Source organism: the organism of the source record quoted next, unplaced genomic scaffold, assembly GCF_019419815.1.
Source record: "Pyrus x bretschneideri cultivar Hongxiangsu unplaced genomic scaffold, Pyrus_bretschneideri_v1 Contig4, whole genome shotgun sequence".
NCBI classification, from domain to species: Eukaryota; Viridiplantae; Streptophyta; class Magnoliopsida; order Rosales; family Rosaceae; genus Pyrus; species Pyrus x bretschneideri.
This window is the reverse complement of record NW_025999723.1, coordinates 6796864-7080234: the sequence shown is the minus strand read 5'-3', so window position 1 is coordinate 7080234 and position 283371 is coordinate 6796864. Positions and strand designations below refer to the sequence as shown.

The 283371-nt window shown below is 36.1% G+C and overlaps 28 protein-coding genes, 2 long non-coding RNA genes, 1 other non-coding gene and 5 pseudogenes across 44 annotated transcripts; 21 read left to right on the top strand and 15 right to left on the bottom strand.

Moving 5' to 3' along the window:
* Positions 1–757: 757 nt before the first annotated feature.
* Positions 758–1959, bottom strand: LOC103928575 (60S ribosomal protein L35). The gene is made up of 4 exons (XM_009337642.3): positions 1804–1959; positions 1576–1711; positions 1316–1472; positions 758–1037 (listed from the first exon to the last, which is right to left on the bottom strand). The coding sequence occupies exons 1-4, from the start codon at positions 1805–1807 to the stop codon at positions 963–965; spliced, it is 372 nt and encodes a 123-aa protein (XP_009335917.1). The 5' UTR covers positions 1808–1959; the 3' UTR covers positions 758–962.
* Positions 1960–13284: 11325 nt separating this feature from the next.
* Positions 13285–17589, top strand: LOC103928574 (caffeoylshikimate esterase-like). The gene is made up of 8 exons (XM_009337641.3): positions 13285–13461; positions 13569–13604; positions 13695–13821; positions 13944–14090; positions 14283–14413; positions 15620–15757; positions 16970–17068; positions 17166–17589. Exons 1-8 carry the CDS (start codon positions 13459–13461, stop codon positions 17442–17444), a joined length of 960 nt encoding a protein of 319 aa, XP_009335916.2. The 5' UTR covers positions 13285–13458; the 3' UTR covers positions 17445–17589.
* A 1782-nt stretch (positions 17590–19371) lies between these two features.
* LOC103928573 (spliceosome-associated protein 130 A-like) lies at positions 19372–24290 on the bottom strand. The gene is made up of 3 exons (XM_009337639.3): positions 21155–24290; positions 20156–20647; positions 19372–20046 (listed from the first exon to the last, which is right to left on the bottom strand). Exons 1-3 carry the CDS (start codon positions 24158–24160, stop codon positions 19909–19911), a joined length of 3636 nt encoding a protein of 1211 aa, XP_009335914.2. The 5' UTR covers positions 24161–24290; the 3' UTR covers positions 19372–19908.
* Positions 24291–26304: 2014 nt separating this feature from the next.
* Positions 26305–27024, top strand: LOC103948453 (dirigent protein 9-like). Its single transcript, XM_009359486.2, has one exon. It carries the CDS (start codon positions 26305–26307, stop codon positions 27022–27024), a length of 720 nt encoding a protein of 239 aa, XP_009357761.2.
* A 1206-nt stretch (positions 27025–28230) lies between these two features.
* On the top strand, positions 28231–29446 carry LOC103948363 (dirigent protein 24-like). The gene has a single exon (XM_009359376.3). The coding sequence runs from the start codon at positions 28271–28273 to the stop codon at positions 29444–29446; it is 1176 nt and encodes a 391-aa protein (XP_009357651.2). The 5' UTR covers positions 28231–28270.
* A 1325-nt stretch (positions 29447–30771) lies between these two features.
* Positions 30772–31834, bottom strand: LOC103948362 (annotated as a pseudogene).
* Positions 31835–32281: 447 nt separating this feature from the next.
* Positions 32282–36039, bottom strand: LOC103928569. The gene is made up of 4 exons (XM_009337636.3): positions 35613–36039; positions 33546–34946; positions 33183–33369; positions 32282–33060 (listed from the first exon to the last, which is right to left on the bottom strand). The coding sequence occupies exons 2-4, from the start codon at positions 34869–34871 to the stop codon at positions 32447–32449; spliced, it is 2127 nt and encodes a 708-aa protein (XP_009335911.3). The 5' UTR covers positions 34872–34946; positions 35613–36039; the 3' UTR covers positions 32282–32446.
* A 7575-nt stretch (positions 36040–43614) lies between these two features.
* LOC103948366 (glutathione S-transferase DHAR2-like) lies at positions 43615–46012 on the top strand. The gene is made up of 6 exons (XM_009359378.3): positions 43615–43782; positions 43888–43978; positions 44140–44283; positions 44756–44873; positions 44989–45129; positions 45785–46012. The coding sequence occupies exons 1-6, from the start codon at positions 43725–43727 to the stop codon at positions 45872–45874; spliced, it is 642 nt and encodes a 213-aa protein (XP_009357653.2). The 5' UTR covers positions 43615–43724; the 3' UTR covers positions 45875–46012.
* A 1060-nt stretch (positions 46013–47072) lies between these two features.
* Positions 47073–48489, bottom strand: LOC125468910. The gene is made up of 2 exons (XR_007251262.1): positions 47536–48489; positions 47073–47222 (listed from the first exon to the last, which is right to left on the bottom strand). It is a non-coding gene; the product is annotated as an uncharacterized LOC125468910 (long non-coding RNA).
* Positions 48490–51219: 2730 nt separating this feature from the next.
* Positions 51220–52664, bottom strand: LOC103948365. The gene is made up of 3 exons (XM_009359377.3): positions 52401–52664; positions 52176–52281; positions 51220–51579 (listed from the first exon to the last, which is right to left on the bottom strand). The coding sequence occupies exons 1-3, from the start codon at positions 52434–52436 to the stop codon at positions 51437–51439; spliced, it is 285 nt and encodes a 94-aa protein (XP_009357652.1). The 5' UTR covers positions 52437–52664; the 3' UTR covers positions 51220–51436.
* A 14737-nt stretch (positions 52665–67401) lies between these two features.
* LOC125469002 lies at positions 67402–67555 on the bottom strand. Its single transcript, XR_007251330.1, has one exon. It is a non-coding gene; the product is annotated as a U12 minor spliceosomal RNA (small nuclear RNA).
* A 436-nt stretch (positions 67556–67991) lies between these two features.
* Positions 67992–75866, bottom strand: LOC103948367 (probable sulfate transporter 4.2). Of its 3 annotated transcripts, none has more exons than XM_009359381.3 (17): positions 75547–75866; positions 74511–74559; positions 74196–74397; positions 73677–73845; positions 72735–72800; positions 72547–72654; positions 71835–71942; positions 71671–71736; positions 71349–71409; positions 71143–71270; positions 70903–70944; positions 70453–70569; positions 69988–70039; positions 69255–69393; positions 69036–69124; positions 68619–68695; positions 67992–68516 (listed from the first exon to the last, which is right to left on the bottom strand). In XM_009359381.3, the coding sequence occupies exons 1-17, from the start codon at positions 75847–75849 to the stop codon at positions 68217–68219; spliced, it is 2076 nt and encodes a 691-aa protein (XP_009357656.2). In that variant the 5' UTR covers positions 75850–75866; the 3' UTR covers positions 67992–68216. The 3 variants fall into 3 exon arrangements, with proteins under 3 accessions (XP_009357656.2, XP_048421369.1, XP_048421371.1); XM_048565412.1 differs by having other exon boundaries at positions 74196–74401; positions 74484–74559; positions 75547–75685; XM_048565414.1 differs by having other exon boundaries at positions 74196–74401; positions 75547–75685.
* A 10998-nt stretch (positions 75867–86864) lies between these two features.
* On the bottom strand, positions 86865–90799 carry LOC103928565 (metal tolerance protein 11). Its single transcript, XM_009337632.3, has 6 exons — positions 90388–90799; positions 89603–89712; positions 89276–89521; positions 88136–88216; positions 87775–88008; positions 86865–87482 (listed from the first exon to the last, which is right to left on the bottom strand). Exons 1-6 carry the CDS (start codon positions 90551–90553, stop codon positions 87135–87137), a joined length of 1185 nt encoding a protein of 394 aa, XP_009335907.2. The 5' UTR covers positions 90554–90799; the 3' UTR covers positions 86865–87134.
* A 7775-nt stretch (positions 90800–98574) lies between these two features.
* Positions 98575–104837, top strand: LOC103948369 (beta-hexosaminidase 1). Its single transcript, XM_009359386.3, has 15 exons — positions 98575–99135; positions 99235–99318; positions 99772–99807; positions 100620–100731; positions 100836–100906; positions 101007–101137; positions 101313–101329; positions 101490–101538; positions 102118–102218; positions 102344–102403; positions 102963–102996; positions 103259–103357; positions 103730–103789; positions 103880–104130; positions 104256–104837. Exons 1-15 carry the CDS (start codon positions 98800–98802, stop codon positions 104429–104431), a joined length of 1617 nt encoding a protein of 538 aa, XP_009357661.2. The 5' UTR covers positions 98575–98799; the 3' UTR covers positions 104432–104837.
* A 1622-nt stretch (positions 104838–106459) lies between these two features.
* Positions 106460–111460, top strand: LOC103928563 (protein-tyrosine-phosphatase MKP1-like). 2 transcript variants are annotated; one of them, XM_048565420.1, is made up of 4 exons: positions 106460–106657; positions 106987–109602; positions 110256–110443; positions 111146–111460. In XM_048565420.1, the coding sequence occupies exons 2-3, from the start codon at positions 107119–107121 to the stop codon at positions 110310–110312; spliced, it is 2541 nt and encodes an 846-aa protein (XP_048421377.1). In that variant the 5' UTR covers positions 106460–106657; positions 106987–107118; the 3' UTR covers positions 110313–110443; positions 111146–111460. The 2 variants fall into 2 exon arrangements, with proteins under 2 accessions (XP_048421377.1, XP_009335905.2); XM_009337630.3 differs by having other exon boundaries at positions 106955–109602.
* A 9164-nt stretch (positions 111461–120624) lies between these two features.
* Positions 120625–121432, top strand: LOC103948457. Its single transcript, XM_009359491.2, has 2 exons — positions 120625–121236; positions 121355–121432. The coding sequence occupies exons 1-2, from the start codon at positions 120625–120627 to the stop codon at positions 121430–121432; spliced, it is 690 nt and encodes a 229-aa protein (XP_009357766.2).
* A 4431-nt stretch (positions 121433–125863) lies between these two features.
* LOC125468923 lies at positions 125864–126814 on the top strand. Of its 2 annotated transcripts, none has more exons than XM_048565709.1 (2): positions 125864–126404; positions 126553–126814. In XM_048565709.1, exons 1-2 carry the CDS (start codon positions 126026–126028, stop codon positions 126615–126617), a joined length of 444 nt encoding a protein of 147 aa, XP_048421666.1. In that variant the 5' UTR covers positions 125864–126025; the 3' UTR covers positions 126618–126814. The 2 variants fall into 2 exon arrangements, with proteins under 2 accessions (XP_048421666.1, XP_048421665.1); XM_048565708.1 differs by having other exon boundaries at positions 125869–126445.
* Positions 126815–128767: 1953 nt separating this feature from the next.
* On the top strand, positions 128768–130993 carry LOC103928562. Its single transcript, XM_009337625.2, has 3 exons — positions 128768–128859; positions 129429–130073; positions 130651–130993. The coding sequence occupies exons 2-3, from the start codon at positions 129465–129467 to the stop codon at positions 130726–130728; spliced, it is 687 nt and encodes a 228-aa protein (XP_009335900.2). The 5' UTR covers positions 128768–128859; positions 129429–129464; the 3' UTR covers positions 130729–130993.
* Positions 130994–132008: 1015 nt separating this feature from the next.
* LOC103928560 (60S ribosomal protein L23a) lies at positions 132009–133856 on the top strand. The gene is made up of 4 exons (XM_009337623.3): positions 132009–132122; positions 132361–132406; positions 133020–133380; positions 133605–133856. The coding sequence occupies exons 2-4, from the start codon at positions 132391–132393 to the stop codon at positions 133687–133689; spliced, it is 462 nt and encodes a 153-aa protein (XP_009335898.2). The 5' UTR covers positions 132009–132122; positions 132361–132390; the 3' UTR covers positions 133690–133856.
* A 160-nt stretch (positions 133857–134016) lies between these two features.
* LOC103928559 (psbP-like protein 1, chloroplastic) lies at positions 134017–136212 on the bottom strand. Of its 3 annotated transcripts, none has more exons than XM_009337620.2 (7): positions 136051–136212; positions 135838–135937; positions 135475–135576; positions 135196–135278; positions 134901–135095; positions 134462–134558; positions 134017–134348 (listed from the first exon to the last, which is right to left on the bottom strand). In XM_009337620.2, the coding sequence occupies exons 1-7, from the start codon at positions 136111–136113 to the stop codon at positions 134239–134241; spliced, it is 750 nt and encodes a 249-aa protein (XP_009335895.2). In that variant the 5' UTR covers positions 136114–136212; the 3' UTR covers positions 134017–134238. The 3 variants fall into 3 exon arrangements, with proteins under 3 accessions (XP_009335895.2, XP_009335896.2, XP_048421589.1); XM_009337621.2 differs by having other exon boundaries at positions 135475–135555; positions 136051–136210; XM_048565632.1 differs by lacking the exon at positions 135475–135576 and having other exon boundaries at positions 135196–135269.
* A 7106-nt stretch (positions 136213–143318) lies between these two features.
* LOC103928557 (ABC transporter B family member 20) lies at positions 143319–151451 on the top strand. Of its 2 annotated transcripts, XM_009337618.3 has the most exons (11): positions 143319–144100; positions 145192–145246; positions 145351–145526; positions 145676–145876; positions 146118–146377; positions 146472–146782; positions 146905–147125; positions 147238–147578; positions 147756–148543; positions 148635–148876; positions 149744–151451. In XM_009337618.3, the coding sequence occupies exons 1-11, from the start codon at positions 143702–143704 to the stop codon at positions 150971–150973; spliced, it is 4224 nt and encodes a 1407-aa protein (XP_009335893.2). In that variant the 5' UTR covers positions 143319–143701; the 3' UTR covers positions 150974–151451. The 2 variants fall into 2 exon arrangements, with proteins under 2 accessions (XP_009335893.2, XP_048421482.1); XM_048565525.1 differs by lacking the exon at positions 143319–144100 and having other exon boundaries at positions 145353–145526.
* Positions 151452–151579: 128 nt separating this feature from the next.
* LOC103928558 lies at positions 151580–153577 on the bottom strand (annotated as a pseudogene).
* Positions 153578–157694: 4117 nt separating this feature from the next.
* LOC103948459 (receptor-like protein kinase THESEUS 1) lies at positions 157695–160886 on the top strand. The gene has a single exon (XM_009359493.3). The coding sequence runs from the start codon at positions 158212–158214 to the stop codon at positions 160762–160764; it is 2553 nt and encodes an 850-aa protein (XP_009357768.2). The 5' UTR covers positions 157695–158211; the 3' UTR covers positions 160765–160886.
* A 3191-nt stretch (positions 160887–164077) lies between these two features.
* LOC103948460 lies at positions 164078–167136 on the top strand (annotated as a pseudogene).
* A 591-nt stretch (positions 167137–167727) lies between these two features.
* LOC103948375 (F-box protein At2g39490) lies at positions 167728–169672 on the bottom strand. Its single transcript, XM_009359397.3, has 3 exons — positions 168655–169672; positions 168270–168428; positions 167728–168032 (listed from the first exon to the last, which is right to left on the bottom strand). The coding sequence occupies exons 1-3, from the start codon at positions 169474–169476 to the stop codon at positions 167826–167828; spliced, it is 1188 nt and encodes a 395-aa protein (XP_009357672.3). The 5' UTR covers positions 169477–169672; the 3' UTR covers positions 167728–167825.
* A 7692-nt stretch (positions 169673–177364) lies between these two features.
* On the top strand, positions 177365–179737 carry LOC103948461. Its single transcript, XR_007251294.1, has 3 exons — positions 177365–178248; positions 178344–178403; positions 179181–179737. It is a non-coding gene; the product is annotated as an uncharacterized LOC103948461 (long non-coding RNA).
* Positions 179738–180125: 388 nt separating this feature from the next.
* Positions 180126–183466, top strand: LOC103948377 (phragmoplastin interacting protein 1). Its single transcript, XM_009359398.3, has 4 exons — positions 180126–180805; positions 180979–181150; positions 181913–181959; positions 182058–183466. The coding sequence occupies exons 1-4, from the start codon at positions 180243–180245 to the stop codon at positions 183247–183249; spliced, it is 1974 nt and encodes a 657-aa protein (XP_009357673.2). The 5' UTR covers positions 180126–180242; the 3' UTR covers positions 183250–183466.
* A 2958-nt stretch (positions 183467–186424) lies between these two features.
* Positions 186425–190482, top strand: LOC103948378 (protein ALP1-like). 2 transcript variants are annotated; one of them, XM_048565061.1, is made up of 3 exons: positions 186435–186554; positions 186765–187001; positions 189222–190482. In XM_048565061.1, the coding sequence occupies exons 2-3, from the start codon at positions 186887–186889 to the stop codon at positions 190265–190267; spliced, it is 1161 nt and encodes a 386-aa protein (XP_048421018.1). In that variant the 5' UTR covers positions 186435–186554; positions 186765–186886; the 3' UTR covers positions 190268–190482. The 2 variants fall into 2 exon arrangements, with proteins under 2 accessions (XP_009357674.2, XP_048421018.1); XM_009359399.3 differs by having other exon boundaries at positions 186425–187001.
* Positions 190483–191324: 842 nt separating this feature from the next.
* LOC103948379 (actin-depolymerizing factor 1) lies at positions 191325–193015 on the bottom strand. The gene is made up of 3 exons (XM_009359402.3): positions 192825–193015; positions 191776–192041; positions 191325–191656 (listed from the first exon to the last, which is right to left on the bottom strand). Exons 1-3 carry the CDS (start codon positions 192825–192827, stop codon positions 191506–191508), a joined length of 420 nt encoding a protein of 139 aa, XP_009357677.2. The 5' UTR covers positions 192828–193015; the 3' UTR covers positions 191325–191505.
* Positions 193016–193828: 813 nt separating this feature from the next.
* Positions 193829–214532, bottom strand: LOC103948463 (annotated as a pseudogene).
* A 6393-nt stretch (positions 214533–220925) lies between these two features.
* Positions 220926–224536, bottom strand: LOC103948380. Of its 4 annotated transcripts, none has more exons than XM_009359404.3 (10): positions 224263–224536; positions 223645–223803; positions 223472–223532; positions 223006–223121; positions 222729–222817; positions 222079–222258; positions 221893–221979; positions 221710–221775; positions 221516–221575; positions 220926–221184 (listed from the first exon to the last, which is right to left on the bottom strand). In XM_009359404.3, the coding sequence occupies exons 2-10, from the start codon at positions 223694–223696 to the stop codon at positions 221041–221043; spliced, it is 855 nt and encodes a 284-aa protein (XP_009357679.2). In that variant the 5' UTR covers positions 223697–223803; positions 224263–224536; the 3' UTR covers positions 220926–221040. The 4 variants fall into 4 exon arrangements, with proteins under 4 accessions (XP_009357679.2, XP_009357678.2, XP_009357680.2 ...); XM_009359403.3 differs by having other exon boundaries at positions 221516–221572; positions 222726–222817; positions 224263–224535; XM_009359405.3 differs by having other exon boundaries at positions 221893–221976; positions 222726–222817; positions 224263–224535.
* A 5921-nt stretch (positions 224537–230457) lies between these two features.
* Positions 230458–232223, top strand: LOC103948382 (40S ribosomal protein S15a-1). Of its 2 annotated transcripts, none has more exons than XM_009359409.3 (4): positions 230458–230613; positions 231171–231311; positions 231424–231584; positions 231948–232223. In XM_009359409.3, the coding sequence occupies exons 2-4, from the start codon at positions 231179–231181 to the stop codon at positions 232044–232046; spliced, it is 393 nt and encodes a 130-aa protein (XP_009357684.1). In that variant the 5' UTR covers positions 230458–230613; positions 231171–231178; the 3' UTR covers positions 232047–232223. The 2 variants fall into 2 exon arrangements, with proteins under 2 accessions (XP_009357684.1, XP_009357683.1); XM_009359408.3 differs by having other exon boundaries at positions 230487–230613; positions 231166–231311.
* A 2247-nt stretch (positions 232224–234470) lies between these two features.
* Positions 234471–237712, top strand: LOC103948383 (ras-related protein RABE1a). The gene is made up of 9 exons (XM_009359410.3): positions 234471–234631; positions 234723–234848; positions 235704–235776; positions 235997–236097; positions 236278–236343; positions 236653–236750; positions 236960–237022; positions 237103–237198; positions 237290–237712. Exons 2-9 carry the CDS (start codon positions 234773–234775, stop codon positions 237362–237364), a joined length of 648 nt encoding a protein of 215 aa, XP_009357685.2. The 5' UTR covers positions 234471–234631; positions 234723–234772; the 3' UTR covers positions 237365–237712.
* Positions 237713–243830: 6118 nt separating this feature from the next.
* Positions 243831–249691, top strand: LOC103939122 (2-oxoglutarate dehydrogenase, mitochondrial-like). 2 transcript variants are annotated; one of them, XM_048565501.1, is made up of 8 exons: positions 243831–246260; positions 246427–246662; positions 246750–247082; positions 247588–247834; positions 247960–248088; positions 248169–248384; positions 248566–248689; positions 249182–249691. In XM_048565501.1, exons 1-8 carry the CDS (start codon positions 244710–244712, stop codon positions 249394–249396), a joined length of 3051 nt encoding a protein of 1016 aa, XP_048421458.1. In that variant the 5' UTR covers positions 243831–244709; the 3' UTR covers positions 249397–249691. The 2 variants fall into 2 exon arrangements, with proteins under 2 accessions (XP_048421458.1, XP_009347455.2); XM_009349180.3 differs by having other exon boundaries at positions 243832–246260; positions 246436–246662.
* Positions 249692–249835: 144 nt separating this feature from the next.
* Positions 249836–254444, top strand: LOC103939125 (annotated as a pseudogene).
* Positions 254445–268644: 14200 nt separating this feature from the next.
* Positions 268645–270939, top strand: LOC103948386 (WAT1-related protein At2g39510-like). Its single transcript, XM_018647757.2, has 7 exons — positions 268645–268915; positions 269038–269100; positions 269251–269367; positions 269469–269706; positions 269940–270101; positions 270210–270361; positions 270694–270939. Exons 1-7 carry the CDS (start codon positions 268716–268718, stop codon positions 270812–270814), a joined length of 1053 nt encoding a protein of 350 aa, XP_018503273.2. The 5' UTR covers positions 268645–268715; the 3' UTR covers positions 270815–270939.
* The last annotated feature ends 12432 nt before the right edge of the window (positions 270940–283371 follow it).

Genomic DNA, 283371 nt, shown 5'->3' with positions numbered 1-283371 from the left:
TAGATCTCTTAAACATTTCCAATTTAGTTAATATTTTGCAAGGATGATATATAAGGTGCAAATTGAAAAATAGATGGTTTGGATCGTTAAAGTTCGATGTAGTGTAGACCCCACAACTAATCCCCATTTTTATAAAAAAAAAAAAAAAAATGAGGATCCATTCCCTTCAAGATTTCCACGAATCATATATCATTAGGAATAGCATATACTAATTCTTCGACGACTCTTTATAACAATAGTTTCTCAACTTTAACACAATTGTTTGTCTTTCAACTAAAAATTTGTGACTATTGGTCTCTTAACTCATCAAAATGTTTAACTATGGTCATTTTCATCTACTTCATCAAAACTTCCGTCAAAATGCTACAATTGGGTTAAAGATGAGAGACCATTTCTCCAATATCAATTGGGTAAAAGTTGAGGGAATATTTCTCCATGTTGAAGTGGAATAACCGTTGCTACAATTTTGCTTATCGTGTGATCAATGATCACAAATTTTTAATTAAAAGACCCTTGCTTAAATTCAGTTAAACTTGATACACCATTACTACAATCGTTATCATTTCCACACCAGAAAGAGTGGACTAAGTTAGAGACCTCTAAAACAAACCTAGTATTAAAGTAGCACAGAAACAACTTTCAATCAAAGGGCACATGACAAATCCAACAGACTCATCATGATCCGTGCGAAGCATGAATGTAGTAATGTTCTAGTAAAAAATGATCAAATGCCTCAGGGATTCAACAAGCAGAGAACTCAACAGAATCTTAACTATCATTGCCCGAAGAAAACCTTAAGTCAATTTGGGTAAGGCATGAACCTCCCCAAACCTAGAAGAGTACAATTAAACACCAAAATTTCAGGTCTAACATCATAATTAAATTCAAAGCCAAAACTTGTGAACAAAAATATTCTATTACAGCAAGGTAACAAGACGAACTAACGTAATCAATACGACCTTCTAAGCCTTAATGGCATACTTCCTCAAAGGGTAGTACATCTCCTTCTTCTTCTCCCTCTCGGTCTTCAAAGAAGCCTGTGCAATACAACGGCATAACAAAATCACACTCCAATACACACCAAATGAAAAAACTACAAACTGGGCAATCTATCTTTTCAACAATCACAAAAACCCAATGCAGATCAACTACATATAAAATAAAATTTCTCCACAATCGACATCGGTTTAGTGTTTCATATACTATAAATAAACCATATCAAACAGTTGCATCAAATGCCATTACAAGATAGTTCATCATTTTAATTTCAGTTCAAGTATAAATAAAAGCAAACGAAGTCGAAAAATGTTAGTACCTGGTGCTTGGTGAGCCTCCGGCGGATGGCCCTGGTCTTCTTGGGACGGAGATCAAGAGGCAAGAGCTTCTTGTTCCTATACACTTCTCTGAGAGCAGCCTTCTGCTTCTGTGACATCACCGTCAACACCTGGGCGATCGACAGCCTCACAACCTTGCTGCAAAGACCAAAATTTCAATACAAAAAATCAAATTTCTCTTCGTTTTCCGAGATTTCAGAACAAAAATCAGGAAAACAAAAAATTGGGTTTTGATTGTTACATCTTGGAGAGCTTGTTGGGCGCTCCGCCGGTGACCTTAGCGACGCGGAGGAGGGCGAGCTCCGCCTTGAGATCCTTGAGCTGAGCCAAAAGGTCAACCTTTGTCTTGTGCCTCAGCTCATGTACCTTGATTCTCGCTGTCACGATTTACAAACAATAAGAACAAAATCATCAGCAGAAAAGGATAATGTTTTGGTGAACCGAAATCGCAGAGAAAAAGTGGAAGTACCCATTGCTGCTGCGTGCGTGCGAGTTCTGCAACGGCGGCTCCTTCTCTTTAGCTTGACGGGAAAATGAAACCCTAAATTTTGAGTAGCGGTGGATTTAGCGGGTTTTTATACGTAGCGCGGGTGTATGGACTTTAGGTTGGGTATAATTAGGCTATTGCTGATTTGGGTTTTAGTTATACAAATGGAAATGGGTCTTAGTCAAGGAGCCCGCTTTGAATCCCATGTCTTGCGAAAGTTCAGCCCAAATTGCGTAGCATGCTAATTCTTTTAGTAAATGTTTTTTAACCAAAATAGTCTATGAGATTTGCATAACACATCACTTTGGTACCTGAGATTGAAAATCAATCGAAATAGTCCCTGAGATTGTCCACCATCCATTATTTTGGTTCTTCCGTTAAAAACTCCGTTAAGTGTCCCAGAGCTCTTGGCCTTAAGTTTGAGCAATTTTCAAAGCTTCGTAACTCAATTGTTTCTTAACCAAATTCGACCCATAATATATCAAAATGAAGATAGAAAAGTGTAGAATAAGATTATAAGCCCAATGGTTACCGGAGATGGCTGGAAAATAGCCTCAAATGTGATTGGTTAGTAGGAAAACTGGAAAACTCGCCGAAAACTGGGAAGATTTAAACGTTCATAACTTCTTCAATACTCAACAAAATCAAGTGATTCATAAACAAAAATCATACTTATCAACTAGACGAAGAGAATGGTACCTTTCTCAATAGCTAATTCGCTGTGATTTGGCCAGAAAACGGCTCGAAAGTGGCTAACTTGAGACAAAAATAGCCACTTTCAAGTAATTTTCCGGACAAACCACGCCTATTTAGCCATCAAGAAAGGTACTATGCTCTTTGTCTCATTGATAAGTATGATTTTTATTTTTGAATCACTCAATTTCATTAAGTATTGAAGAAGTTCTGAATGTTTAAAGTTTACCTAGTTTCCGGCGAGTTTTCCAGTTTTCCAGCGGACCAGTCACCTTTTACGCTATTTTTCGGCATCTCCGGCAACCATTGGGCTTCCAAAGAGGTATAATCTTGTTCTACACTTTCCTATCTTCATTTTGATATATTATGGGTCAAATTTGGTTAAGAAACGATTGAGTTACAAAGCTTTGAAAATTGCCCAAACTTTCGGCCAAGAGCTCCAGGACACCTAACGGAGTTTTTAACAGAATGACCAAAGTAATGGATGGTGGACATTCTCAAGAACCATTTCTATTGATTTTCAATCTCCGGGACCAAAGTGATGTGTTATGCAAATATCGGGGACCATTTTGGCTAAAAAGCCTTTAGTAAATATTGAAGCCTAAAGAAAATGGGTAACTATAGTTCAATAATTCTCCTCCTTACATCTAATTGAAAGATCTTTGGTTCGATTCATTCAAAGTTTGATACCCAAGTGAGACTGAAGACCATATCTTTGCGTCAAGAAAAGAGGAATGGGAAGATTACAACTCTGGCTTTGGCTGGAGAAGTAATTATCAATCACCATAATCAATAGAATAAGAAGTATTTGATATAAAATATTTTTTTGATATATTCAACCATAAAGAGGGGGATTAGGTTAGACCAAACAGTGAGTCTGTCACTAACTAGGTATTGAACTCGATAGAAATATAATACGTCTTCGTCATTTATATGAGTCGAACTTGATAACTTTAACTTACAAATAAAGAAAAATATCAATAAATTGTAGTACTACTTGGTAAAAAATATTTGATTTTTAAAATAATAAAACATTGTTATCATTTTAATATAAGCACTCATGAAAAGGTGTTAATTTCTTCGTAACCATTTCAAAACGAAATTGGGAATGAAGGTAGAGGGAGAATTTCCTTCTTTTTTCCTTATACGTAAAAGAGAGAATTGGGACTAAGAACAAAAGGCTTCATCCAGAAACTCATTGACCATTATCAGTCATGGCATCCAACCATTATAAGCCTATCTTGATTACTTAATTGGTTTTAAGAAGGCAAAGTCGAGCGCAGTCCCATTTAATATCATAAGATTTTGTTGTTGATGTTGTTGTATTGGATTCAAGGAGGCAAAGCCGAAAAGAAAAGAAACTACAAGATAATGATTCTAGACCGAGCCTTGCCCATTTTATTGTCTTGACTAACAAGCAACACGCTAGTAGGAAAGGGTCATCCTAAACAACGTAAGTAGCAAATTCTGAAGTTTCTTTGTAGCTGGTTCAACATGCTATTATTTATAATTTATATCAATAATAGTGTTCGGGTAGGAAATCTCGCTCGGAGGGGTCTCTGGCTCGAGCACACAGCTCCTCGAGGAGTTGGCACCTTGGTTGGTTGTCGGGCTCCTGCTTGTTGAGATGCTGCAAGAAGAGGACAAAGTTAGTTCTGAAAGATACCTTTGTGGGGCCTTAGGTGTAGGTCTTGAGGCTCACAATCAAAACTAACTAAGTGCTTAGGCGTGCCACTACCATCTCAGCATGACAGATGTAGAACAAGTGTGTTTAAGGAGATTACTTGCGCCCCAAGTTATTCTGACTTCTTGTTATCAAAGGATTGTCCTAGATGGGTTTAGTCTACATTAAATTCTTTTCTATGCCTTGGGATCAAGGACTTTTAGTTGGTTATCTTGTATGCTTAAAGGGTGGAGGTCCATATCTGATTAAGTCATCAGTTTAATTCACATTTAGTCTTCTTATGACAGTAAAACCACTAAGTGAATCAGATATGAGAATTGATGGAACTTTGGTTCATCAAAAGACTGGAAATGACTTGAATATATAATGGGGAATGCATCATAATACTAGATCTATTAACTTAAAGACAAAACAAAGAGAGTCGGGCAAGATTTCACCTTGTCGGGCAAGGTTTAAACGTCTTGTGGTCTATTCTCTTTGTAGTTACAGAAGGTTGAGTACTAAAGCAAGATGAGTGGTGAACAAGTTTACACAAGAGAATCGATACTACAACATTTAGAAAAGGTAGCAAAGCTTTTACACTAGACAAAAGATGTCTTTCTAAGGGGAGTCTAAGGCTGAAAAGGTACAGAATCTGGACAAAGCACAGCTTTCTGGGTATTTGCTTGACTAAGAGGCAAGTTGTATGTTTGTTTGTTTGATTGGTTGAGTGTCCTTTTTTCTAGAGCATCTTCCTCATTTTATAGACGAATTAACCCGACTGTACAATTTTTGCTCTTGCCCGAAAACAACTGAAGGGTAGTGAGTCATCAGCATTTTTACATGTTCTGCCATTTAGAAAGTACTTTTGGGTCGAGAGTAGGTGGATTTCCATCGGTTGTCACTTCTCTTGTAAGCACCTAACCTTTGCATTAAATGGGGAGCCGTCATATTGTCTCGAGATGGGTATCTGAGCTTGACTCTGGGCCTCGGGCAAAATCTCCTTTATTGAGCTCTTTTAGGCTTTCTTCCCTTGAAGTCCAAAGTTAAATATTAACCCAAACAAATAGCAGCAAAGTTGCATGCAATGTTAACTCTAGAAAGTTGACATAGTGAGAAAGTCATGCAATTTGAAACCCTATATATGGCCCATCCTATATCAATCAAATTATAACTTGGTACTGTAACTATAGTTGGTGCATGGACATCGCTCGTTCGACAACAATATAAACCAAACCCATAACCTCTCCTAGAAAGTTGACGTAGTGAGAAAGTCATGCAATTTGAAACCCTATATATGGCCCATCCTATATCAATTGAATTATAACTTGGTACTGCAACTGTAGCTAGTGCATGGACATCGATCGTTCAACAACGATATAAACCAAACCCATAACCTCTCCTAGAAACTTGACGTAGTGAGAAAGTCATGTGATGAGCGGATTTTATATTATATATCTAACCCTATTCTTAGTATATTTTGGTTAATATTTTGGAAGAATTTTGATACTTTGAATTGTATTTCTAATATAGGACTATCGACTTCCTCTAGAACAAAACATAATCAAATGGATGAATTTTGGAGTAATTTCAGTTGGAGGACGTTCACGAGTCACTTGGCTTGATCGTATCAAAATATCAGATTTTTCCACCAAGTAGTTATTTTCTGGCGATAAAATAAAGGAGCAATGTGCGGTGCTGGAATAATGACGTTTTGGGCTTGACTTGCGTTTTTGGAGCCCAAGATGATCTCAGATGGTTTCGTGGTCTTGTAGAGATGTGTTCGGAATGTCCTGATCTTTAAAACAAGCTATCTCGGACCTGATTTGGAGGAGATTTGAGGCTAAAACGTGACTGGATAGTTTCTGTGCAGCTTATCCTAACTTAATTAGGACTTTATGTTTTAATATATTTTATCATTAGTTAGCTTCCTAGTCGAAATAAGAGACTTGGTTCCTAGGGTTTGTGCGGCTGGCTTTGAGGGAGATATTTAAGGTTTTAGTCAACCCTAGTTTGGGACTATGCTTTCTTTTATGAAATTTTGGAGACAGAGAGTGATTGCTAGGGTTCATGAAGATTTTCTACTTTAAGGTGTTTTCATTCCTTTTATTCTTAATAATATTTTCTATGATTTCAATTATGACTATGTGTAACTAATTCCTTTTGCTAGGGTTAGGCCATGAATCTTAGCATGAATATGTAATTTTATTAATTTGCTTATGAATGGATGCATGATTGCTTTGAATTATTAATAACTGCGATTAAAACTATCTATATATTTTAATGATTGATCACCATTAGGGTATTTAGACAAGTAATTTGTTGCAATTTATGTTGGAACATCACCCTGAAATTGAGGAGGGCTTCTTGTGATTAGTAATTGTAAGTTCACTTAAGGCGAACATCACGCTCTTAAGGGTTGCATGGTTTTTCAAAGGGTTTTCACGAAGCTTAATGAGTCTTGCATGTTTATATTTGATCTGAACATCACAGACGGATTGCATGTTAGATATACATTTTCGCTTGAACATCATTAGGAAAATATGCATTAGGAAAACCTAACCTTCAAAGCATGGATGTGGAAATTCATAAGTAATTGATAGAATTGCATAGGTTTGTGACGATGACGGCTAAACCCTAGTCTTTCCCTAAATTGATTTTAATTAAAAAACGTTTTTCTGTTTGCTGCCTTTATTTTCTAACTTCTAGGTTTCTTTAATTGTTAATTCAATATTTTCAAACTCCAAAATCTCAAATCTTTGATAAAAATTTGTTTTAATAGTTAATGAAGAGTTGATTTAATTACGAATTAGTCAAACAATCTTTGGGGACAACGACCTTGCATGAGCAATTATACTACAATGACTTTGTATTCTTGCAAATATTTTCAATGATTTTAACCCTATATATGGCCCATCCTATATCAATCGAATTATAACTTGGTACTGCAGTTGTAGCTGGTGCTTAGACATCTCTCATTTGACAACGATATAAACCAAACCCATAACCGCTCTGAAGCATAAGGATAGTGATATCATGGATAATAAAGCATGACACATGACACATGCATTGACTGATACAATCATGCTTCCCCCCAACTAGTTGCAATATAAGCAATGTATATGAAAGTGATGATATCTGCCAAAAGTCAAGTAGTGGAAAGGAAATCTGATTCATTTCACCAAAGGTACTTTAATTTGATCAAATCTCTACCATCAACATGTTAAAGATCTATCTTGATTGCAAATCTCTTAACGAATCTTTCAAAATGATGAATCACCTTTTAATTAAAGAATTAGGGTAATTACTGTTGTCATTAGATAATATTATCTCATCAATGTCTTTATTTAAAAATTCGTAAATGCGCATAGTTTCTTCGTGATCGTTGTTGAATTTCAGTACTGATGTGGTGGTGTGATTCTCGTGAGCTAAACATTTCCTCATTTATTTGTCACTACCACTAATCAATCACTACAACACTTAACAATATATAAAAACATAAGAAAAAAGTTCACCGAGGAAGCTAGTGTGATAAGCATTTTGGAAAATCTCCTATAGTGAATGGCAAGAGCTAACAATAATATGTAAGAAATTTGACAAAAAAGAACTTATCGCTCCAGCAGTTAAAAACATTTATTTCTTCTCTGTCCCAAATCGTAACATTGCCCGCTCTGTGCCTGCATCTCTATATGTAACGACCCATTGCTCTTTCTAGGGCCACAAATTGCCATCTCCAATTTTGTTATTTCATAAAAAATGATCCTTCTTATGAAGGGACTCCTATAAGGGAAAATAGATGGGAAAATTTGAAATAGGTCTAATTTTATAGGCCACCTTTTGAAATAGGTCCAATTTTTAGTTACTTTGGACCCATATCAAAAAACCCCAAAATAGATTTATGTTCTGACATAATCATTAAGCTATGGAGAGATCACCTCAGTCTAAATTGCCGACCCTTCAAAATGTTAATCAAATTAATAGATGGCCATTACTACTTGAATTCATTGGAAGATGACGCTAATTATATAATTAAATAGGGTGCCACTATCTGACTATATCATCATCGTCCACCGATCGATTGCAAGATTTGACTAAGTAACAGCTAACAACAAGAAGAAGATTTTTCCTTTTCATGTCTCCATTGTAGGGTTTTGGAGTAAAAAGTCAAGAAATCTTTGTACATTCGAGCTAGGGTTTGCAAACAGTTCGATAATATACATAACCAACGAAAGAGAACTATAGCTAAGGGCCTCCCCTATGTATAACCAGCGAAAAAGAACAAGTAATATAGCTAGATGCCTCCCCCTATGCAGGCCCCAAGGCCATATGCATACTGCATATATGCGACTTTTTTTGGCTTACGTTGATGGAAACAAAGCTTAAATCTATCAGCCAACTACAACTTGTTGGTGTTAATGTGGAAAATATGAAAGGCAATTTTGAAGTATGACTTGAGTCGTTTCTTTAAATTGTTGTTTATCTTCACTCAAATGAGTTTGCTAAAAAAATTCTTGGTAAATAAATTACAGGATACAATAAAGTTTAAAATTTGTAAATAGCAAAATTCGAAGTATTCTCTTAAAAATAATTAGAAAGAAATTGTATGATTGAGATGTAGATAAAGACAATAAGAAACTGTTCTGTGAACAATTTCTAACTGTTAATAATCTGGCAGACATCATCGGTTATGTATTTTATGTCATGACACCCATTCATATCAATTCGAAGTGTCCCCATTCATATCAATTGGAAGTGTCCAAATGGTCACGTCTGTTTACAAAACCACCGGTGCCTTTAATTTGGCACTGTTTCAATTTGACTGAACCGTTGCCAGTACTACAAAACCTAATATTTAAAAGTGCATGGCTCTTCTTTTTTTTTTTTTTTGGCGAAAGTGCGTGGCTCTTAGACAAAGTTACGTCTGCATCATTTCAACTAAAAGACGTGCACGTTGAGTATTATACTATTTCAATCAATAGACATAGTAGTTGGGCTAAGAACCAAATCTTACACACCACTATTCCACTATATAATTATACGTTGTATATGTTAACTACATTGCAAAAGGTGAAGAATTGGTATAGAGGAAGAAGAAGATGATATAGAGAAACAAACAGGAGAGAATGTGTTGATTGTTTTGAGAAAATGTATACAACTGAACTTGAAAAAATGATATCTATACAATTCCTTATATAGTTATATATTCCAATTACAATAATACCCTTCTAACTGTATTAACAAACTCAATCGCTAGAATAATGTTATGTGGCATTTCTGTTATATCAGTTATTAGTATATATTTATGAAATCTCCAACACAACTGTGTAATTAGAAACAGCCTATCAAATTTTAGTACTAACATTTTTTCAGAACTTTTCCCTTTACGTTTTTACACTGAAAACATGCATGATAATTTTTTTTTAAGTGTCAATAATAATATGTCAAATTTCTGCTTCTTTTCTTTATATATTTTCATATAAATTGATCATTTTTTTTTTGGTCATTTATTTGGTGGGAATGGAATAAATGTCCAAATCATGTAGATAAAATGCACCCTCACTACAAACCGCTTTGACATTTTCTTCTCTTCAAGATCTTTTCTAGTATTTTTTTTACTGAAAACATATAAATAATTGGCATAGTACAATTGATAATTGAAAGAGGGTTGAACCCGGAAATTCGAAACTTCTTGTGTAAGAGAATATATGTTGATGACTATTAACCAACTAAATTACAAGCTCTTTAAGATACTATTTTATTGGCAGAGGAAAAAAAAAAAAAAAAACTCTTACTAGAAGGGTTAAAGCCTCAAATTAAGGTGCATGGTTGCATTTGCATATAGATTACATATTTGCACGTCGGCCCAAAAATTAAAATAAATAAATGAAACTAAAAATAGGAAATGCTCATGCAACTCATGATCCATGTGTATAGTCAAAACCCCAAAGGCCGCTGTCCACTATATGAATCATACCCCCAAATAATAGATATTTTTTTTTCTTTTTTCCTCAAATATTCTGGAAACTAGTCATCTCCGCATGTTGTTCAATATTGTAGTAGATAGAATGTTGGATTTCTATTCATGCATCTCCGTTTTGAAACTCTCTTCAATCCTAAATTATTATAATAATTACGAACACTGATGCTCCCCTTAACAATAATAAATTAGAATAAAAAAAAACTCTCCATCTCCATGCCAACATTTGTAAGAAAAAAATATAGAATCATAACCACTTGCCCAATGGATTGGAGTTTGGAGACTTATCTGCCCACTCACCTTTCCTTCTTATCTGGTTTTCCTTAATGCACATTTTAAACAAATTCAAATTACTCACTGAATGAGCTTAATTACTACTCTTAATACAGCAAGCCCTACATTTCCAATACGCACTTTATTGACTTCCATTACCCTTGACCAAAGAAATCAAATAAATCTAGAAGACGTGATCAAGATCATATGTGTGTCTGTGTGTCTGTGTGTACAAGAAGGAAAACGTGATCGAGTTAGGTTGCAATGTACAAAACTGATCTCTCCATGTCATCAATTTTGGTTCAAATCAATAGTTGCGTATACAAACACAATAGTGTCCCTCTCGGTTAGTTATAGTGTCCCTTTCAGTTAGTTATTTTTTGGCCGATCACAATTTAATGTCTCTCCACACAATCATAGATGACAACATATAAATTAAGGAAAACTAATAAAAATGGTTTGAAAATTTTGAATTTTAACGATAAAGAACAAAATAAAGAGTAAAATGAATAGTACCATGATTGACTTTTTAGTATAAAAATGTGATTTTTCGTTAAAGTAAACAGTACCGGAAGTTTTTCGTTAAAATTTCTTAAAAATTATCTACCGTATGGAAAATTATCATTCAAAGAGTGCATTGCCCCTTGAGTGAAGATGATAACGGCTTTACAACTTTAGTTTATCATATGCCTTTAATATTATATGAAAGACTAACAACCCTAAATAAACTACCCCTCATGCTGTTGGTATGAACTACAATGGTAGAGTGATCAAATTTGGAAACTAAATTTAGAAATTAAATGATGTGTCACCAATAAGAATAAATACGTTTATCGACGTGTAAGTAATAAACCAATTATCAACTTCCATGTATTTTAGTTTTCAAAACTTTGTCCACAAATTTAATCTCTCTACATTATTCCTAATTTATTAGATGCCCTTAATATTATATTACCAATTGGCTTAAGTTTCAAAGATGCATATCCTAGGTTTAAGCAAAGCAATTAAAAGTCTTTTTCCAATTGGGTTGGATCTATATGCTATATTAAACATCTGTGCCTTTTTAAAATTTGATTAAAGTACTTTGACCAATAGTCACCTCTATTTTTTAAAATTAAAATAATTTTTGAATTTATCCTTTTATCTGCATGATGCATTTTTCCTTATTTAGTGGAGATATTATTAATTAAACTATATTTTCTCTTCTTCCAAATATATTTTTTCAATCATTTTTTTTTGTTATGCAAACATTTAATATTATTTCTTTTTTCCAAATGGTTTTTTTCTTTTTCAAATAGTTGGTGATCAATATAAAAGCTCCGTGTAATTTTTTCAATTTTTTTGTGAAATTATATATATATTTTTTTTGCTGTTTTTTTTTTAAGTATAGTTGTTGACAAATTATTATTAGGTACAATACATTACGTATATAATATCTGCCGGTACGTTTGAATTTACAAAAATCATTAATTGGTATGTTTATTTGCAATTTTGGTACGTTTGATTTGATACATATTGTTAATATTGGTACATTATTTTTATTTTGGTACGTTTTATTTCGTACACATTGTGTATTGGTATGTTTATATTATTCTCCATCCTTTTCTTTTAACGTACTAAAAGAAAAAAATTATTTTGGTATGTTTGATTTTGGGGGATTTAAAAATATTTTAAACTATTTTGGAAAGAAAATATCTTAAATCGTAGATAATTATTGCTAAATTGTAGCATTATTGTGAAAATAATTTTGAATCTAACCATTTTTTTTTTTTTTTGACAATTATCTATAATGGAGGAGAGTGTAATCAAAAGGCTAGATTATAGGAAATTTGTTACAACACAATGTCCATATAGCACCAAAATTATGACAAAAAAAGTTTAATCAAATCACTAAAAGACATGGATGTTTGATCTAGAAAATTCAAAACTGAGGTGACTATATCAAAAGATCCCATATTAAAATAACAGCTTTACAACTGTAGTGTGTATTAAGTTGAATCAGTTAATTTAAAATAAAAAATTATTTGGATACATAAACTTGAAACACTTATTGACATAAACTTGAAACACTTATTGACATACTATTGGATGTGAATTTCAACTATATTAGTGACTAATTTTGTGCGTCTAAATAGCAACAAGCATCTGTACCTATATTACTAGTCAATTTTGCGTCTCTAGATAGCAACAAGCGTTTATAGCTGTATTAGTAGTCAATTTTGTGTGTATAACTAGCAACAAGCGTTTATTAGTTTGCTAATGATATTTCGGTTATGTATTTATGAATAATGCTTGTGTCTCCTCACGGGGTACTTACTTATCCTCCACTTAAATTAATTAACTTTTACCGTTCAAACATCATAATCGAAATCGTTCATTCTTTTTATTTTCATCTAAGATCATATCTGCAAAAAAAACATTCAATTTGGAGATCGTTTAGTCATCCATACGTGTGAAACCAATCAACAGTTTTGAAAACAATTAGCATCCTCATGGTGAACCATTTATTTGTTTTATGCATATGAATGATGGCTAAAAGATCTCTAAATTGAATAATTTTTTGCATATATGATCTTTAAATAATGATAAAGAGAATGAACGATTATGATTATGATGTTCAGATGGTAAATGTTCGTCAATCATAAGTAAATGGACAAGTAAGTTTCCATACAAAAACACAAGCATTATCTTTTATTTATTTTTTTGTTTGAGCTATAACAGTCACGACCTACATCCATTATTCTTCTTCTATTTTCCACTTCATAATTTTTATCTCAACCTTATCAAAAGTCCAAATATACGTAGTATTCCAAGTTGACCATATATATCACTCCAAAGCAGGCCTATTTATACACATGTATACATTGGTTTCTACTTTTATACAACCTCAAGTCCCTAATACTGTCCACTCTAAATTCTAATTTGTTAAATTCCATCTGATTTTTGCGTATTTTTCTCTCACTGATCATACTATTAGCAGTCTTCCAGAAAAACCTCAGATTCTTCCAATATTTGAAGCACTCTACACATCATGGTTCGTTTCTCTCTCTCTCTCTCCCTCTCCCCCTCTCCCTCTCCCATTCTCTCTCATCGTTCATCTCTTTGTGTATTGGTTTTCTTATAATTGTTGGATTTCTGCAGGCCTCTGACATATTGGATGGTGTCAAATATGAAGAGGTCAGACCTAGTTTTGTATTGGGTTTTGATCTTATTTTAGAAAATACTTTTCTGTGTGTTTAGTTCTAATTAATTTTTATATATTTGCAGGAGTACATCTTAAATTCTAGAGGCATGAAGCTTTTCACATGCAGATGGCTCCCGAATAACACCAAACCCAAAGCATTAATTTTCATCTGCCATGGATACGGCATGGAGTGCAGCATCACCATGAACAGTCGGTGTCAAACTTTTTTCCCCATCAAATTATAACTCTAAAAATACACAAAAGAAAACATATGTATATTATATATGTACTCCTGAAAATTAACAGATTTCAAAATTGTCCACTTTGATCAGGCACCGCAATCAGGCTAGCCAAAGCAGGCTTTGCCATATATGGAAAAGACTATGAAGGTCATGGAAAATCAGCAGGCCTACAAGGTTACGTGAAGAGTTTTGATGATGTGGTGGATGACTGTACCAACCACTTCACAAACATATGTGGTTAGATTTTTCGCAATCTTGTCTCTCTAATTCAGAGTTCTTCTCTGCACATGACCTTTTTTTATTTAAATCATAGATTGTTTGCCAATAAAATTAGTACATAACATGTTAACTAACATTATGTACAGAGAATTTCAACTCCTTTTTGTGCCCTTTTTTTGTCATTGGTTTTAATTTGTGATGAAAATTCAGAAAGCAAAGAGAACAAGGGAAAGATGAGGTATCTAATGGGAGAGTCAATGGGAGGAACTGTGGCTCTGCTGGTGCACAGGAAAAAGCCCGAGTTTTGGGATGGTGCGGTTTTGGTTGCGCCCATGTGTAAGGTATTTGCTTCTAATTTGTTTCCGCGTTCTTTATGGACTTCTCTCATTGGAGTTTTTTCAGCACCGGTTTCTGGTAGGTTTATTTCTTTTTATAATCTTTATTTTGTTCCTATGCAAAAATTGAATTTGGACACCAACAAAAAGATTACACCTTTTCTTAAATTTTTATTATTTTAAAATTAATTTGTTGACCAAATCTCTGTGGTTTGAAGCCCTTTGAATCAGTCCAGGAAAATAGTGTTTAACCTTACCAATCTAGATAAGCCTTCTTCTTTATCGGGTGCTATTTTAGCATATGACATTTCTGTTCAACATTTTTTTTTAATTACAAAACACAATTTTAACTGAGCTTACATCCAACTTTCTTAGCATTGTTTCTTAGTTAGTGTTTGATATGTATGGTTTTTTAATCCTCGACGGATTTTCTCATTGTAACGTATTCTCTTATTAAAGTAAAATATTTTAGATGAAAACTATTTTGTTTTTTGTTGCAAGAAAGGCAAAGCGAAAAATTAGTAGGAGCCTTTCCGACCTTATTATTCTGAATAATTAAACATAGTAGTGTTGTAAAAGTTGTGGAAATGAATGCTTACATATTTTAGCCAAAAATGAAATTTGGGGAAAACTTAAAAATAGTAGCATTGTTGTTGTTGTATGATATTTTTCAAAATGCACTCATTTCATTTTTCATGATTATTCACGGTTATAACTCTATACAAAGGGCATTATGTGTATGATCACAACACACACAAAAGAAAAGAGTGAAAACAATAACACCAATATCCCTTTTCTTCCCCTCTTTTTGTGTTATAGTTACGAAAATAAACAATGTGATACATTGCATCTGTTTCACTCCTGTCTTTAACAAGTATTATCTCTCTTACTTTTGTCTATTTATAATAAGTAGTAGCACCTCCACCTCATCCCAAATTTTCGAATCCACACACCTTTCCAAACTACTTTTGTTTTTTCCTTTGAAATCATTTAGAAATTAAACCCTTTCCTTGAAATGGAGAAATATGTATTATTCTATTTTATCTCCGTCCATACAGAAAATGTGTGGCGGTCTTTCACTTTCAAAATCTCATTATTTTAAAACTAATAATTAATATAATTTAGTTAGTGGACTTTACATTCAACTCCAAATCATGAAAGTTAAACTGAGACGTTTTCTGGTTTTCTCTTATAAAACCATTTTATTTACAGATTGCAGATGAGCTGAGGCCATCCCCATTAGTGATCACTGCTTTGACAAAGCTCTGCAAGTTCATTCCGACCTGGAAAATAATCCCAACAAATGATATTATTGATGTCGCTTTCAAAATGCCCGAAATAAGAAAACAGGTACTTGTATATAATTTTGGGTTCTTTAGATATAGGCTCTTAAAACTCCCATTTTCCAAATAAAAATTCACCTAAATTTAAACATTCAAATAAAACCCAAATTTCAAATAACCTACCATGTAGACAAATATATGACCAACTATTACAATACATTTACAACTTATGCCACAAAATCCTAATTTACTCATCCTAATTATGATGACCAATTAAATCCATATGGATATTTTGCCTTTCTTGTATCATAAATATTAGTAACATATGTAAATTAGTTTACCAAATGAAAAAAAAAAAAAAAAAGACATATCTTTACCGAAAAAATAATATTGTTTGAATCATGTAATTACCTACATACAAATTAATTTACCTACTTATAAAATATTATAGTAATTTACTTGCATTTTGAATCATGTAATTACCTACATACAAATATTATACTAATTTACCTACATTTAAATTAATTTACCTACTTATTAATATTATACTAATTTACCTACATTTAAATTAATTTACCTATTCCAAAAAAAAAAAAAAATAGTGATATTAGATAATGTTCGAATGTTGTGGGTTTGTGCTTGTAGGCAATTAAATAAACTTTTAATCTAATGCACATAAATCATGTAGGTAAATTAGACCCTTTAAATTTTGGTTTGATGGAATAGGTAAATTAGACTATTTTGTAGGTAAAAATTGTGTGGAACATATAGCTTTTGTTTTGTGTATTAGGGATTGGAGTATTAGCTTTACGTTTATTGTTGTGTTGGTAGGTAAATTAACTTATATATTTAATGCACAAAATTATGAAATTAGTATTATTATTTTTCAATTGGCACGTTATAACAATTTGAAAGTTATACATTGAATATACAATGAACAGCATGAATTATTTTGTAAAATATATAAAATTAATTAAATGGATATAACAAGTAACTGATCCAAAAACCTCATCCAAGTATTAATAGGGGTAGTTTAGGCATTCAGAAAATACACAATCTGAAAAGTCAAACTTAATTAAAGAATTTGTTTAGTTGGAGGCTAGTCAATGGGCTTTATTCAAGTAAACAAAAGGGGATGGGTTTTAATAGAGGAGAATATAGTTTCAAGGGGTAATATCAAATTTTCAGTATAATTTTTTATATATAATATATTTTTTCAAATATATATCAACCAAATTAAAAATGCAGGCCATTGCTAATAATTCTAACCTAATCACAGGTTAGAGAAAACCCCTACTGCTACAAAGGCCGGCCTCGTCTCCAAACCGGCTACGAACTTTTGAGGGTCAGTTCCGATCTTGAACAGAGACTCGACGAGGTACAGCACCAAAGTGTAATCTCTTTGGCATTACTGATATACATGACCTTACGTTACGTATAATAATTTGTTTTTTGTTCTTGTCTACTTTGATTAGGTCACGTTGCCGTTCATAGTTCTCCATGGCGAAGACGATAAGGTTACCGATAAATCCGTCAGCAAACAGCTCCATGAGGTAGCCTCCAGCCATGACAAGACGTTGAAGATGTACCCGGATATGTGGCATGGACTGCTCTATGGAGAAACACCTGAAAACATTGAGGTTGTTTTTTCTGATATAATCAGTTGGTTGGATGAGAGGAGTTATTTTGGAAATGCAAGGCTGGAAGGAGAGTTAAAACGTGAAAACGACGATTTACCCCAAGTAAAAAAGTAAATCAACGAGATAGATGCAAGGGAGGAGATGGCTGGATATTATTAGTTAATTGTCTGTTTTTTTGTAAATTCAAATACGCTTCAGTTGTAATATTCATTATACAGAAGAACAAAAAGTTATGACAAAAGTAGCTTCAAGCCTTCAACTCCGTACGCATATAAGTTTAATTGCAGAGAACATAAATGGTAACCATTTGGTGAGTTCCAAACGTTTACTAAATAGGTGGTACCTTTTTTTTTTTTTTTTTTTTTTGGAAGTTTTAACAAAACACTCAATGTACTATTCATTTTAACGAAAAATGACATTTTTACTCTAAAAAGTCACTCCTGGTACTATTCACTTACAACACATTTATATTAAAACTCAAAGTTTTCAAACCTTTTTCATTAGTTTTTTTTTTTTTTTTTTTTTTTTTTTTTTTGACAAAGAACAAGCAAATTCATTGAATGAGAAAGGCTCAGTACAAATACAACAAACTAGCCCAATAAAGTGGAGATAGCCAAAGCCCATTCAACCAAAAAGCAGACATAACAAAAACCCAGAACCGCAACTAGCAAATGTTGATCGCCACCGATGTCATCACCTTGCCAACGACCACAGAGGTAATCGCCCGAAGAAAACCAACTCCGCGTTGAATTCAACTAAGGAATCGCACCACAAAACAACCAGCAACAAAGAAAACCCCCAACCAAAATTCGCCACCAAAACAAGCCCCTGCAAGTAGAACCAAAACCAAAACAAAAGGGAAGGGGATGGGGCTAAAGGGGCATCTAAAACACCCTCGCTTTGGGCAAAACTACAGCTCGCTTGGCCCCGAATTTATGGTATGCCGGTTGGGTGCAGAGACGTGAACTGAAGGCTAAGCTATGCTGACCAAACCAAGTACGTTGCCCTTGGCTTTGAACAGAGGTTGTGGGAGGGATGGCAAGTGGGAAGGAGGAAATGATCAAGATGGAAGATGATGAATGTTTGCGGGGTGGGGGTTGAAGGCTAGGAATTGGGTTTGTCAAGATATAAAAGATGGTAATAAACACTGAAATACAGCGAAGAATGTCGAAAATTAGTGAAGAACGCTAGGAAAACTACAAAAGTGCACAAGCATAATTAAAATAAAAGAAAAAGAGAAGAGGGGAAAGGGGTTGCCAGCCAACCCCAACCCAAGGAAGGAGTCGGCAGCGCTGAAGACTAGTTGGTGACTTACTCTCTGCAAGAGAGAAAAGGGAGATAGCGGCTAGGTTTTTGTTTTTTAATAGGTGATGCTATTCACTCTTTTTTACATATTATACATCTATATTAATTTTCGGCCTTCAGATCAAATGAATTGAAATAGATCAATTGACAGTAATTAACAGATGATGTATAGAAGGTAAAAATGACTATAAAATATAAGTATGAGAATCATTTCACTTTTTTATCTGTGTTTACCAACACATCACATAGAATAAAAAAAAGGTGTACATTTTATCTTGAAATTCATAATTAAACACCTAAAAATAAACAATCAAGTCACAATTGATTCCATTCCCCTTGCTCCTTGCTCTTATATCTAAGTTCTTTGATTCTTTCGTTTCCATTTACGGTAAGTAAACACATTTCACTTTCTATTTCTACGTTTTTTTTTTAAACCTCAACAGTACCATAAAATTTTAGGGGTGTGTTATCCAGACACTTTTTTTTGCTTCTTACACACCTCTTGTTAATTTATATTCGTTGATCTTCTTCAATTCATCCGATCTGACAGTCGAAAACTAAAAAGGTGTGGGAAAAGTAAAAAAAGATGTGTAGATATCACACCTCAAATTTTATTGATATGAAAATAAAAAGTATTGAAATTATCTCAACACCCATGTTTTAGTAAACGCAAGGGATGACTCTTGAATTCTAATTCCATGCAAGTAAACATGACTTTTCAGCGATGCAAATAGACTAGATGAATTCCAAAACCATAAACATATGGAGCAAACAAAAAAAAAAAAACCAACCATACATAATTCAGTGCAAGATTTCATAGAGGGTTACAGAGAAAAATACATATCTTGCTAACATTGTTCAACAGAGGATGAACCACAAAAAGGGGGAAACATTAATCTATAATTACTAATTACAACAACAGGTAACGCGGTCTAAAAGGTGCAAAGATGCATGCTGCTTCTTCCGATACACTTCGATTTAGTCTCAAGTCTCAACCATCTGCGTCTCAATTTTATCGAAACAGAAACATTCGCTCACTCCAGCAACGTCAGGAAAAGAAAATCGCAAGCATGCTTGCCCTGTTAGTGTAACTACAGTCATCATCGATCCCAGCAAAATGACACTGCGATAAACTACAGATGAACAAAATTCTAAGTTGTATCGTGTATTCATCCACTTCCAACCTTTTGACCAACACAGTGATGTTATGAGATGAATGCATGCTAAAACCAAATGGTGTGGTAAAACCAGGAAGGAACTTTTGAGCTTGTTCTTAAATGATCTTGTTTCGAATTTCCTCGAGTTTCTTCAGTATCTCTCCAGGAGTTCTATCCAACTCATCCGCAATTTTTCTCTGCAGATCCATGGGCAATGTTGGGAACTGCTCACACAGATCTCCATCAATCACATCCTGAAAAATTAGTAACAGAAATTTTAAGCTTTCTAACCTGGTCGTATTAAAAAACAAAGAACAATAAAATAGAAAGAAAAAATAAACCTATATTTTACAGTTGAATTACCTTGACTGGGAAATATGCTGATCTATAAGCCATGTGATCTCTACCACACAAAGGTGGATGCTCCTGCCTCATATACATCTCCAAGTGAGAAAAGAAGTCAACGTCATCACGGGAGGTGAACGCAAGTAATGAACCCAAGCTACCCATCACTGTTCCATAGATGATGCACTCCCCACCACCTGGAATTAGAGATGCCTTCTGCAAGCAGCTGACGACATCACCAACATGATACTGCACTATCTCCTCTACTTTGTTGGGAGCGCCATTCAACCTTCCCTGCTCCCATTTTATCCTCCCACCCGTTGGATCTTCTTCTATCTCATCTGAAACATCCTGTGGTAACCGCACAAAATAGACATTCCCAAACTTGTCCGCACCTGCCATGGTGTCAAAATCTATATGGAAGGATGCTGTAAGCCATCTTGGTACACAATCATCAGCAAAGATGTACAACTGATTCTCATCCCGCCTATACTTGCAGTAGTGGAATGACTGCCAAAGAAATTAACACCATAGGAAATATAGTTAGTCCCCTTATAGTGAACAAAGAACGGCAAGCAAGAAGAACAAGAACATGTACTTCAAACAGAAATCCACCACACAAAAAAGCACCTCACATCCAGTATGCAGAAAGCTGATATTGGGATATAACTACAGAATAAATACTACGCAATGGATGCATTACATATTACAGTAACTACGAACCCAATATACATCAGGACACTATATATGACATGTCATTGCAATTTGTACGAGGAGATATTCTAGTCTAAATTTCAACTATTTGACCCTTCCAGAAGAATGCCTTAACCAAAAAATAAAAAACCAAGCATGTATCTACTTATTTGGCCTATATAATCCAAGGTCAAAAAACTTGGTATTTTAAATGAACAATAGGATATCAGTGTACCAAAGAAAAACAATGTAAGCGTGGGAAGATACCACAGAACAGGAGCCAGGAGGCCCAATCAAATAACAAATAGATGAACGAAGACATACCTCTTGAATGTCACCTACATAAATCCGATCGCGATAGGTCTGGATTGATACAATTGTGCTGGGAAACAGCTTATTCTCACACTTCCTGAGCAACCTTTTCTTCCCCAAATCATAGAGTCTGAGCACTGGTCCAATCCCAGCTAGTAACCTTCCTTGAAACTGGCACAAGGCAAGAGGAACACCATCCACTTGTGTCTTGTGCAAAAGTTCGAGGGACTTGCCATCATCTATAAATCTATATATGTGAATATAGCCTGCTGTTACACTCTTTTTTGGCCAAAACTGCAGTCCTTTCGCTGTGCCAACAGCTAAAAGTGTACCATACTCCTTGTCATGGAAATTCACTGTACAAATACTGAATGCAGCTTCACTATCCTGAAGCTCCAGCAGACATGTTGTAGTTGCTGTCTTGGGGTCAAGAACTCTAATGCAAGACACCCACTTGTCAGACTCTGCCTTAGGATACCCATAGTGCTCATCAGATAAGGGATCCTCCTCATCGCCACCATTTTCCATCTGCTCTACATTACCATTTCCATTTTCACCTAAACCCACAGCCTCAAAACACTCCTTTTTTGCAGCTTCACGCTCTTCTGCTGTGAATGCTCCTTGATCACTTTCAATAATTACCAAAAGCTTTCGTTTGAGTTGAACAATAAACTTTCTAGGGGTATACCTCAGTGGAATCACAGTTTCATTAAATGTTTCTCCCAATCTTTCAATAGTAAATACCCTCAAAGCATTTCCAGCAACAGAAACTACACCTTCCGAACATTGATCGGATGAAAATGAGGCAGCATATTCAAGGGTCTCATACGATAGTGGTGTTAAGAGAAAATGTCCTTGATGGATATAACCAAGCCAGGGCCGACTTGACAAGCAAAGCATAGCATGCTTGCCTCTCACACTAATAGAAAATAGCTTTGGTGCTCTTAGTCCCAAGAATCGAGAACGGGAATCAGAGAGCTGACCTGTGACCATATCCACCACAGTTCTGAATAAAATCCCAGAGCGTAAGCCAGCATTAAGGAAAAGGTTAGCAGGATGATCAGCACCATCCTCCCCACCAATTGAGGCCTGAACCTCAAGAAAGAGGAGAGATTCTGGAACTCCAGAAAGACTTTGCACACTAAGAATTTGCATACAGTCATCAGGATCCAATGACAAAATACGAATGACGCTGTCATATGAACCAACTGCAAGGAAACGAGATCTCTGTCTCCCTTCAGGTACCGGGGAAATGTCTAGACAAGCTACATCTCCAGACATTTCATGCTTCTCCACCTCCATTAACTGACCCGTCATATCAACCTCAAAATATATAAGTTCTCCTCCGCTCAGTGCAATAACTACTTGAAGTCTATTAGAGCCAACCTTTACAATCGTCCTCTTTCCAGGAGTTCTCCATTCATTAATACGTCCATCTTCCCTAATATGCCTAATTCCATTTGGGTGCACTTGCATTAGAGAATCATCACCTATCAAAGAAACTGCAAGTGATGGGGTAGTGTCAAGAAACCCACTGTCACTAACTTCTTCAACTGTCTCACCAATTGAAAGCACAAGAGTAGCATTTGCAAATGACACCACAATGTATGCATCAAATTCATCAGACACATTCTTCTTCACAGTCCAGACCGCACTCGGTACACCAGGAAGCTCTGACACAGCCATCTCACTGATAGCTAAACCAGGTCTTAATATCCTGAGGGATGAACGAGGACCCCGCCCACAAAGTGTAAATATTTGAGGTGTTTCTTCCTCAAATAGATTATTGACCTTCATATCCATTATCGGCATCAAGCTCTCAACTTGATCAATCCTAACAAGGTTCTTAAGTTTTCTGGGCTGGAAAAACAAAGGCTGGAAACCTTCTTCCGTTTCCATCAATGTAGCTGATGAAGACTCCACGTCAGGCTCTTCTCCTATTGCCTGGAACTGGTACAAAGAGTGATTCCCAAACTCTGACGCAGCAAACAAAAACCCAGATTTTAACACACACATTGAAGTTGTAACTGGAATTGTATCAAAATACTTGATTTTTAATTCTGAGACCTTATCGTTATCATGATCCAGAGTAACCTTAAATATATCTCCATACTCTGTCTGCAAAAGAAAAAAGAACATTGACTTCTGCTTGTGCATAGCTGCTGAAACTATAAGAACCCCACGCTCTGCAGGCAAATCCACACGCCTAGGAATCACAGCCCTGAGATCCGGTTTATCCTGGTTCTTATAAATCACAAAATTCTCCGCACAGACCAATACACCGCTTGGACCATCCCCACCTCCAGGAACCGTGACCAGCATATTTGCACCATTATCAACCTGATCCGACCACTTCCTCGATACATGATTGAGCCCAAGATCAAGCTCATAGAAAGTCAAATGCTTCTGCGCCTCGTTCGCCGCCTGCCCAGTAGAGTCCTGATCAGCTTCCGCATAATCCAACTCAATGGCAGCAAACATGGGATTATCAAACCCACAATCAACCCCACAAATCGAATACACAATTGTATGCGACTTGTGCGCCTCCAAGGGCGACGAAATTGTCAACCTAGCAGAAGTATCCCTATTCAAAACGTAAACAAGCTTCTGCTTCTCACATGCCCCAACCATAACAGCCCTACCCTTAGGATCAATAGCCAAATACTGACCCGGAACTATCCTCCGACAACCCGATTTCCCGAAAGTCTCCTGGTGAATCTTATCAAACACATTCTTCTCCTTATTATACTCAAGAATCACAATCCGACCCGAATCGGACCCGACAACAATATAGTCCTTCTGAGACCCAGTGAGCCTAAACTGAGCTAACGACCTAATTGCGCCGAAAATTTCAACAGAGAGGAGAGTCTGGATCTTACCATTTTCGTCGGGGCGGAGAAGGTCGAGAACTTTGCCGCGGGCGACTACGATCTCCTGGGCCTTGCCGCCGGAGAAGTTGCCGTTGATGGCGCAGACTATGCCGGTGGCGCGCTGGAGAGTGAGGCTGTAGAGGTACATGGCATGGAAATTTGGAGCTGCCGGAAAAAGCTAGGGTTTTGGGAGGACGGTGAAGTGGGGAGTGTTGGGACCTCGCAAGGTTTAGGTCCGTTTAGGGTTTTGAAAACTCAAGTAAGAGAGAGGCTGAAACTTCGTTAGAAATCGGGGATGTGTTTATAATTAAATAAACCTAATTGCACCTATAGTCCCCTTATTTATTGATATTTTCACTTTCATCAAAGTTATTTTTTTGTTTCAATTTAGTCCTTGTAGTTTCATTTGGTTAGCAACTTTAGCCCAATCTATTAATGTAATTAGAGCGATTGCAACTCTCTTTTTTGGCTTTTTAGCCAAAATAGTCATTGAGATTTACATAACTTTTCACTTTGATTTTTGAGATTTGAAATCAATAGAGTTGGTCCCTGAGTTTGTACACAATCAATCATTTTGGTCCTTGGATAAAACATTATGTTAAATAAGGATGAAAATGACAAAATTAACCTCAAGGGCTAAAATGATTGATTGTGGACAAATTTAGAGATCAATTATTTTGATTTCAAATCTCAATGACCAAAATGAGAAGTTATGCAACTCTCATTGACCATTTTAGTTAAAAAAACCCTCTTTTTTTAGAAGTAAAATTAAGGACAAATTGCGCACTCTTTCGTCATGAGTAGCATGTAATAACTAACATTTTGCTACAAGATACTCGAAATGAACATATTTTACTTACAAATCACCAAATTTTGTACTCTCGTCGAAGATAGCATGTAACAGTTTATTTCGATCAAGTGCCATTTCCTACAAGATACTCGCAATAAACATATTTTACTTTCAAATTACCATATTGATGTTATGTAGGCCACTAATTTTCTCGGAGTATGATTCTCCCATTCAAATACCCTTATCTTCAATCCCCTCCTCTTTCACTTTCCTCATTTTCTCTCTATAAAGAAGTCAACACTAAATATTGACGTGACTTAATCATGACCGTTCAAATAGGAGGGGATTGGAAGAGAAGAATTTGGAGAGGAGATAATCCTACTCCAATTTCTCACTACACCAAATTGAGAGGAATTGGATTGAAGAGGAATTGAAATGAGGTGGAATCATAATCAGATTCCTGTTGAAGTTATTTACTAAAACTGCCTGGAATCGGAGTAGGAATGATGTTAAGTCTATATAAGTTGTTTACTAATTCACTTCAATCAAAATGAAACTAGGTTGATTACTATATTGCCCTTATATAAATAAATTATTTTCATACTAATTAATTAAATTAAATTCTTAATAAAATTTATATAATAAAATTCATTTATATAAAAATATAAAAATAGGTTTTATTTATTTATTAAAAGATGACATGAATGATATTGAGTCCATATATGTTGTTTACTAATTCACTTCAATCGGAATGAAAACTAGGTTGCTTACCAAATTGCCCTTACATAAATAAATTATTTTCATACTAATTAATTAAATTAAATTCTTAATTAAATTTATATAATAAAATTCATCTATATAAAAATATATAAATAGGTTTTATTTATTTATTAAAAGATGGCATAATAAGTGTCAAATAAAGGGCAATGTTGGTATAATAAGAAACAAGTTAAAGCATAATTGGTAAAAGAAATCCATTCCGAATTCCTCAAGTGTCAAGGAACCTCCTTCATGTAGGGAGTTCAATTCCTCCAAAATTAGGAGTCGGATTCCTTAATGTGTGTGGACCTCGTATGTATTTTGATTCTCCAAGATTACGTAAATAAAGGTGTATACCGTAATTGGAATCCAATTTCGTAAATTGATCCGATTACAGGTACGTAAACATGCCACTAGAGGTGATTACGAACTCGTTACAAATGATAATTGCACTTAAAAGTTTAGTAAGCGCAAAAGGATGGATTGCTCTGGCAATAAGAGCTTTTCTCTTTAATCAACTGTATTTCGGTTCAATTCCTCCTTTTAGTATAGATTAGTTCATAATTGCTTAAAGAAGGTTAAAGTAAGAGCTTGTCTTAATTGTCTGAATATATTAAGATCCACAACTAACCATTACCAATGCAACCACCCCATGTAGCCAAATCCACTCATCACCTCTTCCTCTTATACATGACAAATAAACTACAAACGAAGTAGCTACACACATAATATGTAGAATGAAAATGGCCAAGCACCTTTCCTTCCTAGCCATGTCCTTATTAATCCTCCTACTCACCACCGCCACGATCCACCCGTCCACCGCCGCTCGAAGCCTCGGCAGTTCAACCCCAACACACCCTCACAACCACCACAAAATCACATTCCTAATGAGAAATGTTCTCAATGTAACCCACCCCTCATCATCCATGTCCAAACCTTCAACCACTAAAGTGACTAGCCAGCTTCCCTTCTCAAAACCAATAGGCCTGCTTCCTCCCAACGGAGGAGTCCCCCTCCCTGAAACAATCCCCGCCACACAAACCCTAGATTTATCCGGTGTCGGACTATTTTTTCCTGCAAGGGCTACACTCCAAGAACTGGAACTTGGGATTGTAACCCTGATTGACGAGGACATCTTTGAAAGCTCAGGGTATTATGGTCCACAAATCATTGGAAAAGCACAAGGGATTTTTGTTGCAAGTTCTGAAGATGGGAGCAGTCACATGATGGCAATGGCTGTACATTTCGCCAATAGCAGATTTAAGGACGGGTTAAGATTTTTTGGGGTGCACCGGGCGGACGTGGATGAGCGGGACGGGTCTCATGTTGCTGTCATTGGTGGGATTGGGAAGTATGAGGGTGCAAATGGCTATGCAACTGTTAGTACAGTAAATAATGCAGGGTCTAATTCTATTTGGGAAGAAGAAAACAAGCTTCTTAGGCTCAATATTTACCTCAGCTAGTAGCTTGAAACCTTGTTATGTCGAAACGTCAAAATTATGTGTTTTAGGGCCACTATCTCGTTGCCGCATATGCCTCCAAAATCTTAAGACCGGCCCGGCTTATTATGTATAAGATCCTGCTTGAGGGGCAGTTAATTTTCATCTTTCTTTTTTAAAAAGAACTATATAATTGTAGATTTCTGATTTATTACGATTTTATATTCCAAATTACAAAGAGGATGATAATATACAACTATTTTTCCAATGAATAATTTATAAACTTCATTTTGGTGGATGAAAAAGGTGGAGCAGATTGAAACACAAATCTGGAATAATAGCTAGAAACCATCATTACTGAACTTATTTTTAAGTTCAATTATGTCGAAACGTCACACGAAAACATGCTACCGATGGATTTCTGCAGTTTTCTGTTCAAGTATGATCAACCTGAGGACTAAATCTAATGACCCCAGTTTTCCAATTTTCGAACAGCTTTGTAGAAATCGAAAGAACAGAGAACTGGGTTAATATAACTCCACTTCACAGAACTTGACCAATTGTTGTACCCTAATGAACTTGATGCGGTCCTTGTCCCCCAAGGAATCATCAAATTTTACCACATCTATCACATTTCATTTTAATTTCTCCTCTTCAAACTGGGAATAATGGTGAGTTATTTGACCCCAAGTAATTGAAATAGAAGAGGATCAAGTATGTCCGACCCCTTACTCGAAAGTATGTTTTTTCATTTGAAGTATATCTTCTTTTATTTATTACTCATCCGTCATAAAAAAGATATATCTCCGATTGTAGGGCAGATTCTCTTCACGACACAGATACATTGTAACATGAAATTATACACATGTACATTGTGACATGAAATTATACGTTTAAGTGGTTACAGTAGTTATTTAGTAATTGGGTGTGATGTGGTTATACTTACTCAAAATTGCCTCAGGTTAAATCTCCTAAAGGTTAAATCAAAATTCCAGGCTGAGATGGGCAGCACCTAATATGCACATATACCAGCACCATCTTAACTACCAAAAAATGGCACCAATTCCATTTGATGAAGGGAGTTGGTTTTTCAACCAAAAACATCCTGCTAAGGAAAAAGGGTGCACCAACTCCATCTCTTCCTACAACTCCAATACAAACTATAAATAACAACACAAATCTTTTCATTTCTCAGACACAAGTCACAACTTACTTAAGTCAAAGATTCAATACAAAACCCTTCATTTCTTCACAATCTCACAACCCAAAAATGGCAGAGTCCCTCAAATCGCTCAAGGCCACACTCTACATCTTGTTCCTAGCCATCACCCTTGGATTTGCCGGCTCAGCTAGGATCCTCGACGAGGTGCAACCCGAAGCATCCAATCCTCTTCCGACAACTGTCCCTACCACGAACCCTCTGCCAAGTGGCCATATCCCTATCATCACCCCCGCCACCACAACTGCTGATGACAATGTCGACGTTGCTGACGCACCAATCCCTGAGACTGACGCCCCGCCAGAAGCTGACGTGGTGCCTCCTGTAGTCCCTCCTGTCACAACCATCCCACAAGCTAACTCACCACTACCAGAGACACACGACGAACCTGCCATAGTGCCAACACCGGTTGCTAATGTGGCACCCGTAGCAACACCTGCCGTTCCAGTCACCACACCCGTGGCAGGTCCTGTCACCACATCGCTAACCGGGCCCACCGCAACCACCGCGGCCGCCAGAAAGGAAACCCCGCATTTGTCCTTTTTCATGCACGACATCCTAGGAGGATCCCACCCATCAGTCAGAGTGGTGACCGGCCTCATCGCCAACACAGTCCTCAACCCCGCCGCATTCTCCAAACCCAACAACAACATCTTCCCCGTCAGCGGTGGAACCCCCCTAACCAACAACAACATCAATGGCTTCCTCAACAACAACAACATCCCCAACATCGCCGGTCTCAGTGGCCTGACCAACTCCCAATCCAGCACGGTCATCCAGAACAGCGGCAACAACAACATCGTCAACGGCGGCAGCAACCAGCCCTTCGTCACTGCCGGCCAGCTCCCCAACGGAGCCACCCTCCAGAAGCTCATGTTCGGCTCGGTGACCGTGATCGACGACGACCTGACCGAAGGACACGAGCTCGGGTCTGCCGTGCTCGGCAAGGCACAGGGTTTTTACATGGCTAGCTCGCTGGACGGGAACAGCCACACCATGGCTTTTACTGTGTTGCTGCACGCAGGTGAACATGATGTGGAGGACACCATTAGCCTCTTTGGGGTCCACCGTACAGCGTCTCCGGTGTCCCACATTGCTGTGATTGGTGGGACTGGGAAGTACGAGAATGCGAACGGGTACGCCGCCATAGAGAGCCTGCACCAGGTGGACCAGCACACGACTGATGGGGTGGATACCATTATGCAGATCAGCGTTTACCTTTCTTAATAGAAAGTGTTGGTATGTTTTTATTTCCCAGTTAGGGTTGTGAGATGCTTCACAATTTCAATGTGCATTTGATGTATTTTCTATGTGTGTCTTTTAATTGAATGAAAAATGAAAACTTCGTTATTAAAATGTTTGATCAGACTCGTTTCTTGTTCTTTTATTTGAGCGATATTCTACTTTAATTTAATCTAAACTAATGAGAAAGCATATCCGCTCTAGCCAAAGCGACTACCCCAGATACAGATTTGTTTTTTGTTCAACCAAAGAAAATAACCAGCTATTAAGGCAGAGTATCTATGATTCTATATCATCACTTTTTCTCTGCTGTTGCAAACTTCTAAGGTTGAATCAATAGACACCATTATTTTCTCAGTTGATTGATTCAAGTTCATATCGTAATATATTCGTAGCCCATTCCTTCAACTTGTAGGAGTCTCATGTTTTTGACAGATTTCGTAGAATCCAATGTCTAATCGATTAGTTAACATGTCGGTTACCCTTTTCTGAAACGCGGGGAGAAAAAAAATCAATGGCTTATCAGATTATCTATCGAGCAATCAAACAGGTTCAAGATATACCATAGTCCATATTACTACTTGCTAGACCTTTTATGCAGACTTGAGGGCAGTGAAAACTTGTCAATATGTAACATTTGTTCCTTACCAATATTTGCACCAGTTGAATTAAAAGTGAAATGCCAAAATTGTGCTGGTTTAGAAAGTAAAGTTTTATGCAATGACGACTTACGATTGCCTTAAATGGATCAGCTTTTCTGCATTTTTCAACAAGATAGCGAATGGGAGCAGACTTGTCCATAGAAATTACATACACCACTCAACCCAATCAGGTGCCTAACAGTATCTATGTAAGACGAGTTGTTTCTCAATTCTTAGATGGTAGTTATAACTTGTTTGATGGGAGAAATTGATCGGCAATGAATTACAGATCAGGTGCTCCAAGCCAGGAAAAACCCTACAAAGATAACAAATAATTGGAGATTATAGACCGTGCTAATCAGTTCTCCGTTTTGATAACAATATGCACCATTGTAGTAACGTTTGTAGGAGATACTGTATGCTCTTACTCTCCTAGAACAATTACTCAGATTGTATACGCATATCACTCATATGGACTGATTTTGCACTCCACGTGAACTGATTTTCCATTCGAAAAGAAGTTAGGATATAAACTTGCAATCGTGTGTTAGGTTAAGAAGTTTCAATTTGCGCACTGTTACTGAAAATAAATTGTAACCATTTCATTTCTCTAAAATAACGAGCAATAGAATACAAACAAATCTTTCTTCAAAAAGCCAAAAGCCTGCATCAGCAAACTTAATCACTCTTTCTGCAGACCTTGCAAACAAACTTGAAACACAAATGCTCTCACTCACACGTACAATCAGTAAGTGACATAAACAGTGAACTCCAACAGCGTCTCTGCCCCATCAGTTTGCTGATTGGAAGCCGGGAAGGTCTTAACCAACGCAAAACCTTTAGCATTGACATACTTTCCGGTGCCACCCATAATGGCCAAGTGAGACTCTGGCTGTACGGTGAACCCCAAAGAAGCTAAGAGTGTCAGTGTAACTCCCACTTTGGAACATAGCAGTGAAAGCCATAGTCTGACTAGTACCGTCCTCAGAGCTCACTACATAAAAACCTTGTGCCTTGCCAACCAAGCCAGAGCTAAGCTCATGCTCTTCAGTCAACTCGTCATCAAACACGCTCATTGTTCCGAACATGAGATTCTGGAGCGCGGAGGAGCCTGGCAGGAGCTGCCCACCATTTATCGGAAAGTTTCCAAACCCACCACTATTTCTGTTGTTGTTTTGTCCAACGTTTGGTGTTGTTCCACTAAGCCCTGTGAGAAATGGGATGTTATTGTTGTTTATGAGACCGCCGTTGTTGTTGTTCTGGGGTACTCCGTTGTTGAATGGTAGAACTGCCCCGTTGGGCTTGGCAAATGGGACTTGACCGTTGACTGCAGGGTTGTTGACTATCCCTGTCATGGCTCGGGCAGTGGGGTTTGATCCTCCGAGGATGTCGTGCACAAAGAAGATCAAGGCAGGGTGGTCGGCAGCATTTGCAATTGTTGCAGTACTAGTAGCTGCTGCAGGTGTAGCTAGTGCAGCATTTGTGACAGGTGTATCAAACATGTCGGACACCATTGGGGGAACTACTGGAACTTGTGGCTCGTCCTCCAGAATTCGTGCTGAAGCAGCAGAGAAAATGGTGAGAGTAAGAAATAGGAGGTCGGCAGTGGCCTTGGCAGAGAGAGAAAATTTTGTGAGCTTCCATGTTATTTGAGAGGGGAATAAAATATGGGAGTCGAAATTGTTTTTCTTTCGGGTCTCGATTCAAGGATTGAAGGGATGTTTGTGTCTGTGTGGAGGTGGTGTATGTACAGATTGAGCTTCTGAAAGGAGTTGTTCAAATGGAGTTAGTGCTAATCTTTCCTAGTAAGTGTTTTGGTTAGGCTGCTAAAGTAAAGTATGACTCCAAAAGAGGAAGGATTTGGATAAGGCCACAGAGGTTTAGGTCACCTAACAAAAGATCCTAGCCTTCACAAGGCTCGGATTATCGTTTGATATTTCCAGGAAATCGGCTTCTAATGTCGATTCTTAAAGGAGGATGAACAAGTACTCCTCGGACTTTCATGAAGTCGTCTATAATTATATACAGAGCTATCAGTATGATCATCAAATTCTTCCACACAAAATCACAATGTACTACGATTTTGTTTGTGTCCTTACGCTTCCTTCCTGGTTTTCGTTTAACGATTCCACGATTCCATCCCTCTAAAAACAAATGCAATTAGAGGGAAAACATCAAATTCCAACACATCTGAATTTCATTTGTCATGTATAAAAATTGAGTCTATACATATATCATTTGCAAACCCTATCACTTGATCAAAACTGTGGCCACATCTACATAAAAGTACCTTTGTCTAACCAGTTCACAAAATTACTCTACCAAGACAACAATCACTAGTTTCTTACAAACTCTCCAAGCTAACAAACTCTGCTACGAGCTTATCGAACAAAAATCTCTCAATTTCTCTACCAATACCATCAATATCATCTCCTAAATCTAACTCAATCTCCCTTCCTAGCACCTTTTCGGTGGAGTCCCTTCCTGTTTCCTTCTCTTGGCTAACAAGCAACATCCACAGATCTTCCTCTATCATTTCCTCGCTTGACGTGGATCTAATCCTTCTAGACACGGGCTTTGTCCACATGGGAACACCCAGACAAGGCTCGAAAATCTCCATCAGCCCTGCATTTATACGGTCAAACAAAAGCCCCCTGTCCGACCTTTTCCATGAAGCCTGATTGCCAAACTTCTTCTCCAGGGTCTCAAATACAGAAATGCTTACTGGCCATTCTGGAGGGCACCAGGAACCTAAGTCCATTACCGAGCTCCTAACATAAAAACCTATCTCCGATAACACATTAACAAGGTAGGAATAGTCTCTGCTTTCTTCAACACTGAACAATCTCATTGAATCTTCATTTTCTCTGCAACTGCTTGCAGATCCTTCATTAGTATCACAACCATCATCACTTGAAACAATCATTCCATATCCTTCCGAGTATGTGTCAGAGTGGTCTGATTTCAAAAATGCAAGTTGCACACACAAATTTAGCATGAATAAATTGAAAAAGAAATAATCAAAAGCGTGAACAAAAAATAAAATTGGGTTAATATCTTCAAAATTATAGTCAACTCACCGGTGATGTCAACACTCATACTTTGCAGGAATTCTGGTGTAGGCGATCGCTTTCCACTATATAGTGGTTCCAGAACTGAAACTGGACTAGGCTGATAAGCCTCCTCCAAGCTCGTCATAGAGTCTGACTCTGTGGTGGAGCAGTGCAAAAGAAATGGACTTTCTTTGTAGCATTCGATGGATGTTTCCTGCAGTTCCACAACAATTTAGAAATGTGTCACAGGGTGACATTGCAATGGTAAATCTTGAAATAACATGAATAACCAAGCAACAATTAATACGCGTTTTCACAGTAAACTGATATAAAAATAAACAAACCATATACAGAAAGATTATCCGTCTTCTAAAGAAAGAAACAACAAACCTGCTGAACTGAAGTATCTGTTCCATCACTAGAAGAATCGTCATTTTTGTCTACAAAGATGCATGTTCTGCGTCCAGATTGCCGCTTCTTGAAATTCCAGGGAGTCTTTTCCACGGTTTGAACACCTTTTAATCCTAGGCTAGGATAAGATTGGAGTTTCTTACAGTTGGATCTCAACTTTACAGGGCCGAAGCCATCATTCTGGTTGAATTTGTACTCCCTTGATTTGTGCTGCCCCAAATGAAAAGACCCTTTTGGCTTGAAACTCCATTCATTGCAAAGAGCTGCATATTTATCTTGCTGTGTTCTAAACTTACTGAGGTCTAGGTCTTTCACATCAACCCTTACGAGCTTTCTTTTCGGTTGAAGATGCCTAAAAAGCTTGTGATCCAATGTTCTTGAGCCTGTTTCATGGGCAAACATTGCAAGCGAATTCCCGAGGGTGGCGACTTTACAAGCCATTCCTGATTCTTCCAGCTTATTAGTCATCTTCCGTCGTTCTGAGAGTTGCTTTTTGGCTTCCTGGGATCCATATGACCCATCTGAACAAGAAAAGGAAAACCTTATCGATTCAGTTTTCATTGCAACTGAGTCGCCACCTCTGGATCCTAACTGTGATACCTTTGTTTCAATGTTGGCTTTGTTGCAACTTGTATTTTCAGTTAGCTTCCCCAATATTTCCCTCAAAACTGTAGACCTTAAGCTTACTGGTTCCATGTCAAATGCCAAGTTCTTTCTTTCTTTTACTTCAACATGTATTTTCCCGCTACTAGGACTAGAAAACCCCGCGCACTTTCGATCACTGGAATGAGAAACATCAAGGGAACTCAAAGAAGGGAAACATCTCGCAGAATTCTCATCCTTTCCATGCTTCGGTTTCAAAACAACAATTCTACTACCGGGAATGCATCCTTCTTTGTTTGACCCCAATTGCGATCTTGAAAAATCATCTAAATTTATGAGTCCAACTTCTCCAAGGGATTCTCTGACAATTCCATTCTCAATTGTTTCAAGTAAAGTGGCATTTTGTAGCTTGCAGGGGAAACTTGTTGAAGGGAAAACATTTCCACTGCCAGAAGTACATGTTGAAGGGGAAACTTGCGGATTATGCAGATGCTCGCCGATCAAAAAACTTCCCCCATAATCCGTCACTTCAGGTACTCTCAACCTGAATGAATGGCGAGACTCTCTGGCACCAATGGAAGCAACTCTGCGTAGGTAATTCTCAGACAGCACTCTTCTTTGTTTTTGGACAGGCACCAGAGGTGGCGAGTCATCAAGACCCATCAGTTTTGCTATAACACTTGGTGTAGGTGTAGCTTCCATTCCTGCAAAGTGTTCTTGATATAATCTATACAGGCACTGTGTACACTTTACTTTCTACAAAATGCAGGAATGTACCTGCAGAAAATCGGAGAATGCTCTTCGTGAACTAGCGAAAAGAATACAACGCGAAAATCCAAAGAACAACAAACAGATAAGGATTCAGTGAACCCGAATGAGCATCCGAATGATCATAAATTTTTTTTGTTCCTAGAAACCTAGTAGATACAGAACACTGAAGTTTGAAGTAGAAACCAAGTTATTACCACAACTTCTTTTGTTAAGCAATCAATGAAACAACAACAAACGAAACAAGAATTTAAGTAAATTAAACACAAATTAATATTACCGAAAAAAAAAACAATTTCAGACCTTTAAACCTCAAAAAACCCACACTGCCATCATATGATATGATCATCCTAACTACTCCAAGAACATCAACTTCATTGAAACAAAATCATTGCAAAACCGGTCGTAGTCAAGTTGGTTATAGCAATATGCTTCCTCTTTCTGTACTCAGTTCGAATCTCCCTCCCGCAAATTTAGATTAGATTAAAATATCGCTCGAACGAAAGGAAAAAAAAAAAAAAAAAAACCAACAAAAACCATCATTAACAAAAGCACAAGCAAGCAAGAATCAAAAGCCACTAGAATTATGAATCGCTCTATGAACTAAAGAACAAAGAAAACAAAGAAAATTAAAATTCGTGAATTAATAAAAGGCTCAAAGAGTCAAAGGGTTACCTTTCTAATATTGGTCAGGCCACCATAGTTTAATTCCTCCACCAAAACCAACAATCTTGACACAACTCTCCCTTCATTTTTAGATTACAATTTAATAAATTAACAATCTCATCAATCACACACTGGGTTTTATATAAATCAACCCAAGAAAATGACTCAAGAGTTATACCCGCAAATCTCAACAAAATATATATATTTAAGTCAAAAATCGAAAAATAAAACAGTTTTTGCTTATTTGGGCACTGAAGTGGATAAGAAATCAAATCTGAAAAATGGGTTTTGGGTTTAATTCCTGGGTTCTGAAGAAAAAATTGGATCCGATGAGAAAAAATGAAGAAATGATTGGGAAGGTGAGAAGCAAAAAATACAGAAAACAGAGACAATACAAAGGTGGCGTTGCTTGGCGTTTTGGTGGGGGTCGTTTTATTGTATTTGTTCCGTCGTTTTTGGAAATATACCCCGAATTATTTAATTGTCTTTGCTTGCGTAACTCCCGCCAGAAAGATATGGTTATTTAATGGGGGATTTGATTGGAGCTTTCCGATTTTTGATTAGTACAGGCATGGAAGGGGATTTGGGAGTGGAAAATGAACTTCGCCGGATCCTTTTTTTAGGATCATGAGAATTCTGTGATCGTGATCATTCATCATATGTCGTGCAATTAGTTTTCATTAGGTACTATTTATATATAATTTTAAATTTTAAATTTATAATGATTTCTAACTTTACGATATACGATAAACGATCACGATCATAAGATCTCTAGATCCTCAGAAAAAAGATTCGGTTGGGAGTGGAAATAGAGGAATGTTGGGGTGTGTGCATTTGGAATGTCCGATTCAATGATTGCATTTTTTTAGGATCATGAGAATTCTGTGATCGTGATCATTCATCATATGTCGTGCAATTAGTTTTCATTAGGTACTATTTATATATAATTTTAAATTTATAATGATTTCTAAATTTACGATATACGATAAACGATCACGATCATGAGATCTCTAGATCCTCAGAAAAAAGATTCGGTTGGGAGTGGAAATAGAGGAATGTTGGGGTGTGTGCATTTGGAATGTCCGATTCAATGATTGCATTGGGAGATCATGATTTGACTTTTTGACTTTTACTAGGTCTTGGATGTTTCCTGGGTTTTTGGAGCCTGAGAAAATTGGGTTGGGTTTATGAGGTTTATAGTTTGGGCCTGCCTGCTGGATTGTGGAACAAGATTTTTGTCCACATAATCTTTGCTCCTATCAGACTGTTTGCAAGTCGACTGTTGATCCAAAATAGCAAGAGAGACTTGCATGTAAATGGAACGTAAAAATGACGGCGTTTCAAGCTATCACACGTCAATATATGTTACGGTTTGCTCACATAGCAACGTGTGGTGTGACTGATTTTTTTTAAAAGTGACACAACTTGTAGCAAGTCACGGTTATCCACCCTCTTTTAAAACCGGTAAAACTCACAGAAGCATTTCAGTCTCCCTCTGGCCCCAAGTCTAGCTTTCACATCAGCAGCAGGTTTCGAACCTGAGACCTCTAGTTTTGTAGTTTCAAGAAAGCCTCGTAATCCGATCATTTACCACTGGACCACCATCTCGTATATTTGGCTAAATACATTATATAACCTCATAACGTACAATTTTAGGTCAATTTCATGATAAAGTGAGGTTAAACTTTGCTTAGATCAAATCAGATGTTTATTTAAGGGTGGATGTACGTTTCAAATTGAGATATGTCTCATACAAGTTTTGAATCTCTACTAATTTTGATTTCCTCTAGCCATCGTTTAGGTGTACTGCGGCTTGGTAGTTGTATCGTCATATCGGATTATCAAGGGGTTTTTTCTATTAAAAATATCTTGTGAATAGTCGAAATCTTGTTGTAAGTATAAAGTATCGAAACTATAAACCCGACTATGTTCAAGGGAATGAAACATTGTTCATATATGTGTAACAAGAAATTGGAATTATTTCACATACAAAGAAAGAGAAAAATGAAGTGGAAATAGAATCTTAAATCAATGATTTTGGCATAGATGTCCAAGTTTTCACTTTATTGATGTCAAAAGTTGAATCAATTAGAGATGAAGTGAACATCCATAGGTGTGCTCGAGCAAGATAAAAAATAAAGAAGTAAACACAAGATATACCTAGTATACCCAAAATTAAGCTACACATATTACCGAAATATAAAATTTACTCCACTCAACAAATTTTTCTTTTTTTCTTAAAATAAAAATGAAAAAAAAAAAAAGGACTAGCTAATGATGAAACACGACAATCTATCTTGTCAAGAGTCGGAAAGACTCACATAGATATTTTGGCATTTTCTGGAAAACATCATGTGGTTCAACAACGCTAAAAATCGAATTCAAGATGAGCCGTGAAGAACACGAACATAAAATTTATATCAACCACTAAACAACCCTGTAGTAATTCTCAACAATTCAATTGTATCATTTGCACTAACTTAGTTGTCAGGTGAGTGGTGAGCCCAAACACTTTTTTTTTCATAAAAAAATAAAAAAAAGGGAAAATGTGAGAGATAGTGGACGGCCATATCATTGATCACCATCACCTCTCATGGAAAAAAGTTGGTTTCTTTATCAAAGTAGAGAACACCACAAAAACCAAGTCACGTTTTCCATTTCCATGATGATATGCCTGCCCTTTGGTCTTGTTTGGAAATGCAAAGGAATATGTCCTATTGAAAATAGAGTTTTAACAAAAAGTTCACGATACTGTTTATTTTAACGAAAAATTATATTTTTACACTAAAAAGTCAATTCTAGTACTATTCACTTTACCCTTTATTTGGTCCTTATCATTAAAACTCAAAGTTTTCAAGCCATTTTTATTAGTTTTCCTTTGAAAATATTGACAACTAAGTGACTCCAATGGCTTTGCTCTCAACAGTATTTGTTGTGCTTTTGCTCTTCTTTTGATATATATTCTCACATAAAGCAAATACTTAAGAGGCTTAAGATTAGGACAACATGCTTCAATGGGTGCATGTCAGATCCATCCTTATTTCAACTTTTTTCTTTTGCTATTTTATGTTTACATCTTAAATTTCTTTCTCGTTGAAGAAACTATTCTAAGGGTTTTAAGATACATTGTGATTTGTGTGGAGCAAATTTGTTTGTTTAACTATGTGTTTGTGTGAAATAACATTTTTACTATGATTAGTGCGTAGAATACTTTAAAATGTTGACGTAAGATTGGAGAATCATATCAACAATCCAACCACGTGAACGTCCGATTAAAACAAAATAGTCGTTGATCTTTCCGCAAGTGACTGACAACGTCAGCAACGTAGTCCCACAACTAACTTTGGCTCATTTTTTGGGCTAAATTTAGCCAAAATTAAGTTTTAACCAAAAACCCTTTTTTTTAGCCAAATAAGTTTTAGGTGAGTTTAAAACTTAACTTTTGAGTTTTAACCCAACCATTGGAGTTGGTCTAAGGGTTTTTTTTTTTTTTTTTTGTCAAATGATAGATTTGTTAGGTTAGATGTTAGGTTAGGGAGCTGACAAAACTCATGCCGTGGTGCAAGGATAACACTCATTTTCACCACTATGGTAGATAGCCACTTACGAATTGGTCCAAGTAGGGGTGGGCAAATGAGTATAGGTACCGCAGGTCGAGGCAGGTAATCACGGTTCGGGGCGGGTACGGGCCGGTTCCTAATATTTTAGAGAACAAACGGGGCGGGCCGAGTCCAAATACTTTGAAAAACGGGTACCCGGACCGACCCGTTTCTAATTATAATGAACGGCCGAGATTGAATGATTACCTATCACCCAAGGACCCATGGACCCGACCCGAATCGGCCCGTTTGTAACGGGTCGGGTTCAATCCGATTCCTGTAATGAAATATGATGTACCCGGCTCGTTTCTCTTAAACTCCGGTCCAGTCTAGTTTCTTCAAAATTAGGCACGGGCAGCCCTAGGTCCAAGGGTTTTAAGAGACTATGATTTGTGTGGGGAAAATTTGTTTGTCTACCTATGTGCTTGTGCGAAATAATTTTTGTACTTGATTAGTGTTAGAATCTTTGAAATATTGATATGAGATTGGAGAAACAGACCAACAAACTAAATTCCGACATGAATAATGTTATTTGAATTTTCAGTATTAAATTTAGGCCGAAAATAGCTGTGCGAAGGAAATAAAACGATGAAGCGATTCCAAGTTGCAGCTTTTGACAATAAAGATTATTTTTGCCATTTTATTATCATTTAGTAGGTTAAAGATTGATTTTGAGTTTTAAAGGGTTTTTCTTGGGAATTTTGTAATTTTCCGCTTTATTTTTCTTTGGCATTTATTGAGACTATTTAAACAATTTTTAGATTGTGTTCGAATCATCTTATCATATTATTTAATAAAATTTTGAGATTTTAAAAACATTTGAACTTCTAAAAGTGGCCGTTCGTGATACTCGAATTATAGTTACATCGTGGCAAGTTTACCGCAAAATCTTTGTACCAATTGCAATCATGCTACACATGCATTGTATTTGTATGTACTTAATTTATCTTTGTTAGTCATGCAAGTAAGATGCATTAACAACATTAGCCAAAATACAATGAAGTCGGCCGCCGTCAGATACGCTGTTGCACCCAACCGCCGATTACCTGGTGGTAACCATATAAACGGCAGTTGAAATGAGGGTCACGTTGTAATATGTATATAGCCAACATTCATACCATGTTCATAGTGATTTGTAATGTCAAAAAAGAGTAATCATTTTCTATGTTACTAGCGTTCATGCACACGCTCACAAGACATTTTTTAAATCACAGCTTGTTACACGCGACTTACACGTTTTAAATATATTTATATACGTAAATTGACAAAAGGAAAGTCAAATATTTGAAGTAAATGAATAATCTTAGATCATGCTAGAAGAAACTTCTCATAAACCAATTAAAGTAGTTGAATTCACATAATAAAATCGGTCTCTATAAAATTTAAATTAAGAATAGAGAAAATAATATTTAATAAACAATTGATTGAATCACATTATTACTAACCCACTATGAGACTAAACCCAGCCATTTTCCCTTAGTGTATATAATATTGTTTGTTAAAAAAAAAAAAAACAATCATTTAACAACTAATTTAATCACATTATCAGTGTGCGAATGACCTTTTTTTTATAACCGGCATTACACGCCTCTTAAGATGTTTTGAACGTGTTTAAAAATAAAGAAAATAATATTTAATAAAAAGAACTGATTGAATCACATTATTACTAGCCCATTGTGAATCTAAGCCCACCAGTGTAGATAATATCGTTTGTTAAAAAACAAATCATTTGACAACTAATTTAATTACATTATTATCCGCGTGCAAATGACTTTTTTTTTATAATCGGCATCACACGTCTCTTAAGATGTTTTGAACCTGTTTAAAAATAGAGTTGAATCACATTATTGCTAGTCTACTATGAGGTACTAATTAAAAAAAAAAAACCATAAAAATTTAATTATTACAAAAATATCGTTAAAATGATGAAAATGCCCCTGCCTTATTTGATGTATTTTTTGGGATGTCTTTGAAGTTTTTTGTCTTGGGGGCATTTTTGTTCAATTATTTTTGTTCAAACTTGGTGACACCAAAATCACTATTTACCTTTTCCATTGGCTTTATGTTTGATAGTTTGATGCATTATTTTAAGATGCTTTTGAAGTTTTTTGTATTGGAGATATTTTTGTCCAAATATTTTTGTTGAAGCTTGGTGACATCAAAATCATTATTCACATTTTCCATTAGCTTTATATATAGATAAATAAATATTAATTTCGAATTCCGGTATGCAGAAATGTGAATGGAATGTAAAGATATTGGTGACTCATAACGACCTAAATGGACAAATCAAATGTCGTTGCCAAGATAAAGTGTAGTTTTCTAAACGGAACAACTTGTGGTTTGCCGCCACAATTCATATTTCTGAAAGTCATAGAAATATTTGTATCTTTCTATCCATCATCGTATAATTCACCTACAACAGATATTGAATCCAAAATTTACCGTGTAGAATACAAGCCTAAAATTCATTTTCAACTACTGATCCATCTGGTGGTAGTTACCAATTCAAAGTCAGGGACGTTTGAATTTGTTGAAGATGCGTTAAGTTTCAATTCTCTTTAATTTTCTAATAACTTAATTTACCTTTGACCAATTTTTTTATTTTATAATTTTACTGATTTTCTTTGTAAATGTAGTTTTGTTATGTGTTTCTGAAAGTTGGTTATGTGAATTGCAAATGATGTAATTAGCAGTAAATTGTGGCACAAAATAAATGTTAGGAGGGTATTGAATCGAATCAAAAGTTTAAAACCTAAAATTCTTATAGTAAAGTGAAATAAGATTCAAAGTTTTTAAAATCCTTCCATTTACAACTTATTAAATAGTTAGGCTTATAATTAAAATGTCTCTTGAAATTGTTATTTAGTCTCAAATGATCCTATAAAACTGGTTTTGTCTTACTTTGTTTCTGAAACTAACATTTTCAACTTTTTTTGTCTCACTTCACTCATAAGCGTATTGTAGACTTTTTATTTTTTACACATCAAATTACTTCGAGCCTACTCATTAAACCAATCTCAATTCCATTTTTGACAACTTTAATTCAAACCCCATAAGTGAGGGTCTTTTTTAAGATAACTTATTCAATAGAAAAATTATAAGCAACAATGTGAAACTTTTGGTTATTGCAAACTATGCACATTTGCTTTAGATGATTTTTTTTTTTTGGGGAAGTATTCTGGATATGATAGCTTAACGTTTTTTTTAGGTTATATTTTGTGCAATTGATCTAAAATCATTTTTCAATTGATCTAAAATCATTATGGTTAGACTAATTTCGATTAAAAAGATATCTTGAAATAGGCTGATCATATTTCATTTCTCTTGTAATGTGTATTTTGCAAGTGAAAAGTTTCGAGCCAATATATGATACTTTGCAAGTGAAATAACTCTAAGAACAAAAATGTAATCCTTATGTGGTTGATATAATGATTTTGTTGCTAGGAATTTTTTATTAATCGAATAATTAAATTTTTCTTCTTCTAACAAACGATATTATCAACACCAAGGGATGTGTGAATTTAGTTTCACAATGGGCTAGCAATAATATGGTTCAAATTTTCTTTTGGCAAGAATCGAACCTAAAACCTTTCATTTACAAGTGAAGAGGAATATCATTAAACCGTAATACTAAGTGACAATAATTAATTTTTTTTAAAAAAACCCCCCAAAAACTCATGGATTTGAATTAGAGTAATAAAAAAAATTGAGATTGTTTTATTTCGTATGCTAGAGGTAAATAGATGTGTAATAACAAAAGTCTAAAATACACTTGAATTTTACAGGTCTTTAACGGAATGGAGTGAAATGAGATCAAAATAGTTGAAAATGTCTAAACAAAACCAATTTAAAAAGGTAAATTCAAACTAAATGATAATTTCATAGGGTATTTCAATTAATAAGCCAAATAGTTAAATGATGTTAATATATGAATTTTTTTTTTTCTAGAAACTACCGGTATTTTCTAAGGGAATTGTTATTAACATTCTAAAAATCTTATTCTACACTCCAAACTTTCTATATTAAGAAAGGAAAATACACTTGTGAGGAAGAATGCAGAATGATATTTTTGAAGTACCAATAACACTTCCCTTTTCTAATCCCTTCTATTATTTTTGACAGGTGATGTACCAATTTTGGAGGCAGATTCTTTGCCCTCCCATTTCTCATGCCCTCCTGTTTTATGTGATCACAGTTAAGCCACGTCAACATTTTATATTATTTTTTTTATAGAGATAATAAGATAAAAAATAATAATATAAATTGTTAACGTGATTTAACTGTGACCACATCAACAAGAATGCATGAGAAGTGGGAGGGCAAATAATCTGCCCCCACCAATTTTAAATGCAAAGTGTATTAAAGCTCAGGCCAGCGTACACCGACCTACGCGTTAATATATTAAATAACCCTCAAAGCTGATCAACTCTCACTCCATCACTGTTAAGCCCCATTACGCCATTACCTTTCAGTTTCTTCTTCTACTCTTTCTCACTCTCTCGTTCTCCTCTGCTCTCAGATGGCTCTCGAGGTTGCTGTCAAGGCCGCCTTCGGCGCCCCTCATCTTCTCGGCGACTGTACATTCACATTTCACATTTCTCTCTATTTCCCTCGATTTCCTTTCTGGGGTTTGATCAAATTTTGCTAATTTGGTAAAATTTTCCATCTTTCGTTTCTGACAGGCCCTTTCAGCCAAAGGGTTCTTCTGACCTTGGAGGAGAAGAAAGTGCCCTACAAATTGCACTTAATCAATCTCAGCGACAAACCCCACTGGTATTTTTCTTGTTTTGAATTTTTGAGCCCGAAAATACATGCAGGCATAGATGGAAATGTGTGATTTTTGAATTTTCAATGGATTTTGATGTGTTTTATTTATTTATTTTTTTTTTTGTGTTTGAGGAATCGGGTTTGTGGTTTTTGTTGGTGATTTGTAGGTTTACGGAAGTGAATCCGGAGGGGAAGGTGCCTGTGGTGAAGTTTGATGACAAATGGGTGGCTGATTCTGATGTCATTGTTGGGATCATTGAGGAAAAATACCCTGAGCCTTCTCTCAAAACTCCTGCTGAATTTGCTTCTGTGTATGATCTCTCTCTCTCTCTCTCACACACATTGTTGTTTGGAGTCCGTTTGGGAAACTGTTTATGTAGGAACACTTTTGCTAGAAGTGCTTTTATTATGAACAAGTTGAGAAACACTTGGAAGTGCTTCCCGAAGTTCTTCATAACCCAGAAGCACTTTCAAGTTGTTTCTGCAAAACATTGTCAACAACGCTTTTACTCCTTGAAACAGTCCCAAGCAGGCCTTTATTTGTTCTTTTGTTACTGTAGGCTCCTCGATCCTTTTGTCTTAATTTGATTTGATTAATGTTTATTGACCTGGTAAACATCAGAGCTCTAACCTTGTAGATGCTTTATGTTTGAATTTCTTTCAGTTGTCAAGCTAATAACTTTAATTGATATGTCCTGTTGGATTGATGCTTTGCTAAACTTGAATTTGTGAGGATGTCTTTATTGCCAAATATTTCAGTATCTTTTTGTTGTGAATTTGCAGGGGATCAAAGATATTCGGATCTTTTGTGACATTTTTGAAGAGCAAGGATCCCAATGACGGATCAGAACAGGCTTTGCTTGCTGAACTGAAGGCATTCGATGAGCATCTTAAGGCACATGTATGTCCGTTTACGACATAAAGAAGAAAGAGTTAGGTTTTCTTTTAAAAAGTTGTGTTCTTTGTATTTTCTTTGAAACATGTTGTAACTTGTAATATGTTTCGAATGAAACCAGGGTCCTTACATTGCTGGGGAGAAGGTCACTGCTGCGGATCTGAGCTTGGCACCAAAACTGTACCATCTCAAGGTGGCTCTCGGTCATTTCAAGAAGTGGACTGTTCCAGCAGACTTGACCCATTACCATAAGTACACTGAGGTATGAGATTTTTATGCATGATGCTGCATACTGGAGCTTTATATTTTGCGTCTTCCACTAAACAATTGTTCAGTGTATATGTTTTTAAGTAGGAGATAATTTTTGTTCTAGTAAGTTTTTAGAGTGCGCTGAACGGTTGAAGTTCTGAAGCTCCTTTTACTTCTGTTCGTTATCTGTTGTGATTCGTGATGCAACACATAAGATGTGGTTCTGCATAGTGAGTTTTGTGGACTATTCTGTGGATTTTAACCCCCGTGCGATTAGGAGATTGCAATTCTCCTCTCCCTTCAAAACACCCCTGTGTGTGTTGTTCCTCTCTCTCCCTTTCTCCTCCAAGTTTTGGGAATGTTGGTTGATTTCCATGTGCATGTGCTTGTGCACTTTGATGCATTGAATCATTTTCAATGCAATTCTTCAATGTGTAAGAACTAGAGCGTACATAAGATTTCGGGAATCCCAATTCATCACAAATCCTAAATCCAAACAGTGAGCGTTACCTTTGTTGAGACGGAAAAGTATCCAGTACCGCAAATAAGATTATCGACGTTACTTGCATTTAGGCTGTTACCAGAATAACGGACACACAAAATCTGTCTCGCTCGATGATCTTGTTCGTCACTGTTGATTTCTCTCATTAAAATTACTGTTTTTGCAGCTGCTTTTTTCAAGGGAATCTTTCGCGAAGACCGCTCCTGCTGAAGAGAAGTATGTGATTGCAGGATGGGAGCCGAAGGTGAATCCATGAAATGGTCCTAGATTATGAGCTCATCTGTTGAAGTTTAGTTGTGTAGGGTTAAGACTTATGCATGTCAGACTTGGAACCTAAACTTGACTCGATCGGGTTATTCCCGTGTCTAATAAATGTGTTTATTTAAGTCGTCTATTATTATTAGTATTAAGCCTATTACTCAGGAATGAGGATCCCGAATCTTGTTCATTCATCGTACATCGTGCAGTTATATATTATTTTAAGTTTTTTATTTAAAATTAAACATAAATAGTACTTGACGAAAATTGATCATACAATTAACGATGAACGGATACGATTAAAGGATTCTCTGAATCTTTACAAAGAGAATCCGAATAGGTGCTCATTTATTACTTGGTAAAATCTATGCAGAGTATGTTGACTAACTACTGTTTTTTCACCCTCGGTAATGATTTTTACATTTTCGTTCCTTCTACACTCATTTCATTGCAGAACCACCTTCCCCGTGCTTCTCTGATGATCACTTTTGGAAAGAAGCATGCTTCTCTATATAATTACTTAAAACGTGATTTTAGGGGAGAAACAAATGGGAGTAGTGATTATGGTCATTTATTATTCTCTTCCAAACGAGCCCTTTATTGTAAAACAGAAGCTGTTATTTGGTGCAGTATTCAGTAGTGCAACAGTAATTCTTGAGGTAAATGCCTGCTAGGCGCGTGCTTTTCGAGATAGAGAGGAGACCCATATTAAGGTCCCCTTTGGTAATTTTATTTCGACCAGAACTCCTTCACTTTTAAGTTAAGCCGTAAAAAAATGTTTGATAAAAATAAAATATTTGCATATTTTAAAAATGAGCTCCACACAGCAGATCCCTTTTAAACATTAAAAATTGTTTTAATAAAAAGTGAAGTTGAGCATATAAAGAATATTTTTAATTCTTTTTTTTTTTTTTTTTGGTTAAACGATAGATTATGTTAGATTAGCTAATGACGGAGTTTGAACTCACGTCATCATGCAAAGGCTCAACATCTTTCCATCATTGTGGTAAACCGCCACTTGCATATTTTTAATTCTTATAATACACGTATTATTTAAAAAAAATGACATTATTTATCTTTCTAGACATATTTTATCTTTGACAAGGTTCTAAAAAATGTTAGCCGCTAATCGGACGGCAGAGAAGGCAAACAATCCGAGGCACCCAAGAGAAAGCAAACAATTAGAGGCACGACCATATTTGCAGAGCAATTAGATTCCTTTCTATCAAACCCATTCTTCAAAAAGCATAGAAAAAATGGAGGTAAGTAAAATTTCAGTTCTCACATATCACATCCCTTTTCATACCACACCAATCTCTGATCTCTGAAAAAGGTGGAGTGGAAACCTGGGAGAGGGAATGAAAGAAGAATTTGAGAGAATAGCCGGGTGGCTGTGGGAGGTGGTTGGGAAATAGATAAACACTACATCTCCTTCTACACAAAAACTCCTTAGACCACAATCAGAAAAATACTATACCAAAAAATTACAAAAACCCACAAAATGAGGCGCTGCAATACCTATGCCAATGAAAAATACAGAAAATGCAGACTAAATGAACACAATTGAAATGCAGAATATGGGCAAAATAGATAAAAATAAAATAAAAAATAAAAAATGCATAAGTAATTTAAAAACTGCACATAAAAATAAAACTTTACCCGCTGCTGCAAGGTATTCCTCCCATTCGTTGTGGAGGATATCAAAGTGCTTATTCCGTCAGTCATTGAAGTTCCATTTACCCAATTCGTTGTCAAGCCAACGGGGGGGCTCATCGTCTTGCATGGTTAGGTCTACCTGTGAGTCAGTGTTGTGAATGGTTAGGGTCTCCTCCTAGTATCCTACTGGATTGTTCTTTGCCCCGAGTGAACTTTTGTACTGACTTGTCAAATGAATACTACTACCGTTTCCTTAAAAAAATAAAAATAAAAAAATAAAAAAAGGTATTCCTCCCATCTGTAGATCCGATTAAGCTATTTTTCCAGAGCTTCAACCACGGACCCAATCATGAATCCCTAAATTTACCCAATCTTAACAACATGAAGAATTTAGTACAAATATTTAACCGAGCAGGAAACTTCGAAAGCAAAAAGAGTTACGAAAAAAAACATTAAGTTTCATTGACTACCAAATGAAAAGGACAAAAGACCACTAATGTATGAGAAGTTCCTGAAGGAATAAGCAAGTAGATTGCAGAATGTAACCATGAACATAGTAGGCGAAGCACGAATGGGAAGAGGCCATGAGGTTTTCTTTAGTCAAAAAAAAGGGAGAACCTGCAAAACAAAGTTGGATTCTCAAGAGTCATGAAATGGCTTTCTTCAAAAGTGCTTGATAGAATCCAATCAGCATGTATATAGATGCATAATTTATGTTTGTGCGGGAGTCTAGTAACTGTTGGCAGCGTCAAAGCATGAATTGAAAACAAAAATTTACTCAAACCATTCGAAGTAGCAGGAACGACCAATGTTCTTCCCTCCTTCTCTAATGCTGGATTTGTGAATTACTCAATGTGAATTTGTGAGTTCTCGGGAGTTTTATTTATCTTTTTTGTCAGTTTGCGGCAGTTTACTCTCGAGTCCTCCATGACCAGGTTTCCTTTTTGCGTTTCAATTTCTTTTCTTTTTTTCCTTTCTATTATCTCAGTTTGTGGCAGTTTAGTTCGAGTCCCTTAACGATCAGGGTTTTTTTTTTTTTTTTTTTTTTTTTTTTCAAGTTTAATTTTTTTTTCTTCTGTTTTTCTCTTTTAATTGTTATTTTTTCTTGTCGCTTAGTATTGCAGTCTAGTGGTATTCCTCTTCATTAGTTAATAAGAGGTCTTATGTTTGATTCTCGCCAAAGACGAATTTGAATCACATTATTTTGGTCTAATAATTAGTGTGAAGCTAAGCCCATTGTTAAAAAAGAATTGTTATTTTTTCTTACAAAACTACCCTTAGTAATAATTTTTGTATTTCTTTTCAGTTAATGCGTTTTTTTGTTCTAGGGTTATTTTGGTCTAATTATTTTTGGAGAAGTCTTGAGACACCAAAATTGATTGCTGACCTTCTAATATTAGAGATGTCAACTCTTAAGTGAATATCACGTCATAAAATTTTGAAGGTAGATAAAAGTTTTAACCAATATGTTAATTCTATGTTAATTGCGTAGAGATTGTGTGCTGCCAATTTTCACATATGAGAAAATTTTATGTCAAATTATTTTTTTTAATTTTTTGTTATGCAGGTCCTAATAATGCACCAATCATAAATCTTGAAAATTAGTTTTGAAGAGTGGGTTTTACAAATATTAATTGAATAAGAAAAAAGCATATAGGTTGGAGCAAATAAAATTTAACGTTGCCACGTAAGCCTTCAAATTTGTATTTGACATTTTTCTTTTGAAAGTTGTACTCAAGAAGTGACAATGAATTAGGGAAACTAAATTTATAAACTAAATGACATGGAAGTTAATAATTAGATTATTACTTAACCGTTGATTAATGTGTTTATTTTCTATTAATGACACATGATTTGATTTGTAAATTTAATCTCCCTAACATTACCTTTTTTCAACCAGTAAGTGTTCGCATTAACCAGTGACTATGAAAGATTTATTCTTATTCTTCTAAAACCACATGGGGCAGTCGAGATTTTTTCACAAAAAACTAAGATGGTGAAAAAACAAAGAAACAAACAACGAAAAGAAAGAAAAGGAAGTTATGTGATTACGACGACACCCAATGTTGGAGTCCCCGCATTATTTGCTTCACTATTATAGAATGAGGATCCTTTTCGGATCTTCTTTTGTAAGGATTTTGGTGATCTTTAAATCGCGTTCATTCATCGTATATCATGTAATTAGTTTTCGTTAATTTATATTCAATTTTAAATAATAAAAAATTATAATAATTTATGACTGCACGATGTATGATGAACGAACGTGATTGGAGGAATGAGGATCCGGTTCATTATTATACACCCTCCCCCTAAACAATTAACATCAATAATAAAGTTTATCCAACTTCTTTTTGTGACACTTCAATTATTATTTAGTTTTTGTTCAGCATATGTATTTGGTGCTTGTGGTAATGCTAAGGATATCACATTGTATTATTTCTCTAATAAAGTGGTGTCTATCGATATACAAGTAGGTTATGCTTGAATTAGAGAGGTGGTACAATGTGATCTCTCCTCTTGCATTGTAAATTACATTAATTGGAAAATCATGGCACGTTTGATAATCATTTGATTTTTTCAGATTCAGTTTTTATTTTTAAGTTAGAAATAAAGAAAGAGTAGTGTTATTCACACACCAATTTTTACTTCTAACACATCCTTGTTAATTTTTGTGTATTGATCTTCTTTTATTCATTCGATTCGACGGTCAGAATTGAGAGAGGTGTGTAAAGAGTAAAAATGAGTGTGTGGATAACACCACTCATAAAGAATACAAGAAAGAAATGAAGGATGAATAAGGACGAAAAAGATTGAAAGTAAAGATGCGGAAGAAATCCACATTAATTCCAGGTTCATTTTCTCCCTCCTTCCTTCTACCACACTTATTTTGAAGGGTGTAGGGACAATCAATCTGTAGTGACGGGAATCTAAGAATGAATGGGGATCCCTATCAATATAAAAATGAGGAATATAAGAGTTATATCATTAAATCTCATATTGCAAGAAATCCAAGAATTTCTAGGGGCACTAGCACGAGTAAAAAAGGTTGAAAAATCTACTATTTGAAAGAGAGTAAAACGGCCCATATAACTTTCAATTTCCTGAAAAAGTAGGACATTGTATTGATGCTAAATAAATAATAATTTAAAACAAAACAAATTTTAAGACTCACTAATTATAAGTTTACAAATGTCATCAAATAATAAGTAAAAAGAGCTATAAATATAACGTTCACTAAATAATAAAAAGCAGTTCAGCCTTAAACAGCCAAACAAGAAGGAAAAAAAAACTTCAAAAACTCTAACTTTAAAGCTTTACTTGATATATAGCATTATTATATAATAAAATTAAAAAAAAAAAATTGTTATCGACACTTCAATTTTTTATATTTAGAAAAGACAAATTTACAATTTTGAGGATTGCACAACGAGATTTGCCACCAACAATTATGAGGATTGCACAACAAGATCTACCACCAACCCCACCCCACCCTCGGCGGGGGCCAAAAGAAAAAAAAAACAATGTTGTTAAATGTCTTAAGGAGCCATTTTATAAATTTCGCACAGGATCTCCGAAATCTCAGAGATGATCCTGCTTATTCCTCATTCTTGATTCATATGTTCTTCCATCTACATTTTCTCTATATCTGAGAAAAATAAAAATAAAAATAGTTATCAAAACGAGCTCTAATTAAACGTGGTTTTATTATTATTTATTTTCATACAGAGAATAATACCATACATAAATATATGTATCTGTGCATGGGGTCGGATAATAAGACGATCATTCGATCTTATTGGCCATTGTAGTTTGGCTGCACATATCTGAGGCTACCAACCAGAAAGCAGACGCCAAGGTGAGATCGCTTTCGATCGACAAATTGATGGCATGAGTGCGTAAATAACTAGTCGTCGGAATCTTTGGAATCCGATATCATCTTTTGGATCAATTGGCTTGTCTCTTCCTCTGACATTCGATCTCCTTTGTTCTGAGACTCTTCATACGCCTCGAAGAACTCCTTGTTCACTTTCTCCAGTTCATTCCAAACTGCACCACAATCATTCATATATCAATGAATATGATCTTCACTACTTTATGATCCGTACTATAACTAAGATTTACGTCAAACAATCTACCAACTAGGTTAAGATCGTATATTTAATCACTGCTAGCTATCTACATATATACAACTTACCGTTTGGGAGACTGTTGAAGATGCATGGTACCATACTCGAATTTGGCTCAATTTATTTTTGAACAAAAGATATAGAGGGTGAGAATTTCGATTAATAATCTCTGACATACTGGGGTTAATTAGTACACTCTTAACCACTAGAGTAATTGCAAGCCTCCGACGGATTAATCTTATTTTAAAGCTGCCCGTATAATATGTTTAAGCCAAAGTTGTGCAGATGCCTTAATGTCACAGTTTTACTAGAAGAATCATTAGCTTTTGTGTTTGTCAATTTCAGAACAATAATTTTGACTCACGGATGATGATCAGCCTACAAACATGCATCCCTTGGTTACTCGCAGCCTCAAGAACTTAGGTGGTGCACAGGTTTGGTGTTCGTTTGCTTGCATGCATGTTATGACAATATGACTATATTGCACAGAGAGAGAGAGAGAGAGAGAGTTATAACCAGTAGAAGTGATGACAGGTTGGATGTTTGCGTGTTTAGAAAGAGCTTCCATGCACTCCTCTTTGGTCATGTGGTAGATCAAACACTTCTCTATCAGGTGCTGCACCTACAGTATTTCAAATTAGGGCACAACCATCATCTCCTATATCATAACCAATTAAGCAAAACATAACATGAACACATGTAGCTTTTATATATGTATGTACTCGAAGTTGAATAAGTTACCATGTGTATGTATGATGCTGATGAAGAATCTCCCATGATCTCTATTTCTATGATCTCAATTAGGTCGAACTCTATCTGCAACTTAACCACACAAACAAGAGAGAGTATAATATGATTGGGACTGAGGGAGTTGTTTATGTAAGATATATATACATACAAAGCTTAGTTAGCAGGCTAGAGATCGCAGGGAGCTGAGAGACTGAGAGTCATATGATTGGGAGAGAGATGCAAAAAACATTGTTATTAAGAAAAATAAAAAGGGCAAAGGGGCCAGACTACAAAGCCGTAGTGGGTTGGGGAATGTAGGCGTCCCACGTGGGAGATAGATTATAATTGGTGGAGAGGGGATTAGAGGAGATTTGTAAATGACCATTTCTTTGTCTTCTAACCCTCTGTCCTGCGGTATTTTGTCCCAAGTCGCATTTAGGCAGCCCCTCCTCCACGTGATCAGTGGGTCCCAACCCTAGTCAAATCTCTTCCAAACAGACAAACCATAAGGCATATTAGCAACTTTTTAGCAAAGATCAGTGATGAAGATGGCAATCATCTCTATCGACCTTCATTGGCTTGGCTTTGGCACCCCTAAACTACAAAAGAAAATTTCTCAAATTCTTTCAAGAGATCATGTATATGCATGAGGGTAATTGGTTTACCTTGTGAATGTGGTGTTTGTTGAAGAGCACCCTATCTAAACCCTGACGCAACAAAAATCTTTTTTGAAGTTTTTTTTGTGATAGAACTTCACACTTACTTGACTAGTAACTAATTCAGCTTAAGTCAACAATTTGTTGCTTGACACATTAATAATAAATCAATGGACTCTCTATCTCTGAGATTTTGACAATTGTATATGCGTCCAGCTCTCATGATGATTTTTCTCTGCTTGCTATGCTACAAACTTTGCCCATACCAAGACATGGCATCCGCTGATTGTTGGATATATAGCAGTAGCACCATTATAAAATTAATGATTTGGTATCTGAAACTCCCAACTTTTTAGTTTCATTTTAAATTGGTCTCAACTTATTAAAACATTCCAAATAAGTATTCAACCTATTAAAAATGTCACATTCGTTAAGTCCCAGTTAATTTTTCCGTTAAATGTGGATGTGGCAACGATGGATTTCACTTATTTGCTTACTTGGACACTAAAATAATAATAACATAACTTCAAAATAGACATGAAGATGAAAAAAGAATTCACAAATAAAATGGAAAACAAAAATGAAGATTTGGAAATCTCCTAACAAATAATAAGGTTAAAAATTCAGATATGATTTCAAGAAGCTGATTTCCTCATTCCCCAATTTTCGGCTAGTAATGCTTTCAGTTCGTTTTTGTGGGCGGTGAAGGTGGTGGCCACATCATGGCAGTCCATACCATTTCAGTAACCTCCAGAACCTTCTTCTCGATGTTGATAGCTTAAGTTGTAGGGTGAAGTTTGTGGTTGTGCGTTGGGTTTTGAGGTGATGGTCTAAAGGGGATGGTGGTACGGTACTTGGTGAAGGCCATTCTTCTATGACCTTTTATTGATATTGGAGACAAATTAAGCCCCAGTTAATTTAACAAAAAATGAATTGGGGCTTAACAATGTGACATTTTTAACAGGTGTTTGGAATGTTTAAAAAGGTTAAGATCAATTTAGAATGACACTAAAAAGTTAGAGAGTAACTTAGGTACTTAAATCCTAAAATCAACACAGTATGATTCCTATATAATATCCCAAGAGCTGATATGCCTACCAAGCAATTGTTCTATGGAGATATCCATGAGTGCTTCAGTACAGGTTTTGCAGAGGCAGAGGCAGAGGCAATACTGAAAGAGTGGGGGCAAATAGAAGACGGCGACGAGAGGCAGAACTGGATTGTGTGCTTAATATCATGGACAGAGCCAATGAAAGGCTCATTTGGGGCAGAAGCTCCAATCAAGTAATTCGTTTGTTTAATTACAAACTACAATTATATAATATATATGGGTTATATTTGACGAAAATATATGTATCTAGTATTCAACATATATTCATTCTACTCATACTTTATATCAAATATTATACGAGCAAAAGTGCTCTTGTTTTGTCATTCAAACCGAGAAAACTCTCTCCCACCTATCATGTACTTATATTTTTCTCATCACTTTGCCACTTTCCACTATTATATTGAAATTTTTGTAATATTAGAATTATGATACATCATCATTTGAAACCATCTGTAACATCATATTGCGTATAACCATACTATAATAAGGTTGCCCCCACTAGAAAAAATTTATAGCTCCGTTCCTTCTTAATATGAAGGTCATTTGGGAACAATAGTGAGCGAAAAAAATAATGTTTTCACTTTTTAATTTGTAATAGTGGGTGAAAAAAATAAATAAAAAAAAGTGGACGGATAAATAGAAAATGTAGGTGGGTCTAGTAGTTCCTCTAATTTAGTGAGTGGTATTTTAATTTCGGACGAAGGATTTACCTTGCAACCGCACTAGAGAGCTAAATGCAAATAATGATGAACATGCAGTGATCAGCTCACTGTCTTGTCTTGCTTAATCTACAGAGAAAGAGCACAAAATTTGTGGGGGTCACCAAAACAGTTATAGAATCTTAACTTTCGGGGGGCTGTTTTGTTTATCTAATTTGACGATGCACATCTTTTAGTTCACTATATCATTTTGTTTTTTTTGCAAATATATAAATAAAATCAGATGAGTCTATGACTATATATATTAAGAGAACTCTTCTTATCAATTGTTTATCTTTTTTTTTCCTATTTTGTCCTCACTTTTGATATACAATACTTACATAATGAAAGCAAAATAGTAATTTTGTATATTTTAAGAAAATGACAATCATATCCCTATTTTTTCTATTTTACCCTCACATTTGATACACAATATTTACATAATGAGAACAAAACAGTAATTATGTAATATTAAGAGAAATTGTCTCATCATCATTTTTTCATACTTTTTTTTAAATTTTAAAACCTAATCACACTTCTTAATAAAAAAAAACAAAAAACAAAATGAAATTGTTCACACACACAAAGTGTGTGCTCATCGGCTAGTATATATGGATTTGGATCATCTCTTGAGCCAATGGAGAGGATCCTCCTGACCAACCATTGTGGGCCGTTGGATTTTTATCCAATGGCTACAAATAAGGGGATCCCTTTAAAGTTATAATAATTATAGCCGTTGGATGAAAATCCAACAGCCCACAATAATTGGTCAGGAGGATACTCTCCATTGGCTCAGCAGAAGATCCAAATCCAGTATATATATATTGCAGCTCCCATTGACAAAATGTATGAATTTTGAATAGCCATGCGTCTTTCTTTTGCACGTGTATCTATCTATTATCTATTATTATATTATATTATATTATATTTATATATAAAGAGAGAAGAAAAGGTGAATAGTGTTTTGGTGTCATCAAACTTCAACAAAAAATAATTGGACAAAAATGATCCCAAAACAAAAAAATTTAAAGGCTTCTCAAAATAATGCATCAAATAAGGCAGGGTATTATCATCTTTTTAATAGTATTTTTTTTTTAAATAATTAATTTGTGTGTGTGTTTTTTTTTTTTGTTTTTTTTAATTATTTTTATAATTAGTATCTCACAATAAGTTAGCAATAATGTGATTCAATTTCTCTATTTGTAAACACATTCAAAAAGTCTTAAGAGGTGTGTAATGCCGGTTCTCAAAAAGGTCATTCGCATGCGGATAATAATGTGATTAAATTAGTTGTCAAACGATTGTTTTTATTTTTATTTTTAACAAACAATATTATCTACACTAAGGGTGAGGGGGTGAGCTTAACCTTACAATGGGTTAGCAATAATGTGATTCAATCAGTTATTTATTAAATATTATTTTCTCCATTTTTAAACACGTTCAAAACATCTTAAGATGAGTGTAATACTTGTTATAAAAAGCTCTTTCGTACGTGGATAATAATATGATTAAATTAGTTGTCAAATGATTGTTTTTTGTTTAACAAACGATATTATCTACACTAAGGTGGAGGGGGTGGGCTTAGCCTCACAATGGGCTAGCAATAATGTGATTCAATCAGTTGCTTATTAAATGCTAGTTATAAGAAAGGTCTTCTGCACGCGGATAATAATGTGATTAAATTAATTGTCAAATGATTTTTTTTTTTTAAACAAACGATATTATCTACACTAAGGGGGAGGGTGGGCTTAGCCTCACAATAGACTAACAATAATGTGATTCAGTCAATTGTTTATTAAATATTATTTTCTCTATTCTTAATGTAAATTCTATAAAGAACGATTTTATTATGTGAATTCAACTATTTTAATTGGTTTATGAGAGGTTTCTTCTAGGAATTTCTTCTAGCATGATCTAAGATTATTCATTTATTTCAAATATTTGAATTTTCTTTTGTCAATTTACGTATACAAATACATTTAAAACTTTTAAGTCGCGCTTAGCATGCCGTGATGCAAAAAAATATCTTTTGCATAATCGCAAACGCATGCATGAAAGCTAGTACATATATATACATATATACATATATATAGATATACACACACACACACACATATATATATATATATATATATATATATATATATATATGTAAGAGCACCAATAATTGAAACAGTTAAGAGTATAATGTTGTAGACTGCGTTTTGGGCCGCAGAAAGTTCCTCCTTCCTTGCTGATCGAGATATGAGACAAATATTCATCATATCTATATATACACATATATACACATATATATATATATATATATATATATATATATATATGTAAGAGCACCAATAATTGAAACAGTTAAGAGTATAATGTTGTAGACTGCGTTTTGGGCCGCAGAAACTTCCTCCTTCCTTGCTGATCGAGATATGAGACAAATATTCATCATATCTATGTCAGAATAGTACTGAACTCGAAATTTGGATGCTTTTAGGCAGTAAAAATTCATGATTCGAACTTCGAAGGGTTTTTCCTCTATTTTTTTTTTCAATTTTTATAAAAACACATAAGAAAGCCTTCAATTTAGAATCTGGATCCTCGCCAGATCATTTTTGTGAGAATTTTGAATATCAGTTAATCGTGTTTATTTATCATACATCGTGTGGTTACAAATTATTTTAAAGAAAAACTAATGAAAAGGATTTGAAAACTTTAAGTTTTAATGATAAAAACAAAATAAATGGTAAGTGAATAGTACTAAGATGAACTTTTTAGTGTAAAAATGTAGTTTTTCGTTAAAGTGAACAGTATCGTAAGTTTTTCGTTAAAATTCTCTTATTTTAAATATTTTTATTTAAAATTAAACATCAACCATACTTGATAAAAATTAATCACATGATATACGATAAACGAATCTTCATGATTCGGAGTGAATCCCGTTGGCTCAATTTATTTATCGGCTGGGCCCTACCCGCTCTCAATTATCCGATAACTATTACCTTCAGCCTTATCACTGTATTCCCGTTCAACGAATTGTGCATTGTGATCATAAACTTCTGGCTATGAACTATCCAGTATCCAGCACTAGACTCTAAGCCCTAGCTATATGATCAACGGATTTATCCTTATCTTCTTGCCATCGTACAATAAATCAGTAGCTAGCTACGAGATTGAATTTTGGCGTTTAAATGACGTTTAGTATAATAGTTTAAAAACCGTTTTTAAGTTTTTAGGATATTTTCGACCATAAATAGACATCGAAAACTTTTAAGTATATTCACAGTGGAAATCCCGCCTAACGCTACCTAGCTTGTCTGGGCAATGATTAGGGGTTTGAAAATCAAGAAACAACACCTAAATTTTCTTAGGCGTCTATCTATTTCACCTAGACCCGCTAGGTCGTGACTTCCACTTAAACCGAAAATCAATAATTTTCATTTTATTTTTTATTTTTGTTCAGTAAATTGTAAAAATCTTGTTAAATACTTGGATGAACACTCATTATATGTTTGTTCTTCATATTTTCAATATATTATAATACTTTAATCTATATGTTATTTTATTTTCCAATGTATGTATCTCAATATAATTATGTATTTTTTTAAATATAGGTAGATACTTATTTATGCGATATATAATAAATTTACTTAAATCCAAGTTCGCCTAGAATGTGATTGTTGATGATTGGATTATTACTAAAGTGTTGATTAATGTGCTTATTTCATATTGATGGCACGTCATTAGGTTTGCAAATTTTGTCTTCATATTACTCTTTGTTGAAGATTAGACTTGAATTGGAATGAATTTCCAAAAAACGCAACCCGCATTGCTACTAGCTAGTAATTTTTAAAAAAAAATTAACAACCAAACAGAAATTCGTAAAAATTGGAAAGAATAAAAATGGACATATATAGCATTTCAAGATCTCTCACTAATTTTAAACAACATAAACCTACTTCAAATTAAACTTCTAGATCATTTAACCAAATTTTACAAATTTATACGCTTATGAAAAGAAATTCATAAAAATTGGAAAGTCTATCTATTTCACCTAGACCCGCTAGGTCATGACTTCCACTTAAACAGAAAATCAATAACTTTCATTTTATTTTTTATTTTTGTTCAGTAAATTGTAAGAATCTTGTTAAATACTTGGATGAACACTCATTATATGTTTGTTCTCCATATTTTCAATATATTATAATACTTTAATCTATATGTTATTTTATTTTCCAATGTATGTATCTCAATATAATTATGTATTTTTTTAAATATAGGTAGACACTTATTTATATGATATATAATAAATTTACTTAAATCCAAGTCCGCCTAAAATGTGATTGTTGATGATTGGATTATTACTAAAGTGTTGATTAATATGCTTATTTCATATTGGTGGCACGTCATTAGGTTTGCAAATTTTGTCCTCATATTACTCTTTGTTGAAGATTAGACTTAAATTGGAATGAATTTCTAAAAAGCGCAATGTGACATCCCACATCGCCCAGGGAAGTGATCATTAAATGTATATTCTCATCCCTACCTAGCGCGAGGCCTTTTGGGAGTTCACTAGCTTCGGGTTCCGTCGGAACTCCGAAGTTAAGCGAGAAGGGGGCTAGAGCAATCCCATGATGGGTGACCCACTGGGAAGTTGCTTGTGAGTTCCCAAAAACAAAACCGTGAGAGAATGGTAAGCCCAAAGCGGACAATATCGTGCTACGGTGGTGGAGAGGGGCCCGGGAAGTGATCCGCCTCGGGCCGGGATGTGACACGCAACCCGCATTGCTACTAGCTAGTAATTTTAAAAAAAATTAACAACCAAACAGAAATTCGTAAAAATTGGAAAGAATAAAAATGGACATATATAGCTTTCAAGATCTCTCATTAATTTTAAACAACAGAAACCTACTTCAAATTAAACTTCTAGATCATTTAACCAAATTTTACAAATTTATACTCTTATGAAAAGAAATTCATAAAAATTGGAAAGTAAAAAAACCAGATAGCGTTTTGAACCCAAGACCTTTTGGTTAATTTTAGATAGCATAAATCACCATTTATGGTTAAACTTATTGATCATTTGACCAAATTTTATAAATTTACTTTATGACTAGAAATTCGTAAAAATTGAAAAGTAAATAAACACACATAGCATTTTGAACCCGTGATCTCCTTGTTAATTTTAATTAAAGAGCAAAAACCACCAGTTCTAGTTAAACTTCTGGTCATTTAACCAAATTTTATAAATTTATATTGTCACATCCCGGCTTGGGCCCCCACCGCATCCCATGCTCGACTCTACCGTAACACGATATTGTCCGCTTTGGGCCCCAACCACGCCCACACGGTTTTGTTTCTGAGAACTCACACAAGGCCTTTTGGGAGCTCACTCGCTTCCCGTTCCATCGAAACTCTCATGATGGGTGATCCACTGGGGGATATGACATATACTCTTGTGAAAACATATATGAATATACCACCCTAATAATTTTGGTACCTCCAATTTTTTTGGCCCGAAATATTCACCAGCCCTCATTGAACAAAGGCCAGCCCTGCCCTTTTGTTTACAATACTAATCACGTGAGCCCATGTTATAGGTAACACTTGCATGACAGCGACAAGACCAAAAATATGGATATAAAACTATGCATGCCAAAATCCGTTACAAATTTGCGAAAAAAATTGCATCCTGCTTAATGGATTAGTTAGAGTATCTTCAAGAGAAGTTCTAAATTTTTATTAAACTAGTAAGTAAACAGTGTTAAAAAAATATTTGAAGTATTCAGTTTAACTTTTCATCTCCAACAACTCTCTCTATTTTAAAAAACTTTAAATATTATATTATTAACATTTTAAACTCAACTCATTTTCTAATAAAACTTTTTCTCTTTTCATTTTCTCCTTGCTTTGTAAATTTAAAAGGTAACTATTCATCTTGTTATAGTAGAGAATATTTTACAAAGTCTGTTGGAGTCTTGGAGATGTATTTTTTTTTTTTTTTTTTAATTTGACTCTTTAAAATAGAGTTTTTATTGTTTTATGGCATCTCTTGGAGATGCTCTTAAATAGTTTAGGTGTCAACTGTGATCTTGTAAGATCAGGCTACTTTTTGCATGGACTGTGCCCTTTTGTATGTTTTTTTTTTTTTTTATTTTAACGAAAACTAATTAAAAACACTTAAGAAACTTTGAGTTTTAAAGATAAGGATAAAATAAAGGGTAAAATAAATAGTACCAGAATTGACTTTGTAGTACAAAATTGTGGTTTTTCGTTAAAGTGAACAGTACCGAAACTTTTTTGTTAAAGTTCTCTGTTTTTTAGGCCGTTGGACTTGGAACAAAAATGCAGATTTAGGAGAATTTTTTACGAATCTTATAAAGTTACAAATGGAGAAAATTCAAAAGACTAGAACAAATTTCAGAGTATCTCAAAGATTCAAAGAACCATATCTCCATGTGTATCTCCATCCGGGATTCATGTGTACGCATTTTAATGAGTAGGGACACACTAGTGGGAGTGGCAGTCTTAACTCATCTGAGCTTTTGATTTCTTCCTATCTACCCCTTTAACCGAGAATAACTTTAACATAGTAACTACAGTATTACTTTGAAGCTTGTGGTGTGGACAAATGTCGTATAAATTGTCATTGTTTTTAATTTGTTTGGCTTGTTCATGTTAATCATCGGTCGTAATTGATATAAATAAAGCAAATATAATAGAAAAATGACTTTTATACTCATGCTTCTTTTCTTTTTCTATACATTCCCATTTAGTTATGTCTGTTGATTTATTTCTTATTTATCAATTTAACGGCGTAAATAAATAAAGATGTGCATGAAGCGATAAGAGATGTGAAAATCATGTGCATGAAGCCATAAGAGATGTGAAAATCACTTCTTCAAATGATATTGCGTGATCTACGTTGTGGTGTCGTCGTAATCATATATGTGCTATTCTTGATTTTGTGTCTGCCATTTCTTTTTGCTTCCCCTTTAACAAGAAAAAAGGGACGTGCGAAATGAATGGGAACTGAAAAAATCTGGCTGATGCAGTGCACACGTAGTACTTTGGACGCTCGGATTTGTTTATAACATTTTTTGTATAATCAAAACATTTCACTGAATCAAGAAGATATTACAGCAGACAAAATGGAAGAAAATAACCATACAAAAGAGTTCTTCAATCCAAGTTGAGAACTCAGAACAAATGAGAGTATATGTTGTATAATAGCATGACCTAGCCCATTGCCACCTAAATAATTAGTAACACAAATGTTCTCTTCACATATAACATATCCACCATCAATCGTGAATCGCCAAATCCCGCTTGATGGAACGTTTATCGTCATCAAAATGTTCGGAGGAATATTCCGGTATCATGTTTTTTATCAGTTGGCTCGTCTCTTGCCTAGACATTGTATCTAGTTTGTTTTGTGATTGTGCATAATAGGCCTCGAAGAATTCCTTGTTCTCTTTCTCTAATTCATTCCATACTGCAGCAAAAAGAAATCGTTGAACTTGAATATTTATGGTGACAAATAATTAATCAACGCACTTGCGTGCATGGTATTGGACAGAGGGGGTGTGCAAAAAGTGCAGTGGCACAGGGTCCCTAATTTTTTAGGGGTCCCAAAAAAAATCTACCCTCCTATATGTTACACATGTATAAATTTCTAATAAAAAAGTTTTAAACTGAACAGAAAAATCATCATCATATGATTTAATCTATATTACAATTGATTAAGTGAAGCTTATATTTAATATATTAATTTTCTACTTTTCTCTAGCAATAAAAACTTGTGTATTACTTTCTCCCACCAATACAAACGTATTTTCATATCTCTTTCAGTTATGCTCTATTTTTTCATAGATGAACCCTAAATCATGATTTTATGTTGGAGATTAGAACATCTCCAACAGAGACGTCAAATTCAAAATATCAAATTTCATTTTGATGGCTGACTTGGCAATTTGACATATTGTCTATATTTTTTTTCCACCCGATATGCCAAAATTTATTACTTCATTTATGTTTTTTTTAAAACAAAAATAATAAAAGTTGGGTTGTTGTTGGTTTAAAATAATAAGAGTGAGATGCTAATTTCAATTAATTTTGAATATTGGTTGTTGAGCTTTGTATGAATATATTGTCCAAAAAACATTTTTTTTTTTTTTAAATAAGGAGGGCCTTTTTATTAAATTCGCAAAAGGCCCCCAAAATGTCAGAGACGGCCCTAAGTGTAGAACAAGATTATACCTATTTGGAGCCCAATGGTTGCCAAAGATGGTCGGAAAACAGCCTGAAAGGTGACTGGTCTGTTCGAAAACTGGAAAACTCGCCGGAAACTGTGTAAATTTTAAACATTCATAACTTCTTCAATACTCAACGAAATCGAGTGATTCAAAAACAAAAATCATACTTCTTGACAAGATGAAGAGAGTAGTACCTTTCTCAACAGCTAAATCTTAGTGGTTTTGCCAGAAAATGGCTCAAAAGTGGTTGTCTTTGGTCGAGTTAGCCACTTTCTAGCCGTTTTCCAGCCAAACCACGATGAATTATCTGTCACGAAAGGTACTATTCTCTTCGTCTCATTGAGAGTATGATTTTCGTTTTTGAATCACTCAATTTCGTTAAGTATTGAAGAAGTTATGAATGTTTAAATTTTACCCAGTTTCCGGGGAGTTTTTCAGTTTTTTCGTGGACCAGTTATTTTTCAGGCTATTTTCCACTCATATCCGGCAACCATTGGGCTTCCAAATAGGTATAATCTTGTTCTACACTTTCCTATCTTCATTTTGATATATTATGGGTCGAATTTGGTTAAGAAACGATTGAGTTACGAAGCTTTGAAAATTGCTCAAACTTTCGGCCAAGAGCTCTAGAACACTTAACAGAGTTTTTAACGAAATGACCAAAATAATGAATGGTGGACAATCTCAGGGATCATTTCTATTGATTTTCAATCTCATGGACCATTTTAGCTAAAAAGTCTTAACTAAATAATTAAACAATATATATATATATATAAATTTCAAGGGGCTACTGGAGAGAAGGATTTACAAAGGTAATTATCGAGTCAGATGCTCAGGAGCTTCGTATGACTAATCGAAGAATGGTTATTGGTGGGCAACTGGAAGGTATTTTGCACAAGCACACTATATGGCACCTTGCAAGTGGTATGGAACATGTAGAGTTTGTGTTTTCTCATCTAAAAATCAACAAAGCACTACACGCTGTTTCAGCTTTTATGCAATCTGTAGGAGAAAACTTTTATTTGGGATTGTACTGATCCAATTTTCTTTTTAATGTTCTTACTGAGGATGTGAACTTATCAATTAAACTTGATTGAATAAAATCTATCGTTTGATAATAAAATATATAAGAATTTCAAGGTTCTATAAATATATTATCTCAGTTACCATGTGTTTGTATGATGGAGAAGAATCTCCATCTCTCTCTCTCTCTCTCTCCTCTCTCTCTAATTACCTGTTTCAGTTGCGTATGGAGAGTTGCTACATCAGGATGGAGAATATATAAACATTGATGTGCAAAACAAAACAAAAATACCGACGTGCCACAATTTTTCATCATCATATATATTCCTAATAATTAACAATGTCACGTCAGAAAAATGAGCTAATAGGGTCTACTTTTCAGAAAGAAATTTTCTTTGGATTTTTTTTCTAATTTATCAAATCAAGAAATTCAAGTTGTTAAAAATTGATTCAACAATTAAAATTATTATAATTTTTAAAGTGAACTTTTATTTGTAATCATTGAATTAAATTTCAACGATTCGGATCCTTTAATTTGATAAATTAGAAGAAATAAATCCGAAAATGATCCCTTTCCGACTTTTCACACTTAATTTCCGTGTTAAATTGGGCAAAGGATCAGCGGACAGTAGTGGTATAGGGGGGATGAGTCCACGTGGGAGCGAGGGAGATTGTTAAGACTCAAGAATTATAGAGGGAAAGGGAGGTTAGAGTAATGTAAGAGATTTATACATGACCACATAATCATATTCCAAATTTGTATGACTTTTCTAAATATGGTTGGTTTCTTCTTTGCGTACATGATGAGAGGGAGGGACCATAGAACTGATAAATTTTTGTACGTAACAAGCTAGGGGCATCTTTGCCTGAAACCACCTTAGCTATACAACTAATAAAGTACCACCCAAAGTATATCTCAAAATCAAGACATCTTCAATGTTCGTCTCATATTCTTTAAGAAAAATTTATAAAAGACAGTCAATGACGGAGCCAGAAATATTTTTATGAGTGGGCTAGCTAAAAAAATTACTCTAAAATCAAATGATGTTTTTTTTGCTACATACATATTGTAGGTAAAAATTTAAGTTTTAACTTCGGTATTTGTATACTTAAAATTTGATTGGTATGAACTAAATAAGCTTCGCATTTGCATACCACAAAAATTACAATGAATCATGAAATTTACATATATTTAGATGCAAACACAAGAAGAAGATAAAAAACTTGACATCTCAATTACAATCACATAACTAGCACAAAGCAAAACAATGAAAATAGATGTAAAGGCAATCTTAAAAAAAAAAAAATTTGATTGAAACTAATATAAAGCCCACTGAATCAAAGCAGAATAATCTTGAACAAAATGGTATCACAATTTTCGTGATAATTTTTATATTTCTAGTTGTGGTAAATACTCGATAGGCTAGATTCATTAAAAATAATTCTTCTTGCTGATTTTTTTTTTTTTTTGTCTATTTTAATAGACTATGCAGTAAAATACTTAGACATATTACCACAAACTTTCCCCGAATTACAGCTCACCGTAGCCTTTGATGTGGCTACGCCATTGAAGACAGTTCTTGTCACATGACATGCAACGCATTGTGACTGAATAATCTGATTAAAAGTTGACATCGTATGTTTAAAATTAGTCTTGCTTAACTTGCGGGGAAGGAGTGACCAACCAACATCTTAGAATGTTGACTTATGGTTGGTTGATCTTTCTCAATTTAATGGTGTAGAAGACTCAAAGCATTCGGTAGCATTCAAAATATACGGAGCAGATGACTCAAAGCATTTAGTAGCATTCACAAGTATTGTGTTTGTACCATTCTCGATCAATCCCGAAATTACCAAGCACTGGTCAACTTCATACATTCAAGGATCCATTGAGGGGCTCATGTTGAGGCACCATTGCCGAAGCACAAGAGTTTCCCTCCAACCGTGAGACCAATCACAGCACTACACATGTCAACGTCAGAATAAAGTTCATAGAGTCCCACATCGACCACGGACAAAAGCTAGAGACTCTCCTCAACTATAAAAGAAGACTATTCTCCTACAATTAATTTCTAATGTCATTATTGTACTTAAACTAGTCATTAGTACCCACTAATGATGATTATGCTTGAACCTATGTATTTGTGTAAACCCTTCACTATTAACGAGAACTCCTCTACTCCGTAGACGTAGCCAAACTTAGGGTGAATCAGGTACATCTTGTGTTTGCTTCCCTATCTCTATCTCTTTACATATTATCCTCACTAGTGACCGGAGTAACCGAGCGAAGGTCACAAACTTGACACTTTACGTTATTCCAAAGTCTTCATAGATTTTGTGCATCAAGGGTGTTTCTTCAGTACATACTACAAACACATACTTGCTATTTTCTGTCTTTCGATTCTTCTTTAATTATCAAAAGACAAAGAAACAAAGGCGTACGAGAAAGTAAAGAAGTATGGTGAAATCATTTTTCACCGTTCAAAAGGGAAGGAAATTCCTTTACTGCATGCTCTAATCACAGTGGGCGAAAGCTAGTTCACAAGGAGCATGCATGGCTATCTGTTTTCAACATTGCCAAGTACGTACGTAGTAGATTGCTCCAAGATTCACTCTTCTTGTCAAATGTGGACGCATTCTTCACTTGAGAGCTCACCTGCCCATCAATCAAGTCAGCTGCCTCTCTAAGTTTCGTCTCAAATAACAAATAATAACTCAGCAGACTTCTGATGACGAAACAAAATCACTCTGCAGTTTAGCAGGATGCATGATTGGATGTTCCATCTTTGATCTCTAACGGCACATGATTTTTCTGCCATCTGAATTTCCATCCACGTGAGTTTTATGTTTAAGTAGGGTTAGCTACCAGTATCACCGACTCCAATAACATGACTGACAGAATCCCATGAATTATAAGAGAAGCTACTCACTACTCAGGATCTGGGGTTGAAAGCTTTGGCTGTTGCAAGACATTTGGACCAAAATGAAAGAAAATATTAAAGATTTGGATTTGATAACATCTGGAAAGGCTTCATGGGAAAGGATTTAAGAGCATACAAACATACGAGAAATGCTAAGATGACTCTCAAAAATGACTTTCCATAAACTCTACCCCTTAATGTTTGTCATAATGTTTATAATATAAACATGAGAACTGACTTTAAACTATTGTTGAGGTGACTTTAGTAATTAAAACATTTGTTGAGGTGATTTTAGTAATTAAAACAATTTTTAGGAGATAATAGTAATTACAATATTTATTCAGACTAGGTTTGGTGAGGGTAATAGGGAGGCCCGCACGAGTGAGTTCTGCAAAGTAACAGCGTCAACACTCGACCAGCCTATAACCCCTCCATAAATTCATGCGCATGTAAATGCTTTGCGCGGCGAGCGGCTCTCACCGCTCGCTTTGTTTTCCTTACTCATTAGTTTAAGGCAAGTTTCTAAAGCGCCACCCACCCTATATTTATAGAGCCCCGCTTGGAACTAGTTTCTGTCGACGGCCGATGTGGGATAGATAGTTTAGAGAAGAAATATCCCTGTAAGCTTCCAAAACTAATTTTAAAGTTTTAGAGATTGTGTTCTGGGCGGTTTGCCTTCTGGATTCTTCGGTTTGTGTTCCTCGCAATTTGCTTCTCACTAGTTAAACCCGTGTGTCTGCATCTCTCATCACATGACACAAGAATGTACACACACGAGTGACATGCATGATCAAGTGAACAAAATAATGTTGTCGTAAGCCAATTCAAACTCCATGATTTATAGAACTGCTGAACCAAATTGATTCTTGCATTACGAAACACAAATCAGAAGAGCACGCACGGGTGAAGTTACATCGATGGATTGAAGAATTAACGCGTTCACAACATCGAACATGGTGTAGAAATTTGTTTCTCTACATTTATTCAAACTACATTACTTACAATTTTCGGTTTTTTTCTTTTGACAAGGAAGCTCATGTGTTACATTTTACAACAACAAAGAGCCTAATTACGTGAAATAATCAAAGGCCCTGAACAGCTGAAAGAATGGGATAGATGTGATTGAATACAAAGCTGCCTAGCAAAAATTCAGGCATCATATATTACATGCCATCAATATCAAGAAGATTTTCGCGACAAAAGCGGCTCCAACTGAGGATTAATCTGGGTGCCAGACTCCAGTTCGGATACCGATGAATCCTCTGCCCGTTGCCTAAGCAATCTCTGGAAGGAACTCAGTCTCTCTTCAGACGAAGGGTCTGCTGCTTTAGGCGTCTCCTTTAAGCTCTGGACGCGCTGAAGGCAAACTTGAACTGCATCGTGCACTCTCACAAAGTACCACTCCTTACCAATCAGGTCTACTACACCTGCGCTTGATAAGGTCTTCAGAACTTCTCCATTCAGATTGGAAATGGCTATCTGTACCGCACGCCGGTGGTTTTCAACATGATGTTAATAACAATCTCCAGATTTTTTAACAGTTTATATAATGACCAGAAAAAAACTCCAAACGACACTCACCTGGATATCGCGTAACTTGTACTCCTGATGCAAGTCTTTCAAAGCTTGGACAGCACTGGAGTCTATATATGTTACAGCTGCAACGATGATAATGACACACTTTAGAAAATCACCGGAACCTTATTTAGATCAACGTTATGAACAACCTCAGCAGGCATGATATAAACGAGAGAAGTCCATGTAAGTTTTTGAGTGCTATAAACAATGATGGATGACTTCCCGAAATATTTCCATATATGAATCACTGATTTACATGATCTTAACCGACAACATACAAATAATTGAAGAGTATCAACTTAAGATTATGCTGGGAAATGTAACATCCATGTGAATCAATATCTAGTCATTAAATGCTTCTTCATAACCCATGAGAAGAACAAATTCTAAAGAAAAAAGCACAAGATTAGCAACACTTACGTGCCATCTCTATGATCACAAAATAAATTCTTTCAACTTCTGGTCCGCGACTGGTAGACCTGTCAACCTCAACTTCGTATTCCCGTAACCTGACAGGCAATTAAATTTACTTGAAAATGACTTCTTAACTGGGGAAAACTAACTCAACTGTAGAGACTCCCTAGGTAAATAAACAGTTAAATTCATAGAATATCAAAATGGCACAACCTGATACTGTACCTGTCTTTTATGTAACTAATGTTTGCAAAATAAATAGGTGCGTCAATTCGTACAATCACAATTCCATTGTATGTATATGCTTCTGGATACTGTTGAATATTTCTATATACGGTGGTGCCTGGAAGACGCCCCAAGACAGCTGCAACATAAAGGAAATTATAAGCAACTTCTGTATTGGCTTTTAGCTTTTACTGAAGAAATGCATCTTCATTCCAAAATCCAAATAGAACTACAAACATAAGAATTTTTGCTTTTAGCTTTTACCAGCAAACCCCAAAAAAGTTACATGGAGAAAAAAATCTTATTTTGCCAGTGCTAATGGAACGGCCAAGGGTTTCATTATCATTAGATGCAACTAGCAAGGAAAACTTGGCATCTTCTTTAGGCTCCAAGAGGCCAAAGAAAATCCAGACAATAACAATGTCATTTCCGTTGGGCAAGGAATAAAAAATTCAGACTTTTAACAGAGATGATGATGATATTCAATAAGGTAATCAGAGATGACGATGATATTCAAAAAGGTAATCAGGGATGACGATGATATTCAAAAAGGCAATCAAAGATGACGATGATGATGAATACAATAGAAAAGAATAAGAGAACAGCTGGGCTTCATAACTAGAATCATTGAAAGTTGAAATATGAACCAATTAATAAATAATTCAAGAACTATGAACAAGCTGCATCTACTTATGTGCACAGAATTTTTATCATAAATTGAAATTGCAGTTACCAATATGCGGGTTTGCTGATTCATGGATGACAAATGCAAGCGAAACACCAACCTGCAATCATGCAAGCACATTAAGCCTATATGATTTGACAAAGGAAACACAGAGAGAGAGAGAGAGAGAGAGAGAGAGAGGGAGAGATCTTCTAGAACTTTAATGATCTGTATGAATTTTGCATGGTAATCTATTGCCACATTGAGCTAAAAAGAACACGACAAAGCTATACATGTCAAGTTAACGCAAACTAAACTTGAGAACTTGTCTTGCATGGATGTATAAAATTAACTGTCTTCTGAAATTGAGCTACTGAGGCAACATTGGATTCTTATCATGAAAAAAGTTGTATTTAACACAATACATGATAGTTCTTATGCCCTAATTAGCCTTTCTTGCATAAAAATGCGGATTCCTTAGGGTATAAAGTTCGAACAAGGTCTCCCAAAAATAACATTGCTTCAAGTACTCACCCCAATAAGGACGCCAATCTCAATGCCAAGGAACAATGTTGTAGTGGCTGTAATGGTCCAAAGAAGAAAATCTTTCTTATCTACACCCCATAGAAATATAGCCTCATCATAGTCCACCTGAATTTCAATAGAAAAGAGTTGTTGTCTAAGTAATGGTAGTGATCAGTTCAATTATCACGAAATATCAGAGCACACAGCACAGTCACAGAGCAGAATCCAGAAATCCACTTCGTCCCCATATAGTACATGCACATGTCAATGATAGCTATAATGTCATTTTCTTTGATATCCACTAGCCAAAATGAAACTTTTCTTTTCCATGAATATGCATTAACTCAGATTTCAGGTAAAACAGATACATATTTTAAGGATATGATCATTAGAACTTTGACTGCATAAAAGCTAATAGATATCCTCTACAGCAACCAAACGAATTATAGAATTACCCACCAGGCCTATCACAGCAGAAATCACAATAGCCGCCAGAGCACACTGAGTTAAGGGAAAATAAATCCCATAGTTAGAACATAGAAAGTATACACTCAAATGGAAAGATAGAATAAAGATCATAAATTTAAAAGGCACACAATTTGAAATAATAGCAAAAATACCACAAAAGCCACCAATCATGAGCTGCATAAGATTACATTCCTAAATGAAAAAGACAAATGAGATAACATGGAAGTAAACCTGAGGTATATATTCAAACAGTGGAGTCATGAATAGGAGAGCACAAGCCATTACGATTCCCATAACAAGTCCAGATAAGCCAGTTTTTGCTCCACTTTCATGATTCACAGCTGACCTAGAAAAGGAACCTGCACAAAGCCGAAGTAAGATAAAAAATATAAATATTTAAACACAAACCCTGCCTGCGGCTCATAGAGGAATCTCACCTGTTGTGGGGTATGCAGAAAAAAATGAACCAAAAATATTGGCCACACCAAGACCAAACAACTGTTTAGAAACAAAAAGAAGATTCATTAGCATAAGCGTTCTTGTCTGAGTAACAGTAGTCAGCAGTTCAGTTTTCTCACAAATATCAGCACACATCACCAAATCATGTGTCAAGAAGCAATACTGATGTAGAAAAATAGACAAGCATGCAGTCAACATTTGAGCTTTAACCAAAAGTGCTTAAACCTATATTTTGTTTTTATACATGAGCAAGAGGTAAGGTTATGTGCTTGTGCACTTCCAAATTTTCCAAAAACATACCTCTTGATTCGAATCCAACTCGTACCCATTTTTTGCAGCTAATGCTTTTGCAATGCCCACAGATTCCTAGAGTTCAAAATATATTACCACAGAACTGATAGTTATAATCAATTAAAGGGAGAAAGCAAAGCTACAAGTAAGAGGTTCCACGGAGCTCCTCTTACCAAAATAGCTACACCAGTAATAAGAAGCGCAGTGGGAATCAAAGATGTAGCATATCCAAAAGCTTTAGGAATAGAAAAGCTTGGAAGACCCTGAGGTATATCTCCTACCTAAACAACAGCCAAGAACCTTTGTTAACAACTATGGTAAAAGGTAACAACTATGGTAAAGGGATGTAGAATCCTGCTATTACAAAAGAAACATTCCCATAATAACAGGAAAAAAAATAATTGTTTTTTGCCTTGACATAAATGACTATTCAATTTTAAAACCGGCACCAGATTAGATTGCAACTATTCAGGAAACTCTCATCTTCAGTATCGCCTGAATTCCAACTGGCAAGTCCACATGCTTACCTTAACCATCCCATTATTCAAGCAAATGGCATACAAAAATAGGTGCTTGTCATCCTGAATACATACTCTGAAAAACTCTACAGCGGCTATTTTAACAAAGCGAGTAATTATCTAGTTGAACTATTTTTTTCTAAATTTTTTGGATGAGATTCATGAGTTTTCAAAGCCTAGGATTTTAGTACAAGTGCATAACTGCCGATTTCTGGTTGATAGAATGAAGACAAAAACAGAACATGTGATCTAAAATTTCTTAGTAAAGCAAATTTAAACAGAACATCCAGAAACTAGTATTGCGATCCCTACATTGTTAGATTAAATAATTTCCAATCAAAATGAGTCTAATTTACATCACTCTCACCAAAGATATGGAAGATGGATTAAATATTTTCACAAAAATTGTGCCCGAAAGGACAGCTGTGAGGGGGCCAGCAGCTCTCAAGAATCGCAAGTACTTCCTTGTTTTTCCCTGAATGGTTAAATTAGAAAGTTAAAATCAAAACTATGCTAAGAAATATATCCGACTAAGTGAATACAATAAGCTCATACCAAGTGCTTCATGGTCAAAAGAATTGCAAGAATGACGGATCCCATTACAAAAGGGGGCCACGAAAACTACAAAACAAAAAACCTGCTGTAGTTAGCAAAGAATTGATAAGAAAAACAGAAAGCTAGTCACAGTTAACAGTAGATGAAGCAAATAAATGCATATCTGGTTCAAGTATTAGAAGGATGGGGCACATATATGTAAATAAGGTTAAGTGAATTCTTAGGTATGGAATAATCAGTTATTAAAGGGCATAATGGAAGTTAAAAGCATGGTTGCTGTGCAGATTGTTACTGGCAAAGCAATGGTGCCAAAAAATCATCAAGCATAGTGTACAAAATAATCTATAAGGGATCCAACAGCTTTTCTTCCAGTTTCCTACATCTGACACTCCATTTTCAAAACCTAGAATATGGTCGATTTGCTTAGAGACTATACATCTGATGCTTGACTCTTGTATATCCAATGTAGAGGGCGCCTGGACTAGTCTCAGTTCAGGCATACCAAGGCATAAAACATTATAGCATGTGGTAATCTCTATACGAAAAACAGAAGTTGTCACCTAATTCCCACTAGAGAGAGAGAGAGAGTATCATGAATCACTTCACAAGGTAATCGTATCAGACTATTAGTACTTCAAATGACAGATGAAACATGATGCATGACATGCATTAGTTGCATAGCATTCTTATTGTTGATCATGGGGAGATACATCCGACAAGATGACAATATTTAATGTTCTGCTAATGTGCAGAAGCAAAATTATATAATTTATCATATTCGCAAAAGATTATAGATCATTATTTAAGAAAAATAATATTGACAGCAACAGTTGGTTGTGAAAGATAAATTAACAAATAATTGTAATACTGCACTAGAAATTCAAACTCAAACCCAAATATGATATGAAGGTTATACCACTTGGGCATGCAAGCAAAGCATACCCCATCAGCTCCGGCTATAATACTCTTTATCAACGGCACAATCTTGCTACTTCGTTCTATATCATATCCCAAAAAATATTTTGCTTGAGATAAGGCAATCACAATGGCTGAAGCAGTTGTAAAGCCAGAAATGACAGAGTGGCTGATGAAGCGGATAATCCATCCAAGCCTGGACGAGCAAAGAATCTAATGTAAATGAAATCAAAATACAACATCAAGGTAGCAACTAACAATATCGTATAGCTTATAAAACTTTTCACACTCCAAAGTCGTTTTTCTCGGGACAAAAAGGATCCCACCATAGAGTATGAAATTCATTTTTGATAACTCTATGACTTGTACAAGGTAGAGCTAAATTGTAGTAGCATGACAGATAAAGCACCAACAACATGATCAACAAGTTTTCGCCTTTCACTTTTTTAGAGCTCAAAACACAAGGCATCTAATTTCTGATGGCATAAGTACATGTACATGCTGTATCCATGAGCATGCACTTAAAGAGGGGAAAAGCAGACGTACCTCAAGAGCCCCAAAATGCATTCCATGACCCCTACCATAAATGCCAGTAATATAGCCAGTTCTGTGTATAATGCATCAGATGAATCAACAATGCTAGTTAAGACATTAGAGACCAGGAGAGAAACCAATGCTACTGGACCAACGGCTAGCTGACGAGATGAGCCAAATATGGCATACACAAATAAAGGTATAAAACCAGAGTCTTCCTTGCAAAATCAAACAATCAGAATCAAAACATGCAGATAAATTAGTAGATAAATCAACAAGAGAGTTTTGTAGAGTGGTCACCCTATTCACTAGCGGTTTGGAACTTACAGAGTCCGTATATTGGTTCAAGTCCAGCCAATTTTGCATAAGACATTGCCTGGAATTCCACAACAAACGGTCAACAGAAGAAACATACCTCATTCAGTATGTGGATGAAATATTTAATCTCAAACCGGTCTCACTGCAATCACGAATTAGCAATATCTAAAACATGCCGCATTCAGTATAACATAACATAATTTTGATTTAAAATTTTAACAAATGCATCTAAGATTTACAACCGTACAACCAATATGTTCATAACACAATATGAACCAATATTATATCGTTTCTTTAAACGAAAAATTGCTCCTAAATTAATTAATTATAATGCCATAAAACAGTATCATATTTCTGTCTAATCACCACGTCTTTAATTGCCTGGCCGCCAAGAAAGTCAAATCATAATAACTACAAAATCACACGGCAAAGAATAGTAGCGGACAATTTGCACACGGGACCGATTTATTACAACTAATTGCTAAAGAGAATTACAAATCCGTCTAATCATAAATAGTGTTACATATACAGACGAAATGAAAAACAAGAATGTGATTGGAGAGAGCTTTCGTGTTTGGCTTCCCAGAAAATGAAGGAAAATTGTATGAATTTATGTCTTAGATCTCAAGATTTTCCATTTGTTTAGAAATCAGATTACGATAAAATAGCGGTGATGACAATTTCGAATTCAACCTGATTCCAGCTTAATTAGTTACTTTGTGTTTCAAAAAATCAGCGTTAAAATCGGTTTGTTTATCCTCTTAATAATTAATTAACGACAGAAGATTAGAAACCACAAAAAAAATGAGCATTTTCTGTTTGGTTGCTGAGAAAATTAAATATTCAGGCGACGAACAGGCCTTGAATTATCAGCTTAAGAAACAGGAACTTCCATTTCGGTTTAAAACAAAAACAAAAAATTATAAAAGAATATAAAGGAACGAATTGGCCGAATTGAGGAGAGCAGCAAACGCTTCGAATTTTCTTTTTCTTTTCTTTCATTTTCTCGGCAACCAAACAGAGAACGAAAATTAAAAATTGTTACCTGAGGAACGAGCATGACGCCGACGGTGATGCCGGACATGAGATCGACCTGCAAATACTCGCGCCATTTGTAGGTCCGAATCCAGCGGGAGCAAGGCAGGAAGAGCGCCAGCCATTCGACCCAGGTCATGCTCTGGACCTTCGATTTCCATTTCGACAGCGCCGCCCACGGCGACGACGAGGAGCTCGACGAAGTCGTGTCGGGGTGCTGGAGGGGGATGATTCGAACGGGACGGGCGGAGGTCGGCATGGAGGATCCGGCGGCGAAGTCCGTGTAGCTTGGAGATGCGTAGGTTATCTCCATGCGCACCACCGGCGCATGTGAGTTATTTATCCCGCGGTTTTGTGCATGCGCGGCGCTCGGTGGCCGAGAGAAAATGATGATGTGATGGGAATTAGTGGTCCACTTGGTGTGATTAACATGGTATTTAACAAAAACGGGAGATTTATTAATCGTTATTTTGTGGGGATTAAGATTAAATGACTTTTATACACGCGATCTTTACTTTCAATCAGCCGCCGCTGTAGAAAATATAAGTAATTAAAAAAAAATTAAAAACAGATGTAGTATTATTAAATTATGAATGTAATTATGTAAACCCTATTAATAATTGATTACCTATTAGGAATGACATGTATCTAGGAATATCTCTTATATTCTTATTAGGAATTGATTAACTATTAAAAGTTGTAATCCTAAAAAGGTAAGGAATTAACTTTCCCTACTAATATAAATAAAGGCACGATGGGGTGGGATAGAACACACCCACAATTACACATCTATCTCTTCTCTCTACTATTGCCGAACCCCTTTCTTTATGGCCTCCATAATTGTTTAGTAAATTATGCCTACAACATGTTATCGGCACGCTCTTGACGCTGCGCTAAAGATAGTGTGTTCTTCAATTAGGGGAGTATTATGTTTTAATCATCCTTTTCATGATTAATTAATTATTTTATTGAATTGATATACATGCTATTTATTTAATTTAATTTTTCTGTGTTGAACGTGATACAACGCATTAGAGATGCAATTCCGATTTTTTGAAAATGATCTTTTACAAATTCAAAAGCTTTTGTCGTTTTCTGCCAATCAGATACGCTTAAAATAAACTAAGATATTTGAAACGACCATCAAGCATGAAAACATTCATCATGATGCATGAACCCTTACATTTATATTTACCTTCCGATATATATTGTATATATTCCATATATTTATCAATATACATATGTTTCATGCATTACACAATTATATTTGCGTTGTGGAATTGTGAGTCAAAGCATATAAAATAAATTAGAAGCAATTCTAGGTTTTTTTAAAACCCTAGCATGTCGAAAAAAATCTGGGTTGATTAACCCTAGGGCCTGTAGCCGTCGGTCCAAACCCCTGAGTCCAACACGGCCTGACCTATTTGTTAGGCCCTTGCCTCGCCTTGGCCCACATGATGCAAGCCCTTGGTTTGCTGGGCTTGACCCTCCCAGCTCACATGTCACCAAGCCAGCCCAGTAAGCTGGGCTTCTTTTGCCCTGGACCCAACCCACGGCCAACTATTGTTGGGCCTGACCTGTGCCCCCCTTTTTCGGCCTAAAGCCAGCAGCGCTCCCTTGCCTACGGCACGTAGCCTAAAACCACCCAATGGGCTGCATACTGCAGCCGACCCTACATAACACCCAGCCCAAATTTTTGGGCTATGGGTTTTTCGACCCAATGCTATTATTTAGCGTTTTTAATAATTTTAACTTAAATGTTATTATTATTTTTGTTTCTACGATCGACCCCAAATGGTCCCGATTTATTGAATTAATTAAAAGTGACCAACAATCCATTAATCTGACATGACATTCAAAATTATTGGCATGAAGCCCACTTTTGGACATTAATGATTCAATATTTTATTTCTTTTCTTTGAACCGTTAACTCACTTTCGTAGTCCTGAAGCGCTCACACTTAAGTTCCTGAAGCAACTCAAATCCATTACACTTAAATCAACATATTGCATTATGTGTTCTTGCATGAACCTCTCTTTTATAAACTAAATGTTCATAAACTAAATTGAACCTATAGTTTCGAATTTAGTGTCTTTGAAACCTGAAGTTTTCTTAAAACAATACACCCATGAAAACTCGACGTTTTTCATGATAACCATGTCTTAGAACTGGAATATTCTAACTTTGATGCTTATGGATGATTCATTCCCATAGCACCAATCACAATATTGTTCCTTCCAATTAGTGGATTATCGAACCATCACAAGTTTGATTTTCCTTGATTTGGATGTTTCTAGTAAAAACCACTTCATGTGGGGTACAAGATGTGAATATTTACTAGACGATCAAGAAGCTGAGAAAACATTAAAGCCAACAATGGAAAGGAAGAGCTATATAAACCTCCGTCATGATTTTCATTCGAAGACTTATGCCCGAAACATTACAAATGGAAATACCTCCCGAACGAGGATTTCATGGCTCTTTGGCTCACTCATACAGACTGTCTAATCATGAAAAACACTGCATGAAACACACCATGATTACGTCCATGAATGAGTACGATTCTGAAGTTTATAAATCCGATCAAATTTTGACTGGATAATACTTTTCTCGTCCTTCCATGTTTCTAACTCACCTCTGAAACAGTAATGTAGAAAGCGGAAGTTTACTAAATTCTCGGATCTGATTACTACCATAAACGTGAGAGAAAGGTATAGACGCAACTTCAGCCAGAGTCCACCGAACGGTATAAACTCAGTTCGACTGGAGTCTACCGAATGATTCAACCCAGTTTGGTCAAAGCCTACTAAACGGTGATGCCCTGCTTCGGCAGGGGTGCACCAAACGACACTATTCTGCTTCGGTAGAGACTTACCGAATAAACCCTTCCAGCTTCGACTGGAGCTTATCGAACCCAATTCGGGTATGTCTCTCTCATAATCCAATTTTTGAGTTTGTTTTCACAACATATGGTAGAATCAGGGCCTGCCAAGGTGTGGCATTATGCACAAAGCATGATCCTTGGCACCTAAGACCTAAAACTTTAAGAATAAGGGATAATATTTCCAAATCTCAACCCTATAAAATCTACTTCTGTCTCGATGGAATAGATTATTGGTTATGCACATGTTTGTGCCCCTACCAATGTTGTTGAGGAGTACCATTTTAGTAATCAATATATAAGACTAATTTTGCTCCACCGAACACCGTTGAAAGAGCAGAATTTTGACATAGATGGCATTGTTAGCCGAATCCTCTTAATAAACCATTTACTTTGTAAACATTTTTTTCATGTTCTTGGATTCACATTTGGCGATTGTTTTACTTATGGATAATCTTATTGATATTGTCCTCGAATATGAGTTAATTGAATCCAGTTTCTTAATACATGTGACCGAATTCAATTAAACACATGATTAGGTAGGAATGTGAGAAAGTTAGTTGTTTGGATGAATGTGATACTACGCACACTAATTTTACACTTAAATCACATCTCTAACAATGACTTCAGATCTATACAACTCAATTCATAGCATTGGCATGTTTTTCGTTGTATGAATGGTACTGAATTACCATTTAAGGGACCTTAAATTCTCCATATCATTGAGTTTTTAAGGATAATCGAGAGAATAATGATCATCAATGAAATCACTGAAGAAAATAGAGTGAAATATCTTTGCACCACCTCCAATAATAAGCATGAAGCTTTGATTTGGGGCCAATGAGTTGTCTCCTAACTGGGGCACACGCCACATGTGGCCGGCCTGGAGCTGGGTGATTGACTAGTTTACTTGTTTTGGCATGCTCATTTGGGACACTTAGGTCAAACAATGATCCTATGACGTATCTCTTTACCCGAAGTAAGGATCTTGTGCCTACAAAACACACTTTACCAAGCCTGCTTATTAGGGAAATTGATTTCTATATCATTCATCGCGAAGATACGAAACGACTTTCTTTTCACAGTGGATTCAAGGGAATATATGTGGACCAATCCAACCAAAATGCAGACCATATAAATATTATATTGAGGATTTTCGATAAAGTATCGAATGTCTTTTGGGTTTATAATTGAACATCGAATTCTCATGTTCACCCTAAATAGCCTCGCCTAGCGATCATAAAGCGTAATTTAAATGATCGCCCAGATCTTAGTGAACGTTCTAAGTTTTTGGTTTCTGCCGAGGCTATGTAATCTTGTATGCAGTTATGTTGGTCCGCCTTGAGGCCCATTGCCACCTAACCATTTTGACATTACAGTTGGTTACTGGGTACGAACCTAACGTTTTTCGTATTTACGCATTTGGGTGTGCATTCCATGTGTCAAGTTGTACCGCCGCAACATACCAATACGGGTCTTCAAAGAAAGATGTGAATCTTTGTCGATTATGATTCTCCTTTACAATAGCTCTCTTTGAGCCCTTGCACGCGATCTCTTTACCATTCATTTGTGGGTTGTCACTTTAATAAGACAGTCTTCCCGCCATCAAGGGGAGATAAGAACGTCAACGTTCCTGAATAACAGCATGAATTTGCATGGACGTTACCCACTATGTCTGATCTCGATCCCCATACCGCACAAGTGTGATAAATAAGTGCGATAAATTCTAGCTTTTAGAATGTTGCTCCAGACGCATTCCTCTGATCTAGCTAAAGTGATGAGATCATATACCAGTTACAAACATGCCTGCAAGGATATATGTACTTAACGGACGTCGAGTTAACATTGCTGGAGGGTGTGCCGCCCTTGTTGGACGGTTTGGATGCCCCTGTTGGACAGTCTGGTACACCGACGGATAGCCAATCAATCTATCTTGGTTTGGAGCACAACAGATCACATGGTTCATAGGATTCACTTTCCTAGAAGAGGAAGACACGACACAACAATGAATATATACTTGATCGTTGTCTTAAATCATTTCCATCTCATGAGATTAATCTGGATTACTCCCGAGACTTGAAGTTCTTGGTCCAGTGTATTAGTTTGGATGAGCTAAATGGAATTGAAATGAGATTACCATCGATGTTGTTTTCACTTATATGGTAGCTACCGACATTAATGAAAAGCGACGATATTGAACCGTGTTCCGTTGATTAAGTGACAACGTATAACTGATTAGACAACCGAAATTACAATCCAGGTCAAATTCCTTACCAATGTGTATTTTGGACCTGACGTTCCTACATTGCATAAGGTAACCCTGTTGTGTTACAAGTGGGAAGGAAGCGTAATGAGATGAATGAAATAGTGAGATATAATGCACACCTTATGGTGCAAGGTTTCTCTCAAAACGTCCTATGATTGATAATAGCATTATGAAATATGGTTAGTGTTTTCTCTATGGAGATATTGACACAGCCCGTCCCGAAGGAGGGCATGCTGGCCGTCACGTGAGAGTGACGTAACCATTTACACAGTACGGAAGCTTTAAAGATACAATTTCTAAGATTAAACACCCAAAGGTAAGTCCTAATTTTTGGCCATTCTGTCAGAACACCGTTGAATTTCCTCGTAGTCACCACACCTTTTCAATTCTTGAACCTGGAGGGGCGCAAAACAAAGTTGAGTGGGTCAGCAAAACGAACTTATTCAGAACCTTCTTTTCTCTTTGAATATACTAACCCCTCGCCGTAAAACAAGTATAATTTCCCAGAAAATAAACATATATACGTATGTATAAATATGCCAATCATGCTTCAAAGTATGCCATTCATGCTTGAGAATATGCCACATCAGAATCTCATAATAAATGTAAATGCTCAAGCATAATTCACATCGATAACATATAATCTGGCAGCCGGGAGTCACCTAACGTGACCTGTACGGCTGCATATAGAGCTCCAATCTCAACTCAATATCTGAATCTGCACACGAGTCGGAACCACCTAACGTGGTCTGTACGACAAGACTGGGTGTAATATATACGCTCTAGTGCTACGATCACGTGAAGACTGTGCGAATAATCGCGGGTCACCTACGAGTCGGAACCACCTAATGTGGTCTGTACGACAAGGGTTGCACCTAACTTGGATCCAAGGCGAGCGTGTGGTGCTGGTGAACATCACGTGAAGGACTGTGCCCTGGCCCTGGGCGGGAGCACTAACACCGGGGTGCAGATTATGAGCTCTCTAAACATCTCAACTACTACTATTGCATACAAACATGAATACCACTTACCTGGCACTTACCTGGGCCTCCTCAGCACCATGCAACAGTATGCATAATTATGGTAATGCACATATTAAAATGTGATGCATATATGACAGGATATATAATTCGTATTTCTTTTAAAATACGTTTTCTGGGAAATACGTCAAGCATACGTATATATATATATATATACTGAAAAATAACTGCCCACTCACATATCACATCGACGTCTCGTAGGTCCCTGAGCCTCCCCTAGATTGGTTACATTCTTCTTTTGTATAATTTTCACCTATACAAACAGTAACCAAATTGACATTATTTAACGCACATACACCAAACATTCGTCCATAACTTTCTCATACGTTGCTCAATTTGGGTGTATGAATATACCACGGTGATCTACGCGACGTCACGAACGCGTGACAATTTTCAGAACTCAATTTGGAGCTCTCACGCGCCCCCACCCGCCCTGTTCACGCGCTGCCCACGCGCCCTGTTCACGCGCTGCACACGCGCGCGTCTTCTTCCTCGCGTCGCCGGACTGGTTTCGCCGGAAATAGTGTTTTGCCGGAATTTCTGGGTAAATTTCAAAGTGTCATAACTTCTTCATTTCTTAACCATTTTCGACGTACTATATATCAAAATGAAGGTATTGACGAGACGAACAGATCCATACCTGCCTTGACCCCTAACTCGCCGTGGTTTCTCCGGAAAACGCCCCGAAAGCTCCGGCCAAACTTTGAACTTGTCATTCTCCTTGTTCTTTCGTCCATTTTTCACGTAATCTATACCAAAATGAAGCCCTAATCATAATCTACCACGTTGGACTAGTTTTAGGGCCTAAAAACAACGGAATCAAACTTTTCCAAAAATACGAAAATTCGGCCAAACTTACAGTTCGTGATCCCGACGTCCAAATCCTTCAAACGAAGCACTCCGAGCTTCCTTAGGACCTCACCAAGCTTCCTACAAGCTTCAAAATCCCAAAAAAACATCAATCTTTACGTGTGCATGAACAGTGCACACGCACAGTGAAATTGAAATCCATGTTTTCCGAAGTGAAACTCACCTGAAATTGGTACCATCGTGTTCGTGTGGTCCTCAGGAGTACGATGGTGGTCTTAGATCCTTCGTTGGTATAGTTTTAGGGTGGTTTTGTGGGTGGTCCGTGTGAGTTCGAAGGAGAGAGAGAGAGAGAGAACTGACAGAGAGAATGAGAGGTTTGTGAGGGAGGAGAGAGAGAGAGACAAGATACGGGAATGAGGGAGAGATTTGAGGGAGGTGGGATCCTACCCAATCCCCAAATCATCAAGTTACAACATATTTTACGCCCCTTAGTCCCGTTTAAGGGCATTTTCATAACTTCACGTCCTCGGAATTAAAATTCCGGGACGGGTTGTGACAGATATTGATACAGAAATTTACATGTAAGTTCCTGAAGAATTACATGGACTGGTTTAAATAGTTCCAAACCACGAAACACCCTCTTAACTCATTTGAGGCATTCACTTATGGATTGAAACAATCCGGCGGATGTGGTATACCTGTCTAAGTGATTATTTGATCAATCAGGGATATGAATTATGCCCTTGCATGTTAAACTATGAAGTCTTATTCCGAATTGCTAGAGTTATAGTTTATGTCGTTGACACGAATCTCATTAAGACTTTAAAAGAGCTTGGGAAAACTCCCTCGCACCTGAAGATGGAATTTGAAAGGAAAGATCTTAGGAAAACTCGTTTATGCCTTGACCTGAAGTTGAAGCATTATTCTGACGGTACCTTGGTCTACCAGTTGAACTACACCTCAAATGTGTTACCTTGGAGTATACATATGATCGTCTATACATTATATGCAAATGAGACCTTTGAAGAGGTTATGGAATCAGAAACTCCATATCTAAGTTCAACTTTGTGCTTTGTTGTACTTAACTTATTGTATTAGACATGACATCTCTTTCGCTGTTGAGATGCAGCACTGCGCCTATACGCAACCACTGAATTGGTAGTAAAGACATATCCTGAAGGTACTACGAGGGCAAATCCCAACGCATCTCGAGCGAATCTAACCCCCATGATCCTCAAAATGATGCTTACCTTGTTTGTTATGCTGACGCAGTTACTTAGCAAACTCATACAAGGCAAAATCCCCAAATGGTTATGTCTTTACTGTTAGAGAAATTGCAATATCTTGGAGGTCCATAATATGACCTTAGTTGCAAAATCTTCGAATCATTCCAAGACTCACTTTACTTCACTACGCCACAAGTGAGATGTGGTTAGAAGTTCTTGTTGAGCATATTCGAAGTACTTGTTGTTTTCATCTATTGTTGAGTCCCAATAATGATCCATGAAGACTATGCCACATGTATCCACCTGACCAAGACATGATACATCAACGAAGTCAACGCCAAGACATATTGCATCCACATCTACATTAGCAAGGCATCAAGATATTGAAATCATGCAAGCCGATCCCAGACAACCTTGTCGACCTCTACACGATGTCACTGCCGAAGTCAACCTTCCAGAAGCTTGTTCGAGGAATTGGTATGCCTAACTATCATATGCAATGCTTGTAGTTCTCATTTAGAAGTTTTGTCAAACTCAGGGGGAGTATCCAAAAGTATGCTTACTTGATCTTAATGTACTCTTTTTCCCTACGATTAGATGCATTTTTCCCACTCAATTTTTGCTACATAACTAGATTTTAACGAGGCACCCATCCTGGGTTGATCATATATTTGTGAGCTCTTCTATTTGCGTCCAAAAGATGTATAGTTTTGACTTAATGCAACTTCTTACATTTCTCCTTTGTCTATGAGTTTTTCTCCCACCTTGGGTTTTACCATAGCGAGGTTTTGTGAGTTTTACTTTTTATGCATTCTTCCGTTAATCTGAGACTCGCACTCGCTCATTGTGTCGACGACTTCATCAATTGTACTTGCTTCATCGCTGAAGACCTGATGCGCCATTTACTTGAGTATTTACACACTCAATAGGGAGTGTTGCAGTCCTATTAGATTAGGAATGTAATTGTGTAAATCCTAGTGTATTTAGAAATATCTCTTATATTCTTATTAGGAGTTGATTACCTATTAAGAGTTGTAATCCTAAAAGGGTAAGGAATTAACCTTCCCTACTACTATAAATAAAGGCACAATGGGATGAGATATAACACACCCATAATTACACATCTCTCTCCTCTTTACTATTGCTACACCCTTCTCTCTATGGCCTTCATAATTGTTCAGCAAAATTATACCTACAACAAGAGAAAATAAATCTTTGCGTTGATTTGACAAAAATTAAAGAAATGTTAATTTGATTGTGGACATCAGCTTCTAAATTTGAAGAGATATTTTAAGTACTGGTATTTAAGCAGTATTCTATATATATATATATATATATATATATATATATATATATATATATATATTTTTTTTTTTTTTTTTTTTTTTTTGTCAAACGATAAATTTTATCAGATTAAATGTTAGATTAATCATTAATGAAATTTGAACTCACACTGAGAGCTCAATTACTTTTCATTACTGTAGCAAAAGGGCATTTACATATATTTCCTCTGTTTATTTTAAGATTCGTGCACCACCCACTTATTCGTTTTTTTTTTTTATTATTTCCTTTTATTTACATTATTTTGTTGAATTCTTTTTATGTACTTGAAATATGTAATTTTACCAAAACGTCAAGTACTTGGTGACAAGTTTTTGCCGCCAGAATGGAAATTTCCAAGCAAGGTAAACGTATCAGAATAGGGGTGGAGATGGATCATGGAACGGAAAACGACAAAAACTATCTATCATACAGGCATTAGGTTAAGTCTCACAAAGATTTGAGATCAAGTTCACCTTCATCATAACATTGGCAATTATAAGCTTACTTTTTAGTGAATAGTAAGAACAAATCGCGTATTATAAAGTGAATGAATACAAGAGATGAGAAGGATGTCAAAGAAACGACAAAACAATAAATTATTTGAAAACTTTAAAATTGTCATCTATTATTGAAATGCTTACAATTTCACATGTATTAATATAAGTAAATCATAAATAACGATCACACATATTATAATGATGTTATAGTACCACTCAATTGTTTCCGCCGTGGAAAGATGGAGTGGAGGGGACGTACTAAGCTAGTGTTGTGATTATAATTACGAAGTTTCCTAATCAATGATGATGGAACATAGGGAGATTCAACCAATAATATATTTAAAAAATCACTAAAATAAAATTAAATAAAATTTTGAAAATATAGAAATGGTAAGGGTGTGGGTTTTGGATGAATGTGGACGAGAGTACGTATAAGTTCAAGACCGCATGATTGAGGAGGAGGGGTAGGTGATTGAATCCACGTGACTCAGGTGTAGGCGTTGGGACAGCTCAGAGCTCACCATGTGAATGTATCCGGACTCGCCTGATTTACCAGTTTTCAGATACTTCGGTTATGTGTTAATAATGGTCATTTAAAAAAAAAATTATTAAGCGTTTTATATAGTAGTTTTTCCCTGGCAATTGCTTCACTAAAAAGTGCTTCTATGGAACCAGATTCTCTTTAGATCCAAATGAATTGAACTTAATGATCAAATGATCCGGACCATTAAAATTTGATCCAACTATAATTATCATCATTTTTAGAGGATTTCCTATTTGTAACCGTTGGATCAAATTTCAATGATCCGGATCATTTGATAAGTAGGTTCAATTCCTTTGGATCTGGAGGGGATCCGGTTGTGTGCTTCTATGCCCAAAAGCACAGGTAAGGAAGTAGAAATTCTCGTGTTTAGAATTTAGAGAGGGAAATTGTTGTGTTCGCTGAGAGGACTACGTCATCTATACGTTCAAACACAACCAAACAGAGCCCTTGTATATCAGACTTGGTTAAAGCGAGTTCGTGGTAAACTCATCTTATGTAAAGATTCGTTTTGAAGTGCTTTTAAAACAACCGAAAGCATTTTTAGTGAAAGTATTTTTGGGTTCGAAAATCACTGGAAGTGCATTTTAGAAAAACACAGTTCTGTATTTTTTTCCATAAAGTACTTCAAGTATTTTTTCAAGATTCACTTGCAAATTGGTTTCAAAAGAACTTTCATCAAAAGCGTTTTCAGTCATTTTAAAAGCACTTCTAAACACATCCTTAAGACCTCCAACACAAGAGTAAGGTCAAGTAGTGAGTTATCCTTTTGTAGGCGGTTGAAAAACATGCAAGTTTCTCAAGGAGTGGAAATATACAGTAACTTGCAATTGCTGGGTCTCACTTTAAGGTGCATGCGACCCGGCCATACAAATGCTCAGTGTTACCAGAATCCCAACTTGTTCTTGACGCCTACCAAACATCTACACATTCTCAGTTTATTACTGCCTTCGATTCGGGATCGATTCTAGCATACAAAGTTGAACACAACAACACATAGAAATATCCTCCCTTTTATGAGTGAGACTGTGCGTGCTCCGGCTTGTGGCTGAACTCGTAATCTAGATGAACAAAGGCGCGCTCGATTTCAGGCAGGAGCTCAAGCTTCTCCTGCAGCGTTTCCCCTATGTCATGAGCCTCTTGTAAGGGCATGTCTGCCGGCAGGACAATGTCAACCTCGACGAAGTAGTGTGAGCCAAAGGTGTAAGCCCGGACTGTATCGATATGGCGTATTGCCTCGTGATGGTTCCAGCAAAGGTATGTCAATTTTTGTAGATATTCGGGAGCAGCTGATCTTCCAACTAGCGAGTTCACATTTTCCAGCACAGTCAATGACCATGTGCGAATGGTGTACAAGGCCAGCTGCAACAATCCAAGGTCAAAACCCCATTAGCAAAATAATGGACATAGCATCAATTGAAATTTGACTTTAACACAAATCATAAGATAGTCAACACCCAGGAGACGTCGGTTATTTGTGAACAAATGTTTGACAACCTCTCATCTAATATCTTGTTCGAACTGCTATGTACTTCATAAGATTTACCATCCCTCTACTAAATATGAAAGTTTCGACACTCTTAACATAAGAGTTCCCTATAGTTATTTGTGGTAAGGAAGGGTAGAGGAATGACGAGAGCAGGAAGCCACTTACAATGATGGCTCCAACGGGGTCCATCCAATCATCAAAATAATTAGCAAGGAGCACAGCAACGAGACCAATGATGTTAGTTATAACATCAAAGAAGTGATCCTGGGCATAAGCTTTAACAATTTCGTTCTTGAAACTGCGGCAGTAAAGCATCAGAAGGAATTTTACCAAAGTCACCGAGAGCATAATGCCCACGACCCATCGCTCTTGATTCTTGGTCAAGTTGAAGTCATCCTCCTAGTCAAACGTATAAATTTCAAAGTCAAGAGTGTTTATTTGAACAATCGATTGAAAAGATCATTTATTCAAGCTTCCAAGTGAACAAATATCTTAATCTGATTAATAACAGCTCATAATAACTTACATCAGAAACCAGTGTGCGCAATGACTCCAGGATGATCTGCAGGCCCAGGGTTGCCATGACAGAGGCAAAAACAAGGATTCCCTGCATTTTTTTTTTTCCAAGCTTCAGATTTGAGTATGATAGACATTTCACCAACTCCTCAAAAACAGATGAGAAAAATTATGACCTACAAGAATTCAAGCTAAGTATATCAACTGCTATATGTAGAACAAGTCTTTAAAGCAATGGCAAATAAACAAACCAAGCTATGGAAAAACAATCCATCTATCTAGAGAACTGCTTGGCGTAAAGCTAAGGAAGAGTGCTTGTTGAGCCACACAACAAGTACGTTTTTTGACAAACTACCCAACGAACTTAACAGGGATTAACCCGTGAGACTTCCTAGTTGGCACAAACACACACTTACAATGTATGATCAACTTCTAAGTCCTAACACATGACAACAATTCATCACATACAATATCCAACGGCACTATAGACTGGCAGATAAAACGGAAATATTTCTACTTAAAAATATAGCCTAACTTACAGAAAACAAAGAAAGACATAAGAAACCATCACAGGCTCTGATGGAAGAAAGCAAAGCGACCAAGATATGCCAATGAAAACTCCATATGGGAAACAAGTAAGACAATGGTCAAGCATATAGACAACGATATGAGGCAGCATGAATCAAGAAAGTATGGGAAATGGTTAGAACTTTGCTTAGATAGAATACATTAAACATGGATTAAGAAATACTGTCTAGCTATTTGTAAAAGTGGGAAAAAAGCACTACCATGTACAAGTTATACAGATAACTTTGATCTTCACTCCCAAAAGAGAAGAGAAGATAGAAATTGTATCCAATCTCAACAGTCGAGGGCGCCCAGTATGGGTGAACCCCGAACTCATTAATCGTTTAGACTGGAGAGCCACATGACTATTTAAGTTGCATGACTAAATTAGCAACCATGCTTTGGTGATTAAACCTATGATATTATATAACACTATAACAGTAATGTATATCCCCACAAAGAGCAGAAAGACGAAGAAAGGTCGTGGTGTATAGCTTTGAAGGCCGCATTAAACACAGAAAGCATTGTAATACAGTTTGAAACTATGGCTATAGCTACCATCAAGAATAGTACAGACACGTACCAACGGCTGCATTCTTTTCTTCCCAATAGGATACTGATATGGGCTAGGGGTTTGCATGGAGAATGCAGTAAACCACAAGATGAAGCCGGACAAAAGATCAAGCAATGAGTCCAATGTGGATGCAATGATGGCCAATGAACCACTTCTGACAGATGCATAAACTTTAGCCGCAAAAAGAACCATGTTTGCAATATTGGATATTCTGATGGCAAAAGTCTCGCTTTTTGCCAACTTTTCCTTCTCTTCCTGCAACAAAACTCGTTACATTTCAGTTTAAGTAATTCGAGTATATTGAGAAGAAGACAGAAAACATGATGCTATACCAACCTTTGACATTCCAGGAATAAAACCACGCTCCGCCAAGGCATCCATTTCAGTAAAGCCCTCGAGCATTTCTACCTGTTGTTGGTAATACTCCGCCACAGTATCCTCCGTCCCTAAGGCCATCAAGCAGAACAATTAAAATGGCACCTCATATGTTAATTGCATAATGTTTTTAACATAAAAATAACTACAAACAGTCTACGCATTTGCATATATCCCTTTGCCCCTTTCACCCTTCGCATAAACGGAAAACATGAAACCCCGTTCACCCTCCACAAAGATGATAAAATTATAAACTAAGACAGCAGCAAGTACTCAATACTCCCAACCACAATCCGAAAATGCTTTATTTACCCGAAGATCGACAACATACACTCTCACAGTCAGTCTCAATGATCTAGCAATACCAAGGACAGCATACTGAAATTCAAGTAAACCCCATAAATTCTAAACTCCTCAACTCCTTCACCCCCCCCCCCCCCAAAACAAATGTTTATAATTCACCTCTCCTTCGAGCTTTTCGATTACGAATTTATGCATAGCAAATTGAACCCTCCATCTGGAATCATATACAGAAAAGCAAAGGCTAAACTCCCACCACAAAAATTAATACGAATTTTTTAATTAACCAAAAACAAAAAAGCTGAGCTACCAAAAAAGAAAAATTCTCGGAGAACAGAACACTCAACGCAATATTCCCATTTCAGACCATACAAAGTAAATAAAAAAATTAAAAAAAAAAAACACAAATCACTATCAAATATTCCGGAGAAGGTGCGGAAAATTACCTAAAACCCCAAGGCAGTCATGGATTCCGCGCGGAGGCTTCTTCTCCTTGTGCTCCGACGACACCTCGAAGCCGTCGAAGTTCAACCGCCACGACCGGTCGACAATGCTCGACCCCTGCAACAGCGAGCTCTCCTCGTCGTAGTCGGGCGTCACCGGCTCCACCATTATCCCGGTCACCGTGAGTTAGAGAGAGAAAGAGAGGGAGAGAGAGAAGGCTAGGTTAGAGAGAGAGTGTGGGAGGAGCAGAGGAGCATTCGAGGGGCAGGAACTGAAAACTCGATGAGAATCCGAGGGGTTTTTGGGAAACGGAAATTTATATTATGGCCCTGTTGTGGACCTTGTGGTCTGCATACTCGGAGGGTTAAGCGCCAGGGAAGTATGTGAGTTGCGAAAACGGAAAGTTCTGATCGCCATCTGATGCCACGTGGACGGCGACGAGGGGTTATGTCAAAAGGTTGATGGGAATGGAAAGGGATCCTTTCCGGATCTCTTCCACCAAAGCTTACAGGTCAAGTGATTCGGATTTTTAAAATTTGATCTAATAGTTAAAATTATTATAACTTTTAAAAGGTTTTTATTTTTAACTATTGAATTAAATTTCAAGAATCCGAATCACTTAATATGTGGGTTAGATCTGACGAGGATCTCCACCGAAAGTAATAGACGGTGTCCCTGTGTCAGGGCCAGAGATTCTGGTTTACGTTGAATTCGGGTCACAGTCAATGCGGGTCCCAATTCTGGATAGGATTCTGGATTTGGGTTATTGGTGCGGCGGAGGCGCAGGTAGACCTGCGCTTGAGGATCGTCGGATGGCTATCAGGTAGCGATTAACCAATGATGGCGCACTTGATCAGAAACTGGCAGAGTTGGAAGTATGCTGAGTCAGAGTTGGTAGGCTGTTTGGTTTCGCGAGAATTGGAATGAGAGAGATCGCAACATGTGTGGATTCGTTGGCCCACTTGTTGATGCATATCTAAACCAACGTTAGCCGTACATTTCCACTGTGCGTGCGTGACAACCTTTCCTTTTAACTTTTTTGGAAAAATACTTTTAGAAAACACTTTGGGTGGTTTTTACAAAAAAAAATATTAATTATGTGTTTTTTGCAAAAATATCTTTAAGGTATCGTTTGGTACGTAGGACAAAGCATTCCGTCCCACGTTTGGTGCGTCTAAAACGGGTGAAACGAGCTGTTCCACCGAACGAGTTTTGGGTGAATTTTCGTTCCACCTCACCCCCTGGAACGACTCGTTCCACATCCGTGGAACATAAAATTATAACCTCTTCGTCTTCTTCTTCTTCCTCCTTGTTTCTATCTGAGGGCATCTTTGCTCCCACTCCGTTCCGTTCCGACCTATCCCGTCCCGTCCTATCCCATTCTGTTCCGTCCCGTCCTGTCGGCATACCAAACGATACCAGTGTTTTTTAGAATTCACTTGTATTTTTATTAAAGATTGATTCCAACATTTTCATCCAAAATGTTTTTACTCATTTTATAACACTTCTAAACGAGCTCAAAAACTTAAAAATACACACACAGACACACTTAGAAAAGAAAGAAGTTTGAGGGAAATGACAAATGTGAGGGAGAGATAAAAAAATGTGAGTTTTTTTTTTTTTTCAATTAAAAATGTTATGATGACATGCAGATTAGATTTGAAAAAAAAAAAATATTTGGTATGTGTAAAACTACATTATTACCCATATTTTATTTTGTGTTAGAATATCAAATTGTTTTTCATTTTTTTTTTTAGTCGGTAAAAATAATTTTGTGAATAGGTAGCTTAAATTTTGATGAATGTTGACATCACTTACATAGAACCGTGCAATTGAATTTTATGTACGACTAGTCGCTTTGTAGTTTGTCAATTTTGCGTGACATCAAGCGCTGAATAATTGATAGTGAAAAGTTTGAACAATTTGTTCCTCAATAATTTTGTTACGAGAAATGTGTAGACCAAAAAGCACTTTACTTTTGTTAGCTGAGCTAAACTCAAATATGCTCAGACATAAAGTTTTAGACTTTAACTTGTCTAGTAAAGTGGAGATTTGAGAGTCAAGATATTAAATTTTATGGTCACTAATTTATGATACAACTTAGAGAAAATGCAAATATCATGACATGTAAATTAGGAATACAACTAGACTTCAGTATTAAGAGAGAGAACCCTAGATAGCCATAGAGGGGGGTTTGCCAATGATAAGAGAGAGAATCGACTTAGAGAGGGTAGATGTTTGCCAATGATAAGAGAGAGAATCGACTTAGAGAGGGTAGATGTAAGGTAATTGTTGTTAGAGTAAATGTAAAAATATAGAAAATAATCCAAATGATGACTTTGAGGTACGACTTGAATCATTTCCTTAAAGTTTTATTTGCCCCCACTCGAATGAGTTCGTTAAAGGGTTCTTGGCAAATCACTTACAAGATACAACAAAATATGAAATATTCGATTAGCAAAACCGAAGTGTATTCCCTTAGAAATAACTAGAAAGAAATTGTATAAATGTGATGGAGAGAGAATAAAGAGCAAATAAATTGTGTAAATAACAAAATTCTTAATTGTGTGTGAAACATTATGTCACAACAGGTATTTATAGAAATTAAAGCACCCATTCATTTTGGTTGAAGATTTACAACTTTTATTAAGTGTGTTGACCCAAAAGACATGTCCAATTTCAAAAATTAATATTGACTGGTTGTATCCTTTTAATTTTACTCATACTGTTTGGGTATATTCTCATCTTTACCTAGCACAAGGACTTTTGGGAGTTCACTGGCTTAGGGTTCCGTTGGAACTCCGAAGTTAAGCGAGTAGCGCGCGAGAGCAATCCCATGATGGGTGACCCACTGGGAAGTTCTTCTATGAGTTCTCAGAAACAAAACCGTGAGGGTGTGCTGGGGGCCCAAAGCGGACAATATCGTGCTACGGTGGAGTTGGGTCGGGGAAGTGGTCATGCCCGAGCGGGGATGTGACAATTTGGTATCAGAGGCTAACCCTGGTCCTGATGTGCTGACGAGGATGTCGGGCCCCTAAAAGGGGTGGATTGTGACATCCCACATCACCTAGGGGAGTGCTCCTTATATATATATTCTCACCTCTACTTAGCACGAGACCTTTTGGGAGCTCACTGGTTTCGGTTTCCATTGGAACTCCGAAGTTAAGCGAGTAGCGCGCGAGAGCAATCCCATGATGGGTAACCCACTGGGAAGTTCTCGTGTGAGTTCCTAGAAACAAAACCGTGAGGGTGTGCTAGGGGCCCAAAGCGGACAATATCGTGTTATGGTGGAGTTGGGCCAGGAAGTGATCCCGCCCGGGCCGGGATGTGACACCTACTTGGATCCAAGGCGAGCATGTGGTGCAAAAGTGAACATACATGTGAAATACGAGCCTTGGTCCTGGGTGAGCACTAACACCAGGGTGCAACAATAATGAGCATACTACATGCATAAATATAAACATGCCATAACCATTCAATAATTCTAGTCAACATAATAAACATACAAGTGCATCCCGTAGGATTATTTTGGCATTTCACAGCAATATAACATTTCTTATAATATATTTAATCATGACATAATAGGCGTAATATCAATCTAAAAACAATAGTGGCATGATATGCATAAATCAATTCAAAGCATTTGTGGAAATTATAAGGTTTATATATATATATATATATATATATATATATATATATACGAAAACAAAATGCCCACTCACTAATATGTGGTCGGATCATAGCCTCCTAACCTCGTTTGACCTCATGCGTCTTTAGGATAATTTTCACTTATATGTGAAATAACTAAACTAATAAATTAAATAGGACATATTAAAAAAGGCTAGGTAAATCTCCCATATTTTGCTCAAACAAAAGGTTTGAATATATGAAAATGATCTACACGAAGTCACAGATCCGTACGTGTCAAGCACTCGCCGGCTAGCCCAAGGCCACACGCGCCCCCACACGCAGGCCACACACATGACAGAGACTAACGGACGTTAGGAATATTCCGTCAGAATTGACAGAATATTTCGTTAAATAGTAACAATGTTACCTGACGTCGTTAGAATATTCCGTCAACTTTGACAAAATATTCTTCGTCTTCTCCGATGAGCCTCGCTGTCCGCCGCAGTCTAGTTCGCCAGACACTGGGAAAAATTTCAAAGCTTTATATTTTCTTCATTTCTCAACCATTTTTGATGCACTTTATATGAAAATGAAGCTTATGAAGAGTAGAACAAGATTGTAACTTTCAAAAGTCCAAAAATGTATGGGAAATGGTTTGAAAAAGCCTCGAAAGGTTCGGCCTAAACTTCTACTCCTCGAACTCGCTTGTTTCGATGTCAACTCGATTCCAAACTTAGTTTAGAGACCCTAGGGGGTTGTGTAGAAGCTTCCCCACGTCCTACCTTGTAACTCTGCCTGAAACTCATTGGAGGAAAACTCACTGAGTCATACCTTATGAGTTAACTGGTCAAAACTGGATCATTTCACCATCGGCTGGTATGGCTAGGTTCATAGGTTCAAGAGGAGTACAATGGTGGAGTTTGTGAGCTCGATCTGAGAGATTTGGTGTTTGTTTAAGGGAGTTACAGAGAGAAGAGAGGTTACGGGGTGAGAGAGAAAAGAGAGAAAGAATGTGTGTGTTCTTATTCGGGGAGAGATGTGAGGAGTGGGTTCTCTGATTGGTGAGGGAATTGTGGAGAGATGTTGATTGGTGAAGAGTGACATAAGGGAAAAGGATTGGTTGTGAGGGTTTTAGGGCACACGAGACAATTTTTAAAAGTAGAAAATGATAAGGTTTTCAGATTTTGGTACAATAAGTCATACGCAAAAATCCGTCTCCTTATCAAAAACAGTGTTTCCAACACTAATAAATTAGCACACACGCATGCACAATTCTACCCGTTGTTAACATACTTTGACTAAGCGTAATTTTTTCGTTACAAGTCCGCTTCAGGTCTAATTCGCGCTTACGTGATCATAACGACTAGTACTATTTAATTACGCTACTAGGAAAATAAAATAAGTGTTGAATACTACATTCACATCACATTGCCAACCAGGGCAGAAATGTCAATTTACACACTCGAGAAGAAATTACATAGAAAATTAGGGATGGGTCATCACACATATATATATATATTATATTTATTATTGAAGTCTCTGGAAAATGATCATCTCTGGATCTCTTCCACCAAAGCCTGCGGATCAAGTGATCTGGGCCCTTGAAATTTGATCCAACGACTAAAAACAGAGAGCACTTTTAAAAGTAATAATAATTTTAGCCGTTGAATCAAATTTCAAGGGCCCATATCACTTGATCCACGGGTTTTGGTGGAAGAGATATGGAGAGGATCTCTTTCCGAAATCTCTAACAACTGCACACCAACTAATCATGTTTGTAGTTTGTACCAACTGGTATAGGCGAGATTGGGCTTGGTAGGAGCATTACCGGAGGTAGGCAGAGTGGTTGCAAGGGTAACATTCAATCCGTCAACAAACTAAAATAAGTTATGGCCAACTAAGAAGGGTTTCATTTGACAAGTCCAAAGAAAATAGTTGGACTCTATGAATTTAAGAAAGTGACCAATATTGGACCCTAAGAAGATGAGCCATCAAAGGTAGAGGAAGAAGAGCCTTCGGATGAGCCAACAATAATGAGGAAGTTGTGGGGAAGATGACAAGAGGAAAGAAACTTGCTAGGGTTGGCAGTAGAGGGAAAGGAGCCGAGAGGGGAAAAAAATAGGGCTAGTATAATAACCTAAACGATCGATACCATATAAAAACTTTAAATCAATTCTTAAAGGGAAGATTAATATAAAAAAAAATTCTTAAAGGAAAGGAGAATATTAAAAAAAAAATTTTTAAAGGAAATGAAACTCCAAATTCAAATCTCCTTTCCACACACAATTAGAGAAAATTAACAAAAAAATAAAGCTAGTAGTAGGGCGAAGGGGCCAGAGAGGAAAAAAATAGGGCCAGTATAATAACCTAAACGACTGATACCATATAAAAACTTTAAATCGATTCTTAAAGGGAAGATTAATAAATAAATAAAAAAGGGTAAATTACATAGTATCCCCTCAGATTTGAGATCTATTATAACCTCATACAACAACTTTAAAACATTTCAATTTCATACATTTACTTATCATTTTATTTTAATTTCATACTTATCATTTTATTTTAATTTCATACATTCGTGAGAAAATCCGTTAAGTGATGACGTGACAAATATAAGGTGCTGATATGGTTGCCAACTTTGCATCAAGTAAATAAAAAATAATAAAAAAGGATTAGTCATTTAAAAAACCATTTTTTAATAATTAAAAACTTTAAAGAATGAAAAAGAGGATCTGGGTTAAAGGATTTTGGCCTTCTTCGTCCCCAATATCATCACCACAACCCGACGGAAAAAGAGGTCTTCGATGCCGTACTTGTCTGCTAACTACGCTTCCAATTACCACCACAACAACCCGAGATCTCACAACTCGCGGCGTAGCTTGGTCGATTACGTCACTCCGAGTTCGATCTCGACACGACTCAGCAGATCAAGAGGCTGATTTGGCGACAGGGCATGACCCATTTCAGCCTCAATGCCTCGATTTCGTCCGACGAGGTAGATGTGGACAACCCCCGTGCCTCGATGTTCCCGCGCTGAAGCTCTATGCAATTTGTGACTGACGAGGTCGCGACAGACTCGCCAAAGACAGTTTTTGACGGCGAAAAGCCGTAGCGGTGCAAAAGGCTACCGAAGCTGTCGTGGCGGCATCTTCTGCGATGAAAGAAGTCGATGAGGCGGGAGAACATATGGGAAATGATGCATAGTCGACAGAGACAGGTGCGGCATCGAGGACGGGAGAGCCGGTGAGGTTACCGTTGATGAACTTGTTGGAGACGGACTACCAGATGGGGATGGAGGCGGTGACGGAAGATTCTTGTTGCATACAAGCACAGAGCAGATGGGGATGGAATATAGGAGGAGATGGGGTTATTGGGGATGGGTGAATGCGGCTGGGGATGGGGAAGACGTGGGTTTTAGGGTTTTTTTTTTTTTTTTTTTTTTTTTTTTTTTTTAAATACTTTTTTTAATTAATTATTTTTAAATTCATAAAAAAAAAAAATTTTCTGCCACGGCACAAATGTGGCAGCCAACCACTTGACATAAATGTGGCAGTTGCGGTAGCTCTTAACGGAACAATAGATGAAAAATCTAGCAGAGATATTATTTTGAAATAAAATGGTACATGAGGTATAAAAGTGAAATGTTTTAAAGATATTGTATGAGGTTGTAATAAACTTTAAACCTAAACGGGTACTATGTAATTTACCCAAAAAAAAATTTTCTTAAAGGAAAGGAGAATCCAAATTCGAATCCCCTTTCCACACACAATTAGAGAAAATTAACAAAAAAATAGGGTTGGTAGCAGAGGGAAGGGGATCGAAAGAGGAAAAAAAATAGGACCAGTATAATAACCTAAACAACTGATACCATATGAACACTTTAAATCAATTCTTAAAGGGAAGATTAGTAAAAAAAAATATTCTTAAGGGAAAGGAGAATCCAAATTCGAATCCCCTTTCCACACACAATTAGAGAAAATTAACAAAAAAAAAGGGTTGGTAGCAGAGGGAAGAGGGCTGAGAGAGGATAAAAATAAGACCAATATAATAACTTAAATGACTGATACCATATAAAAACTTTAAATCAATTTTTAAAGTGAATCTTAACGAAACACTTATGTTACTGTTTACTTTTAATGTTAAGGACATTTTAACTCTAAAAAGTCATTCCTGATACTATTCACTCACAACACTTTTTTGTCATTTTGATTAAAACTCAAAGTTTTATAACTATTTTCGTTAGTTTTCCTATCCTTTTAAAGGGAAGATTAATTAAAAAAAAATATTCTTAAAGGAAAGAAGAATATATATAAAAATATTCTTAAAGGAAATGAGAATCCAAATTCGAATCCCCTTTCCACGCACAATTAGAGAAAATTAACAAAAAATTATAGTGCTGCAAAATATAATAATCTCCCAAACTATTAACGGTAATTTAAAGTTACCCTCTGTTTGCATTATTTGCAGCCACCAAAAGTGTGACGGCGGCTATAAGTTCGTTGATATTATGTCATAAATACAGCACTCACAGAGACAATAATTCCCTAACAAAACACTATCAAAGTCTTATCATAGTATAAACAAAGAGGGAAGATAATTTAACCTCAAAGATTTCACCTTAATTAAATCATCATCCGAATTATCCTCACCACCAACTTTGGTTTTTTTCTCACAACGTCATCAGACGGTCCAACTACTCCACTCTTCCGCTGCCAAAAACATCAAAGTTCTGATCCAACACTCAAAATCCTCAGTCCAATTCCTCTGAAAATTCCCCGAAAATCATGTCCTCCTTGTTCCTGATCCTGTTTATAATCTCCCATTCCCTCTGTGTTTTTGTCAATTCAGCCGGCGAAGTCAACGACTCTCTGACGTTGTTATGGCCGCTGCCGGCCGAGTTCACCTTCGGGAACAAGACCCTCTCCGTCGACCCGGCGCTCTCGCTGGTTGTTGGCGGGAACGGCGGCGGCTCCGGCATTCTGAAGTTGGGTTTTGATCGGTACAGAGAGATTGTATTCAAGAACAATCATGGGGTTTTAGCTTTGAATACACTGGGGGGAAGTAGACAGAGTTATGATATTAGTAAGCTGAGAATTGTGGTTGAATCGGCCGACGAAGATGTGAGTTGGGTTTTTGCTGAAATTTGTAATTTGTTTCTGTTTTTGGGGAAATGATTGTGGGTTTTGGGTTTTGATTGTGTGTTTTGTGTTTGTTTGTAGCTTCAACTTGGTGTGGATGAGAGCTATACTTTGTTTTTGGTGAAGAATGATGGCAAATCGATTGTTGGTGAGGCGACGATCGAGGTAAATTGATGATTGGATGTTGCGGTTTTTCGATTATTTCGTGTTTGATGGCCATTTGAATCGGAAAAAGATGATAATTTGTTGAGCATTTGAAAGATTAAATGGTTAATGCTGCATTACCATGTCCCGAAAATCTTAAGCTTGAACGGGGACCAATGCATATAAAGCAGAACACATATTGCTGTCCCCGCTTGCATTGACTGCACTGCATGGGGTTAACAGACGACTAGGGTTTTGAACCGTGGAATTGGAACTCTTGTACCATGTTAGACCATTGTGTATTGCAGTTCTGTAGTATATCCTGTGGCTTTGACTAGTATAGGACGATAGGTTGCATTAAGATCATAATCAATTAATCATGACTTACATTTTAGATTAATTGAATACCAAAATAATGGTATGGTTGTGCTGTAGCTCTGCGGATGTTGATTTTTGCTCCCATTTTGGTTGCAGGCGAACACTGTGTATGGTGCTCTGCGGGCTTTGGAGGTATGTATGCTTTTTGCTAATTTCATTACGAATTAGGCATGTCCATGTACACGCTCAAGTACATAAACAAGTGTGTTTTCTTTCATTGTGAATTGGACATGTTCATGTACATAAATAAGAGTGTTGCCTTTCACTGTGAACTGGACTGCAACATGACTTCCAATAAGGAAAGCGAGGGAGTGGTGGTGAAAAGCTAATCCATTATCATCCAGTTAAAGCATAGAAGTAGAATCTGCACAGATGATAATCACATTTCCTCCCCATGCTCTCTTGCACTGTGGTGCACGAGGGGTCACTTAGCTGAACCTTTGTTGGGGTTGTAACTGCCAGTAAATGTTACTGGGGATACTGTTGATTGTCCTGCAATAAGAGTAAACAGATATGCATCCATTGCCATAACTTGTTCCTCTCACTGGTGTCTCCTTATGTCAGCTTAGCAATGTCATGTCTTAGCTTCCATTCCTATAACATCGGAACTTTTTCTATGGTTAGATGGGTGTAATTACTGTACTTGAAGCCCTGAATAGCCGATGAGACCCACATGATAGGTGCTCAAGCTGTGCCATTTAGAAATGATAGAATAATGTCATATGCTCCTCAGCTAAGTCTGGTGGTTGACAAAAAACTTGCTTGAATTGATACGATATATGATCTGTAGTGGTTGAGTTATAGAAAAACTAGAAGACATAGCTGGTCTGATAATTTGTATGCATGATAGGATGCTTAAAAATTCTCTCATTTTTTGTAAATAGGCATGGCTTTGTCTTGTTCGGTCTCTTCCTTATTCATTCTTCTCTTCTGCCATTGTCTAGACATTCAGCCAGTTGTGTACTTTTGATTATGGGAGTAAATCTGTACAAGTAAGTAAGGCACCCTGGTACATAAAGGATAGTCCAAGGTTTGCATACCGAGGACTTTTGATTGGTAAGCCGCAATTTTTCATGTGAAAGAAGGATTTCTATGCAAAGTTCACGAATTAGTTTGTCCTATAATATTTCTGAGTGCCTATCCTGTTGACACTTTTCCAGATACATCAAGGCACTATTTACCAATTGAAGTGATTAAGCAAGTGATCCAGTCGATGTCGTATGCTAAACTTGTAAGATATGCTACTTGGAAGGATTTTTTACTTGTTTTACATCATCTGCTTCTCAAATTTTTTGTCATGTGATACTGATGTTGAGAATTACATTAAGTAGAATGTTCTTCATTGGCACGTCATAGATAGAGAGTCTTTTCCTTTAGAAGTACCTTCCTATCCAAAATTGTGGAATGGTGCGTACACAAAATGGGAGCGCTACACGGTTGAGGATGCAATTGAAATTGTCAAGTAAGGTTTCTTTACTGTAGATTATGCAATCCTCATTAACTTTTGAACTCTAAATGCTTTCAAGGAAAAGAAAAGAAACCCTTTATCATGCTTATCTTATGTGCAGTTCTTGCTTTCTTATTGTTTCATATACTAATTTTGTGTTCTTTCCATATTTTGACGTGGTAATGTGAAGCTTTGCCAAAACAAGAGGTGCGCAGACAATCGTTGTTTCCTTACTGGGCCAGAAAACAAGCTTACATTCTTCATTATTCCATTTTGTTTATATAGCCTAGATGTGGGACATTATATTGCATAAGGGGTAAAAGGATTTTGCATATTTTACATGATCATTTTGGATGTTTTGTGGCAGGCATCAATGTTATGGCCGAAGTAGATGTCCCTGGTCATGCAGAGTCATGGTAAAAACCTTTCTTAATATCAACTGTTGTCAAGTAGCTTTTTTTTCTGATCTAGAATTAGATAGTTAATTAGCGTGGTCTCACCAAATGAAAGGACCTTACCTTACTTACCTATGATTTCTTCAGTAATTATTGCCTTACGGCTTTCTGTGAACTTTGGGAGAAGATACTTCCCTTTCAATATTTTAGTCAATTTTTTCTGTATAAAGGGGTAAACCTTTTCCTATGGAGGTCGATCTTGATCCTTGAATAACTCCTTCTGCTAAAGGTTAAAATGATTTTGAGAGAACGATAATGTGCGTACTTCATACCGCTATCTAGTTTCATCTTATGGAGAAAATTCTCTCATTTACTACTACTTGGTCTGGCTGATCTGAAGCTTTTTGTCTTTGGTAATTTATTTTTTTGCCTTTTGGCTTTACCACATGGTGTTCACTTTCTGGGAACTTAAAATTAGAATTAGCAAAAAGATTAGAACTTTCTACATTGCACTCTCCTTGAAGAATTATGCTTTTCAGTTATCTGTTGAAAACTACTTAATTCTTGAAAGATCTACCTGTTCTTGATCCTCATGTGCAGGGGCACTGGGTATCCTGATCTTTGGCCTTCCCCTTCCTGCAGAGAGCCACTTGATGTTTCGAAGGACTTAAGTTTAGATGTGATTTCTGGAATTCTGACAGGTTAACCTCATGATAACATCTCTCTCTCTCTCTCTCCCTCCCTCTCTCTCTCTCTGTGTAAGTACTTTGGAAAGTTTTGCCTTTATCTTGCATAAACCTATGAAAGTTTAATTTCTATTGTACAGATATGAGAAAGATTTTTCCCTTTGAGCTGTTCCACTTGGGCGGTGATGAAGTTAATACAAGTAAGTTAAAAGTGACATTTGTTCTAAGCTAAGTTTCTGCAATCATGTTGTTTACAAAGAACTAATATGAAGGGAACATATTGCTTTCTTCTTTTACAATCCATGAGTACAAGGGAATAAATAAGTTTAATTAAACAGAAACGAAACAATTATTGTTCATTATCCTTCCAAGAATTTGGAGTACAAAATGTTCATATCACCTACATTGAGATACTGTTACTTGTAAGTGGGCAGATGACGTTCTGCCTTTTGCAAAATATGATGGATATGTGAGAGAAGGGATTAATATTTCTAGGAACTCTAACGTAAACTTGTATGGCAATAAATTTTCAGTGTTAAGGCATTAGTGTTTTGGCTTTTAGAAACTACTTTGTTGTTACATTGGTTTCACCTTTAGGGCATTTGTTTTTGGGAAATGATTTCTGGCACACCTTTCTCCCCTTACTCACCCCTGTAATTATATGTCGTGTGCATAATCTCTCTCTCTCTCTCTCTTTCTCTCTCTCTCTCTCTCCCCCCCATCCTTTTATACCATCTGATGTTATTTCAATATTGGCAGCTTGTTGGAACACCACCCAACATGTGAAGCAATGGTACGTACTTTGTTTGTCTTTATTCATCATCTTTCGGATCTTATAGGATTTGCATGTAACACTTGTACCTTTCAAACTATGATAACTTGAAATCACTACAAAATACTTTAACAACTTGACTTACAGTCACACAATCTTAAACTGGCTAAAGTTTCTATTGAGCATGTACTGATTTACTTACAACCATCATGCCAACCTCAGATGATTTGTTTAGCCATGATTGATTTGTGTTTGATATGTTTGTTGGACTTTATATCTGTAGGCTTGAAGAGCGGAACATGACTACTAAAGATGCATATCAGTATTTTGTTATTAAAGCACAAGAAATAGCAATTTCAAAGAATTGGACCCCGGTAAACTGGTATGTCCAAAATCATTTCATTGATTTGTTACCGTGGTTTGAAATTTGTTTTTTTTCTTTGCATTGGCTTGCATGGAAAATTTGAAGGCAGTGTTTTTTTCTCACTCGTAAGTTTTTGCCAAAGGCAAATTTGAACCACATTATTGCTAGCGCATTGTGAGGCCTTAGCCTACCCCCTTCTTTTTTAGTGTACATAATATCGTTTGTTCAAAAAAAAAAAAAAAAAAAAAAAATCCTTGCTAGGATCTTCATCAGGTTAAAGTTATCAATCGTTGATTGTTAAATAAAGGGGTTAAAATCCAATGAGTGATCATTGTTCTTGTTTCTCAATACTGTAAGAATCATGTGACAGATGTAATTTTCTCTACGCAGGGAAGAAACCTTCAATACCTTCCCATCGAAGCTCAATCCCATGACCATAGTGCATAACTGGTGATTTTCTTCCCCATGCACATTTTCTGTGATGGCATCAAGCGAAGCACTAACCGTTTTAAGCACTTTCTAATTTTCTAAATCCAATAGGTTGGGCTCAGGGGTTTGTCCAAAGGCAGTTGCCAAAGGTTTCAGATGTATTTTCAGCAATCAGGGTGTTTGGTATCTTGACCATCTAGATGTCCCTTGGGATGTTACGTACAATGCTGATCCACTTGAAGGAATTACTGATATTTCTCAGCAAAAGCTTGTTATCGGAGGAGAAGTATGTATGTGGGGGGAGACAGCTGATACGTCAGATGTTCAGCAAACCATTTGGCCTCGAGCTGCAGCTGCTGCAGGTAAGTAGTGAAAGTTGTTACACCGTAGATTTCATTTGATGCCTGTCTTACCATTTTTTTTAATCTGATTTGCATCATTTGAAGACTCTCAAATTTGATTTAATGGCATTTCGTTTTCCTTGTAGAACGCTTGTGGAGCAGGAGGGAGGTAACATCTCATGGAAATAGTTATGCAACGGCACTATCTCGGCTACAATACTTTAGATGTCTCTTAAACAGACGTGGAGTTCAAGCTGCTCCAGTAACAAACTTCTTTGCTCGAAGTCCACCAACTTGGTCTGGATCATGCTACGATCAATAATACTTCCAATTGTTATGGGATAGTGCTATTCACACACCCATTTTTACTTCCCCACACACTTGTTATTTGTTGGCCATTGATCTTCTTCAATTCATTCGATCTGACGGTCAAAAATTGAGAGGGGCGTGTGAGAAGTAGAAATGAGTGTGTGGATAACACTACCCTTGTTATATTAAGTGATTTCACGAGTGGTAAGATTCCCTTCCAATGTTCTACCAATAAACGAACCGTTATAGAATTCAGTGTTTCTCTTGCTTGAACATGCATTGCCTATTTATTGTATGATATCTATTGTTGTGGGTTTGATCAGCCAGATTTGAAGGTTTAGAATCACAAAATATGGTCATTGTATTTGGCAAAATACGTTGTCGTTGAGTATAAATTACTAATATGATTGAATTTCCTACCTCTTCCTGTCTAGCATTTCTGTGTTTTCGTGTAGTGACAGTCCGATCACGATGGCATTGGGTCGAATTCTGTCAGTCATATGATATCTGTGATGCATACCAAATTTTCATCACACACGGGTTTCTGAAGGTCATATACTGAGCTTAAGAAATGTGTGAATTTTGGGGACTTTTTAGGTTCATGTCTTCATGATGTCGCTTTCGAATGTGAAAATTAGCAAAGCGTAGCAATCATCTGCATTTGAATCTCTCGTTTCCCACTTATAGAAAAACGTTCGTGAATCTACAGAAAAAGCCTAATATCCTCTCCACTAGGATATTGGATCACGTGCCAAAAAGTTTTAGGGCTTTTTGAATCTCTTGTTTCCCACTTGTAGAACAACGTTTGTGAACTTATGGCAATGTTTTCAATCATTACATTTGGTGGTTGTGATTGACAAGATTATAATTGAGGTCGCCGCTAATTTCTAAGAGCGAACGTGTTACACACAATAATTGTTATTCAAAATAAGCCCAAGCCCAATATATTATAAGTTCATAAAAAATAACAATCACATACGTGCAGTTCCGAGCCAACAAACATAGCTCTATCGACTACTCTCATTCCTCATGTCGTTTTTTATATTAAAAGAAAAAAGTGGTCAACTATTCACAACAATTGTTAGGCACCCGAGTCCCACATAAATAAAACAACTTACAATAATGCATACACGCGTGAACGACTGATACTAACACAACTTTTTGAATAATCGTTTCTAAACAGATCATTTTGAAATGTGCAATTTCAATTTGGTGGGTAACAATGGCTTTCAAACTTCGACCCATACTTTGAATCGAACTGTTATGATATTACCAAATACCAATGAAATTATGAAAGTCGTTTCCATTCTAACTTGGAATGCAAGGATTTGATTATCTGAATCTTACACTAGTCAGTTATATGTTGATAGTGCACTGGTCAAGATTCAAACACTACCAATTTTGGGAGTTTTGTTTTTGACTACCAATAACCAATTCTTTTGGACCAACCAATTACCAATTTTAGAATTTTAAATCTTCACCATAAAAATATAACCAAAACAAGAAGAAAAACACAAAATAAAATATGGAATCGTAATTGATTAATTAATAATTGTAACATGAAGATCTTATTATATATTGTACGTTGTGGGAGATGATCGTGATTCAGTTGGTTAAAAATACTCACCGTGCACTCGATTTTTAAATTCGATTTCCTCCTTGTATCATTTCATGCACCCAAACTCCCGAGTTCAATTTTCTCTTTCAATTGGTTAAGAATATTCACTTTGTACTCGGCTTTCGAATGCGATTTCCTCAAATTGTTTGCATCATTCCTCCACCTTGAGCTTCCGCATTCAAGTTTCTCCTTGAGTTGGTTAAGAATATTTTCGTTGCATCCCAATTTCGAGTTCATTTCTCCCTTCACATACTATTTATGTTATTTCTGCACCCGAGTTTCCGAGTTCAATTTTCCCCTCCCACACTATTATAAACAAATATTGTATGGTGTTCTCAAAAACGGATATTATAATTTAGATGGGTAATGGGTGTACATTGGGTGGGTATAGAAAATGGGTCTGTCAGTCTCCCTGAAACAGTTAAATAAACAAAACAAGCAAGCAAATTGAAACCCACTGCCTTTTGCCCCTACTGTGAATCCTTCTTCTTCTCCCTTTTCCCTCCTGTGCTTTTGCCTCCCTCTCTCTCCTCCTCTCCTTCTTTAACTCTTCACTCCCAAGGCTTCTCACTCCTCCACGGCTCTGCTCTGCTGATTCTCCTCTCTGACATCTCTCAATCCGTAAGTCTCAAATCCAATCTCTATCTCTTAAGTTTGCATCACATAGAACCCTAGAAACTCAGAAATTGCGTCGTTTTCTATTCGTTTTGATTCAATTTCTTCTTCCCGACGAAAAACTCAGGATTCTGCTTGAGATTGGGATTTCCATTCTACTTGACGAATTTTACCGGCGAAAATTCTCTGTATTTTTGGCGCCTTATTCATATGATTTACCGCTAATTATACGTGGAAATTTTGATTTGGTATTGATTAATAAGATTAATAAGATTAGTACGATTTTGTGTTCTTCTTCTTCAGAGTCTGTTTGTAGCTGATGCTTGATCTGATAGGGTTTGGATTCCTGGCATTCTTGTAAATCAAAACCCCACGCTATTCTTCGGAGCGTACTGAAGCTAAATGAAATTGAACTAGGAGGTTTTTCGGATTTCTGGGGTTTTTTTCACTAAGAATTTCAATTGGGCATGGTGAGTAAGGAGGATGCCTCCGCTACTTCACGGCCACCAGCCCAGCTTTCGAGCTCTCGGAAGATGTTCTGGCGCTCAGCGTCGTGGTCTGCTTCACGGACCAACCCTGAGACTGAGGAAAGAGACATAGCGGATCCAAATGTCATTGTAGGAAACAGTGTCCAAAACCATCGTAGGTTTCCTGTACCCTTAACCCCTCGGTCCCAGCAGAATAGCAAGGTTAAGTCTGGTTTGCCCCCCTTGCAATTGCCCATCGCTCGGCGTAGCTTAGATGAGTGGCCCAAGGCGGGTTCAGACGATATTGGTGAGTGGCCACAACCTCCTACTCCGAGTGGCAGAAGTAGTGGGGAGAGGTTGAAGCTTGATTTGTCAACGATTCAGCGAAACCCTGAAAAGAATTGTGGACTTGTGAGGAGGGATAAGATTGCTTTCTTTGATAAAGAGTGTTCCAAAGTGGCTGAACACATTTATCTTGGCGGAGATGCTGTTGCAAGGGACAGGGACATACTTAAGCAGAATGGGATCACACATGTTCTGAATTGTGTGGGTTTTGTTTGTCCCGAGTATTTCAAGGCGGATTTTGTGTATAGAACTCTATGGTTGCAAGATAGTCCGACTGAAGATATTACAAGTATTCTATATGATGTTTTTGATTACTTTGAAGATGTGAGGGAACAAGGTGGAAGAGTTTTGGTTCATTGTTGTCAAGGTGTGTCTCGGTCCACATCATTGGTGATTGCGTATCGTATGTGGAGGGAAGGACAGAGTTTTGATGATGCATTTCAATATGTGAAGGCAGCAAGAGGTATTGCTGATCCAAATATGGGTTTTGCTTGTCAGTTATTGCAGTGCCAAAAGAGGGTCCATGCTTTCCCTCTTAGCCCAAGTTCACTATTGCGGGTGTACAGAATTGCCCCCCATTCACCATATGATCCTTTGCATCTTGTTCCAAAAATGTTGAATGATCCTTCGCTGTCTGCCCTGGATTCTAGAGGTGCATTTATTGTTCATATACCTTCTGCCATATATGTTTGGATTGGTAAGAATTGTGAGGCCATCATGGAAAACGATGCAAGAGGGGCAGTTTGTCAGATCGTTCGGTATGAGAAAGTGCAAGGTCCAATAACAATAATCAAGGAAGGGGAAGAACCAGTTTATTTTTGGGATGCTTTTTCAAACATTTTACCTTTGATGGATAGGTCTGGCAATGAAGGGGAGGCTGGGGAGTCAATAGTTAAGATTCGCCCGGGTGAAAGGAAATCAGACATATATAATATTGATTTTGAAATTTTCCAGAAAGCTATTAGTGGTGGTATTGTACCTCCATTTGCATCCTCGGAGAACGAACACGAAACCCATCTTCCTGCTAGAGAGAGCAGCTGGAGTGCCCTCAGGCGTAAGTTTGCCTCTGGCAATATGAAGGACTTTGTGTCAGCACCCAGGATATCCCTCTCCAGGGTCTATTCAGATTCTAGGATATTAGTTCATTCAGCTAAAAATTCGTCATCACCTTTATCAGCGTCCTCTTCATCTTCATCATCCTCTTCTTCTTCACCTCCATATCTTTCACCAGATTCCATCTCTTCTGAATCAAGCACTAATTCAAAGTACTTTTCAGAATCCTCTACGGATTCACCATCTGCAGCTTCATGCTCTCTTCCAGTATCTTCAATGTTGTCAGATGATTCTGACATGTCTCTCCTCTCAGCTAAACCATCAGATCAGCCCATGTCTAACACTCTAGAAAATGTTGTTTCCAGTTGTAGTTCACAGCCCTATTCTAGATCAATCTCATTACCATCTAAAAAAATTTCTTCGTCGCTTGCAGAGCGCAGAGGTAGTTTGTCTCTTAAATTACCTGTAATGAGTGATGAGATGAGGCTGATGAGTACTACGTCAAAATTTCTTCCCAGTAAAGAAGATGGTGTTAGGATAAACAACAATACTTGTTCTGTAGGCCATGTAGATAATATTGACAATGCTGTAGAGTCGAAGGATGATGTTCAAAATGAAGGGGGAGATTCAACACATCAATGCAACAAATCCCCGCATTGGGGAGATAGCATTGGCTTATGCCAGAAGGAAGCTTCTTTCATTAAACATTCCACTAAGGCTTGGAACCCTTTGGGTGAAGGTACAGAATTCTCTGCCTCAAAGGAGATTGTGGAAAGTTGTCCAGCGCAATGCAATTTTATGCAACCTTTTGTGTGCCACTGGCCCAGTTTAGAGAAGATAGCAGCATTTGGTGTGAGAGAATTAGATTCTAAAGCTGCTTACACTATTTTCTCACCAAACACAGGCTTTGAAAAAAGTGAAGACAGGGTTTTGTACCTCTGGGTGGGGAAATTTTTCGACAATGATAAGTTTTCCATTCAATTAGCTAGTGGCAGAGAGAGAACTGATGTAGAAAAGACTGACTGGGATCAAGTTGGTTTTCATGTTCTTATCCAAATGGGTCTGCCAAAGGATACAATCATTAAGGTATGAAATATAAATGTGTTTTACCTCAACTTTTATGTGATTTCATCTATTTTTTGGTGCTTGTGTCTTTAGGATTAATGTGGCTTCTTGTAAATTTGGTATGTTTGCTATAAGATTTCTGTTGCCATCTACTGTATGCATCCTTACTATTTTGTGTCTCAGGGGCTTTGACTTTTGATAGTGAGTTACATGACAACTGTTAGGTTTTTCTTTCTCTTTTAAATATGATTTTTCAGCATGGTTCAATTGCAGTTTCTTACATTTTGCATTAGGTCGTCTCTTTTTATGTTTAAGTTAAGATCCTTCTCTGCTGTAATCTGATTTTCAAACATGGTTTCATTCTTTCGCTTTTTATGCTTTAACATAATCTACGCTCAACCAAAAGATCTATGGTGCTCTTATTGTCTTTGACTTTCTTTTGATTATTAGCTTGATGTCATTAGTTCATTACTCAGCAGTGACCAATTATATTTCTTTGATAATCCGTTCATTTTTGGCTCATTTTGGGTCTAATGTCTTTATTCGATTTGCTTGTGTTCATTCATTCAAAGTATTATTTTCTGTTGGATTAAAGCCTGTGAATGCATGCACTTGTGAATTGTTGTGAAAACTATGATGTTTCTAACTGTGAACACTGATTGCTGTATGAACAGATTGTTAAAGAAAATGAAGAACCAGTGGAGTTTCTTGAATTATTGAGCCGGTTGTAGTGCCAGTGCAATTAAGGAGAGAATCTTTATAGTCCTCTTGCCCAATTCAATTTTCTGTTTCTCCAGCTGACTTAATTTGCAGTCCAACATTTTCCAGGCATCAGTATAACACCGGCGGCTAAAACATTAAGGTAATGAAGTAGTTGGTTACCATTATTCTCCTTCATATCTAAGACACGCTAGTCAACTATTTTTCCAGTACCCCAATTGGGATAGTAGCTTCGTCTAGAAGGCTTTGTGTCGCATGTCACTAGTGAACCAACCATGCACTAAATACAAGGGCACGCACCGTTAGGCCACTTCACTTGATTTTATTCCACCTGCATTTAGAAATGTTTGTGTATGCACATTTTCTGTTTGAAGTTGCTGAATCACTTACTAAATAGAATGAAACCCTATTTGCAATTATCTTGGGGCAGCTGCAGTAGTTGTCCCTCAAAGAGTCTATTAATGCCCATTTCTTGAAAAATCTCCCACGAGTGAACTTTGATTGGATGCTAGCTTCTGCTACTGCTAGATCAAAACGGAAACAAAACTAAAGGAAGATTTTGCATGTTTGGCGTAAACAAAACTAATAGAAAAAAAGTTGATAACCAACGGAGAAATCCAAACATATGAAAAAGGCTCCATTTCAAAGTACTTTGTGATATTTTCTTGATGCCATATTCCGTCGATCCAAGTGAAGGTGAAGTTTCTATAATATAAGAGTTGTGTGTAGCTGGGTCCGTAGGAATTCCAGATAAGGACTGTTGAATGTTGTTTTCGTTTACAAGTGTTTACTTTTCTGGTTTCTTTTTGTAATTCCGAATACTGACATGGAATGCTGTGTGCAGGACGCCGCTCTCTCTACACTTAACCGCCTTGTTGCTAATCTCGACTGGTTGTACAGTGACTTAACACCCGCCCGCCGCCCGGTAACTCATAATCAGATTTTTCTTGTATATTCACTACTACAAGGATCAAATCCTGAATGCCTTCAACGGCAAACTAGCAATTTAGATTAAACGTTCCATTCGACATGCTCTCTCTCTCTCTCTCTCTCTCTCTCTCTCTCTCTCTCCAAAGAAAGAAATAGTTGTAAGTTGTAACCATTTGATTTTGCTTCAGTATATATTTTTCTGGAATAAAAGATAGAGCCAACTTAACTACTTGAACTCGTCATTCCTCGAACAAAATAGAGGTTCTGTGTTGCTAAACCTCACCTTCTAAAGCAGCTTAAGGACGCATACAAACACTGTGTTTGGACTCAATTTTACACTATCGGCCCGAGCAATCGAGGCCGTGGAATAAGTAAAATTTTGAGCCGTTAGATTGAAAGAAGACTGAGACGATTGATTAATAATTTGTCTAGATATTATTATGATTTTAATAATCATGATGTTATCTGAGGAATTATTGAAAATTATTTCTAAAGTGCAAAGATAATTAAGGAGTCCAAAAGATTGAAATGTTATCGGATCAAAAGATCGAAGATAAAGCTCAGTTTGGATTTTATCCTAATGCATGTTTTTTGGGTTGGCAAATGGATATTAATTGGCAGAAAGATTAATGCATGCGTGGAGGAAGAGTTGAAATGAAGGAGGACTTCTCTCCTTGTTTATGCTGTTCTGCTTGGGGTATACCACATTAGGAGAAGCCACAAGTGAAGAGTCGTGCATAGTAATAACTGGCGTCAGGATAGCATCAAATCCGTTTGGATTAGGTCACGGCATGATAATTCACTATTATCATGCATGACACCTAGATTGGACCATTAGTTTGGATTGCCTCCAAATAATGGTAGGCGTTGATTGGGTTTAATGCAATTGCATGCATCATATCCACTGGAGCTGCATTATCATATTTTTTTTTTAAATCCAAATTGATGGGATTTCATGCATTATCATATCCCAAAAAAGTAGGAGTGCCTACACGAGGGATTATCTAATATTCTTAGGAATATTACTTTTGCACGCGAGATACTCATGGCAAGCAACAAGCAATGAAGCGTACTGGCACTATAAATACAGATGCAATGGCAACGGCCACTCCAATTCAACACACAATTGCCCTGCGCAAACATCTTGAGATTTTTTTTTTTTATTTTCTTTTTCCGCCGACACATCTTCAGTTTGGATAAACAGCACTGTGAAGGCAACCGACGAACATCTTTAGTTTGGATAAACAACATTGTTGTCGTAGAATCAGCCGACCGAGGAACACCTTCAGTTTGGATAAACACCACTGCGCTATGGTCGACTGGTTACCTATCCAAGTCTCGGTTAAGAAGGGTTTCCGAATCCTTATTGGCAGATGTCATCTTATTAACCTTCTCAGCGAAGTAAAGTGTTACAAGTTGCGACATTCGGCACATTGAATGCCGAGTGATTTCATGATTGGATACTCACAAGTAAGCTTCAGAGTTCGACATTCTAACGGCCGAACCACATTTACCATCAAGACATACATCTTCTTTGAGTACTTATGTCCATATAACCTGGTGTCGATTCGACGTGCTTATACTCTTACGAATATAATCACTGTGACCGAATCTGGCGCCGACGATTCGTAAACTTCGCAGAACTAGCAGCTTTGTCTTCAGTCTCAAGAACCCGAAGGCCGAGACTTGTTCCTTCCTCGGCCGCAATCACAAGATTAGAAAGTCAACATCACACTCAACTCAACATCAACAAATTTTACTCCTCGACCGAGCTTGACCGACGAGTTGGCACACCTTGCATCAACCAAAGGACGTAGTTAGCTTATTAGTTATTTGACCTGTGTGCCACGCATGCTTTGTAATTTTTAGGGTCAACACCTTGTTATAAAGGAGACCTTGCTGAAGTCTAGGATGTTTGTTGCCAGAGCTAACTCCTTTCGATTTTTACCAACGGCAGTCCGATGAACCCTAGACCGATACCATTGAGTGAAACTATATCCTACAATACGACATAATAATCATCTCTAACACAATGGCTATTTTAAAATGCAAATAACATCTCTTATAAATTTAATACTGAATACATACTAGTTTTAACAACAAATTTAAACGATTGGAACGTCAAACAATTAATATTTTTACTACTCATTAAATAAATTTGATCGAAGAAAGGGTAACTGTCTACATATTCTTCTAACTCAAATATTGGAAACATTAATGCTAGTTTGTAATACATAACATTTCACCCAAAAAAGATTATGAATGTTATATTTCTCTCTCTCTCTCTCTAATAACAATAATTATCAATTTTTTTTAATAAACGATATTATCTACACCAAAAGGAAGGAGGTGAGCTTAACCTCACAATGTGCTAGCAATAATATGATGTACAATAATTATCATTTTGTACACAATATATAATCCACAGCGTAATACAAGTAAGGACTGATCCATAACTGATGCGACCAAAGATGGCCCAGAAAAATAAAGGGCCTCTTTTATATATCCAAAGCCCATTACTGTAATGGTGTCATGAACGTATCATGTCCAATTAACATAATAGCAGCAACCATTAGTGTTGGAGGAGTGTATGTATTTAAGCATCCATTATTCTCCATCACCGATGATCTACAGATCCAACCCCTAACCCATAACTTCCTTGTCAGCTTAATCACATCAATCCATGAAGTTATGGGTCAGATCTGTAGATCATTAGTGATGGATTATAATGGATGCTCAAATACCCTCCTTCAACCCCAGCAGTTGCTGTTATTACTTATGAAGCTAATTGGACATGGTACGTCCTGTCGTCCATGGAATCATTGCAGTCTCAGGCATGCATTTCCAACCTCCTCACCATTGTAATTTTTTTCTTCATATTGTTATACATGCATGTTGTATATGTAAAGTGGTTTTCTTTTCAATGGAATAATCTGATTCGAAGTCAGTTTCCGAATATCGTTTCTCAGCAACGACAAAGTACGGTTTTAAGGATCGACATAAATCGAATGTGGCTGGAGCAGCACATACTTGTTTACTTCTGGTGCAGATGCTTCTCATTAAGCGAATAAAGGTGGCGAGACAGATTTTATATGGAGCCCACATCTAGATTGTGGAGATGCCCAATGTTCAAGGCCAGGAATCCAAACATGGTATCAAACCATATTTTTTCAGCTTCTGCAAAGATCATCTTGTTAGCATTTTTGTCAACGAATAGTTTGATGTTGCACCCAAAAGGGTAAGCTTTGAGTCGAATGCAGCTGATGCTTGCTCCACAACTTGGGCTGAAACATCATGAACACAAAATTGAAACATAAACATGAAGGAAGCACGAAGATTGGCTATTGCGTAATGAATATAAACATGAACACAGAGAAATCAAGCCGTTGCATTGTAATTTTGTTTCTACAAGCAGTAGTGGAGATCAGGACAAAATTCCACAAAAGCACATAAAATTCAAACTTAAACGCAAAAGTTACATCATTGTATTTTCTTGAGATTTTGATTGACAAAAAGAGTTCTATTAATAGATTATAATTTTTTTTTACTTTTTAATTTCTTTATAGTTACACACATTTTGTGTGGGCTCCATCTAGTGCAATATTACTAAGGGAGTTTTAACGAAACACTCCTATAACTGTTCACTTTTAACATTAAGAAAATTTTTACTCTAAAAAGTCACGCATGATACTATTCACTTACAACACATATTTGTCATTTTGGTTAAAACTTAAAGTTTTCAAGTCATTTTCATTAGTTTTCCTTATTACTAAATCATATGATGAAACAAAAGTATATTATCAGAAGTCGCTTATGAGCTCTTATTACAAAAATTATGTGGAATAATTGGGAATTCTTGGCATTATCTCGTCTATTTTGCAGTCAATATTTGAAGCTTAGTTTTGGTGAGATATATCTTCTCATTAAACCTTGGTGAACCCTAGGTTACTTTGCTGGAGCTAAAAACCAAATCATAATCTAGCAATATCATAGTTGTGTTTGCACTCTATCCTCGTTTCTTAATTTCGTTAGGGATGAGTTTATGATGACTATTTTGGAGTGTGAATAACAAACTCCCTTAATTTATTATCAAAGAGACACAGCATTTGACCAACGAAGGGTTAACTGTCTAGATATTCTTGTAACTCAAATGTTGGACACATTAATGCTACGATAGGAGTTGGAATTGCTCAAGCATCCTTAATCCTTAATGAAGCAAAGCTTAGTTCTTCTCTCTTGTCCTCGCTTGTTTTTGAAAGAGGTCATGGCGTCCTCAACACCCTTCTTAAGGGTTCTAAAGTGTATGTGTGTTTGTCACAACATCCCGTCATTGCATTAAACCCGAAGGAACTCGAAGTTAAGAGGGCTTGGCTTCCCTAATGATTTTGTGTTTGGAGTGTCTACTGCAGCAGCACAGATAGAAGGATCAGCAAAATCAGCAGGAACAGGACCAAGTGCTTGGGACACGTTTGTTAACAATTCCATGTAAACCTTCTCCTAGCACATGCTACTGTCTCTAGGCTCTACAGAAACAAGTACCAGAAAACACAAGGTGGACAAATTGTAGTATGTCTTGTAGGACAATATGTCGAGCCCTTTTCGGACTCAGCAGAAGACAAAGCTGCATCAATGAGAAATTTGGACTTTGAACTTGTATGGTATGGAGCCATTAGTATATGGTATATGGAGTCGTTAACAAAAATTAAAAAAAAAGCTTTCCAGTTTGCTTCCTTCTGAACTTCACACATCTATCGTAAAACGGGGAGGTGAACAAGCAAAAGTCTAGTTTCTTTTGTTGAGAGTACCAAGTCCACGTCGGGGAGAAGAGGGACATTGCATGTGCTTATAAGTAGTTGAGCTACTTGATAGAGATTTTACCACGTGCAAAAGTAGGGATAAAAACACTTAAAAATACTTGCAAGAGAACAAGGTAGTTGTAGTATAAACGGCTCAATCAAGATCGTTTTCCGCAGGAATTATTTAAAACAATTTATCAAAGACCCTAATCTTAGTTAACTATTTGAAAGTAAAGATTGGAAAAAATAGATTTTGAATGTAAAAGTAATAAAAACGAATTTTAATAAAAGTAATTTAGGGAAAGCAACTAATAACCAATTAGAAAAGAAACAAATCAAAGAGAAAAGGTTTTGAGAAACAAATTTGGAAAAACACTAGAGTTCCGTCATCCCCTTAACAATCTTATGTAGATGTACTAATTACTTATGAAATACCCATGCAACTTTGAAGGTTAGGTTTTCCTTATGAATATTCTACTTGTGGCATTCAAGCTAGAACATATATCAAACATGCAATCCGTCTGTGGTATTCAGATCAAATATAAACATGCATGACTCATTATGCTTTGTAAAAACCTTTTGAAAAACCATGCAACCCCTACGACATGGCATTCGCCCTAGGTGAAATTACAACTATCAATCACAAGAAGCAATACCCAATTCCCTGGTGGCATTCCGACTGAATTACGTCCAATTACTTATCTAAACATGCTAATGGTTGCGAATCATTAAGACACAAAGACAGTTTAAAGCAATGATTAATAATTCAAAGTATGCATGCATAATATCATAAGCAATTAAATAAAAACTACATATTCATGCTAAAGCTCAAGGTTTCGCCTAACAAAAGAAAATTAGTTGCGCATACTCATAATTAAAATTAAAAGAATTATATTAAACTAGAAAAAGAATGAAAACACCTTGTAGAATAAAGTCTGAAAATCTCTAAAGCTTTAGCCAAATCCCTCTTCTCAAATCATGTGTCTGTAGAAGAGAAACCCGAAGTTTTCCAAAAGGCTTATTTATACTCTAATTAAAATCCTCCTAATGAAAGGTCTTCAAATAAGATTAGGAAACAAATTGAAATAAAATAGGAAACATAATCCTAAATTGATTTGGTAAATTCGCCTAGAAATCTGTACAGCCACGTTCTAGACCCAAATCAGCTCCAAAACTGGCCCAACACAGCTGGATTTGATGCTTGGACTATTCTGAACACTTCTCCAGAAGGTTACGAACCCATCTAAGGTCATCTTGGGCCCCAAAAACGCAATTCAAACCCAGAAATGTCACTTTCCAGCAACACACACTGCTCCTTTATTTAATCTTCAGAAAATAACCGCTTAGTAGAAAAATCCCAAATTTTGACACAAACAAGCCAAGAGACACACAAACATCCTCCAATTTGAATCACTTCAAAATTCGTTCGTTTGATCATATTTTACTCCAGAGGAAGTTGAACGTCCTGTATTGAAAATATAAAGCAAAGCATCAAAATTCTACAAAAATAATTACCAAATTATACTAAGATTAGGGTAAAATATATTATATAATATTGACTCATCACTACTCCCTATATTGCAATTAGTTTTTGATGGAATCTCAATTTTCCAGTGTGATTTTGAGAATGAACGTCAAGCTTTGAAAACAAATAGTTCTGGTAACCCTCTGCCTTCTTGTCCATAATCGAGGTCCTTCAGTTCTGAATCTTCTGATCAAATCAAATGAGTCATTTATTAATTAACACTCCGCCATCGTAACCGTTTCGTTCTGAAAAAGCCGTGCATGCATGAGCTTGAAGTTGAAATGGTTTAATTCCAAAGCCTATAAATTGATGGGTCTGTCTGAGGCTTAGAAAGTATATCGCATGCCTTTATATATCCTCCTCTACCGTCCTTATATTGCATCAATGGCAACCACCAATACCACCAGTGTGGGTTTGAAGCTTTTGGTCGATACAAAGGGTCACAAGGTTCTGTTTGCTGAAGCGACGAAGGAAGTTGTAGATTTTCTTTTCACTCTCTTGTCTTTGCCTGTTGCCACTGTCATTAGGCTTCTCTCGAAGAATGACATGGTTGGTTGCTTGGGCCAACTTTGTGAGAGTGTTGAAAATCTTAGTGATACATACTTGCAACCCAATTTTGATAAAGACGCCCTTCTCAAACCCAATGGCACAGTTGCTGGTGCTAATATCTTTCATTTAACTGACCAGCAGCAATGACTGTAATCCAAAACAGTTCTACATTTGTACCAGTTGCAATCGCTGTATTTGTCATGTGTCTGAACAACATGTCCACAGTGCTCACATGGGGTTTTTTGTAATTATAGAGCCATTTCCACCCTGTGACTTATGTTGCTCCGCAAGCACGTACTAGTACTAATGCAGCAACAACGTTGTCCGGTGAGGGAGGGTATGTGAAGGGTGTTGTGACTTATATGATCATGGACAATTTGGAGGTGAAGCCTATGTCTACTATTTCTAGTATTTCTGTGCTTAACAGGTTCAATATTAAGGAAGTCGGTGTTCTTGAAGAGAAGGTGGTTAATCTTGGCATGGAGGAGGTCTGAATTCCTATATATTTCTTTTGGAAAATGCAAGGGTGAGCATGTTTTTAGACTATATTTGCAAATTATATGATGTAACGGTTAATAATTGGATTTATTTTTTAAATTTTAAAAAGAAAGTCAATATACCGCTATATTATGTGTTATACAAAATAAAATTCAATTGGACAGTGTCTCTAGCATCACCCATTTCTTTCTCTTCACTTTTTCTTAGTTTTTTTTTTTTTTTTTTTCCTTCCTATCAACTACTTTTCTTTAGTCATGTCATATTTTATTCTTTTGTAAATGATTACATTCGGCGGCTACTATATGCTGATAAGTTTACATGCGCCTACCTCTTTTTTGTTGTATTTTTAGGGATTGAAGCTTTTGAAGGCATCGTGGGAGTCCAACACTGTTCTCACCAATGTGTTTCTTGGTAAAAAGAAGACATAAACATATGAGATTATTGTTGCTATAGCAAATTAGCAATGGTGTTTTTGTGAGGTTTCTTTACTTTGATTTAAACACCTTAAATAAAATGAGTGTCCTTAATTGGACTAGTTAAGCTAGAAGCGTGGGTTTACATTTAAGGTTGCACATGATTCTCCAACATATTATGTGACGATGCGAATCCAATTGTCCAGAACTGACCTAACATTTTTGTATAGTAAGAAAATTTTACGTAAATGTTTTGAATAATTTAGAGCAACTTCAATCACCCTGACAATTGTTTTAGTTAATCAGGTTACTCAAGTGTTTGGCACATTGAAAGCCAAAACTTTATTGAACTTCGATCTAACAACCTTGTCTTCAGGTTCTAGAAACCAAAGGTCGGTCGTGATCGCTCGGACACAAAAGTCAGCAGCATGACACCACTATCACATCTATCTTACTCGCCGACCGAGCTCGGTCGCGAGTTGGCACACCCGCATTCACTAGAAAAAACATAGTTAGCTCTTAAATACTTAGCCTTTAGGGTCAACAATAAATATATTAGTAGAACAATCAGTTTTTATTTGACTATGTGTATTAATTTTATGAAACTCAACCTCTGTGTATCAGTGATATATTTCAAGATAAATTGGTAGATTCAAATTTTTTTTAGTATATTTGAATTGGGTAAAATATTCTGGTTGGTTTTGGTATTAGCCATACGGATCCCATTTTTTCGGTATTTTTCGTCAGATGTTTTGATTTTATGAAGTAAATGTCGGGTTACCGAAGCAAAAATTTTTGGTGAGTATTGGTCGATCGTTTCGGTTTTTATAGTAGAAAATGACAGACCTAAATGGGGACTATGTAGCTATAGCAACACCACATCATAATAGCAATCTTCTGATGATGCCAAATATTGTTTTTGGAAACGTGATAACAAATACTCGTCGAATATACCACATATATAGATTGGGTTGCAAGTAAGTCTCACTAAAAGCTACTTTGGTTAAGTTTGCCAATCAACCGACCATGTCCTCGTTTGACAGGTCACAGAAGCCTAATCGCAGTTCCAACGGGTAAAGACAAAAGGTGATTAGAGTCCTTCGATAATTATTGGCTTATTCTTTGCTCGCTTCCGCGAACAAAACCTTGTGGCCCACTGGCCCTTTCTGTCGATCAGAAGCTTCAAACGCACTAGTAGGTTTGGAGGTTGACATACTGTATCAGTGAATGGAGGAAGATGTTACTAGTTGCCAAAACTATACCGTGTTGGAGAGGTTGACACAGGTCCTCTATGTATTTGTGATAGTCATCAGATGATAATTAATTGGAGTTAATTAAAAGTTATCATGTCTGTTTTGGGAATAAGATCATATGTTAATTGTAAATGGGGACTTGCAGCGAGTGCTGAGATCGAGACGCACGCCAGCTAAAACCAACGCATGACCCTAATGAAACGGTGTTGTTAATTTCCCAAACCCTAGTTAATCGTAAATTACCCGTCTGTTCCGGTTCCCTTGATGTTTTTACATAACTTCCAAACGTTTACAATTCTCCTCTTCTTAGTATATATACCTTGTTAGAGTCTGTTGCCCTCCTCACTGCATATGTGAAAATGGCTAACTCCGATTCAACTGTTAGTTTGAAACTCCTAGTTGATTCAAAGCGTCACAAGGTTTTGTTTGCCGAAGCAGGCAAAGACTTTGTGGATTTTCTTTTCACTCTTCTATCGTTGCCTTTAGGGACTGTGATTAGGCTCCTAGCCAAGCATGGCGTGGTTGGTAGCTTAGGGAAACTCTACGAGAGTGTTGAGACTCTGAGTGACGCATACATGCAACCCAATCTTGACAAGGACACTCTGCTGAAACCCAAGCCAGCGATTGGCGGTGCTGATGTCCTTCACTTGTTGGCCGGCGATGAAGCAACTAGAAAGGTCTACATGTGTCGCAACTATCACCGTTATGTAGCTGATGATTCTCGAGCCATTTGTCCTTCGTGCGAATCCGCTATGTCAACAGAAGTGCCTCATGTAGCCCCGCAGGTTACTTCTGGAAGTTCCTCCGGCGAGGGTGGTGGTTATGTGAAAGGTCTTGTCACATACATGGTAATGGATAACTTGGAAGTGAAGCCCATGTCTACCATTTCAGGTATTACAGTGCTGAACAAGTTCAATGTTAAGGAGGTTGGGGACCTTGAAGAGAAGGTGGTTCATCTTGGCATGCAAGAGGTTTGACACTTCCAACAAAAATTTCTATCAACTTTGTGATATCAATTTATTAAATAACAAATCTGGATATTTTTAGTATGCCAATAAAAAATGATCAATGTTGTGTTTCTTTTTGTAGGGTATAAGTCTGTTGAAGGCGTCTCTCCAGTCAAACTACGTTCTCACCAATGTTTTTCTGGGTAAGAAAGTGGCATGAAAATTTGGCTTTTCGCCGGAAGTATGAACTGAAGATTGCTTTTGAAGTTGATTTTGAGTTAATTTGTTTTCCTGCATTGTTACTTTGAATCTAGATATATGTAATTGCACTCATGGGTTAATTTGGATTTCATCAACGATCTTTTTGGACTTTATCGCTACTGGTTTTTTACATCTTTGTTAATGAAGTTGGAATCTTCTAACTGAAATAGGGAAGGGGTCAAATATAAACAAGAAATCGGTTGTAAAAGCCCTAATCAACAACAAAACCAACAAAGAATTTGTTTCAGTTTTTTTATTCATTTATTTATTAGTACAACGATATATTTTACACTAAGGGGAGTGGGGAGTTCGACTAAGCCACACAATGAGCAATTTAATTTGATATCGAATTCGTCATTCACGAGATTCGAACCTAAGACCTCTTACTCACAAGTGAAGAGGAATATTTATAGATTGTAGCACTGAATGGTAGAATTTGTTTTAGTTTTGAAATCAAAGAAAGAAATACGTTAATACGTTAATTGACAAGATAAACTAAATTTCAAGTTTTGTAATCATGCCTTTAATACAAATTAACCCTAGCTAGTTTTAGTTTTTACGTCTCTTAGTCATTGTTCTTGTGGGAAAGGGATCCGCTTCGGATCCCTTCTTCTTAATTCACCAAACGTGTCATTTAAATTTGATCTAACGAAGTTATTATAACTTTTAAAATGGATTTATGTTTATAGTTGTTGGATCAAATTTCAATGGCAGAGAATTCCTGATTTAGTGAATTATGAGGAAGGGATCTAGAGGAAATCCCTTTCCGTTCTTGTGCAACAAGTAAACTGCATTCTTTTGTTCCCTTGATCACTCATTGCACATGCAAGGGTTTTTTTTTTATTTTATAAATGTCACATATCACATTTTGTAGACAATATTTTTACCTCTTTTCTGATAAAAGGCTTGTGATTAGTTGGCACAAAAGTAGTACTAAATGTAATCTCTTTTAGAATGGAAAGGGATCATCTCCAAATCATTTCTTTCTAATCCATCAAATTAGAAAATTTGTATCATTAAAAATTGATCCAACGGTTAAAGTTATTATAACTTTTAAAATGGGCTCATGTTTGTAGCAGTTGGATCAAATTTCAATTGCACGGATTTCTTGATTTGATGGATTAGGAAGAAGGGATATGGAGATCCCTGTCCCTTTGGAATTACAGGGGTGGATTGTCTGCCCTACTGTGATATGTGGTCACAGTTAAGCCATGTCAACATTTTATATTAATTTTTTTATAGAAATAATAAAAAAAAGTAATAAGAATGTAAAATGTTGACGTGGCTTAACCGTGACCACACAAACAGGAGGGCATGAGGAGTATGAAAATGGGAGGGCAGACAATCCAACTTTTTCGAATTACACCCTCTGCCACGCCCAACAAATAAAGAATTTGGTTTCATCGGGATCCAAATGGTGAGGATCTTAGGGATCCTCACGTTTTAGTAATTTATTGTGCATCGTATGATCATAAATTATTTGATTTTTTAATTTAAAATTCAATAAAATTGTACCTGACGAAAACTGATCACACGATATACGATGAATGACTAGAATGTAGAAATGTTTAGGATCTCCACAACGTGGATCTGGAGAGGTTCCTCTTCCACAAATAAATAGCAAATCCTATCAAAAAAGAAACAAAAGTAAGGGAACAGGATCCTCTCTGAATTCACTTTGTGGGGATTCGTTGTTCATCATATATTGTGCAGTTAGTTTTCTTCAGGTACTATTTGTGTTTAATTTTAAATAAAAAAAAGTTAAATGATTTCTAACTGCATGGTACACGATTGATGATTAAGATGTAACGATTCTTAGAATTCCCACAATTTGGATCCGGGTAGGATCCAAATCCAAAAATAAGGGTATGGGAAATTATTTAAGGAACAATAATGAAAAGAATTTGAAAACTATAAGTTTTAATTAAAAAAATAAAAAAATATTGTAAGTAAATAGTATCACGAATGATTTTTTAAAATAAAAATATTATTTTCGTTAAAATTCTCTATTATTTAACATTAATTCATTTTTGACTGAACGTGTCCTAAGAAAATAATAAATGTCTACAGGATAGGTGTACTTTGTACCATCCGGTGCTTATACGCATATTTTTTAATAATTTATTAAATCTGATAAATAAAAATAAAGGAACGTGAGAGGATAATAGAAGTATTAAATCTGCTGTAATGATTTAATTGAACTAAAAAAAATTATATGCATTCGAAAAGGAGTTTGATTATATAGTTCCTGTTCCCGTATTATTCATTTTCATTTTGTCTTTAGTTTAGGTTCTTTATTCAATATTTCTCCAAATTTATATGCGTGAAAATACTAATATTTTTTCACTTGAATCTTTTAGATATTTCTTTTTTTATTCTATAATATTATTTTATGATGTGAACTATCTTTTTTTTATATCACGCTTTAAATCCACGTTCATAAAAGTTAACCAAATTAGAATTATTCGATTAACATTGTCAAAATCAAATGTGTTTTCTATTTATTGAAAATCACTATATGACTAAATAATTTTGGTACACTTTATTTTTTATAATAATATTTAATAAGTGATCTAAAAAGTAGACCATTTTGTTAAAAAAAAAAAAGAGAGACGATTTTAATCATTTTGCAACATTATTTTTATTTTTAGTTCAAGTACAATATTCATCAAGTGAGAGGAAATAGGTATAGAAAAAAGAATAAAGTGTTAACATTGGGTCTCAATAAAAATTTTGTGAAAAATTTTAGTGAAGTGTTATTGGCATTTCAAAAATCTTATTCTATACTCCTCACAAGTGTATTTTTCTTGTTAAATATAAATAATTTGAAATATAAAATAAAAAATTTGAAATGTCAATAAAAATTCATAAATTTTAACCTTACATGAAATTTGAATGCAAAATAAAAAATTAAAAAAAACAACAGTATTCCGCACCAAATTGTTAAATGAAAAAGAGAACTGAAAATCTATAAACGAGAAGGTTGGTTCCTGGTAGCATTTATCAATGATCGTTTCGTGTCCAATGAGTAAACATATAAGTAACAAAAACATCATTTCACTGCAAATTGAGAAGATCTTCCATCAGTCATACAGTCTCTACTTTTGACATCAGAGGCCGTGATCCACGAGTAGGTCTGTGTTCTCAGATCGTAGACTTTTGACTTAATTGGACTTAACAGCGGTGAAGTCTACCGCCATTTTCTGTGATTATCTCCTTCAGATTTCTTCTCCAGAAATAAAACATATAAAGTAAAATGATGACAGGTTGAATCTGAATCCACTTTACTATTGAAAATTTTTATGTCATATTAATTGCATATTATAGAACAGGTTTAGGAATTAGGGTTTTGGAATTCTTTTTCTTTCAAGTTATGAAAGGGAAAAACCCAGGACTTCAAACCTGACGAAGGTTAGGGTGAAGAAGATAAAGTCGAAGAGGACGACAAGATATGTTCCGAAGGTACGGATGTAAAAGAAGACGAAGAGGTAGGCAAGCTCTTTTGCGCCTAAGCTCATGGGCCGTGAAGAGAAATCAAAATCTTAATTTACTACTTATGAATGTAAGGGGGTGTATTTAATTAGGATTTAGAGAGATTTTAATTTTTTTATGAATTTAAGTATATTCAATAAGAATTTTAAATAATTCTTTAAAATATTTAATGTGTATTTAATTAGGATTTTAAGATAGTTTATTAAAATATTTAGAAATCTGAGTGTATTTAATTAGAATTTTATAACATTTTAGGTGTATGCAATTAGAATTTGATTTTAAATAACTTGATAATTGAGAAATTAGAGAGAATTCAAGAGATTTTGTAGGGTATTTTAAACATCCAACAAATATCACGTATCCCCATGAAATTTCAAAGAAATTTAATCAAAATTTTACATAAATCAATTAGAGTCATTAAATTCCATAAAAATCTATGAATTTATATCTCTGTTAAAATCTCTCATAAGCCCCAAATTGCATTCACCCTCTAAATGTATTTCTTTCAAAAAAATTTAAATTTAAATTTAACTACACCTAATTTCTTTCAAATTAAAAAAAAAATATTTAAAAATTATAATTGACTACTTCTTAATTTTAAAATCTACTAAAATTTTATCAAATTCTAATAGAGACAGATTGTTTGCTCTCCTGTTTGGGTATCTTTCCCATCATCTTCTATTTTATGTGGTCACAGTTAAGACGCATCAATATTTTTTATTAATTTTTTATAGAGATAATAAGATAAAAAATAATAATAATATAAAATATTAACGTAACTTAACTGTGATCGTACAAATAAAAGAAGATGAAAATGACATCCAAACACAAGGGCATACAATCTGCATCCAATTCTAATTGGACTACAAATTCTAATCTGATGAACATCAATACAGTACTGCATCATTACAGTACAGTGATCGGTACCCACAAAGGGTTATTACTTTTTCATTTTTCTCCGTGATATTTTCTATCAATCACATCCCACCTTGGGCACAACAAAATAAGAAAACTTCAGCAAAACGAGGGTAATCAATCGTCATCGTACAACCCCTCGTCAATGGCAACTTCCAATTTCAGTGTGAGCATCCAGCTCTTCATCGACACAAACCGTAAGAAAGTTTTGTTCGCAGAAGCCGGCAAAGACTTCGTCGACCTTCTATTCGGCCTCCTCTCTCTGAGCGATGGCGCCGTCATTAAGTTGCTGTCCGGGCACGGCATGGTTCGGTGTCTAGATAAAATTTACGGCAGCCTCGAAAACTTGAGCCCGAAATACACTCTCCCGAATCTCGACAAGAATATCTTGCTACTGCACCCTTGTGTGGAGGAAGGGTATGTGAGGGACTTCACATACATGGTCATGGATGATCTGGAAGTAAAGCCTTTGTCTACAGTTTCCATCCTTGACGTGCTGATCAAGTCCGGTGTAAAGGATGTTGGTAAGCTTGATGTGGTGGTGGTTCACCTTGGCTGGCAAGAGGTCTGGGTTTAGAATTAGGGTTTCCTCATCTTCTCCTTTTATAGTTCTCTGAGCTTTATGAATTATTTTTTAATTAATGTTTTGTTTTTGTTTTTGTTGTGAATTAGGGTGTGGAATTGCTGAGAGGGTCGTTGTTATCGAACACAAATCTAACCGGTTTGTTCCTTGGTGAAGAGGTTTGACAGTCTCAAGTAGTTTTGGAAGTGAAGCGTCAATCTGAGAATCTGAGACTTGTGTGAATGTGATGTTTGTTTTTTGTATTGGTGGCATCTTGTTTTCCTTTCCATATGTGGTTGGATTTGCAGGTCCTACCGACTATCCTCCTTGTCAAATTAATGGGTAATGATGTATTAAGTAATTTGAGTTTCAGACTTTATTTTTATTTTTATTTTTGTCTGCGAAAAGTTTGAGACCTTTATTAGTTGCTCCTTTTTAATGTTCAAACTATGTCAAAAAAATTCTGAGATTAAGGTCTTGTAACAATCTTTGTTGAACCTGTAAAAGATCTCAATAGGTGTTCTTATTACGCTCTTCCTTTTTTAACTTTTTACGAATAAGTGCGAGGCCACTGCTATTTACTTTTTAGACAGCACTTATCGACAAGATGATTAGAAATTTTTAGGGTCTAGCTATAATACTTACAAATATGTGGTATAATTGTGTTTTTATGGTCATAATAGTTCTTGGATGTCGTTACAGTATTTGACTGTCAAATGTGATTGTACTAAGAGCTGGCTTGGTATTACTGTGCTTTGAAAAAAAGTTGTTTCTGCTGTGTTGTAAGAATAAGCAGCTGTGAAATAAAGCAGTAAAGTGTTTGGTAAACTTTTTTGTAAAAGTGCTTTTGAAAAAAAAAAACAGTATTATAGTGTTTGGTAAACTTTTATGTAAAACATATGTGAAAAAATGCCGGTTTTTCAAAGCTAGGTTTTGCAGCTTCTTGTTTTTGACTTTTTTTCACTTAAAACTGTAAAAAAAAACTAAAGCTGAATGTTTACCAAACACAAAAACAGTTCCTAGCTTTTTTTTATATCAGTTTTTTTCATAATCATCTCAGTACCAAATCAGGCCTAAGTGTATGTAAGTGTTGTAGTCAAACCTCATTGGATAAATGATACTATTGCAGTAGTGTTAGAGATTTCATTATAAAATCAATTGAATATATGGGCTCAACTATTTACAACAACAAATTCTCTTTTCCATGTAAGACTTATACCCTCAATATATTTTCACATGGGATGAAATTTCAAGCTTAATATATGCAAGTGCGGCATTCACAAATTGAAGAAGCAACTTATACTGTAAAAGAAATTGGGGTTACACTATAAAAATCAATAAGCAATAAGCAATATAAAAAGTAGTTTAACTATTTGTAAGCGTATTCCGTTCTTACCTAACCTGGATTCATATTTTCAACATATTTTCTCATGTGCGATGGATGCTCAAATCTAACAGCAAACAACAAAAATTTAATGGTGTGTAACATGTGGTCGTTAGATTTTATACTTTCAATATGTCACTATGCCAAATACTCAATCACTCTTATAGTCTTAACATCTTTGGGAAGCATGGTGATCATCGTGACCAGTGTAAATGTCATGAACCAGAAAATTTAATTCACGAGGGTAATATTATTCACACATTTTTTTTTATTTTTTATATTTTTATTCATTAATTTTTTTTTCAATTAATTCGATTTGATGTTCAAAAATTAAAAAAATATGTGATAAATAAAAAATTGTGTGAATAGAACCTCCCATTCACATATTCTTGTTAGCGAAAACGACTAACACCTTGTTCTCCACTTTCGAAATGTAGCCGGAAGCCGCGACAGGGCAAGGTAGAGGGTAGAGTAGGATCGTTGAGTGAAGGCTAGACTTTAGAGACAGAGAGATAAGGGTCAATGAGAGAGTGAGTGACTGTTGTTGAGCAAGAATGAGGATTCTCGGGATCCTTTTTTAAAGATCTATAATCCTCAAATTATGTCTGTTCATCGCAAATCGTGTGATCAGAAATTATTTTAAATATTTTTATTTAAAATTAAATATAAATAATATCTGACAAAAATTAGTCTTATAATGTACGATAAACGAACATAATTTAAAGATTTTCAGAATCCTTACAAAGAAAATCCGAATATGATCCTTATTCGTTGAGGAAGAACCCTAGAGAGGGTCGTTACTGCTGCGTAGCAGTAAAGAATAACGGTGGTTTTAAAAGTGGGCCTAGAGTTGAGCCCGCTTGTTTCTTTTTTGGTGAAAGAGCCCATCGAAGCAAAAGGGTAGTTACAAATACAGAGAGAACCGACTTGCAGAGCAATTATATTTTCATCAACATCTACTCCACACCAAAAACAAAAAAAAAAAACACCCTACTCCCCCCTTTCTCTGCCGCAAGCTTCCCTTCCTCTCTCGGTAAAAATCTATCTCTCTCTCTCTCTCTCTGAAGTTTTAGTTTAATACTTTATGCTTTTTTATTCTAACGGAAGACGCAACACATAATCGAGTGCAATGTCGTTCTAAGATTCATATAATTGACGAAAATGTTTTGTTGTTGTTGTTGTACTTTATGCTTTGTTATTCAAAAAGCAGAAGAAGGAAATATTGACGAAGCTAGTTTCTTGAACTAAATGTTGATCTGCATTATTTATCATTTGATTAGGCTGCTTAGTTCAGAAGAAAAAGGTCACTGATTCCTTCAAACAAATAAGCATACGTGGTTATTCTCTGAAATTAGTTGTTTCCACGACTCGAACTCAGAGTCTTTTTTGTCACAAAGGAGCAACCTTTTCGGTTGCTCCAAGAGTTGAGTCCCTTTAGGTTTGTATAATCTGTACCAGCAAAAAAAATTTAAAAGAATTCCATTGTATTTCGGTTAATCTCTCATTAGTAAGAGTGTATGCCTAAAGGTGGCTCCTTTAACATTGGATTGTAGCAATAGCTCGGTTTATTTATGAATTTGAATATTTAGTTTATGCCTACAGGTCTTAATGTTCTGAAATTCGATTTTAACTGCATCAATGGCAACTACCACTGTGAGCTTGAAGCTCTTGATTGATACAAAGGGCCACAGAGTTCTGTTTGCCGAAGCCGGCAAGGACTTTGTGGATTTCCTTTTCACCCTTCTGTCTCTGCCGGTTGGAACTGTCATTAGGCTCCTCTCTAAGGACAACATGGTTGGTAGCTTAGGCCGACTTTACGACAGTGTCGAAAATCTTAATGACACATACATGCTTCCCAATCTCAACAAGGACACTCTGCTGAAACCCACGTCCCCCATTGGCTGCGCTAATGTCCCACATTTGCTTACAAGTGATAGATCAACGGTAAAAAAGGTGTACATGTGTGGGAGCTACCACCGGTACGTGGCTGATGACCCTAGGGCCGTTTGTCCACAGTGCAGATATACTATATCTATCGAGGTGCCTTATGTTGCTGCTCCAGCTACCGCTGAAGGATCGTCTGGTGGCGGAGCAGGTTTTGTGAAAGATATTGTGACATACATGATTATGGATAATTTGGAAGTGAAGCCGATGTCCACCATATCATGTATTGCTATGCTCAACAAGTTCAACGTTACGGAGGTTGGCGCGCTTGAAGAGAAGGTTGTTCATATGGGCATGGACGAGGTGTGATATCCTAAATTTCTCTCCCATTTTTGAATGTGAATTCTCTACGCATCTTGAATTCAACATTTTAGCGTATTATTTCTGTTTTCGTTGCCTTTCATATTGAGTGCATTGACATAAGCAGTCTGATTTTGTTCTTGAAAGGCATAGAAAACGGAATTTGTATCTCATAGGATTGGTTTTTATGCTGTTTTATAGGAAGAGTTTGATGAAACTATGCCTTTCCAAACATACGTATTAATAGAAAACGCTACTTTTCATCTTTTAATCAAGTAGTTTCTAAATCATTTCAACCTACGTTGAGAGAACTGCTTTACATTCTTGTTTCGATCTTTTAGCCTTTTCGTTTCTTTTCTGTTTTGGATTTGAATTGGGAGGCATGTCATAAGGTTAATGGATGTCTTGATCTCAATCAAGTAATGCACTTTCTACTCTACACACCTGATCAACAACGATAACCATCATACGTTTTTCTGTAGGCTTGTAATCTGGCTAATGTGCCGCAGTTCTTGTGTTTTGTTTATCGAAAGTAGTGTTCTTTTTGCAAAATGATCATTTTCTTTTGAATAATTCTCAGGGGCTGAAGCTGCTGAAGGCATCATTGGAATCAAACAATGTTCTCTCCAATGTCTTCCTTTGTAAGAAAGAGGAGTAAACACGTCAACTTTGCGCTTGGTCCAGAGCGTATATGGCGTTTTGGAGCTTAAACGAAGTAGTAGTGACGAAATATCTAGCCAAACCTTCTATGTAATCGGTTGTAGATCGACTTAATCAACGTTACCGTGCTTCTTTTCAAGGGGCGTTTTCTGTTGAGGTGGATGACCTGAGTTTAGCTAAAACCGCATTAGAAATTGCTGAAGTTGTGTGGCTATAACTCTCCCCTATTGCATATCTAGGCAGGTTCTTTGACTGATTTGGTACACCTTTTCTTCTGTTGGATGAATCGTTTCTTCTTGTTTGTTACCTTCATACAAATATGCTGCTGAAACTTAGAAACGTGCTAACTTCCAAATTTTGTTCGAGTTAGAAGATAGAACGTGAATTAATTAAGGGTTAAGTTCCTTTGTGGCTGCTTCGTGTTCTACCTTTAACTCGAACAAAATTTAGAGTTGGCATCCATTCTTCATTCAACATATGAAATGATCCTAGACGCCAAACGATGCCCTGGTATTGATTGAATTCTTCACAAAGAAGTTTCTTGTAAAATAATATGTTTCTATTCTAAAAGCAACTTAATATTTGTAATACATAATATGAGATAATATGAAACTTATTACCCTTGGGAGCGAGGGCAAATGTATATTGGGACCAAAGCGGTCTCAGAACAGTTCGGAAATCGGGAAACACGCATGTTAAGGTCTTCTGGAGGCTCTCTAAAAGTTTGGTGTGGGTCCCATTTGTGCCACGTGGTGCTTAATATAATGTCAATTTCCATCTAAGAAACTTAGACTTTTAAGCTTCGGACCTCAAAGTTTGAATCTTAAATCTGCCACTGTCTCAGAGTATGAACAAATCTCACATTAGATCCTTAACCAATGATGTTGTGTATCACTGCCGTTAATTTTGTATATAAACTATCAAAACATTCACCTCTTACGTGTCAAAAACTTAGAGAAGCCACGTAAGATCCATAACGTTACTGGTTTTTTTTTTTATTTTTTTTTATTGGAAACTCCATAACGTCATTAGTTTTGAAAAAATTTATTGACAGATTTGACGATGAAGAGCAAATACGCAGAAGATTGATCAAAAGGGAAAAGTGGATTATTATGACTTCAAGGGGCAAAGTAGAATTTTAAAATAGTTTCAGGGCGCTACTATAATAACGAAGCCTTATCACAACAAAAACCCTAAATACCAATTTGTATAAAAATGGGCCCAATCGAGGCCCAATAACTCTATTTAAAGTAAGGACCCCAAACCCAAAAGCCCAATAACGAAAGAAGGGCACTCGGAGTAAATAAAATAAAGTAGCTATATAAAGGGTTGAGATTCGTCTTCTCCGCTAGAAAACCCTACAACTCGGCCGCAGCTGCTCTTCGTCTACAGGTACTTCTTCCAAGCTCCCCCTCCTCTTACCGCTGTCTGTTAACCCTAGGGAAATTTTCTAACCAGATACCTCCATTGACGAAGCTTAAACGAGTTAGAGTTGCACTTAAGACTCTGGATTTAGCCTAATTTTTTGTTAATTAGTTTTGTAGATTTTTTCTCGTTTGTTGTGAGTCTCTGGTTTTTGTGCGTTTTGGTTAATTTTGTACTTATTGTCTGTTTACGAAATGGTGGTCAGGTAGGATTGTTTCCCGCAGAGCTTGGAGCAATGGCCCCTGCTAAAGGTACTTCCTTTCTCATACAACAGATATACATATATATTGTTAACTAGCCAGAAAGGGAAAAGGAATTAATGGGTTTAATTGATGTAGTCGATTATATTGTGGAAAATGGTTTTTGGGAAAAATGAATTAATTGGTTCTAATGGCTGTATTTGATTACGTTGTGAAAATTTGTTTATTTGATTCCGTGAACCCTTATCTTGTGCCTTGTATATGTCATCTCGTTTGACTTTGATAGACAATCTACTCGTAGGTGTATGTCTTTTCCAATTTGTGTTTAAAACGGGCAATTTCGCAAGTCAGTGGCATAATTGAATGCCATTTTGTGTTGTTATCTTCAATGTATGAGGTGAAATTTTGTTTTGTTTTGAGCTTCTATTATTCAAGTGTTGCGTAACTTTTCTTTTGAGTGTTATTACTTGTTTGTGAAACTTGCGGAATAGGATTTGTTCACCTCTTAATTAAGCTATTGGTTGCTGCCAAGAATGCCAGAACGGAATTGTAACCATGTTTTTTCGTTAAATTGTAGTTCCAGTCCACGAACATCTAAGTTATAGGCGTACAATTTCACATGATTTGTTATGCATCCTTAATTGTAATATGATTCTGCATGCAGTTGACGGCAAGAAGAAGGATCCCAAGGCCCAGGCCTTGAAGACTGCCAAGGCTGTGAAATCAGGCCCTGCTTTCAAGAAGAAGGCCAAGAAGATCAGGACATCGGTCACATTCCACAGGCCAAGGACATTGAAGCAGGAAAGGAACCCCAAGTATCCCCGCATCAGTGCAACACCAAGAAACAAGTTGGACCACTATCAAATTCTCAAGTATCCATTGACCACCGAGTCTGCAATGAAAAAGATTGAGGACAACAACACACTCGTCTTCATTGTTGACATCCGAGCTGATAAGAAGAAGATCAAGGATGCAGTGAAGAAGATGTACGACATTCAGACCAAGAAAGTGAACACCTTGATCAGGTATATGTTATGGATGTATACACGTTTTACAGCGTCGAGGTTTCATTCTGACGTGCCGGTCAATGTTTTTGTATGCATATCTGTTTCATCGATGTTTTTTGTTTGCATACCTGTGTTATAGTAAGTTCGTAAACAAATTTTCCTTCTGGAACCAAGAAGTTCTTTTTGCAGCTTAATTGAGGATTTCGCCAAGCTTAATCTAACATATGACCTGTGTTGTGCAGGCCTGATGGAACGAAGAAGGCTTACGTCAGGTTGACACCGGACTACGATGCCTTGGATGTTGCCAACAAGATCGGAATCATTTAAGTTAATGTTGTATCGTCTTTTATCCGGTTTCAAGAGATTCCATTGTTGCTATGACAGTTTTGTTACTAGTTGCACTGTATCAGTACTCCTGCATTAGTTTGGTTTTCTTTAATTTGTATTGGGAGCTATATTTGCTTTTTATGGCAATGCGATGCGTTTAAAACTTAGTGCAATGTGCCAATGGTGTAATCCAGTCTTCTACAATATGGTTATTTGCTTTCGTGTTAATGCAACCGAAGTTGAGGTCTTATTTTGTGATCGATAGTGGGAGAGAGATTCAAACTCGGAATTTGTTCTGGGAAGACAGGTCGCGTTCGAGAACGTGGGGACATTAACAAATCTTTTCATATATGAATGATTATATTTCTTCACAAGAAGAGCAAGGATTCTCCCCTTCTCCTACCCTCTCAAAATGCAAAATTAAAAGAAAAATTGGAAGGGAAAAAGAGAAGAAAGCAAAAGAAAACTGTTGAATGAGCAGATACACAAGTGTTGACTAGAGTTTGGCCTCGTATCAGTATTGACGTGAGCCGTTCCTCTATCGAATTGTTAATCGTAGACTTTGAAAAGCTTGAAGGAATCGACGATGGTGTGTAACTTGTCTTTCATCTTGTCCCACCTCCTCTCGTTAGCCCCTGTCGTCAACGTGTAGAAGTTGCCTGCATTGCGATGCAAGTCATAACCAGAAACACAAAATACTTATACCTGCTACCTAGCTATGAAGTGGAATAAGAAGCATTATATAGAAAGGTTGCATTTCACAGTTCCGTACCATTGCCGATAGCTACTGTGCTGAGAGCGTGGCGAGTAAAGTTTGGAGCCTTAGCAATGAACTCAAATGTGTAATATGTTTTCCCATCGATGTCATGCTGCACCATAGAAACAAAAGCAACAAGTCAACACAAAGCACATATCACAGCAGATTCAGTTCCATCTAAGAAGGTAGCTAGTGCATCTGCATCGCTGTTTTATGCAACACCGATTGATGAATCCAGCAGCTTTATCAAACAGAATGCCATACGATACTACTGAATGCCTAGGTAGGATGTTTGAATCGTTGATTTGCAGTTTTGTCGTAATTTTACGTATGTATTATCAGTAAACTTCATTGTTTTAAGTAGCTGAGTCTCCCTCTTACTGAAAGCACGGAGAAGTTGAACTGAATGCCTTATGCCAATGTTTGACGCACTAAAAAACAACATGTAACAAACCTCTACTGCCTCAATCAGCTTTGTTTTCTGGGTAGGAGGAGCGAGAACCTTCTTGATCAAAGTTTCAGCCACCTGTTGTGGGGACCCGAATTCTTTGATGTCTTGCTTGACGGTTGGGAACAGAGTCACACTTGCAGTCTCTAACGGCTCGATGACATCCTTGAATACCTTGTCTTGACCTTCAATGGTTACTTCCTGTCCGCACCTCGGGCAAAAAACCCATCAAAAAAATGGGCGCAATAGCAAAGGATCAAGCACATAAGCCCGAGGCTGATGAAACACAAAAAACTCTCACCTGCCATCCAAAAGGGTAGACAAATTCGTATCCGTCTTTCTTGTCCGTGACAGGCAGAAATCCCTTGATATTTTCTGCAGCAACTGAGCCATATCAAAAGTGTTCTTTTAGGATATCGGTCAATATTAATCAAAGTAAAGCAACTCACTTCACATTACGCACATCGTTGCTACTTAAAACACTGTCTCCGATTCAATGTGACATCTAGAAAACTTAGTACTACAACGCTAAACTTAAAAGGTAAAGTGCAGAACAGTCGAAACCGTTATAATTCCTTACATGATACAGAATGTTGGTTAGTTAGAAGAGCCCAAGAAGCAATTGTTCCTGCTGCTAGCACTTGGCGTCTCCCGGATCTATCTGCCAAAGATGAACACCCAACTAGATGGAAACCCAAAAGTGAAAATTGATGAGTCTAGAGGCGGTCTAGCGGCTCACTACTGAATTAACATTGCTAACATTCATTACTTTTTGTATTTCATTTTGTTAAGTTTTCGCCGCGGGATTTTAACATTCTCCAGCACCAATATCATTAATCAACCAGAAATTGATGAGTGATTACAAATTTACGAGAGGGCAGTAAAAACTAACAATGCAGGTTGATTTCTACAAAGAGAGTAAAATTAGAAAGCAAGAAAGGACCTTGAGAAGGAAAGAATGTAGAAGTTGCTGAAGCCTGCTCTGCTCTTACCAAAAAGGAATTGCTTTTTCTACAGCAATGGTATGTGTTTTGCTTGTGTAACTGATTGCCACCCAGGTGAAAAAAGAGAGTAAATTTAAACACAGGCATTGAATTTTGGAGGGTTACAGCAGAAAAAGGAGAGGGAGAGGGAGAGAGAGAGAGAGAGAGAGTACCTTGGTGAAGGAGTTGAGGACAGGGGTCCTGTGGAGGGAGGGTGAGTTCTGCAGGGTCGCCATTGTTAGTGGTTTTTGGTGTTTGTGAACAAAAGTGGACTCAGTGTGTGTTTGTGTGGATTCTTGTGGCGATGACCTTATCTATTTCCTTCCTTGTTTAGACGACTTATCCGTTAGGCTTTTTATACGAAACACTTACATTGGTTGTTGTTCGTTATGTCTTTTCTTGCCACGTCAAAAAGAAAAAAACCCTTATTAGTCGAAAAACTTAAAGTTAGATCATTTGATCACGTGTCTAGTTAAGCATTCTCACAAGTGAAATTTCTGTTTATTGGTAATTATACCTATATGAAGTTGGAAGAACTCAAATATAACGTTCTTTGTGAAAATGGTTTGATCAATTATGTAGTGAGTCTGATCTACTCAAATTTTATTTATTTATTAGGTAAATTACTATTTACCACCTCAGGTTTGAGGTTTATTACAATCTCATACAATATCTTCAAAACATTTCAATTTCATACCTCACGTACTAGTTTATTTCAATATAATACATCTGTTACATTTTCCATCCATTGATCCGTTAAGAGCTGACATGACGGCCACATTTTGTGCCACGTGGCTGCCAAATGTGTGCCACGTGGCAAAAAAAATAATTTTTATTCGTTTAAAATATTATAATAATTTACCCTTTTTCAAAAAAAAAAAAAAAAAAAAAAAAACCAAACAAACCCAGAAACCCATCTTCTCCCTCCCATCCCGACCCCCTCTCACCTTCACCGAGCCCAAACCCCTCCACCTCTGATGCTCTTCACCGCCACCATGTCCAACCTTCTCCTCCTCACACTCCTCCTCCACCTACTCACTACAACCGGGGCCCACTCCGACCACCCTCCATTCTCTCTCCCCAGAGACCCACTATCTTCACCACTTATTCGGGCCCAATCGGGACTCCCAAACCCCGTCACATAACCCTTCACATCAAATCTGAAACAAACCCACCAACCCATAAACCAATTCAGAAAGAATCACAAAAAAAAGAAAGAAAAAATTGCAAGTAAATGCAAAATAACGAGAGAGAGAGATGTCAGAGATAGCGAAGGAGAGGGAGGTGAGTAGCAGCGGGGGGAGGGGGCTGAGGGAAGGAAGGAGTTAGAAGCGAGGCTCTATAAAAGGTTCGAACAAAAGGATTTGGGTTCCAGTTAGGCATCGTCTTCGGCGGTGGGTTTTGGCCAGGGAAGGGGAGATGAATAGAGTGGAGAAGGGAGAAGGTGGGTTGGGAAGGTGAAGAGGGAGGAGTGGTCTGGGGGCTGCTGTCACATCTCGGCCCGGGGCGGATCACTTCCTGGGCCCGCTCCACCACTGTAGCACGATATTGTCCACTTTGGGCTCCGACCACGCCCTCACGGTTTTGTTTTTGGGAACTAATGAGCAACTTCCCAATGGGTCACCCATCATGGGATTGCTCTAGCCCCATTCTCGCTTAACTTCGGAGTTCCTACGGAACCCGAAGCCAGTGAGCTCCCAAAAGGCCTCATGCTAGGTAGGGATGTGAATATACATTTAAGGATCACTCCCCTGGGCGATGTGGGATGTCACACTGCGATGGTGATGGGGAAGGGCTGCGGTGGTGATGGGAGGAGAGGGAGGTGCGAGAAGGTTTCTGGGTTTGTTTGCAGGGGGTGGGGGGTTGCTTGGAGGTGGGTTTCAATTTGTTTTTTTTTTTTTTTATTTTAAGGGTAAATTATTATAATATTTTAAATGAATAAAAAAAAAAATTTGCCATGTGGCACACATTTGGCAGTCATGTGACACAAATGTGGCCGCCACGTCAGCTCTTAACGGATCAATGGATAGAAAATGTAACGGATATATTATATTGAAATAAAATAGTGCGTGAGGTATGAAAGTAAAATGTTTTAAAGATGTTGTATGAGATTGTAATAAACTTTAAACCTGATGTGTTAAAGTGTAATTTACCCTTATTTATTTGAGTGGGAAAACTTAAGTAGGGCAATTAACTTCACTTAGGGGGATGTATTTAATTGAGAATTTGAGAGACTTTAATGGATTTATAAATCCATGGATTTTTATGGAGTTTAATAGATTTGTAGAGATTCCATTAAAACTTTGATTCAATTCGCTCGAAATCTTATGGGAAGATGTGAGATTTGTGGATGTTTAAAATACATTACAAAATCTCTCCATTTCCCTCTAATTCCTCAACTTTCTCCAATTCTTTAAAATCAATTTCTAATTAAATACACCTGGAATGTTATAAACTTCTTTAAAATCATAATTGAATACACCCAGATTTCTAAGGATTTTAATAAACTATCTTAAAATTTTAATTGAATAAACCTTTAATTTCAGAGAATCACTTAAAATCTTAATTGAATACCCCTAGATTCATTAAAATAATTAAAATCCCTAAAAATCTCAATTGAATACACTCCCCTTAGTTTGACTTTACTCTTTCTCACACACACAACCCTCTTGTATTTTGGTTCATTGGGCCCTTAAGTCTTTGCCTTTAGCAACATAACTGGTTGTTGGATAGTTGAATAAGCATGATAACAAGACGCTCTTACCAGTAGTTGTTTTTTGCTAGAGATAGATAACATGAAAAAACAATTTTGATATCAGTCAAAATATAATATATCATTCGTGTGTTAGCTCAAGTGAAGATGGAGATTAGAACAATAAAATGGTCCAAAATTCCTTCCAAACGAGAAAAACCAAGAAATTATTGAGGGGAGCTATCATGCTTATAAAAGATGAAACCAATATACAGAGTTACACTACATTAAATGTAGAGTCGTATATAGCAGCCGTACATTAGAATTCGACTTAAAAAAACCCTCATTAAGTCTAAATATTTTCTTCTTCCTTTTCTTGTTAAAAATATTGTGTTAAGCGAGTATGAGCCAATCTCATTTTGGTTAATCCATTAATAACACGTTACAAACTGAGGGTTATGTTATGTGGGTTGTGATAAGTGAATTATGACTAGATAGACAATCACGTGGTTTCTTGTGTAAGAAACAATTATCATTGCTCTCTTCTTTCATAAATCAATAAATCATGTCCATCTTTTTTCCTTTATCTTCAACAAAAGGTTTCCCTTTTTAATGTCACACGATCGCAATAGATTGCGATAATTCTGATCAGTTTAAATATGGTTTCTTGATTAATCAATATCATATATAAACTTATGAGGATAATTTAAAGATGCCATTTGGCATTACGGTTTATTAATATATATTTTTACTTATAAGTGTAATGTATTATGTTTGACTCTTGTGAACGACGAGTTTGTAACCAAATTATTAGCTTGATCCTTATTCCATAAACCGATTGTTGATTGATCTGATCGAACCTCAAACCGTCAAACACGCGAGAGCCCAGCTCGAAAGGAATGCATGGTTTGTATTGTCTTGCACCTAGTTTCTCACTAGATATTAGGTGCTTCAATTAGTTTGAAAATTTTATACAAACTTGTCGTTGTCATGGTTATTGGTTGCTTGTACTTTTATTAGACACTAGAGAAGCTAGATGTGATGTGAGATGTGATGTGAGGTTAGATTAATTTATAGTAAAATAGTCTTTGTATAAAACTTTCTTAGGATTCAGTAAACACAAAAACTATTATTTCATCATAATTTGCGCAATTTAATACTAAGCTGACCTAATTGAATTCTTTGTGAAAAGTTAGTTTGATTTGGTAAACCTACTTACATTAATTTAATTGAGTGCTACACGAAGAGAGTTGCAATACAAGAATAGTTTGGATGAACTACTCGAAACCACAAGAACATGAAAAAAAATATATACTTAATCACGGTGGTACCGACAATTGTTAATATTGATAAAAAAAAAACACTTTAATACACAAAGTATATACCCTTGTTAAATAACTGTTTATTTCATGTACAATAAACAGTAGTGCGCATGAGAAAGACAGGAAGAGAAGGACCATGAAGTGAGGGAAGGGCCATGAGATGATGGGGTGTGAGGATGAACGAGAAGAGGAAGGAGGAAGGTTGGAGGAGGGGAGAGAGATCCTACCATCGGCCCCAAATTGGAACAAGGAAACGATTGCTATAAAATTTGTAGATTTATAATTTTATATGGAGAAAGAGAGAGAGGGCCAGTAACAATTTATAGAGAACTTTAATGAAAAGCTCTTGGTACTGTTCATTTTAACGAAAAAAATATTTTTACACTAAAAGTCAATCCTGGTACTATTTACTTTACCTTTTATTTTGTCATTTTCATTAAAACACAAAATTTTCAAGTCATTTTCATTAGTTTTCCTCAATTTATATCATTGCATTGTTAACTACACTCTAAACAAGAATCTATACAATTTAGGAGTTGGAAGATTACTTATCAATTTATGCTTTGAAAAATATTAAAGTTATTAGTTGCGTACATTTTAAGTTAATGGGACAAGAGCCAGTTTACCATTATTTATGTGTTCAAATCAAATTAAACACGCTGAAAATCACTTAAATTAGCGGGACAAATTAAAAAAATTTGGAAATTAAGAACATGAAAGATCAATTGCTAAAACAATGTAACATTTAACTTGTCCATGAACATATTTCCTCCAACCATTTTTTCTCTTTGACACAAAAGAAAGAAAGAACGGAAATTAAAATCAATAAAAATAAGGGAGCATAACAGCTTGGCAACATAGCTACAAATGGATTAACAAATGGTATCAACTGGGAAAGCAAATGAAAAAAACAATTGACAAAAAACAGATGAGATGGACTGTCACAAAAGCATAAAGCTCATCCCTTTCCAATTTTTCTCAATCATGTGTTTTTTCTCTGTCCGGCTCTTCACACGCCCACTCAATTATAAGATATATCGCATCCACTGCTATCGTGGCTAGGACCATCTCTTAAATTTCGGTGGCCTGTACCAAATTTATAATAAGGTTTTACCATAATTTAAAAAAATATATAAAATATAGTATATCCATGTTAGAAAGTAATAACTTAAATCAAAACAAATTTTAGGTCTGGTGATATTCATTTTCATTTATAAGTGAGTCTTAGGTTCGATTCTCGAATTTCTCGTCAAAAATGAATTTGAACCCCATTATTGCTAGTTGATTGACTTAGCACATTCTCCCACCCCTTAGTAATGGTTTGGTATTGAGGTGTTTTTAAAAAAGTGGGTATCAAAAAAAGTTGAGAGCTTTTTTGTGTTTGGTAAACTTTTAACTTCAGTTTTTTTTCACAGTTTTGGATAAAAAAAAAAAACCAAAAAACAGAACCAGCAAAAATTAGCTTTGAAAACCCAGCTTTTTTTGCTTTCATAGCTTATGCGCAAACCTAATTTGCAAGAGGCGCTGAGTCCTTTAATGAAACTTTCAAATACCCAACATGGCCTTAAACAATTAAATAAAGTGCACATAATGCCAACTGGAAGATGTCGCTGACTTCAATTGGGAGATTGTCCTCGTCGACTTCGCCACAACGTCGTTCACTCCCAGGTTAAAAAATCACCATTATTGACCTTGTATTCCATACCTTACGACATCATTTCTATCTTTATCCTTTCACCCATCTCTCGTTCGTCCTCTCTCGTTCTCACGCCGACAAAATCATGTCGAGAAACACCATCTTTTCCGGTGATAACTAGACTCATATTCAGATTCAATTTTGGCATTGCGGACTTGCCCAGATTTTCCAGATTGCACTGCTTACAGGAGATTGATCTTCGTATTTTTGCAAATTAGGAGAGCCCAGATTGCCCAGACGAAGAAAAATGCAGTGAGACAGGTGAGAAAGATTAAGGAACAACCCATCAAAGATGACGGCGTTGGTCCTTTTAGCTTCCATGGAGATGAAATTAAAAAAGAAGAAGATGGAGCAGAAAAAAATAACAATTGAGAAAATTGGGGTAGTGGGGAAGCTTCTAGAGAGATTTTTTTGGTTTTTGGAGACGTCTAGTCAATGCAAATGGAGAAAATAAAGGGGGAAGACTCTAGAGCGAGTATTAATAAATAAAATTATTATTCTTTATATTTTGTCAAATATAAATAAAATTATTCTTATTTACATTTAATATCATACTCATTTTTGTCATTTGACATAGTCACATCATCTTTATATAAAAGTTTATCAAAAGTACTTTTATATAAAAAAAAATTATTAAACACTCAACTCCTTTATTTTACAGCTGATTATTCTTACAGCACAACATAATCAGTTTTTTTTTAAAAAGCACAACAATACCAAACTAACCCTTAATGTAGTTAGTTTAGAAAAAAAAAAAAAGAGATACAATCATAACCATGACTTAATCATCAAAAGAAGTTCAATCTTAAATAACCAAAAAAAAAAAAGAAATTCTAAAAACTTTAACTTTAAAGTTTCACTTGAATATATAGCATTATTATATAACAAAATAGGGAAAAAAATCGTTTTTAGTGTGTTATTTAGCACTCCAAATATCTCATTTTGCACTCCAAATTTTTATATTGAAAAAGGAAAAAAATTTACTTGTAAAGAGTGCACAGTAAAATTTTAAAATGCTAATAGAAGAACTTTTTTTTCTAAATAAAAAATATATTACGTTATTACAAAATTTTTTTGAAGACCCCTTCAAATTTGGCACTTGTACGATTGTACCTTTCGCTTCCTCCAAATTTCTCTGAATCTAGCGCTACATTCTAATTACATGTGAAAGAAAATTTACTTTTCAATGTGAATCCAATGCATTATTAGATGACGAGTAATGCTAGAGAGACTCAATTTGAAAATTAAATTTTGGAAATCAAACGATAAGAAAGTTGATGATTGGTTTATTACTTAACCGTTGATAGACGTGCTTATTTTTATTGATCACACATCATTTAGTTTGCAATTTTAGTTTTCAAATTTAATTTCTTTAGCATTACTTTTAGATAAGAACACAACGTAACAATGAAAATGTTCCATTAACTGTGTCCCATTAAACTGCAAATATAACCCCCAAAAACCTTTTAAAAATATTTCAAATCCAATTAAATAGTATCGAAAACCAACCATATCACCGAACCAACGCGTGTCGGCCTCCCGCATCCCAACTCCAAGGACGCTACCGTAACTTCCACCACCGTCACAGCCGTTCACACATTTACCAACACAATCACTCCGCCCCAATATTACAAAAATACCCCCGAGTATCATCGGCGTTCGACCGTTAACCCTAAAAATTACTGAAATACAAGAATTCATTTGCTGCATTTTCCGTTTTATTTTGAATATTAATTTAATTTAATTTGGGGTTTTACTTTTGCGAGTTTGGGAGTCAGTATCTCCTTCCTTGTTTGTCTTTCTCCGCCTTGTTTGACCGAGTCGCCAACCCATCGCCGACTCGTTGAAGAATCGTCCCCTTCCTTCTTCGTCTTCTTCCTCCCTCTCTTCCCCTCTCTGCTTTTCCAAAAAGCGGAAGCAGAATTGCAGAAGCAGAAGCAATCGAGAATCGCAGAGAAGCCAAAAGCGTCGAGATTTTTCCTCTAAATTTAGCGGATCTGTGCTAAATTTAGGGGGAGAGAGAAAGAATAGGTGAAATTAGGTTTAGGGTTTTTGGGAGGGAGGAGAGAGGGTAGGAGGAGCGAGGGAGCCGTAAATTCGCCGGCTCCGCCAAGATGATGATATCTCGGGGGCTGTTCGGGTGGTCCCCGCCCCACGTACAGCCCTTGACACCGGTCTCAGAGGTGTCGGAGCCGCCCGAGTCGCCGTCGCCGTACATGGAGCAGAGTATCGACGCGTCGGCACAGCCGATGGAGCAGGAGGAGGAGATGGATGAACAGGAGGAGATGGAGCCGCCGCCAGCTGCCGTGCCCTTCTCAAAGCTGTTCACCTGCGCGGACCGGCTCGATTGGGTTCTGATGACTGTTGGGTCGATCGCCGCGGCGGCTCACGGGACAGCTCTGGTGGTGTACTTGCACTACTTCGCTAAGATTATTCATGTACTATGGATCGGCCATAACCCAAAAGGGGAGCGGCCACAAATGAACGACGAGCAGTTCCAAAAGTTTATGGATGTGAGTTATATCGGTTTCTCAGAACCCCATCTTTTTTGTTTTCCGTTTAGTTGATGAAGTAAAAGAACTGAACTTGTGTTATTGGGTTTTCTTTCTGATAAATTAAGCTGAAAATTGATGGTTTAAGTGTGAGGTATAGTATTCGAATTTATTTTTTCGGGGTAGAAGTGGCATTCAGTTCAATTTTGTAGGTAAAGTTTTGTTTTTTGGTTAGCTTAAGCTGGAAACAGGCCTGCTTCAAGTTTAGGATCAGTAATTGTTTGAGCATCAGGGATCACAATTTCATACTAAATTGCTACTTGTTAGGGAGTTTGATGGTATTGTGCTTTTACAAGTTCCCTTACTAACACCAACAACGTAAGAAAAGTTGTGACCGAGAATTTCTGTTTTCTGCTTATTTTCCTAATGGAACTTAGAGTCTGCAATGTATAGATTTAATTCTTTAACTAGCTCCTAACTAAATGAAACAACTTTGTGTATAAATCATGATTGTAGATAATGAAAGTTCCGCTTAGATATCTATCCTTCATTATGATAATGAAACAGGTTTATTTAGTAGTTCAGCGGAAGTCATCTCAAAGGATGTGAGATCACATTTGAGGGGCATAGGTTCATCCGTTCCTTGTTTCATCCATTACTTGTTTTACTGACAGATGTTCATGAGCAAGAGAGTTATTATAGACTGCATTATTAAGAATAGATTGATGCTGGAAAAAAGTATGTACTTGGTTTGTTTCTAATGTTTTTTCATTATATAAAATGTATTTTTATACAAGAGATGTGGAAGGGGGGAGTCGAACTTGGGTCCTTGGGTGCAGGGGTGAATGTTGTTAACCAATTGAGTAGCCCCTTGTGAAAAGTATAAAATTTGAAATAAAATAATCTATTTTGCATAAAGAATAGGTTGAGGCTTAAGATTTTTGTTTTTCTGTTTTTTCTCCTTGTGTCTAGAACCGAAGGCCTTTTTTTTTGTTGCTGACACATTTTTGTTTTCAGCATTATACTATCTTTTTAATCAGTATCTATAACTGTAGATGGAAATTGAACATATGAGAATTTATTCAATGACTGGTTTATTTGTCTGCCTGCAGCTTTCTTTGTCCATCATGTATATTGCCGTTGGTGTTTTTGCTGCTGGTTGGATTGGTAATGTTGGTTTTTCATTAGCAGAACTAGGCTTTACCACATTCTGTTCTTCCAGTAGACAATCCTTTGCATACATGTTTACTAACTTGTTCTATATGTAATAGAGGTCTCATGCTGGATTCTGACGGGAGAACGGCAGACTGCTGTCATCAGGTCAAAATATGTTCAAGTATTACTTAACCAGGATATGAGTTTTTTTGATACCTATGGGAACAACGGGGACATTGTGAGCCAAGTATTGAGTGATGTGTTGCTCATTCAGTCTGCTCTTAGTGAAAAAGTATGTCTAAAGCAAATATATTGCCTCATTCGCACCCACCCTTCAAACACACACAACTTATTTTCCTTTGACAAATAAAAGTATCCTTCCTAATTTTATCCTTTGATGTACATGTCTTGTCTAATCTTTCCATTTTCTCTGTAATGCAGGTTGGAAATTATATTCATAACATGGCTACATTTTTCAGTGGTCTCATTATTGGATTCATCAACTGTTGGCAGATTGCCGCTATAACTTTAGCCACTGGTCCTTTTATTGTGGCTGCTGGAGGAATATCAAATATATTTCTTCATAGGCTTGCTGAAAATATTCAAGATGCATATGCTGAAGCAGCTAGCATAGCTGAACAGGTTTGTTATCGTTTTATGCTAAAGATTAAATTACCTTACACACTATGGTACTGGATATAATTCTTTCTTTACGATGTCATATTATCGTATATTTGTGGCAAATAATCACACAAGCTGTTTTTTTTATAAATATTTTTATTTTATCAGCACTGCTGAGTCTTGATTTATGACAGTTGTCATTTGGGTGAACTGGTTTGTACCATTGGTCTTTTAAATGTCCTTACTTCTCTACCTTATGCAGGCAGTCTCTTACATTAGGACGTTATATGCATTTACGAATGAAACATTGGCCAAGTATTCGTATGCTACATCACTGCAAGCAACTCTCAGATATGGTATATTGATAAGTCTTGTGCAAGGACTTGGTCTGGGATTCACTTATGGCCTTGCCATTTGTTCTTGTGCCTTGCAACTGTGGGTTGGAAGGTTCCTGGTTACTAGTCAAAAAGCTCATGGTGGTGAAATTATAACAGCCCTTTTTGCTGTAATATTAAGTGGCCTGTAAGCATCTAGTTATTTTACTTTTAATATCATTTTTTGGGATCATGCTTGCCATTTATTCTATTCACTTATGTGTTAATTCTAACTCTTACAGTGGGCTGAATCAAGCGGCGACAAACTTCTACTCATTTGATCAAGGTCGAATTGCTGCTTATAGACTTTTTGAGATGATAAGTCGATCATCCTCTACTGTTAATCACGAGGGAAGTTCCCTAGCGACTGTACAAGGAAATATTGAGTTTCGAAATGTATATTTCAGTTATCTATCTCGTCCTGAGATCCCTATATTGAGTGGTTTTTACCTCACCGTACCTGCTAAGAAAGCTGTGGCACTCGTTGGCAGAAATGGTTCAGGAAAGAGCAGTATTATCCCCCTCATGGAGCGGTTTTATGATCCAACATTAGGTATGAGTCATATTTCACTCCAATTGAGTGGTGTTAGCCATCTCATATAAGGTTCCACTGAAGCCCATAGCAAGAATTTCTGCTTGGCAGATTCTGATATTTTTTTCCATTTTGTGTTGCAGGAGAAGTTCTTTTGGATGGAGAAAATATCAAAAACCTGAGACTGGAGTGGCTTAGAAGTCAGATAGGGCTAGTCACACAGGAACCTGCTTTGCTGAGTTTAAGTATAAGAGATAATATTGCATATGGGCGGGATGCTACAATGGATCAAATTGAAGAAGCTGCTAAAATAGCTCATGCACATACATTTATTACCTCACTTGAGGGAGGATACGATACACAGGTGAATGTTGGAAGGAAAAATTATACTCAGAAATATCTATTTTTTTGGTTGTTAATATCTTTCTCTGCTGTCTTGTTTCTGAAGATCCTTCGTTTTGTTCTATGTATTTCAGGTGGGAAGAGCAGGCTTAGCATTGACGGAAGAGCAAAAAATAAAACTTTCAATTGCCAGGGCAGTACTTCTGAACCCCTCAATTCTCTTGCTTGATGAGGTCACCGGTGGACTAGATTTTGAAGCTGAAAGAGCTGTTCAAGAAGCTCTAGATCTTCTTATGTTGGGGCGTTCAACTATAATTATAGCTCGGCGGCTTAGTCTTATAAGGAATGCTGATTACATAGCTGTGATGGAGGAAGGTCAACTAGTTGAAATGGGTACCCATGATGAGTTATTAACCCTGGATGGCCTCTATGCGGAGCTTCTCAAAAATGAAGAAGCTGCAAAACTTCCTAGGAGGTATGGTACAAGAGCAGTTGTTCTTTCTTTAACTTAGTTGAGGATTGGTCATGATTATCATGGCAATATCCGTACAAGGGTGTATGTAGCTACACAATAGTCTCTATATTGATTCACTGAAATAGAATTTCGTTTTTCTTCTTAACAAGTTTCATCTTTATGGTTTTGTTCATGCAGGATGCCAATGAGGAACTACAAGGAAACTGCAACTTTCCAAATTGAAAAGGACTCTTCGGCAAGTAATAGCTTCCAAGAACCATCATCTCCGAAAATGATGAAATCACCCTCCCTTCAGAGAACTACTGGCATGTTCCAGATAGGTGATAACCCTTTTAACTCACAGGAGTCACCAAAAGCTAAGAGCCCACCAGCAGAGAAAGTGTTGGAAAATGGTCAGGCCGTGGATTCAACAGATAAGGAACCATCAATAAAAAGGCAGGATAGTTTTGAAAGGAGACTACCAGAGTTACCCAAGATTGATGTCCAGTCTGCTAATTTCCAAACATCAAATGGTTCGGACCCTGAATCCCCTGTGTCACCCCTTTTGACATCTGATCCAAAAAATGAGCGTTCCCATTCACAATCCTTTAGCCGCCCTCATAGTCATTCAGATGACATTCCCATGAAAGCTAATGAAGCAAAAAGTACAAATTATAAGAAGGCACCATCATTTTGGAGGCTTGCACAACTTAGTTTTGCTGAGTGGCTGTATGCTGTGTTAGGAAGCATTGGTGCTGCTATTTTTGGTTCCTTCAATCCTCTTCTTGCTTATGTAATCGCACTGATAGTAACAGCGTACTATAGAGTTGATGAAGGTCGTCACTTGACAGAGGAAGTAGACAAATGGTGCTTGATCATTGCTTGTATGGGTATAGTGACAGTCGTTGCCAATTTCTTGCAGCATTTCTACTTTGGTATTATGGGTGAGAAAATGACTGAACGGGTTCGTAGAATGATGTTTTCAGGTGCATGACTCTTCTAATATTTTTCTAGTTTTCTTGAGATTGAATTGAACTGTGCCAGCACTTTATCTTACATTTTGCAATCTTGTGACAGCAATGCTGCGAAATGAAGCGGGATGGTTTGATGAAGAGGAAAACAGTGCTGATACCTTATCCATGCGCTTGGCCAATGATGCTACATTTGTACGAGCTGCTTTCAGCAATCGGCTGTCAATATTTATACAGGATAGTGCTGCTGTTATTGTGGCTCTTCTTATTGGGATGCTGCTACAATGGCGATTAGCACTTGTGGCTTTGGCAACCCTACCAGTTCTCACTCTTTCTGCCATTGCACAGGTTTTCATCATGTCTTGCTTTATAATGTGTAACTGTTTCTACTAGAGCCAGAGTTGTGATGCAATTTTCTCTTAATTTATTAATTAATTTGTGGATGACATTTAGAGTTAGAAATATAGTTTTCTGTCTCTTATAATAGAGTTTTGTTCTCTGGTTGATCATGTTTTCCCGCTGGTTCCCCAGACATGAATGTCACCCATGTGTTCGTGTGCACAAATTGATATATGGAAATCAATTCAAACTTTTCCTTTATAAATTTCAGTTACGAATTTTCAGTGCTTACCATTACTGCCTCAGTCAAGGGAATATATTCAAAGGAACTCCTGTTAGAAGGTTTCATTACGGATATTGTACCATCTACATTTGGTGGTTTTGAAAGTTAAACTTTAACCACCGTCAGGGCATCTTTTAAAAACTTATATTAAGTGGTGATATGTTGGCTTCTCTTTTATGAAAATGACCTTGTTTGCTGAAGTAGAGTTACAAATCTAGGTATTTATGGTTCGTGCTTGTTAGATAATGTTGTCTGATTGGGTTCTTGGACTTGTGTCCTGCTATATCTGCTCCTATATATTATTTCATTTGTCCAAATTATTTACGATCTTTGATCTATGATACCAGTCTTCATTGTGTGCATGTGGTCCAGTGTCCTAGTGGATAGGGTGTTGAGTTTCTACCCATGCGTCTCGGGTTTGAAACTCCCCCTCCCCTTAATTATTGTAATAGTTTCGAACTCTCCCCCTCCCCCTAATAATAGTAAATTTGAAAACAAAATACCCATCTTCATTGTTTTGATTTAAATTTAATGAACTGCTATTGGGTCTTTTACCCACAAAAACCTTATATCATTCAATTTGAATATTGCAGAAATTATGGCTTGCTGGTTTTTCAAGGGGAATTCAGGAGATGCACAGGAAGGCATCTTTGGTTCTCGAGGATGCGGTTAGAAACATTTACACTGTTGTAGCATTCTGTGCTGGTAACAAGGTAATGGAGCTCTACAGGTTGCAGCTAAAGAAAATATTCAAGCAGAGTTTCTTTCATGGAATGGCCATTGGATTTGCATTTGGCTTTTCGCAGTTCCTTCTTTTCGCCTGCAATGCCCTTCTCCTCTGGTACACTGCACGCATGGTGAAAAATGAGCATATGGAATTACCTACTGCTATCAAGGAGTATATGGTTTTCTCTTTTGCTACATTTGCACTTGTAGAACCTTTTGGGTTGGCTCCTTACATCCTGAAACGCCGAAAATCCCTCATTTCAGTTTTTGAAATCATAGATCGAGTGCCGAAGATTGAGCCAGATGAAAACTCAGCGATGAAGCCACCTAATGTTTATGGAAGCCTTGAGTTGAAAAATGTTGACTTCTGTTATCCAACTCGCCCAGAACTGTTGGTACTGAGCAATTTCAGTCTCAAAGTAAATGGGGGGCAAACTGTAGCTGTGGTGGGAGTTTCAGGGTCAGGAAAGAGCACTATAATTTCTTTGATTGAGAGATTTTATGATCCAGTTGCTGGTCAAGTCTTACTGGATGGTCGAGATCTGAAAGTTTACAATTTGAGATGGTTGAGGAACCACCTAGGTCTTGTTCAGCAGGAGCCCATTATATTCTCAACAACCATTCGGGAAAATATTATATATGCAAGGCACAATGCTAGTGAGGCCGAGATGAAAGAGGCAGCCAGAATAGCAAATGCTCACCATTTCATCAGCAGCTTGCCTCATGGTTATGATACGCATGTGGGGATGAGAGGTGTTGACTTGACCCCGGGACAGAAACAGCGGATTGCAATAGCACGTGTCGTGCTAAAGAATGCCCCCATCTTATTATTGGATGAAGCAAGCTCGTCCATTGAATCCGAATCAAGTCGAGTGGTTCAGGAGGCTCTTGATACATTAATCATGGGGAACAAAACAACTATTTTGATAGCCCATAGAGCTGCAATGATGAGGCATGTTGATAACATTGTAGTTCTCAACGGAGGGAGAATTGTGGAAGAAGGGTCCCATGATAATTTAATGTCAAAGAATGGTCTCTATGTCCGTTTGATGCAACCGCAGTATGGCAAGGGTTTGCGTCAGCATAGACTCGTCTAGGAATGGGGCCTTTGATTGTTGAGAATGCACGTTTGGTTCACCTGTATGGTTCTCATTCTCTCATTTTGGATTGCTGGAGATATATGCACCCATTGATGGCGTCATCGTAGAATATGCGTTGGTGGGATTCCAGCGTCGGCAGCGGCGAATGAGAACGAGACTTGGGGGGTTGTAACGAATGTTTATAGCGGAATGAGGCAAGGAATGCAGAGGCGGATTCGTAGTCATATTGTTCAGATCTAGGCTTTTAGGAGTAGGGTTTTTTGTTGGTGTTTGGATTTTCTTTTAGGAGGCGAAAGCGTCGTTAGGGTTGGTGTTTGTGCTGAGTCTACAATGGTATATTGATTGTTTGGTATCAAATCAAGGTCTCTACTGAGGTGTGGGGGGTTTTTCCCTTAAATTTTAGTTAATTTACTCGACTCTCACTCTTTGTTGTAACTTTGTGAATATATAGATAATTCAATGCTATTCATTTTTCCCTGCTTGTTTCCACAATTTGTAAATATGTGCAGAAAATTTTATATTATCGGAAAGGATAGTGCTTGGACACTCCCGTTTTCTTCTTCTGCACTTCAGGTGTTAGTCTATCCTCCTTAATTGCAAGTAGACAGCGAAGACTGTAGCAATGTATCCGTGAAATTGCACTTCAGATGTCGAGCATTCTGAAGGAGTCTGCTACCACTTTAAGCTGGTTGCGGTATCTTTTCCACCGTCTTTCGTTTGCTCCGACAATTAGGGTGTAATATCTCCCTGTGGAAAAAAAAAGGGGGATGTTTTACCATCCGACACTTTTAAAATGTTAAGCTGTCAGACTATTAATGACTGAATTCAAACCATTAACTAGGTAGGTATTCATTTGAATGTGAATGCGTGGTTTATATTGATAGTCTAACAACATCGTTGAGACGGTAGATGCTGACCGTTTCCAATGGCAATAGTTGCGAATGAAGTGGTAGCGAAGTTCGGAGATTCAAGTCCATACTCAACGGTGTAATAATTTTTCCCATCTATGTTTTTCTGCATTCAATAGATAGTCAGTCATCGAGTGTTAAGGAGTTGGATGGTGCAAGAGTTCTTGTATCTAAAAAGCATATATGCACAGAATAAAAACCTCCTCGACGCCAAATATAGTTGCATACTGGTTTGGTGCAGCAAGTTTATGCCTCACCAGATCGGTCACAACCTGCTCAGAATGAAAAATTTGCAGGGGTTACGTGATAAGAGAAATAGATACATAATTCTGTACAACTGGTGATCCAACATATCTCCTCACTTTTTACCTATTCCATTGGACCCAAATCATGGATGTCTGTTTTATTTGTGGGTAAAAATCTCACTCTAACATTATGCAGCTGCATGTATCTGTCCTTGAATGCAGAGTCATGTGCCCTAAACTCAAAGTCCTAAGATATGGAGGAATACAGAAATCATTTCAGCTGAAAAAAGATTTTCATTTCTTTTCTGTATGAGAAAATTTAGGGTTCTTACCCTCCAATCGTCGGGGTAGGAATAAGAATACCCATCTACTTTGTCAATGAAAGCTCGGAACTTTTCCGGTATTTCTTGCACATTCAAGAAATTTAGTTAAAGAATATATATAATTCAATGAATATTAGTTCATATAAGTTTATATGATACCTTGAGCAAAGAGGGAATTTGCATGAAGTAGACTTGTGGTTAGTGCTCCAACCCCAAAGAGAAGAGACCTCCTCTTGCAATGGCCTAAATTTTTCATCAAGGATAAGACATTGTTAAGGTTTGAGGTTATAACAAGCATAATAATGAAAAATCAAATAGACATTCACGGGCCAACACGAACACAAGTAATTTTTTTAAGGAGTCGCAAGGGTCCACCTTTTATCAACACAACCCGTTAAACCTTAACCTAAAAACTTCTGTATATGTTAGTGCCATGACAATGCGTGATTTTGTCAGATCTAAATCAAAATAGAGAAATGAAAAGAAAATATCAAATCCGAAAAAGCTCAATGTAGCAAAAATTCCACAGAAAAAATACACATAAATCATGAGAAAATTATCCAAAGAAGCTTTTTATTTTATTTTATTTTTATCTGCGAACCAAAAGCAGTGAAAGAAATCAATGTGTGTGCCTCTATCAATAATATGCAATAGAAATTTATACCTGCATTAGTAACTGAGTACTGAGAGTTTGAAGAGAAAACTGAGATGGGTAATCTTACTTTCATCAATGCAGGCCGACTCTCCTGAGCACGTGATGGATTTGCACAAAAAATGAGCGGTGATAGCTCGTGGCAACTCAGTGCAGTGAAACTGGTGCAAAATCAAGTACATGTATAAGTTAGTAATGAACTTTCTTGTTTTTAATTTCAATAAAATATCTCTCGTATCGTCAAAGTTTCTACCTTGTCGGGTATGGCAGTAGAGACCCAGCAGCTCAATGAGAGTGATGATGAGATTACCATGCTTGAATTTTGTCAGAACTCAGAAGTGGCTTTTGGTAATAGGCACTGAGATTACAAGCAAAGAGTGGATGGTGGAGATTCAAAGCGTGGAGTTTGGCTTCTTGATTGGGGTTGAGCGGGCCGGAGAGCTCTTTCACGTGAGAGGCACGTGACTGAAAAGGGATAAGAAATTTTCTCAAAGTCAATTTAGCCAGCACCATACACCATTTTTCTTTCTAGTACACTATTTTATCTTCTCTTACTTTCAGTTTGATTTATTTATATATCAAAAGCAGCTTTTAAAAAAAGTTGCGGTCCTAATTGTGTTTGGTAAATGAAAAAGAAAAATGTTTTTCTTTTTTAAAATCATGAGTTTAAAATAATAGAAAGCAGAAGCATCTTTACATATGCTTCTTAAATAAGTTTTTTTTTTCATTGGAAGTTGACGAACTATAGCAATTAATGAAACTTTGATATTGACAATTTTACCCCTATCTTTTTTTTTGCTAAAAGTATTTTTAGCACGACAATTTACTAAACACTTACCTCATTCTGATAGCACAACATAAACAATTTTGATAAAAAGCACGAACTCCAAACTAGCCCTAAAAATGGCTTCGAAAATCAGCTCTTCTTTTCAAATTTGCCCTCATTAATCTTTATTTTATTTTATTACAAAAATAAAAATGGGCCAGGAAGCCCAGCCCATATTTTAGCTAGATCAGCCCAATTGGCCATGGGTGCCTAGGTTACTAGCCCATGATACGAATCTTTACTAATTCTAATGGGAAATCTGATGCAACTTGCAAGTTACAAGTACAAACGAGGATAAAAGAGGAAACCTGCTCCTCGTGGGAAAAGGAAACCTAATACTAATAGACTAATAGGAATAGGATTGTCCCTTGCGAGCCAAGAAACTGCAAGCTATATATACTAGGACTTGCTAATATTCATATTGCACTATCCTAACTGAGTCGAGCACTATTGAAGTTTTAGTATCAGCTGCAGCAAGTTAATATGGAGTTGGTCAGCGGAGGAAATTCCCACCGGAGGCGGCCACCGGCAAGAAGAATCGATGAATCGTCGACAGAGTGGACGCTGGAGCACCACAAGCTATTCGTTGATGCTGCGGTCGGGCTGGGATTGAACGATTTCAAAAACGATGCAACACCGGCGGCAACAAGAGTTCTGATCGTGGAGCTCATGAGCAAGAACAGCACCCGGGACACGAAGAAGATACGTTTTTTGCGCCCGGTTCTCATCCACCACATGAGAGAATTTCAGCGCGTGCAGAAAAAGATCGATGATTCGCTGTCGGCCGACCAAATGATGAGAGCCTTTGAAGGCCTTAACGTTAACAGTGATGGTAATAATAACGGGGGCAGGATGAAGGAGTATTTTTCTCCATGGACGTTGGAGCTTCACAAAAAGCTGGTGGAGGCAGTGATCCAATTGGGTGGGCTTGGGAAGGCAATTAGGCCGGGCGGCCCATACGGTATTCTGAGACTGATGGATGAGGAGAGCCGCCGGGGCCTCACAGAGCAGATGGTAAAGAGGCGTCTTTGGAAGTTGATGGATTTGCAGAAGAAGACTCGTCGAGCCACAGCCACGCTGGATAGGACTCATGCCGTGTCTAACATGGTGGAGATTAGTACAGATCTTGTCCGCCGGCATTATGCAACTAAAGGCTGTCTTCTTCATTAAGCGTCCGATCATGTAACGAGAGAGATATATTGATTAATAAGTGTAATATTTGAATAAATAGATATTTGATATGAATATTTTCACTATGAAACTCTCTTTTGCGGTGACCAGTTACCCTTCAAGAACTCGGTCTTTGTAGTCTTTCATGAATTTTGGTTACAGAAAATTCCTATAAAAAAAAATGGTTACACAAGATAATATAAACAAAATAGAGTTTCTAAACTACCAAAAACATGATCAACTTTTAACTTTTATATTTCATACATTAGAAATAATGTTTCTTGAGCCTGTTGGGGAAGCAGCAAAAGAATTTTAGAAAATAAAAGCAGAAACAAAAGAATCCAGTTGGAGTTGGTCAGCACAACTTAAAGAAAGGAAGATCAAAGTTCTGGAAGAGGTTTAAAAGATTTCAAGAAAGCCACATCATATTTTAGAATTTTGAAACTGCAGCTGCGTTTCTGTGATTCCTTCAACAAAACCCCAAACTTCTCTTTTTTCTTTTCCAAGCAGCATACATACCTGTTCTGCAATCTCTTTCCATACACACTGACCAAAATCGAAAATTTGAAATTGAGGCAAAACGCAGTGATTAAAAGGTCCGAAATGCATTTTACTCTGTTAATTTTATTTTCTGGATTTGGATTATTTTTATGTTTCAACCCATCCATTCAGCTTTGTATTTTTGCTTCTTTTGTCCCTCAAGATAGTTTTTTCATTGATTGTGGGGGAAACAAGATAGTAAGTTTTATTGATACTCTAACCAAGTGAGCGACAAACTCTTAATTTGCCAAGCGTTTCTTTCACCAACAACTTAAGAAGTTTTAAACATAAATTTCAATTTGTTAACTCAAAGAAAAATTTAAGAGACCCCTACCTTAATTTTTCTGTTCTTAAAACATGTCCTTTACCTCTAGGTTTGCTCAAAAAATTACATGCGCATTGTAGGTGACTTCGTTTTAAGAGAATTGATTGTTTTTCCTGTCTTAATAACACATTTGTGCATGCCTCACTTAAAACAAATCAACATTCGTGTACAAATTCATGTGGTTTCTTTCATTTCATTCTTTTTTTTTTGTAATTATTTTTTATACAAGTGCTCTTAGGGGAGCGAGAATTTAGTTCTAGATCTCGAGTATAGGTTGATACTCTTAACCAACTGAGAGTCAAACCCTTATAATTTGTCAGACAATTTCTTTCACCAACAAAATAAGAAGAAGAGGTTAATTTCTTCTTCTTCTTTCTATCATGATATTTTTGGTGTTTGGGATCATTTTAATTACTAGAAGGAATAGGATTCCTTTTATGAAAATAATTACAAGCCAATTTGGACAAGGAATGCCCTATCCCCAAACCGGGTTGGGGTCCGTCAACGACTCAACATCCAAGTTAAAATACGATTACTGTTTATTATTTTCTTAAAGGATTTCCTTTTGCACAAAGATTAGGATTTTATTTTCTATTGTAAATAAATTAAGAATGTGTTTTCCTTGCCTTCCCAGGGTTGTATCACTATAAATATCGGGTTATAAAAGTTCGTCTACATGATCTTTTAGTAAATTTCAAAGTGATTTAGTCTAAATTCCATGATACTTCGAAATCCTTGTCCAAACAAACCATAAGAAAATTTTATAGTAAAATGTAGATTTGAGTTGGGACTTGAGAACTTAGAGCTTGTTTGGAAGTATTTTAAAAGGGAGGTTTAACAAAACACTCCCGGTACTGTTCATTTTTAACGAAAAACCACATTTATACATTTCCCTGATACTATTCACTATACCTTTAAAAAAGACTTTTCATTAAAAGGAAAGTTTTTTTGGACTTTTCGTTAATTTTTTTTTTTTTTTAAATGGCTAAAAGCGTTTTTAATGAAAATGTTTTTGAAACCAATATATAGTAAAAACGCAAGCGAGTCCTAAAAAACCACTTGAAGTGTTTTTGGGACCCAAAAACATGTGCTTTAAAAACGCTTTCAGTTATTTTAAAAGAACTACCAAACGAGCCCTTAGTTAGAACATATTATTAATGTCATTTGCAGAAAGATAGTCCATTTTCCAAATTTATACACAACATTATAATTTAAGTTTGGACTTAAACCTAGAATTTGAGACGGGTGGGTGAAACGTTTGAGTCGAAAAGAAGAGTTTAAATATCCTAATCTTATTCTAACTAATATCGAGACCTTTTGTGATAAAATCTCATACCTGACGGATTGTATATGTGGTAATTACCAAGTTGAGGATAATATTGGTATTGTTGGAAGTGAACCTTTGGCTCGTCTCTCTAATAATTCTACAAAAGTTGTATCAAAATATCATCAAGGAACACAAGATTTATTAGTTAATCTAGAAAGAATGGATAAGAGAGAAGACTGCTAAAACCAAATATTTAAAGGTGGGCATGTGATGAACAGTTATCACTAGAATAATGCCATGCTTCTGTCAAGCGCCAGCTTTTTACCAGCTCAATCCAAACTAATTTAATAAAGTTGGAAAACTGAAATCACTTGCAGTAATCATATTTTATTACTGTAATCTCCTTAATATATTGTTTCTTAACCTTCTCTGGAAGCAGCAAAGCCCTTTGAAAATAAAGTAGAAACAATGAAGACAGTTAAGGATCGGAGCTGGTCAAACACAACAGAGAATCTACTGACTGAGTCAATTAAAAAAGATAAAAAGAACGGAGAATCTTGTGGATGCAGCCTTAAAATTTGGGAAGATCTCAAGTTCTGGAAGAGGTTTAGATGGTTTCAAGAAAAGCCTGCATCACACTTTCGATTTATGAAACTTAGAACTTGAATCTGGGAATTATTTGTATTTTTAATTATATTTTTTATTTAGACAGTCACTTGCTGCACCTTGGAAACCGCAGCTTTTCCATGATTCCTTCAACAAACCTCAAACTCCCACTTTTTTCTTTTCCAAGCATCATACATTTGATCTTATTGATTTTTTCACAAGTGGATTGAAAAACAGGTACGCTCTTCTTTCGTTTAAACATATCTCGTTTTGCTGTAGACGTAGGTTAAGCTAGTTAGTCAGGATAGTGTGCGAGTCCACTCAGACGCGACTTTACAACATCGTCTTATATTTCTCATTTTTGTATAAGACAATGGGTTGTCCGAATGGGATTTTCTTGATCTGCATTTTTCTTTGTGTTTCATCCATCCCATCCATTTTTGTGAACGCTTCTTTTGTTCGTCAAGATAGTTTTTTCATTGATTGTGGGGGAAGCAATGCATTGAAGCTTGAGGATGGCAGGATTTTTGAGCCTGATTCTGGAAACCCAAATTTGATTTTATCTTCCCAAAGCCACATTGCAGTTTCAGATCTTGAATCCAATCCGTCAAACCATTCAATATCTCTCTACAATTCTGCCCAAGTTTTTAAAGAGACTTCATTTTATACCATTCACACCAAGCAGATTGGCCGCTATTGGCTCAGATTGCATTTTTATCCTTTCGAAAACGCGAAATTCAATTTGAAATCTGCAGTGTTTTCGGTTATGGTCAATGGGATTACACTGCTTCATGGGTTTTCTTTCGCAAAAGGAGGCAAAATCTCTCAACTTGTGAAGGAATATGTGTTTGAAGTGAGTGGAAAGGGTTCTGGAAAATCGTTGGTGCTGAGATTGTCACCTTGGAATAACTCAGTTGCATTCATCAATGGAATAGAAGTTGTTTCGGTGCCGAATGGACAGTTTTCTAGCTCCCAACTAATGTCTGTTCCTTTGGGAAAACCTCCAGTTGATGTTCCTAAAGATGCCGCTCTTGAGACAGCATATCGGATAAACATGGGAGGCCAGCACATAAGTAGCCCCATGAATGACACAATGTGGAGGACATGGGAGCCTGATCATGCTTTTCTTCTCAACGCTGCAGCGGCACGAACCATCAGAGCTGATCCCGGATCCATCAACTACCCTGATGGAGTTTCACTCGACATTGCACCCAATTGGGTTTATGCCACAGCTCAAGAAATGGCAGATGCAAAGGTCAGCAATCAGAAGTTCAACATATCATGGGCATTCGAAGTCGAAAAGGGCTTCAGTTATCTGATCAGATTGCATTTTTGCGACATTGTGAGTGTGGCTCTCAACCGTTTAATCTTCAATGTGTATATCAACAACCAATCTGCTTTAGACTCTTTTGATATCTCAAGCCGGACAAAGAAATTATCATCAGCTTATTTCGTAGATTTTGTGACGAATGTATCCATGCACGAAAATCGGATTTTGGTTCAAGTAGGCCCTCCTATGCTGAGGGATCTCCCTTCAAATGCAATTTTGAATGGATTGGAGATTATGAAAATGAGCGATCACAGAGACAGCCTTGATGGGAACCTTCCGGCGAATAACAATGCAGGTTTGAAATCTGGGGCAGGCAAGAAAAAGTGGATGCTGCTGGCAATTTGTGCTTCTTCATCAGGATTTGTAATTTTGGTGCTCATATCAGCTGCTTTCTTTCTGTACTGGCGGCAAATCCATCAGAGGAAGCTAAGGCCTCAGTGCTCTGCCTGGTTGTCTTTTCCTAGTCATGCAGGGAATTCCGATTCAAAAGTTTCCGTTGGCAGTTATGATTATTCCACAGCACATTCACCTGGTTTACGCCGGATTCTAGCATTCACGGAGATTCGCGAAGCAACAAGGAATTTTGACAAGAGCTTGGTCTTGGGAGTGGGGGGATTCGGCATGGTTTACAAGGGAGTGCTAGAAAATGGGAACGTGGTTGCTGTAAAGCGTGGAAACCCACGTTCCAAACAAGGCCTTACAGAATTCAGGACAGAAATCGACATGCTGTCAAAGCTCAGGCACAGGCATTTGGTTTCTCTGATAGGCTACTGCGAAGAGCTCAATGAAATGATCCTTGTTTACGAGTACATGGCCAAAGGTCCTCTTCGAAAGCACTTGTATGGTTCGAATCTTCCTCCGCTTACTTGGAAACAAAGGCTTGAAATCTGCATTGGAGCAGCAAAGGGCCTGCATTACCTTCACAATGGGGCAGCAGAGAGCATAATTCACCGCGACGTTAAGACAACAAACATACTTCTTGATGAAACCCTCACTGCGAAAGTGGCTGATTTTGGATTGTCAAAGTTAGGCCCTACTTTGGATCAAACACATGTGAGCACTGCAGTGAAGGGGAGCTTTGGATATCTTGATCCAGATTACTATCGCCGGCAGCAGCTAACGGAGAAGTCAGATGTGTACTCTTTCGGAGTAGTTTTATTAGAAGTCTTGTGTGCTAGGCCTCCTATAAACCCTGCCCTCCCCAGAGAGCAAGTTAACATAGCAGAATGGGCAATGAGTTGGCAAAAGAAGGGAAGATTAGAGAAAATTATAGACCCCCGTCTTCGAGGACATTTGAATCTTGAATCGTTGCGAAAGTTCGGAGAAACAGCTGAGAAGTGTTTGGCTGAATATGGAGTTGATAGGCCAACAATGGGGGATGTTATGTGGAATTTGGAGTATGCTCTTCAACTACAAGAGGCTTCTACACAGAGCTTTTCGTCCGAAAACAGTGCGAACTACATTCCGGATATGCCAGAATGGCTTCAAGAAATTCGAAATGGCAATGGTGGTGGTGGTGAGGGAATTAGCGATCAAGAATCTGATGCAACTTCAAGTGCAGTATTTTCAGAGTTAATGGATCCAAGGGGGAGATAGTTATGGAAAGTGTAGCCTCTCATTGATTACATACATACTTAATTATAGCAACATATTATTTCTCCTTTTTTAATTTCATGACTTGTATTATGGTTTCAAGATCAAAGAACAAAGGAAATATGGAGATCTGGCATAACATGACGAGTGTAGATCTTCAAAGTATTGACGTTTTTTCTGTGTATGAACTTGGTCACACTCCCAATTCAATTAATATTGGGCCAGCATAGGTCCAATGTCTTTTTAAAACGTGAAATTCTTCAGTAAAATACGAAAATTGTTACATGATACTACTAGTTCACTTACATGTAAAACTTTGATACTAGTGTATTTATTAGCACAATTCATTAAATTATGATCTGTAATTGCTACGTATCCACGTATTATAACAACATGAAATTTTACACACTAGTGCTTTTTTATTTTTTTATTCTTTTTTTAATTTTTTTTGTTAATTCTCAAACAACAAATACATTAGAAAATGTAAGGTGTTAATGCGAGTCCTTTCTTATATATATATAAAAAACATAATTTAAGGTGTCAATTTTAACTGGAGTAATAGTTTTGGAAATCAATAAGATTTTCTTGATTCGCTAAGCTTATTACCGCTAACCGGATATACAGGTTCTACATCCGATGTTTCAGGTGTTTATAGGGAAATCCATGCAAGTTATTAAGCAGAAGAACACTGCAAAAGATCAAAGATGCATGAGATCATCTTGTAGCTGCAGGGGTCATATTTGAAAATGATGATATCATAATTCTGGCGCTGAAAGGACTTCCTGCAGAATTCAACACTTTCCGCTGTGTCATAAGGGGCAGAGAAAATGGTATTTCTCTCAAAGATTTCAGGTCACTATAAAGGGTTTATTTGTCTCGACATGGTCACTCAAAGAACTTACATATCTAGGCATGTCTTGTTTAATAAAACTACTTTTCCATATGAAGCATTATTCCCTTCTTTATCAGTGTCAACATTTGAAAATTCACATGAGGATTCTCTAAATCCTACACCGGCATCTATATCATTACAAAATCAAGTTGTGTCCCCTGCATCTCATACTCCTTCTTCATCATCTACAACCATAGATTCTTTGAATCTGCATTCATCTAGTGCTTCAGATTCTTTGACTGCATCCAGAGCCTTAGAATCCTTGGATACACTTGCATCTAATGCCTTAGAGTTTATTCCTTCCCCTACATAGATCTTACATGTTAATTTTGACTATTCTACACAGTATCCCATTCTTGTGGATCTTGATTTTCAACAAGAGAACCTGCAAGTTCTATTAAACATGCCTATGAATATTCACCCTATGCAAATAAGGTTCAAAAATGGTATATTCAAACGCAAGGCTCTTTCTGCCTCTCTAAGCTCCTCTCAGGCATCCATCACAAAACCAAAATCCTTCAAGGCAGCTTCCAATGTATTAGAATGACAATAGGCTATGAAAGAAGAAATTAGTGATTTGCATACACAACAGACTTGGTCTCTGGTTTCGTTGCCACCTGACAAGAACCTCGTTGGCTGCAAATGGGTATACATGATTAAAAGGGATGCCAATGATTGTATTGCCCGATATAAGGCACATCTTGTTGCAAAAGGATATAGCTAGGAAGAATGAATTGACTACGACGAGACTTTCAGTCATGTGGTGAAGCCTACTACCATAAGATTGATCCTTGCATTAACTGCACATTTCAATTGGCCTTTCAAACAAATGGATGTCAAAAATGCCTTTTTACATGGCATTCTCCAAGAGGAAGTGTATATGGCACAACCTCCAGGATTTTAAAGTACAGCTCATCCTCCTCATTATGTTTGTAAGTTACAAAAGTCTCTACATGATCTTAAACAGGCCCCTAGAGCCTGGAATGATAGATTTACAAGTTTTTTACCTGGCTTAGGATTCAAAGCTTCCCAAGCTAATCCCTCCTTGTTTGTTCAACATTCATCCAAGGGCACTGTAGTCTTACTCTTATATGTTGATGATGTGATACTCACTGGTAGTTCTGAGTTAGTCTCAAGTGTGATTACAGGTCTCACAGACAAATTTGATATGAAAGACTTGGGGCAACTAAATTATTTCTTGGGGTTACATATTAGTTATACACCAGGAGGGCTATTTGTCTCACAAACAAAGTACATTACAGAGTTGGTTGCAAAAGTTGACTTTCAAGATTGTAAATCGTGTGCTACACCTTGTTTACCATATCATCGATTACTTAAGAATGATAGCAAACCATTTCATAATCCTGAGCAGTACATAGGCATTGTTGGTGCCCTTCAGTATCTTACCTTTACAAGACCCGATATAGCATTCTCAGTGAATCAAGCCTGTCAGTTTATGCACAATCCTATGGAGTCTCATGTTATTGCAGTTAAACAGATCATACGATATCTCAAAGAAACCTCAAACTTTGGTATTCAGTTTTGGCCAGGACCAATCCATTTACAGTTCTATAGTGATGCAGATTGGGTCGGGGATCCCAATGATCACAGGTCTACTTCAGGTTTTGTTATATTTCTGGTTCCAATCCGATTTCTTGGTCATCCAAGAAGCAACACACAGTTTCCAAGTCTTCCACAGAGGCTGAGTATAGAGCCTTAGCCATTACAACTGCAGAGTTGGCTTAGATTCGACAGTTGTTTTGTGATTTACATGTTCCTATTCAAAGTCTTCCACTGATCTATTGTGAAAACATCTCAACAATTGCCCTTTCAACGAATCCCGTTTTTCATGCCAAGTCTAAACACATTGAGATCGACTATCATTTTGTAAGGAACGGGTTATTCGAGGAGATCTTCTAGTTTAACATGTCTCTTCTGCTGAACAATTAGCTGACATACTTACAAAAGGGTTGTCCGCTCCTTTGTTTCAACACCACTGTGGCAATCTCATGCTCAGTTCCCTTGAGCATCCGATTGAGGAAGGATATAAGGATCCAAGTGAAGAAGAAAACAACTATCCAAGTGAAGAGAAGATCAAGGGTCAAACTAAATGACACTTGTCAATAGATTAAAGAGATAAGCTGTTAGAAGTAGTTAAAAGCTGTTAGAATTATAGTTGAGATAAGGAGGTGGAAGATTAGCAGCTAAGGAAAGTGAGAATATATAACTGAAATTGTAATCATAACAAGCTTAACAAGATATCAATACATTTCTCTCTCTCTTTGGATCTCTCTCTCTTCTTCCTCTACATTCTGTGCAATTCCCAAGAACATATTCATTGAAGCTTTCTTAATGTTTACAAGGGTTTCGAAGCTCTTGAGCAATTTAGAAGAGAACAAAAAAGAAAGCCATCCATTTACTAAAATGCCGATCAATAGAATTGCAATTGGAACGCCAAGATAGGCAAAGCCACCTTGATGCAATTCGGGTTGCGTTTGCTGAGTTTTTCTCCATGCTTATTTTTGTTTTTGTTGGTGAAGGCTCTGGCATGGCTTTTAGTAAGTCCCCAATTTAACGATTTCTATGTAGATATTTTTCGAGTTCGACTCACTTGGATTGACATATTATACATTGTTGATTTTTTTTTTTTTTTGAAAAGATATGATAGTTTGTTTCATTTCATCCATGTGGTAAAACCCAAGTGTTGCATAAGAGTTCTCAATGCCTTAGACTACATTCTTCTACAAGGCAAATCAATAATAACAATTGGAGGGGAGGTATCCATTCACAACTTTGGCTCAGAGTTAGCCCAATTCGTGCAAGTGGGTGGGCTATAGAGTTTGCTTTGCGGCGAGTATGGGTCATAGTAACTTCAGTGATTGAAAGGAGCAACATCTTGATGTCTTCCACAATTTGACCAACTGATGACAAATTGAGGAAAGAATCACGTAGCGCCTCCACAATCTGAAGTGAATCAGTCTCAAGAACTAATTTTTGAATACCCCTATGCACTGCCCAAATCAAACTCTCTCTGAAGGCTATAGCATCTGCTTGAATATGAAAGAAAACATCCTCAAAATTTCCACATTTCGCAACCACGAAAAAACCCTGATCTTCCCTAATAATAGCCTTAAATCCTACCATCTTTTTATCGTCACTCCAGGAACCGTCAATGTTTATCCTGAGGTGCCTTATAGGTAGAGTGAGCCAACGATCTATGGTATGAACTCTTGGACGACATGGGGCTGAAGTGCCACTATTGAATTGTTCTCGAGACACAAACATTAGGAGGATCACACTTCCCTTGCCACAACTTCGTATTTCTCGCTCCCCACAATGCCCAACAAATCATGAGGACCATAGCGAAGCTAGATCCTAGGATTAGCCCAACCATTTCATCCAACCAAGATAAGAAAGATGAATGGTATCTATCTCATTGGAACCCCCACAGTGGGAGACATCCATGTACACCTTGCATATGGACATTTTACCATTAGGTGGATGGTCGATTCCCTTAGTGAGTTACACAGTACACATCCATGTACACCTTGCATATGGACATTTTACCATTAGGTGGATGGTCGATTCCCTTAGTGAGTTACACAGTACACATTCCAAGTCACCCCCCAAATGGCATTTTGTCAAATTGACCAGAGTAAAGACTAGCTTATTTGCCAGTTTCCACACACAAACTTTGACCTTTGGTGGGACTTTTGCATTCCACAACTTCGACCATAGAGAACGTGAATTGGAGTTGGATGATGAGGCCCCATCATTTGTAGGTTGCATCTGAAAAACCGTTTTCTTCACTTCTTCTTCAGATATACTCATATCCAGACATCTGTTCATTTCTGTGGTTATCCTTCACTCTACGACCTTGATAATCTTAGAGTCCTCCAAATTCCCTATAGAAGCAAAGATGTTCTGGAAGTAGTTGATTATGGTCTTTTCTATCCTTGCCTCATTACAAACCCAATCCCCGTTCTCGTTTTTTATCTTCTTAATCGAGTTTTTTGCATTTTTGTGTTTTTCCATTTGATGGAAGAAACGCGTATTGCAGTCTCCAGCCTTGATCCATAGGGCCCGCGACCTTTGTCTCCAATACTTTTCCTTCTGCCCAAGTAATTGGTCCATTCTCTGTAATAAAGATTCACGTTCAACTATTGCCTCTTCAATCAGTGGCTGGGCCAAGATGAATACATTTTCTTGCCATTCAATAGTCGTCTATATTTGTTAGTCTCTTCTTGTTGTGGTAATATATGATAGAGGTTAACATGATATATATGCTTTGTTCATTTCTTAAAAATTTACGTTTATAGTTTCCATAGTTGCATGTCTACTTTCGCTAACCTCTTTTTGTGAGTGCGTAATATGTGACGGGAAAACTCTAGCTTGATATACATTGTTTAATTAAGATTTCCGAGTGGTGTTATTGATATCTTTTTCTAATTCAATTGAATAATAAGGGGAAGTTTAAATAATGAGGTGTGCTATCCACACACCATTTTTTACTTCTCACACACCGCTTGTTAATTTATGTCTTTTGATCTTATTTAATTCATCCGATCTGACGGCCGAAAATTAGAAGGGTGTGTGAGAAGTAAAAAAGGGTTTGTAGATATCACACCCCTAAATAATTTTGGCAGACAAGCTTACTAGCAATGCCTCAACCAACACTGTCGGGGCTCATAGCTACCTCATTAGCCCATGCATTTGCACCTTTTGTGGCGGTTTCAGTAGGTGCAAATATTTCTGGGGGTCACGTAAAACCAGCTGTCACATTTGGTGCATTCATTGGTGGAAACATAACACCCTTGAGGGGTAATTTGTAGTAGATTGCACAATTGTTGGGATCAGTTGTTGCTTGCTTGCTGTTCAAGTTTGCCACTGGTGGATGGGTAAGTTCTAAGGAGCTTATTGGTCAATACTTAATAGTTAATTGATTTTACGAGATGTGTTAGCAACTATCATCCAGGCACGCGCAGATAACTCTAGATAACTGTCAATCATTGATGCAATATGAGATTTACATGCTTCAACGGTTGCTGGTGAACGACTGTTGCATTTCTTTTGATTGTACGCATATCCGACTTGATATTTTTGTTGATGAATTACCTGACTGCCTGCAGAATTCTCACTATCGTCTGGCATGTCGGTATGGAATGCTCTAGTGTTTGAGATTGTGATGACCTTCGGCTTGGTCTACACAGTGTATGCCACATCAGTGGATCCAACGAAGGGGAATGTAGGGATATTAGCAGCAATTGCAATTGTTGGTGCCAACATTTAGGTTGGGGGTGCGTTTGATGGTGCATCCATGAACCCATCAGTGTCGTTTGGGCCTGCCATGGTCAGTTAGCCATGGACTCACCACTAGGTCTATTGGGCTGGCCCCCTAATTGCTACTGCCATCGCAGCTCTTGTCTATAACAACATCTTCATCTTGTAATGGGACCCATGAACAGGGTCCCAATGACTTTTAAAAACTAGTCCATGCTAGCTTGATTAAGATGGATGCAATTGTTCAACTAAAGGCCTCTCGGGGCAAAAATCGAATATCATGTAATTTTGGGGGGGGCTTAAATCAAATTTCATGTATTTTTTGTTGTAGGGTTTGTTATTTTTCATTTTATGTTGTAAGTGGGAGTAGTGCTAGTTAGTTGTTGTGGTCAAATCGTTTTATATAGTGGAATTACCTTGTTTGCTTTGTGATCTTCTTGTTCAGGTTCATTTGCTATCATTTTTAGAAGAGGAGGAGGGGGGAATTAGGGTCTGGCTGATTGAAGCAAATCATGTGAAAAGAGAAAAAAAAAGTGTCAAATCTAGAAACTTTCATATTTAGAGGGCTACAAACTTCAAATATATGTATGAATACATTTCTTTTTCTTTTTTTTTTCTAGACAGTATTCTAAATTATTCCAATAAACATAAACGGATTGAAACTTAGATTAAAAACCAGACATGCTATCTTAACTAACTACTGTTTTGGACAAGACGATATCCTCAGTAACTATAACATATAGAGAGAATTCAAACTTCGTGTTATAGCACATACACATTGCACTGACAAATTGATTCTATCCCTATTTACTATACGCACATGCTTTTAAATTATTTATACGTACATAGAGTCGATCACATAACTAACAAGAAAGCATCATGTATAAGCGTATTATACTCTTTTCTCAGTCTTGATGCTGCTAATTATCAGTGGCTCCACTGTAACTAGATCTCTTATATACTCTGCCAAAGTGGTTTCATCATCTTCAGTAGTAAACCCCACCAACTTTATCACTTTCAGATGGGCCAATTTTGTTTGGCCATTGACTTTCTTCCACGGTGGAGCTGTCCATGCCATGCAGTAGCTTCTAGGATCATTCTGCATTATACGGTCAAACACGAGATTCAAAAAAAGAGGAGCCATATTTGAAATTTTGGAACTCAGATAGTGATTGAAATTGCAATATAAAAATCTTTTCAACAACATTACTTCACTTTATTATACAAGTTGGGCTTTATCTTCAAATGAAAAAAACAAAGGGGCATTGATAAGACATACTTTTTTATTTGACCACGTACAAAATTACTTGTAAAGTTTTGAGTGAAAGAAACTTACAGTTACATAGAGTTGCTCCAAAGCTGGACATAATTTAATGAAGGATATTAGAGGATCGATGCTGAATCTTTCTTCCCAGTTATCAATCCACCATAGCTCTTTCAGCTTGTAGAATATGAAGTTTGCTTGTAGAGGCAAAAGGGATGGCCAGATCAGTGTCTGCAAAAACATTTTCAAACTTTAAAAACAGATGTGCATCATTATTGTTGAAACATCGATAAAAATACATTTTGGTAAATTTTTTTTAGAACAACGTTTCCACCATATTATCGTTGATATATCATGCAGTCATTATTTAAAAATTAGTTATGATTATTTTGTGTGCTTAATATAGCTTAATAGTTCGCAGCCATGACTAGAAAATGCAAAAATTACTAAAACGCACCTGGAAAGTCCATTTGCATAGAGTGAGAACTTGAGCATTTTTAATGGTTAACAACATAGGATCAAAGTCGCTACTTTTGAATCCGCCGTAGCCAGGGCCTTGCCTGAAATCAAGCATGGCGTCTGCCAAGTTAAAATGATGTTCCGTCCAAATATGAGGGAGAAAACCGCGGTATCGAAAAGATCGAAGTTTGGAAGTTTTGAGGTGGAGAGACTTGAGATTCTGGCAGTCAAAGATGGTCAAGCTAAGTAGCCTTGGACTGGACTCGATATGCAAAGATTGTAACTCCTCACATTCAATGATCTTCAAGTTTTCGAGAAATTCGAAACACGGAATCATAGAAGAAACTGCTTCATTTCCAAAAGAGCTCACTGATTTTAGGTAAAGAAATTTGACAAAGAAAGTAGAGGGAGAAGGCTGGTGAGAAACTAGGGTTTGGTCCCTTTGGTGATTCAGCTTCAAGTGCCAGCCAAAATGCCTTGGAGTTTCCCGATTCTCTGTCGAAAACTCCAGACGGAGTTTATTGTTGGGTGAAACTGTAGCCAAAAGGAGATCACCAAGTTTGCCGAAGTGCAGTTGCAGCTTTCTGGGATGCCCTAAGGGATCATGCTGGTTAAAGTGAGAGACAAATTCAAAAACTGCATCAGCTGCATCATCATCTGTAGTGATCTGCTTCGCTAAAGTTGTATTCCATAGGCCTCTCCACATACTTGAGATTAAACTGGTTTCTAATGCAGATTCTGAAGGGAGAAAAGAAATAATTCTGCAAATGATTTCATTTGGTAATTTGCCAAACAAATCATCTGCTATTTCCTTCTCCATACCTCTAGCTATTCGACTAAGTTTACTACAAGCCTAGAAAAGATGACAACAAGATCGCTTTATAATATTGATGCCATGAAGGGTAGGTTCTTCGCTTCACCATATTTTGCCCACTTGAATGGGAAAAGTGTCCTCAACTTAATTAGGACCGCTTAAATGGTTTTGACTATACTTATTTATCAGATAGAATGCTACTAAATATTCATTGGGTACCAAGAATTTAAAAGCATATATAGATTCTGATTTTAATTAGCAACATTTATACATTAGTTGGTAAGCTCATAATTAAATCTTATGGGGCATTCCCAGTCATGGCGCAGCCATCTACGTAGATCAGAGCCATTTAAAAAGTCATTCCTACATTAGCACCTTAATATATAATTATATATAATAGAAAGCTTTTTAATTTAATTTGCCAATTATCTCTACAACAGTACGAATTTGACGCACATCAGGATATACTATTTTTTTCAAAGTTAGACCCAAGGCACATTTTGTTAGCCTTAACTTGCCGACTCTTACATGTTAGATATAGTTTCTTGCATTAAAATAAAACAAAAAACCTTATTGAATGTAATGTTCTTGAATTGGTTTTCTAAAGCTTAAAAAACGAGGATTAAAATAACCATATTCGGAATTTCACACTCAATTGGAGTATAAGATTTATGGACCTCGTTAATGATATAGACATGTCCGGCACAACTAACGGTTCGATTGAGGTTTTGTAAGAGTTCATCCATTTGTTTGAGGTTTTAGTAATACTCGATTGAGCAAAGCAACCTACACAGCATCCCATCAAACAAGATAGCTATGTGTACACCTAACAGTTTGTAGACTTCGTACTAGGTAACTAACTAACTGTCAAATTACATATAAAAGCATCCCATAAAAGACAGTTTTGTTTAGATAGTCTGTTTAAGATTTCAGGACAGTATGTTACCTTGCCGTTGTTAAGAACGATTTGTTATGGTTTGGAGCACCCGGAGAAATTTCATCATAAAATTGTAGAATTATAATTTTGAGTAGAAATGTGAAGAAAGTTGGACCTGATAAGTTCTAAAAAGTCTATTTTGCCACACACATATTTATTGACAAAAAAATGTTAAATTTAGTTTGTTATCATTCTTCATTGAAATCTATTTCTTTTAAGAACCTCAACGGTACAATAAGACGTTATTGTTGTTGAGAAACTAAAATTCGAAGAAGACAAAACCTGACCTTACAAAAGAGCGCCACCAATAATGTATGTAGAACCCAATAAAAATTTGAAGCAAACTATATGACTTCGATTGCCGAAATTGAAACTACGACTGCTTGAAAGAGAAAGAATCGCAAAACTAAAATAGCTCTATGATTGCTTACAGTATCGTTTGAATGCCAACAGTGAGAGTGAGACATTAATTAATATATCCTTACAATAATATTGTCTAAAATTTGAATATTAATATATATATATATAACCGCCACGAAACCTATGACCCAAGTTTGTACTAAACTACGTGATCACAAAGAAGATCCCTTACCTGCATTAGCTGTCGTATGAGTGTTGATCTTAATAAACAATAACCCACGCGTTACGCATGTATTTTCTTTTGCCCAAAACCACAAGAAAATGTTACTGACGTCATAGAAAGTTTTTCTAGAACTTTTTCTAGATTTGTCAAAAGATACAAATAAGAGCAGTGATAGGAAGTTTTAAGAGAATAATGGCACCCTAAAATGATTGTCGTCGAAACATGTAGAAAGATGAATAGGTCTATTTATTTATATATTTATTTTATTTTATTAATTAATATTTATTTATTAAAAGATATACTTATATATGTTCCTCAACAAAGAAAATAAAGAAAGAAAAAGTGCAAAATAATTATATTAGAGTGCTAATAACAATCGTTTCTTGATTTTGAGTTGACTCTAATTGATATGGAGTTCCAATAGACAAAGCAACTCGTGAATTCAGGCCGGTGGAAGCATACAAGTAGATTCCTTCACTTCTTTTATAACATGTGAGATACCCTATTGAATATCGAGCACTTGAAAAAATTTCTTTAACATTTGGGGGGATTGCACTGTCGTTTGGGCCTTCTGTTGGTCCATTGGTCATGAACTCACCATTTGGTTTATTGGCCCGCTTCCCAACAATGATTAGTACATGGTTGATTAAGATTTAGTGGGGAAATATGGGATGCAATTGTTCAACTGAGGTCTCTTGGGGTTTCAAACTTGATATGAAATGACATATATTGTCTTGACCGACTAATCTAACTCACATTTATTGTATGCACACGTTTTAAAATCATTTGAAAAAAAACACCGAGTTAAATCAATTACAATTAAGCAGGTTTCTAATGAAGATTCTGAAGAGAGAAAAGAAATGATTTTGCAAATGATCTCATTTGGTAATTTTCCAAACAAATCATCTACTCTTTCTATCACCATATTTAAATTTGACTAGTTTTAGCAGAAACCAAAACTGACTAGAAATTGTACTACAATCGTACTTGTTAATTCTTGATGTCTAGGTTGTTGCTCCCGCGGGGACGGGGGCGGGGGCGGGGGCAGGGGATGGGGGTTGGAGACCTTCTTTATCGTTTTCAGTCCAATTATTAGAAAAATTGCATTCAAATATTAGGACCAGATCCATGATATTGATCACCATAGTTATATATCAAACAGAATACTAAAAATTTATTTGCAAGGATAAGGAAGACTTGAAAATATAGATAGATTTGGGTTTTAACAATAAGTTTAGTTGGAAAAATCATAACCTTCAATATTAAGGTTTTTTTTTTTTTAAAATGGTTTTCAAAAACTTAACATCATATACTCTCAACACGCACTCTCACTTATGACAATGCTTAACCCTAATACATGGTGTTGGGTGATTTGAGAGCGCACGCATTTATAATCTCTTTTAATACTAGGTTAGAATGCGAACTTTCAATTCATAATCAATTAACAATAGGTTTTTTAGCCAAAATGATCTCTGAAATTTGCATAACATATCACTTTGGTCCTGAGATTGAAAATCAATAGAAATGGTCCCTAAGATTGTCCACCATCCATTATTTTGATCATTCCGTTAAAAACTCCGTTAAGTGTCCCGGAGCTCTTGGTTGAAAGTTTGGGCAATTGTCCACCATCCAGTATTAAAAAAGTTATGAACGTTTAAAGTTTACCCAGTTTTCGGCGAGTTTTCCAGTTTTCCTTTGGACCAGTCACCTTTCAGGCTATTTTTTTGTCATCTCTGTCAACCATTGGGCTTCCAAATAGGTATAATCTTGTTCTACACCTTTCTATCTTCATTTTGATATATTATGGGTCAAATTTGGTTAAAAAAAAACGATTGAGTTACGAAGGTTTGAAAATTACCTAAAATTCCGGCCAAAAGCTCTAGGACATTTAACAAAATTTTTAACGGAATGACCAAAATAATAGATGATGAACAATCTCAGGGACCATTTCTATTGATTTTCAATCTCATGGACCAAAGTGACGTGTTATGCAAATCTCAGGACTATTTTGGCTAAAAAAACCTTAACAATAATAAGTTGAGAGTTGACCATTTAAACTTATCTGGAAGGCTTTTTACTTTCCAGATTTCTTAACAGTTAGCAATATATTTGGCAGTTTTAAACATGAAGTAAATCTCCATATTTGAAATCTCACACCTGACCTGATTGGAGTCTACGGTTTACAACTATATTATCTTTACAATTAATTATGCCAAAAAAGTTGAACAAGCTAACCTGCTGATGCAGTTGAGTGATTGACTCCACACAAACTATGTTACCTTAATTATCAAATCTCTTCTTTGAATTCAGTTTTATAAATATATATTTCCCATAAATTCAAGCGAAATCATGACCTAAATTTGGTTAACACATTACTTGAAGAAATTAAACAAATAAAAGAAAAACATAGCTGCAACGAAAATGTTCCCATTAACTATACGTACGCATGTGCATGTGTGTTGATCAATCAACAAATAACCAAAACGTTAAGCATGCATTTTCAATATGAGTATAAAAGAAAAAGTTTTTCTATTTAAAAACCATATTTTATCTAAGTTCACTACACCACTTATAAATTATTTTAACTTTTAATTGTGTGAAAAGACGAAAGAAGACACACCCCATAAACCCTAATCGTTCATCTTCTTCCCCCAACATAGAACGCGATCATTCAACTAGGATAATTGTTGGGTCTATGGCTATAGATAATTCAAGTGACATTTGGGCTTTATACCATGAACTTAAGCTTTCGTGGGATCACAAAATCTTCAATCATATTCGTTCATCATACATCATACGGCCAATTTTTATCAGGTACTGTAATTTTAAATAAAAAAATTACAAAAATTTTTGACCGCACAATATACGATGAACGGATGTAATTGGAAGATCCTCAGGATCCTCACAAAGAGGATTCGGTGAGGATCCTCCTGGATAAATAAAGAGAGTAGGAAATTTCTTTGGAGTAAAAATTTCAAACTTTCGCCACTTAATACTACGGTAGTATGGTCTAATGGTATTCCTCTTCATTGGTAAGTGAGAGGTATTATGTTCGATTCTAGCCAAAAGCGAATTTGAACCATAGTATTGCTAGCCCATTGTGAGGCTTAACCCACCCCCATTCCATTAGTGTAGATAATATAGATTATTCATAAATAAAAAATTCAAACTTTTCTCCAGTTGCCTGGAATGATGTTTGTATGCCTAAATATTAAGGGTTTCAGGGATTAGAAAAGCTGAGCACTTTAGTTTGGCTTTCTTCACCAAATTGGTTTGGAAAATCTTAACTAATGAAAACAATTGGTGGTTTAGGTTGATACTGTGAAATCCCGTTCCTGAATTCCACTATTATAATCTACGTATTTGTATTATTGAGTTTTATATTATTTTTTGAGAATTTATATCAATTTATCTGAATTTAGATTTTAATTAAACTAGTTACCAAGTTTGAAGTTTGAAAATTAATTATTTAAAATTAGTAGACCTGTCGAGATCACAATTTATATTTTTGAATAGAGCTCGATCTCACGTACGCATAGATGCAAACCATTCGTGAAATAAAGTTATAGTGAAATAGTTATTAACGTTTAGAGTTAAGAATATTTTGGTAATTTTCTCAATTTGGAACCTCCGGATTTCTAGAGCAAAGATCTTTGAAGCCACATGTGTGGCTGGGATGGAAGGAAAGAATAGAAAGAAGAAAGATGGGCGGCTGGGATTAAAAGGAGAGGAGAGAGAAAGGAGAGAAGGGAAGGAAGAAAGGCGGAAAAAAAAAGAAGAAGGAGAATGGAGACCAATCGGAGAAGGGAGTGGACGAGTGCAGAATTGGGATTGTTAATTTACTTTGAGAACATACATTTGGTTGAAATGTTTGGTTGATTATCGTGCTGTCCTGGGGAGATAAGTGAAGCAATAAGGGAGGTGCTCTCTATTTAGTTGTCACCAGATCACAATGTCTGTATAGATTATAGAATTTGTGAGACATGAGCTGCAGTCTTTGCACCATGATGATGCACATATCGTAGTATTGAATTAACTCTTTAACTATTGGGAAGTGGTTATTGTTATTAGGTGGAGTTAGACCTCGTTAAATAACTTCTCTACTTTCTTTTGCACTGAGCCCTTGCGGCTGTAAATACTTGTGTTATGTGGTAATCTAATAGTACATTAGTGCATGCCTATACTGAAACCAAAATCAAGTTGATGATTCACGTTGTGAAGCTGTATGTATATATTTCTCATATGCCTAGACAAGCTGTACAAAGAAAGCATACCGTTTTTTAATAGTTATTCCGATTACATGTCTGTAGGAATGTCTTGCAGTAGTAATATGAGTTTATTGAACTGATGAACTACGAATGGTTTGATCCCTATTTAGGGTACGTAGGCAGTCTAACGAGGAGGTTAGATGAAGCCATAAAGCATATGAAAAATTATTACGCAGTTGATTCTTGAATTATGCTTTGTACATATCCCGGAGGTGGGGTATGTTAGAGATACGGGTATTTAGTGATGTCATGTGTCGATCCTAGATGTATGTCGGGATCGAAGCGTGATAGACTTACCTCGATCCCGATATTTAGTAGCACGAAAATCAAGACATGCTGGCCCGAATGAGTGATGTAGTCGTAATATACATGAAAATATAACTAAAATTATCAACTAATAAATCTACCAAAAATTTAGCAGAACTTTCCCTAAAATAAGGATAAGCCCAATTTTCAACAACTGCAAGTAATCACGTTTATTTCAACACATCTCCAAAGGACAATAAGGATAAGCCCAATTTTCAACAACTGCAAGTAATCACGTTTATTTCAACACATCTCCAAAGGGCCACACCTAATAGGTTGCAACTCTCTATTACATGCACAATAATATGTTCAAAGCATATTTGCCAAAATACTAGTTCTACAAGTAAAGTCGAGTAGATAACATGCCTGGTAAGAATGTGTCAGAACTTTGGGAAGAGGCCTCAACGTCAAATATGCCAACTACAACAGATTCCAATGACATTGCATACAATATCATACTCTAGTCGTAGCTAGTGTAAATGTAAGTTGGATAATGTAATCATGTCGTTATTAAGTAGTCTCAACGTAATGATAAGTTGATTATATCGTATAAGCTGGATGTCATGTTCGTAGACAAGCATAGCATCTATCATACACGTGTAAACTAAGTGTCATGTATGTAGACAAGTTGAGTATATATCACGTGTAAGCTGGATATCATGTCCGTAAGCAAGCTGAGTATATATCAGGCACGTGTAAGCTGAATGTCATGTCCTTAGATAAGTTAAGTATATATCATACACGTGTAAGCTGGAAATCATGTCTATACACAAGTTGAATATATATCATACACGTGTTGTAGGGCCTATTTAATTGACAAATTATAGAGTGGGAGTGAAAGAGGTGCGCCGGCAAGGAGAGAGTTTGTAGTAATACTGGGGTGTGTATTATTTCACCATGTTGTGCCCCTATTTATAGTAGTAGGGAAGGTAAAATCCTTACCCAATAGGTATTATAAAGATTTCTTAGGATTTACACAAACACATCCCTAACCTAATCTAGAATGCAATAGTGTATAATTTTTATGGCAAGACATGATTTCCTATTGATTTTGAATTTTCTTCCACGAGGTGGTGAATATAATTTATCTTTTAGTATTTTCAATACCACAAATATTAGTTTTATTTAAAATCTCATTAATATAAGCAACTACAACTTTCAATTTTAAGTTAAAAATGTATTAATCGATATGGAAATACATTAATATCAAAGTTTTCAATCAAAACTTGAAAACTAATAAGATTTCAGTCTAAGAATATTAGGAGTGTTTGTTTGGGCTCACTAACTTTCTTTATACTAGACTACACTAATTATTAGTGTAGTTCCATGTTTGGTAGGCAATGGGAGTAAGTTTAATGAGATTAGCCCTCAGTTGCTCCGACTATCTCCTTCGCTAGGTGTTCTTAGCGAGGATCCCCATATACCACGGGACTGCCTAAGCCCGTCGTCTAAAGAGAGTCATCACTCGTCCTCGTCAGCTCGCTCCTCTTCCTGCTTCGTCATCCTCGTACTGGTCGCCTTCATCTCTTGCTTGTCATCATCTACTCCTGGACTGGTAAATTTGTTATGATCCCACATCGACTACACTTATGGGGGTGTAGGGGTTCTTAAGTCATTGGGGTCCTCCCACCTATTGGATTAGTCTTTTGGGTTGGGCTCTTCCCTTGGGCTTGAGTACCTAACATTGGTATTAGAGCCTAGGTTTCCAATGCGGCAGAGGGGGCAACCTACAAAGGGCTACCTTAACGGGACGACCAAAGGGTGCGCCACCATTAAGACTGAAGGGTGGTGTAATGTTATGATCCCACATCGACTACACTTATGGGGGTGTAGGGGTTCTGAAGTTCTTGGGGTCCTCCCACTTATTGAACTAGTCTTTTTGGTTGGGCTCTTCCCTTGGACTTGAGTACCTAACATTGGTATCAGAGCTTAAGTTCCCGACGCGGCGGAGGGGGCCACCTGGAAATGGCTACCTTAACGGGACGACCAAAGGGTGTGCCACCGTTAAGAGTGAAAGCCACCAAAGTAAGGGCCATCGTAGGCGTTGGCTTCCGAAGGGTGGTGTAATGTTATGACCCCACATCGACTACACTTATGGGGGTGTAGGGGTTCTTAAGTTCTTGGGGTCCTCCCACCTATTAGACTAGTCTTTGGGGTTGGGCTCTTCTCTTGGCCTTGAGTACCTAACAAAATTTCAAATCTGACGATTTATTTCTTTGATTTTGTTTCCAGATCGTTAAATTATTACTGGATTTTCATCAATTCGTTGTTTTGGGTTTGAAAACTGTGAAAATTTGGAATTTTTACATCAAAGATGGTCCTTTTTGTAGATAATATTAGTTTTCTTGAATTTTGTGGTTTTGGGTGTTTTGATTTGGGTTGAATTTCATAAATCAGTAGTGGCTAAGTGGTTCGTTGCCGGTACGGATGGCGTCGGGACGAAGCTTAAGCTTGCTTTCGAATCTGGAATTCACGACACCATTGGTATTGATTTGGTAATGCTAATTTTGTTCGAATGAATTGTCATGTGGTACACAATGTGTCGTTGAAAACTGCTGCTCTAAATCAGTTTCGATTCTTAGGTTGTTATAAGTGTCAATGATATTGTTACTTCTGGTGCTAAGCCGTTATTTTTCCTTGATTACTATGCTACAAGCCGGCTCGATGTTGATCTTGCTGAAAAGGTAGAGCTCACAGTGCCTGAGTTTCTTAGGTTGTGTAAATACATATCACTAATTGAAGCTTACTCACGTTTTTTGTTTGTTTTACCTTTTTCTAGGTTGTAAAAGGTATTGTCGATGGTTGCAAACAATCTGACTCTGTTCTTTTAGGTGGAGAGGTATGCTAAATAATCAATTCTTGTGCTAATATGTATATCAGGCATTTCTTTTGCAGTTAATTTGAATGTATAGCATTTTAGTTTCACGCTCGTGTTATTAATACTTTGACAAGGTATGGATCCCTGAATTGCATAGAGTCGTTCAAATTGTTTGTCTTTGTACTTTGCAATACTCTGCAATGGCAGTAGCCTGGTGCACGGGGCTGCACATTTGTTCATATTAATATCAGTAATAATTAGGTGTTCTATGAGAAAAGTAAAATGATAATTATGGTGCATACTTTGATTAGAAAATTAGTTTTAAGGATAAAGAATTGTGTGCCAAGAGCACCACATGCTGTCTTTGGATGCAGATGCAAGCCTTTTGATTGTCCAAGCATGTGGTGCTTCGGCTTTGGATGCAGATGCAAGCCTTTTGATTAGAAAACTAGTATTAAGGACAAAGAATTGAGATGCAGATGCATAGCTTTGGAGTTTGGGTGTTGTTTTTGGTAAATTATTAATAAATAAAATTCAAAAACTTGGAGCCAAATTCATTAATTGTTTGTCTATGTATCTACTTTGCAATGACTCTGCAATGGCTGCCATGGCAGTAGCCTGGTGCACTATGTTCAGTTGTTTGTTTTGGTCTGTTGTACTTTCCTGTTCATATCCCTCCGATTCTATTTTAATTGCTTTTTACAATTGTTCATTTAATCCCACTTATGTAAATAAATGTAAAAAAAAAAATAATGTTGTTTGACTCCTTGTGTTAAAATACTTCAGTTTTATTTGCAGTTCTTGGTTTTCTTACATGTTATTTGTTCGGGAAGATCAAAGTGTTTGATCACAGAGGCCATTTCGCAAAGCTCTGCATTATATTTCTTCCATTACTATGTGCTGCTCTCGTCGGAATCTCTCGTGTGATGATTACTGAGTCATTGGCAGGATGTCTTCGCCGGAGGTTTTGTAGGAATTGTCACAACTTCGATTTGTTACTAGCAGTCCTTACCTCTCTTAAACCAGCTGGATGGGTGGGCACCTCAAGTATATTTTCCACATGCTGGGTGCATAGAGGAATGTTGGCGTGCCCTTATCTTTGACCACGAGGTTAAGCTCTCTTCGCATGCGATATGCGAAGAACAGATATTGAGAGTCCAGACTCGAGTGCACCAGTCCACTAGTTACTGGAAGAAGGGAGAAGATCCTGAGTTGAGTTTGTATGCCAAAGAGAAATCATATAAAACGTACATATACATTTTGTATACACAACGTAGTACTTCATTCGATGACCCCATATCATATGTGTAGCTCCTAACATCATTCTTTATTAAATGAAAATTTTATAATTTTACATAAAAAAAAAATGTATGATTTTTGTTCTGAATTGCTTTGTTGGTCTTTTGGGTGATGAATGTGATGGTTTTTCATTATCCTGCTTTTTAGTCCGAGACTGCACCAAATGCTTTACTAAGTTAGTTTACCTTAGTCTAATCTAAGCCAGTCCAGTTTAGTTCCTAAAGCTAGTCCAGTTTAAGAAAGTTTGGTGTAACAAACACTACCTTAGTAGACAAGGGACTACGTTCAAAATTAATTTTTATTTCAAGATTACAAAAATCCTTCCTAAGCCCAAACACAATATAAGCCTCATATCAGCCGGCCCAAAATCTGAAGCTTAAGCCCAAATCACTACTTTTAACCTTCAATACGACGTCGTGCCTATCGACTACGTTTACCTCCGTTTTCACTACAAACCGAAACCTCAGGCCAACGCCTCTAGGCTTTTGGCGGCTTGGCCCCTCTTCGCTTTCTTCCTCCTCAGAGTCGGTGAAAGCCATTACTTTCGAAAGAGTTGCAGAGATGGTTTTGTCTAACAGAAAGCTGAAGCAAAAGCTAAGAGAAAAACTAGCTCAATCGTTAGTTGAATCTGTAGCGAAGCCTAAAACCGACCCGACAAATGATGGCTCGGAAAATCCGGACCCGAAATCGACCCCCCGGTCCCTGAAAGTGCTTCTGGACTCCGCAACCCAGAAACCCAGATTGTCCAAGCGGGAAAAACGAAGAAAGATCCTGTCTTTGCGAGGTCCAGAGGTGGTGAGTGTGAATGGCAGTGGTGGTAATTTGGGAGGAAACAAGGGGGAGGAAGGGAAAAGGGATGTGGGTTTAGAGGGTATGGGGGTTGAGAAGAAGAAGGAGGAGGAGAAGAAGAGGAAGAGGAAGAGAGATGATGAGGAGGAAAAAGATGGAGATTTGAGTGCAGAGCAAAATGGGGTTGTGAAGAAGGAGAGTAAGAAGCCAAAGAAGAAGAGTAAAACGAAGAAGAAGAAGAGAAAGACTGGGGCGAAAACCGAGGAAGAGAAGAAGGGTGGTGAGGTTGGGAATGGAGAGCAAGTTGTCCAGGAAACAGATATAAACATTGATAGGTGATTTTTGACTAAACCCTTTTGCTCAATTTGAATATTTGCATATCTGATTTTGAGTAGGAGTCTGATTGATAGTGTATTATGGGAGGAAATGTGGATTGAAGGTGTCTGCTGTCTGTGTGAAATTTTCTATAGTTTTTGCCTCATTCTGTTTGTTGTTTCGTTTCGTTTAGGCAAGCGAGTGGGGATGTTCCGACAAAAGTTTATGTGGGAGGCATTCCTTATTACTCGACCGAGGATGATATTCGAAGTTACTTTGAAAGCTGCGGCACGATAACTGAAGTTGATTGTCTGAGGTTTCCTGACAGCGGGAAGTTTAGAGGAATTGCTATTATTAGCTTTAAGGTAAGAAATTGTGAATTAAATTCCGCATTCGAACTTTTATTAGAAATTTGTGTATTTCAGTCCTTGCTAATGTAATTTGGAAATGATAGTCTCTTCACAACCTGATGAATCAAAGATTTCCCCACTAGAAAAGTCTACTTCGTAATGTCATTTTTGTGTATCAATAAATGGATGTTAAAATATCACTGGTCAACATGTTTTTGAACAAATCTTGGAAGTTATAGTTTGCTTCCTGGTTCCTCCAGTTTGGACTTGAGATATGCGAGTATTCAGATTGTCTGTAGTGGATTTTAAAATTATGTCTTCCTTAAACTTCTGCTTTCGCTAATTGATGTGCCTTATTCAACCTCAAGAAGCTATAAGTATACCTTGCAAGAGTTCATTGGTTAATCACAATAGGCTAATTGCTCAAATCCATGATTGGCATAAAGGTTAATCACAATATACCACTTGGTACCTGATCTGCCTAGCTTCAATTTTATGTCTTCCAGCATGGTGGATGTTAGCGACTTAATTGTGGTAGGAATAAACAATATCATACAACCTCTGATTAATTTATGCTATTCTTTTGTTTTTCAATGATTAGTGTTATTCATCATTCAATATGAATGTGTTCCTTTAAAGATAGACCTGACTTTGAAAAATTGCTAGAAATCAAAATGAGGAGGATGTTGAGAGTCTGAATACTTTCCAAATCTAAGGTCATGCTATATACAAGATGGTTTATCGTAGTCTCATCTTAACATGCTTATGTTTTTACAGACAGAAGCAGCAGCTAAGCGTGCCTTGGCTCTTGATGGAGCTGAAATGTGAGTTTCGACAATGTTTTCTGTAGTTTCTTTATTTGCTGTTGTAAGATGGTTTTCCAGTTATCACATGATTCTAATGAAACTTCTTATTACCTCAGGGGTGGACTGTTTCTGAAAATCCAGCCATACAAGGCAACTCGACCCAATAAACCAAATAAAGTATCTGATTTTGCCCCCCAAATTGTGGAGGGATACAATAGAATCTATGTTGGAAATTTGTCATGGGATATTACTGAGGATGATTTAAGGAAACTTTTCTCGGATTGCAAGATATCATCTATACATTTTGGTATGGATAAGGAAACAGGGGAATTTCGAGGTTACGCTCATGTAAATTTCTCTGATAGTCTCTCGGTGACGATGGCATTGAAGCTAGATCAGAAGGTTGTATGTGGAAGACCTGTCAAGATAAGCTGTGCAGTTCCTCTGAAAAAAGCAGGGACTCCTTCAACTCCTGCACTTACAACTCCAAGTACCCATTCAACATCTGTAGCTTCAGCTATGTGTACTGATTCCATTCCCGTAAATACTACTTTGGGTACAGGGGCTGATGACAGTGGGTTGAGTGCCAGTAAGATTAAGAGGAGGACGTGCTATGAGTGTGGTGAGAAGGGCCATCTTTCTTCGGCTTGTTCAAAGTCTGCAACTACAATATTAAGTACCCATTCAATACCACTAGCTACAACTGCAAGTACCGATCCGACACCAGTTGCTACAGATTCAGGTAAAAGAGCTGATAATGGTGGGTTGAGTGCCACCAGCGGTAAGATTAAGAGGAGGACGTGCTACGAGTGTGGTGAGAAGGGTCATCTTTCTTCAGCTTGTCCAAAGTCTGCAACAACAGCTTTTAATACCCATTCAACACCAGTAGCTAAAACCACAAGTACCGATCCGACACCAGTTGCTACAGCTACAGGAGCTGATAATGGTGGGTTGAGTGACATCAGTGGTAAGATTAAGAGGAGGACGTGCTATGAGTGTGGTGAAAAGGGTCATCTTTCTTCAGCTTGTCCAAAGGCTGGTACTACACCTTCAAGTACCCATTCAATTCCAGTAGCTACAGTTACAAGTACCAGTCTAATACCAGTAGCTACAACTACAAGCACCGCTTGGATACCAGTTACTACAACAAGAAGCACCGATTTGCCACCAGATGATACAACTACAGGCACCGGAGTTGATACTAGTAGTGCGAGCACTGGTAAGATTAAGAGGAGGACGTGCTATGAATGCGGTGAGAAGGGACATATTTCTTCAGCTTGTCCAAAGAAGCAAACCAATGCAAGTTAAGCATGTCACCTGCAGGCAGTATCCTAAGTTTTTCCTATTAATTACGTTTAGGATAAACATACATAGTACTCTTTTCGAGTAGGTTGTTGAAAAGCCAAAAGTTGTTAGTGAGTCCAATTTTGGGAAATTTTGTTTTCTCCATGTAGCTTAGTTTGAGGCAAAGATATGTAAAACTGAGATATTTCTTTCTTATTGACAAGGCAGATTATGTTACTTGCTTGACCTCTCCATGTCAAAGCACATGGTGATTCTTGTTAAAACTAAATGTAAGACGAGGTGACAAGGGGTTTGTAGTTCAAACGGTTAAGTGATAATGAGTATATTGATTCATGCATTCGAGGTCTTGTGTTTGAATCCTTAAGTCTTGAAAACTAAACACTAGGCAATACTCGACATTGTGTCCACTCCAAACCTAACCTAACTTGTCTGAAATACGACATCCGATCCAGTCCTGTCCACCAAACGTGTCTTTTACTTTAGTGCAATGCTAGCTCCATCTTGTGTTCGAAAGTAATTTAAATGAGGTGGAGAAAGCGTCGGATTTGGTTCCAAAGTATCACTCCAAGCGGGGGACAAACGAAAAAAGAACAACGTGCGAGTTGGGTATGTTCCATTTACTTTGACGAGTACGATTTATAACTGGCTACCACTATTTCAATTTCTAGTCACTATTATTTATGCCCCTTAATTTTTCTTTGTTATGTTTGATTCAAATGATAAAAATCATTTGTCTGGAAGAAAATAAAAGTTATGCGTACACCAATTCCCTAAGTGAATCTCAATTGGTAGTGTGTAAAGTAGAAGATTTCTATTGATAGCGAAATAAATAAGAGAGAGACCTTCTGAACTTAAAATAGGAGTTTTGATTCATTTTTAATGAGGCATGTGCACTACGTGTTATTGAAGATAATAAGAGTGACCAAAAGTAACGGTGAAAATGGATCACGTGCAGTGCACATGTTATTTTTGGAGAGAAGTTTGAAAATGATTAGTGTTAGGTTGACACATTCAAATATTAAAAAAATCTACCAGCGCCTCTCTTAAGTAACAAATTAAAATTTTATTTGAAGTGAGAAGCCGTCTACAATGCGCATACTTTTCTTCTCGAACAAACTCAACATTGTAAATTAATTTTTAACAACGTGTTGTATATTTCCTATTTCTTGTTTTAAAAGTAATTAACTTTTAGCAAGAAATTAAGCAAAACAAAACATGATGAGTTGCCAACTGCTCATTCAACAACGCAAGTCTCATTACGGCCAGACGTTTTGATAGCACCTCACGTTTTTCATGACGATTGTTTCCTTTACATGTCTCGTTTGAATCATCTTTGTCACAACTTGGAATTTTTGTATATGATCAAAATTTATTACATAAAATGAAGGATATAATTTGGTTAATTACGCAAAAAAAATATTATGTGAAGTATGTATTTATAGGGGTTTGAGTGTTTTTATTGACAAATAAATCATTCCAATATAGCAAAAACTTTGTTATTGTGTACATCGTAAATGAGAAGGTGTTTAGCTCAAATAATAGTAAGAACTTATTGTGGGTTGGCTTTATGAGCATTTTTACTCTTATATTAAGAGGTCTCGTGTTCAGATCTCTCTCATGCATATGAGGTCTTGAACAAAGTCAGACACTTTTCTCTAATTATTATTCACTCATACATTTGAGATCTTATATTCGAAATATTTAAAATGAGACTGGGCTTGGAACTGGATATTGCAGGATGCAATTTTTTTCTTCCACTATTTTAAAAGCTAGTAACTAAAATACAGTAAATCTAATTTGGTTTAATGGATTAATAAAATCAGTACGAGTATATTTATTAATATATGTACAATTGTTTTATTTATGATATAAAATATGTAAATTCTCAATTGGTAGGGTGGTAAAATAGAAGATTGTATGTAGAAAGAAACCTCTTGGCAGGGGATTTTGCTTCAATGATTAAGAGTATGCGCATTACGCTTTATTAAGATATTAAAATCAGCTCATTCTTTTAAAAAGAAGTCATGTGCACTGCACATGTAATTTTTGTACAAACCTAATGTCAGGAGACACGTTTTGAAGACTGAAAAATCGAGGCAGGGTCTCTTCTAAAAATTTCTTTAAGGTAATAAATTGAAATTTGTGTTTGAAATTTCTTTTAAAAAAACTAATAACTAAGATTTTCCATACACCAAAATTTATCATAATTGCAAAAATTTAACCTCTTTTTCTTCTTGTTTATGCTATTTTGTTTGGTGAAAGAAACAGCTTGGCAAAGGATTTTGCTGCTCAGTTGGTTAAGAACATAATCAAATTAAATTTTCCTTCTAATATCTCTTGTATAAATAAAAAATGAAAGAAAGAGACCGCTTGAACTTCTACAAAAATTTGATGCGTTTTAAATGAGGCATGCGCAATTCGTATTACTAAGACAGTAAAAGAAATAGAATTCATGTCAACTGCACCTATAACTTTTTGAACTGACCTAGCGTCAGGTGACATGTTTTGAAGACGGAAAAACCGAGGCGAACTCCTACTCAAATTTTTCTTTAAGGTAACAAATTGAAATTCATCTCTGTAGTTCTTCTTTTGAAAATCTAATAATTAAGATTTTGCATACCCAAAATTATCATAATTATATTGCAAAACCTTCTTTTAACCTCTTTAATTTTTCTTCTTCTTCTTCTTATTTTGTTGGTGAAAGGGGGTTGTCGCTTAGCTGTTTAAGATCATCATTCTACACCTGAGGTCTCAAGTTCGATTCTCCCTCATCCAATATCATCTGGATAACCAAAAGAAAAGAAATTGTCTGAACCGTTACATGAATTTTGATTCATTTTAAGTGAGGCATGCACACTGTGTGTTATTGAGACATTAAAATTAGTCGATTCCTTTGAAAAGAAGTCACGTGCACTGCGCATGTAACTTTTTTGAATGAACCTAGAGTCAAGTGACATGTTACGTTGATGGAAAAAGTAAGGCGGGAGTCTATCTTAGATTTTTGTTGAAGGTAACAAATTGAAAATCGTCATTATAATTTCCTTTCGAAAATATAATTATTAAATATTTTCCATACACCAAAATTTTCATAATTGCAAAAGCTTCTTTCAACCATTTTTTTTCTTCTTATTTTGTTGGTGAAAGGGAAAAAGATATAATACCTGGACACACACACACAGCGAAAAAAAGAGGCAGTCGGAAGTGTCTCATCTCATGTCCAGAAACGTAAATATATATTCATTGTCTTTGCTGCGTTGTCTGCTCGCAACCAACCCGCGTCACTTGCAATCTCCAACCTTCTCCTTCACGTATTTTTCTTCAACTTATATATGTTCTCACTGCATGCTTTGAAATCCAACAAATTTAAATAAATAAATAAAAATTAACACCATTAATACGGCAAATATCACATGTATTTATACACAAAGCTACAAACTTTCATCCCTTTAAGCCAAACCATCTTCTCCCATACACAAACATCATGTTCTTTCTGTTCATCATCTCTGTTTCTCTCACAGGCTTCAAATTTGAGGTTTCTGGCTGATGGGTTTTCTCTGAATTGTGTGGGATTCTTAATTCTTTGATTTTCTTGGCTGACAAACACTTTGGAGTTTGTTGGTGTTGCTTTTGAGTTTTTGAAATGGGACCCATCAGAGGGTCCAGGAAGAAGAAGAAGGTTGACCAGAATGTGGTAGCTGCTTCAGAATTGCAGCCCCTGGAATGTTGGTGGGACGGCTTCTCTCAGAGAATTACTGGTACAAATATTCCTCTGCTGCTGCTTCTGTGTTTTCGCATATCTTTTTACTTTGGTTGTTTTGCTGGTTAATTTGTTTTAATGGGTTGTCTTTAAATATATTCATTTGTAAATAGTTTGGATATATTTGATTTGTTGTTTATGAGAGCATTTCTTATGATTTATTTGTATTTTGATGCAATATTAGGAATTGGGTTCAATGCAGTTTTCAGAAATTGGACGTGTGTTGTGACTAGTGATTCATATCTGCAAGTTGATTTCTGGCGGTATATCTTACAATCTTACAGTTCTTAGCTTCTGTTGATTCGTGTTATCGAGCTTTTGTTTCGTGTACTCGTTGATGTTTCTCAGAGCATAGCATTCCTAGTTTGATGATTACTGAGGACATTGTTTTAGGTTTTATGCATTATTCCTTCCATTAAATTTACGATGCCAATTAATAACTTCGTCAACGATTTCCTTATTTGTAATTCTCGTTGATAGATAAGATATTGGTCATTTGTTGATTTCTTATTTTAATGTTTCTCTTAGGCAATCCTGTTAGTGTTAATGACTGCAGTTTGTTCTAAGTATGTGTTGACTGTTTAAAACAGGCTGCATCTAGTTCTCAGTTACTAGAATGTGGTATTGTATTATGAATGTTCTTCATTTTTTTGTGCATTAAACTCAGTTCCTCATTGTGAGCATACCTGATCTCCAGATTAGATTCAGAATAACCTGCTTGTGTCTCGACCGCTCCTTACTTAGTTACCTAACATATAGTTAATATTTATCGGGGTCTCTTGGTGTTAGATATTCCAGTGTCGTGTTACTGCCTAAGAACAATACTCGAATATGTTTGGATGCGGGGATCACTATGATTGGTAAAGTATCTGGACTGATTTTTTGATCCTAAATCTTATTGGAACTTTTGTGGTTAACAATAATAATTCTCTTCAGAGTACATTTTTTCCTTTTGGACTGGCCTAAACCAGTACTGCAAAAAATTGAAACAAAGTGAGTGGACTGATCCGAAAAACACTTGTAGGTATAATGGCTGAGTAAACAATAGCAAACGAAGAACAATCAGGCACCTAGTGTTTTGCTTTGGTTGTGTAGTGGTCTCAGATGACATGATTAGCTTCAAAAATTTCATAGCTTAGTTGAAGAGTGTCTTTTCTGATGATATGCTGATACAAATTGGGCTCCTTAGACTATACACTGAGGTTAATCTATTAGTTTCAAGTTCTGTCAACTCGTAGTAGCTTTTGATTGTTCTGATTTCTTTGTTAAAAAACTATACAAATCGATGTCCTTAAAAGTGCAGACATCTATGTGCTTTCCTCATGAAATAAAAAATGCAGACTTCTTAATGAAGTCTTTCCAATTTCATACGAGATAGCTTTCGTGATGAGCATATAATTCTTCTATTCTGCTATGTCAACCATTTAGGGGGATCAGTTGTGGGAAGCACTACGGTACCTTGGTCTGTTCAGGTGGAAGAGATTAAGTACATAGCCACACAACTAATGCTTGTTTGTTCACCATAAGATGAGCAACAGTCGTCCAAAATGCTAGTGTCTGTATGCTTATTTGGATAGAGTAGGTAGCCTAAACATTAAAAATGAAAGAAAAATAGCTTTGAGAAGAACATGTTATAGGAGTTAAAGGCCATTCCATTAGGCGATTATCACTAAATAAGTTCGGGATCAAGTAAGAATTTAAAAAAAAAAAAAAAAAAAAAAAAAAAAGTAAGTCATCTGACTTTGTTTTTTGGTGTCCGTTGAGCGTCTAGGCTACAAGTGTGCACATTTTTATCATTTATTCATGATTTTTGAGTCTGCAGTCTTTCTTGTTAAGAAACATAGGTCCACCTACTCGTTGTGCAACCGAAAGGCATAAGATTTTGGTGATTTGATTATACCATATACCTACCACTGAAAGATTAAGTTTCCAGCTTTTGTATGTGAAATGTCTTCTGTCTTATGATCTAGCTTTTGAAGGAAATATAGTGATTATGACAGCATAGTTCTCTCCAGTGGTTAAGGAGTTCAAGTATATTTTCGGCTTTGCTTGCATTCGATGATTATTCAGACTATACTACTTCGCTAACTCTTGCGGTTAGATGAATTCTATCCTATTTGCATAGGTTTTCTGATCTTCTGGTTCTGCCATGGACAATGACATAAAGGTTCTAAAATTCACATTGATAAATGGTTGTATTTTGTTTTCTACTTTCTAGGTCAATCGAAATCTAAAGGTACATTGAAATTTGAATCTTTCTTCAAATTTTCGGGAAAGACATTCAGCTACATCTGTTCACTTGTAAAGGAAGATATGATGGCCAGGTCCTCAACCTTCTGCTACTCGAATGGCAAGCCTTTGTGTCTAAATGACCAAGTTGCTATTGCTCTTAGGAGGCTTAGCTCCGGTGATTCATTATGCAGCATTGGCGAGTGCTTTGGGATGAACCAGTCAACTGTCTCGCACATAACCTGGCGTTTTGTGGAAGTAATGGAAGAAAGAGGGCTGCACCATCTTTCCTGGCCTAAAGAGCAGGGTGAAATGGAGGAGGTAAAGTCCAAGTTTGAGAAAATCCGCGGCCTTCCAAATTGTTGCGGCGCAATTGACATCACGCACATCACGATGACTCTGCCTACAGCTGACTCATCAGATGATATCTGGCTCGATGGTGAGAAAAACTGCAGCATGATCTTGCAGGCAATCGTTGATCCAGACATGAGGTTTCGTAACATAATTACAGGATGGCCAGGAAGTATGAGCGATGACATTGTCCTCCGAAGCTCAGGTTTTTTCAAGATGTCTGAAGAAGGAGATTGTTTAAACGGGGAGAAGTTGGTGCTCTCAGAAGGAACAGAAGTGAGAGAATACATAGTAGGAGATTCGGGTTTTCCTCTCTTGCCGTGGCTTCTCACTCCTTACAAGGGAAGAGGGCTCTGGGAGCATGAGTCTGAGTTCAACAAGCGGATTTCTGCAACACAGATGGTGGCGCAAAGGGCGTTGGTGAGGCTGAAAGAGATGTGGAAGATAATTCAAGGTGTAATGTGGAAGCCGGATAAGAACAAGCTGCCGAGGATTATTCTTGTTTGCTGTATACTGCACAATATAGTGATTGATATGGAGGATGAGGTGCAAGATGAAATGCCATCGTCCCGCCATCATGATCCTGGTTACCAGCAACAAATTTGTGAATCTGCTGCTGACGATACGGCATTTCACCTGAGAGAGAAGCTCTCTCTATACTTAGCCGGAAAATTGTCTCGATGAGAAGACCCTTATGTGCATCATGGATGGTGGTTTCATTGGTTTATACGTTGACGAAATGTTCGATCTTTGCTAGTTGAAATTGGAGAGTTTAGAATGTTTGGGGGTGCTTTCTTCTATTGAAACTATAGTCTTAAGTCTTTAACATAGTTTTAATTGAAAATTTTGACTGCATCTAAATATGGTTCTTTAGCATTATCTATATTTAATGGACTGAAGAATATGAATTTCCTTTGGTGCTGAGTCCATATCTGGTTAGTGCGACTGTCGCTATCACGTTTGTGCTACTAATCTGTGTTATAATATATGCGGACAAACAAGATTTGACGTGTTATGAACTTAAGCTATAATATTATTAAAGTTTATACATTTATAACATGGTGCACAAATAATATTATGGAAGCTTCTCAGTTGCATGGTTCAAGGCCTAATGGAAATGAAACATCCCTAGACGATGTTGTTTTGATCGTTCAGCTTTTTAGTCTGAAATTACACCAAACATACGACAACGCTAGTCCAGCTTCTTAGTCTGGCTATACACCAAACACGGTACAATGTTCTGCTTAGACCATGCCATTCTTGATATGGCATTACAGCAAACACAGAACAACGTCCATCCGACTTACACCAAGCCAACACAATCTAACATTGTTCCCACAAGTAGTCCAGTCCAAGACAGTACATGCCCTAATAGAGGTTAATGGTTCTCGTTAGGTTTAAAATTAACGAGTTTGAAACACTTTTGAGAAAGAAACTTAAGTTAAAGTGTCACATGCTAGTCGGGCAAGTCACTGAGAAGTTCTCACAAGTTGAGCAAAAGAACCCACCCACTTTCCCCCACTTTTGGCTTTTGTCAGCATTATGTTGACTCTTTCTTAGACACAATTAAAGACATTTCAAAGTGTTTGCCAGGGCTTCCAGCCTTCCACACAATGTGTAAAGTATCTTCCCCCACACGCGCGCGGCCCCCCCCCCCCCCCCAAAAAAAAAAAAAAAAAAAAAAAAAAACACAATATGTGAAGTGTTTGGCAACAAAAAGAGGAAAAAAAGAAATACAAGATGCAAGCAGGACAACAAGTGATATCCATCCACAAGAGGTACCAATAATCCACCAATTACAAGTCGAGTCATCGACGAAGTACGATAAAAAAACCAAACTGACAATCATAGGGCTATAAACATGTCACCGGAAAAACCAGATCGTATAGACGACCCCCCGTTGGATAGCTGATGCCTTACATTCAATTAGCGCGGCTTCTAATAACATCGAGACCCACTTCGGTAGGATCAGTAGCTTGCAACTCTACCTGAATTCCGTCCAACTCTCTCTTAAACCTGTCCTTCGAACTCGCATAAATCATCTTGCTTCTCACCTTCGCTGTATCAGGGGACCTTCAGGCATAAATCTTAGATGAGTGCAACAGCCAAGGAACATTAAAATGATATTTACATACGGAATATAATCAATGAGGTCTATAAAGCCTAGAACTCTAAACTCTTTACGTATTTACCAAGCAACGAAAACAATCCGGCTCTTCTGGCAGTTCTCCTCTGTCACGTAATCAAAGTCATAAACAGCGTATCGACACTCGTTAGCAGGGAGGCTTGCAGAGAAATCCTCGTAGCTGTCAGTTGGCTCACCAAGCTTTTCCACAACAACCCCATTTTGTTTCTCCTCAATCTTGTATACTATGAACCGGTAAGTTCTTCTCGCCTTCAATTCCAGAAACTTTAGCTTGCATTCGCCATGCACAGCCATCCCGGATGCTGCATTTGCCTACAAAGATTCAATGGATACCAAAATGCATCACATACCCACCAAGCATCGGTAGCAGTTTCCAAAAGTTTCACCAAGCGTAACCATTTTGTATCCATCCCTCGAATTTACAGACCAATCGAAAACACACAGCAATACAACATCCCAAACATCCGAAAACAAAACACGCATTGCTAATACCAAACTAATCAACAAATCAAACAATTTATAAATCACTGACATTCTGTATCCATTTTGTTAGTGGTAACGGTGGTCCTCGAATTTAACCACCGTTACCACTAACAAAAGGGAAAAAAGTTCGGACGAATGTGGAACAAAATGCTAAATAAAGTCTTACATTTCTTAAGTATTTTTAGCCACTACGTTAATCATACTTAAAATTAATCACATCCCAGTTCAAGGCCAAACGTAAAATTCAGGCTCAAATACCATCATATTTAGCGTCCAAAAATTCATACTTTTGTGATTGCAAAACAGAAAATCCAAATATACAACATGCACTTATTGCAAAAATATAATATCAAAATTAAAATGCACCAGCAACTGTAGAAACTCATCGAATCAATCATGATCGGGTAATCAAAAGGGATGCGATTCGACCATCAACTTCTAATTACCCGCCAATTTCACGAATTTCTCACAGTCAAGCAAAAAAAATCAAATTAAAAAATATCGAACACCAAGATTTCACAAATTATACTACAGAGGATCATAATAATAACTGAAATTATAATACAAGCAAGTGAAGCCCTAGAGAGAGAGTGAAGTATATGAAACGCAAACCATTTTCCCAAGAAAATATCGGAGGAGAGAGAGACGTCGAGAAAATATAGAGCTCCGAGAGGAGAAAGAGAGAGAGAGAGAGAGAGATGGATAGGCTCAGCGGTAGACGCGGAGCGCATCGGGTAGCGTTACTTATATCACCGTCACGGCACAGAGAAATCGGGCGGTGATCCAACGATATTTGCACACGTGCTCTACGTCGTGGAATGGGAGAGATGGCATGTGATTTACGTAAAGTATAAAGAGGGAAGAGATCTTCTCTCGTTCTGGATTTTAAGGATTTTTACATCTTAACTGTTCATGGTATGTTGGATTATCATCTTTCGTCAGGTACTATTTGTATTTAATTTTAAATAAATAAAAAAATCAAATAATTTTTAACTGTATTATGTATGATAAATGAATAAGATGTGAAGATCCTTACAATTCCTATAATTCGGATCCTGATGGGATGCAAGGGGACACAAAGCATTTGGTTTTGCTTTCGTAGGCTTGGCCCAAAAGATAGTTATTGGTCCACGACTCCATGCAATTTTGGAAAAGTAACTTTTATTTACGGACAGTATTTCGGTTTTTTTATTTATACTTATGTCGTGTTTGTATCAACTTACAAATAATTTTATTTTTCTACACCACTTTGAAGTAGTGATAGTGCTTGCCACTCTCCATATTATTAATGGACGAGGTTAAAGTTTGAAATTCGTTCATTTGCACGACACATATCTTGAAATTTAAACTAACTTAATATTAATAAATTGGATGGTAATGAGCAAAATTATTCTCATTACAAATGCGGAAAGATATAAAATAATGTAATAATACATAACTTATTATGAGATAAAAAGGAGGTTATTTCATAAAGTTCGACACACGCATCTCTAATATTAGAAAGCCAACAATCAATTTTGGTGTCTTAAGACTTCACAAAAAAGTTTTAGACAAAAACACCCTTGAAACAAAAAAAATCTACGACTAACTGAAAATAATGCAATCAAAATAGCAAGGATACTTTTGTCAAAAAAATTAGAAACAAAACAGAATTAAAAAAATCTCTAATCTCTAATATAGAAAGCTAGCAATCAATTTTGATGTCTTAAGGTTTCACAAACCAATTTCTCGAGTATATCAAGCAGCTCATAGAAAATACATTACAAATTATGACCATTACAAGCACAACTGACTTGTAATAAAATCCCTTTACGAGCAGAAGTACTTCTTATAAAAATAATTTCAAACGATTAATAAACTACAATTCAGAATGTATCGCTTCATCAACGAATATTTCGGTTGAACTATCTTTACTTAAATCTTGATTGGATTCAATAGCGCTTTCAAATTGTAAGGCGCAGTGAAATCGGGAGTTCCACTCCAAAAGAGTTTGGCAAACTGCTCGTAGGCCATTTCAGTTGGATGAGCAGAGTCAAAGAAGAGATGTTCACTAACATTGTCACACAAATCGTACTCTTTGACACCTCTCCTTCCTCCACAACTATAAACTCCTCGATATGGACCACTGCCGCAACATGCCACCTTCCCTTCCTTGAAACCTTTGCCAACAATATCAAAAAAAAAAAAAAAAAAAAAAAAAAAGAGGTGGGGAAGTGATTATTCATTTCCGAGTTCTGATTGAGTAATGTAGAAAATTATAGAAATAATTACATTCTAATCAGTAAGTAAGTTGCCTTTTCATGAAAGTTTCATCTCAAGATTGATTTTTTTAGGTAGACGACGAACTTAATTTCAATCCAGCTTGAGATTATTTTACTCTAGTTTGAGAATATGGATAGTTTCGATCAATTAACAGGCTCAAAACCATCCATATTCTTAACAACAATGTACTATATAAGAGAAAATTTTTATCACTTAGTACTACGACTAGTGGTGTTTCTCTTCATTTGTAAGTGAGAGGTATAGGTTCATTTATTACCAAAGACGAATTTGAACCACATTATTGTTAACATATTGTGAGGCTTAACCACCCCCACCCCTTAGACCATCTCTAACCCTTGGGTTAAAATCTAAAATTTTTAACCCAGAAAATTTGGGTTTTAACCCAAAAATAGTTTTTCTCCTCCAACCATTTTGGGTTAAATTTTTAGCCTGAAATTATTAAAGAATGAATTTAGGACAATTTTTTTCCTTAAAGTAACAGTTAAAAAAAATTGTAGATTATCCTAATTTAATTTTACGAACATTTTAACCTAAAAATATTTAGATTCTTTTAAATATTGAAAAATCACTAAACCGACACCATAAAACTCGTGGAAAACTATGAAATAATATGAAACCCATAAAATAAAAATTTTAATTACTTTAGCCGTTAGATTTAAATTTGGACCATTAGATCTTTTTTTTACCATTGGATTTGATCATTTAGATTTTAGCCGTTCGATTCAATGAATTTATAAATAAATATATATATATATATATATCATCTGAAATATATATATATATATATTAAGTATTTTTGATTTTTGCACGCTGGCAAGCCATATTAAGTATTTTTGATTTTGATATTGAATACATTAAAGGCAGCCAGAATTGCATACCAGATTTTCTAACCAGAGAATTTTTGCAGGGGAAGAATGGGTACTAATCCCACTCAGCAACGAAGGCTCCCAGCCACCCTTACCCAAACCCCAGCACCAGTAAAACAAGAGTCTATTCCCGACTCTTCATCGGCCCTCGCCATTACAAACAGATTTACTCCCTTAGGTTCAACAGTAGGAAATATCCGACCAAATTACCAAACGGCCTTAGCCACCCCTTATGATCCCTACTCTTCAGTTCGTTCTCCAGCACCTTCACAATCAAAAACACCTAGCTATGCTAAAACATCACCATATGTCCAGAACCCTCATTCTGAAAAGCTTTTTAGCATTCCTCTTCATATCGACAAAAACCAACCTCCAGAACGCATTGCTAAATTACTCATTCCTCCAAATTTTCATTATCTCCCAACAGAATCATACAAAAGCCTCAAATACTACCAGACCATTCTCTCTGAGACAGAAAGCATTGCTATTAAGCCCATTTACAGCACCTCTCATCAAAACAAAATATTGTACCATTCTCTCCATATTGGAAAATTCCTTACCGAACTCGAATGGGGAATTCCCCTTTATCACACAAAACCCCTTCATACTCAGCATGTTCTCATCCCAAACAATCATTACAATTACTATGATTATATCCAAGCATGGACCAACATTTTTCTCCACCAAACAGAAGATTTTAGTCATTCATGGTTCATAACCTTTGATAAAAATTTCAGATTGCGGTTTCCTGCATGGTTTCCAGATTGGTGGGCTTCCCATGGCCCAAACTCTTCTATCATTCCAGATGACCTTCGTCATGTTCTCACAAACAACTTCCAGCCCAGTTTTGACAGAAGTCGTTTCGACAACAGAGTTACTATTTTTTCACTGCTCATGGCCAAGTACAAGATCCCATAGATTCTCAAATGGAACTTTGAAGTGGACACTAGTGGTCTTTACAGAACCCGATGGGTAAAATGGTGGGATAAATTCAACCACCAAAAAATTATTGATCTTGTAAAAGTGGAATTTCCCCAGGCATCTTCTCAGGCACTACCAATCAGAGCTTCAACTTCGTCCTCACAGGCTTTGCCAGAAAATCAGCAATTTCCTGAATTACCAAAAGTTCAGGAACCAGTTCAGTCCTTATCAGACATTAGTCCATCTTCCTCTCTCAAAGGAATTTCCAAGTCAGCCAAGTCCTCCAGTTCAAAGAAAGAAAAAACTACCCAACTGCTGGATATGGCTCAGCTGCTAATGGCGGAAGCATCATTGCTACAAAAGAAAAAAGGTTCAGACTCAGATTCAGATAATTCTGATGTCTCGTCTCAGCTTCCCGCCAAATGGGCTGATCAAGCAGATTTTCAAGATGCCCAGGACCCATTTGATATCTGAGACACAATATTTGCCCATGTGATTGTGTCAGCCCAGCAACATCATCAGCAGTAGCTGTTTTCATCTCTTCCGCAAAAGACAAAGCATTATTCTTCAATAGTGAAAAACAAAAAGGTCACTATTCACAATAGTGAAAACAAAAAGGTCACTATTCACAATAGTGAAAAACAAAAAGTCACTATTCATTTAACTTTTGTAAAAGAATCAAAGCATCTTCACTATTCTTTCACCCAGCTTTAGCAGACAGCGGGATTCCCTGATCATTTGGTCAAGTCTCATTCAGTATCCTCGCTCTATATAACGAGGATTCATCTTCAGAAGAAACATATAAGTTTTTAACTCAAGAACAATTCAGTTCAGCAACATCTCTCTGAGATTATTTTCCAAACACTTGTAATACATATTATCCAGGATGCCTGCGAGCTTCATCTCTTTGTTTACTTGTTTCATCTGCCATTAGGCAATACCTGTTTGTTATCTGCATTGCAGTAAGTTTTCAATAAAACTTATTTTCCAAATATATTTGCATCACTACGTTTAATTCATTATTTTGATATGCTACTCTGTTTTTATATGTTTTATTTCCGCACTTTAAATTCTATGGACGGCTATGCCGCCTGTTGGTATTTTATGTTTTACTTCCACACTTTATATTCCATGGCCGGCTTTGCCGCCTGTTGTTAGTTCCGCCCCATTTGGTATCTATATATATATATATATATATATATATATATATCAGAGCCAAGTGGTTGGTAATTGCATTAGCATCTATCTAATCTGTTCATTGCTACTCACATACTTGTATCTTATCTGCATTTCTTAATCGTCGGTCCTCAGTTCTTCTTTCTTCCAGCCAAACAGTAAGACGTGGTCTAAACAATAAGTCCCAGAAGAGGCATGAGCGGAGCACATGAGCTGGGGAAGAGTCTAGACATACGAGGAAGGTGAATATTTTAAGTCTTGCATATAGTATACTTGTTTTGTGCATATCATGAGTAGATTATTTAGATCTAATTCAATAGCCAGCACTAGCTCTAGATCCAACTTAGGAACTATACCTGACATTGTCAATGAAGAACAAAAACTGGATTTTCAAACAGACGAAAATATTGATTTTTCTGACTGGAACATTCCAAAAATTTCAACCCAAAATATTTACAAGAAAAAATGGTCTTTGACCTCTTTTAAATCCGAACATCACGTCAAAACAGTTGAGAAGACTTATGCTCTTAGCAAAGAACATGAGACTTGTCAATTATTTTCTCCAGAACAAATCAAAGCGCATCGCAAAAATGGTCATAACTATCTTCATATTAGTTTAGTTCAAATTGCAGTTAAACCGTTAACGCGAAAAGGACTTAACACTTCCATCCTTTTATGTTTACGCAACGCTCGATTTACTGATTTCAACAATAGTATACTAGGAATGATCGAATCTAGTCTTTACAACGGACCTATCCATTTTGATTGCTTTCCCGATCTCACAATAAGTCTTTCAGATCCACATGTTTTAAAAGCTCTTACTCTTAATATCAAAACCTCCGGGTACCAAGTCCTGGAAGGAACACAACCTTTGGCACTTATTTTTAGAATTTATTACAAAGTCACTGGCACAAACATGAATTTTCAAGCTTTGAACAAAAGTCCTCGCGACCACACTCTTTTAATCCAAACAACCCAAGAAAGCGCAAACATAAGAGTACCAAGAACCATTAGGTGGTCAGACATCAGTCTCCCCTCACATTGGTGTTTAATTAATGAAAGTAAGCCGGTTTCCGTCCAAAACAGTCTTGTTAATCTTGACAACATTGAACAATATTTTGACGGCACTGTAAAAATCAATTTTGATAGACCAGCAAGAAAATCTTGTGAATCAGTACATTCACATAAATCTTTTACTCCTAGCAGACAGTCTTTTTCTGGATCCACGTCAACCGATAGACTGGATCGAGATCAAGATTTGATTAAATCTTTAGTAAACAAAAAGTTAAAAGAGCAAGAAGCTGCACAACAAGATTTAACCAATGATTTGCTCAAATTAAAGTCTGTCGACACTTCTTCACAAGTTGCACATTCTATTTATCATCCTCCAAACCAAGAAGAACCCACTTCTCCAACTGCTTCTGATTTTGAAACAACATCGGTGAATCACCAATTACTTGTTTTAAACAAACCACATAAAATCCGATGGAGGAAACTTAAAGCAGACATCGCTTCTGAGGAAAATATTCCCAGAAGAAATATTTTTAGAAAAAAGTATTGTGATAAAGAAAAGCTAGCCATATATGCCGAATGGAAAGCTTTTGTAGAACAATACCAATTTGAAATATCTTTCTTTGATTTTATTGAAAAACATTATGAAACTAAAAATAAAGTTACGGTTGTTACCAAAGAAAATTGGGTTAAGGAAGACAAAACTTTGATTTCTTCCAGTCATCCTCCCAAAGAAACTATTTTGATTTCCACCGGTAATACCAACATTCCAGCAACCCCTTTCAAAATTCCAAAAGAAGATTCTGGTTTTAAACCTGTCATTGAACAGAATAATTTTACAAACCAAAGTCTTCATACTATTGGAAAACAGTTAGACAAAATTGAAACCAAAATTGACAAATTGTCTCAACCAAAATCTTCTCAAAAAGAAAAACCCTTAGTAAATTTCACTGATACTTCTTCAAGTTCCACTGCTTTAAAATCTATGACTACTTTACAAAAAATTGATCATATGCTCACTGAGCTCAAAAAAAAAAAAAGTTGTTAATGTTTTGCAAAACAATGATGTTTCTGTCGAAGAAGAAAACACTTCTGATCCAGATTCTTCTCAGGACACGGAAACTAGTTCTGCTATTCAAAATATTGAAAATATTTTTCAAAACATTAATCTTCAACCAACTTTTGATTTAAAACGTATTCGTACTCATTCGGTCAACTCCACTTCTCTTACAAAAAACTGGTATCCCAGGCCAACTCCTCCTGACCTACAATTTGAAGAACGAAATATCCAAAATCAATTTTCGGTTTCAGTTGACAAACTCTATGAATGGAATATAGATGGATTGTCAGAACAAGAACTTTTGAACAAACTTCAACACATGTCCATGGTTGCTAATAGCTACATTTCAAATCACAATTTTACACAAACACAAATTGTTGATCTTCTCGTCACTGGTTTCACTGGAATGCTTCATTCTTGGTGGGAGAAGCACTTAACTTCTCAGTCCAGAGATGAAATACGCTTTGCGGTAAAAAAAGATGAGGAAGGATTTCCCATTTTTGACGAAACGATAAGACACGGAATACCCGACGGAGTAAATACTTTACTTTATACGATTATAGAACATTTTATAGGAACACCCAGCAACGTTACTACGCGTATTCACGACCAACTGAGTAATTTAAGGTGTCCAACCTTAAGTGATTTCAGATGGTATAAAGATGTTTCATATCCAGAGTTATGCTTCGGGAAGATAGTAATCAACCTTTTTGGAAAGAAAAATTTATCAATGGTTTACCAAATCTTTTTGCTCACAAAATTCGAAATGTTTTAGTAAATGAAGAAGGTGTCATACCTTATCATACCCTTACTTATGGTAACATAGTTAATGTTATTCAAAAGGAAGGATTGAAAATGTGTATCGACATGAAGATTTCAAAACAAGTTCATAAAGATAAATCTATTGCTAAATACGAACTTGGAACATTTTGTGAACAATATGGTTTACCTCCAATCGCTCATTCGAGTAAAAAGAAAAAAACCCAACAAACCAGCAAGTTTTCTAAATATCAATCCAGATTTTATAAAAACAAAAGATCTTCCAACAAATCTTTTCAAACAAATAAATTTTATGAAAAACCATCTTCAAACAAAAAACATTTTCGAAAGTCTAAAAAGGATTTTCAAAATAAAAAGGGAAAATGTTACAAGTGTGGTAAATTTGGTCATTCTGCAAATGATTGCAAGGTTAAAAAGGTTATTAACCAACTAAAAATCACTGAAGAAGAGAAAGTTCAACTTATTCAGGCTTTAGAAATTAGAAATACCGACTCTAGTCAATCTGATAAAAATCCCAATTTTTTCGTCTCCGACTCTAGCAGTTCTAGCGACGTCTCCTCGCCAAACATTAAGTTTGGGTGTACGGACACTTGTTGTAATAAAATTTCAGTGATTAACAAGCAAGAAGAACAAGAAGAGTTTTTAATGGAATTAATTAGTAAAGTCGATGACCCTGATTTAAAATCTTTTTATTTGAAAAAACTCAAAAATTTGATTTCTTCTAATGAACCTGACACTAGTCAATCTTCTTCTCAAAAGATTTCTCTCAGCACCACTTTGGAACGGTTTAATAAACCAAAAAATGATTTAACCATCAAAGATTTACAAAAAGAGATTAATCAAATTAAATCAGAAATTAAGTTTTTAAAATCCGAAAATACCGAAATTCGTTCACAACTCAGTAGAGTACGTACGCAAGAGCTCGTCCAAAAACAAGATGATTCTTCCTCAAATTCCGATTCCGACGCTCACTCAGCTAAATCTTCTTCTTCAAAAGAACTTGTTTTAAGTCTTTTAGACAAAATAAGAATTCGAAAATGGTATTCTAAAGTTACGATAGTAATCGAAGATTTTCATTTAGAAATCATCGCTTTAATTGATTCAGGTGCAGATTTAAATTGCATTCAAGAAGGGTTAATACCTACTAAATATTTTTACAAGTCTACGGAAACACTTAGCGCTGCAAATCAATCCCCAATGAAATTAAACTATGAAATTCCCAAAGCTCACGTTTGTCAACAAAATGTTTGTTTTAAAACTCCATTTGTTTTGATCAAGAATATTTCTGATCCAGTCATTTTGGAACTCCCTTTCATTACATTAATTTATCCTTTCAAAGTTTATTATAACTGTATTTCTACCAAGGTTTTTGGCCAAAAAATTACTTTTGAATTTTGCATCGAAACAGATCTTAAAAAGTTAAAACAACTTCAAAAAGATAGTGTTTCAAAAACTCTCAACCAGATTACTGCAAAATCCCAACAAATTGCTTTTTTACAGGAATAAATTCTTCACAAAAGAATTGAAGAACAATTAACAAACAAATCTTTATTAGATTCTATTCACCAGTTTTCTAATAAGCTTACTAAAGAAATTTGTTCCGATCTTCCAAATGCTTTTTGGCATAGAAAACAACATATTGTTAAACTACCTTATGTTAAAGATTTTATTGAGTCAAAAATCCCCACAAAAGCACGACCGATTCAAATGAATCAAGAAGTTTTAGAGTTTTGTAAAACTGAAATTAATCAACTTTTAGAAAAAGGAATTATCCGTAGAAGCAAATCTCCATAGTCTTGCCCTGCTTTTTATGTCCAGAAAAACGCAGAATTAGAACGCGGCGCTCTACGACTGGTTATCAACTACAAACCTTTGAATGATGTTTTAGAATGGATCCGATATCCAATTCCTAACAAAAGAGATTTGATAAAAAGACTTTCTCAGGCAACTGTTTTTTCTAAATTTGATATGAAATCAGGCTTTTGGCAAATTCAAATTCATGAATCTGATAAATACAAAACTGCTTTTGTAACTCCTTTCGGACATTACGAGTGGAATGTAATGCCTTTCGGCTTGAAAAATGCACCAAGTGAATTTCAAAATATCATGAATGAAATTTTTAATCAATACAGCCATTTTTCGATTGTTTATATTGATGATGTATTAATTTTCTCAAAATCAATAGATGAGCATTGGAAGCATTTGCATGCATTTGTTAGGATCATTAGGTCCAATAGGTTAGTTGTTTCGGCATCTAAGATTAAGTTATTTCAAACTAAAGTTAGATTTTTAGGTTACCATATTTACAGGTCTACCATTCAACCAATAGATCGAGTCATCCAGTTTGCTGATAAATTTCCAGAACAAATTATTGATAAAACCCAGCTTCAAAGATTCCTTGGATCTCTCAATTATGTTTCAGAATTTTATCCTCATCTACGTCAACAATGTAAGCCCTTGTTTGATCGTCTCAAGGAAAATCCTCCATCATGGTCACAAAATCATACTTCCATTGTCAAACAGATCAAAAATCATGTCAAGACTTTGCCTTACCTTGGCATTCCAACTCCCGGCTCTCTCAAAATAGTCGAAACCGACGCATCTGAAATCGGTTATAAAGGTATCCTTAAACAAAAAATTTCTTCCGAAGCTCCTGAACAAATTGTTCGTTTCCATTCAGGAGTTTGGAATTCTGCTCAAGCTAATTATAGTACTCTTAAAAAAGAGATATTATCTATTGTATTATGTATTAGTGATGCGAGAATTACTTGACACTCAAATTAAACCCTCGTTTGACAATTGTAGTAGAATGGATAAGTGAGGGATCGTTCTAGACCGGGGATTAGGAGGGCTTGCTAAAACCTTCTAAATTGACTTAAAAACATAAAAACTAAATTAAAATACTCTTAACAAGACTACTATGACTCAGAATGGCTTTGAAAAACTCAAATTGTCTAAAACAATCAAATTGACTCAAATAGAAGCTAGAACTTGATTTAGATGAATTTGCATTTATTTATGACTCCAAAAGCTTAAAGATACAAAAATAAAACATATACGAATGATTAAGACTTAACAAAATAGGGGGGGGAATTGTGGTTGGACGATATTAAATTAAAAAGACAGAATATAATTAAAGGCAAAATGTAAATATGAATGTGATAAAAATATGGATGATGGAATAGCCAAGGGGTTCTTCTCCACACATGTTACACTTGCATACAAAATTGATTCTCAGTTGGTCTTTCGATAAGTTGTGAAACTCAATGCTCCAAGTTAATTAGGTCCGCTTAAATTAACTTTCAGATTTCCCTAGATTCGTTGGATTGAATGGAAAACGCATTACAACCAAATTATTCTTAATCAAAATCCCTAACTATGGAATACGCATGATAGAGACATTCAACAAAGATCATTAAGTTCAACGGAAATCATAAACATTGACGATGCATTCGTTACTATGGAATACGCATGAAACTTATGCCAAGAATTCGTTTAACGCGATTGTTTATAAGCAACCTCCACTACTTGTGAATATAAGTTCATAACGATTAGATGAAATTCACTTATATTCTAGCGTCATATTCATGCATGAAAATTAAGCGCGCATTCTTAATAAACATTCATAAATAAATTATCAATCAAACGGTTAAACAAATTGAATCCACAACTTATGAAATTCCAACGAAAGTTAATCAATTCATATTGCAAATATAAACATAGTTTTGAATCACCCCCTAGCTAAAGGGGGTTTAGTTCCTCATAAGTTTGAAATCAAAGAAACCCCTAAACATTCCAACAACTCAAACGTGAATTGTATGAACGTTTAGGCACTCTTCTCTTCCAATCCTTATACGTACAAAACAAAGAGAATTGAATTTAAACTTTGAAATCAAAGAAACACCCAAACATTCCAACAACTCTAACTTGAATTGTATGAACGTTTAGGCACTCTTCTCTTCCTCGTTGTTGTAGCACAAGGTCTAAGGTGAGCTTTGGGGATTATGTGAAGTGTTTTGGAGGGATGGGAAGTGGTTGGAGATGGAAGAAAAGATGCAAAATGGAAAGAAACTCACGGCTAGGGAAGGAATGGAAGTGTTTGTGGTGTGTTGTGTATGAAATGAGATGCTAATTGAATGGGGAGTGAATGAATGAATGCTAGGGTATTTATAGGGGTAATGGAGGGAACATATGGCTGTTTGTTTAAGCATTTGTGTGGAGGAATGATGGAAAAACAGCTAGGACACATGTGAAAACTGGAATTGCACAAGGGGAGCAAAGGGAACCCACGGCAATTAGAGTTTGTTTGATGATGATGCATGTGATAGGTGGGAACAAAGGGTGAAACATGGCACAAGGGGGCTTGAATGAATGATTGAATGTGCATGTGGATTTAAAGAATGAGTGGTGGTGTAATGATGAAGTGAATGCATGTGGAATTAAAAGGAGGAAAGCTGAAATTGTGAAGGGAAGGCACGGCAATGTATTTTGTAAAAGGAAAGATGGTGTGTGAATGCATGTGATTGTAATGTTTGTTGGTTAAAGATGCATGTGGATGTATTATACAATGGGAAAATATGTGATTGAATTAAAGGATGCAAAGTGAATGAATCATGAATCATTGTGGATGAAAGGTGGAAGTGCATGTGTTGATGACTAGGTTAGTGGGTGGAAATCTGAAAATGGCATATAGGAATGGGAGCTCACGGTTTGAATGTGTGAAGTGTGTGTGAATGCATGTGAAGATGCAATAAATAATGCATGTAGGGTTAGGAAATAATGAAGAAATGCATGTGAGATGTTTGGAAAGGAATAAAGAATGAATGGTGGAAATGTGAGTGAATGATGTGCATGTGTGAGAATGCATGTGGAATTAAGAGGAGTATGGAAGTGAAATAAATGAATGATATGTTAAGTGATAAGTGAATGATATGTGGTGAGTGATAAGTGAATGGTTTGATAAGTGATAAATGAACTAGTTTAAAGGGCTAGGGTTTAAGTACATAGAATGAGCCTAAAATAGGTTGGTTTGTATGGCATAATGTGTTAAGCCCAAGGCAAGGTGAATGTAATTGGGTTAGGGCCATTGTTTTGTGTCTTCAAGTGCATACAAGGCCTTCAAATTCGTCCATCTTCTTGGCTCCATGGATAAGCTATCCAATCCATGCCCAAAAATGCTCCAAATGGCCTCAAAATGCACTTTCTTGCTCCCTAGGCCCTTAGAACCTGAAAACACACAAAAGAAACATAAAGGACTAAAATAACGAGAGAAACATAACGTAAATGCACGAGAACAAGCCATTTAAGTCGCATGAATATGCTCCTATCAAATACCCCCACACTTAGCTTTTGCTAGTCCTCGAGCAAAACAGAATAAAAACAAATAAACAAAACGACACTAAACACGTAAAACACAACCTAAACCTTCCAACAACCGTCTTAGGGATTTCCAATGCACATGACATGTTAAAAATCATCATTCTCACAGATTTTAGTCATCTTCACACTTAAGTACATTCTTAATCATAGTTACCATATACTAGTTCACAATTAAGCATTTAAAACCATGTTTTGAATGTAGTAACATGCCTTAGAGAATTTGCTCACTTTCTTTCAAGATATGCACTCAATTTTTACTCAGATTCTCTAACTACACACCCTAATCTAGTCATATGTGAGAAGATTGATGTAAACATGAAAACGACACTCACATATATGTATCACAAAGAACGCAAATTCTGGAGTTAATAATCAAGTTTAGATATGATCTCATGAATGGAATGCTACTACTTAGACGCGAGAACCAGTGACACCATAAGCTCATACCAAGTTCAAACTCCACAAATTGAAATACACAACACTCAAGATAGAAGTCAAGGGTTGTAACGGGGCTTGGGGTATGTGGATAACAAAGAAGGGATATGGAAAACAAAGGTTCTTAAAGAAATAGTGAGCAAAGCATTTGAATCAACTTAGAATTCACTTTTGAATGAAAACTCAACTTTTGAACAAAAAGGGAGAATTTAGACAATTTACGCCCAGAATTGGTGTTTTGGAACCTTTCTTCAATCACTTATTCTTTTCTCTTTTTTTTTTTTTTTTTTTTTTTTTTTTTTTTTTTTTTTTTTGAATCTCCAAAACAAAAACACTTAAACATTCTCTCCCCCACACTTATTTTCTTTCATAATGTAACTCAAAAGGAATTCAATTAAGTCATACTCACTATCTTTTAAGAACAAGGGTAAGGACGGTCATATTCTAGGTTAGGCGAAGATAAAGTGGGTTAACAAAGAACATGGGTTAACATGGCTCAACGGGGGTAAAACTTACAACATATACGAAATATGGGAAGCGAGGCTATTTGGCTATGGTGGCAACTATACAACTTCATCTTGATATATGTTATGCAAATCAATAACATGCTTTGAATGAAATGGGCATGAGTTCTAGCATTTGGAACTATATGATGAAACGCCTTCTAAGCAGTAACCAAGCAAAGAATAATGAGATCATGCAACGATTTTAGAAAACAAGAAATCACAGATTATACTCTCCAAAGAACGTTATAGGCTCAAGTCTCTCAGGGTTGTAGCATTTGTTTGAGTTCCTTCCTTCAGGCATGTTACAAAAACTAAATTTTCTTTTATGATTGCATGTGAAGTCATACATTATAACCATAACCAAGCATATACCAAGAGTAAATCAAACTTTTCTCTATGTTTATAATTCTCTTTAACAGTCATGCAATTACAAACCAAATCCTCATCATTGTGTTGGAAGGTACCCTAAGACACAAACACACACACAAAAACAACTCTTTTTGGGTTTTTCAAAACAATTTTTCAAATTTTTATGGGATTTTCGAATTTTTAAGACAAAACACACTAAAACAGTTTTTAAAACAGTGAGAAACAACATGTGAAGTGATAGGTGATAAAATCCAACGAATTTGTATCAAATATACTTAGTTACCCCCCCCACACTTAAATCAAACATTGTCCTCAATGTTTTAAGCATAGATTCACACAAAGCATAAGTAAATACACAAAAAGCACTTAAACATACTAAACATGGCATAATATGATTAACAAAGAGAAGAGTTTAGGGACGCAAATCTGGTTATAGAGTGTAAATTCCATCTTCTCCTTGATAATTGCATTGAGGCTTTATCTTGGTGATTCCACAGGCTTACTCTTGAACTGGTTTCTGCCCATCGTTGATTTTCCTTTGTGCTACTTCTTGAACTGGGCAGCAGGATGGTTCTTTTGGTCTCCCCCGAAGGTCTGAGCTTATCCCTTTTATCTGTTTCTTTGTTCAATCTGTGCAGGAGTGGTCCCTTCTCTGGAAGTGTATCAACCGTTGAAGATGACTACTCGAGAGCAACGCTAGGTAAGCAATCAGGAATAGATTACAGGCCAGTTTTGACAGAAGTCGTTTCGACAACAGAGTTACTATTTTTTCACTGCTCATGGCCAAGTATAAGATCCCATGGATTCTCAAATGGAACTTTGAAGTAGACACTGGTGGTATTTACAGAACCCGATGGGTAAAATGGTGGGATAAATTCAATCACCAAAAAATTATTGATCTTATAAAAATGGAATTTCCCCAGGCATCTTCTCAGGCACTGCCAATCAAAGTTTCAACTTCGTCCTCACAAGCTTTCCCAGTTCAACAGCAATTTCCTGAGTTGTTAAAAATCCAGGAGCCAATTCAATCCCTATCAGATATTAGTCCGTCATCTTCCCTCAAAGGAAAACCTTCTAAGTTCTCCAGCTCAAAGAAAAAGGAGAAATCTGATAAGTCCTCCCAGCTTCTGGACTTGGCTCAACAGCTCATTGCTGAAGCGGCAATGCTACAAAAAAGAAAAGGTTCAGGTTCGGACTCTGATGCTTCTGATGCAGGGTCTCAGCCTCTCACCAATTGGGCTGATCAAGTGGACCTTCAAGACGCACAAGATCCGTTCGACTATTGAACTGAATTTTTGCCCATGTGATTGTGTCAGCCAAACAGCATCATCAGCAGTAGCTGTTCTCATTTCTTCCGCAAAGACAAGTCAAGGTCATTATTCATCAATAGTGAAAAACAAAAGTCACTATTCATCAATAGTGAAAAACAAAAAAGTCACTATTCATTTAACTTTTGTAAAAGAATCAAAGCATATTCACTATTCATTCAACTTTTGAAGAAGAAACAAACGTGATTACACAGCTTTGCCAGCCTTCTTCAGAGGACAGCGGGATTCTCGGGTCTAATTTGCAAGCTTCAATCATTCTCCTTCCTCTATAAAAGAAGAACTCAGCTTCAGAGGAAGGACACAGTTTTTTAAACACTCTCTGCGTATTCAATAGAACGGAGAATATTTCCAAACACTTATAATACATATATTATTCAGGATGCCTGCGAGCTCCACTTTGTTTACTTGTTTCATCTGCCATTAGGCAACATCTGTTTGTAATCTGCATTGCAGTAAGTTTTCAATAAAACTTATTTTCAAAATATATTTGCATTATTTGCATCATTACATTTAATTCATTATAATTCATTATTTTGATATGCTACTCTGTTTTTATATGTTTTACTTCCGCACTTTAAATACTATGGACGGCTTTGCCTCCTGCACTTTAAATACTATGGACGGCTTTGCCGCCTGCTGTTGTTAGTTCCGCCCCATTTGGTAATATATATATATATATGGTGGGCAAGCCCCACTAAAACCTAAAAATTTTAGCCTAGAAAATCTAGATTTTAATCCAGAAACAACTTTTCTACTCTAATTTTTCTGGCCTAAAATTTTAGCTCCAAATTATTAAAGAATGAATTTAGACTAATTTTTTTCTTAAAGTAAATTTTTTAAAAGAAAAAAAATTATGTAGACTATCCTAATTTAATTTTATGAACATTTTAACCTAAAAATATTTAAATTGCGACAAATACTGAAAAATCACTAACTGACACCATGAAACTCGTTAAACACTATGAAAAAATATGAAACAAATAAAAGATTTTTTTAATTACTTTAGCCGTTAGATTTAAATTTTGGACTGTTATTTATTTATTTATTTATTTTTACCGTTGCATTTCATCAAATTAGATTTTTAATTGTTGGATTCAATGAATTTATAAATATAAAACTAAATAAAATATACATATATGGTGGGCCAACCCCACTAATCCTGGGCTAAATTTGATTTGTTTTAGGTTTTAGATTTTAGGTCCAATTTTAAGCTTGGATTGGGTTGGATTTTTTTTTTTTTTGGGGTTTTTTTTTGGGGGGGGGGGGGGGTGGGGAATAGAAGGCGAAAAATAGATTATAGGCTAGGGTTGGAGATGGTATAAACCAAGGGGAATCCTGGGCTAAATGTGCCCAAGGGTTGGAGCAAGTTGGGGTAAGTTGAAAACCTAAAATTTGAGCTTTACTCCAAGAGTTAGAGTAGATCTTAGTGTAGATAATATCGTTTGATAAAAAATTATTTTTAATTAGAACAAATAACAACAAGGGATTAAGAAAGTCGAAAACGTACCGTATTCAGAAGGGTGATCTATTCTTTGTGTAATAAACTTGTGAAAATCGGAAAGTGAGTATCTGAATCCCTTGAGTTCACTCTCTAGCTTTTCCAAGAGTTTATAAAATACTTTTTTTTTTTCGGTAAAAGTTTATAAAATACTTTATTGTGTAGTTCCACGTATGTTGCAAGTTCTTCATGGCAGCCATTATTTGGTCCAGCTTCAAGTGCTCTTCCGTACGGAATACATGCAAGAGGGTAAAGGTTCATAAACCCAAAATTTCATCCTCCTTCGTTATATATCTCCTACCACATCGAAATTTACATTTATTAGTACCATATATGCATATATATAAATATATAAATATGTGTGTGTGTGTGTAAGACCTCCTTTTTAAGGGGAATCCTACTACATTGTAGCAAAAACAAAATACGTTATCATCCATTTAAAGTTTACGATGTTCAAGAGATATACTATACCGTTTTTGTTGTAGTGCATCGGAATGCCCTATGAAGCTCTTATTATATAGATAATGCAACTTTTTTCGGGGAGTGGTAAGAAGAATTAATGTACTTTAATCACTGAAGTTATGTTGCCGATCACCAGGCCAACAAATTCCTCACGGGAGCAGGATCGCAGCATGCTGGAATCTGTATCGAAAGGGAAAAGGTAATCGTTGCTTCCGATGTTGGACACGTAGACAGCTCGGGACAGTAGAGATTTGGCTTCTTCATCCCCTAGTTTCTGCCTCAACGACTTCCCAACGTTCTTGAAATATGATAGTTGACAATGAAGATCTCTCCCCTGAAATATGATATTTGCAGTAAATAACTATCCAATTCAAATAGTGGTGCAACTTGGATAGAAATATCAGATTTTGACTGATTATGAGACGAATTATTCTCCAAAATCTAAAAAAAATTGGATAGAAATTGGAATGTATTTCATATTCTGAATTCGGTCTGAAATTTCAAAACTTGCAAAACTCTATTACATGCACTTAACTATGTTCTTATTGATCGACCAAAAAAAACTATGTTCTCATTGACTTTGGATTTGTAATGCAGTGTACTCAAATATGTAACTATTTTTTTTTTTCATCTACTCCCTTGATTATAATATTACATACAAAAAATGAGAATTTGATAACTATAAAATTTTATATATGTAGAGAGCATAGACATGACATTTTTTTTTTTAATCTTGATGTAGATGAATTGTCACATCCCGGTCCGGGACGAATCACTTCCTAGGCCCGCTCCACCATCGTAGCACGATATTGTCCGCTTTGGGCTTACCATTCCCTCACGGTTTTGTTATTTGGGAACTCACGAGCAACTTCCCAGTGGGTCACCCATCATGGGATTGCTCTAGCCCCTTTCTCGCTTAACTTCGGAGTTCCTACGGAACTTGAAGCCAGTGAGCTCCCAAAAAGCCTCGTGTTAGGTAGAGATGAGAATATATATATATAAGGATCACTCCCCTGGGTGATGTGGGATGTTACAATCCACCCCTCTTAGGAGCTCGACGTCCTCGTCGGCACACCACGGCCAGGGTTAGGCTCTGATACCAAATTATCACATCCCGGCCCGGGGCGGATCACTTCCCGGGCCCGCTCCACCACCATAGCACGATATTGTCCGTTTTGGGCTTACCATTCCCTCATGGTTTTGTTTTTTGGGAACTCATGAGCAACTTCCCAGTGGGTCACCCATCATGGGATTGCTCTAGCCCTCTTCTCGCTTAACTTCGGAGTTCCTACGAAACCCGAAGCCAGTGAGCTCCCAAAAGGCCTCGTGTTAGGTAGAGATGAGAATATACATATAAGGATCACTCCCCTGGACGATGTGGGATGTTACATGAATCATACAACTCCCATAATTTTGAAATCCCTAAATAACTCGATTATAAAGATACCGAATTCTACGTAAGTTTATGAATTCCGAAACTTAAAATGATATGCATTTTCGAAAATTTTTGGTGTATTTTTTATCGGGTACTTTGGATATAAGTCTATGCAACACTTATTTTCTTAACAAAAATCTATCTCATTTTAAACATCCAAATAAAACCCAAATTTGAAGTACATTGCCATGTAAACAAATAAATACTTATTATTTTCAAACTATTTACAATTGTGCCAGAACATTTTAATTACGTTAATGAATTTAATTATCCACCATAATTGTGGGAAACAAGAGCCTTATTATTATAAAATTATCTACTTTATACTTATCTTATCATCATATGTTTCATTTCTTTTATTTGTTTGACAATCATTGTAGGTAAATTATTTTGCATGTATGTATTAGGCACGTTTTGTTAAAATTATATATACATGTACAAATAATTTATCTATATTTTTTTATGTAAAATAATATGTAATTAATTAATTTTGAATCAATTGGCTAAAAAAATTTATTTATTTTGTAGTTAAATTCTTTTTCACGTGATATTACATATATAATAGCCACATTTTGTTATTATTATATAGAGTGTGTGACATCTCACATCGCCCAGGGGAGTGATCCTTAAATGTATATTCCAATCCTTACCTAGCATGAGGCCTTTTGGGAGCTCACTGGCTTCGGGTTCCGTAGGAACTCCGAAGTTAAGCGAGAAGGGGGTTAGAGCAATCCCATGATGGGTGACCCACTGGGAAGTTGCTCGTGAGTTCCCAAAAACAAAACCGTGAGGGAATGGTAAGCCCAAAGCGGACAATATCGTGCTACGGTAGTGGAGTCGGGCCCGAGAAGTGGTTCCGCCCCGGCCCGGGATGTGACAATTGGTATCAGAGCCTAACCCTGGTCGCGAATGTGCCGACGAGGACGTCGGGCCCCTAAGGGGGTGGATTGTGACATCCCACATCGCCCAGGGGAGTGATCCTTAAATGTATATTCCAATCCTTACCTAGCACGAGGCCTTTTGGGAGCTCACTGGCTTCGGGTTCCGTAGGAACTCCGAAGTTAAGCGAGAAGGGGGCTAGAGCAATCCCATGATGGGTGACCCACTGGGAAGTTGCTCGTGAGTTCCCAAAAACAAAACCGTGAGGGAATGGTAAGCCCAAAGCGGACAATATCGTGCTACGGTAGTGGAGTCGGGCCCGGGAAGTGGTTCCGCCCCGGCCCGGGATGTGACAGAGTGTGCAATCAATCGATATTCTTTTACTTTGTAGGTAAATTTTTTTTTTTTTTTTTTTTTTTGCGCAATATTGGTCTTTAATTAATTTTGAATAAAAAATATTTATTTATTTTGTAGGTAAATTATTTTGCATGTATCATTACATAATTTACTAGAAATTTATATTGTTATTATATACATGTTGTGCAAAATCATTTACTATGTAGGTAATTTATATTGTTATTATATTTAAAATATTGATAATTTTGAATAAAATTACTTTTTCATATTCGTAGGATATACTAATTTACCTGTTAGCATCATGTGAAAACAACTATATAAGGAAGATTGGGATCATGTAAATTTTTGTTATTAAATACATAGGAATCATGACATTTAAATTTTTTTCCAAACCTCATAAGGTACTTGAAGACATTTAATTGAATGAAATAATGTAAAATAAATGTAGATAATAAATGAGAGACCCAAAGTAAGTGTTATTAGGGGTAATTTAGACATCCAAAAAATACAAATTTTGCCAAGTCAAACTTAATTATGGATATTGCTTAGTTGGAGCATAGTCATTAGGTTTTTGTTAGAGAAATTTATCATGATGGGTTTTAGTTAAACAAAATTAAATTTCAAGGGGTATACTCATATTTTCAGATTTTTTATCCAATCCAACCAAAAATCAGGCCCACACATGTTTAATGTACTGTTGCAATTTAGTAACTGAAATTTGTCTTTTTATCCAAAAGACAAAAACCCAAAAAAAAACCCCTATAATCATGAATTAACTAAGTCCTTGGTTACGACTCTAAATAAAGATGCGTCAAAGTTTGTGGAGAATCTTTGACCAAAAGAACAATTAGGAAGTTCATACACAATCACAAATCACATACCAAGCCTTGGCGAGTTTCAATCAAAGCACCAGATCCTGCAGATGCAAAGTTGACACCGTACTTAAATTCCTCATTGCCTGGCTCTAGGTACGGTGGAATCGATGGCAACTTTGCATACTCAGCTGCAACATATAAAAAACAATAATTGACATTCAATTAAGTTATCCATATCCAATAGCAATTCTTGTCTCCGGACGATCAAGGAACGTATGGTGATAAAAATAGGTGACCGTAAATTCTTGCTCGGTTAGTGACCAAGAGAACGAGACTATATTTATAAAATCAAATTAGATTCATATGATATATACTTTTGATCTTCTACATCTTACCAATAAAATCTATGGCAAGTTTGAATACTCAGATAAAATAAAATTAGATTCATATCATATATACTTGTGATCTTCTACATCTTACCAATAAAATCTGGAATTATACGACCATCAGAAATTCTACCAGTAGGATGGCCCTTTTTGTAGGTTTCACCATATGGCCAATAGTTTCCCTGAAAAACAGTGCTGAAGTAGTTGTTGTTTCCAGCATCAAATATGGAATCCCCGAATACGAAAAGGGGTACTGCAGGTGTATGCTTATTTGGAAGGCCACGGTCGCCATGGCTAGCTTGGGTTGTGATATCCAGAAGGCTTGTAAACAAGGCAAATGCAGAGATTTGAATATACAAGCTTGAACTGGCCATCTTTCTCTCTCTGTTTGATGCGTCTTCACTCTTCACGTTATCTAAATAGATCGCGATCAAAAGTATAATAAAATAATAAATAGATAAACAGATCGGGATCAAAGTTTTAATAATAGATAGATAGATAGATAGATAGATAGATAGATAGATAGATAGATATGTGTGTCTGTGTATATTTATATGTATGTGAGAGTTAGGATCGGGAAGTATTCCGAATTTGTTAGCCTTATTATTTGATTAACCATGAATATGTAAATATAATATGCACTTGCGTGTTTTTAAGAAGTATTTTGAATTTGTTAGAGTTGCATGTTATGTCGATGATATAATTTTCTTTAAAACTCTGAAGGAGCATGAGAAAATTGTCTCTTGTACCTGAAGTTGGAATTTGAGATGATCTTGGAAAAACTCGTGTGTATGTTGATCTGAAGTTCAAGCATTATTTTGATAGTATTCTGGTCCACCTGTCGAACTACACCAAGAAATGTTGCTTATATCCATGATCATTCATACGTTAGATGCAAATGAGACCCTTGAGAGGTTTTGGAATCCGAAGTTCCATATCTAAGTTCAATTAGCGCTTTATTGTGCTTAGCGTATTGCACAAGGCATAACATCTCCTTTGTTGTTGATTTGTTGACAAGTGCAAAATTAGGCTTACATACTGCCACTGAATTGGCATAAAAGATGTTTTTCCGCTATCCTGAAGGAAATACTGTTTCGAGCTTATCCCTATGCATCCTGAATAGATTCAAACCCTTGATCTTTGGAATGATGTTTGGCTTATTTGTTATGTTTACATAGTTTCCTTATCAAATTCCCACAAAGCATGTTCCTAAATGGTTATGTCTTTGCCTTTAGGGAGTACCGCAATATCTTGGAGGTCAACCTAATAGATCTTAATTGTGCCGTCTTCGAATCGTGCCAAGCTCATGCCATACTTGAGAGTTGTGGTAGAAAGCTCTTGTCGAGCACATTCAAAGCATATGTGGATTTTCATCCCTCGTTGAGTCTTAACAACAATCCATGAAGATTATGCCGCTTATATTGACTAAGCTATCCAAGATGCCAACACCAAGAGTATTACACCACCAAAGTTTTTCCTTATTAACAAAGCATCAGAAGATTGAAGTCAAGCATATCCAATCCCAAGACAACCTTGTCGATCTTTACAAGAAGTCGATGTCAATGTATACCTGCTAGAAGCTTACCAAGGTATTGGATTGCGTTACTAAACGAGGTTTTGATGAGGCACCCATATCGGATTGGTCATACCCATGTGTGTGTTTTTCTACTACTTGATGCATACTGGAGATGTCAAGTATCGACATTGCACTAACTCACCCTTTGTCTCTTTAGACTAGAGGTTTGTCCAACCGTGTTTACCTCAGCCAGATTTTGGTAAGACTATCTCCTTATATGCATCCCTACTTTGAGATTCATGTATACCTCAGCCAGATTTTGGTGTGTTTACCTCAGCTAGTTTTCTACTACTATCTTTTAATGATGAAAACATGATACAAATACTTTTTAAGTTCTACACACTCAACGGAGAGTGTGGTAACTAGTGTGATTGTGTAGACTTAAAATAGGAATTCTACATGATCTAGAAGATTCTTTCTATATACAACTTGTATTACTTGTAGGGCAAGTAAAATCCATAATAATTAGTATAAATAAAAGCACTAAACATGTCACTTAGTACTACGGTCTAGTGGTATTACTTTTTGCATGTAAGTGAGAGGTCTTAGGTTTTATTCTCGCTGAAGGCGGATTTGAATCACATTATTGCTAGCATATTATGAAGCTTAGCCCACTTCCGCACCCTCTTAGTATAGATAATATGCTTTGTTCAAAACAAAATAATAAATAAATAACACACTAAACATGAAGAATTATATACATAAAAGGGTAATGTTAGGAAGATCAAATTTTTAAACAAACTTTTGTAAATCAAATGATGTGATTATTGATGATTGAATTATTATTTAAATATTAATTAATGTGCTTATTTCTTATTAGAGACACATTATTTAGTTTGTAAATTACATCAATTAATTTATAAATTTATTTTAAAATTTAATCTGCCTAACATTATCCTAAATAAAATTCCTCACTCCTTTCTCTCTTTTCCTTCTCTTTTATGGACCCTCTTTCTCGGCTCTCTCTCGTTTTACAACAATCGCTTTTACCGTTGTTTCATGATTCAATTATAAAAGTGGTTGCATTATTATTAGACTTCTGTCCTCGTATGGCACAACATGAAACATGTAAAGCCATATAGTATCGGGTATCGAACCATACGGTAGCACACTATAAGAACTTTAGGACGTGTTTACGAACCCATAATCGAAATAAAAATAAGAAATCTGATTTCGATTATGAATTATATTTGTATTTACTAAAATTGGAAGGAATCAAAATTGCGTGGAACCCACACAAAAAAATGGAATTCAATTCCAGGGATTGGAGGAATTAGACTCCCTTTATGAAGTGGTAATTGAATTCCGAGAGGGTGAGGGAATCATGAATGCATTTGCTCTTCCTATTATGCCATGTTATCAATATGTCGTTTAACCCAACAAATTTCCGGTTCTGGTTGGGTGAGGGAATCATAAAGCCGATAGGTTCAGGAGATCTGCTAGTCGCATATGAGATCTCGTCCCCGAACATCGGATCGTTGTCATTCAGGAGGCGATGGATCAGCCGCTTCGACACCGTCGACATGCACGCGATGACGTAGCTCCGGGACTATGACATTAACGTTAGTATCTCATGAGCAGCTTCTCACTTGCCGCCCATCCTCCTGCGACATCGCTTTGACGATCGCGACTCGAGGTCTAGGGCCAAATTGCTCGCGTGTCTAGTCTTGACGGCTCAATGCTTTCTGTTTTTGGGGTTTTTCTTTAGTGGAGAGGAAGATGAATGTGGCTGGGTTGTTTCTTTGGCTTTTAGCCTCTTACACAATTGCGGACATTTAACTCTTTAATTGAACTAAATAACTAAAAATAACTAGTTAAATGTTTTTAAAAATAAATATAGAATAAAATAAAACAAAAAGGATATTTTAGTAATCATATTTATTCCGATTCAACTGAATTAGTAAACAACTTCTATGAATTCAGTTTCATTTATATTCTGATTTTTTAACATTTAAGTAAACAGCTTCAATAGGAATCCGATTATGATTCCTCTTCATTTCAATTCCTCCTCAATTCAATTCCTCATATTTTGATTACGGTTACGTAAACGAGCCATTACTGTAGTCAAGGGGGTGATGCTCAAACTCGGTTCTAGCATCTTCACTCCTTACCCCCTTCACTGTATGGTTTGTTGTTGGTCAGTTGTTGCTTGTCTCAGTGTAGGCTTCCTCTATTGTTGTGGCATCTTTGCCCTGGTAATGTTATTCCCAGTTTCCAAAAAAAAAAAATGGCAAGCCATTCAGTATTGCGTAATGTTAGGGAGACTAAATTTGGAGACAAAATTTACAAACTAAATGATATGTCGCCAATAAAAATGAACATGTTTATCAACGCTTAAATAATAAACTAATTATCAACTTCCATGTCTTTTAATTTTTAACTTTTATGTCCAAATTTAATCTTCCTTACATTACCCTTCAATATTTAGTTGGAGTCGAACTTTCTGATGGCACACCAAAAGCATGTATTCCATTTATTCCCCATGTCAGCTACAAACAAAAATCATGAATATAGAATGGTATATTAAGTTCCGACCAAAGCCATTGAAATTCTAACGTTCCCCTCCCAAAAAATGGTTTGGAACAAAAGCTTTTAAATCTAGTCAGCTAAAGTAATGTATTACATTCTCCGCACCTAAGTTCGTATTGATACTATTCATAATTTAATAGAAGGAGCAAGTTAGAGGCTTCGTTTGACTTCTCACTGGTGAGGGGCTACGACGTCGTTTTACAGGTGCTCCTATAAAGCCCCATCATAAGCCAGAGGTAATGAGCCTTTTCATGTAATTTCCTCTCGGCACTTCCTTCCCTCCTCTTTTCGATCAGTCGTCACTCGAGACACTTCCTTGGTTCCTCTGCCGTTCCTATCTACTCACTCCTCACCCATATCCAACGTTGGAAGACAAATCCATGGTAGTCACCCACCGCATCAAACGCTGTCGTCGTGCCTACATGCTTTCATGCCATCGTTGCTTTCTCTCCGCCATCTATTTGCAAGCTCTGTGTAAATTTTTCTATTTGCTTATTTGTTTTTGTTTCGGGTTTTAATTTTTTATCGGAAAATAGGATATGGAGAATCGGTATTCGGTGATATGGGAAATAATGGGTGAATCGGTGATATTGAGAATAATGAATATTTTTTTGTTTTTTGTTTTTTTAGTTTACTGGAAAAATGGGATGATTGAGTCCAAATCTCATGGTTTTTAACTTTTTTGTTTGTTTCCACAGAATATGTTTCAAGGCTTTTGAAGTAAATCAGCCAACAACAACCCAAATTTCCAGATTTTTCTCCTTCATTTTCTTTCCATTTTTTTACCCAAAAAAAAAAAAAAGGGAACCAAATTGAACCGTAATAAACTAAACTGAATCTTAATGAACTGAACCAAATTATATCAGTTTCTCTTTTAAATTTTGAGAAAATTGAACCGAATAGTAATTTCGGTTTGGTTTTCACTTTTTGGCAAAAAATCGAACCAGATAAAACCGAGCTCACACCCTAATTATTATGAGGAAAGTGATGGATTGCGCTAGTAGTTAAGTCTTCTTCTTATATAGTTTAGAATAATAATTATCGCTTGTAATAAAACAAAAGACTATAAAGGCTAACTATAGCTGAATGGAATAAGTACATTAGCAGAATGAAACATGCAAATGTTCAGAAAATAAAAAAGGGAATAAAGGTTGACATTTGAAATTTTAAAGTTCAAACTTTGGGTATTTACTTGAGCTTGGGAGCCAAAAATGTGGAGTTGAAAACTTCAACTTTAGATTTCTAAGTGAACAGTCATATTGATGGATATTGGACTACTGCACCGACACTAGAGCCCAATCCCAGCCTGGCCCAGCCCATAATAACACGTAATGCACAATCCCAAAATTAGGGTCGGGCCATTGACAAGTCATAGCCACATATGCCTCTGATATAGGAGATGGAACATGTTCGTAGCCACAGTGGTTTTCCGATCTAATAATATATTGTCATATGTAAACTTTGGTGACATAATACCTTATGAGCCTGTTGGAGGAAACATAAAAAAAATTGCAAAAACATAATTGATTAAGAGTGGTTTGCAAGAAGGAAAAATGAGAGTGCGAATATCACTTTTTTTTTTTTTTTTTTTTCTTTTTTTTCTCGCAACCCATGATTTGGTGTTAAAGTTGCAAAAACACTGGTATGGTAATGAGACCCTGACCATAATTATAAAGTTTGTAGAGAAATAAAGTTGGTAGAGAAATATAGGGAATTTTTTTGAAATGTCATATGAACTTGTACACATTTTTCAATTTGTCATATAAATTAAAATTTTAAGCAATTTGTCGTACCCACTTTCCAAAATCATCAATTTGTCATTTTATCCTGACTCCGTTAAGTTTACCATCCAAAATAAGTCATGTGCGTGGCACATGACTTGTGTTCAGGGTTATTTCTGTCATTTTAACACCCCACTTCCTTCTATTAAGTTGCATTCGATCAAAACAATTCTAGGGTTTCTAAAGCCACAATTCTAGGGCTTCTGTCATTTAGACATTTTGTTAATGTCATTTTTTTTATTAATGAAAACAATGTTGTGAACTTAAAGCAATCTTTCCTCAATATTTGGTGTTTTTGATTTTCAACATAATCAAGCAATTCAACAATATTTTTGATATGGTAGCAATGAAATGATCATGCATTGCATTCTTGTATGGTTGCTCAAAATATGCTAAGATACACGAGTGGGTGTGTTCAGTTAGTATGTCATGAAATTGAATTTTATACGAGCTCTGTTATATATGAGAAACGGGTTGAGGTTTGATGCAAGAATTGGAGTTGTAGATGCATATATATTGCTCGAACACAACAATCTGCATGAATACCAGCGAACACAAAATTTAAGGGATTTACTAAAGAAAAATAAAGAACTTGTAAAAAGATCTTAAAATAACAGAATAGCCATGAACACAAGTCATGTGCCTTGCAAATGACTTATTTTGGATGGAAAACTTAACAGAGTTAGGATAAGATGAAAAATTGATGATTTCGGAAAGCTGATATGACAAATTGCTTAAAATTTTAGTTTAAATGACAAATTGAAAAATGTGTACAAATTTATATGACAATTCAAAAAATTTCCCATAAATATATACCAAAACATAGCTACCTCCCTTTGGTTTAGATTAATTCTGTCAATTATCTCTTCGAATTAATCGACAATCTTAAGTATGATTAAAAAAGGAATGCATTTAAGTACATGAAAAACAGCTTTTCTCAAAAGTGCTGTTGGGGTGAAGCACTACATATGGCTTATGCGTTTAGTAGTTATAGAATTAGAAGTGATTAGCTATGACAACTTTTCTTGATGTAGCAAGATGATCAGAACGCTCTTCCATAGTCACTTTCTGAGTAATTGACACAGGAACCAAGCAAAGGCCTTTGCTTCTGAGATCAACCACCTGCCCACGCCCAGATTCCTGTTGAATATTTCAAATTTTGTGAGATAAACTTTCTAAAAATTAAAATATCATGAAAAATCATTTAAATAGAATAAGTTACAAGCTTTTAATCAAAACTAAAATTGAGAGACACTAAACGGATAATTAAAAAGTTGTATCTAAACTGCATTTAGTGCATCTTTATGTTGACGAACTATAGTGCCCTTCAGGTTTCGTTTTTTATTAAAAATTTGTGACTGGTTCCATTTGTTTATGCATCCCAACTACCTTCTATACATACATACATACATACATACATACATACATATATATATATATATCTATAAATTAATTTCAAGTGCCTGCCGACCTGTGGGTGAAGAGCTGCAGCATTCTTGTATGAACTACTAAGCATCCTTTCCATATTCTGCTACAAAAATTGAAAACAAAAACAAAAACCCAAGAAGCAAATTAGCAACTAAAATCTATCTGCAGCATATGAAAGTGAAGATATTAATTATAATTTTATTACCATAATTACTTTACCAAATGTATACTTAATACCTGAATTTGTTCTTGGAGGAGCATGATATATATGGAAGCCTCTTGAAGAACTGAGGCAGTGTCAGTCTGCAATATACATACAAGTTTTAAACCCTAATTGTAATTAATTTGCAGATAATTACATTTTTTTCTATTAATGGGAAACCAGATATGAGATTTTAATGTTGTCCAACTGCTAATTACCTTGCCATAGGGGGAAACCAATTTTTGGAGAGCTGTGATTTTGTCACTAAGCTTTTGGCTTCTTCTCACTGGCAGATGATGCAACTTCTAGCAAAAAAATACAGCAAAAGCTCAACAACAAATCCACAGCTTAATTAAATGTTGACAAATTAACTTCATAATATATAACTGGATTAATTAGGATACCTTATTGTTTTGTTGCTCCATTGAGTTTTCTTGATGCCACTGTTGTTGAGAATTACCGTTTGTCATCTTGTTTCTCTTATTGTTGTATAAGTCGTTTAGAGCTGTCGTGTCACCAACCAGACGACCAAGGTCATCAACCTCAATTGGACGTTTCCTTGCATTTTGAATGGCCTGGCAATCCTTCAAGTAGGAAAAAAAAGGAGAGAAGAAAATTAAGATTTGAAGCATGGTTAAATCAAATAAAATTTCCACCTAGACAGGATGCACATAAAATGGAATTATCTCCACTCCATTTATTTACCTATGTAATTCTTCAATTTTTAGTAAAGTTTGATACACTCAAGTTCGATCATTTTTCAGATATGTGATTCAGATTTATAGTCTCACAAAATCAAGCATAATATATTGTCTCATGACATATATTGTGTATTTTTTCTTCATATTGTGACTTTTAATTCGTGTGAGACCAATTATTGGATAAAAATCAACAATTAAAGACCACATGAACGATTATCGCTAGCAGTGTTCAAGTTATTCACTTGGTTTGAAGTGAAGGACTAGTGATATTGAAATTGGGCAAATTCTTGTTAATTGTTGATTAGGATCTTAGCTACCGGCTAATTAAGAAGATCATTGGATCAACATACTACTTGAAATTGGGGAGCTGAAATCTTCTTGTCCAGCAACATTGACTGCCCGGCAATGTCATCATATCTGAATGCACCCGATGGATAGTTAACTGCAATCGAGCAAGGTAATTACTATTAATTAACCCAGTTCTTGTGTGAATTATTAGAGTTCACTAAATTACAAAAATCTTGATGAGGAGCAGGTGGAAAAAGACAAAAAAAAAAGGTAAATATTAGGCAGAAATTAGAAAAGTTGTTCCTGAAAATTGAAACAGATGGAAAGGGAAATGAACCAAACCTGCAGATTGATAGGTAACGAGGGATGATGACTGCTGCAGGGGAAGAGAAAAGTCTCCGGCTCTCATGTTATTCTGGTTGTCACTTTCGAATGCCTTGGACCCCATGCAAAAGCCACTGCCACCACAACAGGAGAGGACAATACATTATTTGGATAATTAAACAATATGTGATTAATGAATAATTAATACCAATAATCAACATGGAAAATCTAATTAGTTTTGCTAGAGGATCAGCAATGATTATGGTGAGGTCAACATAAATCTAATTCGCTTACAGCAGTGGACAGTCTTTCTTTAGTTCTTGAGATTAATTATATTTGATAAATATGAAGAGAAATAGATGAGTAATCTAATTGTTAGAGGTTTTCTTAGAATTAATAATTATAAGATGTTAAAAATAAGGAGATTAATTTCCAAAAATGAAAAATGTTGGGATAAAAGCTTAAAAAGGGAAAGAGCGCTTACAATTTTCTGTTCATGCTCATTTGTGCATCCCAATTTGTCATCTGAATATCAATATTGTTTCCTGAAGAAATTGAGGAATAATTGATATAATCATTGAATATCAACTAAGTGTACTTATGCTCAAAGTAAACAAAATTAACAGTATACTGATTAAGATTTGTGATGATGATTACCAAAGTTGAAAAGATGGGAGGGTAGAGATGGAAGAAGATCAGCGTTTCTCATTTGAACCCAACAAAATCCAATTCTACATAGAGTTGGCCTTCTGTTGATGTTTGCAGACTGTAGAATTTTTCTCAAAGTTCCTATATATGAACTTCTGAGCCCAGAAACTGAAAACACATAAAAGAAAACAAGGTTTTTAAGGTGTGATTTTATTGAGAGCACAATGCATGCATGTATTGATAATGTTAATCACATTCCACCTCAACGTTTAATTTCTTAAGCAGACTCAAATCAAAAGTTGTCTAAGAAAGGATTTGATTCAAAGAAACAATTTAAGCCCAAAAATAGAAAAAAGTTTCGACTCGAAAGTTTCAATTTTCACTTTGGTATCCAAAATGAATCAAGCAGAACCCGCAAAAGTGAAAACTGAAATGACAATCCTAGAAACCCAAGATTACTCGGAAGGGCAGATTATTATATACATGTCACCAGGGATATATCTCCTAATATAGCACTCATCATGCAACCTAAGGTGATGAGTACTACACTCACAAGGGGTTATACTCCCGGTGACACACATAGTATTTTGAACTCTGAAGACATGAATGGAAACTTTATTTCCTCACCTCCGATCTCTCGAAATGAAAAGAGCTAGCCCTGATGAGCTGAGAAAGTTTCCCAGATGATTTAGGTATATATTTTGTAGTGAAAAAGTTGTGACCTTGAAACTCCCTTTGAGTGCAGCAACGGTTCTTTTCCTTTTGAAGAAAAATGTAGTGAGAAGAAGGTTATATAAAATTAGTAACCGCAGTATGAATCGTGATCATGAAAGGAATATGAAACGTCCAGGTGACTCAGAGCCTTCAAATTGTACATGGGAATGAAATATCTCCGGATCCCTTTCACCTAATCATCCTCATCAAACAATCCGGATTCTTGAAATTTGATCCAACGGTTAAAAGCACGGGCTCACTTTAAAAGTTATAATAACTTTAGTCATTGGATCAAATTTTAAGAACTCAGATTATTTGATGAGAAAAATTAGGCAGAAGAAATCCGGAAATGATTCCTTTGCTTATACATGTATATATGGGCCTGGGCGGCTCTCTCTCTTTTACTAGCAAGTTGTCTGTTTGCTTTCGCTTTCACTTAATTTGACTTGATTTGTATTAATAAATTATATGAGTCGAAAATGACTGGTTACTTTCCTACTTGATGCAGCTGCATAGTCAAAGCTAAATAAGATGATGAAAATTTTGATAAATGACTCACATTTTGATTCAGTTTCTTTTCTGTTGCAAACTCTATATTGCACATAGTTAGAGCTTATCTGGATCTACTTTTAAAATAACCGAAAACGTTTTTGGTTAAAATGTTTTTAAAACTAATTTTTAATAAACATGTAAGTAAATCCTGGAAAAACACTTAAAGTGCTTTATGAAAAAAGCACATAACTGGTGCTTCTTGCAGAAAGCACTTTAAGTGCTTTTGGATCCAAAAACTTTTTTCTCGAAAAACGCTTGCAGTTATTTTGAGCTCTTATACTCGTATATCTTTCTGGCTTTTTTAGTCTGGACCAAACTTAGTATTCACTGGAAACTTCAGCCGTTGAATCTTCAATCACTGAATTATTGGATGCACATCTATTTGTTTATTCATTTGATTCATGCTATAGGCCAATTCATTCTAGAATTTTCAATACCATATGATTGCAGGTACCTAAACACAATATATACACATCGTAGGAACTTTCATGCTATAACTGATGGGTATATACTTTCATGGTACCTGCAATCATAGTTGAATGGTTCACCACTAAATTACTAATAATATCGATGCCTTTTAAAATGATCGAAAGCGTTTTTTGTGAAAATGTTTTTAGAACCAATTTTTAATAAACATGTAAGTAAATCCTGAAAAAACACTTAAAGTGCTTTATGGAAAAGCCACATAACTGGTGCTTCTTGCAGGAAACATTTTAAGTGCTTTTGGATCCAGAAACCTTTTCTCTAAAAACGCTTTCAGTCATTTTGAGCTCTTATACTCGTATATCTTTCTGGATTTTTTAGTCTGGACCAAACTTAGTATTCACTGGAAACTTCAGCCATTGAATCTTCAATCACTGAATTATTGGATGCACATCTATTTGTTTATTTATTTGACTCATGCTATAGGTCAATTCATTCTAGAATTTTCAATACTATATGATTGCATGTACCTAAACACAATATATACACATCGTAGGAACTTTCATGCTATAACTGATGGGTATATACTTTCATGGTACCTGCAATCATAGTTGAATGGTTCACCACTAAATTACTAATAACATCGATGCCTTTGAAAAAAAAAACTCTGTAAGTTGATGACAAATCGTTAGCGTCTTTTGTTGTACAATAAATGTTATCATAGACGCTCTAATGTTCAGTTTTGATGAAACTGCAAAATGAGGGATATATTGAGAATTTGAGAGGATAACAATTTCGGATCACTTACTGAAACTGATATGGGTCTAAAATTAGGTCATTGCTCTATTTTTGACATTTGTGAGTTTATTTTCATAGTCTTTCACGTGAATATATAAATGGATTTTTTAGAAGCTTTTTCTAATTTTGACAATAGCTAGGGAAACTGGGTAATTAATAATACAAAATTGGAACTATTTTTTCTTTTGTTTGTTTCTTTTATACTGATTTTCTGGGTGCTATCAACTGCTAGGCAGATAAGGGATGGAATTGCTACTTTAATTAGTACTCTATTGAGTTTATTGTTTGAGCTAGTATATTACTTATGAGCGAAAACAAAATAACATCTTAATTGAGACATCATGAATAAGCCAATGCTAATCAATCTGAAGGTTCGGGTACCTTCTTTTGGTATTGCATATCAGTATTAGAATTTGAAGATGTGCTCAGGAAATACAAAAATTCCAAGCTATTGAAAAATGAAAGGCATTCTACTTTTTGTTTTTTGGAATAGCGTTATAGTGTGACGGTAGGCCTTGTTTGGCATGCCGTATTAGACATTAAATAATACTATTTTAATATAAATAGGTGTTTGGCGGTTTATATTATAATATTTTTCTTTCTAGACAGAAACTTAGTTTTCATTACCAAAATATTAAATTGGCCTAGTATTTTGTTTTGAAACTTTTTCCAAGTGCATATCAAATGTGTTGTCTTACAATATCTAATTATGGATTCTATATCTTCACTAGATATGGAATGAGGATCTTCTCCGGATTCTCTTTGTAAGGATCTCAAAGATTCTCAAATCGTGTTCGTTCATTATACATCGTATGGTCAATTTTTGTTACGTGCTGTTCATACAATTTTAAATAAAAAATTTAAAATAATTACTGACTGTATGATGTACGATGAACGGACACGATTTGAAAATTTCCAAGATCCTCACAAAGAGGATCCGAAGAGAATACTCTCGAATGAAAGAAAGATTGTGGCATGCTTTGGATGATGCAATGAAAAAAGCCTTCGTACTCATGTTATTTGGACAAAGTAACCATGATTGAACTTGGACAACATTATTTTATTTTGTTAAAAAGGAGAAACAATATATTTTGTTTACTTGGATGAAGTAACCACAGAATGAGGACATTCTTACTTGCAATAATATATTTTGTGAACTTGGCATGTGGTTGGATTAATCTGATTATGGTTGTGGTTTTTTTTTTTTGTGAACATTAATTATTTTATTGGGAAATGGGCGGTGCTATCCACACACTTTTTCAAATTTTGACTGTTGAATTGAATGAATTAAAGAATATCAAATGACAACAATTAACAAGGACGTGTCAAATGTAAAAAGAATGTGTGGATAATACTACCTTGAGAAATATTGATGTATGGAGTTCACTTTTTTTTATTGTTATTGTTCGTATGTGTTGTTTAAGATTGGTATAATTCCGATAAAAGAGTCATCAAACATATAAGGTTCTGTCAAAAAGTTTTCCTTTTTTTCCTTTTCATTTTATCACCAATTTCTCTCTTAAAAATAAACATTATTTGTCATAAAAAAATAAAAATAGTACGAAATCTTCTTATCTGGTTCAATACTAAACAAAGTATTAAATAGTCAGTTTTTAGTCTAATACTGCACTAAATGACTGATTACATTAGTCAGTACTATCTGATGCACAAATTAGTCCATCTGACTTAAAATAGTCAGTACAGTCCGACATACTAAGCGAGACCTAATGTTATCTATCAATTTGTTAGTGTGACGGTCACACTGTCACGTATAATGTTATTAATCTATGTACTATAATACCTGCAATAGATGACATATCACCATTTTCTCCCTTCCTATAACATATACCATCACTTTGTTATTAGTGTGTTAGAGCTTTTTAAACCACAATTATGAAAATATTTGTTGCCCTCCACCAAATTTGTTAAAACAATAAGACTTTATATTAATTTGTCTTTCTGTGCTTGGTCTTATTAACTTGATTCCACTTGTGCCATGCCTCATTAACAAAAGCTTAATTTTGACCTCTTCCCAAAATGGGGTTGAAGGTTATTTGGCCAATGTCCATAAGCATGCAAACTAATGTACTTGCAGAAATGCAAATTTAACTAATAATTATGATCACACTCTCTTTTTTTATTTGCAATTGTAATTGTGTAGTTCTTGTTTTTTCTTGCCGAAAAATTGCTTAGTTCTTGTTTGGTTGGTCATTCTTCGACCGTCCTTGGTATCATATTTGTTAATTATCCTCTCTCCATTGTCAATAATTTAGTTCAGCACATAATATACATATAAGATAATATTAAGAAGGTATGCTCGATGATTATTAATATTTTTGGCTTCAAAGTTTTAATTAAAAGGGTTTACAAGAAGTTGGGGATTAAAATAATAAGGAGTATGTTTTCTAGTTGTTGTGTTTATTTATTTATTTTTTCACAAACGATATCATTATCTACACTAAAGGAGTGGGGGAGTGGCTAAGCTTCATAATGAGCTAACAATAATGTGGTTCAAATTCACCTTTGACGAGAATCGAATCTAAGAACTTTTACTTATAAATGAATAGGAATACTTCTAAATCATAATACTATTATGACGTGTTTATTTCCTATATTGACTCTCGAGTCGATTACAAATTTTTACAGTGTAAGATACTCTTAATACGTAATAAACAAGGTACTCTCAATACGTTATAATAATGTAAGATAAACAAAGGTCTAGAACTGTTGTCATCCTAAACCCTCTACTTGTTATGGTTTTATCTGTTTTTATTCTCCTGCAAACTTAATATATAGAACAAAACTAAGTCAGCCTCTCTTTGGTGTCTGTAGATATTAACAATATCTGCAAAACATTTATACAGTGCCAAATGTCCAAATTTTCAGCGTCCAACCTGATAGTTAAGTCGGAAACATATAATTATATTGCATGGTTGAGTCCTGCGACTACTGCAAAACAAACCTTACACTTGCGTTGTTATCTGAGAGAAAGAATCAGAACACGTAAATGTTAGTTTAGTAGATTTTATTAATCTTTATATGGAACAACATTAGGGTTGACCAGGTTGAAAATCTGGAAGTCAGAGCTGCAGATTGTCATTTAGGTTTTGTATATACATGAACCAGTCTTCCCCATGCAATATAAATTATTCTCGTTTACTTAATTATGAAATTTAATTTGCATGGTCTACTATTAAAATACAAGATTAAACGATTTCCTCCATGTAAGTATTATATCAACGAGTTTTTATATATTAATTATGACCTATTATATTATGGAAGATTGGAAGTCAATCCTCAATTCCTCAGTGACTCAGTCTCTGTCTTTTGGTATCCAATTGATTCGAAACGTAGCAATATTATACATCCATCTGATCAATCATCATCATGTCACTGGATATTATTTGCAGGCCTCTATATTAAAGGAATGGGAATGCAAAAATAAGGTACAAATTATGTCAAGATCTTGTAGTTGAAGCACTTACTAGCGTTTACCTTATGCACTTGATCGAGGTTCTTTGTTTGAATATTATATATTTAGAGAATTTCTTTGTCAAGCCAAAAATAGTTGAAATGCTCCCTTGGGTTAAATGATATCTCTCGTCATTAGAACAATACAAATTGTTTAGAGAGGGTGAAATGATGCGTCTCGAGCGCATCGATCGCTCATTAGAGAGTGATTAAAAAGTACTTTACCTGAGCGCTAGACTTGGCAACATTTATGTCTCTTCATAGACTTCTTTTCCCGTTAATGGCCAACGTGTGGCTTGTAGTTGATATTTAGACAAACCTGTCCTTGGAACTCTGTGCCAGAAAGTTGTTAAGTTCTGCACTTATCTCTTCTTGTCAATAAACAATCCAGGGCTATGAGAAGTCGTTGAAGGCAACCGTCTTTCTTCTCACGGTGATGTTCAATCATCTGAATTTCTTTGGTTGGCTTGGAGGGCTAATGTCTAGATCTTCTCATCCTTAGTGGGTTCTCTAGGCCTATCTATTGGGCCCCAAAACAACTATTTATTATTTTAATAGATCTAGAAGGACCCTACATTAACAATTGTCCCAGAAAAAGTATTTTATAAAATGAATCCCTTATTTGTTTTGACACAATAGAATGAAGATCAAATCAACTAAAAACTGAATGATTATCAAATGTTCTATCACCTTACATTAGACCATGATGAACATACTATTCAAATGCCAAATTTACTGGGTAGGGCATTTAGTTTGGGCTGCATAATTCCGGGCCGAACTTTCAATGTTTCAGGTCCGATACATGAGGATAATGGGCTTACAAACGAACTCGATCCGAAACAAAACCACATCGCACTGGAACCAATTGGGGTCCGAAAGGGCAATTCAGTCAATCGCTCCCTCATTCGGTCATTCCCACCAAGTATAATTGCCTGGATTCCACTTGACTCGTTCTCCCTTAAGCCCTACAAACCCTAGCTCTCTCGGAGGCGCCTCTGCAGATACTGCGCATCTCATCTGGTACGTGATTTTTCAGTCCGAAACTTGATAATCTCCATCATTTTGTGAAATTATTGCGGTTAGGGTTTGCTTTTCGTCTCTTATTTGTTCAAGTTTAGTCCTTTTTAATTAATCTTTAATTATTTTTTGAGGTTGATTTCGGCAACTGGATCTGTTGGATCTTGCTTTTGTTAATTTGATTTCGAATGTGTTTTGTTTTGGTGTGTTTAGATTGAAATGTTAATTTTTTTGCCTAAGTAGGTCAAATGTTTGTTTTTTGCTTGATTATTGTGGGCAATTTGTGGGAATATATATTTTTGGAATTGGTTTAAGAAATTAGGGATTTTGAGCAAGCTGTGATAATATATGAATGTAGATTGATATGTTTGATCGAGCTAGAAATGGAAAAGGTATCGAACTACCGTCGAGGGTTTTTATTTGCTTTTATAACAAAATGCTTATAGTGTAAGATTTGACAAGCGATTAGTTTTTGTATTATGTTTCTGTTTGGCACATTTGAGCTTATTTACTTGCGTGCAATATCATGAACGTATTGGATGATCTTTTCTGAAGTGCAGAAGCGACAATGGTGAGAGTTAGCGTTTTGAATGATGCTCTTAAGAGCATGTACAATGCTGAGAAAAGGGGCAAGCGCCAGGTCATGATCAGACCATCATCCAAGGTCATCATCAAGTTTCTTTTGGTGATGCAAAAGCATGGTACGTAGCCATCAATTGATTGCTTGAATGCCATATTTTCATCGTTTTCAGTTACTCTGTGAGTTGATATTTTTCTGGATATGGATATTAATGTTCTTGGTTTGGTCTGTAGGATACATTGGTGAGTTCGAGTATGTTGATGATCACAGGGCTGGTAAAATTGTGGTCGAGCTGAATGGAAGGCTTAACAAGTGTGGGGTTATTAGCCCTCGTTTTGATGTCGGTGTTAAGGAGATCGAAGGATGGACTGCCAGGTTGCTTCCTTCTAGACAGGTTAGCCCATTGTTATCAATTTGCTATTTCAAGCCTAGAAACAGGACATGTCTTAGTTGATTCTTCTGAGGAAACATGCACAGTTTAGATTTGGTAGCTCGTCTATATTTTAGAGGAAAAAAAAACTCTTAAAATGTTAGGTGCAAGATAATATATGGTTGGTCATGTCAATGGTGATTGCCCTAGCTTTTCCAGTCGGCTCTAGCTGTTATCAAACACTGAGCTTTCCTGTAATGTGCTTCACATATCCTTAATCTAGACCTTTTGTGTCATAGAACTTTTAATTCTGGTTTCCATTGAATGTTCCGCATTGTGTATATTTCTTATCCATTTAAGCTTATGAATTTTCGGTTAACCTTGCAGTTTGGATACATTGTGCTGACAACATCTGCTGGCATTATGGACCATGAGGAGGCTAGGAGAAAGAATGTTGGTGGTAAAGTGCTTGGTTTCTTTTACTAGGCCAAGGTTTATTTAATGAATGAGATTTGAGTTTTCCTGATTCTGAGGAGCTTTTGGGTGTACTTTTGAACATCGTAGGATACTTCTATGTTTCAATTTGTGTTTGTTTTGGATGCTGATAGAGGTTACTCAAACGTTATTCGTTTACTTTATCTTTAAGCTATTGGTGTTTATTTATCCATAATGCATCTGGTGCTGCCTCGGTCTTAAGTTATCTACTGCAATCCAAATTTTTGGCTTCGATCAATGAATACTTCTGAATGGTTTGTATTTGTCTGACTATGGATGAATGAAAGTCGATTTTGAACTTGACATGGTTCTGAAAATGTAACTTGAGCTTGCAGCTGCACATGTTCCTAAACAGATGTCTGTTGGCCAGGAATCTTTGACTTATGTGCGGTTCGATTGTATGTATGTCATTTTTTTCATGGTGCCGTCTAGTCCGCGGATCTTCTCCGGATCCAATTGACCTAATCCTAGGGATCCATCAATCTGGGTTGTTGAAATTTGATTCAACGGTTAAAGTTATTATAACTTTTAAAGTGGGCTCTTATTTGTAGCTGTTAAATCAAATTTCAACAGTCCTGATTGATGGATTCCTAGGATTAGGATAATTGGATCCGGAGTGGATCCATGTCCGTCCCCTGCCTCGAATCACTTGAGGAAAAAGATAGGAAGACTGTAGTAGTGAAACCTGAACAGGGAAGTTGAATATCCGATCCGTTTCTCTATCTGGTTTTCTTGTATGGCTCCATGTTGAGCGTCCCCGTCTAGGGAGCTGTCAAATTTTTCTCTCGGATTTATTTCTTTACCGTTGGTACAGTTATTGATCGTTGGATTAGTTTTGAATGACCAAGATTATGGATCTTTGAGGTTAACGTCTGAAGTCTTTATGCTCGTCTCTTTTCGGATAAAACCAAATTCAAATAGACGGTCAACCATAAGAAGTACAAACAAGTCTGAAGTGATTAAGGAGAACGTAATCTGATGTTCTCATTTTTCTTTAAAAAGAGAACCATAAAAACCGTACAAATGGATTCGTACGTGCTTCTATGGTCCACATGGATCTACTAAATCCCACAATAAAAATCATGCATGGCTAATGACGTAATGCGAACAGAACTGTTACTAGTGCTTCAATATATTCGTACTTTTTTCCTTTATTTTTCATACATGGGTAAAGTGCATAATGACTCTAAGAATATTCTATCGTACGTTTAGATTACCGAAAAAAAGAGAAAAATGTGATGTATGAGAACAAGAGAATACACATAAACCAGCAGGGGTTTTATTAGGAGAGATTAATGCCAACACTGAAGGACTCTCCCACCTTGACCTAGCAGTAGTGGAAGTGGCGGTGACAAAAGTAGTACTGGGTTTTGAAGCATAATATATTAAATTTAAAGTTTAACAACAACACAAAGAGAAAAGAGACTGCCAAAGATCTGTAGTTGCCCTAGCCACCATCAAAGCCAACCTACGTGACTTTCAAATTTCAATTAGTTTCTTCGTCATCGTCCTCTGCATCATCGTCTTTGTTGGTAGTAGCAGCAATATGGTCACCACCAACTCGACTGCCACCACTCTTGACTTCCATTGGCAACGAGGCGTCGAGGACGAAGAAGCGGATGTGATGATGCAGAAGCAAGAAGATGGATGATGATGATGATGCTCAAGAGCTCTTCATGTTGGAAAGGTAATGGGCGTGTCATGACGTTTTGTAGGGGAAGGGAAGGGAAGGGAAGGTGGGTAGAATATCTTCTCAGGAATCAGGATATGCTCCAACCACAACTTTTTGCGTTCCATTTCATTTGCCTTTTTCCTCACTTTCCAATTATTTTTTCATTTTTTTTAGTTGGGCTAAACTTCAAATATATGCAATCACTTGCAAATGCGTGTAAAGTTTCCTTTTACTCTCTTTTATTATCGTACTAAAAAAAGGAGGTTAAAATGCTTCTACGAATTTTTTTGGTTCCCGAAAAGAATAGATAATCGTAGTTTACCACCAGTTGTCTCATTTTACAAAAAAAAAAAAAAAACTGAGACGTGGGTGGTTGTTAAGTTCATTACTTTTTAAAATATATTTTAATAAAAAAATTATTATTGATACTCCTAAAACCTCATTTTGCATTTCAAATTTTCTATAATTAAAAAGAAAAATGCGCTTACGAGGAGTGTAGATTAAATAAATTTTTTGGAGTGCTATACAGTTTCATTTAATAAAATATATATATAAAAAAAAAAGAAATCAATTGTCAGTTGCCATACGTTTACGAGTGTGGCGAGAACCTAGTATATTGAAATCCGTGTTCGTAGGTTGTCTTTCGGCTTTCAATGGTTTTTAGGCCCAAACTATCTTGGGCTTTAGGGGCCTAACAAAGAATTATACAGAAGAAAAACCGGGAAAATATTCTGCGAAGGCGGGTGCAGGGAGATACGGTGCGCTCTCATACGGTAGAGAGAGTGACCAACGTATTATACAGACAGCCCAAAAACTCGAATTCCTGAAACCCGACGTCGCCTCCCAAATTCATTGGATCGTTTTGACGTCGCCGACGACCGCCCGCTACAAGCTTCTTTGAAAGGTTTCTCTCTCATCTCTCTCTCGCTGCGGTCTCCTGCAGTTTCTTAGATTTTGATTCTTGTTGATTTTTTGGTTTGGAATTTGGATTGCAGAGAGTGGTTTCGATTTGGAATTTGGGGTCGGTGAGAGAATAAATCAATTCATGGCTACTTTGCAACCGACGAGGGCTCGGGCGGATCACGACTATCTCATCAAGCTTCTCCTCATTGGCGACAGTGGTTAGTTGTCGTTTATCCTTCTCTGTTTGGTTCCTGAGAAAATTTTGGAATTGGGAATTGGAAGTTGGACATTCTGAGATCTAACGTGTTTTTCCTGTACTTTGGTAATTCTGGTGGCCAATGTGCTTTGCTTTTCATCCGAGTGAACAATTTTTTTCAATAAAAAAAGATATAATCGTTATTTCTGAACCTTTTTTTTTGTTAGAAAATAGTGGGTGTAGGGTAATATTTAGTTCTGTCAAGTTTGAAATTTTGAATGCGTGCAGTTTTTGGTAAATTTAGTGTTTAGGGAACTGTATGTGAGTGTAATTAGATGGGTTTGTGTGAAAGATCCAGTTTTGGGTTTGATGAAGACTAAGAGAGTGAGTATAATCGTACGAATTTGTTTTACGTATCGAAAATGCGATGATTAATATCTAACTCTTATGTGACTCAATATGCATCACAATATATGCTTGATAAAAAATAACTAGATAGTGATCACAAGTATGATAAATTACCTTATGCGCGTTGGACTGTCTTGTAGGGGTTGAAGAGCATTCAACCTCTTACCATGATATCTGATATCAATTATTGGATAAAGATCAAATGCGAGCTCTGATGGGGCTCCTTTTTTTGGTGTCAGTTGAGATTATTGCTTTGGAGGATATGTTTTGAAATTGTGTTGAGATGGATAAGAATTTTTAGAAATTTTTTTGTTTGGATGGTAGATCTTGTGCATTAAAAATGGTCTAATTGTGAACTATCAGGGATCTGGTGCTTTCATCTCTTTTTTTTTTTTTGAGAGATTTTCTTAGTTTCGGTTATCAACTTTTTGGTTGTAAAATGTTAAACATTTCTCGTGTAATTTTCCAGGTGTTGGCAAGAGTTGTCTGCTTTTGCGTTTCTCTGATGGCTCCTTTACAACAAGTTTTATCACCACTATTGGGTTTGTATTCGTAGAATCTGTTTCAATTTTTGTATCTGGAAACTTTTAGCAAGCGAACAAGTTTTGTGAACCGGTATATTAAGTCTGTTAGGACATGGTCATTAGCTACTGCTTAAAGCTGCTGTAGAAATATGGCATAATGAACTATTACATTAAGTGTGTTTTCTTTTAGAAGATTCATCTTTGTTTAGCATCTCTTAGATGGTCCTTTTGGTGACAGGATTGATTTCAAGATAAGAACAATTGAGCTTGATGGCAAACGGATTAAATTGCAAATCTGGGATACGGCTGGTCAAGAACGATTTCGAACAATTACAACAGGTTTTTGTTTGAGATTTTACAAATAGATAATTTGAAATGGGAAAATGCACAGTTGCTGCGGTCGAGGGAAGACTAGGGGGCAGGGGTTCCTTTCTTAGAGATAATTTTGATATTCTTGAATTATGTCCTCTGTTATTGTTATTCAGGAGTTTCCTTATGTATCTATGTTATGCTCTGCAGCTTACTATCGAGGAGCCATGGGTATTTTGTTGGTGTATGATGTTACTGATGAGTCATCTTTCAACAGTAACCTCTCGTTTTCCCTTTACTCTCAGTATATGAATTTTTTGATGTCATGCTGATTTTAAAGTCATTTTGCTTGCTTATTTTTGTTATATTAAATCCAAATTTCGAGGAATTGGGATGTAGACATTTTAACGGTGTGGTTTATTTTGGGTGTGCTTACACTGGTGTAGTTCCTTCAGTTTGACCGTTAAGTCTAATTTCATTGAGGTGGTGGATGGTTGAAACCATCTGCGGCACTTTTACCATCTCCGTATAGAAGTTTTATGTTCAATGTAACCCTTCTTAGGGTAATTGTCTATTCATGTGCAGACATTAGAAACTGGATTCGCAACATTGAGCAGCATGCTTCTGTCAATGTCAACAAGATTCTGGTGGGGAACAAAGCTGATATGGATGAAAGCAAAAGGGTGTGTAATCTATACATTTTCACTTGCAGGAAATGCTCTCCTTTTCTAACCTGGTGAAAGAGTGAGATGTGAATGTGATGAGTTTTAGAATCCTATTGGGATCAACATGACGGTGCTAAATTTGCACGCCCTATCCCTAATCGTTTATTTTTGCATGTGTTTGTGTGTGCGGACATGCCCAAGCTTTAATAATTATCTTTTCTTTTTAGGCTGTGCCGACGTCTAGGGGTCAAGCGCTTGCTGACGAGTATGGTATCAAGTTCTTTGAGACTGTAAGTAGTAATATGCCTTTGGTATTTTCACTGCATAAGCAATTTCGTTCTTTTCATAATGAAAAGAAAATGTTCTGCAGAGTGCAAAGACGAACCTGAACGTGGAGGAGGTCTTCTTTTCTATAGCCAGGGATATTAAACAGAGACTCGCAGAATCTGATGCCAGGGGCACTGAGGTATTTTCATGCTCTCAGAAGTGGGAATCCTTTTCTTTCCCCAACTCTTCTCTCAAATGTTGACGAACTTGTTTTGTTTCAATGGTTTCAGCCTCAGACACTTAGGATTAACGAACCAGACAGAGCCGATGGTCAAGCTGCACAAAAGTCATCTTGCTGTGGTTAGTAGAACAAGAGAAGGTTCTGTTGGTCGTACTGATGTGGATTTGAGGCAAACCTTGATAACTCCATGGCGGGCGCCTCTCTTAGATCTCTCAAACCACCAGCATTAGTAGTAAACGTAGTTTTTTTTTCTTTTCTTCGTAATTCTAAAATTTACAATGGCACATCTACCTTTCATCGTCTTTCGGTTCCAAGGGGCTTCTGCTTGTCATTGCCTCTGTTTGTCGCCTGTCTTGTTGTAGATAGATAATCAGGTTCGAGCTTCTTGTCAAGAGAGCTTTAAAGTTCAAACAATGCCAATTACCTTTCTGCAGTAAACCCATCATTTATCCCATATTTTCATCATTTATCATTGTTTCTCCACATTCTTTATGATATATACCGATACCGATTAGACGATTAAAGAGCCGATCAAACGCCCAGGAAACTTTTCACAATTTATACGGAAACCCGGATTCGGATCTGCGTGATAGATCAGCAGATTTGGCAGACCGAACACATAGGCGAAGTGACTTTTCTGGGAGCAGTGTCGAATGGTGTAGCTGCACTGAGTGAGCAACACTGTAATTTGTTGCCAATCTGAAAGGAAGTAAGAATGAAGCATATGTGGGTGATGCCAAATTGGCCACGAATTTGGCATCGGTAGCTGGCCCATCCACTTGCTTCCGACTTTGATTCTCATTTTTCGTAAATTAGTGTAGTTTAGATTTTTTTTGCAAAATAAATAAGATGTAAATGCAGATCCGGCACATATGGAAGATAAAAAGCAATATTTTTTTTAATACGACGATATATTTTACACTAAGAGGAGGGAGCGTTGATGTTGTGAGCCTATAAAAAGGGGACTCATATATGGACTTGATTCAATGTCACTGTAACATACTGATTCAATGATATATGTTACCTTTAAGTTGCGAATTGACCTATGTAAGTTGCTTTCTTATAAAAAGATGCAATCTTCAAGCATTGGTGACGATTATATAGGAAAACAAAATACAACTCTCATCACTTAGTATTACGGTTTAATGTTATTCCTATTCGCTTTAAGTGAGGTTTTAGGTCTGATTCTCGCCAAAGAAAAATTTGAGCCACATTATTACTAGCTTATTATGAGGCTAAGCCCAACTCATACTATCGTAAAAAAAAAATAAATAAGAAAATACAACTCGCATTTTTCTATTCTTCACAACATAAGAGATCTCCCCGTAGGCTCTTAAATGAGCTTCTTATTCAAATTGAAAATTATTTTTAGCACTCTAAAATTCCACTTTCAATCTGTCTCTTCTAAATGTAAGGTAACTTAGAATATCATCTCGTTTATCCAAAAAAAAAAAAAAAACTGTAAATAACAAAATAAGATTGGGCCTGGATCTGGATTTGGGCCTCTCTCCCGGACCCCCACCCACAATAAAAAAAACCCAAAACCCACTTTCCATGTATCCCAAGTTAAGCTTCCATTTTCAGTCTCGTCACTTTCCCGTTAGCTATCTTTTAGTTCTATAGCTTTGGCGCCATGGCAGTTATAGCAAAAACTGCACTCCAACTCACTGACATCATCACACTCGCTCTTCGAATTCGAACCTACTCCGATTCGATCCATGCATTTCATCCTCCCAGCTTTTCTTTTTTCTCACGCAATCAGATTCCAGCAGCAGCAGATTTTGGCGATGCTTGTCTATTGAAATTTGATGTATATTTCCTTGATGTAAACAATTACAAGATGAAACATATATATAGGGAAGAAAAAGAACATAAGCCTAATTTTGCCTAACTTACCTAACTTGCTTGACTAACCTAACTTGCCTAACCTTGAACAAGAAAATTGACTAGCCTACCATTATTTCAACATGTTTATTTCAAGCATTTTAACACTCCCCCTCAAGTTGGAGTGTGAATGTCGATGACACCCAACTTGCTAATTAAGACCTCAAATTGTGCCGAGCTTAGTGGTTTGGTGAACAAGTCTGCAGGTTGATTCGAGGTCCGTATGTAAGCTGTTTGCACCATTCCCATTTGAATCTTCTCACGTATTAAGTGACAGTCTATCTCTATATGCTTCGTTCGTTCATGAAACACTGGGTTCGAAGCAATGTGCATGGCAGCTTGATTATCACAAAACATTGTGACTGGTTGTGCATGATTTACTTGCAAGTCCTTCAAAATGTTTCTTAGCCATATAACTTCACAACAAGTAGTAGCCATAGAACGGTATTCTGCCTCTGCACTGGAACGAGATATTGTGTTTTGTTTCTTCGTTTTCCAAGATATCGGTGCTTGTCCAAGGAAGATACAATAACCGGTTATTGACCTTCTAGTGTCTTTACATCGAGCCCAATCAGCATCACAAAAGGCTTGTAGTTGTAGTGAACCTGTAGAAGGCAAAAGAATTCCCTGTCCAGGAGATTGTTTGATGTACCTGAGAACCTTATGCACCGCTTCAAGGTGTGGTTGTCGTGGCTTGTCCATAAATTGGCTCAACATATTAACCACATAAGTCAGGTCAGGTCTCGTGATGGTTAAGTAAATCAGCCTCCCTACGAGTCGCCTGTATGAAGAAGGATCATGTAGGAGCGTCCCATCAGTTTGTGTAAGGGACAGGTTTGGTTCCATTGGTAATCGTGAGGGCTTCGCACCAAGGAACCCAGCATCTTCTAGTATTTCCAACGCATATTTGCGTTGGCACAAGGCAATCCCTTGTTTAGATCTTGCAACTTCTATCCCCAAAAAGTATTTGAGTTTTCCCAAATCCTTTAGTTTAAAATGTTGGGAAAGGAAGAGTTTAGTCTCTTCAATTTCTCTCAAATTGTTACCTGCAAGTATCACGTCATCAACATACACAAGTAATGCCATGAAACTGCCTTGACGGTTTCGGACGAACAATGAGTAATCTGACCATGATTGATGAAAGCCAGCAGTCTTGAGAGCACTAGACAGCTTGATAAACCATTGTCTCGAGGCCTGTTTTAAACCATAAATGGATTTGTGTAATTTGCATACTCGTGTCTCCCCCTTTCGTCCGAACCCAGGAGGCAGGGACATATAAACCTCCTCGTATAAGTCACCATGCAAGAATGCGTTGTTCACATCAAGTTGATGAAGATGCCAGCCTCGTATGGAGGCAATACTCAGGAGGACGCGGACGGTGGTGAGCTTGGCAACTGGAGCAAAAGTTTCCAGATAATCAAGCCCCTCAATTTGACTGTAGCCTTTAGCAACGAGACGAGCTTTGTAGCGTTCAACACTGCCGTCAGGTTTAAGCTTCACCTTATATATCCATTTGCAACCGATGGGATGTTTGTGAGGTGGTAAGGGCACAAGAGTCCAAGTGCGATTGTCATGAAGGGCAACAATCTCTTTTTGCATGGCGTCACGCCATTTTGGATCCTGAACAGCCTGCGAAAAACTGGTGGGTTCTTTGATAATGGTGAGGGTGGTGAGAAAAGTTTTGTGAGTGGGGGATACATGGTCATAAGATAAATAATGAGATATGGGGTGAGATGTACCTGATGACTGGACCAAGCTTGTGGAAGATGTGGGAGCAACACGGGAAGGGAGGGCCACCTCAACATGAAAGTCCTGCAAAAATGTGGAAGTTTTGGTCGGTCGAGTGCTACGACGGAGTGGAGGTGGTGGGTCTGGTGATGGAGTGGTTGGAGGTGGTGATAAGGTATCGGGTGGTGGAGTTGTAGTAGGTAAAGGAGATGAGGGTGGTGTGATGTCGGTAAGTGTGGGAGAGGTGGTGTTTATGTCTGCGGGTGCAAGGCTTGAGTGCGACTCAATGGGAGAGGTCAAGTCAAACGTGATGGATGAGGGTGTAATGTTTGATGGAGACGGGGCAACGGAAGTGGTATGATTTTGGAATGGAAAATGATTTTCAAAAAAAACAACATCCCTAGAAACAAAAGTCTTATTGTGTTTTATATCAAACAATTTATAACCCTTTTGACCATAAGGATACCCAAGAAAAATGCATTGGATTGCACGGGGGTCGAATTTAGAGGGCCTTTGGGCATGTGTAGAAGCAAAACATAAACTACCAAAAACCTTTAAATGTGAATAGTTAGGTGCTTTGTGAAACAGTTTTTCGTAAGGTGTTTTACCTTGGAGAAGTGGAGTGGGTGTTCTATTGATGAGGTAAGCTGAGGTTAAGATTGCATCCCCCCAAAAACGTTTTGGCAAACAAGCTTGAAAGAGCAAAGCCCGAGCAACATTGAGCAAATGTCGGTGTTTACGTTCGGCAACACCATTTTGTTGTGGTGTGTTGACACAACTAGATTGATGTATGATGCCTTTGAGAGCATAAAATTGCTCAAGCTTAAACTCAGGGCCATTGTCACTTCGTATGATTTGAACTCTGGTATTGAATTGAGTCTCAATCATTTGAATGAATCCCACTAAAATGTCTTTTGTGTCAGATTTATGTTTCATCAAATAAACCCAAGTGCTTCTAGTGTAGTCATCTACGATGGTAAGGAAATACTTGGCACCTGAAATAGAAGCAACTTGATAACCACCCCAAATATCAATATGCAATAATTCAAAACATGATTTGGTAGAAATAGAGCTCAAAGGAAAGGGTGATCTTGTTTGTTTGGCCAATGGGCAAATTAAACATTTTTCCAAATCACAAGCCTTATTGTTAAATAAAGGTAATAACGAAGTGGCTTTATGAGATGGGTGTCCTAGGCGTTGGTGCCAAAGCTTTGGTGAGGCGGTTTGAATATTGTTGCATGTTCCTTTCTTTGATGGGTCGAGGTAGTAAAGTCCATCCCTTTCAGTTCCTGTCCCAATCATCTTCCCCGAGCGAAGGTCCTGAATGACACAAAATTGGGTGAAGAAAATGGTGACATATAAGGAATCATAGGCTAGTTTACTGATAGATATTAAATTCAACCTAAAGAACGGCACACATAGGACATTTTCAAGGATAAGATTATGAGAGAAAACAACTTGTCCAATGTGAGTGACTTTGGCAATGGAACCATCTGGCAGTTCAACTGTATGATTTTCAACAGTTCGTGAGTGTGTAAGGAGACTAGGACTGCAAACTATGTGATCCGTGGCACCACTGTCCAGGATCCAAATACTTTTGGTCTCTTTACATGGAAAAGAGAAGGCTTTACCTGAAAGTTCTTCATGGCTAGGAGGATTACTGACTTGATTGGCAAATGATGATTTGTTCTTGTTCAACATCTGAAGGATTTGCTTGCAGTCCTCCTGAGAGAACGGGAAATTAGGCACTGTCTCTTGCTTGTTACTTTGTGAAACTTGATTGCCCTTTGAAGAAAAGAGACGATTGGATTCGGTCTCTGTGGCTGCTTTCCGTTTTCGACAGAAATCGAAGGTGTGGCCTTTCCATCCGCAAAAAGTGCACTTGAGATGTGCACGACAATTTTTGGTGATGTGATTGGTTTTATTGCACTTTCCACATCGCATCTCCTTGTCTTCAGGTGTAGATTCTCGCGACAGATTCTTCACTGCAAAGACAGCAGTTTCTAGTTGTGTGCTTTTCCCATTGGAAGCCTCTGCCTGGCGTTCATGTCGAAGGACCAATGCATATGCCTTGTTCACCGTAGGCAGTGGTTCGAGAAGAAGAGTATTGCTTCGAACCGTAGCATACGATTCGTTCAGTCCCATAAGGAACTTCATGGTTTTCTGAGTTTCAACATATGAGTTCATCTCATTCTTTGTTCCACAACTGCATGCTGGAATGGAACACAAAGTATCACGTTCATCCCATAAACTTTTAAGTTTAGTGAAGTAAGAACTTACACTCATATTGCTTTGGACGCAATCATGGATCTCGTTCTCAACATGGAACAGCTGAACTATATTCACATGTGAGAACCTCTCCTGCAGATCGGTCCACATTTGTCGAGCATCCTTGTAGTTGATGACACTCCCTGAAATCTCCTTTGACATGAAGCCTAGTAGCCATGTCTTGACCAAGTTGTTGCAGTGATTCCATTGCTGCAGCTCCTCAAACTTATCCTCACTTGGTTTGTTGATCGTCCCATCAACAAAACCAAGTTTGTTCTTGACCGTTAAGGCCATACTCATGGATTGAACCCATGTGTTGTAGTTGTCTTCCACCAATGGTTGTGGTACGAGGATTGCACCAGGTTGATCCGAGTGGTGGAGATAGAGTGGGTGGTTGGGACTTTCCCATTTTGAATGAGAGGCCATGCCTAGAATGGTTGACCTCGTGGAAGATTGCACCAGCAATAATCTCAGGAAATCTTTTCTGATGTGGAAGATCAGTCAAAACTGCAACCACAGAGCATACTCGAAATTTCAAGAGACTTTACAACCAATGCTCTACCAAGAACGATCCCTGACCGACTTGGCTCTGATACCATATTGAAATTTGATGTATATTTCCTTGATGTAAACAATTACAAGATGAAACATATATATAGGGAAGAAAAAGAACATAAGCCTAATTTTACCTAACTTACCTAACTTGCTTGACTAACCTAACTTGCCTAACTTTGAACAAGAAAATTGACTAGCCTACCATGATTTCAAGCATTTTAACATTGTCTTCCTCGAGACCCCGAGCTTCCTCGTTCTTCCTCACCGCCATGGATATTCGGGGACGCAAATTCCCCTTCCGAATGTGAAGGAGTCGAGGCGGAGAGCAGCGGAGGACCTTCCAGAATTCTGATGGATATAGAACTCGTGAACATTTAGCTGGCAAACTCTTTCTCTTTTTCTTCTCTCTAATTTTACAGTTTACTGATATATGTATGTATGTATGTATGTGTGTATATGTGTGCTTTACATATAAAATTAATGTGTTTACATTTTTTTTAATTTAATTATAAATTTACGGTTTACTACCATTTCAACCGTTGAGAGATAAAATAGGTAGAGGATCAGGAAATAGTGGGGGAAAAAAGATAGGAATTTTAGTTATTTTTTTGTTATAAAAATATGTGTTGAAATCCCACACGGACTCTCATTAACTGAACCAGAGTTTGGATATGAGGAAGAAGACACCTTCAACGTGGCTATTTCATTTCTTCTGATTTCTTCTATTTTTTGGTGAAAATTTTGAATTGTTTTCGATTTAATGTTTATATATCTGTTTGATCACTTTCTTTAATCAAGTTTCTGCATTCATAATCTGGTGTGTATTATGAATGGATTAAGGTATGATAATATGTATAATTATTTGATTGTTTTTTTTTTTTTTTTTTTATAGATTCGAAAAGGGTTTTGATTCATAGGACTGAAGAGTGAAGGCATACAGGATTATGATTGAGGTTTAACATTCCGGCTAGGGGAGGTAATTTTCTGTTAAATTTAGATAAAAGTTGTGTGATTGGTAGATTGGGTTCGTAGATATGGCGTGGTTTAGAGCAGTGTCTAGTGTGGCAAAGTTTGCCGTTAGGAGAAATTTATCAAATTGTGGATCATATATGGCTAGGAGGCGGGTTCTTCCGTCTCAAAATCGGGACTTTCACACCACATTATGTAAATCGAAGGCTCAATCTGCCCCGATTCCACGCCCTGTACCCCTCTCTAGACTAAATGATAGTTTCTTGGATGGAACCAGTAGTGTTTATTTGGAGGGGCTTCAGAGGGATTGGGAAGCCGACCCAAATAGTGTTGATGAGTCTTGGGACAATTTCTTTAGGAATTTTGTAGGTCAGGCCTCTACCTCGCCCGGAGTTTCAGGCCAAACCATTCAAGAGAGTATGCGCTTGTTGTTGCTTGTGAGGGCTTACCAGGTTAGTGGTCACATGAAAGCTCAGTTGGACCCTTTGGGTTTGGAAGAGAGAGATATCCCAGATGATTTGGACCCTGCTCTATATGGGTTCACAGAGGCTGATCTTGATAGGGAGTTCTTTTTAGGGGTCTGGAGGATGTCTGGGTTTTTGGCTGAGAACCGTCCTGTGCAGACCCTTAGGTCCATATTGACCCGGCTTGAGCAGGCTTATTGTGGGACCATTGGGTATGAGTATATGCACATTGCCGATCGTAATCGATGTAACTGGTTGAGAGACAAGATTGAGACTCCAACGCCAATGCAGTACAATAGGCAACGTCGTGAGGTTATTCTTGATAGACTTATGTGGAGTACACAGTTTGAGAACTTCTTGGCCACTAAGTGGAAAGCAGCTAAGAGGTTCGGGCTTGAAGGTGGAGAAACTCTTATTCCCGGCATGAAGGAGATGTTTGACAGGGCTGCTGATCTCGGGGTTGAGAGCATAGTTATTGGAATGCCTCACAGAGGGAGACTGAATGTATTGGGTAATGTGGTGCGGAAGCCTTTGCGTCAGATATTTAATGAATTCAGTGGTGGTACAAAGCCTGTGGATGAAGATGGGCTATACACTGGGACTGGTGATGTCAAGTATCACTTGGGAACATCTTATGATAGACCCACTAGAGGTGGCAAGAGACTTCATTTATCTTTGGTTGCAAATCCAAGTCACTTGGAAGCTGTGGACCCTGTCGTTGTCGGAAAAACTAGAGCAAAGCAGTTTTATTCAAATGACGCGGACAGGACCAAGAATATGGCTGTCTTGATTCATGGAGATGGCAGCTTTGCTGGACAAGGTGTGGTGTACGAGACTCTGCATCTAAGCGCTCTTCCTAACTACACCACTGGTGGGACTATACACATTGTGGTGAATAACCAAGTTGCCTTCACAACTGACCCAATGTCTGGAAGATCTTCGGAGTATTGTACAGATGTCGCCAAAGCATTGAATGCTCCTATTTTCCATGTAAATGCTGATGACATGGAGGCAGTTGCTCATGTCTGCGAGCTTGCCGCTGAATGGCGCCAGACATTCCATTCTGATGTTGTGGTTGATTTAGTGTGCTATCGTCGATTTGGGCATAATGAGATGGATGAACCATCTTTCACGCAGCCGAAAATGTACAAGGTTAGACCTTTACATATTCATTAACAATTCATATCCTTAATTGATCGAAAATATATATTATATTTTTTTTGTTTGCAGTTGACTTCACTTGTGTTGTAAATATTGAATTATAGTGCAGCAATTGAGATGTGCAAAGCCGATTACTGAATTTTTTTTACTTAATTGGGGGTTACAGGTTATTCGAAATCATCCCCCAGCTCTGACAATCTACCAGAACAAACTTCTAGAATCTGCACAAGTGACCAAAGAAGACATTGAAAGGATACAAAACAAGGTTAATTCAATTCTCAATGAAGAATTGTTGGCTAGCAAGGATTATGTTCCTAGAAAAAGAGACTGGCTTGCATCCCATTGGTCTGGATTTAAGTCACCTGAACAAATTTCTCGTATCCGGAATACTGGGTATAGCACTGTTTTCTACCAGTTTCACCAGTTCTTTGCAAAATCTGATTTTATTCAATTTAATGAATTTTATATGCTCCTGTACAGGGTAAAACCAGAGATTTTGAAGACTGTTGGCAAATCAGTCACAGCCCTTCCAGAAACTTTTAAGGCTCACAAAGGAGTGAAAAAGGTCTATGAACAACGCGCACAAATGATTGAGACTGGTGAAGGAATTGATTGGGCAGTTGCAGAAGCACTTGCCTTTGCTACATTAATTGTAGAAGGTAACCATGTTCGACTGAGTGGTCAAGATGTTGAAAGAGGTACATTTAGTCATCGTCATTCTGTAGTTCACGACCAGGAAACTGGAGAAAAGTATTGCCCTCTTGACAATATTATGGCGGACCAAGATGAGGAACTGTTTACAGTTAGCAACAGGTAATGAGTGATTACTTTATAGTTTTCCCTTTCATTATTATTTGGTTTGATTTTGTCCCATTTCTCGAGTTCCCCCCCTTTAATGTAGTGATCCAGAACTTTTTGTAAGATTTATTAGCATTCCCTTGCATACTATATTTAAGGTGGTGTTTAGCCACAAGTCTGACAGACCCTCTTCAGTAGCTATTTCATGCACGACATTCTATTTAATATCCATTTTGAATTCATTACACCATAGGATACTTATCTCATCTGTGAATGCATTCCACGTCTTCTGATTCTTTGAAACTTGGTTTTCCATGGTGTACCAAATCAGCTTTCCCATTTTGTTCCGGATCCCAGAATATATACCTCCCAATAAAGTACATCTGTACACCTTCTTAAAGATTGTAGGACTGCCAGATACCACTATACGACTCATGAGACGATGAATAGTACTCTGTTAAATTGCAATTTTCATATTTAGTTTGTCTTTACCACAAGTTAATTGTGCTTTTATGTGCAGTTCACTCTCGGAGTTTGGTGTTCTTGGATTTGAATTGGGTTACTCGATGGAAAGTCCAAACTCATTAGTAATCTGGGAAGCTCAGTTTGGTGATTTTTCCAATGGAGCTCAAGTTATATTTGACCAGTTTTTGAGTGGTGGGGAGTCCAAGTGGCTTCGTCAAACCGGGCTTGTTGTGTTGCTTCCTCATGGTTACATGGGCCAGGGCCCTGAACATTCTAGTGCACGACTGGAACGATTTCTTCAGGTATTCCTTTGTCAAATATGGTTAATCCCTTCCTTCCCCTCCCTCTTCTCCCCTTTTCCCATTAGACAGAAGTAGAATCTGGCATGGATCCCCATCTAATGCAAAGTTCTCTAATTTTATGACAGATGAGTGATGACAATCCCTTTGTCATACCTGAGATGGATTCCACACATCGGAAGCAAATTCAGGAATGCAATTGGCAGGTTGTGAATTTGACAACTCCTGCAAACTACTTCCATGTTCTGCGTCGTCAGGTGAGTGAACCTATTTTGTTCTTCAATATTTTGTAGTTTGTGGAAGTTTCTATATGTTCTAACCTTGTCTCATTTCTCAGATACACAGGGAATTCCGCAAGCCTCTTATTGTGATGGCTCCTAAAAACCTTCTACGGCACAAGGACTGCAAATCAAATTTATCTGAGTTCGATGATGTGCAAGGCCATCCAGGCTTTGACAAGCAGGGGACCAGATTTAAGCGCCTCATCAAGGACCAGAATCACCACTCTGATCTTGAGGAGGGTATTAGACGGTTGGTTCTATGCTCCGGCAAGGTATAGTTTTACCAGTAAAGTAATCTTTTGTCTTCCATTCAGTAGAGCTTGGAGTATGAAAAGCGAAATCTGGCAGAAATAGATCATATAATTCTGTGTTGACTTGTACATAAATTCTGACTTATTACCTGAACCAAGGGACACAAGTTAATTCTATCTTCTGCCCTGTATTCTCTTGCAGCTTTATTATGAACTTGATGGAGAGCGAAAAAAGGTTGGAGCAAAGGATGTTGCAATTTGTAGAGTGGAACAGCTTTGCCCCTTCCCTTACGACCTCATCCAGCGAGAGCTGAAGCGATATCCAAGTATGTACCTTGAACTTTTCCTTTGAAAAGCAAGTACCGTACAATATGATTAATGGAGATGCCGGAGCTTGCTCTCTTCCCCTTGTCAAGATACTAGCCTGTTTCCTAAGATATATTATTTTATAGGGTTTATGAAAATTGGATTCCTTTATTGTGTCCTAATACTTAGATCATTAATGTCAGAGGCGTAAAAAATTTCAATCATTCTAAACTAACTCCGCTGTAGAATATGAAGTGTGGTCATATTGTCGTGTGAGTCCACCTGCTACTTGGTGAAAGGGGTTTAGTTTTTCAGGTCATCTTATGATTGAAGAATGTTTTTGGAGATATATGATACATCAACACGTACTAGTGGGAAATGTTGAAAAAGATCATATGGTACTAGCTGTGGCTTTGTGAAATCCGGTGATACGGTTTTTATTGTTTTCTGTTCTGGGGGATAAATTTTGCTGACATCGTGAGGTTGATACACTTGTTATTTGTTTCTTTCAGATGCTGAGATAGTTTGGTGTCAGGAAGAGCCGATGAACATGGGTGCGTACAGCTACGTTGCACCCCGCCTTAGTGCCGCCATGAAGTCCCTGGGCAGAGGAACTATTGACGATGTCAAATACATTGGCCGTGATCCATCAGCTGCCACAGCCACTGGTTTTTCTCAGGTTCATGATATGGAACAAAATGAGATTTTACAGAAAGCGATGCAGTAGGAGCCAAATGAGTCTCACAACTGAATCCCATCGCGCTTATTGATCCTCATATAACACTGTCTGAAATCTCCTTTCCTGATTTTTTTGTTGATCCAAATTTTAATAAAAGATCGATCGTATATCAAATATGCCACCTGTATGTGAGGGCTGATGCACACCACAGGTTATGCTTCACAAATCTCTCTTCTTTTAGCAAACAGAGGTCAGAAATAAGAACCTTTCCTTGGCACAGATGTTTCAAAGTATCGAATGGAATGTACTTGCCTTGTTACATGTAAGTTGTCTTTCCTCCTTACCGGCGAACTACATATATCATATATGTGTCAACTTCTAATTTGCAGTTAAGGAGAAATGACTCGCCTAATTGTAAGGAGCTAAGTAGTGTTGTATTAAATTATGCAACCACTTTGAGACCACAAGGCTCTTTGAAATACAACCAAACAAGAATGTATCTTGCTGGCCAAAACAATGGTCAGCCTATATTTATCGCAAAATTGATTTTCGCTCTTACTTAGTTCTATTGCACCTCTTTATTTGTTTTTACATCTTGATTCTTTATTTCTCGTTTCATCAAAATTTACATACAACGAGTTTACTATTACTACGTCATCTCAATTCAATAATACAATGTTATGTGTAAGATTTTCCTCTTCCTCGTGATCACCGTAAACCCTAAATCCTAGGGTTAGGCCAGATTTGGACCTCTACCCGACCCGCCCACAATCAGGTAGAGTAGACCTCTACTCGACAGGGAGTTCTTTTTGGGGGTCTGGAGGATGGCTGGGTTTTTGTCTGAGAACCGTCCTGTGCAGACCCTTAGGTCCATTGTTGGGGGTCAGTTACCATTCTTACTGTGGGACCATTGGGTATGAATATATGCACATTGCAGATCGTGAGAGAAGTAACTGGTTAAGAGACAAGATTGAGACTCCTACGCCCATGCAATACAATAGGCAGCGCCGTGAGGTTATTCTTGATAGGCTTATTTGGAGTACACAGTTTGAGAACTTCTTGGCTACTAAGTGCAACAGAAAAGAGGTTCGGACTTGAAGGTGGAGAAACTCTTATTCCTGGCATGAAGGAGATGTTTGATAGGGCTGCTGATCTCGGGGTTGAGAGCATAGTAATTGGAATGCCTCACAGAAGCAGACTGAATGTACTGGGTAATGTGGTGCGGAAGCCTTTGCGTCAGATATTTAGTGAATTCAGTGGTGGCACAAAGCCTGTGGATGAAGTGGGGCTTTACACTGGGACTGGTGATGTAAAGTATCATTTGGGAACCTCTTATGATCGACCCACAAGAGGTGGGAAGAGAACTCATTTATCTTTGGTTGCAAATCCAAGTCACTTGGAAGCTGTGGACCCTGTAGTTGTCCGAAAAACTAGAGCAAAGCAATATTATTCAAATGATGCGGACAGGACCAAGAATATGGGCATTTTGATTCATGGAGACCGTAGCTTTGCTGGACAAGGTGTGGTCTATGAGACTCTGCATTTAAGTTCTCTTCCGAACTATACCACTGGTGGGACTATACACATTGTGGTGAACAACCAAGTTGCCTTCACAACTGACCCAATGTCGGGAAGATTTTCTCAGTATTGTACTGATGTTGCCAAAGCATTGAATGCCCCTATTTTCCATGTAAATGGTGATGACATGGAGGCAGTCGTTCATGTCTATGAGCTTGCCGCTGAATGGCACCAGACTTTCCATTCTGATGTTGTGGTGGATTTAGTGTGCTATCGTCGATTTGGGCATAATGAGATTGACGAGCCATCTTTCACACAGCCCAAAATGTACAAGGTTAGACCTTGTTTCTAGTTAATTAATATTTTTATTTTGTTCATTTATTGAAGAAATTTGTATTTTTTTCTCATGATAAGTCTCGAAGTTCTTTCTTTATCGTGTCCTGCATTATTATAAAGTGCAGCTATTGAGATGTGCAAAGCCGACTCCTGATTTTTCTACCTAATTCTGGGTACACAGGTTATTCGGAATCATCCCTCAGCTCTAACAATCTACCAGAACAAACTTCTAGAGTCTGGACTAGTGACCAAAGAAGACATTGAAGGGATACAAAACAAGGTTAATTCAATTCTCAATGAAGAGTTCTTGTCTAGCAAGGATTATGTTTCTCAAAGAAGGGACTGGCTTTCATCTGATTGGTCTGGATTCAAGTCACCTGAGCAGATTTCTCGTATCCGGAATACTGGGTATAACACTATCTTATATCAGTTTCATCTGTTATTTGCAATATCTGATTGTATTTTTTAATGAATTCTTTATGCTCCTGTGCAGGGTACAACCAGAGATTTTGAACAGTGTTGGCAAAGCTGTCACTGCCCTTCCAGAAACTTTTAAACCTCACAGAGCAGTAAAGAAGGTGTATGAACAACGTGGACAAATGATTGAGACTGGTGAAGGGATTGATTGGGCAGTTGCTGAAGCACTTGCCTTTGCTACACTACTAGTAGAAGGTAACCATGTTCGACCGAGTGGTCAGGATGTTGAAAGAGGTACATTTAGTCATCGGCATTCTGTTCTTCATGACCAGGAAACTGGGGAAAAGTATTGTCCTCTTGACCATATTACGGCTGGCCAAGATGAGGAAATGTTTACAGTTAGCAACAGGTAATGCTTGATTAGGTTTAGTACAGAGTTTTGTTAAAATTTCCGTAAATGCATAGAAAATTTTGACCATTATTTTTTTTTTTTGGTTTTCTGTTAGGTTTAGTCTAGAGTTTTTTTTTGTGCTGTAACGTGGTGACCCAGAATTTTAGGATTCAGTTGCATTCCCTTTTACTATATAATCTAAAGAAGAAATGGTGGCGTTTGGCCATAATTTTGTTGTATTTCGATGTCTACATTTGTGAAAGACCCTCTTTAGGGGCGATTTATGTTCCCAGCAATCTATTTGATACACATGCTTTATTCATTATGCCATGGTTTACTTCGCTTGTTCATGAGCATTTCTCACATCTCTCTATGGTTTATTTTTCTTGCTCTTATTATGCTAATGAGAGATTAATGTAGACAAATAGTTTTACCTTTTTGTTTCTGCTAGAATATATACCTGCCGTACTCCATCTTAAAGATTGTAAGATTGCTGGACTGCGCCATGACTTGTGATACACTGAATAATACGTTTTTAATTTGTCTTCTAATTGTCTTTGTGTGTACAGCTCAATCTCAGAGTTTGGTGTTCTTGGATTTGAATTGGGTTACTCAATGGAGAGTCCAAATGCATTAGTGATTTGGGAAGCTCAATTTGGTGATTTTGCCGATGGAGCTCAAGTTATCTTTGATCAGTTTTTGAGTAGTGGGGAGTCCATGTGGCTTCGTCAAACTGGGCTTGTTGTGCTTCTTCCTCATGGTTACGATGGCCAGGGCCCTGAACATTCTAGTGCCTGCCTGGAGTGATTTCTTCAGGTATTCCTTTGTCAAATATGGTTCACTCCTTCCCCCTTATTTCTCTTTTCCTTTAGACGATAGTTGTGGCAGGCATATCCTGATCTAATACGTGTTCACGAATGTTTGTACAGATGAGTGATAACAATCCTTTTGTCATACCTGAGATGGATCCCACACTTCGAAAGCAAATTCAGGAATGCAAATGGCAGGTTGTGAATGTGACAACTCCTGCCAACTACTTCCATGTTTTGCGTCGTCAGGTGAGTGGAAATATTTTGTTTCAGTATTTTCCAGCTTTGTGATTAGTTTCTGCATGTTCTAATGTTTTGACGAAAATAAAATATATTCTCCAGTGTTGTGAAAGTTTCTGGATGTTCTAACCTTGTCTCATTTCTCAGATACACAGGGAATTCCGCAAGCCTCTTATTGTGATGGCTCCTAAAAACCTGCTACGGCACAAGGACTGCAAATCAAATTTATCTGAGTTTGATGATGTGCAAGGCCACCCAGGTTTTGACAAGCAGGGGACTAGATTTAAGCGACTCATCAAGGACCAGAATCACCACTCTGACCTTGAGGAGGGTATTAGATGGCTGGTTCTGTGCTCTGGCAAGGTATTATAGTCCTAATTTTCCTCCGTATATAAACAATTAAACACATACAAACGTACGTGTACATGTTGGTTGACTTCTGTTTGCATTATAGTTTTGCCATTATATAATCAATTCGGCAGACCTTGGAGCATGAATTGCAAAACCTGACAGAAGTAGATCATATGTTGACTTGTAGATAATTATGATTTGTAATTTTGTATCATTAACCTGGTCCAAGGGACAAATTTTAATTCCATCTTCTGTCCTGTATTCCCTTGCAGGTTTATTATGAGCTTGATGAAGAGCGAAGAAAGGTTGAAGCAAAGGATGTTGCAATTTGTAGAGTGGAACAGCTTTGCCCCTTCCCGTATGACCTCATCCAGCGAGAGCTGAAGCGATATCCAAGTATGTAGTCTGTACATACGGATTAATGGAATGTCGAAAAATTCTGGTGATATATATAATATTTATGAGGCTCAGGGTGATAGTGTTTGTTATTTTCTTTTCTGGGAGCTCAATTTTGCTGACGTCAATGAGGTTGACACATTCTTTATTTGGTTCCTGCAGATGCTGAGATAGTTTGGGTCCAGGAGGAGCCGATGAACGTGGGTGCCTACAGCTATACTGCCATGAAGTCCCTGGGTAGAGGAACCATCGACGTCAAATTTATTGGCCGTGCTCTCTCAGCTGCATCAGCCACTGGTTTCTATTCAGTTCATTTGAAGGAACAAAGAGAGATTGTACAGAAAGCGGTACAGATGGAGCCAATTGAATCTCACAGCTGAAGTGTGCCGTACTTGCGGAAAATGAAACCATGAGTTGGTACGCCATGTAAGCGAGAGCGGAGCGCCTCTCAGACAGTAAGATTTTTTGCTTCTTAGTGTAATGCTCAAGTGTTTTTGAGAATTAATGTCAATCTGCTTTATCATTGACGGCACAGGGTTGGTTTGACTTCGGCCATTCCGGATGATTATTTTTCGGATATTTATTGTTATTTCCCGTTATGTATTTGGTTAAGCATGATTATACTAATTCGAAGGTTTATGTCTCGTCCTTTCCACTCCTTGAATTTCGTTAAACTGATATCTCCGGCGGCATGTATCTCGACACCAGAACAAGAATTTGATCATGTGCAAATGACTCTTGAGTATATTGCTCAAAATTAGGCATGGTCAAGGAAAAGAACTAAGGGGAAGGTTAACGAGAAAATTTATAGGGCATATTTGTAATTCGCTTAGCTTTTAGTCTTCAGTTTTTTCTCACACATTTTGTTTAGCCTACTTTGTAATTTTTTCAACTATCTGAACGGTATAAATTTTAATTCATCAGTCATGTCTACCAAAAATATATGACGAAAGTTGTAAGTTGTGTTCGGGGTTGGGGGTTTGGGGAGTTACCTGGCCGCCAGAGAGGTGGTAGTTTACCCTGTGGCGGATGTTAACGGTTCGAGTCCGCTTATCTCCAACTCGCAAATTTAGCGATACAAAGTTATATGATAGCACCAAAATTTTCTGATTCGGCAAAATCAAAAGTATGGCCTAAAAACAAGATGTCTATCAAACTAACCTAAGTTATCTTGTTTCATATCTGTTCTTTCTCCTTTTCTATCATCACGTGACAGTTCTCTCGTTATCTCTCGTCATATGTCTGTCACGTGATGAAAGAGATAGGAAGTGACACAGCGAAAGATCGTACGTGAAAGGTTTCATGTGTAGTATTTCTTCGGAGTTCGAAATGACAGTCACCTGTCGTAACTCTTATCTTTCATTGTGGAATATCTAGCAGCATTTGTTCCCACAAGACTCTAAATTGTGGTAGCTGTCCTGACCGAACTAATACCAGCAAGGAGTTAGGCTTTCATCATCTGGGAAAGATGCTGAACAAATATGGTAAGAATTTCTGTCAAAATCGAAGTCGATTTGAAAACTCTAGATTTCTTACTTGTAGTAGTATACGATTGCATGTATTCAGCATGTGCCTGCAATGCAGGCAACTACTAGTGGAGTGGCAACAGCATGGCCTTTCTTATCAACCTCCACTTTTCTACACTTGATTTCCTCTTCCTCTAATGCTTTTCGCAATTATTCTGTTGCTAATGCCGGCTGCCCCTTCTGCTACATCTATGCTTCTGTCACCTTGTAGTTGTAAAACTCGCATCATTGCAAAAGCGCCTAAAAATTTGCATTTACAGGTCTCTCCGTGGTCCATTTCAAAGCTGCCTCTGATTTGCAATGCAAGCAAATATCACTTTTTCTGGACACGCTTTGTGGTCGCTACCCATCCATAGATTTCCTGACAGTAAAGGTGCTCATTGATGTTTATCATACACTAGTTTGATTGAAGTTTGCATGCAACTGTGGTTGCTACTAAAGTACAACAAATTTTTTATACTCATTGTACCAAGATTCAAGATTTACAAAAAATGGTAGCCGAGTGAAGGAAATGGTGCACCCCAGTCGCGATATGTTGGAACACTCGGTCAGGCATTATAGCTTTTAGACTCAATTTTTTGTTCAGGTGTGTTGTTTTCTTCTATTTTTCTGGGTTATAAGATATGGAGATAGAGAGGATTGAAGGATGCAAAAGGAATGAATGTTCTCTTCTCTCTTGCAGAAGTACTTGCTGAGAGGAATATATTTCTCTTAATGGAAAATTAAGCACACACACGTGCATTTCATGACCATTTTGCCTTAGCTGGATCCACACACATCACACTTGATCTCAGCCACACATCTAGCTAATTTATAGGATCACTACACATGGCTATTTTAGCCTTACATCTTTTGACCTCACACTTGGCAGATATGCTCAAGTGAATATGCAAATAAACTTATCTTATTTCACTAATACTAATTAGCTAGAGACTTATAATTCAACACTCCCCTTTAACTCTTGAGCTGATTTCACTCCGAGCATACTCCTGAGATAGTTGAAACGATCCTTAGCCAAATGTTTTGTGAAAATATCTGCTAACTGCTCTTTAGTGGGACAATACACCAAATCAATGATTCCTTCTTGCAGTGCATCCTTAATAAAATGATACCTTCTATTAATGTGTTTGGTCTTTTGATGGAACACATAATTCTTTGTAATAGCTATGGCAGAAGTGTTATCGCAGTGAAGAGGAGTAGCTTCATTTTGTAATTCTTCAAAATCTTCCAAAACAAACCTTAGCCATACTGCTTGAGTTGTGGCTTCTGATGCACTTATATATTCAACCTCTGTAGTTGAGAGTGCAACACAGTTTTACTTGACCGAAGCTCAAGAAAACACACCACTGCCAAATGAGAATGCATATCCTGATGTGCTTTTGCTATCCTCCAATGAGCCACCCCAATCACTATCACAAAAGCCAATTAAACAAGCTTTCCTTCCCTTCACATACTCCAGGCCATAATCTAGAGTTCCCTTGATGTATCTAATACTCTCTTTGTAGTTCCATAGTGTCTATTGGTAGGACAATGCATAAATCTTGCCAATAAACTTACTGCATACATTATATCCGGCCTTGTAGCAGTGAGATATAAAAGGCTTCCCACAATGCTTCTATACATTTCCTCACTCGCAGATTCACTTCCATCATCTTTAGATAACTTCTCAGTAGCTACAAGAGAAGTTGTGACAGTCTTTGCTTCATTTAATCCAAACTTACTCAGTAAAGAACTTGCATACTTTTTCTGGTGAATGAAGATGCTAGAGTCAGTTTGAATCACTCTCATTCCGAGGAAGTGATGAAGGAGTCCCAAATCTATCATCTCATACTTCATTTTCATATCTTCCTTGAACTCTTCTAACATTGATTTGCAACTGCTAGTGTAGACTATATCGTCCACATAGATAGAAACAATCAAGATATCTTCTCCCCTTGCTTATATATATAGCGTTGGTTGAAACCACACTGTGAGAAGTAGTTGTCAATCTCTCCATATCAGGCTCTTGAAGCTTGTTTTAGACCATAGAAAGCCTTATGAAGCTTGTACACATTTTCCTCCTTGCCTTTACTACAAAACCTTTAGGCTGCTCAACATAGACCTTTTTCTTGTACAACTCCATTCAAGTAGGCCAATTTCACATTTAATTGATACAATTTCCAGCTCTTTTGTGTAGCCAAGGCTATTAAAGTTCTAATGGTATCCAACCTAGCAACTAGTGCATAAGTCTCATTGTAATCCAAACCAGACTTTTGTGCATAGCCCTTTGCAACCAGCCTTGCTTTATTCTTCAACACTGAGCCATCAAGATTTAACTTGGTTTTGTAGACCCATTTAACCCATATAACAGGTTTTTCAGTTGGTCTGTTAACAAGCTTCCAAGTGCCATTCTTTTCAATCATAAACAGCTCATCCTCCATAGCTTTTAACCAAGTCTCATCTTGTTTGGCATCTTCATACTTTTCTGGATCCATGATACACAGATTGCATTGAGCCAACACTTCATTCAGATTCCTCCACTTCAGTGGTGTATGGTCAAATGCTTGATTTTGCCCTTCACTCAAGTTTGACAAGCTTGTAGATTCACCTGAGATAGGTGGCTTGAATTGAACTTCAGAGTTTTCAATACTAAGAACACTTATAGGTGGAGATAATATAGATGATGTAGGAGACAACACCATTCTGTCACTTCTTCCTATACTTATGTCACCATGAATAAAACTTCCAGTATTGAGAGATATTGACTCTGAGTTCTTTTCCTAATTCTAGGCAGCTTCTTCATCAAATACAATGTCTCTTGACAAGAATAATTTCTTGGATAGTGGATCAAATACCCTATACCCCTTTTCACAAGTTGCATATCCCACAAATACTCCTTTGAAGCTTTTAGGCTCAAGCTTATGTCTATGTTCAACTGGGACATGAACATAGCATAGTGAACCAAATACTTTCAGGTGTGCTATTCCTGGTTTTCTTCCAGAATAAGCTTCAAAAGGTGTGATGTTGTTCAAAGCCTTTGTGAGACATTTATTTAGAATGTACACTGATGTATGCATTGCTTCTACCTAGAGCAAGTATGGCATCCTCTTCTCATGCAACATGGATTTAGCCATCTCAATCACAGTTCTGTTTTTCCTCTCCACTACTTCATTTTGTTGTGGAGTATATGCAAGAGTGAATTGTCTTTGTACTCCTTCCTTTTCATAGAATAGGTTGAATTCAGATGACTTGAACTTCCTTCCTCTATAACTTCTTAGACACTTAATCTTGAATCCACTTTGTAACTCTACCATAGCTTTGAATTTTTTTAAAACATTGAATGCATCAGACTTATATCTCAGGAAATAAACCCAAATCATTCTGGTGAGATCATTTATCAACTACATGAAATACTTATTTCTAGCAAATGAATCATTCTTCATAGGTCCACACAGATCAACATGAATTAGTTCAAGTGAAGCAGTTGCTCTTTGCACTTGATTTCTTGGAAATTCTTCTCTGTGTTGTTTTCCAAATTGGCAACCTTTAAAGACTCCATTGTAGTCTTCAAGTTAAGGCAAACCATACACCATTTCCTTGTCTCTCAATTGTTTGAGACCACCAAAGTGTAAGTGCCCAAGTCTCCTGTGCCAAGTCTCAGTAGAGTGAGTGACACTAGCTTTTAAAACCACCTGGTTCTCAGATAATAAAGCCAATGGATAACACCTATTCACTTTCTTCTTCACTTTCATAACTAAGCATTCTAGTGATGGACCATCATACACACTGCACATTCCACCACCAAACACTAAGAAATATCCATGCTCATCCATTTGACCTACACTTAGCAAGTTTTCTTTTAAATTAGGCAGGTACATTACTTCTCTAACATATTTTCTACCCTTATTTGTATCAATAACCAATGAGCCCATTCCTACTACATTCACAAGGTCTTCAGTTGGCATTTGAACTTTGCCAGCTATGTTGATTCTTACATCAACAAGCAATTCTACATTTCCTGTCATGTGATTGCTACAACCACTATCGATGTACCACTCTTCATTCACCCTTGGTTCTGTAACTGTACTATTTGCATAAAATAACCGTTGTTCTTGGCTTTTCAAAATTGCAACTACCTCCTGCAATTCTACAGTCTCCAAACACTTTGTATTCTCAATAACTAGACATATCGGATCATGTGCTTTACTAAGGCTAATCAGAACTTTCTGCACAAGTCTTTCATTAGACAGAATTTCACCAAACGTTTTCATCTGATTAATTAACTCATTTAGCCTAGTAAGATACCAGACAAAGTTTCATCATCACGCATTCTAGCATATTCGAATTCATGTCTCAGATTTTGCAATTTCACAGATCATACCTGATCACCACCGTGATACTCTCCATACAACAAATCCCATGCCATATTTGATGATTCAGCATTGGCGATTCGAGGGAAGATTTGATCCGAGAATGCATTCTGAATGATTCCCAAAGCCTTTGCGTCTTGCATCAACACAACGACCATTTCTTCATCTACATCATCCTCCGATGATCCTTCAGTCTTCTTCTTCTTCGAATCGGAAGTTTTAACTACCGTCTCTACCAGATTTCATAACCCATGTGTTTTGAAAATCGTCACCATCTTGATTCTCCAAAACTCCTAGTTCTCACTGGAGAAAATTGGAGTTCTCACTTCCGAGCCTCCAGATCCAGACATCTTTGGTCTGAATGGGTTGATTTCTCTTCTCAGATGATATTGGGTCTTTGGTGACTTTCACCGAGCTTCAACTCAGCTCAATGAGTTCACAAATTTACGCCCAGGCTCAGATGATCGAACCTAGCTCTGAGGAATATATTTCTCTTAATGGAAAATTAAGCACACACACGTGCATTTCATGACCATTTTTCCTTAGCTGGATCCACACACATCACACTTGATCTCCACCACACATCTAGCTAATTTATAGGATCACTACACAAGGCTATTTTAGCCTTACATCTTTTGACCTCACACTTGGCAGATATGCTTAAGTGAATACACAAATAAACTCATCTTATTTTACTAATACTAATCAGCTATAAACTTATAATTCAACAAGGTGGAGAAGAGAGTTACTGTTGTTGTATCGATGGTATCGTCAATAAGGAGGCAAATTTTGGTTGTCAAAGTTTATTTGACTCATCCTGAGGAATCACTCCTCGTCTGGTCTCTATGACCACACCAACTCTGTGTCAGTGCTAAGAACATATGGGATTGGTAATCATTGATGTTCAATTTTAAGATATAGTGCAGTATCGTGTACAGTTTCAGAAATAGTCTATTTAAGAATTAGTTAATGTTTAGTTTAAGAAATAGTGTAGTACTCGTGTTTAGTTTAAGAAATAATTAGTGTTAAGTTTTTATAAATAGTGTTTAATTTCAGAAATAGTATAGTACTGTTTAGTTTCAGAAGTAACTAACGCACCCTACGCCAATTTTTTTATTACTTTTTTCTATTTTATTTTTATTATATTACACTTTTGTTCTTTTTATTAAAATTTAAGACATTTTCATTAAAGTTTAAGTCATTTTCATTAAACAAAAGTTATAGGACGATTTTTTGTTAAAATAAACTTAGTTCAAACCCTTTTCATTAAAACTTCGAAAGGTTTAATGCTCTATGACATGAGATTTTAAGTGAAAAGTATTGGTGTGAGTCAACAATAATACAATAGGAATGTAATTGTGTTTCCTAGTTTGGGTATAACTCTCCTTTTATGTCTTTAATATTCCTTGTAGTATAAGGATTGAGTATGTATATATATGTGTTGCGTTCTATGAGAGAAGAATAGAGAAGAATATTTGAAACCTTAGAATTAATTTTATCTTGGTATCAGAGCGGGTTTTGACCTAACGCTTCCTCTAAATCAAAAATACCAATCACAAAGCGTGGTCTTGAAACAAGAGACTCACCCTAAACCCTAGAACCGAACCAGAGAGAAATATTTTTTCTTTTGATTGTTCTTTCCGCTTCAATGGTTGAACAACAAGCCGTGCTCTCCACTGTAGGTTTAGCTCCTACGTCAAACAAATCCTCCAATTTGGCTCTGCCGTTCGAATTCAAGGCTGCAAGAGGCTCGGTACTTGGGCTTGTGACGCTGGTTTGAAGCAGGGGCTGCAACAATAACCTCCAACAACATGGGCCTTCTGTTGATAGGGCCCAAAATCAAGTTGGGTAGCCAATAAGAGATGCATGTGATGGCGCTGACTTCAACCACAAAGTGGGCATGGGCTTGCTGAGCCCACTAGAGGAAAACCATCAGAAAACAGACCCGAATCCAGAAAATCTGGGCCCACAGCTATCTTTTTTAAACTTGATTGCTTCCCAAGAGCAATTCGATAATCTAGGTAACATGGAAAAAGTTGCATTTGTTGATCTTGATACAGGTTGGATCATTGACTCCGGAGTTACTGATTATATGACTTATGATTGTACTTTATTTAGCTCTACAACACCATAACCACGGGATAGTATTGTCACTGCTAATGGAGGTGTTGCCCAGGTTACAGGGGCGGGTTCGATAGCAGTCACTCCTACTCTCTCCTTAGACAACTGCTTACTTGTTCTCGCACTTTCTAACCACTTATTATTTGTGGGACAAGTTACTGAGCAATTAAATTGTGTTGTGCAAATGTTTCCATCTTTCTATTTACTTTAAGATATTCAGACTCAAGAAATCATTGGGTGTGGTACTACGAGGAGAGGGTTGTATTATGTTGATGATGTTGCACAGGGCCGTGTTCATCAAGTTCAAGGTCGTGAAAATGGAAATTGAAGACTGTTCAGTTGTGACGTCGTCTGTTAGGTCATGCCTTTTTTGGTTTTTTGTGAAATTACTTCCATCATTATTTAATAACATTCTAGAGTCCTCGTTAAAATGTGATGTTTACATATTCTAGAGTCATCGAGCTTCTTATTCTCCAAGTTTGAATAAAAGTACAATTCTGTTTGAGTTAATTAATTCTGATGTGTAGGTGCCATCTCTAGTTACTACTCAACATGGTATGCGTTGGTTTGTAACATTTATTGATGATTGAACTAGAATGACTGGGCTGTACCTCATGACAAATAAAAGTGATGTAGGTGGCATCTTCAAAAAGTTTTATCACATGGTCTATACTCAGTATTCATTGCATGTTAAAGTGCTTCGGTCAGACAATGGTGGTGAGTATCTTAATCAGGATCTTTCTCAGTTTTTTACGGAAAATGACATTCTTCATGAAACATGTCCTCAAACCGGTACCCCACAACAAAATGGAGTTGCCGAACAAAAAAATAGGCACATCCTTGAGATTACTCGTGCTCTTCTTATTGGTAGTCATGCACCTAAGATACATTGGGCTGATGCAGTCACCTATGCTGTTTATATCATGATATTGCAGTTTGACAGGCAAAAGACCAAAAATTGGATGGTAAAGAAACTGTTTGTAACAATGTGATAGAGGTTTCAACAATATGTCTGTGTTTTCTTTCTGCCATCCCATTCTGCTTTGGAGTATGAGGACATGATATTTGATGAGTGATTCCTCTGTTGAACAGAAAAGATTGAAATTTTTTTACTCATCCCCCCCTCCATGACTTTGTAAAGTTTTAATTGAAACTGCAAAGTGATTAAAAATGAACTGATACAATCCAATGAACACAGAACACACTTCACTTTTATTATGTAATGGAAATAGCCAACAGTATCTAGTGCATTCATCAATGAATGTCACATAGTATCTATATCCATTAATGGAATTACAAGGAGCAGGGCCCCACACATCACTATGAACTACTTCAAATGAGACTACATATTTAGATACTAATGAAGGAAAGGGTAATTTGCTAAATTTTCCCTGTAACCATGAATAACAGATTGAAGGTGATACATCAGAAGGTACTGAAATATGAGATTTTCTAAGTATAATGGAGACAATTGAATTTAAGGGGTGACCTCGCCTGCTATGCCAGAAACTTGTATTTACTTGATGTCCAAGAAAAGCAGCTTTGAATGTTTGATGATGAATTGCAACGAATCTTGAAATTGGAATTGGATACAACCCATTACTGCACTGTCCCTTATACAAAATCCTCCATGTGGTTTTGTCCTGAATCCAAAAGTTAAATGCATCAAAGATTAGCCAGCAATTATTATCCAAGCAAATCCTATGTACTAAAAGTAAATTATGAGTAATTTGTGGTACATATAAAACTGAATTAAGTTTCAGAGATTGCATAAGAGGATGAATGATAGATGATCCAATATGTGATATTGGTAAACCTGCACCATTTGCAGTTTGTATTGGCTCTGTAGATAGGAATAAAGTATCCAATGATAGGTTTTGCAAGTTAGCAGTTAAGTGATTTATTGCTCTTGAATCTGTAAGTCCGACTTGTTAAGATGAAGCATTGGATGTTGAACCAGAAGGGGAAGAAGCAACATGCATTGCAGTCATCTGAAATGAATTCCAAGAGATATTTTAATTTTTGAAAAGGAAAAATTAAGCAGAGTATGATTCTTCTTTCCACATATTTTAGATCCTTCAACCACTGCATTGTCATTATTTTTGAATCTGCATGTATCAGCCAAGTGTCCATACTTGCCGCATATCTGACAAGGTGAATTTGATGGAGATGTACCAAGAATGGCAGGAGAGGAATTGTTGTAATTGCTTCTTGAGTTTCCATATCGAAAATTAGAATTATAGTTAAATTTACCTCTGCCCTTGTTCTTATTATAGTTATTCTTGAAATATGTAGCTTGATTCCCCCCTCCACCAGAGAACCCTTGATTGCCACAATACCCTTGATTGCTAGAATATCCCTAATTGTTGGAATACCCTTGCTTACTTAAATGCCCTTGATTTTGATTGCCAGAAACCCTTGGTTTTGATTACCAGAAAAATCTTGTGGAAAATTTGAGGTCTTAGAGCTAGACTCAATGTTCTTAGCAATGATTGCAGAGAGAAATAGAGTTACTGCAGTATTTTCCACCATTGCTTCTTCAGCAAGCAATTGAGATCTTAAATATTTGATGGAGATAACACTTTTCCTGCCTCGAATAATTGATCTCATAGTGTTGTACTCCACTAGTAAACCATTGAGAGTTAAGATTGGCCATATCATCATCTTCAAAGTGAATTCCTACAGCTGTCAAATATTCTCGAGCCTCCTTAATCCTTTGTAGATACTAAGATATCGAATCAGTGCCCTTCTTTATATTTTGTAGCTCAGGTTTCATTTGGAATATTGTTGCTCGAGTGACAATGGAAAACTGTTCTTTGAGATGAACCCATAATCCTGAGCACTTGTGCTTCCAATAGCGCATGACACAACTGCTAGAGAAAGAGTGGTAGCAATGAGTTACATCAAATCCCTATCATGCATTTTCCAGACTTTGAATGCATCAGTTTCAATTCTTGATGAAGAGTCACCAGAATTGACTTCAAAATCCCCTAAACTGATGGTAGTGATTCTCTCAAGACATGAATTAGAACCATCCAAGAACCCAATGATTCCATGTCCTTCGAGTAATAGCTATATCTGGAAATTCCAAGTAAGGTAATTGGAATAATCCAGCTTTACCGTGACAGAAGTAGAAATTGTAGAGATAAGAGATGTGATTGGAGATTGCAAGATCTACAACTGATTAGCAGTCACCATTATATATTTTCTTGAAGAATCTTGATGAGAAATAAGATCGAACACCTAGAGTGCACGACCGAGAAAAAGAAACCTCAGAAAGCTTTTAGAGCTCCGAGAACCAGACGATCTTGAGGGGCGGAAGCAAAAGTAACCAAGATGGAATCAACCTTCAAGCAATAGTTGCTTGGTAGGCGAATGATACCATGTAAAGTAACATTATAGGTTGCAGCAATAATGAAGAACAACTATGGAGGTTTTAGAGAGAGAGAGAGAGAGAGAGAGAGAGAGAGAGAGAGAGAATTAGAGAGAAAGAGAGAGAGAGAGAGAAAAAAAAGTTCTTATATTTTTCCTTAGTGTATTACAATCCATACAATCTGTTAGATATCCTACTAACTAACAAAGCTTACACCACAAGTCACAACGCTCTCAACAACCTTAACTACCTTATAACAAACCTACTAATCTATTGACACGTGGCAATACATCTAACCATTCATCTTATAATTTTGTCAAGATCAAATATTAAAAGACAATTTAAGTTGTTTTTAATTTCAAGATTTTGTTATTAGACAATTTTAAGTTGTTTTTAATTTCAAGATTTTGTTATTAGACAATTTTAAGTTGTTTTTACTTTCAAGATTTTGTTATTATAAATGTAATCTTCTTCATTTCTCCCTCCAACCTCCTCTCTTCATCCTTTTCAATTCCTCATTTCTCCCATATTTTTCCAATATCTCCAGCATAAAAAATCAAAACCATAGCAAAAATAAACAAAATAATTATCAAACTAACCCTAAATTATCATGTTGTAGATCTCTTCTTTCTCCATTTTTGTCATCACATGACAGTTCATTCTCTGTATTTTTCTCATCACGTGGCTGCCACGTGATAAAAGAGAGAGAAAGTGACACAGCGAAGGACCGTGAAAGGTTTCATGTGTAAAGTATTTATCCGGAGTTCGAAATGACAGTCACCTGTCCTAATTGTACCCTTAATTGTGGAATATCTAGCAGCATTTGTTCGCAGACTCTGAAGTGTGGTGCCTGTCCGAACAAATACCAGCATGTGCGTTAGGCTTTCATAATCTGGGAAAGATGCTGAACAAATAGGGTTAAAATTTCTGTCAAAAATCGAAGTCGATCTGAAAACTCTAGATTTCTTACTTGTATTAGCATACGTGTGCATGCATTCAGAATGTGCTTGCAGTGCAGGCAACTATAGTGGAGTTGACAAAAGCATTTTATTTTAGTATCAATTAAAATTAGAATATCATTCGGTAAGCAAGAAAAGAAAGCACAAGCCAAAAGCACTAAAGAAGTGCTTTAGCGTTTTCTAATACGCACAAATCTTAGCCAGTGTAATTTGGATATTCTTAGCACATATTTTGGTTGTAAGTTTTGGTTCAGAAACTGGTTTTACTCCTTAATTGTGGATTAGATTAAAGCAAAAGGTTTAAGCTGCATGACATGGGTTTTTAAGTGAAAAGCACTTTTATATATAAAGAATTATTATTGGCACTTCAAAATTCTCATTCTACACTCCAAACTTTCTATATTTAGAAAGAAAAATATACTTGTGAGGAGTGTAGAATGAGATTTTTGGAGTGTCAATAACACTTCTTATATATATATATAAAATCAAATCTAATAGTCCAACTTAAACTAAGGGCAAGGAGACATTGGTTCGATCGAGTACTATGTATGGTACTGTATATAATGATGGACCTGGTGGTTTCTGATTCTAATAATTTAGAATTAGGGTTTTTAAAAGTTTTGATCATCAAATTGCACACGGAAAAAAATGTGGAAGTATGAGATGGATAGCATTTTAGCTAATTGATGAAGCCTAGAAAGTAAAATATTATTATTCCACTTACTTTAATCCAATCCAGAGCCACTAATTTCTAGCGCAATAAGCACCACAATTGGCTTTTGGCCATGTTTGAAGGCTGACTCAAAACTCTCTTTCAATTATTTTCTTGCACTAAAATCAAAAGACGCCAAAATCATTTTTAATAAACTATGTGCTACTAAATGAGGCATAGCATTGTAGCTGAACCTTTAATTAAGACGCTATTTTGGAGTAAAAGAAGCATATGTTAATTAATTAAAAATAAAGTTCTAAGCTTTGAATAATTAATAAGAAGAATCAGAACATAGTCACTACTTCAGAAAAGCGGCAATCGTCCAATTTGATATATATGTCTGATTCGGTAGTCTGGAAGTGATGGGATTCATCCCTGTTTTCCAATGAATGATGTTTTGATTGACACATTGTGCTCGATTTTGGACCATAATTATTCTCCAATTACGTGTGCATGCATGAGACCTCTCAAATTAAACTTCTATATTTTCCACTATATTTTTAAGTGTATAGATTCAAAGTTTATAGTCATTGTCATTAAAAGATAGAGAAAAAGGGAGAGAGTAACATGATCAAATAAATTATCCACAAAGAAATATATCTAAGGGACTACTAATTAAGTGCAAAATAACAAAGTCAGAATTTGCTACCACAGGCATATTGTAGTGTGCAAACGTCATAATTTGATGTTCTTATTATTTTTCACCTAACTAATTGTAATTTGATTATCTTATTTTACCCCACAGGGTAAGGTCCCATCATTGAAGTCATTTCAGCAATGTGCGTGCAACTAATCAAGTAAGATCAAGCTGTTGAAAACAGAAGAACGATGATTAAGATATAACTTTATTTTGACAAAAAAATAAAAAAAAAAAAGAAAAGAAAAGAAAAGAAAAAAAAAGGGGAAACAATATACTTTTTAACGTGAAAATGTTCCTACAAACAAAAATGCTATCGAAATGGAATTTATAATAATTAGATATCAAACTTTACATAAATATACATTATTCTCAAATTCATGTAGTGAACATGATATATACTCTTTAATCATAGAATCAATTGGGCATATGGAGAGTAGTTCAACCTCTTATAAATCCATAAAAAGTCCATCCTCCTATCGATGAGGGATTGATACCCCAACCTCTTATAAATCCATACTAGTCCCTCCTCCCATTGATTTTGGATTGATACTCTCAACACGTGTGACGGATTTTCAAATCTAGCATGGAGACAACACAAATCGGATGACATGTAGCACGTGTGGTCATTGGGCTTCACACGTGGGATAACCTACTTTGATACCATTAAAAAAGTTGGGGTTCCATTATAAAATCAATTAGTCATATGGAGAATAGCCAAACCTCTTAAAAGCTCACATAAGGTCCCTCCTCTCATCGACATGGGATTCATATATACTCTCAACACTAACAAGTAAAGACAACTACCACTAAGACCTACCCTAGTTGGCAATTAAAGTTAACTCCATTTTCAGCACCCCTTACTCTCAATACACTTGTGATATGATAGTCACGCACGTTTAAGCCAAAATTTGACTTAATCACTTGAAACACTGATTTATTTACTGCTTACTTAGTCAGATATGAATCATATGATAATCCAGGATAATATTCGACGTGTGGAAAAGAGGTACTACTGGTTTTGATGCTTAATTTGGTGGAAAGGGTTCTCTTCACAGAATGTTATTTCAGCTCACCTTAGTGGAGTCCCTAGAATATTCAAGATTGAGACGCACATAATTTACATGCCTATAAGTAACTGCAGCTTCTTCTCAATGTTTTCTCATCACTGATCATCAGTCACTAGCTAACTTTTCACATCAGACGCTTATTAGTTTTAGAACAAGCTCAACATGTCTAAGGGGTCCATGGCTGAGATGCTCAATTGGGCGATGCCGTTCATGGCTGTCACCTTCATGCAATTTGGGTTCGCAGGCATGTCCATAATTTCAAAGTTTGCTCTAAACCATGGGATGAGCCCGCATGTCTTGGTAGTCTATCGACATGCTGTGGCCAGTGTTTTTATAGCTCCTTTTGCCATTGTCTTCGATAGGTGCATCTCTCTGTCACCCTCCTGTATGTCGTAATCTGTTTTTTTTTTTTTTTTTTTTTTTTTTTCATTTGGCATGTTGAGAGATGAAGAAAATTAATCCAATGAACTTGATTCTACTGCAGGAAAGTAAGGCCAAAGATGACCTTATCAATTTTCACCAAGATTGTGTTGCTTGGCCTATTAGAGTTAAGCACCGTGACCACTATGTCACACATTTTTCAGCTTACTAAGTTTGAATTTTTTTCCTTTTTAAAATTAAAATAGTGCTGTTTTTCTGTTTAAACATATTGGAAAATCGAACTAAGCGAGTGATCTCTACTCTTAATTATTATTAGGCCTGTACTTGACCAGAACTTGTTCTATACCGGGATGAAGCTTACAACTGCAACTTTTACATCTGCCATGTGCAATGTTCTTCCTGCTTTTGCATTCATAATGGCTTGGATTTTCAGGTATATATATGTATGTATGTATGTATGTATGTATTCATGAAAATGTGTTAATTTTTGCATGGTTCATGAAAATGTGAATTTAAATTATTTACTTTGACTAGGATTGAGAAGATTAACTTGAGAAGCCTGCATAGCCTTGCAAAGATATTGGGGACCATAGTGACTGTGGGAGGAGCCATGCTTATGACTCTAATCAATGGACCCAAGTTGAATTTTCCGTGGACAAGAAGAAATATCCATCAAGAATCTACAGTTTCCACAGTTCATCAAGATCCCATAAAGGGAGCTATCATGATTGCAGCTGGATGTTTCTGCTGGGCTGGTTTCATGATTCTCCAAGTAAATCCCTAATGTTTCATGCAACTTTTTATTTTTTTTAAATCAACGGAGAGAGGATATTCGAACTTAAAACATCTTCCGACATTAGAAAAAAGTATTAGTAGACCGAGAGTTAGTTGGTATATTTACTGGGGATAACATGCAAGTAACAACCCTGACTACGTACCCAAGCAGCTAGCTATATTAATACATAATTATCACCCTCATTGTTGTACTAATTACGGCTTTTATAGGCGATTACTCTAAATTCATACCCTGCTGAGCTATCCCTAGCAACTTGGATATGCTTGGCGGGCACGGTTCAAGGAACTGCGGTGGCCCTAGCTTTCGAATGGAATAACCCCATAGCTTGGTCCATACACTTTGATTTTAAGCTTTTAGCTGCTGTTTACAGTGTAAGAACTTCTTAACCCCAAATTTTCTGGTTAAAAATCTTCTAGTATGTATACATACATATACTTTACTAGTGTATATATTTACAGCGTGACGATGTTTTGATGCAGGGAATAATATGTTCAGGGATCGCTTATTACATTCAGGGAGTGGTAATGAAGGAAAGAGGACCTGTTTTTGTGACTGCTTTTAGTCCTCTAAGCATGATTATTGTAGCCGTTATGAGCTCCTTCATATTAGCTGAGATCATGTACTTGGGAAGGTAAATTTGCATCAACCTCTCTTATCTACTAAATGCAGGAACATGCACCTTGGATTTATTTAGCTTCTAAAAAAAATACCGAAAATGGAAATGGAGATAGTACAAATGGAACTGCGTTAGACTTCCTGAAAAAATAGTATCAAGGGACGTTAAAGATACAATAATTAAGCAGTATATAAATCACAGCTTAGTGCTCATTGTCCGGTTCTTGGCCCATCCAGCTCTATATTTTGATTAAAAGTTTGTAATTCTATTTATGTGCATACGTTTCAAGAAAAAAAAAAATGCAAACAAGGGCTAACAAGGGATTTTTTATTTTTTTATTTTTGCAGAGTAATTGGAGCAATGGTCATTGTGATTGGCCTCTATATGGTTCTATGGGGAAAAAGCAAGGATCAACTTCCATCTGAATCAGAAAAAGATGATAACATGGAATTGGCTACAAATGTTTAACAAAAGCTATATTCATGAAGAGGACGCTGACTTCGGATATTTGTGGTCATTGATGTCACTAATATGAAGCTGATATATCTAAAGTAGGAAAAGCAAAATATATAATAACTACTTGCAATTTAAATTTTCAATCTGCAACAAATTCCATGCAAAGCCAAAAGTTAATTAAGTATATGAGTAAATTACAATTTGCCTTCTCAAGTTTGGATGCATTGCAACCTCATTCATCATCTTCAACATTACAATATTATACATAAACTTATGATTTTCATGCAATTTCATACATCCGTTAAAAATTCGGTTAAGTTAACCATTAAGTGATGACATGTCAAATATAAAATCCACATTTTTTATGACGTTGATGAAACTTTCTTATTTGTAAAAAAAAAAATATATATATATATTTAATTAATAATAAATCATTTTAAATATAAAACTAATTTAAAATATAAAAAAAAATGCAAGGGCCCACATCTTTCTCCCATCTTTTTCTTGAGCAACCTTCTTCCAATCCATCTTCTTCTCCAGCCGATTCATTTTCCTGGGTTTATATCTGGATTTACATCATACCGCTCAACCCAGTCAATCTTCCACCCTGACCTGACGTTACTCAGCTTAGACTCCATTACAAAAACGGCAGGTCTGCTCGCACGCCCTCTCTCTCATCACTGATGTGGATGCAATTTTCTTTCTCCTTGATCTTGAACAAAATTGCACCTACAAAGCAAATAACACCTTAGGTCAAGGCCAAGAGCCTCACACACCCACGATGAATGGGGGGGCTTTGACAGAAGAACCTCCGATGCCAAAATTAGAATTTAGAGAAAAAAGTGTTTGAGAGTTTTGGAGAATTTTAGCAAGAGTGTCAAATTATTTTTTGGTGAAAATGGGAGCCAATTTATAGGGATCGGTACGTAGATAGCGACTTTTCGCGTTATCAGTCGCTATTTATTTAGCGATTATCATGAAGGAGAATAGTTATCAAAGTACCGATCATATCATTTACTTTTTTTTTTCTTTTTTTTTTCTTTTTCAATTTAGGTCTTAAATCATTGATTACAAATTTTTATAAATGAATTATAATTTATTTTTCACAAAAAAAATATATTTTGAAAAACACGAATATGATAGTTTGTTGTTATGGTAAGAGAAATAAAAGAAACATTAACAAAATAAAATAAAATAAAAAATTGAAAAGGGAGGGATCGGTACGAAGATAACGACCTTTTGCCATATCAGTCGCTATATTTTTAGCAATTATCGTTAAGCGGAATAGTTATCAAAGTACCGATCGTATCGTTTTCTTTTTTTTTATTTTTTTTTCTTTTTCAATTTAGGTCTTAAATCATTGATTACAAATTTTTAAAAATGAATTATAATATACTTTGCACAAAAAAAATATATTTTGAAAAACACGAATATGATAGTTTGTTGTTATGGTAAGAGAAATAAAAGAAACATTAACAAAATAAAATAAATTAAAAAATTGAAAAGGGAGGGATCGGATCGAAGATAGCGACCTTTTGCGAGATAAGTCGCTATATTTTTAGCGATTATCCTTAAGCACAATACTTATCAAAGTACCGATCGTATCGTTTTCTTTTTTTTTCTTTTTCAATTTAGGTCTTAAATCATTGATTACAAATTTTTAAAAATGAATTATAATATATTTTGCACAAAAAAAATATATTTTGAAAAACACGAATATGATAATTTGTTGCTATGGTAAGAGAAATAAAAGAAACATTAACAAAATAAAATAAAATAAAAAATTGAAAAGGGAGGGATCGGTATGAAAATAGCGACATTTTGCGATATTAGTCGCTATCCTTTTAGCGATTATCCTTGAGGGGAACACTTATCAAAGTACCGATCGTATCGTTTTCTTTTTTTTTCTTTTTTTTTCTTTTTCAATTTAGGTCTTAAATCATTGATTACAAATGTTTAAAAATGAATTATAATATATTTTGCACAAAAAAATATATTTTGAAAAACACGAATATGATAGTTTGTTGTTATGGTAAGAGAAATAAAAGAAACGTTAACAAAATAAAATAAAATAAAAATTTGAAAAGGGAGGGATCGGTACGAAGATAGCGACCTTTTGCCATATCAGTCGCTATCTGTTTAGCGATTATCCTTACGGGGAATAGTTATCAAAGTACCGATCATATCGTTTTCTTTTTTTTTCTTTTTTTTTTCTTTTTCAATTTAGGTCTTAAATCATTGATTACAAATGTTTAAAAATGAATTATAATATATTTTGCACAAAACAAATATATTTTGAAAAACACGAATATGATAGTTTGTTGTTATGGTAAGAGAAATAAAAGAAACGTTAACAAAATAAAATAAAATAAAAAATTGAAAAGGGAGGGATCGGTACGACGATAGCGACATTTTGCGAAATCAGTCGCTATTTTTTTAGCGATTATCCTTACGGGGAATAGTTATCAAAGTACCGATCGTATCGTTTTCTTTTCTTTTTCTTTTTTTTTCCTTTTCAATTTAGGTCTTAAATCATTGATTACAAATGTTTAAAAATGAACTATAATATATTTTGCACAAAAAAAATATATTTTGAAAAACACGAATATGATAGTTTGTTGTTATGGTAAGAGAAATAAAAGAAACGTTAACAAAATAAAATAAAATAAAAAATTGAAAAGGGAGGGATCGGTACGACGATAGCGACCTTTTTGAGGAATAAGTCGCTATATTTTTAGCGATTACAGATACGGAGAATACTTATCAAAGTACCGATCGTATCGTTTTTCTTTTTTTTTTCTTTTTTTTTCTTTTTCAATTTAGGTCTTAAATCATTGATTACAAATTTTTAAAAATGAATTATAATATATTTTGCACAAAAAAAATATATTTTGAAAAACACGAAATCAGTCGCTATATTTTTAGCGATTATCTATTAGGCGAATACTTATCAAAGTACCGATCGTATCGTTTTTTTTTTTTTTTCTTTTTCAATTTAGGTCTTAAATCATTGATTACAAATTTTTAAAAATGAATTATAATATATTTTGCACAAAAAAAAATATATTTTGAAAAACACGAATATGATAATTTGTTGCTATGGTAAGAGAAATAAAAGAAACATTAACAAAATAAAATAAAATAAAAAATTGAAAAGGGAGGGATCGGTAGGAAAATAGCGACCCGTTGCGAAATTAGTCGCTACGCTTTTAGCGATTATCCTTGAGGGGAACACTTATCAAAGTACCGATCGTATCGTTTTCTTTTTTTTTCCTTTTTTTTTTCCTTTTAAATTCAGGTCTTAAATCATTGATTACAAATGTTTAAAAATGAATTATAATATATTTTGCACAAATATATTTTGAAAATCACGAATATGATAGTTTGTTGTTATGGTAAGAGAAATAAAAGAAACGTTAACAAAATAAAATAAAATAAAATTTTGAAAAGGGAGGGATCGGTACGAAGCTAGCGACCTTTTGCGATATCAATCGCTATTTTTTTAGCGATTATCCTTACGGAATAGTTATCAAAGTACCGATCGTATTGTTTTCTTTTTTTTTTCTTTTTTTTTTTTTTTTCAATTTAGGTCTTAAATCATTGATTACAAATGTTTAAAAATGAATTATAATATATTTTGCACAAAAAAAATATATTTTGAAAAACACGAATATGATAGTTTGTTGTTATGGTAAGAAAAATAAAAGAAACGTTAACAAAATAAAATAAAATAAAAAATTGAAAAGGGAGGGATCGGTACGAAGATAGCGACCTTTTTGAGAGATAAGTCGCTATATTTTTAGCGATTACCTATACGGAGAATAGTTCAATTTAGGTCTTAAATCATTGAGTACCGATCGTATCGTTTTCTTTTTTTTTTCTTTTTCAATTTAGGTCTTAAATCATTGATTACAAATTTTTAAAAATGAATTATAATATATTTTGCACAAAAAAAATATATTTTGAAAAACACGAATATGATAGTTTGTTGTTATGGTAAGAGAAATAAAAGAAATGTTAACAAAATAAAGTAAAATAAAAAATTGAAAAGGGAGGGATCGGTATGAAGGTAGCAATCTGTTGCGGACACAGTTGCTATATTTGTAGCGATTATCCTTATGGGGAATAGTTATCAAAGTACCGATCGTACCGTTTTCTTTTTTTTTTCTTTTTTTTTCTTTTTCAATTTAGGTCTTAAATCATTGATTACAAATTTTTAAAAATGAATTATAATATATTTTGCACAAAAAAAAATATATTTTGAAAAACACGAATATGATAATTTGTTGCTATGGTAAGAGAAATAAAAGAAACATTAACAAAATAAAATAAAATAAAAAATTGAAAAGGGAGGGATCGGTATGAAAATAGCGACCTTTTGCGATATTAGTCGCTATCCTTTTAGCAATTATCCTTGAGGGGAGCACTTATCAAAGTACCGATCGTATCGTTTTCTTTTTTTTTTCTTTTTTTCCCCTTTCAATTTAGGTCTTAAATCATTGATTACAAATGTCTATAAATGAATTATAATATATTTAGCACAAAAAAAATATATTTTGAAAAACACGAATATGATAGTTTGTTGTTATGGTAAGAGAAATAAAAGAAACGTTAACAAAATAAAATAAAATAAAAAATTGAAAAGGGAGGAATCGGTACGAAGATAGCGACCTTTTGCGAAATCAGTCGCTATTTTTTTAACGATTATCCATACGGGGAATAGTTATCAAAGTACCGATCGTATCGTTTTCTTTTTTTTCCTTTTTTTTTTCTTTTTCAATTTAGGTCTTAAATCATTGATTACAAATGTTTAAAAATGAATTATAATATATTTTGCACAAAAAAAATATATTTTGAAAAACACGAAATCAGTCGCTATATTTTTAGCGATTATCTATTAGGCGAATACTTATCAAAGTACCGATCGTATCGTTTTCTTTTTTTTTCTTTTTCAATTTAGGTCTTAAATCATTGATTACAAATTTTTAAAAATGAATTATAATATATTTTGCACAAAAAAAATATATTTTGAAAAACACGAATATGATAATTTGTTGCTATGGTAAGAGAAATAAAAGAAACCTTAACAAAATAAAATAAAATAAAAAATTGAAAAGGGAGGGATCGGTACGAAGATAGCGACCTTTTGCCCTATCAGTCGCTGTTTTTTTAACGATTACCCTTACAGGGAATAGTTATCAAAGTACCGATCGTATCGTTTTCTTTTTTTTTCTTTTTTTTTCTTTTTCAATTTAGGTCTTAAATCATTGATTACAAATGTTTAAAAATGAATTATAATATATTTTGCACAAAAAAAATATATTTTGAAAAACACGAAATCAGTCGCTATATTTTTAGCGATTATCTATTAGGCGAATACTTATCAAAGTACCGATCGTATCGTTTTCTTTTTTTTTCTTTTTCAATTTAGGTCTTAAATCATTGATTACAAATTTTTAAAAATGAATTATAATATATTTTGCACAAAAAAAATATATTTTGAAAAACACGAATATGATAATTTGTTGCTATGGTAAGAGAAATAAAAGAAACCTTAACAAAATAAAATAAAATAAAAAATTGAAAAGGGAGGGATCGGTACGAAGATAGCGACCTTTTGCCCTATCAGTCGCTGTTTTTTTAGCGATTACATAAACGGAGAATACTTAACAAAGTACCGATCGTATCGTTTTCTTTTTTTTTTCTTTTTTTTTCTTTTTCAATTTAGTTCTTAAATCATTGATTTCAAAATTTTAAAAATGAATTATATTATATTTTGCACAAAAAAAATATATTTTGAAAAACACAATTATGATAGTTTGTTGTTATGGTAACAGAAATAAAAGAAACGTTAACAAAATAAAATAAAATAAAAAATTGAAAAGGGATGGATCGGTACGAAGATAGCGACCTTTTGCGAAATCAGTCGCTATTTTTTTAGCGATTATCCTTACGGGGAATAGTTATCAAAGTACCGATCATATCGTTTTCTTTTTTTTTCTTTTTTTTTTCTTTTTCAATTTAGGTCTTAAATCATTGATTACAAATGTTTAAAAATGAATTATAATATATTTTGCACAAAAAAAATATATTTTGAAAAACACGAATATGATAGTTTGTTGTTATGGTAAGAGAAATAAAAGAAACGTTAACAAAATAAAATAAAATAAAAAATTGAAAAGGGAGGGATCGGTACGAAGATAGCGACCTTTTGGAGAGATAAGTCGCTATATTTTTAGCGATTACCTATACGGAGAATATACTTATCAAAGTACCGATCGTATCGTTTTCTTTTTTTTTTCTTTTTTTTTTCATTTTCAATTTAGGTCTTAAATCATTGATTACAAATGTTTAAAAATGAATTATAATATATTTTGCACAAAAAAAATATATTTTGAAAAACACGAATATGATAGTTTGTTGTTATGGTAAGAGAAATAAAAGAAACGTTAACAAAATAAAATAAAATAAAAAATTGAAAAGGGAGGAATCGGTACGAAGATAGCGACCTTTTGCGAAATCAGTCGCTATTTTTTTAGCGATTATCCTTAAGGGGAATAGTTATCAAAGTACCGATCGTATCATTTTCTTTTTTTTTTCTTTTTTTTTCTTTTTCAATTTAGGTCTTAAATCATTGATTACAAATTTTTAAAAATGAATTATAATATATTTTGCACAAAAAAAAAATATTTTGAAAAACACGAATATGATAGTTTGTTGTTATGGTAAGAGAAATAAAAGAAACATTAACAAAATAAAATAAAATAAAAAATTGAAAAGGGAGGGATCGGTACAAAGATAGCGACCTTTTGCGGTATCAGTCGCTATTTTTTTTAGCGATTATCCTTAAGGGGAATAGTTATTAAAGTACCGATCGTATCGTTTTCTTTTTTTTTACTTTTTTTTTCTTTTCCAATTTAGGTCTTAAATCATTGATTTCAAAATTTTAAAAATGAATTATATTATATTTTGCACAAAAAAAATATATTTTGAAAAACACAATTATGATAGTTTGTTGTTATGGTAACAGAAATAAAAGAAACGTTAACAAAATAAAATAAAAAATTGAAAAGGGAGGGATCGGTACGAAGATAGCGACCTTTTGCGAAATCAGTCGCTATTTTTTTAGCGATTATCCTTACGGGGAATAGTTATCAAAGTACCGATCGTATCGTTTTCTTTTTTTTTCTTTTTTTTTTCTTTTTCAATTTAGGTCTTAAATCATTGATTACAAATGTTTAAAAATGAATTATAATATATTTTGCACAAAAAAAATATATTTTGAAAAACACGAATATGATAGTTTGTTGTTATGGTAAGAGAAATAAAAGAAACGTTAACAAAATAAAATAAAATAAAAAATTGAAAAGGGAGGGATCGGTACGAAGATAGCGACCTTTTGGAGAGATAAGTCGCTATATTTTTAGCGATTACCTATACGGAGAATATACTTATCAAAGTACCGATCGTATCGTTTTCTTTTTTTTTTCTTTTTTTTTTCATTTTCAATTTAGGTCTTAAATCATTGATTACAAATGTTTAAAATTGAATTATAATATATTTTGCACAAAAAAAAAATATTTTGAAAAACACGAATATGATAGTTTGTTGTTATGGTAAGAGAAATAAAAGAAACGTTAACAAAATAAAATAAAATAAAAAATTGAAAAGGGAGGAATCGGTACGAAGATAGCGACCTTTTGCGAAATCAGTCGCTATTTTTTTAGCGATTATCCTTAAGGGGAATAGTTATCAAAGTACCGATCGTATCGTTTTCTTTTTTTTTTCTTTTTTTTTCTTTTTCAATTTAGGTCTTAAATCATTGATTACAAATTTTCAAAAATGAATTATAATATATTTTGCACAAAAAAAAAATATTTTGAAAAACACGAATATGATAGTTTGTTGTTATGGTAAGAGAAATAAAAGAAACATTAACAAAATAAAATAAAATAAAAAATTGAAAAGGGAGGGATCGGTACAAAGATAGCGACCTTTTGCGGTATCAGTCGCTATTTTTTTTAGCGATTATCCTTAAGGGGAATAGTTATTAAAGTACCGATCGTATCGTTTTCTTTTTTTTACTTTTTTTTTCTTTTCCAATTTAGGTCTTAAATCATTGATTACAAATTTTTAAAAATGAATTATAATATATTTTGCACAAAAAAAAATATATTTTGAAAAACACGAATATGATAGTTTGTTGTTATGGTAAGAGAAATAAAAGAAACATTAAAAAAATAAAATAAAATAAAAAATTGAAAAGGGAGGGATCGGTACGAAGATAGCGACCATTTGCGACATTAGTCGCTATAATTTTCGCGATTATCCTTAAGGAGAATACTTATCAAAGTACCGATCGTATCGTTTTCTTTTTTTTTTTTCGTTTTCAATTTAGGTCTTAAATCATTGATTACAAATTTTTAAAAATGAATTATAATATATTTTGCACAAAAAAAATATATTTTGAAAAACACGAATATGATAATTTGTTGCTATGGTAAGAGAAATAAAAGAAACATTAACAAAATAAAATAAAATAAAAAATTGAAAAGGGAGGGATCGGTATGAAAATAGCGACCGTTTGCGATATTAGTCGCTATCCCTTTAGCGATTATCCTTGAGGGGAACACTAATCAAAGTACCGATCGTATCGTTTTCTTTTTTTTTTCTTTTTCAATTTAGGTCTTAAATCATTGATTACAAATTTTTGAAAATGAATTATAATATATTTTGCACAAAAAAAAAAAAAATTTTGAAAAACACGAATATGATAGTTTGTTGTTATGGTAAGAGAAATAAAAGAAACATTAACAAAATAAAATAAAATAAAAAATTGAAAAGGGAGGGATCGGTACGAAGATAGCGACCATTTTGCGCAATAAGTCGCTATAATTTTAGCGATTATCCTTAATCGGAATAGTTATCAAAGTACCGATCGTATCGTTTTCTTTTTTTTTTCTTTTTTTTTCTTTTTCAATTTAGGTCTTAAATCATTGATTACAAATTTTTAAAAATGAATTATAATATATTTTGCACAAAAAAAATATATTTTGAAAAACACGAATATGAAAGTTTGTTGTTATGTTAAGAGAAATAAAAGAAACATTAACAAAATAAAATAAAATAAAAAATTGAAAAGGGAGGGATCGGTATGAAAATAGCGACCTTTTGCCATATCAGTCGCTATTGTTTTAGCGATAATCCATACCGAGAATAGTTATCAAAGTACCGATCGTATCGTTTTCTTTTCTTTTTCTTTTTTTTTTCCTTTTCAATTTAGGTCTTAAATCATTGATTACAAATGTTTAAAAATGAATTATAATATATTTTGCACAAAAAAAATATATTTTGAAAAACACGAATATGATAGTTTGTTGTTATGGTAAGAGAAATAAAAGAAACGTTAACAAAATAAAATAAAATAAAAATTTGAAAAGGGAGGGATCGGTACGAAGATAGCGACCTTTTGCCACATCAGTCGCTATATTTTTAGCGATAATCCATACGGGGAATAGTTATCAAAGTACCGATCGTATCGTTTTCTCTTTTTTTTCTTTTTCAATTTAGGTCTTAAATCATTCATTACAAATTTTTAAAAATGAATTATAATATATTTTGCACAAAAAAAATATATTTTGAAAAACACGAATATGATAGTTTGTTGTTATGGTAAGAGAAATAAAAGAAACATTAACAAAATAAAATAAAATAAAAAATTGAAAAGGGATGGATCTGTACGAAGATAGCGACCTGTTGCGATATCAGTCGCTATTTTTTTAGCGATTATAATTAAGGGGAATAGTTATCAAAGCACCGATCATATCGTTTTCTTTTTTTTCCTTTTCCAATTTAGGTCTTAAATCATTGATTACAAATTTTTAAAAATGAATTATAATATATTTTGCACAAAAAAAAAAATATTTTGAAAAACATGAATATGATAGTTTGTTGTTATGGTAAGAGAAATAAAAGAAACATTAACAAAATAAAATAAAATAAAAAATTGAAAAGGGAGGAATCTGTACGAAAATAGCGACCATTTTGCGATATCAGTCGCTATTTTTTTAGCGATTATCCTTAATGGGAATAGTTATCAAAGTACCGATCGTATCGTTTTCTTTTTTTTTCTTTTTTTTTCCTTTTCAATTTAGGTCTTAAATCATTGATTACAAATGTTTAAAAATGAATTATAATATATTTTGCACAAAAAAAATATATTTTGAAAAACACGAATATGATAGTTTGTTGTTATGGTAAGAGAAATAAAAGAAACGTTAACAAAATAAAATGAAATAAAAATTTGAAAAGGGAAGGATCGGTATGAAGATAGCGACCTTTTGCCAAATCAGTCGCTATCTTTTTAGCGATTATCCATGCGTGAAATAGTTATCAAAGTACCGATCGTGTCGTTTTCTTTTTTTTTTCTTTTTTTTTCTTTTTCAATTTAGGTCTTAAATCATTGATTACAAATTTTTGAAAATGAATTATAATATATTTTGCACAAAAAAAAAAAAAATTTTGAAAAACACGAATATGATAGTTTGTTGTTATGGTAAGAGAAATAAAAGAAACATTAACAAAATAAAATAAAATAAAAAATTGAAAAGGGAGGGATCGGTACGAAGATAGCGACCATTTTGCGCAATAAGTCGCTATAATTTTAGCGATTATCCTTAATCGGAATAGTTATCAAAGTACCGATCGTATCGTTTTCTTTTTTTTTTCTTTTTTTTTCTTTTTCAATTTAGGTCTTAAATCATTGATTACAAATTTTTAAAAATGAATTATAATATATTTTGCACAAAAAAAATATATTTTGAAAAACACGAATATGAAAGTTTGTTGTTATGTTAAGAGAAATAAAAGAAACATTAACAAAATAAAATAAAATAAAAAATTGAAAAGGGAGGGATCGGTATGAAAATAGCGACCTTTTGCCATATCAGTCGCTATTGTTTTAGCGATAATCCATACCGGGAATAGTTATCAAAGTACCGATCGTATCGTTTTCTTTTCTTTTTCTTTTTTTTTTCCTTTTCAATTTAGGTCTTAAATCATTGATTACAAATGTTTAAAAATGAATTATAATATATTTTGCACAAAAAAAATATATTTTGAAAAACACGAATATGATAGTTTGTTGTTATGGTAAGAGAAATAAAAGAAACGTTAACAAAATAAAATAAAATAAAAATTTGAAAAGGGAGGGATCGGTACGAAGATAGCGACCTTTTGCCACATCAGTCGCTATATTTTTAGCGATAATCCATACGGGGAATAGTTATCAAAGTACCGATCGTATCGTTTTCTCTTTTTTTTCTTTTTCAATTTAGGTCTTAAATCATTCATTACAAATTTTTAAAAATGAATTATAATATATTTTGCACAAAAAAAATATATTTTGAAAAACACGAATATGATAGTTTGTTGTTATGGTAAGAGAAATAAAAGAAACATTAACAAAATAAAATAAAATAAAAAATTGAAAAGGGATGGATCTGTACGAAGATAGCGACCTGTTGCGATATCAGTCGCTATTTTTTTAGCGATTATAATTAAGGGGAATAGTTATCAAAGCACCGATCATATCGTTTTCTTTTTTTTCCTTTTCCAATTTAGGTCTTAAATCATTGATTACAAATTTTTAAAAATGAATTATAATATATTTTGCACAAAAAAAAAAATATTTTGAAAAACATGAATATGATAGTTTGTTGTTATGGTAAGAGAAATAAAAGAAACATTAACAAAATAAAATAAAATAAAAAATTGAAAAGGGAGGAATCTGTACGAAAATAGCGACCATTTTGCGATATCAGTCGCTATTTTTTTAGCGATTATCCTTAATGGGAATAGTTATCAAAGTACCGATCGTATCGTTTTCTTTTTTTTTCTTTTTTTTTTCCTTTTCAATTTAGGTCTTAAATCATTGATTACAAATGTTTAAAAATGAATTATAATATATTTTGCACAAAAAAAATATATTTTGAAAAACACGAATATGATAGTTTGTTGTTATGGTAAGAGAAATAAAAGAAACGTTAACAAAATAAAATGAAATAAAAATTTGAAAAGGGAAGGATCGGTATGAAGATAGCGACCTTTTGCCAAATCAGTCGCTATCTTTTTAGCGATTATCCATGCGTGAAATAGTTATCAAAGTACCGATCGTGTCGTTTTCTTTTTTTTTCTTTTTTTTTCTTTTTCAATTTAGGTCTTAAATCATTGATTACAAATTTTTAAAAATGAATTATAATATATTTTGCACAAAAAAAATATATTTTGAAAAACACGAATATGATAATTTGTTGCTATGGTAAGAGAAATAAAAGAAATATTAACAAAATAAAATAAAATAAAAAATTGAAAAGGGATGGATCGGTATGAAAATAGCGACCGTTTGCGATATTAGTCGCTATCCCTTTAGCGATTATCCTTGAGGGGAACACTAATCAAAGTACCGATCGTATCGTTTTCTTTTTTTTTTCTTTTTCAATTTAGGTCTTAAATCATTGATTACAAATTTTTAAAAATGAATTATAATATATTTTGCACAAAAAAAAAAA

Bases quoted from the DNA above. Each gene is read 5' to 3' on its own strand.
- LOC103928575 (XM_009337642.3), bottom strand. The intron at 1,473-1,575 runs GTAACAATCAAA...TGGTCTTTGCAG, and splicing joins CCCAACAAGCTCTCCAAGAT to CAAGGTTGTGAGGCTGTCGA. The intron at 1,038-1,315 runs GTACTAACATTT...TGTATTGCACAG, and splicing joins GGAGGCTCACCAAGCACCAG to GCTTCTTTGAAGACCGAGAG.
- LOC103948457 (XM_009359491.2), top strand. From the start codon at position 120,625: ATGGCTAACTCCGATTCAACTGTTAGTTTGAAACTCCTAGTTGATTCA. The intron at 121,237-121,354 runs GTTTGACACTTC...TTCTTTTTGTAG, and splicing joins TTCATCTTGGCATGCAAGAG to GGTATAAGTCTGTTGAAGGC.
- LOC103948378 (XM_009359399.3), top strand. From the start codon at position 186,887: ATGGGACCCATCAGAGGGTCCAGGAAGAAGAAGAAGGTTGACCAGAAT. The intron at 187,002-189,221 runs GTACAAATATTC...TCTACTTTCTAG, and splicing joins CTTCTCTCAGAGAATTACTG to GTCAATCGAAATCTAAAGGT.
- LOC103928574 (XM_009337641.3), top strand. The intron at 13,822-13,943 runs GTCGGTGTCAAA...CACTTTGATCAG, and splicing joins GTGCAGCATCACCATGAACA to GCACCGCAATCAGGCTAGCC. The intron at 14,414-15,619 runs GTATTTGCTTCT...TTTTATTTACAG, and splicing joins TGGTTGCGCCCATGTGTAAG to ATTGCAGATGAGCTGAGGCC.
- LOC103948377 (XM_009359398.3), top strand. From the start codon at position 180,243: ATGGTTTTGTCTAACAGAAAGCTGAAGCAAAAGCTAAGAGAAAAACTA. The intron at 181,151-181,912 runs GTAAGAAATTGT...ATGTTTTTACAG, and splicing joins TTGCTATTATTAGCTTTAAG to ACAGAAGCAGCAGCTAAGCG. The intron at 181,960-182,057 runs GTGAGTTTCGAC...TTATTACCTCAG, and splicing joins GCTCTTGATGGAGCTGAAAT to GGGTGGACTGTTTCTGAAAA.
- LOC103928569 (XM_009337636.3), bottom strand. From the start codon at position 34,871: ATGGAAGCTACACCTACACCAAGTGTTATAGCAAAACTGATGGGTCTT. The intron at 33,370-33,545 runs GTTTGTTGTTTC...GTGGAACTGCAG, and splicing joins CAGATACTTCAGTTCAGCAG to GAAACATCCATCGAATGCTA. The intron at 33,061-33,182 runs GTGAGTTGACTA...TTTTGAAATCAG, and splicing joins TATGAGTGTTGACATCACCG to ACCACTCTGACACATACTCG.
- LOC103948383 (XM_009359410.3), top strand. From the start codon at position 234,773: ATGGCTACTTTGCAACCGACGAGGGCTCGGGCGGATCACGACTATCTC. The intron at 234,849-235,703 runs GTTAGTTGTCGT...GTAATTTTCCAG, and splicing joins TCTCCTCATTGGCGACAGTG to GTGTTGGCAAGAGTTGTCTG. The intron at 236,751-236,959 runs GTGTGTAATCTA...TTTTCTTTTTAG, and splicing joins ATATGGATGAAAGCAAAAGG to GCTGTGCCGACGTCTAGGGG.
- LOC103928565 (XM_009337632.3), bottom strand. From the start codon at position 90,553: ATGGTGGAGCCGGTGACGCCCGACTACGACGAGGAGAGCTCGCTGTTG. The intron at 88,217-89,275 runs GTACGTGTCTGT...AAAAAAATGCAG, and splicing joins AGAAAAGAATGCAGCCGTTG to GGAATCCTTGTTTTTGCCTC. The intron at 87,483-87,774 runs GTAAGTGGCTTC...GGATTGTTGCAG, and splicing joins ACCCCGTTGGAGCCATCATT to CTGGCCTTGTACACCATTCG.
- LOC103948380 (XM_018647756.2), bottom strand. From the start codon at position 223,696: ATGAGAAACGCTGATCTTCTTCCATCTCTACCCTCCCATCTTTTCAAC. The intron at 223,122-223,471 runs GTAAGCGCTCTT...TTGTGGTGGCAG, and splicing joins ATGAGCATGAACAGAAAATT to TGGCTTTTGCATGGGGTCCA. The intron at 221,576-221,709 runs GTATTAAGTATA...CAATTTTTGTAG, and splicing joins TCCTCCAAGAACAAATTCAG to CAGAATATGGAAAGGATGCT.
- LOC103948366 (XM_009359378.3), top strand. From the start codon at position 43,725: ATGGCTCTCGAGGTTGCTGTCAAGGCCGCCTTCGGCGCCCCTCATCTT. The intron at 44,284-44,755 runs GTATGATCTCTC...GTGAATTTGCAG, and splicing joins CCTGCTGAATTTGCTTCTGT to GGGATCAAAGATATTCGGAT. The intron at 45,130-45,784 runs GTATGAGATTTT...CTGTTTTTGCAG, and splicing joins ATTACCATAAGTACACTGAG to CTGCTTTTTTCAAGGGAATC.
- LOC103928557 (XM_009337618.3), top strand. From the start codon at position 143,702: ATGATGATATCTCGGGGGCTGTTCGGGTGGTCCCCGCCCCACGTACAG. The intron at 145,247-145,350 runs GTAATGTTGGTT...TATATGTAATAG, and splicing joins TTTTGCTGCTGGTTGGATTG to AGGTCTCATGCTGGATTCTG. The intron at 147,126-147,237 runs GTGAATGTTGGA...TATGTATTTCAG, and splicing joins AGGGAGGATACGATACACAG to GTGGGAAGAGCAGGCTTAGC.
- LOC103948453 (XM_009359486.2), top strand. From the start codon at position 26,305: ATGGCCAAGCACCTTTCCTTCCTAGCCATGTCCTTATTAATCCTCCTA.
- LOC103928573 (XM_009337639.3), bottom strand. From the start codon at position 24,160: ATGTACCTCTACAGCCTCACTCTCCAGCGCGCCACCGGCATAGTCTGC. The intron at 20,648-21,154 runs GTATGTCTTCGT...TTTCTTTGGCAG, and splicing joins ATGTAGGTGACATTCAAGAG to TCATTCCACTACTGCAAGTA. The intron at 20,047-20,155 runs GTAATTCAACTG...CTAATTTTTCAG, and splicing joins CAGCATATTTCCCAGTCAAG to GATGTGATTGATGGAGATCT.
- LOC103939122 (XM_048565501.1), top strand. From the start codon at position 244,710: ATGGCGTGGTTTAGAGCAGTGTCTAGTGTGGCAAAGTTTGCCGTTAGG. The intron at 247,083-247,587 runs GTAATGAGTGAT...TTTTATGTGCAG, and splicing joins CTGTTTACAGTTAGCAACAG to TTCACTCTCGGAGTTTGGTG. The intron at 248,089-248,168 runs GTGAGTGAACCT...CTCATTTCTCAG, and splicing joins TCCATGTTCTGCGTCGTCAG to ATACACAGGGAATTCCGCAA.
- LOC103928562 (XM_009337625.2), top strand. From the start codon at position 129,465: ATGGCAACTACCACTGTGAGCTTGAAGCTCTTGATTGATACAAAGGGC. The intron at 130,074-130,650 runs GTGTGATATCCT...AATAATTCTCAG, and splicing joins TTCATATGGGCATGGACGAG to GGGCTGAAGCTGCTGAAGGC.
- LOC103948367 (XM_009359381.3), bottom strand. From the start codon at position 75,849: ATGGAGATAACCTACGCATCTCCAAGCTACACGGACTTCGCCGCCGGA. The intron at 70,040-70,452 runs GTGAGTACTTGA...GCATGATTGCAG, and splicing joins AGATTGGCGTCCTTATTGGG to GTTGGTGTTTCGCTTGCATT. The intron at 68,696-69,035 runs GTAAGTGTTGCT...TCATCGTTGCAG, and splicing joins TGTGATCATAGAGATGGCAC to CTGTAACATATATAGACTCC.
- LOC103928559 (XM_009337620.2), bottom strand. From the start codon at position 136,113: ATGGCGACCCTGCAGAACTCACCCTCCCTCCACAGGACCCCTGTCCTC. The intron at 135,096-135,195 runs GTGAGAGTTTTT...AGGTGCGGACAG, and splicing joins TCTACCCTTTTGGATGGCAG to GAAGTAACCATTGAAGGTCA. The intron at 134,349-134,461 runs GTACGGAACTGT...ATCGCAATGCAG, and splicing joins CACAGTAGCTATCGGCAATG to GCAACTTCTACACGTTGACG.
- LOC103948375 (XM_009359397.3), bottom strand. From the start codon at position 169,476: ATGGAGAAGGAAATAGCAGATGATTTGTTTGGCAAATTACCAAATGAA. The intron at 168,429-168,654 runs GTGCGTTTTAGT...ATGTTTTTGCAG, and splicing joins TATGCAAATGGACTTTCCAG to ACACTGATCTGGCCATCCCT. The intron at 168,033-168,269 runs GTAAGTTTCTTT...CGTATAATGCAG, and splicing joins TGGAGCAACTCTATGTAACT to AATGATCCTAGAAGCTACTG.
- LOC103928560 (XM_009337623.3), top strand. The intron at 133,381-133,604 runs GTATATGTTATG...TGTGTTGTGCAG, and splicing joins AAAGTGAACACCTTGATCAG to GCCTGATGGAACGAAGAAGG.
- LOC103948379 (XM_009359402.3), bottom strand. The intron at 191,657-191,775 runs GTAAATACGTAA...TTATGCCTGAAG, and splicing joins CGGATTGTTTTCGTTGCTTG to GTCCCCTGATACAGCGAAGG.
- LOC103948459 (XM_009359493.3), top strand. From the start codon at position 158,212: ATGGGTTGTCCGAATGGGATTTTCTTGATCTGCATTTTTCTTTGTGTT.
- LOC103948363 (XM_009359376.3), top strand. From the start codon at position 28,271: ATGGCAGAGTCCCTCAAATCGCTCAAGGCCACACTCTACATCTTGTTC.
- LOC103948365 (XM_009359377.3), bottom strand. From the start codon at position 52,436: ATGGGAGATTCTTCATCAGCATCATACATACACATG. The intron at 52,282-52,400 runs GTAACTTATTCA...GAAATACTGTAG, and splicing joins CAGCATCATACATACACATG to GTGCAGCACCTGATAGAGAA. The intron at 51,580-52,175 runs GTTATAACTCTC...ATTGTGGTGCAG, and splicing joins ACCTGTCATCACTTCTACTG to TTTGGAATGAACTGGAGAAA.
- LOC125468923 (XM_048565708.1), top strand. From the start codon at position 126,026: ATGGCAACTTCCAATTTCAGTGTGAGCATCCAGCTCTTCATCGACACA. The intron at 126,446-126,552 runs GTCTGGGTTTAG...GTTGTGAATTAG, and splicing joins TTCACCTTGGCTGGCAAGAG to GGTGTGGAATTGCTGAGAGG.
- LOC103948369 (XM_009359386.3), top strand. From the start codon at position 98,800: ATGTCCTCCTTGTTCCTGATCCTGTTTATAATCTCCCATTCCCTCTGT. The intron at 99,319-99,771 runs GTAAATTGATGA...TTTTGGTTGCAG, and splicing joins TTGGTGAGGCGACGATCGAG to GCGAACACTGTGTATGGTGC. The intron at 99,808-100,619 runs GTATGTATGCTT...GCCATTGTCTAG, and splicing joins GTGCTCTGCGGGCTTTGGAG to ACATTCAGCCAGTTGTGTAC.
- LOC103928563 (XM_048565420.1), top strand. From the start codon at position 107,119: ATGGTGAGTAAGGAGGATGCCTCCGCTACTTCACGGCCACCAGCCCAG. The intron at 109,603-110,255 runs GTATGAAATATA...CTGTATGAACAG, and splicing joins CAAAGGATACAATCATTAAG to ATTGTTAAAGAAAATGAAGA.
- LOC103948386 (XM_018647757.2), top strand. From the start codon at position 268,716: ATGTCTAAGGGGTCCATGGCTGAGATGCTCAATTGGGCGATGCCGTTC. The intron at 269,707-269,939 runs GTAAATCCCTAA...CGGCTTTTATAG, and splicing joins CTGGTTTCATGATTCTCCAA to GCGATTACTCTAAATTCATA. The intron at 270,362-270,693 runs GTAAATTTGCAT...TTATTTTTGCAG, and splicing joins GAGATCATGTACTTGGGAAG to AGTAATTGGAGCAATGGTCA.
- LOC103948382 (XM_009359409.3), top strand. From the start codon at position 231,179: ATGGTGAGAGTTAGCGTTTTGAATGATGCTCTTAAGAGCATGTACAAT. The intron at 231,312-231,423 runs GTACGTAGCCAT...TTTGGTCTGTAG, and splicing joins TTTGGTGATGCAAAAGCATG to GATACATTGGTGAGTTCGAG. The intron at 231,585-231,947 runs GTTAGCCCATTG...TTAACCTTGCAG, and splicing joins GGTTGCTTCCTTCTAGACAG to TTTGGATACATTGTGCTGAC.